A 275,714-nucleotide genomic window follows, 5' to 3' on the forward strand; every position below is an offset into this window, starting at 1 on the left:
ATTTACAAGTCGACAGCCGGGAATTTACGTCGGAAAGATGAGTCATCGCTTATCTTGGGTACTGTCTAGACTTACAGGGAAAATGTGTTTCAGCCTACTCATATTAATACGACAATAAATAATTATGAATAATTGTGGTTAACTTAATCATGGACTATTAATTTTTGAATAGGAAAATTATTGTCCTAGAAAAGACATCAACGCGTGCTCCTAGACGACACTTGACACTTCTTTACAACACCTGCGGGGCTAAAATGGTCGCTTTGGAGAATCATATTATGAATCATAATAAGATTTTTCTTTTTTTTAAATCGCAAAATGGTCACTCTGCTAACAATTCATGTCTAGTAATTCGTACGGTACTAATTTTACATACGTCAGTTTGACAATTTTGATAATTCATTTGCTGAATTGATTGACAGGAATTGCTAAATTTGACCATTTTAGCCTCGCTCGTTGCAGATTTAAGATTTTATTTTATTTTGTACAACAGAAGCACACACATCTAGCCTCACGGTAGCAATAGACAGGTGGATTTACTTCCTCAGCTACTACGCGCCGGCGGTACACTCTCCCTTCGTCTTACGATTTTTCACTCAGATCATTATCCTGACGCGAGATATTTTTTTACGTACTTATTTAAAAAATACACATTGCCGCTAAATAAAATCTCATTTCAAATAATAGGAGGAGGTACAAAAAAGTAGGAGGTAATAAAACACGTGTTTTTTATATTTATTGATATAATTTTGTACAAATAACGGCGTATAATACATCGGACAGGTCTCACATACAAAACTAACGCTATGGAGCTATCGTGCCACAGATCACCTACGCGCAGAGCCGGCTGCGTGCCGCCTCTACTACACATTGCTCTATGCAATTATTATCAATTAAGTTGATAGGTTAATTACACGTAATATACAATATGTTGCAAAATAATTATTGTACTTATCAGAATTATATTTTTTTTTGAGATTTTTATTAAGGGTAAAGATGACTTGACTTGATCGTTTCAGAATGTTTCAACGGTACTTTAGTGAAGAAGTACTCATTCTGCATGTATTTTTGTCATTCTGCTTTGTCAGTGCCACAATATAGTTAAGGGCCTCTTATATTTTAAAGCCTGTTTAAGAATTATGTTTTGGAACACTCTGTATATTGATTTGAGTATCGGCGTGGCCACACTACTCTATTACACTGCGTTGCGACGTCGAAATGGAATTACTAATTGCACATTACGGCAATACGTAAACCGCGCGTAAATCACCTATCAATTCATCTCCTGTCCGTCGTTTAAAAAAAACACCGCGTCCGACGATATTCATAAAATATATTGTGTGTAAAACAGTACCGTTGTGACAGCGCACCGCAACAGAGCAGTGTTTTGTGGCCTCGCTGTCATGTGATCAGTGTAAATGATGCGTTATCTTCTCGGTATACAGAGTGTTGCAAAAAACGATGTTATGTGTTATCACAACTTAATTTGTTTACATTTCAAATTCTTGTTCCATTGTTCTTATTTCTTATCCTTTGACATGCAACCTAGGTAGTATATCTACCTAGGTTTTAGGCTAACCAACCATGTAAGCGATATTTTATTGTTTTCAATTTTGAAGGTCATCGCGGTTTTACTTCCGCAGTCAAACCTATGACCTTCAAAGTCGAGCTACATGCACTGAGCCTCTGGACCATGGAGGCATTACATAATATGCAAATGAATATATTTATCAAGTGCACTGACCCTCGACTATAAGTCATCGTTAAAATTAATTATTATTATTCTCTGAATTAACCAGTGAATCATTCGGGTATTCGAATCTATTTAGCTATTAATTGTTTCAATCTGTGGATTTCCCAACGACAGATCAAAATATTTTTGTGTTATGTCATCTTTGTCTTTAATAAATAAATATGACAAATATTTTCGTCAGTGTAGGAAAACCTTGTAGGGAATTATCATATTATTAAACATTGATCTTACGGTATCTTTACTGATACCCAGCTCCTGAAGTTTTTTAAGCTTATCATTTAAATAGCGTTTTTAATTGGGTATCTTGACAATAGCCAATCAAATTTACTACTAAATAGATAAACTCTGTATCTGGAGTTTAACAGGAGTTTATCTATTTAGTAGTAAATTTGATTGGCTAACGTCAAGATAGCCAATTAAAACGCTATTTAAAATATACAATATATATACAAGTTTGTCGAGTAGAGGCGGCACAGCACACAACTCTTTACATCTACCGAAACAATAGCAGTATGGGTAACAAATAAATGCAATAATTCAGTGCAAAATTAAATAACGACGAATGGACAATCTCCTCAATTTCACGTCATAAGGATGATATCATCAAATCACATTTCAATGACATGAAACTCACATACATTTTCATTAACGTTTTGATTTGGTTAATTGTTACTTCATGAATATGTTTTTACCGAAATTGGAGATAAAAAGTTAGGCAAGTAAAATGTAGATTTCTAAGATTATTCACATCCATTCGTCATTATTTTTACAAGGGGTTCATTATAATATAGAACTTATATTATTATAAATATCATAAAAATAACACACGAAGGAGACCGTAACAGATATATATCTATGTAAACAATCTCACGAACCCTGTGGGATAGATAATTGACAGAAATTATGAGAAAACCCGAGGGGCAGGCGGGGTCTACCTGTACAGAGCTGGCGAGACGAAGACGCGAATCTCACGAGAGTAATCGTAAATCTAACAGATTGTAAATCTTCTGCGAGTAATTAAGTATTAATCTCACGTATTTTTAATACGAGTGAATATGTAACAAGATGTCACTCGTTACTCGTAGCAAATGCGAGATCTACAATAGATCTAGCGTTTGCTATGAGTTCATTCATTCAGAAATGTAATCGAAGCACATATTTGATTTATCGTTTTGTGTAAAATGTTGTTATGTTATTTTGAGTCGGTTACACTCCCTTGTTAGCTTTATGTTATACTAGCTGTCCCGGTGAACTTCGTGTCACTTTAAAACCTTCCCTGGACATCTAAAAATATTTTAAGACTAAAATTAGCCCAATTCATTCAGCCGTTTTCGATTTTTAGCGTTACTAACACAATTGAAAATCCATTTTTATATATATAGATAGAAATAATAATAGTTAAATTTAAAAGTAGCATAGATCTTATTGCAATAAAATCGATTGATTTGCAAAACCGTTTATTAGCATTTCGTCTCACCAGTAGTAAGTCTAGGTTTAGTGTAATTATTAAAACGGTACAAATTTTAAATTGTCAATAAACATTGAATTTATTTAGGCTTACAAATTATTGTATATTGGTCATGCACACACTGACAGATGAAACAGCGTCACAAATTTACAATTTCACAAATGGTTACAGTAATCCATTGAGGAAATCCCATAACACATAATATTAATAGATATTTGAACATACAATTGCATTGTAAAATGGGTGTAAATAAAAAAACATACTATATAGCTCTTGGATAAGTCAATCTGACGATTGTTGTCGTGTGTTACTTGCGTGAGATTAGCAATGTTCTACTGTAACCAAATATGTATGAATTTCGGTATGAACTATGTGTAAAATACATATACAAAGCGCAGTTTAGCTCTACTAGATATATCGATCTATTCAAAATGTCTAAATGTCGGAGTGTGTCGCAAGGTAATAATTAGTTTAAAATTATTTTTGTGTTTTCTTTTTTGTATAACATGACTTTTGTTGAATTGATTGAATAAAAATGTTTAAGTTTAAAAAATATGATGTAACAAGTAATTCAGTAGTTAAGTCTGAATCTCATGTATTATAATTAACTAGATCTCATGTAATATAGGTAATTAATCAGTGAACTTATACTTTTGGTTTCTCGGCAACTGGTTTCTTGTTTTTCTATTAAATGTTATGTTATAAGGACCCAAGTCCTCAATCCCTCAAGACAAGACCAAAACGGACGAAACATCTAGGACCAACTACTAAAAACCTGCATTATTTAGTTACTTATGTTTACTTCTATGAAAACTTTAAGTTTTTAAGTTACGACCCTGCGACACACCAATAGGTGGACGCGAACAGAATTGCGCATGATGAAGCTATCGGCTATCTCTACCACTAACGTCCATATGAAAATCCATATACAAACGCTATACTTACCTATACTTACACTCTTCAATTGTGACTAGAACATAAGACTAACTAAAACCTGCGTGCGAACGTACGACTAAAGTTAATTACAAATAGTTATAATTAATATATAGTAAAGCACTTCGAAAAGTTTCATAGATTATTCAAATTAAACGGTAAAATAAGTGACATTTTGTTTGGAAAATTGAACTAGATTTTACCGTTTCCTTACCAAAACATCAGTTACTTCCTTTTTAGTAAACGACATGTAGTACGTTAAATAAGGATCTCAAAGTAGCGAAATTTTCCTTACGTACGGTAAAAAGTAGTTCAAAGAATAAATATAATTTCATGATTGTAAGAAATTAAAAACTTTAGGATTAAGTACAACTAATTTAATTACTTACATTAAATTGACTAAGAGGACTCACGTAAAGGTAGAAAACTGTATCCTGATATATGTATTATTGCCTCCATTTTATTATTATTGATATGTTAGCGTGGAGTTATCTTATTTTAAAAGAAGAAGGCAGTAGAAAGGGACCAAGTAGAATAATGTGTGAGTTCCGAAATATAACCCGACGGCCGACGCTATCACTGCCTAGATACAGGATTATTTTTTCACCAATACAATAAATCAACATACGTAATAGTTGTCAAAAATAAAAAAAATACTAGCGATTTTTGTTACTACCCCTTTGGAACAAAAAAACAAAAATATCAAGCCCCGGACTTATCCGCTAAACTACTAAAAATGTGGATGCATTACGCATTTGAGGCAACTCGTGCGCCGCTCGCGCGCCCGGCCGATCGCCGTTATACGTCGTTGTGACCTCGTAATTAGTGCGCCCAAGCGGTATTAGATTGGATAAAGGATAAATTAATTGAAATGAAAAATATATCTGTGAATTAATACGTAACTCTATTATCGATACCAATGACTGATGAAAAAATAATCCTGTATAACCTTGCCCTTTAGCCAAGACGTTTTCTTTATAGAAGTGGAATTGACATACACGTTCGGTAATATTATTATGAAGTTGACGTATCCATCTAATGTCAATTCCATACATTTTGATCGGCGATAGAATCGCCGATCAAAATGTATAAAGAAGCGATTTAAAACGTCTTGTCTTGGCTCAGACGTATAATTAATTTCAGAAAGAATCACCAATTCTTGACGTCATGAGCCCTGGCCAGTATACTGGGTTGATATGAGGAACATACCCAATTATAATTTATCAAGCCGTTTGTTTTGACATTTCATAATTCAGAAGATATAGAATGCAACTTGAATAGGAAGGCATGATAATTGATACGAGTATAAACAAACTTCAGACATTTTAAGGTATAACTTGGATAAGAAAAAAATCGATGTGTTTTTTATAGTCCCTGTTGATTTATATCTGGTTTTCATTATTTTGTGTACAGTCATCGACAGAAGTATAAACACTTCTTTCGACGACTGTGCATAGTATTTTTTAGTTTCAGTATTCAACTCATCTTGTTAAAGTCTTTGGAGTTTTTAGGTTTTGGAACAAAAATACATAATAATAACTTTTCTTTAGTTGAGATTAGGGGTAGTCCTGTGGTGTCATCTTAAATTCAAACCAGAGGATGTTAAGGGGGTGTCAGGGGCACTCGATAATTTTGACAGCAAAGGATTTAACATATCGCATCGCTGAATTGCGCTTGCGATGCCCTATAACACACAGTTAGAAAATGTATTTGACATGAGGCATCGCAAGCATCATGTTAGGGACCTCTTGCCTTACAGTTACAGTTGACTGAATCAGAATCAAATCGAGAATCGAATCAGCTCGACTCGCCGATATATGCAGTGTGTTAGTGTAAACACCGTTATCCTTGAAACCATCAAATAAGCCCGTCAAAATGAACAACTTTTTCTATGAGAAAAATGCTGCGAACTAAAAAAAAAAACGATTTTTTGAGTTCCCTGGATTGTTCTCATAGAAAAAGTTGTTCATTTTGACGGGCTCATTAATTGATGGTTTCAAGGATAACGGTGTTTACACTAACATCTTGTATACCAGCGCAAAATCGTGTTGCGGCTCAATTTGGAACTAATTCGATCTTAATGACTTTTCCTACTCCTGACTGCTATACTAGCGCACGATCTTTCTGCGGCTCAATTTGAAACTAATCAGACTCTTGAATTTGAATCAAAATCGTATTAGTTTTTGCTTGCTTGGCTACAGGCTCTGAGGTGATAAATTTCGGGGGTTCTTATCCCCGAAACTCATACGATTTACTGCAATTATGTCAAATCTTACACCGTCAAAATTATCGAATGTGAAGCGCAACCCTCAGTGTACCTAGTAACCCTAGTAACAGAGGCGGCGCTAATGTGCATACTGAAGTCAGCGCCAGTTCCAAACTCATCAGAGGCGGCGCTATCCCATGGAATGTTAGAGCCGGATCAGTGGCGTCGCTAATCGCACCGGCCGACGTTGTTAGTGATGGTGTGGGGCAGCTTGGCGAGCGACAGCGGGATATCGAAGTCTCCGCTCAGTGATATCTGGGAGACGCACCCGATGAGCCCGCTCGTGTACTTGCCGTTCGAGTTTATCTCTATTGAAGGGAGACCTCCTGAAATTGGCATGATAACATTTTAAAATTTAACCTATAGTTAATATTCCCGAGGCGGTTTTTGCAAGTGACCTAAATCGGCAAACGCCGCCATGTAAAAAATGACACATGAGAGAGAATTTACTAGAATTCGCCATAACAAACAACACGCGCAAAATATCTTGGTGAATCATGAGCTAACGTTTTTCACAAATCTTTAGTTTTCTATAAAAATTAACAGAGTATATAAATAATGTTGTGCGAGAAACATCGCATTGTATATCCCTATTGAATTGGCCTTTTGGAAACTAAAATGAAGATTCTTATTGATCCAATCCTAAATAAACAAAGCAGGCGTTAATGCCATTGGGAAATTGCTATAAATAAATGACAGGCATAACATTAGACGGCAAATAGCTGTGCCAACAGCTTTATAATAGGTGGTTATAAATAGAAGTCTATACTTTACCTATATAGAGGCCGTTGTCTGTGTTGAGCTGTTTGAGTTTCCCGGGCGATATTTTGCCCACCGACCCCAGTCCATCCACCTCTAGGACTCCAGCTTGTCTGTTTCTGAAAATAAAAATTTCGTTTAAAATATATAGAACGATTTCTCAGACTTAAGAACTTTAAATACTTGGCTAGTTTCTGAAGTTTTTAATATAATTTATTCTATTCATTAGTGTTGTAAGTTGTTAATTATTGGTTAAAGTTTTGACGCTAGTGAATTAATAGGGATGATGACAAGGTCAAAGATTAGCAAATGTTGTTAATAAAATAAAGAAATCACAGTAAAAAAATAAGTGTTCCCAAAATTTCAGCTTGATAGCATTTGTATTGTTTTTTGTTATGCGCCTTCAAATTTGGATATTTAAATCGAATTTTTTTTCAATTAAATTTCTTAATATTTGTATACAATTCGATAACTTATGCAATTAAAACCAACTTTTGTTATGAAACCACTTTCATAAACGCAATATTTAATATACCTGTCGAACAAAGTTGTCTCCCGATGCGTACAAACTACGAAAGACTGACGTCATACTTTCGTAGCACTTTGTATGGAGCGTTTCGGGCAGGTCTTTTTATGAGATATTTGAATTGTCATATCTTGGTGAATTTTTAAGCTAGCAGAGTCATTCTTTCAACGATGTTTCTATTTTTTAAGTGTCTTTCAATTACCGATAAGAAAAAAAAAATAGTCAACATGCCTATTAAAGCACTCTTAAAAAATCCTATGTAAACCTTAGGACTGGAACCGGCCATAATATTTTCCCTTTGACATGCACTGGCTATTCCTTGAGGTATAATTTTTTTAATAGGCAGAAGAAGACTTACCTCGTAGCCCGTGCTCTGTGCCACAGACCATCGTCAACTTTTGTGTGGTTTGCGATGATCACCACTTCACCACTGCCCAGGTCGTACCTAAAGAATTATTATTGCCTTATTAATGCTACATTTAGCTCATAAGTCATAGGGTATAAGCCTCAAAACTTTCAAACAGATGTAAGCCACAACTTTCATAATATCAGGAAGGTATATATATGACGTCATTCGTCATTCTCAAAGGATATTTTCCCTACATATTATGTGCATTTAGTCTTCAAGTTCCTCACACATAAATTATAGGTGATAGTACCATCGAAAAAAAATATTCATAGGCAGTTAACGGACAGCTGCAGGACGGCAGTTATATCAATTCAATATATTATTTATGTCGTGATCTGTCGGCTGGGTTTGAAATAAAGCCACCAACTTACGTAGGTCCGCCAACTGCCTGAATAAAATTCTCTGATAGTACATGGTTCAATGTTCTACATCTGCGATGAAACTGATCCTTATGACCTTGGCATATAGTCTTTCCAGAGGTAAATCGGTACCTGAACACGAGCACGGATCGCTCAATGGCTAGCGAGAGGAAGTCGGCGTGCGCGCGGCCGCTCCACAGCAGCAGGCCGTCCGGCGCGCGCGCGCGGAACCGCACGTTCACGTCCACGCTGCCGCTGCGGAGACTGTAATGTGACGAAAAAATGGTTTTTCAGACGTTTTTAAACTATAAGGGTTTTTAATAAAAATATTTATTTTATTTTAAAGAATTATTGATAAATGATATTGTGTTTGCTAGTTCCCTTAAAGATTTTTTGGTGGCAGCGGAGGGAAACATGAAATGACAAAAAAAAACTTTTTTATACAGGTCGTAACAAAAATAAGTGATAATACTTTAGGGTGTGAACATGTTCCTTGTCGAGAGTTCACTGTGAAAGTAGCAGCGCTGAAAGACCAAAATTTTTTTTCACTTTTGTATGGGGAAACTCGTGACGCTCGGGCCCTTGTCCATACAAAGTGAAAAAAAAAATCGTCTTTCAGCGCTGCTACTTTCACAGTGAACTCTCCACAAGGAACACGTACACACCCTAAAGTATTATCACTAATTTTTGTTACACACTGTATAGAGTACAAATCACATGTTGTCTAAGTGGTATATTAAGAAAGGAAAACATTTATTAAGTAAACGAATACTGCTTCCTCACTATTACTAATAATTTAAGTAATTTTAAAGTGTACCGTATTTTTCAAAGTTTTATTTTCTTACCGTGCCATAGTGTCCTCGTCGTCTATATGTATGAAGCTGTCTGTACCGCTGAAACTAGGATACGTGCTGGTGTCCCCCCAGTTCACGTCGTTCGCGTCCAAATACTTAACTTGCATGTACGTCTGTCCGTCATACGGTGTCTCAGTTATATCACTCTTATTTTCCACAGCGTTCTGCATGTAAAGGTACTTTTTCGTTGCGATATACTTCTTCTTCTTGTACTTCTCTATGACGATGCGCGGATGTTTTTTCGACTTATTCTTGTGGTATTTCAGTTTGAATCCCTTTTTTGGAACGATAGCGTGATGCGCGTCTTGCTCGGTCAAGTTGTTGGGGTAGATGGGTATGTTTTGTAATGTCTCTTTGCAAATTTCATTCCTGAGAACAAGATATTAGTTGTTTATTTTGGCGTTTCCGTCAAATTTAGTCTGAAAGCTCAAAGCACCTACGAAAGTAATCTTTTACTTAGGAAACATTAAAATCTTTACATTTTATTTAATGCATAGAGAGCATTGCGCGGGGACCGTACATTTCTACGGAATAAAAAGTATTCTATGTCCTTTCCCGGGACTCCAAGTATCTCCATATAAAATTATAGGAAAATCGGTTTGTACGTGAAGAGGTTACAGACAGACAGACAGATACACTTTCGTATTTATAATAATAGTATAGTATGGATTGTATCATAAAAAGATGCGCATTGTAGAATCCTTCTCTAATTTAATGGTTGACTCTATAACCATTACATCAAAGTGAGACACCTTTACTGCCCTCATATTTTATGTTACTCGTAGTGATTACACTTCTTTTATCTAATGTGAAAAATGTAAAATATATAGTTTACTCACGTGCAGGTTTCATTATTTTTCTCCTCGCAGTTGTCGACGTTGACGCCGCCCAGCGCCGCCGACACCACAGACAGCTCTTCGTCGTTTATCACCAACTATAATAATAATTATAATAATCACCAACTAAAACAAGGGTTGTCATAAGAACATTGTAATAAAAGTGTACAAAGTACAAACGTTTTATCAGCTTAAAAGTTAAAATATTGCCCTTTATTAATAACTAGCTGTTGTCCGCGATTTCGTTCGTTTTTTTCCTATTTCCCTTGTTTTTTAACTACTGTCGGTCTTTTAGATTTTGACTTACGAATATGGCTGAAAGGAAAGCCTTTCAGCCTTTTAGCTTTTGACTTATGATTAATATCGACACCAACAATTTATACTACGCTAACTCGATTTTTTGGGAAATCCGATTTTTTACACCAAATGCCTTAAAATTTGGTGTTTTATATATAATAAAAAATCCTGCAGAAATATATAAAAATAACAAAGTTACGAATATTAAAAAACGCTAAGTATAGGTACTTTTTGTAATCACTCGATCTAAACTGCGCTAACTAATATTGGCGGCATGTAAGGGGGGAGAGAAAGCACCGCCTTGTTTATTTACATTACATTAGCCTAACTCACACTTGTCGCTCTATAAGATGTCATTTTATAAAAACCTTTAGTGTAGGGCAAAGTGTATAAATATGTTTTATAGCAATAATCTACATTTTTCTTTTTTATTTTAACCATTTTTCTCGAATTCCGTGCAACACTACGCTAACACATAGTTAGCGTAGTATGTGCTTATGTAAGCGATATTTAGGTTGTGAAATGATGATATAAATACGTATATTAATGCTACCTTGTCTCTGATATATAATATCATGTTTTTATATTATAATAAAAATACTTTAATAATCACATACATTACTTCAACATAAATTGGAAACGTCACCGTTACCTGCCGAAATTGATAATCCTAAATTCGTGCCTCTGTATAATTACGTCATGCTTGATGAACCTTTTTCAAGCCGAGATACAGGCAAAGACAGGAAGATAGTGAAGTATTACAATACATAAATATAAACGACTTGGGAGCTCCACTTAATATTTCTTCACCTATAGCATTGACTCCTATTCAAACACCTTCTCTATTAACATTAGTCATTAACTTTACCAAGTATTGCACCTTTATTTCCGACAAGCTGATGATGCCTGCAACTTCGTTGCGTCTAAAATCGTTTATTGCGCGGAAACCGTACATTTTTATGGGATGAAAAGCATGATTGGCATGGTGAGTCCCCGGGAAGTACACAGGCCTTCCAGGGACTCATTGTTACTTCTTATTTTGGGGACTCACCAAAATAAGAAGTAACAGACAGACAGACATACAGAAAGATAGACAGACAGATAGTCTCTAGTAGATCTGTTGGGCCTGGAAGGTAAATAAATCTTCCCCTAAGACGAGCCTGCTATAGCCTATACAGAAGGCGACTATCTGTCTGTGTATATGCAAAATGCAAAGTAGTATTTGCGATGCGATGTCGCAACGCAGTATTGTGGCCTGGCCCTTTGGGGCTTGCTCGCATCTTCTTTCTAAGTTCGCGATACCCAGGAGAGCCATGCGCATCGTAACCAATTCCCAAGCAGCCGCCCCGAGTGCTCAAGCTAGACGGGACGTTGTGATCATTAATAATTCTGATCCTACGTCTTCGCCTTGGCCTGTTTCGGGGATTGAGCCATTCCCGCTCTATTAGACGCTCAACGTCCTCTTCAGCAGACACCACCTGTTGTACAAAAGTCTTCACCGCTTGCCACTTATTTTCACTCTCCAGCAAGGCTCATAATATATAATAACTTTGTTGCGGTGGTGACTATCTCACATAGGTACCGACCGAAGCACCCTAAGGCGGTCGGTAGCTACGTGAGACGAAAAGACAGTACACCGGTCTTTCAATTGACCCATTCTTTAAGACCAGGTCGAATAGATGTTAGCAGGTTGAACTGACTTGCGGGCCGAGACAGTCTCAATAGTGTCTCAACCGAAAGTTCGTAATTTGGCCCTATTCCGCCATCGCCGCATAATGTCAGGTGAAGGGTCCTGTCCCGTTCTGGAGTTGCCAGAGCACTTCGGTCAGTGAGGCAGCCTCCAAATCCCAGGGCACAACTCATTGCTTACTTGGAATAATCGGCTGATGCCGTGCGTACCCCCAAGCACTTAGAGGTTCCGCCTTCCTTTGAGTTTTTCTAAAATATCTTTTGTAGGTATTTGACCTCCAATCTGTTATATGACTCGGATAAGAACGTTTGGATAGATTTCTTATTGCTTTTATTTAATAAAATAAGTTTTATTACACATTGAATGTATAGGAATCGATACTCTAAATTTGAAATAATACGCTAACTGGTTCCACAGTACGATGTAAAGGACGCTATTTTCAACTTGACTGCCTTTAATACGTTATCCGCCAGTGTCGCACGCACCAGTTAAATTAAGCTAACTTTAAAAACGCGCTATTTACGTGAATAATTTAACTTACTACGTCTTGTGGATATATGTAGTAACCGAAGGTTAAAATTTATGCATCATTTGTTTTAGAAATGGTAATAGAAACCAATAATATTTCATACAGTGATCTCCCGTAATACACTACGCTATCATTAGTTGGACGGGTGTATCATGTAAAGTCTTATTGAAGAATTACGATTATATACGGCTAACTTGCGCTAAATCCTAAAATATTAATAATTAGAAATAAATAAGGTTAGTATATTACAGTACATAGATTAACTATTAATGGTGCCAAATTTCATATATGTACCCTGATTATGAAAAAAGTTATTGCTCTTTTCCCTTTTAACGCATCTCCTGTAAAGTTCACTTTTATGAGTTAGCGTAGTATAAATTGTTGGTGTCGATATTTACCTTCCCTACGCATCCGCTGAACGACGTCGTAAGCGCCAATCTCTGTGGCAGCGGCTGCGGAGCACCACCCAGTAGCATCGGCTGTCGCAGCGTCAGATATCGCGCTGAGCCTCGTGACGTCACAGAGCGCGCCGTTGACGTCATAGCAGCTGACGTCACCCGTGCGCTCGTGTTAGCGTGCGCGCCGAGCGAGCGTACGCGTAAAGTAGCGCGCCGCCCCGCTCGTGATACCGAGACTATGTGCCACTCGTCCTTCTGCAGGGGGTATGCTGATCTGTAAAATATTATAGGAATATCAAGGTATGAACCAAATTGTAGTTAGCAAGGAATATTCGTGTCTGGCAGAAAGCATTTGTGAAAAAATTCTGACAGAAAACACATATTATAATGAACCATTCCCACCTAATATAGAATAACATAACATTGTATTTTATCAAAACGAATATTTACTAGCCTGCGAACTTCAACTATAAGGAGTAATCCTTCACCTCATCCTCTTTAAATAAATTCGCGGAATTGTGCTGAAAATAATAATAAACTAAATTTTAAGCTACAGATTTCCGCAAAGTAACGCCTGATTCTATTTACTCATCATTTTTGTTATATACCTAACTCTTACCTAACTAGCGCTATCCCGGAGCCGAGATCAAAGGCGAACTCGACGAAGTAGTCTCGGAGGTGTATGGAGAAGAAGTCCCCGTCGCCGCTGACGTGCTCCGCGTCGTACAGTACCAGCCCGTCGCCGCTGCTCGGCTTCACTGTTATCTGGAATTAACAATTTATATCATAATACTAGCTGTCCCGGTGAACTTCGTGTCACTTTAAAACCTTCCCTGGACTTCTACGAATATTTTAAGACTAAAATCAGCCCAATCCGTTCAGCCGTTTTCGAGTTTTAGCGCGACTATCACATTTGGAAATTCATTTTTATATATAAGATATCGTAGAATTGGATTACTGGAGAAACCATACTGAGGTTGTGAAATGGGAGTGTCTAGCTTTTACCTCTTCGCGCTTCAATCGCTGAAATTTGGTATGAAGATACTTCAAGTCCCAGGATAGGACATTACATAACCACAATTATGTAATTTGAAAAAATAATAAATTTAACACTATTTAGCGTAGCTAAGCTTTACATTGCTACGGAGCTACGGCGTAGCGTGGCGTAGTAGCTACGTCAAGTGTCAACAGACTAAAACCAAAGACTTTGGTTTCCAAGAAAAGCGTTATCAGTAGTGCACAGACTAAAACCAAAGACTTTGGTTCCCCAAAAAAGCTGTGTCATCATATTGCGTTATCAATAGTGCATGAAAATTAAATATTTAAACAAAAATACACATCACAGGAATAATTATTATTATCACCGTATGTTTCACAAACAGTTCATTCCCCGATATTACTTGCTTAGATATGTTGGCAAAAGCAAACCAAAGCTCTACCGTCATCAACAAATATTCCGTTTCGCAGTCACGTGAACATTGCAACATCAAAGTCGTGGTTCTTGGAATTTCATAATTACTCGATTTGTTAACTAAAAGCGATCTGGGGACCGATTCTCAAGTCTCGAATGTCGTTTTAATAGCAGGCTCTGTCACTTGCGCGCGTACAATGCACATGATGCTGGCTAAAGGAGACTTTCCAATCCTCGATGCAAGCGACCGCCACCGACAAAAATTCAAATAGAATGCCACTTTATGATATAGGCTATAGGTTTCATTTTCTACCAACATTGGTCTAGCAACCCGTGTAGTGTTATAACTGTACTAACCTATAGCCTAAGTCATAAAGTAGCATTTAATATTGAATTTTGGTGGGCAGCGGTCGCTTGTCGCAAGAATCGAAAAGTCACCATAATGTACGAGTGAAACTGCGATCGAAACGACATTCAAGGTTTAAGAATTGGGACCCTGTAAGCCGAGTAAATATAATATCGAAGTTTGCAGTTGGCGCACAGTTATCGAACTTCGGTCCACAGAAGTTGCTTCGACAAATTGCAACTACGAGGCTCTGTTCATAATGAATCAAATTCTGCTTCGTGTTTTAGACACGGTTTTAGTTGATGTAAACACACCGGCAAAATTAGAGGAACATAACAAAATTTTCATTTTTTTTTAAATTGTTCACTGATTTTTATATATTTATTTATTTATTTACTAAATGATTATTAAAAAATAAATTTTATATAAATTCAGGGCACAAAAACGTGAAAAATAGAAAAAAAACAGCAAAAATCAAAAAATTAAGAAAATCTTTGAAATTTCAGTAGTAAGTTTTTAAGATATATTCTCCATTTTTATTAAAGAAATGCCATGTTAAAAGCTTGTAATGCCTTCTATGGATCTCAAGAGGGCCTGGATACGCCATTCCATGCTTGCATTTTAATTGTCAATCATTTCCTGTGGGATATTCTCCTACTCCTCCAGTAGCGCCAACTCGAGCTCCTGGACACATTTTGGAGCTGGAGTTTTAACTCGTACCATTCACCCATTGATGTGCCACACGTCTTCAATCGGATCCACATCCGTAGACCACGCTGGCCTCTCCACCTGGGCTACGCCAGCATCGTTTAGGTAATAATGCCCGATTTTCTTACTCTATGGACGCACATAAAATTGAAATTACTACCTAAAACTGTGTAAAAGGCACACCATGCAGTTCCAGGATGTCGGTGCTATAGCACTGTACTGTCAAAGTACCATCATCTATAATCGTCAGCTCCATGCGGGCTCCAAATCATATGCAACTCCAAACCATTACGAAGCCTGCATCATAGGCCACTGTTTCCGGTAAGTTTGATGACCTGTAGCTTTCCTTATGATTTATCCACATTCTTTATCGCCTGTCAATAGAATGTACACAGAATTTGCTCCCATCACTGTACAGCACAAGATTTCACTCACTTGTCTGATTTTGATGTTCACGCGCAAATCTTAGGCTGGCTCTTCGGTGTCCTGTCTCAAGTTTTGGTGCACTTGCTGGCACTTTTGAGTTTAATTTAACTTCTTTGAGTTTTCTTCTTACTGTACAATCACTTACACGTTCATCTTGGACCTGTTCCGACAGGTTTCGTGTCTGCGTAGCAATTTGAGGTCGATTTCTTAAGTTTTGTTTCCTTACAAAATGGTCATCCTGAACCATTGTCACCCGATATCTGCCTTGTTCTCGTCTCCGAACGTAAGATCCAGTCTCTCTGAAGCGTTGAAAGTTACGATGAACCACGGAAGCCGACACATCTAAGGCCTGACTGACCGAACGGTAGGTGTGACCTTTCTCTATCGTGGTTACAGCTCTAGCTGTCGCAGATGCTGGGAAATCACTAATTTTGTATCTAAGCAATGTGTTCTTCCAAAAACCAAACAATCAAATGAGCTGAGCATACCTTTCACCCCGCTAAAACGCCATTCTTATCAGGAACACTTACAACGTCAATAATCGAAAAACACTTATTAGGGCATAATTGCTATAAAAACCTGTCAACTTGCCAGTTTTGTTCAATATTTTATTTCTTGAATGAGCTTAGAAGCTATAAAAAAGGCTTTCAGACAGCCCGAATCACTTGAGTTCAAGTTTTGGCCCTTTTTACCTATGTTCCGCTAATTTTGCCAGTGTGTGTAGTTGGAGCGTTGTGTTATTTTGAGTAGTTTGTGAAAGGCTGCATGGGCGTAGCCAGGCCTGGGCTCAGGGTGGGGCAGCAGTCAACCTACCAAAACGGCGGGAGCGCTGCTGGAAGGAGAACTGTCAAAAATGACGTTTTTGTATGATGACAGCGTTAGTTCCTTTTTTCGCCACGTTCATTCAAAGCCTTGTCGAGCTGTACGGATATTATGATTGTAGTTAGTTGAAAACATTTTTTTTGTTTAGTTATGCACCTTATAGGTCAGAGCCAGGGTGGGGCAAGCGCCCCAGTTGCCCCAGTGTGGCTACGCCCATGAAAGGCTGTGTAAGTTTAATAATATGAAGGTTTTTGATTTGTAGTAGTAATAAAGTAGGCTACCGTAGACTATTTATCCCATCAAAATCAGCTTAGTCATTTCGGAGTATATATCCATGCAAGACAATAAACAGTAAAATATTTTTGTTCATTTATACTAGTGTAGTACAAGCATAGTTCAATCGGACTCTCTTGAATGTTACGAAAGGAATCCGTATCTCATTAAAATTGGTCCAGAGGTTTCGGAGAAAAAAGCAAACAAGGAATACAAACGATCTAAATATAAATTGAGTATGAGCATAAAATCACAACCTTTTTATTTAATTTCAAAGCGGAAATATAAAACGTGAACGAAGCCTTAAATCAATTTCGGATACAAACAAAATAATTGCAGAAGGAAAACTTAATTGAAACTTTGCTCAAGTTTAAAATTCCGGAGAGAGCGAACAGCGGTTTCGTTTTGAGGAAGTGTACTTCCACTGTCGAAATGTTCCATAAAATATTTGTTTATCGGCCAGGGGTACGTAGTAGGTACTCTACTATTTATACTTTAGAAAAGGTTTCCTAAAGTTTAATGAGAACGAAACAAACCAATACCGGGCCAGTGCAGTGATGTGCCCGTATACTAACTGCCGTACTTTTAGATGAAATTTCATTTTATTGAAGAGTTTGACAGATAATATTTTATGGGCCTTATATGTCAAAATCTTCATTCAAATATAGAGTCTGGCTAGCGAAAGATGAGACTGGCTTTTTATTGCAAAACTGATTATGGTAACACTGTCATTAACGTCAGTGTCACCTATATCATCTGTTGTTTATTTGTCAAAGTGAAAAATATTTCTGTGGTTTACGTGATTTTTTAATTTAAACGTGACGAAAACTTTGAAAAGAGATTTGCGAAAACTGCTTTTAGCTATGATTAGTAAATACGAACAAAAAAGTTCTTACAAAAGGATGCAATTTTTAAACAAAAAACAAGATTGTTTACATGAAATATCCCAGTGCGTTGGTAAGTACAGGTAAAAGATTTTGATACTTTCAATTACAATTAATTAAAAATTAAAATCAATATTATTTATCATGTAATTGAATTTATTGTTTTGCAGGTAACATGAATGATGCAAAGGATTCAGTTATGCAAGTTAAAATATCAAGCATAAATAAAATATGAGATATTATGTTCCAAGAAGAGTGTTTAAAGACAAAATCAGTTTCTTGATGAGATTTCTTCTTAGACCGGTAAGACACTAACGTTACAAAAAAATACCTGAAAGCACCCTTGTTAGTGAATGCTAACTTTATGTTATGAACATATTTTCAGATGTCAGTGTTTGTACCCTAAAAAGGATTAAAAAAGAAGGCCACATAAATAAAGGCGTGTGGTTACGGGAGTTTGGCTGGGAGGTGTTAATGCATCCGCCGTATAGTCCTGACCTTGCACCTTCAGATTTCCACCTGTTTCAATCGCTGCAGGCAGTGTCAGGTTGACATCACAAGAGGACTGCCAAAACCACTTGTTGCAGTTATTTCATCAGAAGCCCCAATGGGATCGTGTCCCTACCAACAAGATGGCAAAAGTTGTGAAACAAAATGACACCTATACATTTTAGTCAATTGTAAATAAACTTTATAAAAAAAACCTTTCCAATGTTTATATAAAATGCGATAAAAAATTCAGCAACCTTTGATGTTCTGTGTTGTTTTTTCATCTCCCCTTAATCCTTGGTTTTTAATCAACTTGCGAGGGGGGGTTATTAGTTTCAGGCTTGTACAAGTATGTATTAAAAATATTTGAGTATAGTTAATACAATCTATGATGCTTGCGAGTAATAATAATTATAATAATATTATATGAAATTATTTAACATTTAAATTAAATTATATTTAAACTTAGAAACAGTAGTGACAATTTAGTTTAAGAAAAAGAAGATAATTGTTTGGTTAAATTATATTTTGTAATATACCGTACCGTATTTCATGATGTACGGTAAGTATTAAACAAGAGGTTTTAATACTCCGACAAAAACATGCAAGAGTTTTCGTCAAAAACAAAACATAATGAAATGTATTGCAAAATAAAATTTAAGTAAACAACAACAATAAACTTATTCTTGAAATGAGTTATCCAAACTAAAATATAATATTATTTTCATAAATAATCAAGTATCAAGACTATAATTCCGACTATAGACAAGGTTGCCATACGTAGATTTTTTGAATTTGCCGCCTTTTTCCAGTCTCATCTTTCGCTAGCCAGACTCTAGTTACTAATATTCGTCTTATCATCAACAATAATCAATTACTCTTGAGTGCGGCAGCTTGTGGTTGTATTTAAAAATAGGATATTTAACGCTAATGAAATCTGGGTGCACGGGAGTGCCCCCGCCAAGATGAGCCAAGCGAAGCGCGCAAGGGCACTACCTACCTTTTCTCGAAACGTTTCGTCGTATTTTTGCACCTATAATATTACACTTTGTAACAGCTATCGTATAACTTGTACGTATGTATTTAAGCAAATGTTAGTTTTATATTGAATATTACGGACCAACTTTTTTCTTGGTCCGTAACTGAAACAGTTTACATGCAGTTATGGAAAAAAATATACAAGAAACGTCGTATATTCTGGAATTACTCTAATACAATGCTAAATTGACTATTCCCTAGAGCAGTGCCCTAATATAAGCGACACTAAAATAACAATAATGAATTTCAGTAATGACAAATCGTTAAGTTAGTCCAGTATTTTGTTAACGATAATCGTGTTTCGACACGACAGACGTATCGATTTTACACTGTCAACGTGAAAAGCGAAGGTCGTAAGGTATTCTGGCTAAGCATTTACATTAAAGGTACAAATGTGTATAGTAGCAGAATACAGTAGTGTTTTAGAAATCTAATTCGTGCAATACGGACAAGTTTTACGTGCTGGGATCTAGTTGTGCATTGTTCTGTAATTTGTTATCTGAAATCGCCCGATTTCTAAGTTCTAGTAAAAAGCATATTGTTTATATGCTATAAACTAAGCCCCTGAACCAATTTTAATTAAATTCGGTATGCAGATACTTGGATATAGGATACTTTTTATGCAGGAAAGATGTACGGTTTCGACACAAAAGTTTTGCGAGCTCATCTAGTCTCTTGTAAAACATAATCCAAATCGGTACATTTTTGGGAGCTATGACGCTCACACACACAAATGATGTTTGTGTCTGTGAGCGTCATAGCTTACAAGTTTCTACTTTTGGCCAGTAGCCCTAGCATGGCCACAGTAGAAATACGAAAGTATAGATAAACCGTGGAGATAAACTGAAGATGCTGTTCCGATTTTTAATGCGCACCGCGACCGACAAAAATTAAATAGTTATAATGCCACTTTATGGCATAGAGTCATAGACTAAGTAGTCCTAAAAATTCTAATAAAATACTACTTTATACAAACTATAGTCTCTGTCATAAAGTGGCATTTTCATTGAATTTTGTCGGTCGCGACCAAGTCGCGGCTAGCCGCGGTAAAGATCGGAACGGCACCTTCAGTTTATCTCCATAGTTTATCTATACTTTCGTATTTCCACTGTGGCTATGCTATGCTATGGCTATAGGATAAAAATTTAATAGTAAAATAACCGATTTCATTTATTCTACAAAGGGAAGTTGCCACGTAAAAAAGCGTAGTTTTAGATCACAAAATTTAAATTCTAGGCAGGGAAATCAATTAAAAGTTACACACTGCGCAAATAGAGGACGGCGAAGTTGGACGATTTGAGTATTCTGTACGTTTTCGAGGACAACTTACATAAAAGCACAATCAACCTATATACAGTTCGTCGAATATTGAAAACGTTTAATAGTATTTTTTAACAGAATAGTCTCTGATCGGAAATACTTTAAATACAGTCTGTACATTTCCGTATCGAGACTTTGCAGAGTGAACAATGAACATACATATTGAATCTAATCTTTTTTGGGGACATTTATAATTAAAAAAGGATTTGCTATCGCACCTAAGAACTCTTACCAACATAAACCAGTAGATTTTTTAAGGTTTCTGTGATAAAATGATGCTTATAATATGGAGTATTCATTACTCAAAGGCTCGAAATAGAATAAATAATATTATATACCCTGAATAATTTCATGTAACTAACATGAAATTATTTTTTTGAATATCTAATAATATTCTTTTGACTTTATGACGTATTACATTTATTATGTCTCTTAAGTCCTACGTCGCGTAGCAATGATATTCTATGTTACTAACGCGCGTAGTCACCACCTTGATATAGAAAAAATCTTAACACTACTAAGTATAACTACTAATATACCTAATACAAAGAACAAATTGCCCAATCTCTTACCCTTTTCCCTTCCCTACCCTCTCCTGTTCCCGTCCCTTCCCTCCCCTATTCCCTTCCCTACCCTCCCCTATTATCCTATTCCCTCTTAAAAGGCCGGCAACGCACCTGCAGCTTTTCTGTTGCTGCGAGTGTCCATGGGCGACAGAAGTTGCTTTCCATCAGGTGACCCGTTTGCTCGTTGACCCCTTATGGGGGCAAACGAGCAAACGGTATGAAAAAAAAAGATATAATTATTATATATGAAACTACCCACCTGTATGTCGAGCCACGACTGTGCTGAGTTGCCGAGCCCCGGTAGCCGTAGATACGATGAACCGTTGAAACGAGGCATCTGGAATGATAGATGAAAACTTGTAGTGTACTGTATACATAGCAATAAGATAGAACATTGCGGATCAAAAAGATTCATATGTTCATGATAAAATTGCTCTTTGTAAATTATTTTTTGTATGAGCTCCTAGACGATCAATTTATTGAGCAATATATTTTATTGAACAACTTATTTGAAAATAAGCACATCACCCACAATATATTTTATAGAACAACTTATTTGAAAATAAGATTGAAAGCCGGGCGCGTTAAATATTAACCCTAGATTGTCAATAATATTGCACAACACGTGATTTTTTTTTTATGAAATAAGGGAGCAAACGAGCAAAAGCAAACCTGATGGAAAGCAACTTCCGTCGCCCATGGACACTCGCAGCTTCAGAAGAGCTGCAGGTGCGTTGCCGGCTTTTTAAGAGGGAATAGGGTAATAGGGGTGAGTAGGGATGGGAAAGGAAGGGAATAGGGGAGGGTAGGGAAGGGAATAGGGCTTACCCTAATCCCTTAGGATTGGGCCTCCGGTAAACTCACTCACTCGGCGAAACACAGTGCAAGCGCTGTTTCACGCCGGTTTTCTGTGAGAACGTGGTATTTCTCCGGTCGAGCCGGCCCATTCGTGCCGAAGCATGACTCTCCCACATATATGCGCTTACAAACTTTTGTTTTAATTATAAGTGTGTTGAATGATTGAATCTTAAAAAAACCACGGGCCGTTCTTTTCAGGATCAGTTTACAACGAGACGCGCCGCAACGTAGAAGGACATGCTCGAGATATAAGCAGTCTCTGCAAATTTGCTACACAAGAATGGCTACACGGCGTGCAACTCGTCAATGCAAGTGTATTATATATATATATATATATATATATATATATATATATATATATATATATATATATATATATATATATATATATATATATATATATATATATATATATATATATATATATAATACACTTGCATTGACGATAATAAGTGTATTAGTGCATTGACGAGTTGCACGCCGTGTAACACAAAATGCGAACGAACTTAACATGATGATGCTAAATAAAACAATAAGATTTTATCACCATAAAAGTCTACCTTTAAAAGTTCCAAGACTCTTTTGTTCCCGTATATAAGGGCCCTAAAGTATATAAAGAGTTTTTAAGAGGATACAACAGGGCCTAGAGAAATGAAAAAAAAGTACGTGTAATATCTATAGCTGTCTCCCTTACCTCAAGCCTATACCGATAGAACGCGATAGAGACAACTGCAGAAAATCCAGAAAATCAACGATTCGTTGTCCCCTGATTCCTTCTCCAAAACTTAACCGATTTAAGTACTTTTTTCATTAAAGATTAAAAAAAGGCTTGAGCTGTGTTCCTATGTTTTGCATTTTTTGTATAATGTAGCCAAATCTGTTTTCTGGACGTTTGAACACAGCGGAAAATCTGGCCATTTTTTTGGGTTTTTGAACGTTCATATCTTATTTAATAATTAAATTATGAAAAAAAAGAAAACATAGGGACATTTTATTAGTGGCCGTAGATATTCAGGAAAAAAATTATAACTCTACTAGCATTATCCAGGGAGGAAACAGGGGACAACGTTTGTATGGAAAAAAGGGCGGTGTGGAATCCTCTTAAGTTCAAAAGTCGTCTGGCCGAGACTATTAAAAAGAATTACTCGAGTTACGGACGTGAACTTCAGAAAGCTTTCATAATATTTACATCTCTTTGACACCCTACCTCAGTCGTGGGCTGGAGAATGTTTTACTGAGGTAAATTAAGTTCTTTCTAAGGCCCCCTTGCGCAAGTGTGAGTAAACGTTAATCCTGGATTAAATATGGTTTTATCTCTCTCGTCACATGTATTGGTGAAAGAAAAGGTATGATACACATAACGACTTGCAGATTCTGTGAGGAGGAGGATGAACAACCTATTCACCTTCTCCTCGACTGCCCTGCTTTACAGAGCAGGAACAGGCACCTTGGTCGCCACGAATACTCGTCCACAGAGGAAATTCGTGGCACCAACCCCAACCATATCGTTCAATTTATGAGCAGTACTGGGTTGGGGATGATACTCTAGTGCGAAGGAGTCACAATAGATCCTCATGGGTCGCAGTGACGTCAGGGCTACAGCGACCTGCCTTCTTTAAAAAAAAATGATACACATACACATCCATACTTACTCAATATTATAAATGCGAAAGTGTGTCTGTTTATCTATTACCTCTTCACTCCCAAACCGCTGAACCCATTTTGCTGAAATTTGGTGTGGAATTTGAGCCCCGGGAAAAGACATTGGATACTTTTTATCCCGGAAAATGTACGGTTCCCGCGAGATTCACTAATTTTGGTGCAACTGATTTCCAACCGTCATATCATTCATCATAATAATATAATAATATATAGGGCTAACTTTAATTCAGATAGACACAAGTAGCCCTCTATGCCTGACAAGATTTTCGTGATTTTAGTTTTAAAATCTACTTGTTATAGAGTCTATTAAAGGTTGAAATTTAATTTTCTAGTTTTTTCATATTACGGTCCATTACTTAGCAAGCGCTATATGACATGACCCCAAAATCTGAATGCATAATACGAATGAGTATTATTCTCCATTAATAATATTGCCACTAATAATAATAATAATAATAATAAATATTCTTTATTGCGCACACACTAAGAAGTAAAAACCACAACAATAATTATCAACTTATAACTACAGTGTACCACAATGGCGGCCTTATTACTAATAAGTAATTTCTTCCAGGCAACCACAGGCAAAGGACAGTATGTTATTGATATTAGGTGAATGTGCAATATTTACTTGGATAAGGATTTAATATTTTTTTTTAATAATACATACACAAATACATACATACATACATACATTATAATATCATATAAAAAGGTGATTAAAAAAAAATAGGACATAAATAAAAAGAAGTTCAGAAGTTGGAACTTAAAACTACAATTTAATCATCATTTTTAAATTCTAACTATTGCATGAATTACTAATAGATAAAAAATGTTCTTTTACGAGCATTTTGAACCGATACAGTGTAGTCGCCATTCTTATATGGGTAGGTAATGAATTCCACAGCCTTATTCCCGTAGCAGCAAAAGAAGAGTTATAGTACTTTGTATGTTGTACAGGCACGTCTAAAAGGTGATTTGAAGCAGAACGTAACTCTTTATCTGCTTGCCGAAAAGAGAAGTTATCCTTCAAGTAACATGGCAGATACGGATCATGTATGATGGAGAATACAAGTGACAAAATGCGAGCATCGCGACGACGACGAATCGGTAGCCACTTGAGTTTCCTTCGGTATTCGGATACATGATCGAATTTTCTAAGACCGAAAATAAATCGTATGGCAAGATTTTGTAGCCGCTCTAATTTGTTGAGCTGATCCTCAGTCAGGTTGACGGAACAAGTATCAGCATAATCGAGAGTGGATAAAAACAGAGACTCTGCTATCTTTATTTTGGTTGGTATGGGAAGAACATAACGGAGTCGAGAAATGGAGTACCAAGTGGCAAATACTTTCCTGCTAAGTTCTTTAATTTGCTGTCCCCACGACAAGGTTTCATCGAGGAAAACCCCAAGGCTCTTAACCGTCTGACTGAATGGTACAATCGTACCATCAACGACCACCGGTGGTAGGCTACCCCAGTCAATCCTAGATACCATGCCAGGACTACCAATAACTATTAACTGTGTCTTGTTTGGATTGATAAGTAGACCGTGGCTCAAGGCCCAATTAGAAATAATTTCAATATCCCTATTTAAGGTATTCAGGGTAACATGAAGGTTATTTAATGTCGACTGAGTATATATCTGTAAGTCGTCAGCGTAAAGATGGAAAGACGACACAATATTTTTAGTGATGTTATTGATAAAAAGAGCGAATAAAAGGGGGGACAAAACACCACCCTGGGGAACACCGGCAGAGATATCAGTCCAGTCAGAACAAGAGCTGCCCAGCTTTACTCTCTGTCGGCGTCCCACAAGGTAACTTCGGAACAAATTGATTACAGGTGATGATAAATTTAATGTCTTTAGTATTCCAATCAATACATCGTGGTCGACAGTGTTAAATGCGCTGCTGAAGTCAAATAAGGCTAGAACTGTAAGTAACTTGTTATCCATGCCAAGTCGTATATCGTCAGTTACTTTTATTAGCGCAGTAGTGGTACTGTGTCCACGTCGGAAACCTGACTGGAAAGCGCTTAAAAGATTATTTTGCATTACGTAATTAGTAAGCTGCTGACAGACCAACCGTTCAAACACTTTAGAAAGAAAAGGTAATATGGAAATTGGACGGTAGTCTGAAATCAGCTTAGGTCTAACAGATTTAGGTAATGGAATTACGCTGGCATCTTTCCACGCGCTAGGATAAACTGAGGTATCAACAGCATGGTTAAAAATATCAACGCCACTCCCCTATTAACAATCAATATACTTATTATCTTACCTTCAAATCCAGTGTTACTTCACACTTGTCTCCCGCGTAGCCCAGCGGACACAAACACACGTGAGCAACGCAGCCTCCCCCATGTTGGCACTCGCACCCATCGTCCCTCTCTTTCTTCCCATCTTCCCCTCTCAACTCATTATCAACATCGTTAACTACCCCCACAGCCTTACTATCATCAGGTATTAAAATCTTCTTGATGATATTAAATTTTTCTTCGTCGTCATACTTTTTGGGTTGGACAGAGTTGTCCAGTTTGTTGTGGTCTTTAGAATCTCTCATGACTATGTCGTTGTCCTCGAAGTGGACTATGTCGTTGATGTCGTATATGCCGTGGTTGTCGTCTGCTGGTCTGTGGGGTATGGTCTCGCTGGTCACTTCGCTCGGTGGTTTCCATGGAGCTAGAGTTGGTGCGCACTCCGCTGCGAACAAAAACGGTACTTCAGTTGTGATGATAAGATATTGTGAATTGTGATATTTTGGTTGGTTAACTATTTTGGTTTATACTTAGAGTCTTCTAACTTTCGTCGACGTCTTTGAGCCATGTTACGTTTACGTTAATAAAGATGACTCAATCAAACATTTAAAGGACTAACTAAACTTTCGTTATTTGAAAATAGATTTTATATCGTAATTTAAAACTCGTTTGAAAAGTTTTTATTCCAAACGTGATCATTACATGTTTAAATCCTATAAAAATGAAACAAAGTAATCACATGATTTATAAAAGAACGGACTCTCACAAAACTCTGAAAAGGCGATTCAGTTTCAAACTCATCCGTAGCGCTAATAGCTATATACAGGGTGTTAATATTATTAGTTCCACGTACAAAAGAGCGGTAGACAGATTTGGTATGCATGGCGCGCGCCACCTCCGTATTGTCCGTATTCCGGGCGCATGACAGCTGTATTTCATTTTGTCACAAGCTATTGAAAGGTAATATCGTTTTGTTTTGCTGCAAAATAGTTTGCGTTGCGAACAATGGTGTTTTGATTTCGAAATGAAGTTGATTCAGCTGTAGTCTGCTTTCTAGTTAACTTGATTGCAGTTTGATCAGTGGTTTTCTTGTTTCCAGGCGCATTTCGTCATTTAATGTTTTCATGTTTTGTATCGTCATGACGCATAATAATTTATCTTTTACAATAACAATTGCGGTGCTAAAATATTAATAATGTTGGTTCAAATTAAGTAAAAGTAAAAATAAAAACGCCTCCAAAGTTTGTCTTAAGCATGCCTTTGAACAAAGAAAAATATATTATGGTTTCAGTGCTAAACCTGGCTGGATATGTTCAACTTTCTATGTTAAATCGTGGAGCTGTGAGCGTAGAAACTGTCAGCACTGAAAATCAGCGAGCATCCAACGCAACAAAAGCCTGATAAATATGGGCCTTTTTGTAGAAAAAAAAAACGTTCGCTAAAACAATCGAGTGTGATTGGAAACGCGTGGGATAGTTGGAGAACAATATTTTCTGTCAGCCATTTGTTTTCTTTCGCGAACTTGACAGGGTCGACAACTTAAGAGATTAGGTATCGACATGAAAAATGAGTTTACTTTCGCAACTAAACGAAAAAGTTTACAGACGTTTTATTGTGAAGTGAAAGAATAAATGGACTCCAACGCGTCACTGTTTTGGGCAGCCTGTGTATAAAAATATTGTATTATATTTTTATACACAGGCTGTATAAGTAGATTTTATGACAAGTTCCATTTAAGTACGGTACCTACAATATTTTATACAATACTAGCGACCCGCCCCGGCGTCGCTCGGGTATAAAATATATAGCCACTGAAAAAATGATTAAAATTGATAGTCTATTCCTATCCTTCACGTGGTATACTTCTTATCTGTGCCAAATAACATAAAAATTGCTCCAGTAGTTCGCGAGATAAGCCCTTTCAAATAATTTCCCCCGTTTTTTCCATATTCTCCTATTAGTCTTAGCGAGATAAAATATATAGCCTATAGCCTTCCTCAATAAATGGGCTATCTAATACTGAAAGAATTTTTCAAAGAATTTTTCAAATCGGATCAGTAGTTCCTGTTAATTGAACTTCTTTATTGTACCCGTAAAAAACGAAACATGCCATTTTTGTGAAAAGTAAATTATAAAAAAACCTACATAACTTAAAATACCTTTAGGAACAGGAAAAGAACTTTTTATGGGTCGTAAAATAAAATATTTTGGTACAAACTTTTGAAGATTAAACGATGTAGGCGAAAATTCGAGAAAAGTCCAAAGTTGGTATAATCCGTGTTTTACGAGGCACTTGTTTTATCCTTCAGCTAATAGTACAAGAGATTAGTCACGGTCGCATCACCACCGCCAACATAATATTTATTTGCTAATAGTCCAGGAGCTACGTGCAAAAAAGTATTTGAATTTTAGCAGAATACGTCAGATTAGAAGTGTGCTGTATGGTTTTTGAATGAATACAAAATTACGTCGGATTATAATTTTATTGTTTTATTTACTAAGTTATAATATTTTTAGGTAGGGAAACCTTAATTAATATAAAAAAAATCAACACCAATTCTATAAATCTAATTTAACACTTTAAATAAAAATTAAATAACAAAACTAAATCACTAAATTGCTAACAAACTAATTAATTACAAAATTAAACAAAAGAAAATAACAAAACTAATAATTAATTACAAAATAACGGACACAAGCAATGGCACGTCTATCTCGCACGAATTCTCAAGGGAAAAAGAGAACGAGTCACGTGGCGAGGCAGTTTTTATACACTCTGAGAGGTAGGGGGGTGGCTAGGTGAATCAGCTTCTGGTGTTGCCGCTAACACGGCCTCTCCTGACAGTCTGACGTCCTCGTCAGGCTTCGATGATGGACCGGGTTGTTCTTGAGTAGGATCGGACTGAGCAGTTACGGCATCTGCTGAGACGTCATCATTGTCCTCTCCTGGAATTACATAAAAATAGCTCTAATACAGTTGTAACAACATCAAAAACTGGTCCGATTTTTATAAATGAGTAACAAGCAAAAATGGTACCGAAGTGCGCATTATATAGTCAACTACATTATTTAGCTAGCTAGCTTTCAGGCATAGGCTCCACTATTAAGCATACCCGTCAGAACTGCCGTCAATAATCATATTGCTCGGACTTCACGTCAAGGCATAGGCTCCACTATTAAGCGTACCTCCGACGGCTGTTCTGGCATAGGCTCCACTATTAAGCGTACCAAACAGACTTGTAAACTCACCCTCAAAGAATGCTGCGCAGGTCTCCGGGGTCCACTCTCCTCTCCAGGGCACCAGGTACTGCGCGGCCGCATAAGTAACCTTGCCGTATGCTCCGCTGACCAGCTTCAGCTCGTAGCGCCCATGATCGAGCACTCGGGTAATTCGGTAAGGTCCACGCATTCCTGGATCCAACTTGCCCTGTGACTGGGAGTACTTGATCACAAATACGAGATCATTCAATTTATAGATGCGGGGAGGCTCACGATCTTCGTTCACCCGTCGATCTTGTTCGGCTTGATTTCGTGTCAACCGTTCGGTCGTCCTCTGTCTTCGTAATTCGCGTAATGACTCACGATTGTCAGTAGAATTTTCTAAAGCCACATCGCGTATTAACGAGCGGACTACCGGTAATGCATTTTCGGACCCGATCAACAAGTTTAAGGGAGAATACTGCGTTGTCTTTTGTTTTGTGATATTTAAAATTAATTGCAGTCGCCACAACTCCTCAGCCCATTCACTTTTCTTTTGATTTGACTCGATACGAAGCATATTGAGAATCGTGCGGATATAGCGTTCGGCCTGGCCATTAGCTTGATGCATCTCAGGAGTGATGTGATGCACTCGGCATCCTAACTCATTAAGGAAAGATAAAAAACTCGAAGCCTCAAACATTCTACCTCTATCACAAATTAAAGTGTTGGGAGTACCGAACAAGGAAATAATTAATTGCATGGCTCGCTTCAGCTCAGTTAAATCTTGTCGGTGAATAGGAATTAAGTGACAAAATTTGGAAAAAGAATCAACTGCAACTAATATGTGCTTAAAACCTTGTGATTCTGGTAACGGTCCCAAAACGTCAAGGTGTAGAGTGTCAAATGGAATATTAGGCTTGGCCCATGAAGTAATTGGCTGTAATGAGGATCGTGGCACACGTTTATGAGCTATGCAGGTTAAACAATGCTTAACATATTTGGAAATAAAGGTCCTTAGACCAGGAAACCAAAAATATCGTAATATGAGATCGGCAGTCTTTTCGACATCAATATGGGCATGTTCGTCGTGAAAAATACGAAGCAGACTAAGTCGATACCCCTTAGGAATAAAACAGAGGAGGCGCCCCTCTTCGCCCGTAGGTGTATAGCGATAGTACAAAAGATCACCCTTTTTGACGTATCTCGAGGCGTCCAACTGTCCCTCGTCTAGGGATCGCAACAATTGTTGCGTTTCCTCATCACCCGATTGTGCGATTTGTGCCCAATTGCGTGGTTTGGTTATGTTGTTTACAGTTGCAACAGGGTTTCGACTAAAATAGTCAGCATGCGGCAATAAGACCCCCTTTCGGTACTGAATATCAAAGTCGAAATCCTGCAAGTAAACCCACCATCTAGCTACCCGTGGTAACAGGTCCCTTTTTGTCTGAGTAGATTTGAGAGCGTTACAATCGGTTACGACAGTAAAATGCCTACCAATGAGATGATGCCTAAAATGTTTAAGGGCTTTTACCACCGCAAGAGTCTCCAATTCATAGGAATGGTATTTAGACTCGGCCCCCTTAGTGGCCTGGCTGTAATACGCCACTACCCGTTTACTACCATCCCTATGAATCTGGAGTAGGACCGCACCGTAGCCCGCGCTACTCGCATCTGTATGAACCTGCGTGGGTAGTTCAGGATCAAAAATACAAAGTACCGGCTTACTGGTAAGACACTTAATGAGTTCCTGGCGAGCCATTTCCTGTTCCTCACCCCATACAAAATCGACGCCTTTCTTTGTTAACCGTGCTATACAAGACGTTTTTAATGAGTAACCAGATATGTATTTCCTGAAATAGCCCGCCAGGCCCAGAAACTGTCTCACTTGCCGCACGTTTTGAGGTACACTTGAATTTATCAGAGCCTGAACTTTAGCTTCAGCCGGTCGTATGCATCCGTCCGATATTATCCTACCCAAGTATTCTATCTTGGTACATAGGAAAGAACATTTGCGTAAGTTTATCGAAAAACCTGAATATACCAAAACTAAGCCAGATTCGATAAACTCACGCAACGTTTTTGATATAATTCGCTGATAAACTATGGGAGCATTCGCGAGACCGTATGGCATTTCAATATATTCGTAATGCCCTTCGGGCGTAACAAAACCAGTAAGGGGAATAGAATCGCCTTTAACATGATCTGGTGGAAGCCGGTAGCCATATCCAAAGTTGTGAACAATTTCGCTTTCCCTAGTCTGTCAAGGTGGTCATCTATTAAAGGAAGTGGGTATCGATCTTTTACGGTTATCTTATTTAGTGCACGAAAATCCACGCACATCCTATCTGAGCCATCCTTCTTTTTGACTCCGGGCTAGAATAAGGCGACTCCGACTCACGAATGATATTTTTGGACAGAAGGTCTTTAATGATATCCCGCACCTTTAGTTTTTCGTTAAAAGACATTTTGTAAGGTCGATAGTATATCGGAGTGTCATTATTCAAGCGAATTTGCATTTTACCGGTGGTAACGGTAGTCATGGCGGTACCCGAAATCATAAACTTAGAAAATTTATCAAGAATAGACAATAAAACTTTCAAATCATCGCCCACTAATGTTGTTTTAATTTCATTACACTCGATATTCGCTTGAACATTGCACACACGATTAACTGAAAGCCCGCGAGTCAAACGTTGCAAACTTCGTGTACGGACGTACGTGACCCCGTCTCTATTCAGTACATCTGTACCGATAATTATAGGCGCATTCATACACTCTCTAGGCACAATTAGCAAATCAACTTCCAAAGTTATTTCCGGGAACTCGATTGTCAGTGTCACGTAAAATTCAACAAAAATAGTTGTGTCACTAATACCCTTTAACTGACTGTTAATAGGTTTCTTACAACACGAAAAATGATTTACAACATCCGAGGATATTAATGACACATCTAATGCACCACTGTCAATAAGTATATCAACCGGAATCCCCTGAATGATACCAACCATAACGTCATTATTTTTACTAAAGTCGGGGGTAGAACAAAAATTAACTTTGTTTTTATTACGTTGTGCATCCGAACGTTGTTTAGCAAAACACGAAGTAATATCGTGCCCACCCTTCTTGCAATAAGCGCATGACAAATTGGACTTAGAACTATTATCACTCGAACTAGGTAATGCGAGTATTTGAGAGTTAGTTTTTTGTTTAGGTTTCTTTGGACAATTAACCTGTTTGTGTTGAGTGTCGCCGCAAATAAAACACTTCAATATACGTTTAAAAGTCGACTTGTGTCGAGATTGTTGAGAAAATGAAGACATAGGTAAAGATTTAGAAGTAGGCTTAGTAAACGTCGACAAAAAGTCGACCATATTGTCGATAGTGAGTTTCGCATTAGTGGCACACGCCTTGATATGTGGGTCTCTAATGCCACGAATTACGATTGCGATCATAAGTTCCTCGGACAACCCCTTAACAATTCGTAATCGTAATAACGATCTACGCGCGTACTCCGCATAAGTGGAATATTTTTCTGAATCCGTATTCATAACTTCGAAAAGAATATTAGCCACATCTATCTTTTTTACACATAACGATCTAAAATCATTTTTAAAGGTACTCCACGAACGATCGTTGGTAACCCTGAGTGGGTTACCAACGATCGTTCGTGGAGTACCATTAGTACTACATACTAAGCCATTGTTTTGCGTTCCCCTTTAAACAGTTACCTACCCGCGACAGGCACTCATTATCTGACCACTTATTTACAAGCTGTGCCCTATCCACCTCGGAAAACCACTGATCTACATCGTTTACATCGGGATCAAAGTTAGAGACGTAATAGTTTTGTGTATGTACCGACCTTAATGATTGAATTGCGTCCACAATTCTTTCCGTCGAGCAGCCCATGGAGTCTCCGTTAGCAGCGCCGGGCGTATTCGACCGCCCCGATTTACCTTCCAGTGCGCTCAACCGCGAGGCTATCGCCTCGAGCGATTGTGCGTAGTCTCGATGCAGCGTCTCGTCCCTCGGTTCCAAGTATGATCGACCTGGACTCGAACGCTCCCGGCCAGAACACCTCGATCGTGAACGCCGACGACGACACCGCTCGTGCTGTTCACGCGAGCGATCACGGCTCCATCGTTCCGAGCCCGAACGGTCACGCCGAGATCGCCGCCGCTCCTTTGTGCGTCCCCGAGACGTGCTACGAGACAGCCTGCCGTGCGAGATTCTACTACGCGAGCGTGCAACGCGCTTCCCCCGTGTTTTTGACCGTGAACGATTCGATCTACCCATGACTATTTTAAATTAGCGACCTTGTTGGAAAATAATAATTGTGGGAGTGTTTTCTTTATCCCACTTCTGATTTTAGGTAGGGAAACCTTAATTAATATAAAAAAAATCAACACCAATTCTATAAATCTAATTTAACACTTTAAATAAAAATTAAATAACAAAACTAAATCACTAAATTGCTAACAAACTAATTAATTACAAAATTAAACAAAAGAAAATAACAAAACTAATAATTAATTACAAAATAACGGACACAAGCAATGGCACGTCTATCTCGCACGAATTCTCAAGGGAAAAAGAGAACGAGTCACGTGGCGAGGCAGTTTTTATACACTCTGAGAGGTAGGGCGGTGGCTAGGTGAATCAGCTTCTGGTGTTGCCGCTAACAATATTATTTTTATGTTGTCAATCATCCTATTATTGTTATTGGGACATTAATTTTAGCGATAGCGGAAGAGGATCCTTTTATTTTTATTTATGAGGATGCGGTAGCGGTTGAGGAACCCAAAATATTGCGGAACTTCCTCATTATGAGGAAGCGGAAGAGAAATCCTCAGCAACCCTATTACGCACCTTTCTTTGCCAGCACGCTGCACGTACGTACCTACGTTCGAGTTATACCCGAAAAGCGGGACTGGAGGTGTCCCGCGCGGGACATTTAATTTTGATTTAAAAATCGGGACGTCCCGCCAAAATCGGGACATCTGGCAACGCTGGTTGACGGTGACCAGTATGGATATTGGATACATACCCCTGTTCAAGTAGCGATCTTATAGCTGTGCGCCCCTAATAACATTTTAATAAACCAAAATTATGTTCAATTTTTTTTTCATTGCAACTTATATAACGTTTAAATAAACACTTCTATACCTAAATCTATCAGGATTCAGCATAATAATTTACTTGAATTTTTCGAATCCATCATCAGTAGATCCGGCTAAGCCGACATTTCCGGATGAAATTGGGATTTCCGCTGCCAAAGTATTTTAAATTTTCTAACCCGGAATTCTCCCAAGCCGAGCGACACTTTGTTATTCTAAATTATAATTCTCTCGCATGAATATTTTTCTCACAATTTATTCGGAATGGCTTCGGAAAATAGATTTCTGTGTATAGCTGCGCCGAGCTAACTTGAAAATGGTGGTTTTAAAATAACGTTCTTTTGTATACACGGTGTATACACGCTACACGTCAAGTTTTAAAACTAAAACTGAAAAATATTATGAAAAGCGGCATTATGTTTCTATTAAATTGTTGAAGAAATAATTAGAGCTTTAAAACTTACCACTATAAGTTTTAAAGCTCTAAACCTAATAAAAAGGTTTAATATTCATTATTTTTAGTTTTGACTTTCAAAATTGTGGTTCTTTATTACCATCGATATACTATGCAGTATAGACACTTTTATATACAGGGTGTAACAAAAATAAGTGATAATACTTTAGGATGTGTACGTGTTCCTTGTAGAGAGTTCACTGTGAAAGTAGCAGCGCTGAAAGACCAAAAAAATTTTTCACTTTTGTATGGGGAAACTCGTGACGGTCGGGCCATTGCCCATACAAAAGTGAATAAAATTTTTCGTCTTTCAGAGCTGCTACTTTCACAGTGTACTCTCTACAAGGAATACGTATACACCCGAAAGTATTATCACTTATTTTGGTTACACACTGTATATTTGGGCGCACAGATACGTATCCAGTTCCTGTCATAAATAATAACCAACTTAAAGTACGCCATGGTGTGTATTCCGTGGAACCATTTATTATTACTAACCTATTACGGAATATTATGAATCATCTTCTTACCCGATAGAGTGTTTAAACACAAACCAACCAAGCAGAAGCCTTCGTTAAATCTGCAGGCAATTTTTTAAATTTCGATAATAGTTTTCTTTTGTTTTTCAAGTAGTTTCTTCGCCATTACATCGAGTGCGGGGAAACATGTCGACATGAAAGAAACATTTTAAAAGCTAAACTGTGTATCTCGATTCTCGGCTCAAGCGATTGGATTTAAACCGTTCCATTTGACGTAAACACTCGATAGTGATGTGCTCGATAAGTCGATACTCGCCCGGCAAACGTCGTCGAGTGCACTCCGACTGGAAATCATCGTCATTGTTTGAAAATGGATTTCTATTCTTGGAAGCTTGATTTTCAATTGCCGACCCCATACTACGAAGGTTAGTTTATAAACATCAAACATCGACAAGAAATTCTTATTGAGTTTCAATTTTTTTTTATTATTATCTTAAACTAGATAACGCCTAAAATATTTTGCACCAAAATTTGTTTATCGCGCGAGAACCGTACATTTTTGAGATAAAAATGTTTCTATGTCCTTTTCTCTTTAAAAGTTTAAAGTATATCTATAATATTCTCAAAGTATGTCCTCAAAGTATATCTTTACCAAATTTCAGCAAAATCGGTTTAGCGGTTTGGGCGCAAAGAGGGTTACCTCGTCTGACAGAATTATAAGGATATTATGGTGCATCTTATTAGAAGTCTGCTAATGATAACTAAATTCTGCGAATATGGTTCAGACTTTCAGGTAAGTTTGCGGGAAACGATCACAGCGGGTGCTCAATCATACATCGTTCCATCGAATATATCAATTTCACTGTCAATCTATTTTATTGCGACCTTATATTCCAACAATCAAATAAATAATATAAAACAATTTAGGGTAATTGTAGCTATTTCTCGTTCTAATTCTATCTACTTCTATAATTTTGACTTTATAATAATTAATCATATAAATTTAAAATATTGATATTAAATATTATCGACTACCGGGATTTTTATCTTTGTGTAAACACATCACTATAATATAATGCACGATTTCCTCATATTTTCCCCGTGTTAGCATCATAACGCACACGTTTAAGCTATAGGTATTTAACTGACACTATAACGTATTAAAAACTAAAATAGTGCACAGTTAATAGTATTAACTGTGCACTCTTTTAGTTTTAGACAACCCTGTATGTGTTGTATAAACTTAATACAACACATACAGGGTTGTCTCTTAAAAATTTTAGCCTCGCTTCAACGTCGGTTGGATTTATATGGGGCGGCGTGAACGCGCGGCTTGGCCGCTACACTGCGATATCACAACCAATGTAACGACTTTAAACAATGTTGTGTCGCCATTTCATTTAATACATTTGCTTGTCATCTCACAATGTAGCCGCCAAACCGCGCGTTTGGGCGGACGCATATTAATCCAGCCGAACTTGACCAAGCAAATAACCTCACAGAAAACCAACGACAAGATAGACATGTCATGTTTCAGCATTAACAGATTGTCTTAACAGAATAAATAGAACGCATTCACCGAAAATCGACTATATTATGACCAGTCTAAGCGCGACCCTCGTAGCATACTTTTAGTTTGCTACTAGGGTCGCGCTTAAACTGGTCACACCATAAATACAGCCTACTCTGTTTCGCAGAGAGAGGCTCTCCTCTATATCTCTCTATATCAGCCAAAAATCTATGGTAATCTCTCTAGATTACCATAGATTTTAGGCTGAGAATGCACTCACAATACCTCTGTTTTGGATTTTGCTGTAAGGGCCAGATTACACCTACCTACAGTGGCGAAACAGTGCCCTCGGTCGAGCACTCGGTGTGTATAGACCATAAAGTTAAAATACCTAGCGGAATAGAGAAACAAAGGCCTGAGCAAGAGAGATGTCACTATCAGTACCACTGCGTGGTAAAAAGAGACGTGTGATACATGACAGCAGAACTCTTTTTTTGACGTCCAGTCGGCACGTGCCGCACGTTGACAATTTAATCTCATAGAAATCATGTTCAATCATGCTTGTGTAAGTGTATACGTACACATATTTTTACACACAGATGAAACCAATTTCGGTTTCGTTTGACAGCTCGAGATTGTTGCTCTATTCCGCTAGGTATATTAACTTTATGTTATAGACACACTACCGAGTGATATGCCAATATATCTTTTAGCCCCTCTGCATGTTGAAAAGACACGTTTCCCCACCCAGGCCATTTAGGGCCAGGTATGAGACGACAAACTTTATTGGCCAATATAATATTATACATACCGAGTTCTCGGCCAAGGGTACTGTCTCGCCACTCAACTCGGATGTAATTAGGCCCTAAGATATTATGTCTGCTCGTCGCCTCATCAAAGTCAAAGCAGGCAGCCCTTCAAGTTTCCATGAATAGGGATGCCTTCCGAGAAAATCGCAAAGAAACATCTTTCATCGAAAGTTCCAGAAAACTCGAGATCAATCTATTTAGTTTCGGTAATGAAATAGGGAGTACATCACGTGGAACCTTCACGGTACATTTAATTGCACGAAAGGCCTTTCGTCGGGCTCAGATTTCTTTAAGTGTGTTACAGGCCAATTATTTTAGTTTCATGTAGTTTCCGACAGAAATCTCGTTAGATCTATTTCTGGAACGGTTATAGGTTATCCTTTATTTATTAGGGTGGGTTGCACCAGAGGCGTAGTTATAGTTAAGGTTAATTATCGTCAAATATTATGGCGTCCATTATGGACTTTTACTAGGAATTTGACGGTTCATTTGACATTTTGTTATGGTTAAAGTTAAAGTTATAGTTATATATGGCGTTTTGGCGTGGCTTATACTTTAACTTTAACTGGAGAAATTCACAGATGTCTGTTGCGTTTATTTTCTTATCCAAGCTACAGGTAACGGGATTCACAGTATGAAAAATTTATTATCTGTAAAAATCGTCAGGAAAATATAACATAAGGCATTTTTGACAGTTCTCCTTTACCAGCAGCGCCCCCCCGCCCACGTTCATTTATAACCTTGTTGGACCAGCTGTCATCTGTCAATTTCTCCATGTTGATTAATTATGGTGTCTTGATGGCGTCAATTTTTAACTTTAACCAAAGATTTGACATTTTGCATTGTAGTTAAAGTTAGAGTTACAGTTATAGTTAAAGTTAGTTGGTGCAACCCAACCTTAGTGTTTATTACGATAGAAACGAGATTTATTCCATCTGTATGTTGTTGCTCTATTATTATCTTGTACGCTGTAAGGAAAAATGCATGGTGAATATTATTTACAAATTTTTCATTTGATTTTTTTTGTTCGCAACGAAGCAGTTTTTATTCAATATCATATTCAGATACTTAATTCAACAAGATATTAATTCATCCCGCATACTTTGGAAAGACCTTCGTAATTTGGTCGGACAGGTTGGGTCGCTAATCCGATCCGACAGATCAGCGTGATAGCAGTGACACTACTAGTTCCTATTAATTTCCCTCTGCAAACGATATGGAGCTAGCGAGAACTTTATAGAAATTCATAAAAGTGTCGACGCGTCGCTTACGGCCAGTGATGGATTAACCCTTAATCAAATTAAGCAATTGCTTAGCTAGGGAGGCACCAGAAGAAGGACAAAAAACATCCGTCCTTAGAGCATCACGTCTCACTCTCACGTCACCAAAAACCACACCAAAAAAAAAACTAATGCATTTAGGTGGTAAAAGTATAAAGATCGATTCTAGTCAACATACGGATAGGGGCACAGGCATGGATTGCTTAGGGCATCATTAGTATTTTTAATCCGTCACTGCTTACGGCAGCTTTATATCATCAGTTACTTTTACAATTGACTTGATAGAACCTAACCAAATAACGTAGCCATTTACCTTATACACTTATATTGAAATTAGCTATCAAATCGGCGATGTTATTTTCATAGAGTTTCCTACAATAAAGTCGTATCAATCTACATTTTAGGTTTTGGTCCCTCGTGCCCTCTCTTCCAATTGAAATGACGATGTATTCGATACATTTAAATACGCGGACCGGATGTATGCAATAAGTTTTCCGCTTTGTTGAAAAAGGTTACCATTAAAAATAATAGTCGTCGAGGGTAAACGGTAACTAAATAAACCGTGAGATCTTGTTTCGGCACGATTTTTTTCGATTTTGCTATTGGCAGAGTAGACAGAATGATAGAGTATACCGACATAGAACTGATGTTGAAATTTTTAAATTTGACGCATTATGACGAAAATCGTCGCTAGGGTTGTTAACTTGTTACCTACGAATTTAAAACTATGACATATTCGCTGGACGTGTTCCTCTTTGGTCGTATTGTTGTTTGTGTTTTGGCACATGCGATCAAAATTGTCAGAATCCAATTTTGAAATCTTTATTTTAAATATTTAATAATAAATTATATCAGCCAGCGCGTGGCACATTCCGTTTATAATCCTAGTGAAACCCGACGAATTTGACAGATATTGAAACGGACAGTTTCTTTGCAGTCGAACTACTGGTAGTTATGTCTATTGTGCTATTGGTGATCAAAAACATAAATATTTTACCACCAGTACTGAAAATAAATTAGGAAGAATAATCGGCCAAGTGCGAGTTGGACTCGCGTACGAAGGGTTCCGTACCTTTAAAGAACAAAAATAGGAAAAAATATGTTTTTTGTATGGGAGCCCCCTTTAATTATTTATTTTATTTAAATTTTATTATTAATTATTAAAGTATAAATTAGAGATGTGCCGACTAGTCGGTAAAGCCACTTCGGTGGCGAATAGTCGACAAAAAGCGCCGACTATCCGGCTTTTCACTTTTTTCATATTTTTTATATCGGATCATGTTTGTTGTTATGGCGGCAACAGAAATACATAATCTGTAAAAATTTCATCTCTCGAGCTATTAACGTTCTTGAGTTACAGCCTGGAGACGGACAGACAGACGGACAGACAGTCATCGAAGTCTTAGGGTATTTTTAGGGTCCCGTTTTTACCCTTTGGGTACGGAACCCTAAAAATGGTTTATCTGTGAAGTGTGAACGCTGAACAAACGTCATTCATCATCTGCCGTACCCCACACGTCAAAGTGACAGGACAGGCTGTCATTTCGACAGCTCCTGATTAGAACGCAACGCGATAAGAAAATTTATACGTTCGCACCGGAAATTATTCTTTGTAACGTTGATTGCGATGTTCCTATCGTGCAAATGTTATTAGCATTCATTACTGATGTCTTTATAGTCCGGGTTCTCTTTTAAAAAAAATCAGATGGTTAGGATTCCGTTTTAGGGTTCCGTAGTAACCAAGTTTTGTTAACAGTGTTCCGTTTTAGGGGCGATTTCACCAAAGAAATGGAACGCGTTCAAAGCACTCTGAACCGGTTCAAAACGTATAAACGCTATTATAACATCGAAATGCATTTCACCAGTATAAACTGAACGCGTTCACAGCAAATCCGAGTTTTATCTTCTGGACGCCCAAAGTCCGAAGTTTAACGTCATAAAACCCGTTCAAGCCCTGTCATGGCGGAACGAAAAACATAGACAAAATAAATGTCAAGATGACAGTTTTGACACATGCGTTCGTTAGTTTATTATATGTGTTATATACATATGTTTCTTGCTATTTTTTTTTTTTTTTGTTTTTTTGTTTTTTTTTTTTTTTTTTTTTGTTTAGTTAAATTAACGTGAAAAGGCTTTCAAATGATGAAAACGCGATCAAAAGAAGTTTGTGAAATCCAATCGAAACAAAACGAGATTTACGTCGCACCATGAACGCGTTCAATGGGAACTAAGTTTTATGTGTGTTTGGTGAAATCCCTGGGTTGGGTTCTGTTATCAAGGAAACACGAAATATTTCGGTAAAATATAACAAAAAGCCAACCGAGTTTAATTTTTACACAATAACACATCTACCACGTCGTGTTCTCTTAAAGACTGCGATAGTAATACTAAATGTAGGTACCATCGGGGAAATTGATTCCTAGGCAATTGACAGACCAACGTCATATTATGCTCGGATCATTTCAATTCTAGAATGTTGATTGTGATCTGTCGGCTGGGTTTGACATAACGCGACCAAACTACGTAGGTCCCCATCTGCCTAGGAATCAATTTCTCTGATACCTACATAATAAACATTACTTCAACTAAACTAATAGTCGCCGATTCGCTCCTTGTTTGAAAATGTTCACCCAATCAACGTCTAATAAAAAAAATCCATTCCATTCTCGTATTTTATCATAATATTATCAAAATTACTACGGATTATATTTAATTGGCATGAAACGAATATCTATTTCGGTCTGATGTAATTAACGAACTCAAATTAATAGTATGTGGTTTATCCGGAACCCGATTACCCGCTTTGAGTTGAAATTGAAAATTACTCGCCTGTATATACATGCAGATTGCATTGTCCGGTTGTATGAATACAGAGTAGCCTTATGTTATGGTATAATAGAACAATAATTAGAATTACAATAAGAACATAGGTACTGTGAAGCTATTTGGAACATTCTGAATTTAAACGTTATCAAGTTTAAAAAAACCAAATGTTATTTTCATTTCAATTCTATTTTTTTTTAATTTTCTTAACAGGTAGGGGACAAGGCAAACGTAAACACCACGGTAACAGGTTAAGCAAGTCTCAGCTAGGAAGGGTATATATTTTTTGGAACGGAGTTCCTAATCGCGCGTTCAGCGTAAATCTGAAGGCTAGACAGAACGATATTTGACTTTGATTTGACCTTGAAACTTTTTTACTAGTACATGCATGTTAGGGGCAGAAGGCATTATTAGTAATTTTTATGAAGTAAGGGGGCAAACGAGCAAACGCAGAAATAATTAAATCCGTATTTATTTGTGTCTAATATTTCATTAGAATTTCAGAACCATTATTCTATTTTTCTAGTAGAGTAGATCTAATAATTATTATTACTTTTAAGTTTTATCAATCGATATAATACATAATTTTAAACAGCTGATCCTTGCTCAGCCTTTCTATTTACGTATATGACATAAAGGGAACTCAAGATAAGGATAAGGATAATTATCTTAAGATATAGGTGTTCGGGTCCATACACCAAAATAGAGCTTATCGAAAAGGCAATAAGAGTTATTTTGGTCTAAACCCCATCCTCTACAAAAAACCCAACTCACCAATATCCAACATAGAAACAGAGTCCTTGACCAGGCGGTAAGTATCCCCGTTGATCCGCAGGAAGTCCACGCAGCCGAGCAGACCCTCTGTCAGGCCCAGGGTCGTCTGCAGACCCGTGGTGTTCCCGGCACCACCCACCCAGACTGGCTCGCGGAACGTCATGCGGGAGAAGAGGCCCTGGGGGAAGAAATTGTTTAGTAGGCTCTTGGTCTACTTTATATATTTACCTGTAGGCTTAGCATGGTCACTGTAGAAAGGTTAATTCTTACGGCAAAGTAAACAAGTGATGGATTAACAAATGGAATTTGTCAGTTCGTCCGCAAAACTGTCAGCGTTTCTATTCTTTCGCACTTATACAGTGGCCATGTTAAGCCTGCTGGAGTATGCTGTAAGATAAGATGAATATTGATATGAAAAGTGAGATGCCGTTAAAATAGTTATTCATTTACGATTTTTGAAACGGAGTTAAATATAGAAGCTGACAAGTCTTGCTTGTCTTTGCGTGTTCTATGCTAAAAAACCGGCCAAGTGCGAGTCGGACTCGCGCACCGAGGGTTCCGACAGCTTAAAGGTATTATAGACCTGAGTATTTGGTATGAATTTCAATTTAATACCTCTACGCGTTTATGAGGAAATGGGTAGTAAGTTTAAAATTATTAAAAAAAAATATATTATGTGATGTAACTAAAAATTTATGGTTTTCGTAATTTTTCCTTTATCTATGCTATAAGACGTTGCTTCGTACCAAATTTCAAGATTCTGAGTTCACGGGAAGCACCCTGTAGGTTTTGATTCCCTTGCAAGTGTCGAAAATTTGCGGCATAAACGGCTGTATCTTTTGATTGCGTTGGCTTAGAAGTTTAATTTTTTCACAGCTTCAAGGGACAGTAGACCTGAGTAATTGATATAAATTTCAGCTTCATACCTCCACGCGTTCCTGAGAAAAAGGGTCTTGACAGACGGACGGACGGACAGACGGACAACAAAGTGATCCTATAAGGGTTCCGTTTTTTCCTTTTGAGGTACGGAACCCTAAAAAGGATTAGGATCTTAAAACTATTTAAAAGTGACTAGAGACCTTTTAAAATTCCTATTAATGACTGTAGTTATTAATAAGTTAGTAATATTAATCACTTAGAATTTTTAAAGTGTATCCCAGTCATTAGGAAATGGGGAAGAATAGAAGAGTACACTGTAATATAAGTTTTTGATGACACTCGCAAAGTTTCAATAGTGTGCTGCACCGAACCACTGAATCGAATCAAATAGGGGCTCATATTTTGTTATGTATGTAATTTACATAAACATAACCCGAACAAACAAACATTATCCGGGATAGGGGATCAAACCCGCAACCGCTGACGCTGGTGTTTCGTGAATTTTTGCGGTCTTTAAAATCACGTCGCCATATTTTAATTTCATTTTGCAACGCCGTGTAAAGCGAAATAAAATATCATATGAAGTTGTGGTGTTATTTGCGAGCGAAATATTTTATGAACGGAAGTTACATCCAGCTGTGAGCTACGGTTCCGGGATTCGTGGTCTTACTTTAGCGCTAAATGTAGCCATGTTTACGCTTTGCGAGTTTATTTTAAACTCAGAGCTGGCTTTTTCACAGGCGCGGCATCATATTACAGATTTTTATGAAATGTGTTTTTCCTTCACTATACGCCTCATGAGTGTTCCATTTATTCTTACATACCTATAGCCCAGACGCGAACCGATTGAATATATTTGAGTTAACTAAAAGCTTTCCTTGGTCATCCATATTTTAGACGTACAACAAATATTGCTGAAATCGATTTTGCGCATTATTTTTGTTCCCTTTTTACAAATTCTGTATTATATAGCTTAGTAACCTAATAATGAAACTTGTTATTTAGAATCACAGTGTGCTAGTATATTTTGCAGTTAAACATATTTTATTTATCCTTATTCGAACAATTATCTCTCAATCTTGGTAGGAACGCAATACAATGATCTCCAACTACGATTCTCTCTGACAGATCACCGACATAAAAATAAACCAATCACAGAATAGCTAGAGAGCTTTCGACCAATCACTGAACGTAAAATGACATTCAAAGCGGTCGTTCCAGATTGAATTTCAAGAGCATTTTACTGTCCAGATACATAATACGAAGTTGTCCACATTTATATCAGAAATAGAATATATTTCCAGCTTCAAAGCCTTTTAGTTGTATAATGAATTTATATTTAAAATAGTATTTAATTAAAATTTAGCTCTGCTCGAGTATAAAATCAATTATTTTAAGAGAGTTATAGCAATGAAGCCATATTTGAACTATAGTCTAATCGCGTTAAGTTTAAAGTGGGTTATTAGTGCAATGACACTTATTATTCCAAGGCTGTGTTTCCACCAGAGATTTGTTGCGACTTGCGAGGAATGTGTTTTTAAGATCCAATAGAAACGCTGCGCTGAGCGAGGTCAAGGCAAGCTCACGTCAATGAAGCGATTCTATTGGTCCTCAAAAACACATTCCTCGCAACATATCTCTGTTGGAAACGCAGCCCAAAGGTTGATAGACGTGACAGAGGTGGAGATATAAAGTGACAGAGACAGCAAACCTTGGAGCATTCCCGCACTCTCTTGCCATTGTTAAGTTGCAGCCAGGCCTTCCAGCGATTTCGGTAAACTAATACGGCGATCCGGCGACCATTAGCACGACTAATGGTGCGACAGAGATATAAAGGAGTGAATACCGCGGTATTTCAGCGACCAACTCTTAACATTCAACAGAGAAGGAAATATAGATTGACAGAGATAGCAAACCTTGAAGCGCCTTCGTACTCTCATGCCGTTGCTAAGCCGCAGCCAAGCGTCCCAGCGATGCCGGTATACCGCGGTATTTCAGCAACCAAGTCGTAACATTCGACAGAGAAGGAGATATATATAGACCTCTGTCTATCTATATCTCTTATCTCTGATAGCAAACCTTGGAGCGCCCTCGTACGCTCTTGCCGTTGTTGAGTCGCAGCCAAGCGTCCCCACTGATGGCGGTAGACCGACATGGTGTTCCAGCGACCAAGTCGCACGATTAGACAGTTGCTAATGGTGCGACGAAGATGGATATAAAAGAGTGAAAGAGACAGCGTACCTTTGAGCGTCCTCGTACTCTTTCCATTGTTCAGTCGCAGCCAAGCGTCTTAGCGATGGCGGTAGACCGACACGGTGTTCCAGCGACCAAGTCGCACGATTAGACAGTCGCTAATGGTGCGATGGAGATGGATATAAAGGAGTGAAAGAGACAGCGTACCTTTGAGCGTCCTCGTACTCTCTTTCCATTGTTGAGTCGCAGCCAAGCGTCCCAGCGATGCCGGTAGACCGACACGGTGTTCCAGCGGCCAAGTCGCACTGGCTCGGGTGAACGCAGCACGCCCGGCCCGCTCCCGCAGTCAAACCTGCACATACATTCAATATTACACACATTTAATAGTGTATGGTGTGGAAATTATTTTTATTTACAGATTTGATCATTTGGCATAGTAGCGTTTTTGAATTAACAAATTAGCTACTTTTTAACCCGAAAATGTACAGTTCCACAATACTAACCGGGGAAGACCATAAAATTATAGGTTTGTTCTAGATGATGCCCGCAACTCCGTTGCGCCAAAATTAGTTTATTGAGCGGGAAACGTACATTTTCCGAACTAAAAAGTATCCCTTGTCCTTTCCCGGGATTCAAAGTATATCTATACCCAGCAAAATCGGTTCAGTGGTTTGGGCGTGAAGAGGTAACAAACAGACATAGACACTTTCGCATTCACAATATTAGTATAGATAATACACAATAGCAGGTGTGTTTCACGCCTCGTTATCAATGCAAGTTAATTAGTGACGTGTATTACGGCCCATTGTACGCCTGTGCACAGCGTTACCGACCGAAACCGAATTTATTATCTGTACGAATTTACCTTATTATTATACAAAAGAGCATACCACATACCACATAACTTTGGTAAAATCATTTATCGTGAAACAAGATAAATTCAAATAAATAAAACGTGAATCGGTGGTGGACATCACTTTGGAAAACTCAACGTTGAAGAAGAGTACGAAAATACCTATTTACTACGATAACTTTTCTTTGATTAGGAAACTCTCCATTTAAAAAATAGAAGCCATTTTTCACGACTGCTTAACGTAAAAATATATATTTTAAACCTTAATCCGCCATATAACCTCAGAATTATGACTCAAAAAGGAACCCCGTAAAGAAGTTACACAGGTTTATGAGTTAGCGTTCGATAAAATATAAAGTTTGCAAAGGGACCGACCCTGGGGTGGCAATATTGATAATGCTATATTACACAACTTCCGCGCTTTATACAGAACTACTGCTGCAATATCGTAATCACAGAACTCCGAAGGGATTCGAGAAATGGAACGCTTTGAGACGATGTTTGTAATCAGAATTATTAATATATTATTGTTATAAATAGTCGTGTAAGAAGTAACAAACTTTTAGAAGAAAATCTGATGCAATAATAATTAAGTTAGGTGTCACTTTAAAATGTTGCTGCTTATTTAGAGGCAAAAAATTTATCGGCCATATTATATGGATCCGTAAGCGTGATTTTGTTACGCTTATCTTAAACCGCAAACTGTTAATCCACGTGTCCATTTTGTAGCAACAGTAAATAATTGTTGGATATTGTATATACTGGTAAACAGTAAAAGACCACGAGTTTAGCCGTATTTAAATCCGTAAGCGAATATCCTTGTTTACCGCAACCGCAAGCGCTATCTAGTATTTTATTATTACCGTAGCTCCACGTGTCCGTTCCGCAGCAACAGCATCAGCTAAACAGACAAGTCATTATGCTAGTCAGAAAGCAACAGCACGCAATGCGTTCTGGCTGCATTCGGATCCGTAAGCAAACTCCCTTGCTACATCCGCAACCGCAAGCGCTTTCTAGTATTTTATTATTACCGTAGCTCCACGTGTCCATTCCGCAGCAGCAGCGCCAGGTAGTCCCCGGACAGATCGTCGTGCTCGCCAGTAAGCAGCAGCACGCCACGCGCTCGCTCCGGCCGCACTCGGATCCGTAAGCGGACGCGCTTGTAAGCGCCGCGCAGCGCTCGTAGTGCAATCCATGACGCGCCCGAGAATCGCGGCGTAGAGATGTGGGTTTCTGTAACAAAGCAAATGTTTTTTTTTTAATTATGAAACAGTAAATAAAGTTCAGGAAATTCGGTCACTGACCCACAGCTGTATCTTAATCATGTATACGAAATAACTGGTATCCTAATCACAAAATTTGTGAATGGAATCAAGGTATTTTTTTTATTTTATGAGATTAGGTGGCAAACGAGCAAACGGGTCACCTGATGGAAAGCAACTTCCGTCGCCCATGGACACTCGCAGCATCAGAAGAGCTGCAGGTGCGTTGCCGGCCTTTTAAGAGGGAATAGGGTAATAGGGGCAGGTAGGGATGGAAAGGGAACGGAATAAGGGAGGGTAGGGAAGGGAATAGGGTAGGGGATTGAGCCTCCGGTAAACTCACTCACTCGGCGAAACACAGCGCAAGCGCTGTTTCACGCCGGTTTTCTGTGAGGACGTGGTATTTATCCGGTCGAGCCGGCCCATTCGTGCCGAAGCATGGCTCTCCCACGTCAAAATTTATTTTCAAGAATGTTTGAAAGAAAGAATTAATAAGTCCGTAACCAAATTTCTCTAGAGATGTGCATATTATATTCATGACCTGAATTGAGCTTGCATCTGTAACAGCATGATGAGACTATAAAAATATATTTTGTTTTTGAAAGTATTTAGAGAAATGAACTAAATCTCTACAAATTGTTACCAAACTAGTAAAAATTTGTAGAGATTTTGTTCATTACTTTTCGTACAAAATCCTAAGCCACGTCAACCAGCCACGCACTTTTTAGGGTTGCGCCGTTTAGTTATGGCAGCATAACCATTACGTACATATTTTATTGCAGCCTAGAGCGATCATGGCCCTCCCCGGGATTAAAGACCACGGCGGGCTACATAATACATGAGCGCTTAGCAAACGCACTTTTTTTTGTCGTAAAACTATATTTTTGTAGTTCCCAAAAAAGGAGACATGTCTTTTGATTCGTACATGAGAGAGTGCGGGTACGATCTCAGGTTGCAATGTACGGACGATCACAAGTAGAAGTATCGTCAGGAAAACCACACATTTTTGATCGGAAAAGTTTTAACCTCTTGCGACCGTACGGCCTTTTTTTACGGAAAATTACCTGCTTGTCCAAAACATTAAGTGTGGTTAATTTTCTCGGAGATCATATTGAATACAAAAACCTGAATTTTACCCAAAAATGAAATAGTTTTTTTTTTCATGAAATAAGGGGGCAAACGAGCAAACGGGTCACCTGATGGAAAGCAACTTCCATCGCCCATGGACACTTGCAGCATCAGAAGAGCTGCAGGTGCGTTGCCGGCCTTTTAAGAGGGAATAGGGTAATAGAGGAGGGTAGGGATGGGAAGAGAAGGGAATAGGGAAGGGTAGGAAAGGGAATAGGGTAGGGGATTGGGCCTCCGGTAAACGTAATAATGGTAAATTATTATTAAAATCCTAAGTATAGTTAACCCTTTAACCGCCGAGCTTAAAATCAATTCTCGTGCCTCTAGCGCCAGCACCATAAATCGAAAAATTATTATTATAATAAACATAAACTAGATGAACTATAATAATAATAAAATTTAATTATTCTAATGTAAACTTTTACATTTGACCTTGAAAACCCAAAAGGGCTGGTAATTTACAAATTGTAATTCTGACCCTCAACAATGTGGTGGGTTTCTACAAACGCTGAGTGGAATTTAGCGACGGATTTAAACGGACGGATTAAACGGTAACGACCCTTTAACTTGCCAAGATCCTGTACATTATGTAATGGAACTTTATATTTATTGTTCAAACTAATTGTTACGATCAGCGCTTTCCGTAAAAAGCTTACAATGTAATTTTAATTTCGTTTGGTTGGTGTTCCTTGGTACATTTTCATTAGCGCTTAAGATGTTGTCTTTTATTATATTTTAATCTTTTCTTGGGTTTTATAGCCGCCTCAAGCGGATGGTAATGAGACAACATTTATTACACAACAGCATCTAAACACCTCCATCGTGGGTATCGCAGACACAATAGATTTTCAATTGTTGTGCGGCAGCCGACTACAGCTTGGGGATTGATGGGTTAATTGCATGCTACGAATTCTACTATAAATTCATAGCTGGCATTTCAAATAGTAAGAACTATGATAATAATATTAATTTCATCCCTACTAATATTATAAATGCAAAAGTGTATCTGTCTGTCCGTCTGTCTGTCTGTTACCTCTTCACGCCCAAACCGCTAAGCCCATTTTCCTTAAAGGCATGGAGATACTATGATTCCCAGGAAAGGACATATGATACTTTTTGTCCCGGAAAAATGTACGGTTCCCGCACGATAAACGAGTTTTGGCGCAACGGAGTTGCGGGCGTCATCTGGTATTAAAATAATTGCATACACTCGAATCGTAACATGGCTTAGCACGGCTACACATGGCGTAGCATGGTGTAGCGCGACATAGCATGGCGTAGCGCGACGTAGAATGTCGTGGCACGGCGTAGACCAAGTGCTACGCTTATGATCTTTGTATTTGACTTTACGTTTGCTTGAGTATATAATACTAATTCACTATTTTTCATCTAGGGCAAACTTACATTATTTACATACACTTAACCTTTATCTACGTATGTGCTTGCCCGGCTTGGGTACTTCTATCAATTGTAAAAAGCGAATAAACTCCAATAAATTCCAACACTTGGAAATTCAATTGCGGATTCAATTTTGTAGGGACAGCAAATAAATATGACAAAATTGGGGTCCAACTACAACAGGTAGGCCTTATTGCCTCTATCACATTTTTCACCACCCTTCGTCCCTAGGGCTTTAGGGCGTCAGGGCGTAGGGCTCGGAAATTCAATTCCAAGGTAGGTTCCAATACATAATTGCTTGACTTTGAAATCGAATATGTGTAATCGACTGAGTTTTGTAGCGACAGCCACTAAAAGAAAATAGGGTTGTAGGTTTTAGGAGCTGAATGTCGTGTTTTAATAGCTTTTAAAACACAGCTTTAAAAAAAATTTATATATATACAGGTCCGTTAATTATATCCACCGTGTATGTACAGACATTATATTTTAAGAATTTGTCCGTGTATGTGATAAATATTGTAGGTATATTCACAGTTCTGCGGTCGTATATCACGTGTTTCCCGTAGTCCCACCTTCAGGAGCAGGAACACCGTTGGGGTTTTAGTGGGTAGTCCTGGGTGCGGATACTACGTCTGCCCCGGGGAGTCCCACATACCTCGGTGGTCCTCCCCAGGCCCCGGGGATAAATGCATTCTCCCAACGATTAAAAAAAAGGTATATTCACAGTTTGTGTAAATTATTAATTTCTTTGCGAGTTTCTTACGCCGGGTTTTCTTGCCGGGGTTTCAGGACTAGTGGTAGGCTTCATGTACACGTTAATTTTTAACCGATTTAGAAATAAATTAGAAATAAAACATTATTCACTTTCAATTAATATAAAAACTGTGCTAATATATATTTAAAAACAGCTTATAGATTTTTCTCAACATTGGCATTATATTATATTATAAGACTAGCTGTTTCCCGCGACTTTGTCCGCGTCAGCAAAATGTGATAACGGAGATAATAAAAAAAAGAGAATTTTTCCGAACAAATATATAAAAAAATAAAATATATCCTCCTCCTTTATCGAAAGTCGGTTAAAAAGTAGCCTAAGTTACTCCTTATTACATCAGCTATTTGCCAAAAAAAGTCCCGTCAAAATCGCCCCAGCCGTTTCGGAGATTAGCCGGAACAAACAGACAGACACACAGACGGACAAAAATTGTAAAAAAATGCTATTTTGGTATATATATCCTAAGTACATTCATATGCATGTAGTAAGAAACGGTTCTTTCAATATTACAAACAGACACTTCAATTTTATTTATATGTAAGATGGTATTTAATAGTGCTATTGAATGGCTCACTACTAACTCGGAATAAAGGAATTCTATCGGCGGTAAGTATTGTCTGAGGAGGCTTTTTAATGAATCCCACCCTTAGCGATGGCATTCAGATAATAATGCTGAAGAAGAGGATGGCCGCATTCTACTAATATAGATTAAATTTTATTCTGTTAATTATAAAGAAAATCTATCTATCTTTCGTATATTCTCGAAATAAAGGCCTTACAGCCTGCGATATAATAACTGAATTTAAATAATTAATTTAAATATTTTGATGTTTTGTAGAAAAAATCTGATTATAATGTATGTATGTATTATTATTATTTAATATTATTTTCTTGTATGTAGATTGAAAGCATATTTTGTGATTGTGCACGCTCTGTCCATTTTCTTACATGTCATATCTCTCTTTGTAGGGCTGCTGTAAGAAATTTCTTAAGAAATAAGCTGTTTCTTTGTGTCGTCTTTCCATGTCAATAGTTTTAGAATAAGTGTCTTGTGTACAATAAATGTTAAATAAATAAGTAAATAAATAAAAAATTCACACAGTCACATATTCGTAGAAATCATAGCTTATGGCTATGTAATAAACTTTTGTTATTTTTGTATCACAAGTTCCGTTTCATCACAAAATCATATCTTACATATCGTTTCGAATTGTATTTACAGCGTCCGAGATCCGCACCCGCCGAGTCACGTTCAAGTGGTTTGTCGTGTCGTGTAGTGTTAAAAAACCGTATCTAAAGCTACCCCAATATCACTTAATACATTCAAGAGGACCCCTCACCCCATGGGGTACGGTAATGGAAAACTCCCCCACCCTTCTTAGACGCTCCTTTTGTTCCTCAAAGCTTTGTAATCGACGTAAAAAGACGTAAAGACTGTAACGGATTGTAATTTTTTACGGTATGTCGCAATTTGAATTAGGATTAATGTTTTGTGAACGATAAATCATAATATTTAAATGGATTTTTGTGGCAGCACGGTATTTTATAATTTATTGTCATGGATTTTAAGAAGTTATCGTAATTATACTTACAACAAAAATTGTTGTAAGTATAATTACGATATTATGAAATCATGGTATTTAAATGCAGGTACTTTACTAATTTACGATTATAAAGTTAGCTATCTTAATAAATCAATTAGGCCTACTTAGGCCAGTGAGGGTCCGATAATACTTAAAATACATTTTTTAATATCCCTGTTCTAATATATTTTTTATAGAACATGCATGATATTTTTACAAACTATCAAAAACCCAGGCAGAAGTTAATTTAGAAAAATTCTACATAATGAAACATATATTCCCAATTTTCCTCGAAACAATAAACGCAAACGTTTCTCGCAATTCATTTACATCACAAGACATCCCGTGAATATTTATAAGATTATTTTGATGTATGGAGGAAAACAAGTAAACAATTTTGTTTCTCTGTAAAATAAGAGTTTAATCACTAAAAGTAAAATTATAAACAAACTAAATACGACAATAATATAATAATATCATACCTGTAAAATAAGAGAAACGACAATTACGTTTATTGTTAGGTATTCCTCCGATAAAATATTAAAATATTTTTAACACAGATCGTTTCTCTTAAAACATTTTTTTCATTATAATAAAATTGTCAACTTACTTCAAAATCAAATAAATCATACTTTCTCTTTGGAACTTATACCAGCCTACTCTATAACAAGAAACACCTAAGAGGTAAACTTACATCTCCCCCCTTAAGGAGAAAAAAAAAAAAAACATTTTTTTTTACATCACTAAATCTAAAGGCCTACATAAGTCTAATTTAAGTCTAACATAGGTACAGGAATCATTTTAGTCACATGAAATAGGTTTGACTCAGCTTTTCTATGACCTGTATCTATTTCATATATAGAACTCGACACTTTCTCTACAATCCTAAATGGTCCAATATAAACTTCATCTAACTTACATCTATTAAGTCTATTTCCATTCTCAACATAAACTAGATCTCCCACATTAAAATTACAATGCTTCCGATTCTTGTCAAATAATTTCTTGTTGTAATCATGGGACTTTTTTGAATTATCCAAAGCAATTTTTTTGTCATTTATCCAACTCTCACTCGTTAAGTTATTTCTAAATTCCTTTGGTAAAATCATTACTTTTTCTGTTCCATATAAAAGATAAGTTGGAGAGAATCCAGTAACTGTGTGAACAGTCTCATTATATTTTTTAACACACTCCTTAGCTATACTAGCCCAAGCTCTTTTCTTCTCTTCTTCGTTAACTTTGCATCTTATCTTATTCACCAATGTTTGATTCAAACGTTCATTTAAGCCATTAGAAAAAGGGCAGTTTACTGCTGTAAATACCAATGGTATATTTCTGTCACCAAGAAATTTTTTTAATGCAATTGAATTGATTCCTGGATATTGATCGGTCAAAATCATGCCTATTTCTTCCGTTTCCACTATACTAGATAAAAGTCTTATGAAATCATTTGCTGTTTGAGTTTTAGACGTATGAATAAATGCGAATCTACTAAAATGGTCAACTAATAAATGCAAGTATTTTTTTGATGATCTCGAACCTCCAAATCCGCCTATTGTATCAATAGACATAATCTCAAAAGGTCTTGTTGCTGGTCCTAGATGAGACATAGATCCAAATCTTTCATGTCCTCTTGTTTTATTTTTTATGCAAGTTTCACAACTTTTGCAAATCTTTTTAATATTATCTGATAAATTTCTTATAAAATAAAATTTACCAATCATCTTTTGCATTTGATTGATTCCAATATGACACATATTTTCATGAACATCTTTCAAAAATGTTAAACTTAATTCTTTTGATAAAATTATTTTATCTCTTTTTCCAACCCTTTTGAAGTACACATTATGTTTATTTATTAACTTATCTTTTTGTTCTTGTACTTCCTTATTAATTTCTTGATCTTTCAATATGTCTTCAATGCTTATAAGATTGACAACTCTTAGTTGTTCATCAGTGTTTTCATCTGAACTCAACACTGGATTTCTACTTAAACAGTCTGCCTCTAAATTATTTTTTCCAGGAGAATAAACTACATTAAATTCGTACTGTGAAAGGTAATAGGTAAGATCCCCTAATTCTTCGTCCGTTCTTGATTTTAAATTCATATTCTCCAAAGGTTTGTGGTCCGAAAAAACAGTAAATGGTCTTCCTATTAGCCAATATTGCCAAAAAACCACCGCCTCTTTTATCGCCAACAATTCCAAATAAATAGCTTTCTTTTTCTTCTGCGTTTCCGTCAATTTCTTCGAAAAATATGCTACAGTTTTTTCTTGTCCATCTGGCTGTATCTGTTTTAAGACTGCACCAACTCCTTCTATGGATGCATCTGTATAAATGTGTATAGGTAAATTTCTGTCATAAATCTCTAATATTGGTTTAGAGCATAATAGATTTTTTATAATGTCAAAAGATTTTTGGCATTCATTGGACCAAACAAATTTTTGGCCTTTCCTTAACAATTTATGCAAGGGGTCCAATATAATAGCCTTTCTTGGTATGTATTCATGGTAGAAATTTATTTTACCAAGAAACTGTCTAATGTTTTTTTGATTTTTAGGAGTAGGAAAGTTTTGTACGGAAATAATATTATCTTTTAAAGGCTGCACTGAATTATTTTGAATGATATGTCCCAGATATTTGACAGAATTTGAGGCAAAAGTGCATTTCGTAAATTTTAACCTGAATCCTTCCTTTTTTATAGCTTCTAATAACTGTCTTAAGTGATTAATATGGCTATCAAAATCCTCGGAGAAGATCAAGATATCGTCAATGTAATTAACGGTAAATTCGTTGAGTTTATATTTTCTTAATATGTTGCTCAACACTCTTTGAAATATTGCTGAAGACGTTTTTAAACCAAAGGGAAGACATGTCCACTGGTAGTGGCCTTCTTGAGTTACAAACCCTGTTTTCTTTCTGTCTTCTATTCTTAAAGGAATAGACCAAAATGCTGAATTTACATCTAGGGTCGTGAAAAAATTTGCAATTTCTTGTTTTTATTACTAGATCTTCAATTAACGGGAAAGGTTGAGCTTGTGGTACTACAATTTTATTTAAGTCTCTAAAATCGATACATAATCTTGTTTTCTTATTGTCTTCTTTTTTATATGCTAATGTAACTGGCGCTGCAAATGGACTGTAGGATTCTTCTATTAGCTTATTATCAAGTAATTTTGCTATCTGCTGTTCTATCTCCTTCTTATCTTCCATCGTGCATCTGTAAGGTCTCTTACTGCAGTATTTCTCTACTGTTAAGTCAATTCTAGCTTCATATCCATTTACAGTGCCTATGTCATACTTGTCTTTAGCAAAAACTGACTTGTAGTCATCAATTAATTTATTTATTTTATATTTTTCACCATCTTCTAAATGATCTACTTTCATTTCAATATCATCTTCTTTGACATGTTCATTAAAGTTTATTTTTATATTTTCTGTAATTCCATCGTTACATATTTCTCTTTTCATACTGACATCTCCACTTTCTATCATATTATCCTTGTTCTCACAATTATATTTCTTTTGAATAATCGTTAACTTTTCAGTTTGAATCAATCCAAACATTTTTATCATATCCAAACCAATGAGAAAATCATGTTTGAAATTCTTTTCATCAATGACGTAAACATCCACGTCTTTTTCTACTTCAAAAATCTTAATTCTTAATCTAGTCAAACCAGTTGCTTTTTGGACACCATTAATAGTTATTAAGCTTGCCTCGTTTACATTCCTTCCTTTATTCTTTATTTTAAGTAATTTTGAATTTATCAAAGAAACATTAGAGCCTGAATCATAAATTCCATCTATTTGTAACTTCTCATTTATTGTTAATTTTATAGTTATTAATGGTGTCACTATTAGTTTTTTTGTTCAGTTTCATTTAACTCCGCCTCAATTTCGGAGTTATTCACATGTCTTATTAAATTTCTCTTTACCTTATTATCATCTTTTGGTTTGAACCAACATGTAGCTTCTGAGTGATAACGAGCTCCTTTATTTAAATTTTCACAAATCTTACATGTATTTCGAGTTGCTTCATTATACTCATTAGCTCGCCAGGCAGTCTTATACATTTTCTTTCCATTCATCATATTACTTTTCTTTTGTACCATATGCTCGTGTTTTCTTAGTACATTGAACAAATCTATCGTATCTGTTAAAATCTCTCTATCAATCTTATGCAATATGTGATCTGGTAAGCCTGCTGCTATCAGGTCTATTAATGTGCCTACATCTATAGATGTTCTCATTTCCAGTAGAAGCTTTTCTTTTCTTATTGCATAATCCAGTAAAGAACCATCTCTATATCTATATGATAAAGCTAAATTGACTGGATTCCACCCTTTGTTTGCAAAAGTCTCACAAAATTTTGACTTCCAAATAGACCATTCAGAGTTAAGTGTTAGCTTCATAATCATCGAATTATACCAGTCGATGCAACTCTTATCAAAAAATAATCTAAGAATTTCTAGTTTTTGTTCATTAGTTGTGACGCAAAAACGAGCACATTCTTTTTCAAATGTGTCAATCCATAAGTTTGCGTTCATATTCTTAGTTGAAAATTTATCAATTATAAATTTTTCTGCGATATCCTTAAGGCTTTGATATTTAATTTCATGTATATTACCTGCATTCTCACTCCTTTGGATCACCTGTTCTTCAAGAAAAAGTTCTTCAAGATATTGGTCTCCAAATTGTAGATTATCATTTTCGTCTACATAAATTTTCATCAACTCCTCTGTCATGTTTATCCAGATCCTTCTGGTCTGATATCTTTTCTTTAGGATATTCGCACTTTACTATATGTAGCGGTTTGCATTATTTCTGTGTGATTGCTAATATCTTGCAATTCTTCAGGTATATAATACTCTTTATTACTTTGAGTAGTTATCGACGTTATAGAAAGTACATTGGACTTTCCGTCGCTTTTAGGTAGCAAAGTAAATTTAAATTGTAGCTTCTCCATACTGTTATGATAAGCGAATTGTCGTTTTATAAGATTATTTTGATGTATGGAGGAAAACAAGTAAACAATTTTGTTTCTCTGTAAAATAAGAGTTTAATCACTAAAAGTAAAATTATAAACAAACTAAATACGACAATAATATAATAATATCATACCTGTAAAATAAGAGAAACGACAATTACGTTTATTGTTAGGTATTCCTCCGATAAAATATTAAAATATTTTTAACACAGATCGTTTCTCTTAAAACATTTTTTTCATTATAATAAAATTGTCAACTTACTTCAAAATCAAATAAATCATACTTTCTCTTTGGAACTTATACCAGCCTACTCTATAACAAGAAACACCTAAGAGGTAAACTTACATATTATTCAAAGAATTTTAATTTTCCCAAACCGTAAAAGAACAGCACAAAGCTCGAGACGGCGGAAGTGAGCGCGAGCGGGCCGGAAGAGGTACTGTAATGGCGTATGTTATCCCGCTGGGACAGAGGGACAATTGTGACGTCATATATGTTATACCTGTATAGAACAATGTTTCTGAGCAGGTATAAATTCCAGTATCTTAAGCCTGTGCCCTTGCAGTCTTTTATTTTAATCCAACATTACCGTTTCGATCCCTCTGGTCTGGATTCTTAAATATAATATTTTTTTAATTTTCACCAATCAAAATAATATGTTTGATGTTTTTACAGTTGATATCAATTCCATGTCGTAGTTTTATAATACTGAAACTGCACCGAAATAATCTAAGCTTTTTAGAATTTACAAGTTAGATGAAAGTAGAAAATCGGTTTATGTTTACATTTATTTGATGTCTAATCAAAAATACCATTTTATAGACTTCTTTATGTTTCTTACATTGCATGTTTTACTTCAACATTAGATATCTGATGAGTGATGACCATTTAAACACATATACATACAAATATACAGTTTACATAAACACACAGATAACAGCTGGTCACTCTCTCACGAGTTCACGTGATCGGTGAACTTCGTTGGGGAGTTACCATTATAATGAGGGAAGATTTGATATTAGATTGTATGTATTTTATGTGTATAACTGTGCAGATGTTTGTAAGTTTGTTTACTTCTTAACTGAAAGAATCAATATTATGATATAATATCTTCACGCTGTATAAACTAACTCAAGGTTATGTCTTTTTTTATGAAATAAGAGGGCAAACGAGCAAACGGGTCACCCGATGGAATGCGACTTCCGTCGCCTATGGACACTCGCAGCATCAGAAGAGCTGCAGGTGCGTTGCCGGCCTTTTAAGAGGATACTCCAGGGGCTAGAGAAATGAAAAAAAGTACGTGTAATATCTATAGTCTCCCTTACCTCAAGCCTATGCGCAGAACGCGATAGAGACAACTGCAGAAAATCAACGATTCGTTGTCTCCTGATTCCTTCTCCAAAACTTAATCGATTTAAGTACTTTTTTCACTAAAGATTAAAGAAAGGCTTGAGCTGTGTTCCTATGTTTTGCTTTTTTTGTATCTAGCCAAATCTGTTTTCTGGACGTTTGAACACAGCGGAAAATCTGGCAATTTTTTGGGTTTTTGAACGTTCATATCTTATTTAATTAAATTATAAAAAAAAAGGAAAACATAAGGACATTGTATTAGTGGCCGTAAATATTCAGGGAAAAAATTATAACTTTACTAGCATTATCCAGGGAGGAAACAGGGGACAACGTTTGTATGGAAAAAAGGGCGGTGTACACTCCTCTTAAGAGGGAATAGGGTATTAGGGGAGGGTAGGGAAGGGAAGGGAATAGGGGAGGGTAGGGAAGGGAATAGGGTAGGGGATCGGGCCTCCGGTAAACTTTAATCTCAAATTTTTAATTCATTTGCCCCTATCTAGACACTTACATTTACACTCACTCTTAAATTTAGGATTTCAAATTGCAACGAGACGCGACGATGCGATGTGATGCATTTTTAAATGAATCGTTTAAAACTAAAGTTTACTGTCGTATATTCTGTTTATGTACTACACAAGGCCCAATCCCCTACCCTATTCCCTTTCCTACCCTCTCCTATTCCCTTTCCTACCCTCTGATATTCCCTTCCCTTCCCATCCCTACACTCCCCTATTACCCTATTCCCTCTTAAAAGGCCGGCAACGCACCTGCAGCTCTTCTGATGCTGCGAGTGTCCATGGGCGACGGAAGTTGCTTTCCATCAGGTGACCCAGTTTGCTCGATGTTTTTTTTTTTTTATGAAATAATTCATAAAAAAAAAACATCTACATTATACACATAATAAATACACATTGAATTGACAGATTTGCCGCCAGGTTAAGTTACCTATTCAAACTTGAATATAAACTGATCTTTACACTATACAGGCCCAACCTGCAAGGGCAAACCCAAAACAGGTGTTTGTGCGCGAACTTCTCCAAAACTTTATATGTAGGTACATTCGTTAGGCCTGAGAACAAGTGTTTATCTACTTTTTATATTAATACTAGAAATAATTTATATGGCCAAACAACGTTTTCCGGGTCAGCTAGTTTAAACATAATATCTATACCAACATTAGATAAGGGAACACAGCTGGGTCAACATGTCGTCCGCCTACATATTGGCAGTAGGCGTGTTATTTACACCCTCCACTCTCACAAACATTTTGCTCCTTTTGTTTCCTCGGAATTTTCGCTGTTCTAGGGTGAGAGTACGGTGACCTCTGAGTGGGCGAAAAATGCCCACCGTGGCGATAATTATTTACATGCCAGGGGATCGATCCTTAAGCCTCAAATGTTGTTTCGTACTCAAGTCACTCAAGTTATGTCACTCGCACGTTAGATTATCTAACGTGTGCGCGCAAGTGAGAAAGCGACTGCGATCGAACTATTTTCGACTCTTGGAAATCAGGCCCCAGTTTGTAATTACAGCGCTAGATCATATTATAACTAAATAATTATATAACGTATACATCATCCATGTTCTATTAAGTAGATAGAGAAATAAGAAAACTTTAGGCAGCTCTTAACCTTATGAAGCGAATATCCTTTTACTTTTTCAACGTTTTCAGTAGTTAATTCTAGAACCTAACTGTTAATTAACAAAAACATCTACTGTTTTTAGGGTTCCGTAGCCAAATGGCAAAAAACGGAACCTTTATAGATTCGTCATGTCTGTCTGTCTGTCTGTCTGTCTGTCTGTCCGTCCGTATGTCACGGCCGCTTTTCTCCGAAACTATAAGAGCTATACTATTGAAATTTGGTAAGCAAATATATTCTGTGAACCGCATTAAGATTTTGATACAAACATTGAAAAATTATAAAAAATTTCAGGGGTTATATTTATATTTATTTATATATATATATATATATATATATATATATATATATATATATATATATATATATATATATATATATATATATATATATATATATATATATATATATATATATATATATATATATATATATATATATATATATATATATATATATATATATATTTTTTTTTTTTTTTTTTTTTTTCATCTAACCTATGCGTGTGGGGTATTTATGGATAGCTCTTCAAAAATCATATTGAGGTTTCTAATATAATTTTTTTCTAACCTGAACAGTTTGCTTGTGAGACTCTTCCAAAGTGGTAAAATGTGTCCCCCCCCCCTCTAACTTCTAAAGTAGGCGCATGATAAGTTTAAAAAAAATATATGATGTACATTACTATAAAAACTACCAACGAAAATTGGTTTGAACGAGATCTAGCAAGTAGTTTTTTTAAATACGTCATAAATGGTAAACCTTAAACCAACAAAAAAATATTTTTTTCATCTAACCTATGCGTGTGGGGTATCTATGGATAGGTGGATAGGTTTTCAAAAATCATATTGAAGTTTCTAATATAATTTTTTTCTAACCTGAAAAGTTTGTGAGAGAGACTCTTCCAAAGTGAAAAAATTTGTGCCCCCCCTCTAACTTCTAAAGTTATATGTATGTATGATAAGTCTAAAAAAATATATGATGTACATTACTATAAAAACTACCAACGAAAATTGGTTTGAACGACATCTAGCAAGTAGTTTTTTTTTATATGTCATAAAAGGTAAACCTTAAATTAACTTTCATTAAATCAACTGAAATATAAAAAGCATTCGAAACCTTTTAATTTTATAAAAATAAACCTTATTGCTGCTGTGGAACCCTTCATGGGCGAGACCAACTCGCACTTGGCTGGTTTTTTATTCTAATGATTCGACGCAATTTGCTCTGCCATTAAAATACATCAAATAACTATAAACGTACAACTCAATTTTAATAATTATACAGTATACACTCGAAAAACATAGCCCTTCTCTTGACAATGTTGGTTAAAAACGTACTTATAACGTCACTTTATAAACTCTTTATGAGAGAAGTTAAGTTAATAACCCCGTAACATAATTGCTATAACAATTTAAATTCCGCATAATCGCGCGAATAGTGAGCCATTATTTTTCATCAAAGTGAAAAACTCATTATCGTTCATATGACAGACTTGACATTTTCAATTTATTAATAAACTGACGATAAATTTTAATTATTTTTGGCAACTACCTGCGCTTATAATTAAATGACGTGGATAAGTATTTCAAGAAAATTTTTGTCGTGAATAATGAAAGCAAACATAAATACACCACTCAAATACTACATAGGTCATAGGATATTTTAGAAACTAAGCATACATAATATAGATTATAGAGGAAACGAATTTTGGCGCAACGTAGTTGCGCGCGTCATCTAGTTAACTAAAAAGTCAGCAGTAGAGGGATAGAAGTTGCATGTTACATTCTATTAGTAACAGAGTCATTCGTTATAAGTTCACAAGTTACAAACTGTGCAGTCGTTTACGTTGTCATCTGTTCCGCTCTAGTTTAAATGGATGCTTCGAATTTTAATGCTAATTTAAGTTTGTTTTGTTTATGGGATGACACTGTGAGAAATCGATTTAAACTTGTAAACTTAATAATTTAAACGAAAAAGATATTGAATGAAAAATGTTAAACATTTTAAGAAACTAACTCTTTTAGAATGTCCTTTAACTATCTTGGCGAAAAGAAGGCGTAAGAAGCTCGCACGGGGCCAAGTCCTTTTAGCAATAAATTCAAATATGTAAATTCAAGTATGTAAATATGTATTGCTTTAACAGAAAACTGAAAAAGTTTACTTTTTTCTATAAGTTTTTTAAGTTTAAATACCACAGGGTTTTAAAGATAGAGAGTATCTATTGCGTGTAATATTGAAGTGAAATCGAATGCCTAATTCATATTAAAAACTAGTCACAATACGTTTATAACCCTGAAATTTATAACAAAGTGAAATCTACTTGACCTCAGAAACGAATGATAAGACTTACCAGTTTTGCAGGTGGCAGGCGTTGGACAGGAACAGTTGGAGTTGCAGGGGTCGCAGCTGCAACTCTCTACAGCGGTCGTATGTGCTGCAGACGTAGTGGGACCTGGGACCTGTAGAACGTAAATCATTAACATATAGTATAAAGTGTAATATAATCTGTTGTATTAGGTAAAACTTTTTAACAGGGATATACGTAGTGCATTCACTGGATAATATACGTGGTATTTTTTTGTTTATTTTAAAATCAAAACATTAGAAACTGAGTGAGTCCTTACTTTCTGCTCCAAGCTGGGTCCAAGCGTCGTAACCTTAAACTTGCTCGCCTCATTGATAGCGTATTTGACTTTCTCGTCCGTGATGATGTTCAGGTCCACCTTGCTGACTCCATCCTCCATGAGGCTGACAAGACCCTCGACTTCCTTCGTCCTCTCCCCAGTGTACGTATAGTTGACTTTGCTCTCCTGTGTCGTCGTTGGTAACGTCGTAAGTCTTTCGTCGATATGTCTCTCGCTAACATTAGGTTTACTAATTCTATTGGACGGTGCTACTTCTAGTTCAGCGGAGAAAGATACGTCTTTCTGATATAGGACATCCTCTTGGTTGTCCAACGAGGTCTCCGTTGGTTTTGTTGCATTTAGCTCTGCGAAAAAAAGTTAATGTTAAGTTATTAATAAGTTTAGCTTGCGGTTGTGTATTCCGCGTAACCCGTGGCTTCTATATACCTTAAGCGAAAAAAGCAGGAACACCGTTGGGGTTGTAGTGGGTATGCCACTTTTTTGTTTTTAATTTAATTTTTATTAGTTACTAATGTATATGAAGTTGCAATTAAGAATTAATTTTCTGGCATATATCTCTGATAATTTCGTCCATAACTCGTGAACTAAGTTGCTCGTTCACAAGTTAAGACACGGGTCATGTCAATATAACAACTTAGCGTCAAATCAACTCATGAATATTCTAACAGTACTCGCTGCAAATCAAATGGCATTATACCGATCTGGCTTTTCCGAGACAACAAATCCCCGCTCACGTACTATATTCGGTGAGATCTCGAGTTTCGAGCAAAATTGAGCACGTAAACTCCTCGCAACTTTCGTCTGGAGACGTCTAGAACCATCTAGAGCAGACTCGAATGTTTATAACGATGTATTGGGTAGTTTAGAATTAAACATGCTTACGTTACTCGAATGAGACATGTAGAGGCAATGTTTCAGTATTGCTGTTTATTAGAACTTTAGCTGTATAACATTTAAGGAACAAGTTTTTTTTATGAAAGAAGGGGGCAAACGAGCAAACGGGTCACCTGATGGAAAGTAACTTCCGTCACCCATGGACACTCGCAGCATCAGAAGAGCTGCAGGTGCGTTACCGGCCTTTTAAGAGGGAATAGGGTAATAGGGGAGGGTAGGGATGGGAAGAGAAGGGAATACAGGAGGATAGGGAAGGGAATTGGGTCTCCGGTGAGTTCAATTCCTTTCCCTATTTGGTATTTCTCCGGTCGAGCCGGCCCATTCATGCCGAAGCATGGCTCTCCCACGTATATAAGCCGGCGATAAGAAGCGGCAGCAGACGACATGTCGTCGCGGCACTACTGGTTTCTATGTATTTCTATAAAACATCCTCCGCAGCTAGCGACACGAAGCCAGCGACACTTATTCATAGAAATACATAGAAACCAGTAGTGTCGCGACGACACGTCGTCTGCTGCAGCTTCATGCAGCCCGCTTCCAACTTGTACCTTTAGTCTGTTTAATTTGATATAATATATTATGTCAACAAAAATACTATATATCACTGATTGCACTATAATACTACGAATACAAATGTCACCTGTGTACCCAGCAATTAAGACTATATTAACTTGGGTCTCAATGATATGAATACAGATTTGTCTCCGGCTCCTATCGAACAGAATACATAATAGTATTTCTAATACGCCCAACGATCATCAAGCTACAAGTGAAGTGACAAATTTACTAATCAGCAGGTTTTTAGGTTCGTATCATTTAGTTTTAACGTACCGAGACAGTATCGAAACCATCGAATACTATATCGGACCTGCAGTAATGCAGGTTATTTATCAACCTACTTCGGTATTAGGTAGGAAGTAGAGCCAATAAATCCTTACAGTAGGCGGTGGGGATCCCTAAATTCCGGATATGAGGTGTTAGTAGGCCCCCGGGAGTAATCAGTGACGTCACATCCGCGATAAACATTTGTCTTCATTAAAATATATATTCCGCCGTCACATAATTTGTTATTTTGCGAATATAATAAACTTGGTAAATATTTGGAATTTAACTGCGTTTATATTTGCTAATTTGAGTTTGTGTTATTCGAATTTATTTAACATAATATTGTTGACTTTAAATATAATTGAAAAATCTGGAGTCGGAAAAAATGGAGAAGCATGGATAGATTGGATATGTGTCAAATCAAATTTTTTGTTATAACATTAGACAAGGATACATGCGTAGCTAATAACTATTTCTATATTATCTACACAACATTAACTTGGATGTATCTTAATACGATGTATGTAGTAAAATCTATACAGTTTTCGTCAATCTCTCAATTAAATTAAAGTTAAGTAATGATTTAAACTCTCTGAATACGGCCGTAATTTAGCCGCTGTTCATCAGTATTTGGTCGCTGTTAAGCATTAGTGTTTTAACCCACAATTTTTTTTGTTGTTAAATTTTGAATGCAGTCTTGTCTAAATCATCTACAGAACATAAATTTTTGTGTGGGTTAGTACACGAATGCTTAACAGCGTCCAATTTTAAAACTTGATTTAAAATTTGTTAATATGAAATGACACACGTCGAATTAAAGTTAAATAAAACAAATGAAAAACTCTCATCAGAAATTGTAATAACCATTAATTACAATAAATCCATAGTAATGAGTTTGTTCAGCGCCAAGCAGCGAGACAGCTCATTACGGCATTTTCTCATTAATGTATAGTATAGAGCAGTGTTTCTCAACCTGTGGTCCGCATACCCCTGGGGGTCCGCGAGTATACGTATGGGGGTCCGCGGTGTCGTCTCTGGACCATACATATTCAGATTTTTTTGCTGTTTATTTTATATAGACTATAGAATATGTATCTCGCAAATTCATTGGGGAAAATTCGCAGGGAACTGTGCATTTTCCCGGATGATCTTACTGTGTGCAAAACTGTGGCATAATCTTTTGAGGGACTAAAGTATATCAAATTTTAGCAAAATCGGTCCAATGGTTTAATCGGTACTTCTTGCACTTATTCGGTACTTAAATCAGAGAGAAAGACAGACAGAATGACAGATAAACTCACTTTCGCATTCATAATCTTATATTTAAAATTCTCGTGTCACAATGTTAGGCCGCGTACTCCTCCGAAACGGCTTTACCTACTGATTTTAACCAAATTTTATATGCATTTTCAGTGGGTCTGAGAATCGGCTACTGGGTACCTAATTGATAAGTGCATTATTACAACTCGAGACTGACGGCGACCATTGTTTGTGCGACGGGATAGCGATGGACGTTGCCATGGTGACATACTTATTTAGTTACTTCAATAAAATAATACGAGCGAAATACTTTATATGGCAAAGAAACGTTTGCCGGCACATCTAGTATTAAATAATATTATGAATGCGTTACTAAATTTTTGTTGCGATTGAATATTGCCTACAACTTTGTACGCTGCAGAATTCAGAAATCTCAACGTAACCTTTGCTTATCTATAACCCAAACATCAACATGTAAATCTGCTAACATCCAGCCTCACAATCTTTCACATTTTATAATAATAGCAGCGGGATTACCTCGGTGACTAGCGAACATGTTTAAAAATCGACAAATCGTTTAAAGTAAAGCCAGACAAAGTGGACGGGGAATGTACTCGACGCGCGGTAAGTGCCTTTATTATCCCAGTTAAAATAGGAACGTGCGGAAATGCCAGATGTAAAGTGGGAGTGCCAGGTGTTGAAGTGGGAAGTGGGAAATGGGAAGTGGGAACTTGTGCCAGGAACCTAACGGCTGCACTCATATAAAAATTAAACATTTGATTCTAATTAAGTTACGTACGATAACTTTTTAGTAGAGCGCTGCGGTGTTTAATGTAGGTTATTGGATGTCGTCTGAAATTTATCGTGCTCGATTTTAAAATATGAATTATAGTTTTTGAAACTTATTACTCGGGACTTAACGCGACTTATAGTAGTAATGCTACTACATACTTTTCGTTCAAAATATAATTTATACAGAAACACTATTCAGAATATAAAATTAACAATAACAATAATCTACAGAAACATAAATATAAATAATTTAACAATGATAATAATTAGACTAAAAAAAAAGGGAAAAACTAAAAATCTTAATCAAAAAGGCCACCCCGCAGCGTATTTATAGAGAAATATAATTAAAAAGATACTTTAATTCATATAAACTTTCGCGTTGCATTATAATTAAAACTTATTACTCGGGACTTAACGCGACTTACTTTTTCTCGACGTTTGTATATATTATATACAAACGTCGAGAAAAAGTATGTACTTAGCATTACTACTAGAATAAGTCGCGTTAAGTCCCGAGTAATAAGCTTTAATTATAATGCAACGCGAAAGTTTAAAAGTTTATATGAATTAAAGTATCTTTTTAATTATATTTCTGTATAAATCTTATCTGTATTGTCTTATCTTACTCCCCTGTAAGTTATCTTACTCAGTCTTTATTGACTTCTAAAAATCTACAATCAGGATTTAAACATAATAAGAAAAAACATCACAGACAGCTTTTTAACCACCACTCCTAGAGTTATTTACAAGCGGAAATAGCATACAACGCTCACTTCAAAAGATTTTCACGTTGGAACGGTGTTAAGCCACGAAATGAGCTTACTAGGTGCTCGGAAAATTCAATTGTACGGTTACCACCGAGACTGGAGATCAAGTATAGCTGTTGTATAGCCATGGACGCCATTTTTGTTATTGTAGTCTATTTGTGTGAAGAACGCAACTATAATCAAAATAACAAGACATAGAATTTTAGTCAGATTTTGACATTTGTTAATACAAAAAAGTTTTATGGTTTTATGCCTCAATAAGCCGCTTCGTGACAACAAATGGAGGAAAAATATTGCATATGAATTAATGTTAAAATTTTAATGAAAGCATGTGCCTCATTATTTTGATTGTATTCATAACTAGCTGTTACCCGCGACTTCGTCCGCGTCAACAAAATGTAAAATACATAGGTAAAAAATAAAAAATAAAAAAATATCGTCCTCCTTTTTGGACGTTGGTTAAAAAGTAGCCTAAGTTACTCCTTATTAGATCAGCTATCTGCCAATAAAAGTCCCGTCAAAATCGGTCCGGCCATTTCGGAGATTAGCCGGAACAAACAGACAGACAAAAATTCTAAAAATTGTTATTTTCGTGTAAGTACCGTCTTAATATTCATATGCATGTAGTAAAAAACGGTTATTTTAATATTACAAACAGACACTCCAATTTTATTTATATGTATAGATGTATAGATGAAGCTAAGGTACATTTCATGTTGATTTGTTTATATTACTTACTTAATTCCATATTTAAAATAAAACATCGATTAGGCTTCGATGCAGTTTCGCATAAAAATTATATAAAATAGTGGTCTTTCAAATCAACAGCAAATGCTTTTTTAATAGCGTGAGAACAGATATCAGACAAAGAGACATACATGCACACTATATGATAAAATATTATTGATGTATGGATGTAAAAAAAACGTTTTTCCAAAAATATTTAAAAATATTCCTCAACACTAAAATCGACATATAGCGACATCAAAAGCACGACAGCTGCCAATTACACCCACAGGGGCCAATTTCGCTCAAAGGATATCGAACGGCCTAAAGTTAAAGGCCCAATAATTAATTAATTTAACTTCGCATGGGCGCGATCAGCCCACGGTAAGTGCTCTCTAACTTAAATGGACTTTTTACTTAGGTTTGTATGTGTTAAGCAGTTTTTTGGAGCAAATTATCTGATGCCTGTTTAGTTGTTTTTGTGTTGGATTAGTTTTAATAAAAGTTAAACAACGGCGTGGTTCAATCTTTTGCGATACGTGTTTTTAGGGTTCCGTATTCAAAGAGTAAAAACGGTACCCGATTACCAAGGCCGGTATAAATTATGCGACTCGGTCTCAAGACGCGGTTCGGCTCTGTGATTGGTCCAAATTTTGACAGCCAACCAATCACAGAGCCTAAACCATGTCTTGAGACCGAGATGCATCTTGAGTACTGACTATTTATACCGGCCCTAAGACTTCGATGTCTGTCTGTCCATCTGTCTGTCTCCAGGCTGTATCTCGAAAACGGTGATAGCCAGATGGTTGTTCACAGATTATGTATTTCTATTGCCGCTATAGCCACAAATACTAAATTTAAAATATATCAAATATTTAAGTGGAGCTCTCATACAACAAACTAATTAAGTCTTTTTTATTTATATCAATATTGGCTACTCGTAGGGACTTAAAATACTCAAAAAATACTAAATAGTATTTGTAGTTTAATAATTACTAACAAAATTAAAATAAAATAAATATTCAAGAGGGGCTCCCTTACAAAAATATTTTTTTTGCCTATTTTTGCTCTTAAATGGCATGGAATCATTCGTGCGCGAGTCCAACTCGCAATTGGCCGACTTTTTTAGAAGTTAATTCTATCCTTTACAAATTAAATATTTACACAGCGAATAACTATACAGAGTCTACTTGTCTTTATTTCGCACATAGTAAAAATCACTCGTCAGACAAAGACATAGTAATTTTATATGCCTAGGGATAGCTATTTAAAATGGGAACTAGACCCTACTATGATTTTATAAGGCCTACAACCCGAGCCATTATAAGTGTTTACTTTTATCATCTCCTATTAATACTTCCTTCACTATTTTATGATTATTTAGATGCAACTGTTGAACATACTGCCAAAATATTTTCCCGTTTCCTTAGCCCTGTAGTTGTTGAGAAGTAGAACCATAACTATGTCCTCAAACGAGTACGGCTCGGCAAGATGACCTGCTTACTGCGAGCGTCCTTCACACGAACTAGAACAATTCCGGGGAAAACCCCTAGCGTGACAGTAATTACTACTATAATATTACTAGCTATTTGACCTAGCTTTGCTCGGTATTCGATGAAAATTACATTTTCTAAAAATGATTCCTAGCTAGATCGATTTATCGCCCCCGAAACCCCCTATATACTAAATTTCATGAAAATCGTTGGAGCCGATTCCGAGATTCCAATTATATATATACGAGCTTTTGCCCGCGGCTTCGCTCGCGTTAAGAAGTATTATTATATACAAACTTTCATCCCCTATTTGAACCCCTTGGGGTTAGAATTTCTCAAAATCCTTTCTTAACGGATGCCTACGTCATAACATCTACCTGCATGCCAAATTTCAGCCCGAACCGTCCAGTGGTTTGGGCTGTGCGTTAATAGATCACTATGTCAATCAGTCAGTCACCTTTGAGTTTTATATATATAGATATACAAGAATTGCTCGTTTAAAGATATCTGGGAGCACGGCAGTGCTCCAGCCAAGCTTTTTAGCAAAGGCACGGCCGTAGCATACTTTTCTCGAAGCGGTTCGCGGCTTTTTCACACCCCCTTTATCTTCGATGTTAACAAAGCTAGGGATTTAGAATTTCGGTGACTAGGAGCAAGTATTAAAACTAGCTTAACGTCCAAATTACATAACATTTCGATAAATAGTTTGATAGTTACGGATGATCAAAGTTACTACATTTTGTCACTCACTGACTGACAGATCATCAAAATTCTAAGGTACTTCTAGCAGACATAGAACCTTGAAATTTGGCGAGAAGGTAAGTCGTTATTCACAATGAAAGGAAAAATTATGAAACTGGCCAAGTGCGAGTCGAACTGGCGTACATAGGGTTCCGTACCGTAAATTTGTATGGGAGCCCTCCTTAAATCACAAGTTTATGTACTTTTTATTACTTATTATTAAAGTTGAAATACAATTAAGTACTTTCTGGAATTTTCAAAAACCTTACTTTTACCATTATGGATATAGAGCAAAAAAGGACAAAAAAACGTGTTTGTTGTATGAGACCCCCGATTAATCATTTATTTTATTTTAGTTGGACTATTAGCTTTTATAGCGATTACAAAAGTACATAATTTGTAAAATAAAATATCTAGCTATTGCGGTTCTCGAGATCTAGCCTCGTGACACACGGACGGACGACAGACAGACAGCGAAGTCTAGACTCATTAGGAATAAGCTCCCGTTTTCATCCTTTGGGCAAGGAAACCTAAAAACTCAAAAAGTATAATCTAACTTTATTAAATTAAAAAAAGGATTTTTATGTTTGTGGCTTTGCAAGAACATTAAAAATGAGTTTCGACTTCATAATAATTATTGACTTCATAATAATTATTTTATTAATAATTTTTAGTTGTAAAAATATTGTATTGCAAACAAATAGCAAAATTCATTTTCTTAATTTTTAATTTTTATAGATAAAAGTACTAGACTCTAGTGCTCATTGCCAAGCCACTTTTATAATAATTATAAAATAAAGAAAACTATTGATAAATTCACTGAATGATGATTTAAATTACAAAATAAGTTGAAGGCTTGGCTTGAATGTGATCTGAAAACTTTTTACCATAGATATATTGTATGGCTATGCAATATTTTGCTTGGCTCCTTTTTACATTTAATGTTTTGGTGGGATAAGATATAAGTAATGTGTATTAAATAGGATGTGTATTGGACAATCATTTTCCAATTTCTGTATGCCTGGAGCTACTTATAGTGAAATAATGTGCAGGGCTTTGGCTATGACTTATTGTCCGAATACAACATTAATAGTTTTAGTTGGGAGGAAGGGAAAATTAAACAAAAAACAAATGACCGAATTTCTAGATAAATTATTTATTATTGAAAATATTAATAATGTTATCTTGTTTACTTTTCCCTATATACAAATGTTGCCAAAGAGATATAATAAAGAAAACTATTCTAGGTATCAACTGAACAGCCTAATGTATACTGCTGTAAATAATAATTGTATCATTTTAAATGACTCACATAAGCAATGTCAGGTTGTAGACATTAATAATTTAGATTTTAAGTTATCCACCATGACAAGAGATAAGTACTTCTTATCTAATTTTTATAAAAGACGAATAGCCAGGTTGCTATTTAACTTTTTAGATTTTAAACAAGCCAAGTGTTTGGCTTCAGAGACTACTGCTTCTATTGAGCAGAATTATACTAGTCATAATATTAACGAATTGGAATATGTTCCAAATATTTATTTAAATTAGATAATAAGACAATGGAGGACATCTCTTGCGGAAATAAATTTAGTATTGAAAATCCTACCAATAATTTGTTAGACTCAAATATATTAAGTAAGAATAAATGTAATTTGATTAATCTGGTGCATCAAAATTTACAAGGTATGGTAGGTAAAGAACTTGAAATTGAGTTATTTTTAAAGGAATTTAACATTGATATTATTTGTATATCTGAACACTGGTTCAGACAATATGAACTCACTTTCAATTTCAATAACCACCAGATAGCTAGTTCGTTCAGTAGAGAAAATGCCATTAGAGGCGGCTCTTTAATATTAATTAGAAATAATTTAAAATTTAAGGAACGTAAAGATATTGTGAGTCTCTCTATTGAACGAACAATTGAAGTAGCTTGCATAGAGCTAAGTCATCTTATTATTGTGGGTGTATACAGGCCTCCTTTAGGGTTATTTGATACCTTTGAACAAACTATGGAACAAATACTGTCAAAAATATGTGCATCTAACAAAAGGGTTATTATATGTGGAGACTTTAATATTAATTTATTGGATTTAAATTCCACAACTGTTAGATTCACATCTTTATTTAAATCATATAACCTTTGCAATTTGTTTCATGAACCTACAAGAGTCTGTGAGACCACAGCTACTTGTATTGATAACATATTTACAAATCTCATTCCCGATAAAAAAGAAATAATTAATAAGTTAAGCTCTGATCACTGTGGACAGTTAGCATCATTTAATGTCAATTGCGATAATAACGTAAAGGATAATCTTGTGTTTGTTCCTGTGACTACAAAACGTATTGAGCAATTTAGAAGTAAATTAAATTCAAATATTCAGTCATTGGGTAGATCAAATAGCTCAGATGAAGCTTTTAATAATTTGTTTAAGGTAATAAGAACACAATTTAATACAGTATTTACTTCTAAAACAGTTAGAAACGATAATAAAAAAACCAGATTTATTGAATGGGCAACTAAAGGAATTAAAATAAGTAGGCAAAGATTATATGAATTATATGATGAGAGGTGTAGCAACAGTAGTGAATCATTTAAAGCATATGTTAAAAATTATTCTAAAACCTTCAGAAAAGTTTGTAAAGCTGCTAAGGCTCTATATATCAAAAATAAAATTAAAAATTCTAAAAATAAAATCAAAACTACATGGAAGGTTATATCTGGTGAGACTGGAAACGTCACCTGTCGTAACACTGATTTTGAATTATACTTTGAAAATAAAAAGATTACAAATAATCTCGAAGTTGCGACGGTTTTTGAAAAGTTTTTTGCTGACATTCCGGTCTCAACTACAAAAAATCTAAATTCCTCACCAGAAGCTGCTGAAAAGCTACTCAGAGACAATGTAAAGGAATGTGATGTCAATTTCAAGTTTAGGGAAATTAGCCCTAGAGATATTATTGATACCTTTAAATTGTTGAATATTAAAAATACTACTGATCTCTGGGGCATGTCTACAAAAATTATTAAATCGATAATTGACATCATAGCTCCTCATCTGGCAATAATTTTCAATGACTGCATTAAGAGTGGTGTTTTTCCTGACTTAATGAAGCACAGTAAGGTCGTACCTTTATTTAAAGCGGGAATTAAATCAGATCCGACTAATTACCGGCCTATTTCGATTTTACCGACTCTTAGTAAAATATTTGAAAAAATAATTATACAGCAATTACTGTTACATTTTAATTTAAATAATTTATTACACAATAACCAATACGGTTTTACTAAGGGTCGTTCCACAAAGGATGCTGGTATAGGTCTTCTTTGTAGCATATTTGAAGCTTGGGAGGAGTCACAGGATGCCTTAGGTATTTTTTGTGACCTCTCTAAGGCATTTGACTGTGTCGAGCATGCTACTTTAGTCAAAAAATTGCACCACTATGGCATAAGGGACTCAGCACTCAGCCTTTTGACTTCTAACCTCAAAAATAGGACTCAAAGGGTTGAAGTTAATAGTAAAAGATCCAATGGGACCAAAATAGAATTAGGTGTACCACAGGGATCCATTTTAGGACCATTTCTTTTTCTCATCTACATTAATGACTTACCTTATCTAGTTAAGGATAATGAGATAGTACTTTTTGCTGATGACACTTCACTTATTTTTAAAGTGAAGCGACGGCAGTTAAATTACGACGAGGTAAATAGTGCTCTCTCAAAAATAGTACATTGGTTTAATGTTAATAACTTACTTTTAAACTCTAAGAAAACCAAATGTTTAAAATTTACTTTGCCCAATGTTAGGCAAGTTCAAACCAATTTACTATTAAATGATGAGAAAATGAATTTGGTGGACTCCACTGTATTCTTAGGCATTACATTAGATAGTAAATTACAGTGGGGTCCTCATATTGCTAATCTTGCAGGTAAGCTCAGTTCTGCAGCATATGCAGTCAGAAAAATTAGGGAAATTTCTGATGAAGACACGGTAAGACTAGTTTATTTTAGTTATTTTCACAGTAGAATGTCTTATGGTATCCTTTTATGGGGAAACGCTGCCGACATCAATACAATTTTTGTGCTGCAGAAGCGAGCTATACGCTCAATTTATAAAATGTCAGCTTTTGAATCTCTGAGAGAAAAGTTTAAAGAAATTGGTATTCTAACTGTTGCTTCTCAATACATTTTGGATAATGTATTGTATGTTAGAAAGAATTTAACTAAATTTAAAACTAAAAGTGATAGTCACGGTAGAAACACTAGAAATAGGCACAAGCTGGAAATACCAGTGATCAGACTTAGCAAAATAAGTAAATCTTTTAAAGGTCAATGTATACGCCTTTACAATAAAATCCCGGAAAACGTTCAAAATCTATCAATTAATAAATTTAAAAAAGTAATTAAAGAACGTTTGTGTGCCAAAGCCTACTATACGGTCAAAGATTTCCTAAACGATAGCACATCTTGGGAGTAGGATGGCTGCTTGCAAGGCTGCTTCTACATTTATTATATGTGACTTACAATTGTGTATTCATATTGTATAGATTAAGTTATTTACATTGTAAATTTTATTTTTTTAAAAGACAAATTTTCCACTTTTTTACTAAAAAGTGGCCCCGTGCGAGTTTCTTACGCCGGTTCTTCTCGCCGGGTTAGTTCCCGAACCGGTGGTAGGCAACATGTAGTTCAACATTCTGAAAATATTTGATTCAAATTTATTCAGAAATAAAACAATTTTTATTTTATTTTATTTTTATTTTATTTTATTTATAGCAATCATTATTATTTTGTTGTTGTCAAACGTACTACTGTCACCTACCATACTAATATTTATACAGTGTGTTAGTGTAAACACCGTTATCCTTGAAACCAAAGAGGGATTTTTTTGAGTTTCCAGCATTGTTCTCATAGAAAAAGTTTTTCATTTTGATTCAAACTTTCAGAATAACGGTGTTTACACTAACATCTTTTTATAACAAAAGCAAAAGTATGTTAAATCTTCACGATTTGATTGCTAAACCGATTTTGATGAAATTGGGTACGCCGCACGACTATACGTTAACGGCTTCTGCGAGATAAAAAAAAATTACACCTTTGGGTAATGGCTAACATTATTGCTTGTGTGGTGGTGGTGTTTGCAGGTTCTTGCATGCGAGTGTACGCATAGGCAGTGTGGGAGAGGAGGGAGGTGCTGTACGCATACCTATGCGTACACTCACACATTTACTTAGAGGTTGAGGTTTATTCACGGAATATTGCTAAAAATGATAACATACTAAATTTTAACCTATGGGTCATTATAAAATAGGGCCGTATAAGTGTGTAGTCCCAAGAAGGAAATAGTACGATACGATACGAAGCAATAGACGTTAGTTATGTGCTATTTCTGCACAATTTGAAATTCTCTGTGTGTTAACAAAATTTTTCATTAATTACAATAACTATAATATAGAGTTATACTAAAAAAGGTTTTCAGTTAGTTGGTAGAGCTATAAACTATATCACGAAGGCCGAGGCTGGCGAGAATTAAATTTACGTCCGTAACAAAATACACGCGGAATATCATTTAGCTCCATTCTTAGTATCTTTATGATACAGACTATATTTTATAATGATAAAAGTGTTATTTATTACTGGTACAGCGTTAGATTCAATTATACAGGGTGTAACAAAACTAAGTGATAATACTTTAAATGTATGTGTCCCTTATAATAAGTTCACTGTCAAAGTAGCAGCGCTGTAAGAGTATTTTATTTTTATTTTTGTAATGGGCAAATTCATGACGCTGCGATGAGGCGCATACCCATACAAATCGCAAAAAATACGCTTTCAGCACTGACATTTTGCGAGTAAGCGTTATAAATGACACATTACACACCCTAAAGTAATATCACTCATACTGCCGCACTCAGAGTGGAACATTAATTACTTAAATGTAATTATTTAAAAAAGTTGACATAAGCCCCATTATTATTATCTGTCAAAATCTTCATTAAATTGAAGGTTTATCACAATTAAATGTCTCTAAGTACGGCGGTTAGTTTTGTTACATCCTGTATGTATTTTAATTTGGCACAAACTGTTTCAAAGTAGTAAAACATCGTAACTTTACCATTTCAAATAACAATTTTTGCTCTAAAGATCTTTGGAAGTTTATCATATTCTAACAACTCAGCTTAGGTATATTATGTAAGAGACAGTAATAATGTTTCCATTTTAAACAAGAGGTACCCAGGGACTCTATTCTCATATTATCTCGAGTTATGATTCGAAAGGTTTACTGTTCGCGTAAATTAAAGCTATACGAGATTATTGCTGCAGTAAAGTAACTCGTTTGATGCGGTGTAAGTAGCTGCACCTCAGTTACTGACTAGGCCAGCTCGCATGTCAGGTCGCACCGTGGAACCCACTACCCAGGCATATGTGATAGGATAGATTAGGTTAGGTTTGATTGTTAGGTTAGGACTACACAGGCAAAGTATCTACCTGCAGCCTGCTGCCACTTCAACTGCTCGGACTGTGTAAGCTATCCTTAGGGGGCTAGTGGTCCACTCACCTAGACGGTCGTAGCCGACTATCAACTATCCTGCTCGCGCGTGTACTGTATCCTGCAAGTGCGAGTGGTAAACAAGATTTTGTACGAAAAATAGGCTGGTTCTCCACTCACCTAGACAGCCGTAACCGTCGACGTGCAGTATGTAACCGGGCGCGCAACCGCACTCGTATGTGCCGTCGTGTAGCTCGCGGCACAGCTGCTCGCACGGGCTGCCCTCGCCGCACCGACCTGCAAGAAGACAATGATGTAGACCACCATAGTCAACTTCAGTTCCTTTGTGGTGAGAGTGCCGACGCATCTTCTGTCGACCTTTGAAGCGGAGGAATTCTGGCCGACTAATGTGGTCTACCGAAGGTTCTGGGGGAGACTCCGGAATGAAGCGCGCGTCACGTCGCCGATAAAATCGTTTTTTTTTTATGAAATAAGAGGGCAAACGAGCAAACGGGTCACTTGAAATTGAAAGCAACTTCCGTCGCCCATGGACACTTGCAACATCAGAAGAGCTGCAGGTGCGTTGCCGGCCTTCTAAGAGGGAATAGGGTAATAGGGGAGGGTAGGGATGGGAAGGAAGGGAATAGGGGAGGGTAGGGAAGGGAATAGGGTAGGGGATTGGGTCTCCGGTAAACTCACTCACTCAGCGAAACACAGCGCAAGCGCTGTTTCACGCCGCTTTTCTGTGAGAACGTGGTATTTCTCCGGTCGAGCCGGCCCATTCGTGCCGAAGCATGGCTCTCCCACGTATAAATAATGTGATAAAGTGTAGTTATTAAGTGTATATAATTTATTTGTATGTTAGTCATTAAGGTATATCAAACCCAGATGGGAGCACGATAAAGACAAATAGGATACCATCAAAAAATTCAACTACTCCACTCTAGAAATAAAGGTATGCTTTATCGTCGGTAGTTACGGTTGTTTATTAACCCATAGAACATTCCAGCGGTTCCGATGCTAGCCGTTAGCGTGCCAAATCGGCAAAAATGTATGATAAATGACTTACGGCCGTTCCCAATATTTGATCTATCTCTGGTTTTGCCCTACTAGAGATAGGAATAGCTCACATTAGACATTAGAGACATATATTTTATGTCAATTATGAGCTATTCCTATCTCTAGTAGGGCAAAACCAGAGATAGATCAAATATTGGGAACGGCCGTTAGATACGCGGTTAAAACGTGAATACAGCTCGGTATGAATAAATGGCTCTATCGTACTATTTCATGTTTTGTTTTTGCTGAGTAAATATTGTATGGCTTTTTAAATTCGATAAGGCCAGTAGCGCCAGCCAGTCTACAAGGTCAATGCATCCATTTCGGATGATTTTTACATTATTTTCAGATACTGTAGTGCCTGGGATAGGATTTTAAATGTCCGTATGGTTGCCCAAGCACATACGGCATTTTCGCAACATAGTTGGCCTGGGCCAGAGGAATGGGACCAACCATGTGCGGGTTTCCTCATGATGTTTTCCTTTACCATACGAGTATCCGTGTCATGTACTTGAGATCTGAAAATGTCTCATTGGTACACCGGGATCGAACCTGCACCCTCTCGAGTGCGAACCAACGGTCTTCCCACCAGGCCACGGACGCTCTTCAGCCAGTCTAGGTTAAAGATAATTGCTTATTTAAATATGTTATCTCTCTCGTTGTTCGTATTCATGAAAGAGAAAGCATGCTATTTTTATAAACGATACAATGGCCCAGATTAGTACTGGTGAGCCTTTTATTGAACACATGAATAAAAAACAGATACTTTACTCATTGCCAGAATATGCAAAATATTTTGTTTCCTCTTCAAAATTATGTCTCAATAGATTTGACGTAGATATGATGTAGAAGTGGGATGACGCTTGCTACAAAAAATGGGACTTTTTGTTTTATTTAAGAGGACGACTAACATAAAAAATCAAACAACGTCCTTCTCTCTTCACACTCACGGCCCGTCTTTCGTTATATGCCAGGTGAAAAAGGACGACGCGGATTCTTCGCCAAATTTGTTTTTTCTCAACTGTAACCGTAAGTAGGTTAAAAATGAAACAATTCGGGGCTTATTTTCAAGTATAAAAATGAATTATAAAATCTGAAATTTTGGGTTAGTCGCCCCCTTAATTAATAGCAAAGAACTTTAATACAATTTTGGCAGTCATAGAGGAATATATTTTAACTTCATAATATCTTTTAATTAGTTCCAAATATAGTGCCTCGAAATAGCTGATCATGATCAATATTTATTAGTTTTGAGAGCAACTATTGTCCGCATATGAAAGTTTTCCAATTTTCCAGCAGCTCTCGCGGGAACGTTAGGAAATCTTTCCATATTACTCGGCTTAAGTCACGTCCATACCGGTACATAAGTTAGCTTCGCACATAAGTTAGAACCGTACATAACTTAGCATAGTTATTCATAATACTTGTAAAGTTAAAATAGGTTGTCGCTTTTAGAGACAATTTCAGCAACAACTAAACTTAATCGTTGATCAAATATATTGCTTTCGGAGTTTGTTGGAAAAGGGTCATGATGACAACTCCTCGGCCGGCTGGAAGATCATCCTTATTCCCACAAAGTGTATGGCAAAAACTATTATTGCCGGATCAACTAGTGTAAATTATTATACAATACAAGGTGTAGCAAAACTAAGTGATAACATAAGCTGTGTGTGGGTTCTCGTTATAGAGTTCTTTGTGAAAACAGTAGCGCTGAATGAGTAACGTGTGCAAGGGCGTACATCTATTACCAGATTTTAATATTATAATTTATAGTGGTCGTTGTTTGCATTATATTTGGCAACTTTTAGAATCTCTAGGGGGGCAGCTGCCCCTCCCTGCCCCCCTTGGCGACACCCTTGAACGTGTGTGTGTAAAAATTCATGACGTTGGGGCCCTTGCCCATGAAAATCACAAAAAAATCCTTTCAGCGCTGCTACTTTCAGTACTCTGTATAAGGGACACATATACAACCTAAAGTATCACTTTGTTTTGTAACAACTTGCTTAAAGGAAACTCGAAATACTACTGTACTACTTCTAACATAGCATAAAATCATTCATTTAAATTAATAATATAACAGTCTTTTCGGAATCCCTAAATCTTTTAACATTTTGATAATTCCACTTCGAAACATACAAATAATTTATAATCATAATAATTTTTCCTTGAGATCTATAAAAACATTTCAATCTTTATCATTCCGATGGAGTGCGACATTCAACGTCATCTCCGTTAGTGTGGCCCCACTGGAGCGTCATTACTGAGATAAACGCCGGATACTCCTCGACCTCCAATTATGACGCCCGCCCTAGATGAACAACGCCATTTATATTAAGTTGTTCTTAAAAAAAATAATTTTTTGAAAATGGAACGACAATTCCGTTTCGTTTGTTGTTCTTATTGTTTGCACTATATGTTCGTCGTTTGTTTTTGTTAGGTATACGCTTTAGACAAGAAGGCAAGACATTGCTGTACCTCAAACATTATCTTGCTTACGAATAAAATAGATAGTTACACAGAGGATAGATTGCCTATCCTCTGTGTTACTATTTTGTTATTATCTATCAAACGCCATTTTTAAAATAACAGACAAAACAAAAAGATCAGACTTTAATATTTTAATAGTTACCTAAGTCAACAGTATATTTCACGTTAAACCTTTTTTCACGTCAAAACCGGTTAGGTAAAAGCCTATATGAATAGATACACTAATTGTTATAAAACCCAGTAAGCCGTGTACTCGTATGCGGCCTTTGATCACATCATGAGCATCGCTGGTTCGCTTTTTAAATCGGATATAAAACTGCCCCGCCGGTAACATTTGTATATATTCTCATAAAAACTTTGATGTCTTTATGGTTTTATGGGCGTATTGACCTTTAATTAGGTTTGTTGGGAAAGAAGTACTTTTTTCAGGTGGGAGTGATGACAAAGTTGGTAGCATTGTGTGTGTACTGCCAACATCTCAATGGCACACATTAAATTTTAGAAACTCTCGTGTTAATAAACTGTTTTAAATAAATGTGTGTGTGAAAGTTAGAAGTATAGTGTGATCACTGATCATACTGCCAACGTCACAGGTTAAATTACACTATATTATGTAACTTTAAATGTGAGTTGATTTCAATAGAGTTAAATTTATTTTTTAAATCACATTTAGGAAATGAACGAATAGCCAATTGAAGCCTCCACGAGTAAATTATCCATAGTATCTAAATATTCGTAAGAAAATGGAAAAAAAAGATATAAGTAAAGATATAATAGTCTAACGTAATATTCTTATTACGTTCTCTCGTCGAGGGAGAAAACTCGGGGCGCAGGTTTTCAATATTACTTAAGTGTCTAGGGATGTCAAAAGTATATTAATTAAACCTTTAATAACATTAGTGTAAGATAAAATAACATCGAAGACGCTCCTTATGAAACTTTTAAATTAATTATTCATAGCGATGTTATACACCTTTTATTAGTAGTTTCACCCGACTTTTGCGATATTATGAAAAGGAAATGGCGACGTTTATGCGCATTTTTTATTAAACGACGTTTTAAATTTTAAAGAAGCTTTGCCTTTTAGGGTTTCGTTTCCTTCCGTTCAAGTTTCAGAACTAGTGTTCGCAACTTTTATTAATAAATTTAATACGCTGACATTCCTTTATTGCTTAGAAAATGTACAGTTTTCCACTGGAAAAAAAACTATTTCCTGCCCTTTCCCGGGATATGCTATATCCTACACCGAATTTCATTAAAATCGTAAGTGACATACACACTTTGGCATTTATAATATTAAGGAGTGAGCCCATTGAGACGGGCCGTGCCGGGGCTCAGCGTGCCGGGGCTCATCGCAAAAATCCGCCTCCTTACAATTTGTATGGAAGCGGATGCGCGTATCGCACACTGTGTCGGGGCGCAACGGATTTTCGTCAATGCGACAAGGCCCGGCAAGGCCCGCCAAACCCGCTGCGCCCCGGCAACAGTGTGACCATACTTCACATAGATTTCCACTCTTTGGTAGATTTGATGTCAAATGAATGACGATTTAGCAGTCCAATTTTTTTTGTAAATTTTAATAGAAGATCGATATTATATAACAAATAATATAAAAAGTTAAAATGCATAATGAAGATAGTCCATATAAACATTTTAGTTTTATTTTAGTTTCAACCACGTAGATTGATAAAGGTAGATTTTCGGTAGAAGCTAAAACACGGTCTAGTAGATTTTAGTAGAATATAGCAACGTTTTTGATATATCGAGTCACGAGTGATTTAAGAGTGGTCACACTGGAGCTATCCAAAGCACTCAAAATCCGTCAATGCGATGCGGCGCGGCAATAATGTGCTATAGCGCATTTTGCGCTGCGCTGAGCCCCGATCCGCCCCGGCAACCCCGGCACGCGCCGACAAAGTGGGCGCGAACCTTTAGTGTAAATCACAGACATATATCATGATAGATACCGCATGTGTGTGTACTTCGCGTGCCATATCGCGCTCCCAAACGACGAGCGATGCTCGTCTTTCGAAAGTCTGTTCTTTAGTCTGCTATCGGAATTGGACGTCAATCGGAATTTTAAAAATGTCTAAATGCCTAAAAGTGCCGTATTGAGCTGTAGAAATTCAAATAAAAACTTTGGTCTAGATAATGGGCACTTTTCTTATCATCGGTACGTACTACGTAACAGTAGCTATAAAAAAGTGGCACGCTTGTTTTCATACAAATGGAGCGACATGCGGTATCTATCTTGATCTATGTCTGTGGAGTGTGGTGTACATAGTTTCATCCATTTATTTTTTCGTCCCTTTCTTCCCAACAGTTAACGAATATGCCTGTATTTTTGTAGGATACTGTATAAATTATTATTATTATGAACAAATACTTCATAATATACAATTCCAACTTAAATGTAAAATCATACATCAGAACAGTAAATGAAGAATAATAGTGGATTCCTCTCAGATTCATTTTGGACTTTACACCACAGCGATAAGGTTTAAAGTGGTTCACAGGGCTATTCAGTTATACAATGCTCGTCTCAAGGTGGGACGCCCGAGTATCAGTCGTAATGCGACCGCAACAGATTGTGTGCTCGGCGTTATTGCTAGCATTAGTTACCGGCGATATAGCTGATTGTTCCCATCTATCTCTCTGTATAATCAATCTATTATGTATATTGTGGGTATTATTTGGTACAATGTACCTTAGTGTATCTGTTGTACATTTTTTATCCCAATGAATTGGGTACAGTATATTACCGTATTCGTATTCGACAATTCTACCATTGTTTTTCGTCCCAACAAAATGTAGGAAAACTACCTAATCGTGATATTTATCACCATTCCAATCCAATTTATTTGGATCCGTACAGTGTTTTTGCGCGAAAATCCATCCGATGGATTCCTACTAAAGTATACAAATTTTATCTCAATTAGTTCAGCGGTTTAAGTGCGAAAAGGTAAAAATAACAGACGCTTTCCCACCATTTTGCAAACTTTTTATACTTAGTAGGTGTTGTCTGCAACTCTGTAGCGCTAAAATTCGTTTGTCATGCAAGAACCGTAAATTTTCTGGGATAAAAAAACAGGTAAACTGTATGTCCTTTTCTAGAAAAGTATCTCTATCAAGTTTCATCCCAGTCTAGCTTTTAAGCGTAAAGAGATAACAGATAGACAGATGCACTTTTTCACTCACATTAATTAGTATAGATGTCGCAGCAGATTGGTTTAAATAGCCGTTCAATCAAACAGCTAGCCCTTTGACTGAACAACGCCATTCAATCACACGGCTATACGTCGTTTAGCCGACTTGTTGACTACAACGTTCAACACTACAGCTAGACGTCGCTTAGCCAACTGGTTTAATGGCAAATAAAATAGGGCGACTATTAGCTTAATATGTAATTTGGGAGAATAGGAAAACTTTTTGTATTTTATTGAAAGGTTATTCTCGGATTACTAAGTTTAGGGGGTGACCAAAAGCTTAAAGCAATAAGTAAAAATAAAAAATTCTTAGAACTTAGACCACAACACAGAGGGAGCCGCGCGAGCGCAGCGAGTGTGCTGCGGCAGCAGCCGGCGACCGTTACCAAATAAAAGGGGGCTCGGGGGGGGGGCCCCCGCCAAAACAAAAACAAATACAATCCAGAAAGTTCAAAAGTAGGTTAGGTTAGAACTGTGACTGTACTGGCCGGCAGCAGCCGGCGACCATCACAAAACACGCCTCAGAATTTTTTATTTTTACTTATTGCTTTAAACTTTTGGTCACCCCCTAAACTTAGTAATCCGAGAATAATCTTTCAATAAAATGCAAAAAAGTTTTCCTATTCACCCAAATTACATATTAAGCTAATAGTCGCCCTAGTTAATTTGCCATTAAACCAGTTGGCTAAGCGACGTCTAGCTGTAGTGTTGAACGTTGTAGTCAACAAGTCGGCTAAACGACGTATAGCCGTGTGATTGAATGGCGTTGTTCAGTCAAAGGGCTAGCTGTTTGATTGAACGGCTATTTAAACCAGTCGGCTGCGACATAGATATAACGAAGAAAAGATAAAATAGCTACGTTATTCAAACTTTTCGCATTTAATTATTACGCTCATGTCATTATATCCTAAAAATTTGAACTATCTGGCACTATCCAAACCAAAGTTACGAGGGTTCAAAAATACGACGAAACGTTTTGAGAAAAGGTGGGTAGTGCCCTTGCGCTTCGCTTGGCTCGCCTTGGCGGGGGCACTACCGTGCACCCAGATAAACAAAGGATACTAAGGGCGCGATCAGACGTGCGCATGTTCTGCGCGTGTTCTACTATAGCGTAAGGGAAAACACGCGCGCAGCACGCGCTGAACCCGCTCAGAGCCCGCGCGCATGCCGCGTGCGTGTTTTCCCATACGATATAGTACAACCCGCGCAGAACACGCGCACGTCTGATCGCGCCCTAAAGAGGACGAAGCAATAACCAGTAACTTAATACGCCATCATAATTGAAAAATGATACAAGTAGACGCTCCATTTAACAACACATTAACGACTCTAAAACTTCAACTGCAGGAGTCATTTTTCTTTGGAAAGATAATTAAATTTATAGATCTGTATGTGACATAGAGCCCTGAAGTTTGCGAAGAAACTCGTAACAATGCGAGGGGATGTGTATACGGGAGCCATTAAATTTAATGAGATTTTACAGATATAACGAAGCTAACTAGTGGATCAGGTTGGCAGATTATAATTAATGGATGAATCTTGAAATGTTTCTATAGAATAGGGATTTGATATTTGTCTCAAACAAAGGAATGCTGACTTTGATTTTCTTGTCGTTTTTACAATTTTTGGGTTTTCTTTTGAACTTAAGATCCAAGTCATCTTTATTAATAAACGCGAAAGTCTATCTTGTCAGTTTGTTTCCTATAAAGACGGGAGAACACGTAGGGCTAGGATAGGATAATATCGAAAATATGTTATCATACACCGCGCAGAAAACGTATTTTGGAGCAACGGAGTTTCGAGCGTCGCCTCGTGCTTAATATAGATCCAATAAAATATTATACCTGATAGTTGTAAATTGCGTTATACAGAAAAAACGACACTACCAATAGGGCGACTAAAATGGAAGCATTTGGCAAAAATGTATAGCCAAATATTCCTCTAGATAGATTAAGATGTAAACTATAAACCTTGTACGTGAACAAATTATTACAAAAGCGACAGAAAAAGGATATGGGCGAAAAGCCCATAAACGTGAAACATAAAGAAGCGTTTAAATAATAATAAAACTTGAGAGGTGTCAAGGGACACCCGAATGAAACGAAGTCATTTCTTATGTTCTATGTACAGGGTGTAACAAAAACAAGTGATAATACTTTAGGGTGTGTACGTGTTCCTTGTAGTGAGTTCACTGTGAAAGTAGCAGCGCTGAAAGACCAAAATTTTTTTTCACTTTTGTATGGGCAAGGGCCCGAGCGTCACGAGTTTCCCCATACAAAAGTGAAAAAAAATTTTGGTCTTTCAGCGCTGCTACTTTCACAGTGAACTCTCTACAGGGAACACGTACACACCCTAAATTATTATCACTAGTTTTTGTTACACCCTGTATATGTATACATATGTATACATATATACATAATACACACTCAAAAAATCATTAAAAAACGCCATATAGTTGACGCACTGGAAAGCTATCAACGCTCTCTGCCCCTAACATACAGGTACTAATAAAAAAGTGTTGAGGTCAAAATTAATATTGTTTTGTCTAGCCCCCTTTACGCCGAACGCGCGATAAGGAACTTCGTTCCAAAAGCCCTGTATAAAAAGATGTTCCAGCTTAATTTGTCATAGCCCTAGTTAACCAGCTGGCTGTGCTCCAACAAAAAACGCAATACCTTTATTTAACGAAGTCAAAATCGTTCCTCACTGTAAATGCATTTCAGGATTTCCTCCATAATTAAAGGGGAAAAGCCGAGGCCATCGGAGGGCCGTGGTCTTGAAAATTCACGTTGTATCCCTTTTGAACCTTACGACTATAGTAATATGGTTGAAATGTGCTAAATGTACAATTTCTAAAAATGTACACTCGTTCTTTAAACTTTAATTGGAGGTCTTTTGTATTTTGAGTTTTGGACTTCTTCTTGCGGATTGAATTATTGTGTTATCGTTTAGTAATGAAAAACAATTTGCTGGACTCCTTTTCGTTTCAGTTGAAGTACGCTTAAATAAATAACATAATTATAAGGCTGGTGTCATCATTATTATACTTTTTCCGTGCTGTAGTATGAGTTCTAAACTTCTAATACCTGAGAAGTAACTACAGTATCAACTTTACTCATTCAAAAATATAAAGGAAAGTTATGACTACAGATTAAAATAGTTTTATTATTCTAATCTATCAAATAAAACCTTATTCTTCATCCAAATGAACCAATGTAGATGCTGCAATTTATAGAAATTGGATTTTTATTGAGAGATGCCCGTTACCGCACTGGACTGATATAAACGAACCAATATCTTTGTTCATAAATCCTCCTCTGTAATTTATAGTCTATGGCTTAAACTTAATACCGGAAGCTCTAATTCTGAGTAACAGTGGCTTGTAAATGCTGTAACAAGACTGTAGTGTGTCTGAAAACTATAATAGTATTTATTCTTATTCTAAAAAAAAAAAAAACATAATATTCTTATTCTAAAAAGATAAAACCGACTTCAAAATTGTACCAAATCGAGAATTAAAATTCCCTATCTCAAAAACTACTGCACCATTTTTGATGAAACTTGCAGCGTTCCCTTAATACCTAGTATAAAAAAAGAATTCTTTAAATCGGACTAGTAGTTTCGGAGATACGCGAACACAAACATAAAAACATACATACATACATAGTACATACATATTACATATTATACTTTTAAACTTTGTAAATTTGTTCAGATGCTGATATAGACTAACATAATATACGAAAAGTGGGCAGTTCTGGAAATACAAACGCGTCGAAACCACCTTTTTTTGAAGTCGGTTAACAATATGAGTGATTAGTTGCTTGTTCGGTATACTAAGTCCTAATTTTAACCGTGTGAGTAAATATTTTATACAGTTACAAAATATTTATTCTCAGCAATTATTTTGCCATGTATTTCATTTCAGGTTTAAAAATATAATTATGAATAACATCTTCGATTTATCTCGATTCTCGGTATTATATATTATTTATCACAATGGTAGAGTGGTTAATCTTATAATCAAAATAAGACTAAAATCAGCCTAATCTGTAATAAATAATTATGCGCCATACATTAAAAGATTTGCCTGTTGTTACTTAACGTCATTTAATAACCATTTTTCATCATGTAATAACCATTATTGCGTAGCTTAATAAATATACACATCTGAAACCTGCATTTTCAAATAGTTTTATCCAGTGAATCTCAAAACCAACGACTTCATACGACACGTTCTAAGAATCTGTGCACAATATCTAAACGTCCACAGCAACCCATAAATTCGTTCAACGAAAACGTATAAGTTGGGAATATGTTGCATTATTTATAGCCGGCAACATAGAGCAACACAGCCACAGAGCAACAGGAGGTCGTGTGCTTTAATCTTCATTATTGTTCCATTATGCCCGAATATGCTTTATTCATCGCGATCAATATGCAACGGGAATCATGATTCGGGTCCGTTTATAGTGAAATATGTTCGGAATATAAAATTCCCTTTTTCCGACTTAAATGCACTGTATTTAAGCGTAATCTTTTTTATTCACTTTCATCCGTTCATAAGAGAATAAGTAATAAAGTTGTTAATGTTTCCGTGTATTCTGAGCATAAAATAAATTATATAAGTTGCCGTCTGTAATTAATTTTGCGCTGCTTTATATATATGAAGATTACTTAAAGTAAATGAAGGTTATTATTATTTTATTATTAGCCCACGTATTACATTTATTACGTGGGTTAACGCATTGCGTCGTAGTAGTAATAATCAATGTTCTACGACCTATCATGTTCTACGACGTAGCAAGCTACGAGCTACGAACATCAGTGCTACGAGATCGTACTCTACGACGCGACGTAGCACGCTACGAGTACTAGTGCTACGATCTATCATGTTCTACGACGTAGCAAGCTACGAGCTACGAACATCAGTGCTACGAGATCGTACTCTACAACGCGACGTAGCACGCTACGAGTACTAGTGCTACGATCTATCATGTTCTACGACGTAGCCCGCTACGAGCTACGAGTACTATACTTTACTCGTCAGAAACTTGTCATTTTCTATATAAACCGAGATTGACTAAGAAGTGTCAGATGTTTTCAATCGTGGCTTTGTATAGAAAATGACAAATTCTTGACAGGGAGTCAATGACCGCTACCGCCATGTTTCGCCGAGTACAACGTAGCAAGCTACGAATTACGAGTGCCAAAATATGCTTTAACCTTATATAATAATATAATAATATGATTTTCTAGGACGTAGTAAGCTACGAGTATTATTTCTACAAAACTCTATGACGATGCAATCTACGCCATTACATTGTAGCTTATAAGTTATACGCCATACAGGCTAGCGGTATACATAATATTTTTAACATAAGTAATATTATTTTCAATCAATAATTAACGATGACGAGAAAGAATCACAAAACGAAGCGACCCTTTTAACCCCTTTTAACGAAAAATATCAAAACATTTTAAGTAAGACCATTTTCGAATTTCCGGAACGAAAATAATGAAATATTAAATTTGTCACGAACAGGGTAACGGTAAACTGGTCCGAGAACTGAAAGTTACAGATGACACAGGAAAAATTAATTGTTATTGTAAAGGTGAGACCTCACTAGGCGACGCTTCGCTGCGGCGGAGCGACGTGATTCAAAACTTGTTGTGGCGACGCATCGCAAAAAACTACATTGCTTTTCTAAGGTTGTTTTGTGGTCTGCCTGCCTAGCATACGCCAACGAGATATCTCACTCTACATGTTTTCTCGATGTTTGATGGTTTGCCTCTTCATCTGTATTGACCCTAGCATGACAAAGATTTTTTCTCGCGTAGATCTGTCATCGAAATAACACATTTTTATAGAGTTTTGTCGAGATAATGTCGAGATTTTGACATTATGAGACGAGTAGTTTTTAATTATCTCGAGAGTGAGATATCTCGTTGGCGTATGCTAGGCAGGCTGGCCCTTAAGGGCAGGCCCACTGCGTTGCGGTATCGTATCGCAAAAACCAACATCAGACAAATGCGATGAGATGTCGCAACACAAAATTTTTATCAGATACGTTTTCCACGATGCGTTCTGCGTATGCGATACATCGTAGATTTATAATATTATAATATGACGCCCGCAACTCCGTTGCTCCTAAATTCGTTTATTGCGCAGGAACCGCACATTATTCCGGGACAAAAAGTATCCTATGTCCTTTCCCGGGACTCGAAGTATCTCCATACCAATTTTCAGCAAAATCAGTTCAGCAGTTTGGGCGTGATAAGGTAAAATACAGACAGATATACTTTCGCATTAATAATATTAGTATGGATACGATGCGACGCCGCAACGCAGTGTTGAGGCCCTTAGTGAGCTCTCACCTTAAATGTCGCGCCTTGTTAGGCTGCGTTTCCACTGAAGCGGAGCGGAGCTTAGCGGTGCCGAATTGACCAATCACCGTGCTCGAAATTTTCGCTGTCATTCCGCTGGAATAGCACGATTGGTCAATTCGGGCACCGCTAAGCTCCACTCCGCTTCAGTGGAAACGCAGCTTTATTGTAGTGATGAGCGGCGATCAAAGTCGCCATAATATTTGGATTGTGAATAAGCCGGGTTCGTTTATGTATCATTGCTTTGAAATTCGAACGGAGGATCACTTTAATTTACATAACACGTATATTGAGTCTATATCATAAAATTAATATACCTAGCGGAATATTAGGTAATATATTCGTATGTCGATATCTTAGCTAAGCATAAATTATATTATAATTATTATCTTGCTGAAAGGTAAGCATGTACTAAGGGAAAAGTAATGTCCTTGTTACAATCGACTGACAGCTATCTATCTTTAATTGCGAAGTAACCGTCGTATTCAGAGACATTTAATTAATAGCTTCAATTTAATGAAGAGTTTGACAGATAATATATGGGGCTTATATCAAAATAGTGAATTAATTACATTTAGGTAATTAATGTTCCACTCTGAAAGCGGCAGTAAGTGTTGAAATTAAAACAGTATTTATATGAGTAAAAATTATTAAATTTATAACTGGCCAGGGATAATAATTAAAAGCGAAACAATTTTACACTGGCCAGTTGTAATTCCAAATAAAACAATATTTATTACCGGCCAGCAGCAATTCGAAATTTAAAATGTCAGTTCATAAATGGAACATTCTCGGACCCCACAATTCCAGCCACCGCAAGCTATTTCAGTTCATTTCGAGCGCCAAAGAAATCTCCAGATATTTGGAATAGCTTGGGGCGGTACAAAACAATATTGAGATAACGATATTTGAATTGTTCTTTGATTAAAGCAATTTTCGGAATAAAATGCCCACTGTTTTCAATTTAAATGTCCAATTTGAAACAGATGTGTTTTTAGTGATTTTTCGGTGCATTTGAACTGGTACAAAATGGTTAGTTTTCTTTGTTATTCTATATTCAAATTAAATATAGACCGTAAAGATTTTTGTTTATTTTGATGTCTAAAAACGTACTTATTAATATTGTCAAAAAGAAAAGATTACCATAAATTAAGTGTTGATCATTTTGCAGTAGGTATCACTTCATCAGTCATGCAAACACCAAAATACCTAAAGATTAAAATATGAAAACAAAAACACCTATCACTACATAATATACAAAGTCCCAATTAAAAGTAACCAATGATATTAAATGAAAAATGTAGAATGTCATTGAAAGTAACCTATAAAATACTATGTTAGATGACGCCCGCAACTTGCTCTAAAACTCGTTTATTGTATGGGAACCGTAATTTTTTTCTGGATAAAAAGTATCCTATGTCCTTTTCCCGGGACTCAGAGTATCTCTATAATAATTATCAATTTTCAACAAAATCGGGTTAGCACTCCGACCGGATTAATTGGAATCTGGTGAAATCCGGCCCGGATTGAAAATGCCGATTGCAATCCCCAGTTAGCGTTGAGGAATGTAACAAACAGACAGACGCACTTTCTCATTTATATTAGTAAGGATATTTCACCTTGCAAAATCTAATCCAATAAAGTGGTCGTGACTCGTGGCTGTACAAATATTTAATTTATTTTGTAATTAGAACGAAGTCGGACAGTTGCGTGGAGCGGGAACAGCGAAGGTCATCGCTGTCACATCCAGTCACATCTAAATTGGATCCAACGCCGGCCGCTTATTAACTACTTTATTACACTTTATTATTAACTTACTAATATTATGAAGGCGAAAGTTTGGATGTATGTAGGGATGTATGGATGTTTGTTACTCTTTCACGCAAAACTACTGAACGGATTTTAATGAAACCTTACAAAAAATAATATAGCTTATATACATCAGAATAACACATAGGCTACAATTTTAACCGACTTTCAAAATGGAGGAGGTGCTATGTTCGTTTCTTTATGTTCAACGATTACTCCACCGTTTGTAAAGTTTGTGAGCACCTACGCATATACTGCTACTACACATTTTCGTCTGAATTAAACGTTGTCTTAGATTTTAATTTCTAGTCTTTAATAATTGAAGACTTGAGTGGAAGAACCAGATAGCTAACATTTTATAACATAAGGAGAATACCCATTTTAGAATTCGTTCCCTTATAATTTGAACAAACCTTTTTTAAAATGAAATAAGGTGGCAAACGAGCAAACGGGTCACCTGATGGAAAGCAACTTCCGTCACCCATAGACACTCGCAACAATTACAGATTAGCTGCAGTTGCCGATGCTGGCATTTTAAGAGGGAATAGGGTAATAAGTAGTAAGTAGTTAAGGGTAAGGAAAGGAATAGGGGAGGGTAGGGAAGGGAATAGGGTAGGAGATTGGGCCTCCAGTAAACTCACTCACTCGGCGAAACACGACACATTTTCCGGCCCTAAAGCCGCAGTTTATGCAAAAAACGGCAGTTTTTAACTGTTACTTACCTGGTTCTTCCACTCACGTCTTCAATTATATTTTTATTATATCTAACCACGTATGTGTAAAATCAGCACATTTTGAGTGACGGTGGTAAATAAAAACAAACAATATATAACCGAATTATAATATAATAATAACAGCTACTATTAAGAAATCAATAATATTTTATAATTAAAGTAAATTACTATTCCTCACGCTGAACATTCCTGTTAATATTTCATCAACGCCAAAGCGGTGACACACGCGCTATTAAACTAATATTAATAATTTTATAGCCCATAACAGGCTGTATAATAAAATATCATGTGCATACTCCACTGATTACATTTTCATCGCCCGTAAATAGGCACTCGCCTGATCGACTCATCGTTTCTGCATTTACCTAATGTTTTATATTTTATTATACCTACACAGTTTTATCGGACGACGATGTTCTAGAATAGTGTATACAGGCACAGTTTAAGTTATAAGCCAATGTAATAAGACATAAAGTAATAATTATAGTAATAAATCCAAATCCCTTAATATATAAATACAAAAGTGCACACCTATTCGGTCTGTCTCTCTGTCGCGGAACTAATTTTAATAAAATTTGGTGTGGGACTTTGAGTTCTTGAAAGGGACATAATATTATTTTTTATGTTGATTCCTGAAAATAGATGACAGCTCGATCATCGATGGGTTTCGAGACAATGAAGTTGCGGGCAACATAATTAGTTCATTGAAATATGATTGAAATGGACCGAATATTGCATTTATTAGAGGACGCAATTTTATTTTTGGGATATGTTGGGAGGTCAATAGAAGCTTAACCTCAAGTTTGTGGGGTCGCCACTCTTGTCCCCCGCCATCTTGAAAAAAAGAGTGACAGCACTATTTTCGCGACATACCTAGGTACTATAGACCGAGCAAATATTGGTGCGGCTCGTCACAAATGATTGCAAAGCCAACGTCTTGCTTTCATATTCCTGTGTAAAGCTTACAGAACTACAAGTACCGACACTTTACCCGTACTAGCCGGACTTTTACCCGTAGACGTCCGAATGGCAAACGCGTTGGGATAACTCCACAAAAGGTCGCCTTTATAACTTTTTTCCAGATATACGTCAGCGGCTATCCAAACACTGGATAGATATCGATCATTGTGTATCTCAATTCCTGACCGGTTATGGTAATTTTAAAGCCAAACTTTATGGATTTAAATTAGTAGAATCACCCATGTGCGAGTGCTCGACCGAAGGCAATATGTTCGAATAAACCGCCAATCATGTTCTCTCATAAAATTGCGTCCTCTAATAAATGCAAAGCTCATGTAACATTTCAATGGACTAAATATTTTAGTTATAAAAGTAATTATATTCGTCGTAAGAACTATTTGATAATATTATGTAGATATACTATCCATATTATAACTATAATTAATATTAGTCCGGTTAACGAATGACTCAAAAGAGGGTATAGAGTGCGTGAGCGGGAACCTAAGCGATTTCTACTGCAATTTATTCAGGGTGATTAGGGACAAAACAAACTAAAAGTCCTGATGTTTAGGAGGTAAGCCGGAGGGAGGGAAGGCGACATAGGTCTAAATTTTTGGTTTTTCGTCAATAACTAAGAAACTATGCGTTGCTATAAAATATTCTATGATGACATTAAAGCTTATTAGATTCTATATAAATTAGATTGTATACAGTTTTTTTTAATTATATTATAATACTTCTTATCTTGTTATTTTCTATGAGTTTAACCACTGTGTTTCACCACTTCCTGATAAGTGCGGAAAGGCTATCTACAACTTAACTCTACAGAATATAGAGTATGGAGTATCTGTCAGATAAGTTGTAGATAGTCTATCCGGAATTTATCAGTAAATGGTGAAACAGGCCCTAATAAATAACCTAGAGCTGTTGTTTGATAAAATTTCGGAACAAAGGCGTACCTTGAAAAGCAGCTTCGAAGACTACCGGGTCCAAGGTGGGCGCGCGCGACGAGGCTACCGCGAACAGCGCCGCGAGACACGCCGCCAACGCGACCCGCCCCATCTCATGCCATGCCATCGCCCATGCTCCGGGTTTGCACGAACTCACTAGAAAAAAAAAACAAATTGTGGTAAATAGAGAGGATCGAGAAGAGACCACATCCAAAAATTAAGACAATAGGTACCTAAATATATATTCAATACCAGTTAGATATGAGTTAGATAATAATAATACAAAATAATGGGAGTGGGACAATGTAATAGCTTCAAAAGGCGTAGTATTTTATGTTCCCCTAAACTTCCTAAAGAGAGTTTTAGTAACGCTGCAATGCATTACTACACTGAATCGACGGTCTTGACGATATAATTATAGAAAAGTGATGCAAATTATACAAAAAATATTTTTTCTCGCCTACTCGACCACGGCCGTAGCTAGGGGGGGGCATCGTGGGGCAATGCCCTACCTTAAAAATACCAAAAAACCCAAGAAAATCAATCAATTATGATTTTTTTTTACTTCTGCCCTACCTGTCACCAATGCTGCCCTACCTCAAATCTGACTTTAGCTACAGCCCTGTACTCGACATTAGCGCTAATTTAGTTAGCAATGTTGCTATCATAAACCTATAATGCTACAGGATATATTATGTCTATGGTTGCTTATAAAATATTTACATTAGTTGACACTTGACATTTCATTGCACCTGTGAAATGCATTGACTTTTAAGGTGAAATGTCAATCATCGACGTCAAATAAGTTGTAAACAAAACTTTCCAGTTTCCAGTTTGAATTATTACTTAATTTTTATTTTGCTTTAAAATACCACTTGTGTAACCATGATATTATTATAATAAGATGTAGTTCTTTATTTTGTGAGTAACAATTAGTAAATTGTGTTAATCTTATAGCCAAAAATTGCCATGACGAGCACACAGACTTTAATATTGTGGGTTTTAATATTTTGTAACTTGTTTTTAAACGTGAAATTACTTGAAAATGGGCTAGCTAGAAAACCACCTATGGGATGGATGTCTTGGGGATATTATCAGTGTAGTGTAGACTGTGAAAATAATCCTTCAAAATGCCTAAAGTAAGTTTTAGTAGGTCACAAATAAAAAACAATATTTCATAAATTTTCATTGTAATTGCTTAATTCAATTTTTAATTTGCATAAGAATTTAATAATTCTTATTTCTGCAGTGAAAAGCTACTTCTCTCGGTTGCTGATAAGTTTTATTCAGAAGGCTACATGGAGGCCGGCTTTGAATACATCATTATTGATGACTGCTGGTCGGAGAAGCGACGGAATCAATTTGGAAGACTTGTGCCGGACAAGAAGAGATTTCCGAGGGGCATGAAATATATTGCAGATTATGTAAGTCAATTTTTATAATAATTGGATATAGATAGTTCAGTGACTTCCAATGACTTTAGTTGATAGTTTTAATTCATATCATGCGAGGAATTATTTGTTTGTTACCTTCAACATTGTATGTACTGACAGATTCATAAGCGTGGCATGAAGTTTGGAATGTACACTAACATAGCGAAGAAGACCTGCATGGGCTACCCCGGGTCGCGGGGGTACTTTAAGCCCGATGCCAACATGTTTGCCAGATGGGGGGTTGACTACTTGAAAGTTGACGGGTGCTTTGTTGATGAAAACTTCTTGAATGTTGGTAAGTGTTTATATTATGTAAACAAAGTTATTTGAATCTTACAATTGTATGAAAATATGCATGAGTATGTTTTGATGCATTTGAGTTGCATTATTGTTTCTTCTATATTTTATTTTTTAAAATTAATATAAATACTAGTACTAAACAAAATATGGGTCAAAGAAAAGTAGTTTTAAAGTGTTCTGTAATATATATTTTTTATTTCAGCTTACATAAAACTTGGTGAACATATAGATGCAGCAGAAAGACCAATGGTGTATTCATGTAGTTGGCCATACTATATTGAGTTTATACACAACAAAAAGGTAAGTTTACCTACTTAAGACTTTCTATTTAGAATGGTTTGTTAATATTCTTGCTCAAACCAATCATTGTTATATACTTATTTTAGCCAAACTACACAACAGTGGCTCAGCATTGCAACATGTGGCGGAACTACCATGATGTGGCACTATCATGGGACGCGGTGAAAGCTATCATTACACACTACAAGGATGCCTACACTGAGCTCAGCCCGCACCATGGACCGGGCAAATGGAATGATCCGGATATGGTAAATATCATTTACTTTATAGTTGATGTAAAAAAAAAATAATAACTCATTTATTATGGACTTATATAACTACCTTACTTTTTTTCAAGAAGTCAGGAAGCTTTGTTAGTAATAAAACGCCATTTTTGACTCCTTTACCTGCAGCGCCCACATTCACAAAGGCTTTGTCGAACTGTATATTCTATAGCATATTACAGCCAACTTGACATTTATTTTTTTCACAGCTGATACTCGGCACGGGCGCTCTCACAGATAGCCAGAGCCGCGTCCAGGTGTCAGTGTATGCGATGCTCTCTGCGCCACTACTACTGAGCTGCGACATGGACCAGCTGACCGCGAATGAGAGGGAGCTACTGACGAATCTAGACCTTATGGCCATTGCGCAAGACCCATTGGGTGTTATGGCGAGACCTTATGAGGTATTCTTGATTTCAATTTGTTAGTAGAGTTAGCCATCTAGCTATAGGTTGTGTATAATATAGTCGCTCTCGTTTTTTGTGTCTAATAAGATAAATAATATAGATTTAAACTTTAACCTGATCCTGCAAGTGGTCCTAAGATTTTTATCCAGAGTGACCAGCTGCTATGCATTGAAAAATAAGAGTCGACATTTAAAATTTGGTTGGTCCACCCTTAACATAAGATTTGATTCTTTGTCATCTAACAAACAAGGACATCTTGTAAACTATTGGTAAATATTAGATTAGTAAATGGGTTAGGCTATCGCCATTACAGGTTGTTGCCAATCAGTCAATTGACTTAGTGTGGCCGCAGGTTAATGACGTAATTGTAAACATTGTTTCAGCTGACAAACTCAATTACGCTGTGGGTAAAACCGCATCTGCCGAAAAAAGGCGATGCCTATAACTCCGTCTCTTTCGCACTCGTGAACCTCGCCCCTGAGGATACGACCGTCTCGCTCGCACCCGGCCGATACGGCCTCAACTCCACAGATGGTTATACGATTATGGTAATATATACGTTTTAATTTTCTTCTGTTTCGTCTAAGAAGTTTCGTAATAAATTATTGTTGTTTCAGGATATATTCGCCCGAACGTTTTTAAGGAATATAACTTTGAATGAGACGTTGAATCTCACGGTGCCTGCCGAAGGTATGTTTTGTTGTAAATATTTTACGAGTTCCCTGTAAATCTTAATTTTACATATAATAATAATGTGCTGATGGCGAGTTGCGATCGCTTCTTGCCGTCAAGATGTTAACTATAATGTTAGCCACTAGGAGTGCAGTTTTGAACATAGTCATTCTTTACGACAAGAACAAAAATTTAATGACGGTAACTATAATAGCGGACGGCAAATAATTGTAGGTTATCTTCTTAACGGTGAGTGTTGTCAGAAAATCGCACTCGGCACACTGAACTAAGTCATCAAATTTTATTTTAAACACTTCATCCTTCAGTACACTCGATATCCATAAACACAGGTCGTCAACGCGATAAATTAATAAAGCATGAGCGACACGCGCTCGTCTAAAAAGAATTTAATATCGCAAAACGGGAATAAAATATTGATAACACATCGCTCGGCACCGATCCGTGCAGGTATTGAGTCTATTGCTTATACCTTGCTTGTCTAACGGCCACACTCAGATAAATTTAACGATTATTTTGTTTTAATTTCATGTTGAGTTTGTCAAAAGACAAAACCTAATGGGTAGACCTTTGGTTCGCACTCGAGACGGTGCAGGTTCGATCCCGGGTGGAGGCGTGTACCAATGAGACATTTTCTGATCTCAAGTACATAATACGGTCGCTCGTACGATGAAGGAAAACATCGTGAGGAAACCTGAACATAGTTGGTGCCAGTCGTATTGACCTGCTCATTCCTCTGGACTAGGTCGACTATGTTGTGAGAATGCCGTATGCGCTTGGGCAACCATAAGGACATTTAAAATCTTGTCCCAGGCACTACAGTATTTGAAGAGTGATTATTTCGCTCTGAAAATTCTGTATTTAAAATCATCCACAACGGATGCAAAATGACTCGTTTTTTTTTCTTCAGAAAATGTATAGGAGTTTATGTCTAAAGTTCATCAAATTAAATTAGTAATCATGAAATCATTCTATCAAATGCTGTCTTAAAAATGCTGCGCCGTGATACTAGTCTCTATATAAAATTCATAGCAAAAAGTAACTTTGTAGGCCAGTAATAATGATAATAACATTTTTATGGCCATAATAAAAGATTTTATCGATGTATTTCCATAGCAACTACAATCTAAAAGTAATTACAGGCGCTGTTTCTTTGTAGTTTTATTACAATCATCATCATCAGTTACATTGTTACTGCATAGCCCCTTGTCTCTAAAAGCCTTTAGGAAGTCGGTTAATATGTAGAGATACGAAGTAGTATCTCTCCTTCGATAATTTTTTTATGAAATAAGGGGGCAAACGAGCAAACGGGTCACCTGATGGAAAGCAACTTCCGTCGCCCATGGACACTCACAGCACTTTTTAGTTTGGCGGGAAACTATTTTAAGCCACTTTTGTATTTTTGATTTGGAATAAACGTTTAAAAAAAAAAGAAGAGCTGCAGGTGCGTTGCCGGCCTTTTAAGATGGGAATAGGGTAATAGGGGAGGGTAGGGATGGGAAGGGAAGGGAATAGGAGAGGGTAGGGAAGGGAATAGGGTAGGGGATTGGGCCTCCGGTTAACTCACTCACTCGGCGAAACATAGCGCTAGCGCTGTTTCACGCCAGTTTTCTGTGAGAAAGTGGTATTTCTCCGGTCGAGCCGGCCCATTCGTGGTGAAGCATGGCTCTCCCACGTATATATATTTTTTTTAATTACGAAATATTTTGACAGAACACATTACATGATATTTAATACAATAATTAAGTAAAACTGTCTTTAATTCAGACTTAATAAGTGAACCTTTTTCTTTTCAGATGTAATACTGTATACTCTATACCCACTATAACTTTAGCTGCCAGTGAATTTGGAAAACAAAGAGTGAGGAATTTTGAATCTCGGTGAATATAGTTACAATGTAATACATAGGTTTTTAAACCACTCTAAAGTCATATTTATTTAGCTCAAAATGTACTTAATTAATATATTTATTTGTTGTTATTTATTTGTTTGATTGGTCTTTATTGAACCATAATGAATAATAATTATAGCAGCCATGTTTGTGAAGCTGTCTAATACATGAACAATCCAAGTCGTCAATGGAAAACAGACAAATATGCCCATACGTTCGTAATTGAAGACATGAATGGATAAAGTGGGTTACTAACAATGGAAATTAGGGCAGGGAAAATAATTTAATTGCTCTTATGTTGTAAAATGTTATTTTCGTTGTTCCAGGGAACCTGGACTATTAGTAAATTGTTATTGTAGACTCATGTCTACGATAACTAATAGTCCGGGTTCCCTGGAACACATTTTTTTGATTACTATCAAGTAATTTTTTTGTGAGTACTATTTGTTCGTCTTATCAAAATGAAGCTTATTTTGATAAGGCGAACAATAAATAATACGCGAGCCCTAGAACAATTTTTTTTATTAATATCAAGCAAATTTTTTGTGATTAGCTTCATTTTCATAAGACGAACAACATTTTTATTTGCGAAATCTCGAAAGTGGTAGCTAACAGATATAGAAAGGATTTCATACTTTGAATTGATGGTCCTAAAATATTGACTGTTTTATTTGTAGGACAATGTTACTCTTAAATTATACAACTATTAACGTATCAATATACAAAAAATCAGCTCGTTAGGGTTCCGTTACAGGGTTCTGTAATCAACAAAACTTGGTTGACTACTGAACCGTAAAACGGAACCCTACTCGTAACAAGATTTTTCGCAAATAAAAATGTTGTTCGTCTTATCAAAATTAAGCTACTCACAAAAAAAAATTGCTTGATAGTGATAAAAAAAAAGTTGTACCATAAAATTGGTTCAATATGGGCAACGTGAAGAGGCCATATTGCCTACAAGGAGTTACATATTTTATCCCATCGTCAATAAAAATATTTAGACAGCGAATGATCTTCTGGACATTTTACAAAGTAGCAATATTGTAGTGTAGTAGTGGCGAAGTCTTTCTTTCCGATTAGTTAGAAGGTAGGCCTGTCTCAATAGGATAATTACTAAATTTTATTGAAACATTAAACATTGATTTTAGTAGAAACTCATGTAGGTTCCTTAAAAATAATCTATATATATAAAACTCAAAGGTGACTTACTAACTGATTGACTGGACGGATCGGGCTGAAATTTGGCATGCAGGTATATATTATGACGTAGGCATCCGCTAAGAAAGGATTTTGATAAATTCCTTGTTTATATAAAACAATTATTTTCAAGGAACGAAAGTTATATAAAACAAATTCTTCACTATTTCCGTAATATTATACTTATTCTTAAATACAGTAGAAATAGTCCAGAAAAATTGTGTTTCATCGCTATATTCTCAAATCGATGTGCATTATTAAATGTTGCATTTGTGTTGCTCATAGTCATTAAATAGTATTAGAATGGAAAATTCCAGTCGATCGCACAGGAGCACTATTGACACACTTCCGACCCATCGCGCAGCCCGCGATCAAAAGGAATACCTAAACCTGATTGCTGTTACTGACCTACTTTTGACCGATTTCATTTGATAGCTTTGTTAGTTGCTAAATCTCTAAATTGTGTTAGTAATTTATATTGCTGTGTTAGCGGGACAAGCTTGCATATGAGTATTCGGTTCCAACAACTGCGAGTGTTTCCATAAAAGATGTCTAGGGATTTTGTAGGGAACCATCGTTTTAAAGTTGCTGAAAAAAAAAAAATAGCTTACTGAAGTCATATTCCTAGAAAATCAATCGAATTTCAGGCGCATGGCTTAGCTCTTTAGGTGTAATGGTTTTATTAGCCATTTTTGAAACAAAAGTTAAGCTGAAATGAAAAAATGCCACTGCCATGCTCATAATACATTTGTGAAATATGTCGTCTAAAATGAGGGGTGAGGTCGAAGTACCAAATAAAAATCATCATCCTAGCAAATAATAATAGAACACACACCTCTGGCGTTGGCTCAGTTTAATAACATACTCAAACAGACAAACACGTTTTGTAAAACCAATCTCTATACATAACATTTATATTATAAATTATGTACTTATAACGAAAGTATTTATTAAATAATTTATGAAAAACGATAATGGGATTAGCCGTATGAAAAAGACCGTCTTAAAATATTGAGAAGGAATAGAAATTGGTTAATTTTGAAGGTGACAATAGCGATTTACGTTTGGATGGTGTTGATTCCGCGTCCAAGAGATTAGAGGGAGCATAGCTGTATTGAGTCGGTATTTGTTTTTCATTCCGACTTGATAGCTTTTAAAGAACAAAAATGTAAGAAGCGAAACAAAATTTAATATTGACCCGTATTTCAACAATAGGTATTTACCCACATTTACGGATTTCAATCAAGGAAATGGAGGAAATGGAATCTATTTTAAAGATGATAAGAGTGTCCAAAGCAACGCGACGTTCTTGTTAAGAAGATGTGATGCATTTTTTGTCTCCTAGTCGATCCCAAATAGTGCCATGAAGCGAATTTATATTAGTGGAAAAGCAACTTTATTAATTAATAGACAATAGCACTACGAGAGAATTTGACCCAAGGGCGTTTGTGCACTACACGGAATTTTACCATCCGGCGCGACGCGGCGTCCCGATTAATATGGCAAACGTGAAAGTTATGAACGCCGGACGGAAAAATTTCGTGTAGTGCACAAACGCCCTTAGGTGTGACCTACGTAATTTGGTCGCATTTTGTCTAACCCAGCTGACAGATCACGAATTTACATAACAAAATGACACAGGTCCATCATCTGCCTATAAATCAATTTCTCTGATAGTATATTCGGATCTCAACAAAGCAGGTAGAGAATCTTAATACCTACAATCAACTTAAGTACACCTTCGCCTACTCACGCACGTACTATTAAACTATCAAAGAACGTAACCCAACGGGAGCTCATATCATTAATCATTTTATACTCAACCCGTGCTGGCGGGGTGCCAAACATTTTGCAAATAACTCCAAGAATGTAGTCCAAGAGACCGCTAATGGTGGAATTATTCATTTAAATTGTTCTTACATTTTTGGAGCTCAAAAGGGTTGAAGGGGCAATAAGAAAAATTGTAATGAATAGAAGGGTATGATAGCAAATTATGAAAAAAAAATTAATAATATTTTTAATTAAATATAAGGTTGAGCTTAAGGGCAAACCTATAACTTTCTCTTTTACGCTTATGGGTTTTTGCCTTTTGTGTTTGTAAAGCAAAGGTCCAGAATTTATACTTCTTCTATAAACCATTTGATTACATCACGTATAGTACAAGAGTCTACAAATATAAAGGTGATAAGAGGTTTAACTAAATATATGTTCGGACTTTATATCAAAATCTTCATTTAATTAAGTAATCATAAAATCTATAAAAATGCGAAGTATTATCTGTAGGACTCCTACACAACAGTCAACTTAAGTTTAAACTTTTAATAAAGACAGCCTCTTAACTCGCGATTTAAGACTTAAGAGTGTTCTCAAGTCGTACATAATAAAGCACGCGAGTTAATTACATAATCTGTAACAAGTTCTCAGCGTCTTGGCGTACTCGCTCCCGGCTCCGGCCAAAAACAAATTTAGCCACGGGAAAACTTTAATTGGAACATCCCTACTGTAGTATGAGCATATTACATAAAATTAAGAGGCAAACGAGCAAACAGGTCACCCGATGGAAGGCAACTACCGTCGCTCGAGAACACTCGCAACATCAGAAGATCTGTAATTCTGTAGTATGAGCATATTACATAAAATTACGAGGCAAACGAGCAAACAGGTCACCCGATGGAAGGCAACTACCGTCGCTCGAGAACACTCGCAACATCAGAAGATCTGTAATTCTGTAGTATGAGCATATTACATAAAATTACGAGGCAAACGAGCAAACAGGTCACCCGATGGAAGGCAACTACCGTCGCTCGAGAACACTCGCAACATCAGAAGATCTGTAATTCTGTAGTATGAGCATATTATATAACTACCTATAGGTAATTTTAGTTTTCAAGTAAACAAGGTAAACAAGCAATAAAGAAACACAAAATAAATACAAATTCGTGTACCTATGTACCTATATGTACCTATTTACCTCTGTGTTAATAATGTGATATAGAACGTATGAGAAACACATGAGTAGATAAAGTGAAACTGAAGACAGGCATACAATTTGAATGAACCTAGATTATTCCAAACTAATAATGAAAGCTTCACTGTAGACAAGGTGAGTATTATTTTGAATAACACTTGAAATACACAAATCGTTGTATTAATATTATTTTCAACAAAGGAATATGAAATTCACAGGTTTATGAAATGTATTTCTGTGAAATTTTAGCGCTAAATCTAAAATGAGGGTTGAACAGACTGAGCTCATCCGTTTTTGATTAATTTAGGCTGCGTTCACACCAAAGTGACTGTCGGACGCTGATTGTAAGGCCGCCGTCACCGACGAAAATCCAAATAAAATACCACTTTATGACCTACGCTATCGGTTTAATTTTTTATCGACATTGGTCTAGCGACCATGCCGCCGCTACTTTGTAGTGGCGTAGCGCAAAATGAAACTTATAGCCTGGGTCATAAAGTGGCATTTTATTTAAATGTTTGTCGGCGACGTCACGGTGACGGTGGCGGTCCTCGCGGGTAGTAAGCGCGGCAACAATGCTAATGAAGTATGTAACGCCTGGTTAAATGTAACAATCCAAGACAAGCAAAGTTTGCTAACCGCGCGTTGGCGTAAACTTTTAATCACACTATGCAAGCTTATTGACTCAATAGAATACCGTATTGTCGGTAAGTGTGCAATAAAATATAAAATTGCTAGAGGCCGAGTTTTGTGAAGACTCGCGTCGTCACACATTGACTGACTGAATATGATAAGTTGATAACACATCTACATATAAATAAAAATTACTATATTAAAGCACAAATCAATAGGCGTGGTAGTTTTTCCGTAAAATGTACCGCGAAATGTACAGGTTGTGGGATATACTATTGTATATTGTATGATAATTATATCATAGAAATACCATAAACTGCGTATCGCTCGCTTACTCGGTAACTGACAGTTTGATGTGAACACAGCCTCATACCGAAGTAACAAGCATAACGCCAGCTTTCGGAAGATCAGAGTTCACGTGCCGAGATTAAGCCTGGAAATAGACAAAAAAGGGTACTCCCTCTGTAATCATCCTCTCCTCTCCCAGTCATTGACATACCGTAATAAAGATTGTCGCATAAATATACAAAATATATTATTAGCATTCTATTTTATCTCAAAACGTAATAACCTTACCTTTTGAGATAAAATCTAATATTTGTATGTCAGATCTTAAGCAACTGGCTTCAAACCTAAAAGTAAATGATAGATTAAAAGCCTTAATTATTTAATGCATTTTACGGTACGACATCTATTCTAATATTATAAAATGCAAAATTCCTTTATGCTCGAACAGTTTAATAGATCTTGATGGGTACAATACTTTGTGTCCCGGAAAAGGACTCGAAAATGTGCGGTTCCCCGTAATATTCGAATAACGATGCAACAAAATATCGGGCAACATCTAGTCATAAAGTACATCAAAGCAAACGGCGTCACCGCGTCGCATTATAATCTGTCGGAATATTGAACATTGAAGACGTTTGTTTGAACAAAGGGAAAGATAAGACTTGGAAAAGTTGAAGCTATTTTGTCAAAGTTGTCTAAGGCCGGAGTTACGTAAGTCGGGGATCGCGCTGTTGTTGGTCTGATCGGGATTTACACGTTACAACTTCTGACGCTCTGTTAAGGGGCTGTAAGTTATCGTCCTATTAGTAGATTTAATGCAGCTATGTACAAATAGTATACCTATTATCCGTACAGCGTACTACGACGTAAAAATGCTATTTGTGCTACGGCGTAGCCATACTACGACGTATCAATGCTACGGCGTAGCCATACTACGACGTATCAATACTACGGCGTAGCCATACTACGGCGTAGCCATACTACGACGTATCAATGCTACGGCGTAGCCATACTACGACGTATCAATGCTACGGCGTAGTCATACTACGACGTATGAATGCTACGGCGTAGCCATACTACGACGTATCAATACTACGGCGTAGCCATACTACGACGTATCAATCCTACGGCGTAGCCATACTACGACGTATCAATGCTACGGCGTAGTCATACTACGACGTATCAATGCGTTTCTAGTCGAATTGCACTGGTCGATAGGGTCCGTATGCGGGGTGCGGGAGATTTCTAAAACGCATGCCACAGGACCTGCATTCGGGAACAGTTTTCATTAGTCGATAGGGCCTGAATGCAACAAGCAATCTCTAATACAATAAGCACTTACGAATTGAAATTGAATAATGAAACTGTATTTGACTCGCGATCCGCAAGCTATATTTCGGCCGATGAATTTCATTGGTCGATATCACGGTAGGTTATTTGTATTGGTATTGTTCGCTACGCTCTCGTATTTTGCTGCGGGCTTCGACTTGAATGGAATGAATATAATTATGGAAACATACACAATACACATACACCGCAAATATGAACATTTCATTTTTAAATCAAACATCGAAATTGCTAGCGATTGAACTACTTAAACTTTCAGTGCAACAGAAACTACAGTTTCCTATATAATTTCTGTTGCACTGTACACATTCATGATGAATCCATACTATAATATTATAAATGCAAAAGTGCGTCTATTTATCTGTCTGTCTGTCTGTTACCTCTTCAAGTCTAAGCCACTGAACCGATTTTGCTGAAATTTTGTATAAATATACTTTTAGTCCCGGCAATGATACTTAGTATCCTAGAAGAATGTACGGTTCCCACGTGATAAACGAATTTTGGCGCAACGGAGTTGCGGGCGTCATATAGTAGTCTTATGTCCTTCCACATTATGTTCTACAGTTTAAGAAATCAACTGTAGAACATAATGTGACATGATAATTACATGATAATATATTATGAAATCAATACCTACATGATAATATATTATGAAATCAATACTTACATGATAATATATTATGAAATCAATACCTACATGATAATATATTATGAAATCAATACTTACATGATAATATATTATGAAATCAATACCTACATGATAATATATTATGAAACCAATACCTACATCTTATATATAAAATTCTCGTGTCACAATGTTAGGCCGCGTACTCCTCCGAAACGGCTTTACTGATTTTGACCAAATTTTATATGGATATTCAGTGGGTCTGAGAATCGGCTATCAGACATTTTATATTGATAAGTGCATTTGTTGAATAAATAATAGTAAATTATATACTTTTGAACTGGAAAACTCTGAAAATCTAAAATTTTGCACAAGACCGGGGTTAAGTCCTGAGTTTAAAAGAAAGTTTTATCGTGGTAAAAAGTATAGTTATCAAGTCAATATCAAGTGAGATGTAAAAATGTGCAGCAGCAAAACACCCACAAAATATAATAAAATCACTAAATAATTTTACAATCTTCATCAGTTACGTAAGAAGTGATTAAGTTAATGTATAAACCGCGCCATGCGGCGATAATTCCGAGCTTGAGCGAAGTTTGATGAAACTTCCCGAATAATTTATTAATATAGTCAGAACTTATACGGGTGACTAATTATACATATAGTACGGGAGCCCTAGAACATTTTTTATATTACTATCAAGCAAATTTTTTGTTAGTAGCTTCATTTTGATAAGACGAACTACATTTTTATTTGCGAAAAATCTCGAAAGTGGTAGCTAACAGATTTAGAAATGATTTCATACTTTGAATTGATGGTCCTAAAATATGGACTGTTTTATTTGTAGGACAATGTTACTCTTTAATTATATGACTACTAATCTACCAATATACAAAAAATCAGCTCGTTAGGTTCCGTTATAGGGTTCTGTAATAAACAAAACTTGGTTGACTACTGAACCCTAAAACGGAACCCTAACAAGCTGATTTTTTGTATATTGATAGGTTAACAGTTATATAATTTAAGAGTAACATTGTCCTATAAATAGAAAAATCCATATTTTAGGACCATCAAGTCAAAGTATGAAATCCTTTCTATTTCTGTTAGCTACCACTTTCAAGATTTTTCGCAAATAAACATGTTGTTCGTTTTATCAAAATGAAGCTACTTACAATAAATTAGATTGATAGTAAACAAAAAAAAATGTTCTAGGACTCCCGTACTTATATCAATATGGCGATACAGAATGGTGGGCATGTAAGAAAAACACATAAATAAAGCGTAATTCTTCTTCTTAATTTCATAAAGTTTATAGTAGTGTCTCAAAAAAGTAATTTTTAGATAGCCACTACAGTTTGAGTGATATACCTATATCTTGTAAGCAATTATTGTAATTTGAAAGTAAACTTTACCATAACAATATTACCTCATGCTATAATTTTATTTAACACTTTTACTCAAACCTTAACATAAACGTAACTGTGTTATTTTAATAGACTGGTTATTCTCACTACGCATTTTACTACAAATGACGTTTTAAAATTAAATGTAAATTAAAATGCAACACTTTGAAACAGCGCTGGGAATAATTCGCCTCTTAGCTGGGAAGTGTTTTTAAGCTGCCAGCTGGTAAGGGTAGTCACACACCAGCCGTAATCATCGTTGCGTTAACGCATATTAAGGGGGCGACTAACCCTAAAGTATCGATTTTATAATTCATTTTTATACTTGAAAATAAGCCCCGAATTGTTTCATTTTATAAAATTAGATACTACATTATATTTCCGAGAATTCGATCTGAGCAAAAACACGATATCTTAAAATTTTCTCGATAGAAAAAAAATCACAAAGATGTATAGATGATAACTAAGTTAATATTTTAACACATTGTTTAAAATTCTATCATTGAGAGATCGACCTAGCGGATTTTTTAAATGTTGTATATTTATCGAGTTATTGAGAAAAAACTAATTTGGCGATGAATCCGCGTCGTCCTTTTTCACCTGGCATATGAAAGATCGGCGTGAGTGAGAAGAGAGAAGGACGATGTTTGATTTTTGGGGTTTGTCGCCCTCTTAACGCACATTAAAGGTAGACATTACATGAGCACAATGTCAATATTAGGGTGAATTGGTCCTGTATTGATCTTGCACCTATACAAACCACAAAATAAATAAACCCTTTATTAACTATTCTATCACAGTCTTGAAACATAATAATATGCTCAAAACGAGAATATATATTTTACGTTAGAATAACTTGTTTTCTAACAGACAATAATAAGTTGAAATAAAGATATTAAAACTACATTGTTATCATTATTAGATTTAAGAAATAATATCTAATGTTCTTAATGAATGCTGTACACGATCATTATTAGATTTAAGAAATAATATCTACTGTTCTTAATGAATGCTGTACACGCCTATAATTAGCTTAAACATGAGTGCATGTTTTAGTTTAAGTATATTTAAATATATTTCTGTGTTTTGCTGTTGGCGAGTCTTATAAAGAAATAAATAAATATTACCAAACAATAGTGACACTGTTTTGAAAGCGCGTGACACGTGAATCGATACAAATATAACTCCAAAGTCACATCTTACGAATAGTAAGTCGTATCCCGTCCTACGCAAAGTAGGACGTAACCTAGCATAGAGCCTGATATTCAATATTAATGGGTACCTTTTTTTCTTAATAAAATAAGGGGGCAAACGAGCAAATGGGTCACCTGATGGAAAGCAACTTCCGTCGCCCATGGACACTCGCAGCATCAGAAGAGCTGCAGGTGATCTTTTAAGAGGGAATAGAGTAATAGGGGAGACTTGGGAAGGGAAGAGGGGAGTGTAGGGAAGGAAATAGGGGAGGGTAGGGAAGAGAAAAGTGTAGGGGATTGAGCCTTCGGTAAACTCACTCACTCGGCGGAACACAGCGCAAGCGCTGTTTCACGCCGGTTTTTTGTGAGCCCGTGGTATTTCTCTGGTCGAGCCGGCCCATTCGTGCCGAAGCATGGCTCTTCCACGTCAGTTTATCCGGGCAAAACGCAGCCCAAATTCCGTAGATATGGCTCAACCCTAATAGCTCTGTTTTTGTGTCTGCAAGTAGCTGTTGATTTAGCGCGGCGCCTAAGATTTGTGCTGTTTGTGTTGATATAGTAAATAATTTGCATAGTCGTTAATAGCTTCTTGTATTAGACTCAATGCTTTGGATATTATTTATTGTTTGTTTGAAACTTAGTTATGCTTTGCTGTATAAAAAGATAAAACTTGGTATTCAAAGTATTAGGAAGGAAGTGATAAGTTTACGGGGTCATCTAGTTGACATAAATAATATATCATAATTATCTCAACGAATTTTCAAGATTTAAATCACTAAAATATTACGAAACTCATTTAAAAATTCATGTCAGTTTGCTCAGTAAATATGCTCCAAAAGTGATGTAGCCAAATCTTTATTTATTAACTTGGTATAAAATTCAAACAAATTTTATGAGCCATTGTTTCTGAATATTATTTAATTAATATTGCTGTAGTTTCATCAAAAAGAAGCGTCTTATAAAATGGGAGTTTAATATATAAAAAGCTGGTTATATCAAAGTTTTTAAAATATAGTTTCTTTATCCAACTTTCTTGGGTATTTTAAATGAAATGAGAATACTTTTATACAATTTTGTTTTAATTTTAGAAAAATTAAAAAGGGGCAAACATATAATTCTACGTAACCGAAAAACTTATAAGAGTAGTTTCAATTGAAATTGTCGGAAAGGTACTATAGTATGGCAGAATATTCATAATACAAAAAATATAACTATGGATACAGGTTGTGTTACTTTCCCATCTGATATGGAGCGATAGAGACAAAACATGCAAACTTTTATAACTATTTAAAACTACCTCAAAGCTCGAAAATGTGCTTCAAGAAGTCTTAAATTTTAATCGTATTGTAACACATTTTTAGAAAAATCATTTTCCTATTTTTTCAGTTTTTACGCCTGTTCTTCTCACCGAGTTTATTCTCAGGCAGTGGTTAGGTATCATCTACCATAAAAAAGACACCTATTTTGACTTTGACTTCACTAGAAGTGCCTATAAAAGTTTTAGTTTTAGTAGTACTTTTAGTTCTAGACATTTTATACTTGTGTTGTTTCTACCTGACTCTACTTCCTACAAGGGCGTAAGGGAAGGAAACGCCCCCGCCTATGTTTGAACAGGACTTACGTACAATATTTGTTCGTACACATGCTGAGTCTACACGTGTTCCAACAATAATGGCTCAGCCATTATGCATAGATATTTATAGATTGAACAAACAATGGATAACGTATTCTTTTACTTGTTTTTTCAAATATTTATTTATTTATTTAAATGCACAAAACACATTACAATCTCAACTAAACTATTTAATATACGTTTAAATGTAAGATCTAGATCGCAACGTAACAAATATGTGCACACATTAAAATTAAAATATTAACATAAAACTTGCACAATTTTTGGTTTTTAACTTAACGCAGTACATTTGGACGTTACTTATTTCACTCATAAGTTGCAGAGGTACATATGCTATGGAGGATGTCTTTGACGATTTGAATATATTTATTACGGTTGTGTTCAAAAATGTCCAACTTTAAGCTGTCTTTAGCTAATTCATTATATTTTCTTTCCATACGTGTTAAAGGGTTAAAGTAAGAAATATTATTCTTGTAGACCTGTAAAGCAAATAAATTTGTACGATAAGCTCTACGTGCACTAAACTTGGTATTTAAGCTAATTTCAGATAGTAATTCCGACGAATCAACAATATTATGCACAATTTTATAGAAGAACAATAAGTCAAAAAATATGCGTCTATTTTCAAGGGACTCTATTTTGAAATGCATAAGCCTATCATGGTAATTTAAATTTGATCGACCGGGAAAATGACGATAGCAAATGATTTTAAGAAATTTTCTCTGGACACGTTCAATGTCCTCTATATGTATTTTGTAATTAGGGGACCATATAGGGCTTCCATATTCTAACGTAGTTCTTACAAGAGCGGAAAATAAGTATAAGGCACTACTAGGCTTTAAACTCCTTTGTATTCCTTAAAACAAATCCCTGGAGTTGGTTAGCCTTGCTAGTAATATATTCATAATGTGCCCTAAATGACAATTTATCATCAAAAAGGATTCCTAAGTCCATAACCACAAAATAAAATAAAATAAAATTTGTTTTATTTCTGAATAAATTTGAATCAAATATTTTCAGAATGTTGAACTACATGTTGCCTACCACCGGTTCGGGAACTAACCCGGCGAGAAGAATCGGCGTAAGAAACTCGCACGGGGCCACTTTTTAGTAAAAAAGTGGAAAATTTGTCTTTTAAAAAAATAAAATTTACAATGTAAATAACTTAATCTATACAATATGAATACACAATTGTAAGTCACATATAATAAATGTAGAAGCAGCCTTGCAAGCAGCCATCCTACTCCCAAGATGTGCTATCGTTTAGGAAATCTTTGACCGTATAGTAGGCTTTGGCACACAAACGTTCTTTAATTACTTTTTTAAATTTATTAATTGATAGATTTTGAACGTTTTCCGGGATTTTATTGTAAAGGTGTATACATTGACCTTTAAAAGATTTACTTATTTTGCTAAGTCTGATCACTGGTATTTCCAGCTTGTGCCTATTTCTAGTGTTTCTACCGTGACTATCACTTTTAGTTTTAAATTTAGTTAAATGCTTTCTAACATACAATACATTATCCAAAATGTATTGAGAAGCAACAGTTAGAATACCAATTTCTTTAAACTTTTCTCTCAGAGATTCAAAAGCTGACATTTTATAAATTGAGCGTATAGCTCGCTTCTGAAGCACAAAAATTGTATTGATGTCGGCAGCGTTTCCCCATAAAAGCATACCATAAGACATTCTACTGTGAAAATAGCTAAAATAAACTAGTCTTGCCGTGTCTTCATCAGAAATTTCCCTAATTTTTCTGACTGCATATGCTGCAGAACTGAGTTTACCTGCAAGATTAGCAATACGAGGACCCCACTGTAATTTCTATCTAAACTATCTAATGTAATGCCTAAGAATACCGTGGAGTCCACCAAATTCATTTTCTCATCATTTAATAGTAAATTGGTTTGAACTTGCCTAACATTGGGCAAAGTAAATTTTAAACATTTGGTTTTCTTAGAGTTTAAAAGTAAGTTATTAACATTAAACCAATGTACTATTTTTGAGAGAGCACTATTTACCTCGTCGTAATTTGACTGCCGTCGCTTCACTTTAAAAATAAGTGAAGTGTCATCAGCAAAAAGTACTATCTCATTATCCTTAACTAGATAAGGTAAGTCATTAATGTAGATGAGAAAAAGAAATGGTCCTAAAATGGATCCCTGTGGTACACCTAATTCTATTTTCGTCCCATTGGATGCTGAGTGCTGAGTCCCTTATGCCATAGTGGTGCAATTTTTTGACTAAAGTAGCATGCTTGACACAGTCAAATGCCTTAGAGAGGTCACAAAAAATACCTAAGGCATCCTGTGACTCCTCCCAAGCTTCAAATATGCTACAAAGTAGACCTATACCAGCATCCGTTGTGGAACGACCCTTAGTAAAACCGTATTGGTTATTGTGTAATAAATTATTTAAATTAAAATGTAACAGTAATTGCTGTAAAATTATTTTTTCAAATATTTTACTAAGAGTCGGTAAAATCGAAATAGGCCGGTAATTAGTCGGATCTGATTTAATTCCCGCTTTAAATAAAGGTACGACCTTACTGTGCTTCATTAAGTCAGGAAAAACACCACTCTTAATGCAGTCATTGAAAATTATTGCCAGATGAGGAGCTATGATGTCAATTATCGATTTAATAATTTTTGTAGACATGCCCCAGAGATCAATCAATAATGTCAATAATATCTCTAGGGCTAATTTCCCTAAACTTGAAATTGACATCACATTCCTTTACATTGTCTCTGAGTAGCTTTTCAGCAGCTTCTGGTGAGGAATTTAGATTTTTTGTAGTTGAGACTGGAATGTCAGCAAAAAACTTTTCAAAAACCGTCGCAACTTCGAGATTATTTGTAATCTTCTTATTTTCAAAGTATAATTCAAAATCAGTGTTACGACAGGTGACGTTTCCAGTCTCACCAGATATAACCTTCCATGTAGTTTTGATTTTATTTTTAGAATTTTTTTTATTTTTGATATATAGAGCCTTAGCAGCTTTACAAACTTTTCTAAAGGTTTTAGAATAATTTTTAACATATGCTTTAAATGATTCACTACTGTTGCTACACCTCTCATCATATAATTCATATAATCTTTGCCTACTTATTTTAATTCCTTTAGTTGCCCATTCAATAAATCTGGTTTTTTTATTATCGTTTCTAACTGTTTTAGAAGTAAATACTGTACTAAATTGTGTTCTTATTACCTTAAACAAATTATTAAAAGCTTCATCTGAGCTATTTGATCTACCCAATGACTGAATATTTGAATTTAATTTACTTCTAAATTGCTCAATACGTTTTGTAGTCACAGGAACAAACACAAGATTAACCTTTACGTTATTATCGCAATTGACATTAAATGATGCTAACTGTCCACAGTGATCAGAGCTTAACTTATTAATTATTTCTTTTTTATCGGGAATGAGATTTGTAAATATGTTATCAATACAAGTAGCTGTGGTCTCACAGACTCTTGTAGGTTCATGAAACAAATTGCAAAGGTTATATGATTTAAATAAAGATGTGAATCTAACAGTTGTGGAATTTAAATCCAATAAATTAATATTAACGTCTCCACAGTTACACGATTTAATGTTTGACCATTAATAGCGTAGCTCCAGGTAATTTTGTTCCTTTTTAGGGTAAACGATATAATTGAACACTTATTAGTGCTTAAGTACATACGATTTTTAATGCACCAATTTGAAATGGCATCGATATCTCTTTGAAGAGCTAAGCAGTCTTCTGTTTTCGATATTAAAGCGAAAATTTTCAGATCATCGGCGTACAAGAGGCGGTTACAGCATAACATTTTAATCAAGTCATTGATAAATATTACAAAAAGGAGAGGCCCAAGATGAGATCCCTGGGGCACTCCTGACGTTACAGTAGTAGATGAAGAAGAAGTAAAACCCTTGAGTGCGACTAACTGACTCATGTTAGTAAGGTATGATGAACATATCCATCTTTATAAATTACCATGTATCCCATAAGACGCTAGTTTATCACAGAGCAGGTGATGGTTGACTTTGTCAAATGCCTTAGAAAAATATGTGTAAATAGAGTCTACTTGACCTCCCACAGAGAACGCTTTACATAGATAATTTTTGTATTCTAATAAATTAGTAACTGTCGAGCGACCCTTAACAAAACCATGCTGCTTCGGTGAAATAAGTGGTTTTATATGATTATAAATGTGATAATGGACTAAGGATTAAAATAATTTTGCAAAACATGAGAGAATACTTATGGGCCTGTAATTTTCGCAGTTTGACTTATCACCGTTTTTATATATTTTAATTCTAATTTAATGTTTATGATATCACTTTGCTTAAAATTTAGTCGTTCTGCAAGACATCTACGAAGTTCTCTAGAGACTCCATCCAGATATGCATTTATTAAAAGCGCGGGATGATGCTTGTCCTGTACGACTAATGCTGTTGTTTCACTGACACTTTTAATTAAATTATTCACATTAGATAAGGTTAAATCGAGAAGACGACCATTAATATTTAGAACTTTGTTGTATTGCTTCAGGTTGCACAGTGATAAAAATTCATTAAGTAAAAGAAGTTTATTATTACGTGTAACTTACACGTAATAAAAAACTTCTTTTACTTAATGAATTTTTTATTATTGTTATGTTCTTGTCGGTGGTCACCAATTTAACGTTATTAGTGGCGGCCGAAAAGGAAGATCTTCCGACCGAGCGAGATAGCATGCTCGGTCAGGCCGAAGCCCACTGACGTCATTTCAGACGTTGTATATATCTTGCCGTTCTACGAAACTTCGATAGCGCGTTGCAGGAATGTTAGGCGAATTGTGGGTACCGCCACACCTCTCCCCCCCGAATTATGGCATTCTCAAGCGCATTGAGAAATACTTCAATGCGCTTGTGTTGTCAGGTGTGGGCCGAAGCTACGCGTGCAATGACCAGGAGAGGGACCCCGTGCTCTGCTTGCTGACCGGTCGTTGTAGCCTATGGCTGCCCCGTTCAAGCCAGACGCGGGTTCGACCGGCGCGGACCTCCAACGCGGCTTATGGTCGAGGTGACCCGGTTATGCTTGATGTCTCTGCTGACGTGATGCGGAGGGGCGGGGAGTGTTGATGATGATTGATGTCCAGAAGGATGCGTGTTCTTGTCGGTGGTCACCAATTTAACGTTGTTCGTGGCGGCCGAAAAAGAAGATCTTCCGACCGAGCGAGATTGCATGCTCGGTCAGGCCGAAGCCCACTGACGTTGTAGATATCTTGCCGTTCTCCGAAACTTCGATAGCGCGATACAGGAATGTTAGGCGAATTGTGGGTACCGCCACAGTAGCATATGCTTAGAATACTTCTCACGAAACCGAAGTCACCACATGTTTCCCTATAAATTTTATTGGCCGTGTAGGCATTGTCTAATAGTATCTAAGATTCAATAAAAAAAAACTATACTCTCCTAACTATAACTCCATTTTCAATTTCTCACCTTGTTGTCAAATGTCAACAGACTTCAACCATAAATAAAAGAGTATAATTCGTATGTATAGGGCTTGTCACTCAAAAATCTGTAATTTTTCCTAGTGTGTGTGTTGTGGTGTGTATAATTTTTTTTTTTAATGTATGATAAGAGCATAATTTCAAAATAATATTAGCTCGATGGACTCCTTCACCATAAAACTATAACTGTGCAAAACTTCATTCACCTACGTTTCCTCATTTTTCATTAAAGGGGATACAAAGTTTTTGGCTCACGTATTAATATATAGATTTTCCTACTTTTCAGTACACGTATATGTACTATCAGAGAAGTTGATTCCTAGGCAGATGGGGACCTATGTAGTTTGGTCTCGTTGTGTCAATCCCATCCGACAGATCACAACTAATTCTTCAAGCCCCATAAGAGCACCGGTGATTTCTGGAATTCGCGATCGAAGTATTATCATTAAATTGACATGATCAATGAATCAATTTCCTCGATGGTACATAATTCAGAACATCAGTTGTGTACACAAGTTTACTAATAACAGAAGTTAGTTTACGCTTTAGTACCAGCCCTATCAGATTAATCGTGGGAGAGCCATGCTTCGGCATGAATGGGCCGGCTCGACCGGAGAAATACCACGTTCTCACAGAAAACCGGCGTGAAACAGCGCAGCGCGCAGAGTGAGTTTACCGGAGGCCCAATCCCCTACCCTATTCCCTGCCCTACCCTACCCTATTCCCTTCCCTTCCCATCCTTACCCTCCCCTATTACCCTGTTCCCTCTTAAAAGGCCGGCAACGCACTTGCAGCTCTTCTGATGCTGCGAGTGTCAGTGCCATGGGCGGCGGAAGTTGCTTTCCATCAGGTGACCCGTTTGCTCGTTTGCCCCCTTATTTCATAAAAAAAAAAGATATAGGAATTAGGACCCTCGTGTCTGTCAAACACAGAAACGCGGTGACCGATCAAAATACGTGACCGGTTGTATTATTGAATAAAAAATACGAATCGCCCGGTAAACAGGTGCAAAATTAAACGCAGTAAAATGCCTATTAATTCTACACATTGGCTAAATTGGTTAATACTTCCCTTTACCTTTTGTTGCCAAAATTACGGTTTGATGAATGACAATAAAAATATAATATAAACAATCTAGTAGTTATAAAGCTGCAGTTTAGCAATAATATTATCAAAACTCAATTCTGGCCCTTTAGCCAAGACGTTTTCATGATCGCTTCTTTATAGAATGGCCGATCAAAATGTATGGAATTGACATTTCTCGAGTCAAACGTTAACTTCGTATTATTATCGAACGCTTATGTCAATTCCATACATTTTGATCATAAAAGCGTATAGCTCTGTAAGGTTTCACAAGACAGACAAAGGTATCTTTGTCTGCCTTGTGGGATTTCCAATATGCCAGACAAGGACTGGCTTGACTTTTTGTATCTTGAATGCTTTCTTTTAAAGTCTATTCAAATGAATGAACCTACGATGGAACAAATACTTCAAAGGTGAACTATTTGTGCAAGGCAAGGCAAGGGCAAGTCTATCGACTACCCTCGTCTTTTTTGGTATGCGATGGTTATAAGATATTAGTTCCGTAATGCTATGATATACACATAGTCTGTAGAGCTACAGATCTCAATCCGTTTTACGGCTGAGCAAAGGACTTCATTGTATGTAGGTTAAATAGCGAAGGGTTCTGTTCAATCAAGTCGGATGTGGGGCGCGCGTGTGTAATGCCGTTGACATTGCCGACCGAGCATTAAGGGTCGTTCACCCCGCCTGCCCGCACTGTATAAGGCTTCGCAGGTGTAGTACTATAGTACTCTACAAGGCACTCGTATATTGCAACTACTGTGTTTCAATTCTTATCGATTTCAATAAAAAAAACTTGACTGAAGTAACGAGACTTTTGTGGACTGTTAGCTTTTTAAATTGCGCGGATAATTATAATTGTTTACAATTAAAGTAGTAGGATTATAGGCATCCATTATGAGCTTTGTTTACTTTTCGTAATATTTAATTTATTACCTACGCGAATACGAGTATATGTACTATGGAGTCCATAGTACATAGTATTTTCGCGTAGGTTATCAGAAACGTTATTGTCTAATTGGTAATCAATAATAATCATCAATATTTACTCTAAAACAGAATAATTATAACTTTTTTTTAAACACAATCCTCCTTACTAAAAACGTTGTATAAGCTTTGAATAGTTATACAGTGTTTTGTTCCTGTCACACAAGTGATATTTTTAATTGTGGATTGAAGAAAACATAACACTGTATTATTCAAAGCTTATACAGCGTTTATTAGTAAGGGGGTAAGAATATTATTAAAGTAATTATTTTAACACTAGATTTCACAGAAACCGTACATTTTCGAATAAAAATAGCTATAAATACTCCTTTCACGTGGTCTACTCTATAGAAGTGCCAAATATTGCTCCAGTAGTTCGCGAGATAAACCTATTCTAATATTTTCCCCGTTTTTACCACATTTTCCTGAGTTTCTTCGGTCGTATTAGTCTAAGCGTGATAATATAATATAATATGGCCTATAGCTTAGCTAGCCTTACTCGATAAATGAGATATATAACACTGAAATAAGTTTTTAAATCGGACCTGTAGTTCCTGAGATTAGCGCATTCAAGCAAACATACTCTTCGGGTTCATAATATTAAGTTCTATTTTTTAAATTATCGCTTGACAAACTCGAGCCTCGATCCAAAAGACTATGAAAAGGCTCATAATCATGAGACGATGCATGGTATAATATTATGGTAGTGATGATGATGATGATGAATGTAATTTGCATATGCTTTCCGTTCTTAAAACAACGCCGAAACTCCAAACTTGTATCTATAAAGAATCAGGAGTTCTCTCAGCACCTTCCGAAACACGGTATACCAGGTATACCTCGGTGCAAAATCTTACTTGTTTGTAGCATATGCTTAGAATACTTTTCACGAAACCGAAGTCACCACAATAGGTTTCCCCATTATTTTGAGGAGTTCCCTCAATTACTTATGGATCCTTCATCAGATCACCACTTTTGTGAATATAATACCAAATTGGGATGATAATCTACATACCAAAAGAAAAATTTTGAAAATCGGTTAACAAACGGCGGAGTAATCTTTGAACATAAGAAAACGAACACACCTCCCCCATTTTGAAAGTCGGTTAAAATTGTAGCCTATGTGTTATTTTGATGTATAAGCTATATTATTATAAAGTTTCATTAAAATCCGTTCTTTAGTTTTTGCGTGAAAGAGTAACAAATATCCATACATCCACACATCCATACATCCATACATCCAAAAAAACTTTTGCCTTTAAAATATTAAGTAGGAAGTAGGATTTGAAAAAAAATTGATATTGGTACAAAGTAGGGTATCGTAACAAAATCTACTAAATCATGGAATCCATCCTCGGATTAGCATGAGTACAAACGGGTACATTTACAGCAGATGTCCATTAGAACACAATTTGTCCCCCGGCCGTGACTTGCGAATATTCAATAAGGAGTCGTGAAGAATTTTAACAATTTACTCGATTCATTTGGCCCTCATATTTTACGTGACAGTTTTTTTCAACGTCTCGCAAATCCCCCCTGAATAGGGTTGCCAGCCGTCCGGTTAAAGCCGAACACAGTCAGGCTTTTGGATTGCATGTCCGGCCAAAATTAAAAGGAGTCCGCCTTCTGTACAGCTTTGAATTTATAATTTTATATGAGAATGGCTGAGAATCTACTAATTCTGGACAGTTTTACACCTATAACATAAAAAATTGTTATTAAAAAAACTGAAAATTTTTACACGCGCCACCGAATGAATAGCTATACTGATAATTTAATATACTGAAAGCTTCCGGCTTTTTTACAAATGTCCGGCTAAGCTGACTGCTTCCGGCTTTTCGGTTTCGCGACCTGTCAACCCTACCCCTGAAGTAATCTCGAATATGTATCCGTCTGCGCCTTGGATTAGTTCGCACAAAGGCCGACAAGTATTATTTCTTTGTTCGCGTCCTTACCACTCGAAGCGTCTCAAACGTCTGTCGCCATTTGCATTTGCCATTTTTGATTTCGATTCGAGGTGTTTAATTATTAATCCCAGATGAAAACAGAGAGGTGTTATAAGTTTGAATTGTCTGTCTATCCGTGGCATTGTAGCATCAAACCGGCGGCGGACCGATATCGATCTAGATTGTTTTTGGTTATGTACCTACTTAGCAAAAACTTTAGACTCCATACTTTTTAACCAGGGGTTTTGTAATTATTCAAGTGAAAGGCAGCAGTAATCTCTAGAAATTATACACGTGTATCTCTACACCTTTTCAACGTCGCGTATAATAAAATGCCTCGAATCGCGAAGTATCTCAACTTGAATTTACAAGTATGGCGGACAATAAAATTGAAGTAGGTGGCCATTTGCAGACGCGTGTAATGGCTCTACATTCTGTTTAAGAGTTAAGTAAAATCTCTAATGGGACTCTATTGTATCACTTTCATTTCATTTTACATTACATTCATTGAGAACATTTGAAAGTTATTTAAATGAAAATTGCTCGTTTAACTCATTTGAAGTTTTAAACAATGTGAATATTTTGAAGTTACGGCTAGAAATGAGACAAAATCCTTATATTAGGGTTTACATTTTTTACTTTACACTTAGGGTTCCATATCCAATATAAAAACCTCTCACTGACACGTCCATACACTATCTGATTGCTAGAGATTGACTTGTACTTGGATAATCTTTATTATCTCTATTTTATGTTTCTAGTCTAAAGTTTTATATGTATAAGTTTAAATAAAATCCTCGCGCTGCAGACGTTTTATTTCCTTTGGTTTAGTGCTCGGGGGATCGTCTGAACCGAATGACATGTTTCTGTAAAATTTAGAGCCGTGTCTTTAAGTACCGTTAACGTTTTGTCTCTTTACAGTTTACAATGTTTTTAAATGAGTAAGGTACTTTATGCAGTAAGTAATTTCTTATTACTAATATGAACTAATATTTTAGTGAATTATAATATTATGGACTCACAAAATAACCCATTTCCTACAGTAAAATTAGAAGCCTTTAACGCCCGGAAGTGGTTTGCCTACATTACCCGGAAACAGGTATACATGTTACATCCCGAGGGAGCATAATACCGAGGTGAGGACCAATTCAAATATTAAACAACACTAACACACTGTGAGGGTTCACGTCGTCGACTGATAAAAAATATAGATTGTAGAGTGTAAGGCTGGCTGCACACATACGTTTTCCGTATTCGATTTTCAAATTCGTTTTCTGTATTCGGAAATCCGAATGCATGGAATCCGTAGACAATATGCTAACTGGCGCACACGTTAGAGCTAGGCCACACGGCGCGTTGCGTCGACGCAGCGCTGCCATTGCGTTGTTTTATATACAAATAACCAAGGTGGTCAGTTGTTCACACGGTGCGCTGCGCCGTTGCAACGCACACATGACGGACAGCAGCCCCCGAGACGAAGCGGAAAGGGGTGTTGACGTTAAGATTGCTTCGTAATAACGCTGCAATGACGCAGCGCCCGTGTGGCCGGCTATGCGTCAAACAGCAGCGCTGCGCCGACGCAACGCTGACGCGACGCGCCGTGTGGACTGACTCTTAGGCATAAAGTTAATATACCTAGCGGAATAGAGCAACAATCTCGAGCTGTCAAACGAAACCGAAATTGGTTTTCATCTGTGTGACAAATGTGTGTACGTAATACGTATACAGTTACACAAGCATGGTTGAACATGAATTCTATGAGATTAAATTGTCAACGTGCGGCACTGCGGCACGTGCCGACTGGACGTCAAAAAAGAGTGCTGCCGTCATGTATCACACGTCTCTTTTTACCACGCAGTGTTACTGATTGTGACATCTCTCTTGCTCAGGCCTTTGTTTCTCTATTCCGCTAGGTATATTAACTTTATGCTCTTAGGCGACGCGTAGATGCATTTCTAAATTTATATGGATTTGACAGATTCGCAAGACTTTTTTTTTTTATTAAATAAGGGGGCAAACGAGCAAACGGGTCACCTGATGGTAAGCAACTACCGTCGCCCATGGACACTCGCAACATCAGAAGAGCTGCAGGTGCGTTGCCGGCCTTTCTCACGCAATTGAAATCTGTCAAATTCATACCAATTTATGCCGCGCCGCGCCTCGTTGCGGTCTGAATTGACCCTTAGAATGCAAGCCAGCGCGTTCACGTGAGAAGAGAAATGAACGTTTGCGCTACTGACATGGAATTCCAAATCGATTTTAAACATTAGGAAATTGAATACGGAAAACGTGTGTATGCGGCCAGCCTTAACAATTATAATAATGTTCTATCGTGATCTCTACAAGTGTACAAGTACTAACTGTAGAGTCTATTAAAAAAAAACCTGTCATTTAAGAGTCCGTATACGAAATTTTGCTGATTTCGCTGATTTAACAGACGTGATTTAACAGTTAAAATACAGTATTTTATAAGTTTTAATGTACAACATGTAAGATCATTTCAATTGTAATCTAACGTTGGAGCTAGATTTTTTTTTAAATATTTTTAAATCATCCCACTCAAACCCGCGACAGTTTTGTGATTTTTGCTGTAAAAGGTTTAGAATATTACCTGTTTATGGATTGTATTGACGTTTTAACGGCATGAAAAAAATACAATGTACTGTTGAGAAAGTCGTCTTAGATACAATGTTGGAATTACTTATTACCACTTTAATATGAAATAGTTGAGTAAAAAAATATGTAACTCGGCAAAGTTTTAGAGAAAATGGGCAAAGAATTGCTGTTAATTTCGGCAACTTGGAGCTGTCATTCATAAAAAGAAAATGACAGAAATAATCTATAAATAAAATTCTATCCAATTCGAGAAAAAAGAAAAAAAAACAAATTGTGCCAAAAAATACGATTCAAAACAACCTTAATATTACTCGCCGCAAGGCAGCCTTGCGGCGAGTAATATAATGTGAGATTTAGGTTGTTTTGAATCGTGTTTTTTGGCTCAGTATGTATTTTTTTTCGAATTGGATAGAATTTTATCTATAGACGAGCTTTTGCCCGCGGCTTCACTCGCGTTAAGAAGTATTATTATATACAAACTTTCATCCCCTGTTTGAGCCCCTTGGGGTTGGAATTTATCAAAATTCTTTCTTAGCGGATGCCTACGTCATAACATCTACCTGCATGCCAAATCTCAGCCCGATCCGTCTAGTGGTTTGGGCTATGCGTTGATAGATCACTATGTCAATCAGTCAGTCACCTTTGATTATTTCTGTTGTTTTCTTTTTATGAATTACAGCTCCAAGTTGCCGAAATTAACAGCAATTCTTTGCTCATTTTCTCTAAAATTTTGCCGAGTTACATATTTTTTTACTCAACTATTTCATATTAAAGTGGTAAAAAGTAATTCCAACATTGTATAGACGACTTTCTCAACAGTACATTGTATTTTTTTCATACCGTTAAGACGTCAATACACTCCATAAACAGGTGATATTCTAAACCTTTTACAGCAAAAATCACAAAACTGTCGCGGGTTTGAGTTGGATTATTTAAAAATACTTTAAAAAAAAACTAGCTCCAACATTAGATTATAATTGAAATGATGAATTTCATACCGTTAAGACGTCAATACACTCCATAAACAGGTGATATTCTAAACCTTTTACAGCAAAAATCACAAAACTGTCGCGGGTTTGAGTTGGATTATTTAAAAATACTTTAAAAAAAAACTAGCTCCAACATTAGATTATAATTGAAATGATCATTTCAATTATAATCTAATGTTGGAGCTAGTTTTTTTTTAAAGTATTTTTAAATAATCCAACTCAAACCCGCGACAGTTTTGTGATTTTTGCTGTAAAAGGTTTAGAATATCACCTGTTTATGGAGTGTATTGACGTCTTAACGGTATGAAAAAAATACAATGTTGTGCATTAAAACTTATAGAAATACTGTATTTTAACTGTTAAATCACGTCTGTTAAATCAGCGAAATCGGCAAAATTTCGTATACGGACTCTTAAGGCGTTTCATTCGATATTTTAAGCACGATGCGTCTACTTAATGAAAATGTTTATAGATTATCTTCAATAAATTAAGACGCCGTGAATTTTCATTAAAAATCTGCGCAGTATTTCAATTTCTTTGTTCCATTTTTTCGTTTTAACGAGATAATTATAATTTGCATATTTATTAGGGCAATTAAATCTGCCGCTGAAATGTTTAAAGATTCATTCGCGAACCAGAAATATTCTCGCAATTAAAATTCTTAGATCTTTGTTTACGTAAGGAACGAAACGATTTTTAGCACCATTTAATTTGTAACAGGTAAGGGAAATTAGACGTTACTGCTTAAATATTTCGATATAATAGTCATTCATACTTATCAGCGTTTAACAAAATTAACCGATAATACTTTAGGGTATATTATGATGTATCCCTTAAATTGTCTACTCTGGTAGCAGCATCGAAAGAGTTATCATTCGAAAGTGTGCCTTTCTTTAGGTCTAACGCTACTATGCTACTAGATTGACTATGATGATATCCACTTTGATTCCTAGAGCTTAGACAAGGACATATAAGATAGCTTATAAATGTATTGTCTTTCATTAGCTTCACTAGTCACTACTAATACGACAAGCAACAAGTCCAAAACTCCTCAAAGAATTTCAATGGAACTTCGAGGCAATCAAAAAATGCAAATGTCCGAACTTGCGACAATATCATTTGTGCCGACCGTCAAACGTACCGGACGCTGACGCTGCCTCCGACCGGATATGACGCCATCTGACAGTTAATATCCGCCGCCTCCCGCCGAGCCGATATAGCCTCTTTCACAACGGAATTAGAGATTATTTCCTATGCTCCGCTCAGTAGGCTGGTCGAGTGACCCAAAGGAATTCTAGAGGCTAAACTCATCCTTCGTGTAGTATTGTTTTTAAGTGTTTCTACTACTTACTTAAAAAGCTAATTAAACTGTAGGCATAATCTGCCCAACTAGCAAGATTTGGTTCTGATTAAATCAGATTTGCGTTTTCATGAAGACTTGATGCATTATGAAGTAGACTTAGAACAGTGGCATAAACTACTTTAATACCGCGTTTGGGCACAAAATTCAGGATCTTTGGTTTTAAATTTGTTTTGTACAGGTCAGGAAAAATGATAAAAATTACTCTTAATTTGATCTTCAGAACGCACTATATCGTGCTACATATTTTTAGTACTGCTAAACTAGAATCGTTATGAGACTAAACTACATTTACTAATCAAAACTCAGTGTGTTTGTCAATTTCTAATAAATTTTAAATATCTAATACTTAAACATAGCATCATGCCATTAAAATAAATTATGAATTGGACTGACTACGACCTCATGCGACCAGCTTTATGTGCGAAGGTAAGTTTTTCGTTTATAATATATATGTGTTTATTATATTGCTGCTAAGACCATTTTGCTAGTTGGGTATTGAACTGTGTAGACACGTTCAATACTTTTAATTTATCTTACTTTCAATTAGGCACACGCCTATAAAGTGGCGCTTTATATAACTCCACTTCATTTATGCTATTTCTACAATTTTGTAAAGTGAACAAAATTAGTTTATTATTTTATATTGATAAGATCTGGTACGATTTACCCATGTTGATGATGATAATGGTTAAATAATATGGCAATCGAACAAAAGTTCTGTGCAAATTCAAATTTATCTCTAGAATAGTCTGTTAAGGTTGAATGCTCTCAATAAGTTCCCGTTGTGTAATCGAACTGATAAATAGTATAATAGCACCCGTCTCTATCCTTAGCTATTGAGGGGTAGAGCTTGTCTAGCTTGAAGTGACTATTTTGCCCGACGATTTAACCATGGGGCAATTTAATTTATTGCCCGACAAAACTCGCTGTTGATATAAATGAGAAATTTGTTTATGTATTTTACTTTAATATTGTGAATACGAGAGAAGGCGCGTCATTTTAAGTTCGACAAGCTCTGGACGAGTCTGAAAATCCAAGCTGTTAGCCTGAATAAGCAAATAAGTGAGTAAATAAAAAAATTAACACTAATAAAACACAATTATCTTGCACCGCAATATTTTTACTACGTAATGTGGCAAGTAGAAATAGTGCAATATTTTTACTACGTAATGTGGCAAGTAGAAATAGTGCAAGAAAGGCAATCTTGCAACATTACTGGAAGTCGGTTAAAAAAGGCAAGGCTTGCAAAAACGAAGAGGTTATATATGTTCGGCTGTGGATATTTTTTTTATAGTAAAAGGCAATCTTTAGTTTAGTAAAAAATTACGAGTAGGTATTAAAATATACATGTAAATTACCACTAAAACCCACAACAATACTTGTAATAAGATAATACAAATTACCAAATAACATAAATATAGACTAAGCTAAAGAGATCAAAATATATAACCCTGTGAAGAGACACCTACACTCTGGTAGTACATTTAATTTTAAATTTCGTGAGGTCAAAGTATTGAATTAAATTAAATTAGCTCCCAAGTTTCTCCCAGTCAAAGATTGTTTAAGATATAATGTAAAACTTTATTTAACTCATTTCAAGATTCTAATAATAATTATAATTTTAACACCGTGCTTCAAATATTACAACAACTTCAACATTTATTTACTAGACAATAGAGATTAGAAAACCGAAGGGACAAATTTGGTAGTATTTTATCTTCAAACAGTTATGATATAAAATTCAAATAGATTATTACTCGCGTATTTATAGACACTTATACTTATATATTTGCACATCAAAAAACACAGTAGACAATATTAGTTAGAAATTACCTATTCAAAACTAGATGACGCCCGCAACTCTGTTGCTCCAAAATTCATTTATCGCGCGGGAACCGTACATTTTTCTGGGATAAAAAGTATCCTATGTCCTTTCCCGGGACTCAAAGTATCTCCATGCCAAACAGAAAAATCGGTTCAGCGGTTTGAGCGTGAAGAGGTAACAGACAGACAGACAGACACACTTTCGCATTTATAATATTAGTATGGATGGATGTCTTCCTTATCGCTTTAAAAGCTTTCTCCCGAGTATCTAATAACAAATAAGCAAATAATTAATTGTGTAAGCTACTACCTATTCGAGTTAACTACTAAATGTGTTTGTAGTATCAAAGTTGAGATCAAACATATCTCGTTTGTCCTACATCCTAATTCCGACATTTAGCATTCAGGTCGGTATGCAAATCGCTCTTGCATATTTACTACAGAAATGTGGCTTACTAAATAGTTTCAATTTCAGTCTAAATCAGTGGTACTCAACCTTTTTTATACGGGCCACAAACATGTTTTTATCTTAGTGTCGCGGGCCGCAACCTTTTAGGGTTAAAAATGATGTTTAATGGTGGAAAATTTTTAATGAATTTCACGAAGAAAATAATGCAATATTTTGCTGGTGGGCGTGAATTTATAAATGGTTTCATTTCGTGCGGGCCACTAATAAGGTCCCGGTGGGCCACATGCAGCCCGCGGGCCGCAGGTTGAGTATAGCTGCTCTAAATGGTTATATCAGGGGATTATGACGTTTCTAAGTAGTAAGGAATTAATTCTGTAACTCGAGTTTTGGTATAACATTACGAGGAAGCAGAATTATATTATCTCTAACTATGTACAGTCGTACTTATAACCAAGGTAAGGTAAGGTATATTAGAGGTAAAGGTAAGCAATGTTATCATGAGACATATCCATTATCCATATTTAAATGACATAAAAGTAAATGCAGCAAAAAAAAAAAAAACGTTATAAAGAGCGCGATAGTTTAATTTTCGAAAAGTTTTGTAATTTTTTTTGAGATTGAAGTGAAAGGAGGTGGATCTAGTAATTTTTCTCGGCTTCAGTAGTAGTACGACGATAAAAAATGTTTAACCTTATTGCAGCATAGTTTATTTTTCCTTATTTCTGTCTATTTTCCTATCAAACTACAAAATGATAATTCTCATGAAATGTTAAACCAACGACAAGGCATTAATGTTGCTGAATAGAATAAGTACAGGTTTCAACACACTTCTCTGAATATATTCATCCCTACATGAAAGTATACAAAATCTTCAGTATGTTGAAGCAATAAAAGTCGTATGCTACATCTCCCGCGCCGTAAATCGCGCGACCGACATTTTTATAGCCGACAATACCACACGACTCAGTATAGCGATAGCCTTTATATTGGATTAGAACTGCATTCCTTGTTAGACAAGTGACAGTATGCGGCGAAGATAAAATTTGTAGCGTATTGATGTAGATAAGTTAGTACAATATAAAATGGAGCTAACTTAATAAAGTACAATTTCACATCCAAGTGGATCAAATATTTCGTGCTGCAAAAGTCACGCCGTCAACAAACACCGCTACTGCTTTTGCCTGTATTTTCAATTAGTTTAAACTACTTATATTTGAATAAGTAAAATGTCTCAATTTAAAAAAGGGTAGTATTTAATCGAGTGACTGTAAATTACAGTTTTAGGTATCAAAATTACTAAATTTGGGTTACAGAATTACTATTTGAGCGACTGAGAGTGAGTGACGAGAAATTAACAAACAGCTACTTAGAAATTATTTATTTGAGTTACTTAAAATATAAAATGAGCAGCTTTATAATTTTTGAGCGACCTAATATCTGTTTGAGTATCAACGTTACGTCCTGCATTTTTTTCAATATTTGGCAAATGTAATTTTTATACTGAGCGGCATTTTATCTTAAATGAAGTGTTTCGAATACCAAAAACCACTTTGCAAAATACACTAATGAGCAGAGTATAATGAGCACACATTAAAACAAAAAAAATGAATATGAAATAACTATCTGATGAAACACTTTTATTCAGGGACTACGGACAGGGATAGAACATTTTTTTTTATTACTATCAAGCAAATTTTTTGTGAGTAGCTTCATTTGGATAAGAGGAACAACAATTTTATATGTGAAAAAAGTGGTAGCTAACAGAGATAGAAAGGATTTCATACTTTGATTTGATGATCCCAAAACATGTATTGTTCTATTTGTAGGAACTTAAATTATATGTATAACGGTAAAAGTTTAGAATCATACCCAACGATTTAGAGGGGCAGGGAGGAGGGGGGAGGGGGAGGGGGGTAAACCCCATTTATATATAAAATCATTAATAAATTACACAAATTATAATCCTTAACGGAACGTCAAAGAAATGGGTAAAATTTTAATGGCGACCTATACCAAAAAAAAAAAACAACTGGCTTCAATTATGATTTGACGGAGCCCCGCCACGCGGGGCTCCTACTTCTGGGTGGTTTACAAAAAAACAGCCACGATGGCGTCTAACCTAACCCAAAAAAGTCGTATTGGTCCGCAGCCTAACTCACCTGACTGCAACGATTCGTTGCCCCGCCCCCATTCGAATTAGCACGCATTTAACAATACTAAAGATCGCTCAATGGTCGAAATTGGACCTTAGTTCCAACGACATTAGGAGGTACCTACTACCTATATTTTGTAAAAAATATTGACTTTATCATATATTTTTTTCAATTCTTGTTTCTGGGACTCAGGCCGTGTAAGCATTGTCTAATAATATCTCAGATTCAATAAAAAAAACTATAATCCAATTTAAATTTGTCACCTTGATGTCAACAGACTTCAACCATAAATAAAAGAGTATAATTCGTATGTATAGGCTTGTCACTCAAAAATCTGTCATTTTTCCTAGTGTGTGTGTGTTGTAGTATGTGTAATGTTTTGTTTGTTAAAAAAATGTATGATAAAAACATAATTTCAAAATAATATTAGCTCGATGCACTCCTTCAATATATAAACTATAACTGTGCAAAATTTCATTCACCTATTTTTCGTCAAAAGGGTTACAAAGTTTTTGGCTCACGTATTAATATATAGATGTAGTTTTCATTAAAACACGTATCAAAATATAAAATATAAAGCCTCAAATAGAATATCAGTAACCAATTATCATTAATAAAGCAGCTCATAAAAGTTTGCTCAAAATGAACTTTTTAGTAGCTCGTAATAAATAACCTCACTTAGAAAAATTGAATCTATATTTAATATTGAAGTTGCCCGCTATGTATTTCCAGTCGCTCACTTAGCAATACAGTCGCTCGGATAGAATTTTAATATCTGAAATAGATTAATCGCAATCCACATTTTGTAAGTTCGTTCTGGATTTTATTATAAATCAATATTAGTCGTTAGTTTAGTTTATTTTTCGCTTAGTCAAATTAATACCGCTCATGTTATTAAAACAGTATGTTCATCATCAGTCGCAAAGTAATTTTTTATTCGCTCGTTTTATTATTTCCCTTTAAAAAATATTTAAACAGCGATAACTATGTAAGGTCTGTCTATGTTTATCTAATACACTAAATGACGCCCGCAACTCCGCTGCGCCAAAATTCGTTTATCGCGGCGGAACCGTACATTTTTCCGGGATAAAAATTATCCTATGTCCTTTCTCGGGTCTCAAAGTATCCCCATATCAAATTTCATCAAAATCGGTTCAGTGGTTTTGGCGTGAAGAGGTAACAGACAGACAGAGATAGACACTTTCGCGTTTATAATAAATATATAGATATAAGGGAAAAGTCGCTTGAGATACATAGATAGCGAACTTTGAATACGCATGCGTAAATAGCTTTATTACTAAGAGGGTATAATAATTACATACTGATGCTATTTCGTTATGTCAAATTTCAATTTGCCACCTAAAACCTTTACTACGAAACCCTGCGAGGCTGATTGGCGTGTTGTACCTGACACACTCGCCCTGATTGCGTCCAGTTAATTGGTGCTTTTTGTACGCCCAATTGAATTCTTTGACTACTAATTTTGCTGATTGATTGATTTTTGATTTTATTTTAACTAAGATTTAGTTAACTATGTTTTGTAAAATGTAATAATATTTTTAAAGCATGCTAGAAAAATAACTTCACACAAGCGGCATAATTACATATAAATCTAAGCACAAATCTATGCTAAATATTATAATGTTCGACTTTAAAGCGAGCAGTAGAAATTGGAAATTACGCTGCTGCGAGCACAGCGACAGTGCAGCATTTTAAAAAATTAAAGTTTTTTACGCATAACATAAAGGAGCGAGTAAATATTTATGAATTTATGAAATCCTTTATCCTAAGTTTCATAGTGTATAACAGGAAGATAGAACGAAACTCCCATATTATTAAAGCTCTCTTCCGTCGACAAAGCCGACCGCGGACCACATCGGCCATTATAAATTCCCTGTCGGCCGATACTTTGCCGGAAACTAAAACTCCCGTGTAATCTATTACACAGACATACCTATTGGTTAGAGGATGAACTAATAAATATTCGTGGCTTACATCAGATAGGTTTGTACTTAATTTACCTAAATCTGTTTTTGATCGCAATTTTTCTATCATGGAATAATTAGTATTAGATATAACAGCTATTGGTAGAAACTTTTAGAATATATTTGAACTATCTCCGACTTGAGTTCCAAACCGAGACTCAGGAATAACGATGAGAAGTGAAATAGCAGAAGCCGAATTTAATGCGTAAGCTATAATAGAAATAGTTGTATGTCTACTCCGAACCGCATTTTCATGAGGTCCGATCGACTTTGATCGGACGTAGTTTGAAACCGTTATTAGACTACATTTTGCTTTACACATACTTCGTTATGCGTTAAAATAAAAATGATACAAGTTGCAGAATGCTGACCGAATCTTTAGAAACACAGAAAATATAAACAAAAATAAAATATAATATATTCAAGCTAAGCAAAGCGCTAAGTCAACGAAATTCGCAGCACGAGTATAATCAGTGTATATGGCATAAATCGGGCTTAACCACGACACAGCCACGACACAGATAAGTAAAACATGTATTTATGGCGACAAGAACGTGTAATGTTTCCTAGACTACACTAAAATTCATTTCTTACTAGTAATTAGTTTTTTAGGTGCCTATCGTGGTTCTTAAAGCTTTTAAGGCATGAGTTTTCTCTTTTCTTACATGTTTGCATTTATAATAAGAACTTTGTGAGCATGGTTCGATGTTTGTGGCTATTTTACTGATATATAAATGTTACCTATTATCATCATATGGTGGCAGATTTGCTAATCTTTAACGAACGAACGTAGTTTTTAACATGTCATGTACCCATATAAGCATAACGCTTTAAAAGTTAAGTGTCGCTATTGATCTTTCATCGTCATCACTATTTATTAATATACACACCTGTACTGTAAACAAAACATATTAAGTATAGGTAAATGCATTTACCATGACAAACAAAACACAGGTCAAACTAAGAATACGAGTCTGAGAGGTTAAAAAACAGAAGCAATTAAGTATAGAGGTATATTATGACAATTGACATCCGTTTATTATTGATTACTTCCAAATATGGTAAAAATAGTTGTCCTTGTTAATACCTAATGACCCGTGAAGGTCACGAGGGTCATTCCGATTCTTGTTCCCAAAATAAATCAGGCAGTAAGGGGAACGGCTTAACATGTGTGGCAAACTGCCAACTTACGATTATGGACTTCTTGGAGCTATTTTACCAAGATTTAGCTGTTATCGACTGGATAAAGATTAACCGAAAGTTTCAGTGAATCATAGGTAGGTACAGATTTCAAAAGTGATGCTAGGTCATATTTACGTGTATGGCGCGGGAACCGTACATTTTTCCGGGATAAAAAGTACCTTTCCCGGGACTCAAAGTATCTCCACATAAAATTTCAGCAAAATCGGTTCAGTTATTTGGGCGTGAATAGGACAGACAGACAGACACACTTTCGCATTTATAATAATTTTAATATACATTACAATAATACTACCTCCTACTTTTGGCGAAAATCAGTTAAAATGTATTCCATTCCACCCACAATATTTTAATTTAAAAATTCCGAGCGCCAACGCTGACAGATAATAACCTTGATTATAATTTTTAAAAGCTCCTAAAGCACACCTAGCTGTGAATAAAAAGCACTTTCAGGTAAGTGTAATGTTTTCCGGGAAAAACTTTCGAGGAAAAACAGAACATTTTATTCTACGTGATATTTTAATACTATGAGTATGATCAGAGAAGTTGATTCCTAGGCAGTAGGCGGACCTAAGTAATTTGGTCGCGTTAAGTCAAACCCATCAGACCGATCACAGCTAACATTGAATTAACATATTTTAGGCCCACTTGCGCCAAAACTTTGAGTTAAATAGATAACCCGGGGCTATTTAACTCAGTGTTAACGTTTTTAATTTTTAACTCATACTATAATAATATAATAGCTCCCACACCGGTTTCGGTGACGGTGGCCAGTTTCATTGAAACCAGGCCAGCTACGCAGGAGTAATTTTTATAGTGACCAAGTGTGTGCGCAGTACACAAGAGCACTCTCTATTCCTTTACTCTCATAACCCAGTGGGACGGACGACCGACACGACTGGCGAGAGATCAGGCGCAGGACCGACTTTTTACATGCCCATCCGACGCATGGATCATCTTACTTGTCAGACAATCAGGTGATCAGCCTGCATTGTCCTAACCAAACTTGGAAATAACATGTTTCCAACGCGGGAATCGAACCCACGACCTCCGAGTCTCCGCGCTCTATACCACTAGACCACGGAGGCGACGGCTAACTCATACTACATATTGCACCAGAAGAATTTATCCCAGAGTCAACTAACCCGGCCTTATGTCGTGTTCATTCATTCTTTTTACATCCAGCCAAATATGATAGAGCGAATGCTGAATAATTTAAGTGCACTGCTCTCTCTCGCTCCACAGTACTTTAAATAAGGCTATCTCTTTATGTCAGATTTGAAATGACACGTGGTTCTATGTCGCATTGTGTTGTGAATTGTGATATTTTGTGCAAATAAATTAAGCGGAAAATGATAAAAACTGGGAAGAAACACTTGTGTCCAATGTTTATCTAGTCTACCTATTTATAAAGGAGTTCACTAAAGACGCACTAATCCAATGATATTATTATTAAACTTTTTATGCTCATTTGTATATTGCAATTATTTTCAATTTTATTTAATAAAAAGAGAACAGTTTCTTTTTCTAGGCGAAATCTTCGATGGAAATCTTTGTCTCTTTGTGAGTAAATACGGGACCCTAAACAGATCGGTCCGTTCTACAATCCTTCTGTAATACGAGTCCGAACTAATGTATTCGATAATTTCTTCATCATCATCAGATAACAACCACTGACCATTTATCATGGTTAAACACAAAATAAAACCGGTAATTATTACTGAACACAACAAAGTACATAAGTCATAACCGAAAAATCTCAGTTTTGTTATTACTAACCCAGAGTTAGATAGTTGATTTAACCCTCCGACATCGGTGGGTTAAAAATTTAAAAAATTAACTCGAGGTTAACTCCTAACTCTTGGTGGTGCAAGACATGATGTGAATTTAAATTCGAAGTATAATTTAACTCAGAGTTAAGCGCACTTGCGCCAGACTGGGTTAACAAACCCAGTCTGGCGCAAGTGGGCCTAAGCCGACCAACTGACGTAGTTCTGTCAACTGCGTTGGAATCAATTTCCTCGATGGTACAATTAACCCTACCAAAAAAGACTGCCATTGGCTATTTTTGTGTAAATTATATTATTTTTATTTTATTTCACTCTAGATGACCCGGTGAATTTCGTATCACTTTCCACCTAATATTTAAACCTTCTCTGGACCTCCACGAACATTTCAAGACTGGCTAATTTTAATTTTTAAAATCGGTTCAGTTTTCTCAAGATTTAGAGAGACTAACAAAATTTAAAATTCCTTTTTATTTATATAATATATGTGTTGTATAATTGATCTTACTGGATTTGTAAGTAATTAAAAAAATAAACAAAAGAATGACCATTGGTCAGTGTTATACAAAAGGTATGACACGAAAAAAAAATCTTGGCACCTGTTTCGATCATAAAGTTAATATACCTAGCGGAATAGAGCAACAATTTGATTCAAAAACTTGCAATTTACGATATTTTTAATCACACGAATTCCTGAGCGATTCACAAACTGAATTCACTTATTCACGTATGGAAATTGGAAATAAAATAGTTTTTGACGTTCGATTGATGTGAAATGGACTCAAGAGCGACACTTGACTCCAATACGTTCATCGCTCGATTGCTTTTCCCATTACAACAAAAAGCTATTCGCAACTTTTAGTAAAACTTTGGAACGAGAATGGAACTGTCACCAGCATTTTTTCCGGACCAACACGACCTGCAAACCTTCAAGAGAGAGAGAGATCCTCACAAACCGGCATCGCTCCTGTAACTCCCATGTTGATGTCCATGTGCGATGGTAGTTGCTTTTCATTAGATGACCCGTTTGCTCGTTTACCCCATGTTTTATAGGTAATGTTCATCCTACTTAAAGCTATCTTTTAATTTCCTTTAAAAACCACATCCATACGAGTATTTGTTGATGTAAGCGTAAACGGCGTAGAGTTTTTGCTAAAATTATATCTAATTAGTCGACAAGCACTAAGCGGGAGTCTGCGAGTTAAATTAATTAAAAACTTGAGATTAAATTAAGGAAGACGTAAAAGTGACTTAGTTTATACAGTCTGGAGAGCGATTATCTTGACTCGTACTTCATAGAGATGCTCTTTCCAAACTTATGTAACTGCTGGCGAAGTCATTCATTAGGTTAATTTTATCTGCTGACAGAGTTTTTTTAGACGGGCTTTGGTCCATCACACATTCCCACCACTGTATCTCCTGTGTCGCCAGGATCGAAAACGGTATCCAACCACACCTTTGATAATACATAATAGCTTGAGGGACATGCTAAAGCAGTCTTGGGACCCGCAACGAAACGCTGATAGAGTTGCGATAGGTTATGTCGTACCCGCAACTCTGCCTTAAGCGAGGAGTTGGCATCATGATATTAGTGGGTAGATCCTTCCGGGGAGTCCCACATACGCCAACCGGTCTCCCCAATCTGCCGGGGGTGCGTAAAGTATTTCCCCATGTGAAAAGGCTAATCTATACAGTTTGTCGGTCTGTCCGTCTATTATCTCTTCACGCCCAAACCACTCAGTCGAATTTTCTGAAATTTAGTATAGAGATAGCCCCGGGAAAAGACATAGGATAATTTTTATTCCGGAAAAATGTACGGTTCCTGCACGGTAAACGACATACGAGTTGCGGGCATCATAGTTTGTACTAATTAATCTTTTTTTTTATGAAATAAGGGGACAAACGAGCAAACGGGTCACCTGATGGAAAGCAACTTCCGTCGCCCATGGACACTCGCAGCATCAGAAGAGCTGCAAGTGCGTTGCCGGCCTTTTAAGAGGGAATAGGGTAATAGGGGAGGGTAGGGAAGGGAAGGGAAGGGAATAGTTGAGGGTAGGGGAGGGAATAGGGTAGGGGTTAGGGGATTGGGCCTCCGGTAAACTCACTCACTCGGCGAAACACAGCGCAAGCGCTGTTTCACGCCGGTTTTCTGTGAGAACGTGGTATTTATCCGGTCGAGCCGGCCCATTCGTGCCGAAGCATGGCTCTCCCACGTATAATCTTATAGACTACTTAATACTGTTAAAAATATTATAATAAATTTGTCGCACACAACAGTGAGAACTATTCCATTATGGTCAATGTTTTCTTTCCCCTGCTAAAATCAAGCTGCTTTTACGAGCGGCTAATAGCTGAGGTAATAGGCTATGAAAATGCTAATTTAAGCTGGTTTATGATAAGCTACTGCTCTGTTCAGATATAATTTAATGTAAACTTAAACAAAGATGTTTGTACTAAATTAATGTGCTATTGTATTTTGTGTCTCTTCATTTTATTGAATATGACAATAATTTAGTAGTATTTTATCAAGATATAACTTACGCACGGAATAATTATTCAAGGTTGACTATTTATATTTTTCTGTCCTGTGAATTTCTCAATATTATATTAAGGGATTCGATCTAAATTACTTAATTTACAGTATCGTCGGAACCATAGTATACCTCGGTGCAAAATCTTGCGTTTTGGTAGCATATGCTTAGGATGCTTCTTATAAAACCAAAATCACCATATGTTTCCATATAAATTTCGAGGAGTTCCCTCGATTACTCATGGATAACCACTTTCAGGTAACCACTTTTGTGAACATGGTACCAAATTATAGAATATTTTAATTTTGCTTCCTATTTTCATAATGTATTTATAATTTGAAAGCGGCACAGAAAAATAGCAACAGCAAACCTGTAAAACGAAACTTAATCTATACTACTTACACACAGTATTTGCACATGTTTAGTACTCAACACAGGTGCAATCTAAATACCATATCCGAATTCCCCTATACGCACGGAATACAGATTTGCGATGTTGTAACAGAAATATGTGGGCTGAATACCCATATCACCCTACCCCTAATAAACCCGAGTATAAACCCAATACTGCAGCGAAGATTTAAAGTGAAGTCTTCCTTGCAGTAAAACTGAGATCTGTAGAATTCGATTTAGACTCCTAGTAATATAACCTGAAGCAAAAAAGCTTCTTTTTTGCGTTGTTTTATAGTTTTTAGTTTATTCTAGCCATTTTAGAAACTGGCTAGAATAAATTGTCAATACAATTATATTCGTAGCAATACAATAATTATTATTCGTATTATACCTACTATATAGGTAAAGAAAAAATGTCTGTCGTCTCTCTGCAAGTTATCTCTTACGCGCCTGATCGTTAGATTGCGTTTGCACTGGAGCTGCGTTGCGAAAAATGTTTTTTTTTCTTTATGAAATAAGAGGGCAAACGAGCAAACGGGTCACCTGATGGAAAGCAACTTCCGTCGCCTATGGACACTCGCAGCATCAGAAGAGCTGCAAGTGCGTTTCATATTTCATATTTCATATTTCTTTATTTGCTTCAAAAGTGGTACATTTTGGTGTTACAGTTAATAGTCTTTCTTAGATCACACTTTTCACTAATAATATAGCATGCAAATTCTTAGGTACTTAATACTTATTCTTAATACATCAATTTTCGTTTAAATACATTTTCTATTATAAATAATTCGATATAATAAACAATTCAATACAAAACAACATTCAAAATATTAATAAACCCTTCTTACAATATGTCCTAATCTTACGAGCTAATGTAATATTATTGATTCAAAACAATAATTTAATGTCAATAGTATAATAATTATAATAGAATGTTTTCATAGTAATTCAATGTCAACAGTTTAATAAGAAAATGTTATTTCTCATTTAGGAACTCTGTGACGGAATAATAATTTTTTAGTTTTAGCCATTTAATCATTTCTTTCTTAAATTTATTATAAGGTAGGGATTTTATGGTTGTTGGGGTAGCATTATACGCCTTTATACACATGGCATAATAATGTTTTTGATATAGATTCGTTCTGGGAATGATATCTAATACTAGACGTTTGGGTTTTCTTTTAGTTCTCGGGTAAATCTCACTTGCCTCTGTAAAATAATTATAGTGAATTTTTACGAAGTTTACTAGTTCGTATATATAAAGGCTAGGAAGCGTCATAATACTTAATTTTTTAAAAAGAGGCTTACAAGACTCATATGAGGGCTTACCACATATGGCCCGTACACATTTTTTCTGCGCTATGAATGCTTTGTTAATGTCAGTTGAGTTCCCCCATAGTAATAGTCCGTATCTGAGTACTGAGGCCACATATCCATGGTATGCCGAAAGTATAGTTGGTAAGGTTGATATTTGCCTCAGTCTATGTAGAACATATACGTAACTATTTAATTTCTTACATATATACTCTATGTGAGCCTTCCAGTTAAGATTTTCGTCAATATAAATACCTAAGAACTTAGTGCTGTGCACCTTTTGAATGCATTCATCTTTGTAATTAATATTCAGATCATTTAGTCTAGTGCCATAGTTATGAAATTGTATATAATTTGTCTTGGTCAAGTTTATATTTAAGTTATTTTTATCAAGCCATTCTACTACTTTATTAATTATATTATTAGTTTCAATGTCAATATTTTCCTTACTATTTATTATTATCGATATGTCATCTACAAATAGAATATTTTCATAATTTGTAATGTCAGGTAGGTCATTTATATATAATAAAAATAACAGTGGACCAAGTACACTGCCTTGTGGAACTCCTGTATCGTTGACTTTATATTGTGATTTAGATGATTTTAGTACATTTTTCTCATTTATAGATTTTATTTCCACATACTGTCTTCTATTAGAGAGGTAGGATTTTATCCAGTTTAGAGCTGGGCCTCGTATACCTAAATCTTCTAATTTATTTAATAGGATTTTGTGAGATACAAAATCGAATGCCTTGCTCATATCAAAGAAGATACCTACGACCGATTTATTTTTATTTAGATCAGAAACTACGGTATGCACCAGAGTTGACGCTGCTAATACCGTTCCCTTGTCATTCTGAAATCCAAACTGGTTGTGTTTAATTATATTCATCTTTTTTATGAAAGTCATTAGTCGCTTATACATAACTTTTTCAAAAATTTTTGCAAATATTGGTATAAGAGTTATTGGACGATAATTCTCAACTTTTGATTTATCTCCTTTTTTGTGCAACGGTTTTACAATAGATATTTTTAATAATTCTGGAAAACTGCCAGTTTCAAATGATAAGTTGATAAGATGTAAAATAATTGGGACTAACTCTTTTTTACAATACTTAATGATTTTCGTGGATACACCATCATAACCTTCAGCATTAGTATTTTTTAATGAACGAATTACATTATCAATTTCAGTTAAACTACATGGGAATAAAAAAATTGAGCTGAATATACGTTCACTATTTGTGTTTGATAATGTCACGTTATTATTATTATTATTAGTCAGATTAGTCAGATAGTTATTAAATTCGTTAGCTATGTCAGTTGGATTAGTCAGTATAGTACCATTTAATTCATTTTTTATGTACTTTATAATATCATAATTATTTTTGTCATTTTTTTCATTATTTATTAATTTCCAAGAGGCTTTACATTTATTTTTAGCAGTACGTAGATAATTGTCATTAAATATTCTTTGTGAGACATACAGGCATTTGCGTAATATTTTCGAATATTTTATGTATTTATTTTTATTCTTATTAGTTTTGTGTTTATAAAACATGTAGCGAAGTGATCTTTTAGTTCTACAGCTCGTTTTTATTCCTTTCGTTATCCATTTTATTTTTTTATGTTTATTCGTCATTTTGATTCTTTTTAACGGAAAACACAATTTGTAAAAAAGTAGGAAATCACTGTAAAAGACATCCATTGCATTATTTATGTCCGTTTTAGCAAAAACATCGCTAAACGACAGCTGACTGAGATAATAACGAAACTTCTCTATGTTTTCTTGACTGTAATCATTTTTATAAATAAAGTATGTTGTTGGAATGTAAGGCACATTCTTTACAGGTATATGTAACATTTGAGCTGTATTATGATCCGAAAGAGCAAGTTCTAACAATGAACTTGAAGCGTCATTAACGTTGCTTATTATGTGATCAATGCACGATTGATGCCTCGTTGGTTTATTAATGTGAAGCGAGAGGTTGTAGTTTAGTAAAAGAGATTTCAAATCGTATGTAGCTCTACTTTGTTTTAATGTGTCGATATTTAAGTCTCCAGCTAATATTATTCTTTTTTTTGTACATTCTAGCAGTTCAAATAACATAAAATCTAATTTGCTTAGGAATAAGTTCACATCAGAGTTAGGAGTTCTGTATAAACAAATGACAATTATACCACATGGAATAAGCTCAATCCCACAGCACTCAAAATGTTTGTCCTCAGCATATTTGTTTTTAATAAAAGGTAAGTCTTTATATGTCATACCATTTTTTACAAAGATGCAGACACCACCTCTTTTACTATTATTTGTTCTACAAAATTTTGATACTATTCTATATCCATGTAATCTTACATTTGCATTTTCATTATTTAAAAAACTTTCTGAGAAACAACATATATGAGGAATTAGATTTTGAGACAATAACTCTGTAATTGTAACATTTAGAATATCTTGTTTTGAGTTTAGTCCAGCAATGTTCTGGTGTAGTAACCTATAGTTTATCGTATTGTCTACTGTATTTGAATTTACCTTATTTTTAGGACTGAAAAAACAACTGATCATTACTCTTTTTTTCTTTTATCTTTGTAGGAAAGTAATATGGTATTGTACCCCTTTTTGGTTTATCTAAGATATTTACATGTTACTAGTTACACTAACGGCGTTGCCGGCCTTTTAAGAGGGAATAGGGTAATAGGGGAGGGTAGAAAAGGGAATAGGGTAGGGGATTGGGCCTCCGGTAAACTCACTCACTCGGAGAAACACAGCGCAAGCGCTGTTTCACGCCGGTTTTCTGTGAGAACGTGGTACTTCTCCGGTCGAGCCGGCCCATTCGTGCCGAAGCATGGCTCTCCCATGTGTTTCTAAGAGCCAATAACATCGCCGCGCTGAGTGAGGTCAGGCAAATAAAGCGATTCTATTGATTCTCAAAAAACAGTCCAGCTCCGATGGAAACGCTCTCTTATCTAATTTCTCTCCATTCGGCGCCCGTACTTTAGCTTAACCAAAACCCGATCTAAACAATACAGTAATGTACAAAAAATTCGTCGCGATCCGTGAACGTGGGCCATAACACGCCATCGATCTGTTTCCAGTTCCGTTCGCAGTTTCGTTCGCGACCCGAGCGACTCTTGGTGTTGTAAAGTAAGAATAATAAAACGTTCTTTCCTTTTGACACCCGAGTTTCATAAATTTATATTTAGAACTTGTTTTAGACGAGTGAATAATTGGGTAGACGGATAATAGAATTAACATGATTTTGCAATTCTTTTGTAATGTATTGACGACTCTCGCCACTTTTAAACCCGACTGCCTGAATAAACTATCAGAGAAGTTGAATATAAACATATTGTTTGATTCATAAGCCAATTGCGAACCAATTACCTATGTAATTTTTTGGTCGGGTTATGTCAAGTCGTTATTAGGATCAATTCAGACCGCAGCGCGACGCGAATTGACAGATTTCAATTGCGTCGTCTTGCAAGTCTTGCAAATGCCTCTAAAACAAATTCTTCGACACTACATAGATATTTTTGACTATAGGGCTGACACACACTTTTAACACGTTCACAGTCACTGTAATCTAGATCTTTAGTTCAGGCACATTGGGGTAATTTTCGCTTGTCGCTACCGCTTGTAACTGGAGACGTTCTCCCGGGGGTAATCTCATCGCGAAATTAATTTCATCCGCGCCGTAATTGTGCCGTCTTCTGTTACAGCGTTACACCGAATTACACTGGTGTACACTGCTACTGTAAATATACACCGTTTCTGTAAAAATGTTTATGTAATGTAAGACAACATACACAGAATATTTTTATACCAAAAAAGATGTTAAAGAGCGTTACGAGTTTAATATTCTGTTTCTAAGAATTGACAAAATTTCCTTCCGCGCTGTTTAGTATTTAGGATGTAACATAACAAAGTGATAATAATTTAGGGTGTGTAAATTGTAATATCTCTCCACTGCAAAAGAAGCAGCAGTTATAAAGAGTTACTTTTTGTATATTTTTTAAACTTAAGTAATTTAACTTATAGTCCATTTCATATCAAAATTCAAAAGGTATGGTAATAAGCTGACTTTTTATTTATTTACTAAGAACTTTTTGTAATCAAGCAATAAAGTACACCACGCTATCGTGAATCATCAATACCCCTAACAGGACCTTATGTCAACCACATAAGGCCCCTTATGTGATATTTTCGTAGAAACTTATTAACACTGTACGGACTAAGGCTTCTGTAAGGCGACACCGGGCAGATGACGCGGAAGTGGAACCCTTCACCTCATACGTTCATATTAACTCCGATGAAAACAGTCCTTATGTGAGGTTGAAATAAGGGTGATTCAAAGGTAAAAAGTCTTTGAACGTACAGTATGAACTTACTACAATCAAAGGTAATATTTTATGCATCAAAGGCTTGTTAATAGGATATACACAATATATACACAATACGATATTGTAATGTGTTCTACTCTATAATTCCATAATAATATTAGTATGATTTTACACGAATTCATATAAATATCATGATTGAGTACTACTTTTGTGATAAGGTTCTTTCGTAGAATTTACCTTTCCTACCTTTCCTAGGCCTATCGTAGAACTTTCGTAGGCGAGCTACGAGAAAAGTATTAACAAATATTGAAAACTAAATAACTGGCATTTCGACCGTAGGAAGCAAATAGCAATAAAGGTAAACTGCAGACAAAAGACGAGGAGCGTCTGTTCAAACGTTTTGGATCGTTCAACGTTTTTATTATGAATAGATGTTCCGCGCGGCTTCGCCCGCGTAACTTAGAAATGTCCCTTTTTGAACAGACGCTCCTCAGACTATCTAAGTGCTATCTTACCAAATAGCAAAAAACATTAACAAAGAAAACGTTTTTTCTAAGCCAAATTCAAAAAATAAAATCTCATATTTTTACGTTAATTAATTCATTATTCACAGACTAGCGACAGAAGAACAGTAGGGTCATTCATACCATGTGAGACGAGTACAACACCCTAAAAAGGATTCTTACCCAGTGAAATGTTGTTAATGATAACACAATATGAATAAACAATTCCTATTATACACAATTTGTATAATTGTCTCCATTATACGGAACAAATACCCCTAAACAATTAATGCTGATTACTGAATACTGTCACTAATACTGCACAGTAGCACTATCAACAGTAAGCCAGAGCTTTTGTATTAACAGAAAATAATACCGATAGAGCGCATCATAATCTTTTCATTACGTTAAAAAGCATAGAATTAAACCGATTCTATAGATGTTCAGTTGTTTTTTAATCTTAAATATATAGTATATAACTCAAAGGTGGCTGACTGACATAGTGATCTATCAACGCACAGCCCAAACCACTGGACGGATCGGGCTGAAATTTGGAATGCAGGTAGATATTGTTATGACGTAGGCATCCGTTAAGAAAGGATTTTGTTAAATTCCACCCCTAAGAGGATAAAATAGGGGATGAAAGATTGTATATAATAATACTTCTTAACTCGGGCAAAAGCAAATGATATATTTTTCTTTTACTGCCAACATCATAATCGTAAGGTCATAATATTATGTCATAACTTGTGACTATTATCTAAGTATTATAGCACTATAATTTTATGCAAGGTAGGCTTAAAAGTCCGGCAAAATATAAATTATAGTCAATGAGAAGAGCCACATAACTTTATATTATAGGTCAAAGTCACTAGTCTTTCGTGCAATAAAATTTAAACAATACGACAGTTTAAATTTTATAATGACAATTGACAACCACGTAAGTCAAAAGCCGCAGTTTTGTGACTACGTGAAGCGTAAAATATTAGTTCCGTTCCTGGCGTTCTTCAAGTGTAAACGAAGACGTGAATTAATGAAGTGGGTAACTAACATATTACAACACAAGGACAATTACTAATTTTTTCCCCTTATAATTTGAACAAACCTTGTAACTTACCTACTTCATCATCTAGTAAATATATCTAGTCCTACATAGAATCCACATTATTTTGATTTCAAATCTTTTTCCCGGTACTAAAGCCTCCATTTATTAAAAGCGTTAGTTTTCAAAATGTGAGCTACCCACTATATCCACTCTTGTCTTCAAACACTAACTTTAACGTCGCAATTAAAGCAATTGCTTTCGGAAGTTTGTCACTGAAAATGAAAAACAACTCTCCTTTTAAATATTTACTTCAATTTTGGTGGTTAAACGGAATTTCAGACGACATTTAATATTAATTTTTGACAACAACTTATGTCGCTACAAATTCTTAATCCTCGACGAAAACAGAGAGGTGTTAAAAGTTAGTCTTAGTGTGTGTGTGTGTGTATGTGTGTGTGTGTGTGTGTGTGTGTGTGTGTGTGTGTGTGTGTGTGTGTGTGTGTGTGTGTGTGTGTGTGTGTGTGTGTGTGTGTGTGTGTGTGTGTGTGTGTTGTGTGCGTATGTATGTGTGTTTTTTTTTACTTTTATCGTTCAGTTACTATAGGATTTAGTGTAGAGTAAATGTTGATGTCCTATTATACTCGTCTGGAGGTTAAATTAAATAAATAATAGTTTTATAGAGCACGCCCACTCACACTGTAGTCCCAAGTAACATTATTACAGCATGTTTTACGAGGCTAAATACATTTTATTTTATAACTTATTTTCTATATTCATCTTCAATTTACAGATTACATTTAACTAACATCCATAACCATACTAATATTGTAAATGCGAAAGTGTATGTCACTTCTTCACGCTTTTAAATCCCTGAACCGATTTTGATGAAATTTGGTACGCAGATACTTTAAGTCTAGGGAAAGGTCATAAGATAGTTTTTTTGCTGAAAAATGTATGCGATAAACGACTTTTTGCACAACGGAGTTGCGGGCGTCATGTAGTTGCTTCTAAAGATATGAAAATATCACACGTCTTGTTTTACGCAAATTCGAGAGTTTATAATTATAGAATGCTGATAAAAAGCAGACATTAGGCATTTCGTTCTTGTTTCGAGCTCCGTCTGAGAACGTTATTAGATACACGAGAGCCCTTCAAGTACAAAAGGCGCCCTAAAGTTATTTGAAAGAGAAACTTTCGTCCGTCTTCGACCCTAATGGATAGGGGTTGTTGTGCACCACTTTTATACCTCCTATACATTCATGTGCGCCTAGTAGGTACTATATATTGTTAGTAAAAGTTATCTTCTCTCACTGTCTCTCTTCTGTCTTTCTCTTTAGTAGTTGACACTTGCTCTCTTCGTATAGTACGTTAACGTGCACGCGTTTTCTTTCTTTCTTTATTGTTTTTCTACATTGTTTAAGTACAGGCAGACTTTGCAACTTTACTACGACGTGGGACGGTCACGAGGTTTTGTTACAGTTCGATATTTACCGTTATATAAATCTCATCATGTAAACATATCCTTTTCGTAGGAGCATGTGAAACTTGGATGGATAAATATATATTTTTCCTTGTGATACGTCGGTGCGAGGCCCCGAAGGATTTGGCTGATCTCAGTTTACTTTATCGTGGATGTCTGGGGTTTTATTACCAAAGGTCAACGGCTAAATCTGACGCCCGCCACCAAAAGATTGATCTAGCTGTGGCAAAGAATTAATATTGACTAAGATAAGTTTATTATTGACCGTTAGGATAGTGACTGGAAACAAAACTTACCAGTTTTTAGAATTAGCTGTCACACAATTATTAATATGTAGTGGACATACAATTCTACTAGTGCTAGTTTAAGTTCTAGTATTCGCCCAAAAAATCCCTTAAAATGATTTTAAAGGATTTTTTTCAATTATAAGGCTGCGTTCCTAGGAAAATGTTTTTAAGAACCCAACAGAATCACTACGTCAGATCGCGTAAATTCAGTGATTCTATTGGTTAAATCCAGTAAATGCAGTAATTCTATTGGTTATCGAAAGTACATTCCCCGTAAAGTCGCAACACAGCTCCGGTGGAAATGCAGCCTTATTCTGTACGTGTAATACTTCTTTAGGTTTAGAATTTCAGTAAGCGTTTCTGTAGAAGCCTCCGGGATGTGGGTGAGCGTTTTGTGGAGCTAAATGTCTTCGCGGAACTAGGCCGCCCTATAAAAATACCACGCCATCTTGTACGTAATGAGTATTGAAAAACTTACAAAAGTTTATTGTTCATACTTTTATTCTACTGATAAAATAAATGCAAAAGTGTGTTATGTCTTTACATTTAAACCCCTATACCTTTAATTCAGAAAATATATATAATACCTTTAATTCAGAAAAAAAACCTAGGATAGTTTAAAAAAATATAATGACCTACAGTTTCCAATGTAATTTTGTATGAATAAAGTTACGGGTAAAATCTAGTTTTATAACATGAAAATGATAGACAAATATTGAAGTATAAGTAACATATTATATTGTTGTTGACTCTTACTAACATAACTAGAGTCTAGAGGTAAGATCAAAGAAACTTTGAAGACTTCGGACAACCCCCTAAGTTCTCAGTACAAGTTGTAAGTTGTTAGGTTTTAGTACTTCCTAGTTACGTTGGTGTTTTAGATTATATTTATCTCCATTAGAGCAAGTGCTTACTTGAGAGACTGCAGTCTTAAGTCAAACTGATGAATGTCAAATTAGTACGAATTACTAGACATGAATTGCAAGCAGAGTGACCATTTTGCGATTTTTAAAAATTGATTTTTTTTTTATTAGGTTCACAAAACAGGATACAATTCACAATACATGCAGTTATAAATAATAGAGTATAAAAATGACTAATACTAAGGAATGTATCTCTCTAGGAAGTGAACACAACATGCACATAACAAAATAAAAGAGTTGTGTCAACTAAATAATCTAAATCATATAATATGATTCAATTTTTATCATAATATGAGTCTCTAAGCGACTGTTTTAGCCCCGCTGTACTTACTTTTAAATTGTAAATAAATGAAAATTTTGACATAAGCCCCACACATTATCTGTTATCTGTTATAAAATATATAAAAATAAGTCGGGTTTTCCTTTCGTGACGCTATAACTCCAGAACGCACGAACCGATTTCCACGGTTTTGCATTCGTTGGAAATGTCTCGGAGCCCCGTGAGGTCTATAGAAAAAAAATTCAGAAAAAACTTCAAGAGAAAAGCAGGAAAATCATTTTATGGCAAAACAACATTTGCCGGGACGGGTAGTCATCATTAAATGTCTCTGAGTGCAGCTGTTTATCTCTCGCATAACACCAAACTCAAGTCCGCTACACTGTATAAGAAAAAACTCTTCTACAGCCACGTTGAAAATCCTCCAAGTATTTCAATGAATACATTGAAACGACTCACGAGGCAGAAACCTGCACGTCCCGTATGCTGGCTGGCTGCCAAGTGCGTTTGACAATGGCTCACGATAACATTACCACGCTAATGAATATTAAAGGTGTATTTTGCTTTTGCAGGACTATGAAATCGTTGCAGTTTGCTTGATTTTTCTATAAAGTGTAAATTCAGTTTTCAATGTAATCGTAACTTCCATGTAGGTATGTACTCCATTTTTAGGGTTCCGTAGTCAACAAGGAACCCTTATAGTTTCGGTCTATCCATCCTTCCGACGACCTTCCGTCCGTCTATCTATCTGTCCATCTGTCCACGGTTTTGCTCAGAGACTATAGGACCTACAAAACTGTAATTTGGTATGAATGCACATAATAATATTAATGATGCCATTAAAATGAGAAAATGGTTCATGAAATCTTAAAAAAATATATTTTTAATGATTTTTTTTTTATGAAATAAGGGGGCAAACGAGCAAACGGGTCACCTGATGGAAAGCAACTTCCGTCGCCCATGGACACTCGCAGCATCAGAAGAGCTGCAGGTACGTTGCCAGCCTTTTAAGAGGGAATAGGGTAATGGGGTAGGGTAGGAATGGGAAGGGAATAGGGGAGGGTATGGAAGGAAATAGGGTAGGGGATTGGGCCTCCGGTAAACTCACTCACTCGGCGAAACACAGCGCAAGTGCTGTTTCACGCTGGTTTTCTGTGAGAACGTGGTATTTCTCCGGTCGAGCCGACCCATTCGTGCCGAAGCATGGCTCTCCCACGTCTACCTTCCCGACACATCAAGCGGGGAAGAATTTTTTTTCACGTCCACCCCATCGTCGTTGGAAAGGTTTTTTAAAAATATTATGAGTATTCTAGTTCATTTTCCGATTTATGGATCCGTTTGTGAAATATTAAGTTTTAAACTGGAAAAAATCGTTAGAGTCCATGCAGTGTCCTTCCCTTCTACTAGCTAAACGGTGGCTTCTGGAAATGTGAAGAAATTCCCGGAAGTAGGAAATATGCTGAATTTAAAAAGAAAACTATCACGGCTAAGAAGATTTCATATTAACGTATTAATAGCTACAGCAGTTTTTTGCACGGCGGACTTTTTTTTGATGCCATGGTCCATGGAGGTCGAGGACGTCGTGGACTACATCCAGAAGAAGACGTCACTGCGCCTGAAGGTCGAGCGTCTGCAGTTTTGCCACAAGGTTAACTTTAGCTCCTTTGTGGTGAATCTTCTGTCGACTTTCTGGCCGATGGATGTGGTCTATCGGAGGTTCCGGGGGAGACTCCGGAACGAAACGAGTCATGTCGCCGGCAAAACGTGACAGTGTTAGTTTTTTAAGTATATATAAAATATGCATGTTAGATTTAAGGTATTTGTTTTATGGGCCTCTGGTGCCCGAAATAAATGATTATATTTGATAATAAATTGTTATTCTCCGACTTCATCCTCAGCATTTCTAGTCAAATACTAAAAACAAATAAACAACACAGAAAATTGAATTCATAAAAAATGTTAAAAATTACACGCCAAGTATAGTTAGAAAATAATTTGTAAAGCATGTTGGTAGCGCTCGCATTTCAACGCGTTTGCGAGCATTGAGCAATAACTTATTTTAACCTATAGACTCATTAATCTTCAGTCAATTAGGAACAGTCCTAATTGCTTTCCAAATTAGTTTCTAATAGCTTTTGCAGACACGGCCAAATATTATTTTTAATTGAAAACCAAGGAGGGCGATATGTCTAGTAAATTTTGTTGCATGTAGACTTAATTTTTTTTGTTAGTTAAATGCTACCCAGAAATGTTAAATGTGAAATGATACAACTGGCAATCAATGACTGGCTGTCAATTTAACATCTCAAGGAGGTAGGTAGACCAGCTTCTCAAATAGACAAGGATTATCATGGTACAAACCTCGTACAAACAATGTCAGTTAACATATTCATGATTCATTCATATTCTGTATTTATTTTTTCAAGAAATGAAACCACAAGACCAAGCTACTCTTTACTCCGAAGACTATTATGTCAAGTTTCACTATCACACTCTCAAAATTACATTGAAATGTCTCACAAACATGTCTCAATCATTTGTTTAGATTTGATAGATGTGAGGGTTAGAAAAATCATAAAACGCCTGAAGAAAATGATAGTCTGAAAGTACTCTTACGTTTCCTGTAGATCGTCTTGGCGGGGATACGCCTGTGCCGCCAGATTACCTTGGTATATATTTTCTTCTGTACTGAGAATATGCTATGCTATGATAATATGATCTATATGCTATGATATGATATGTTACATGCTATGCTATGATCTATGATTTTTTCTGCAGCTATTGAGGGCTTACTACTACTATGATTTTTCGGCATTTGGTATTTTTCGGGGTTCTTCTTTAATTAATTTGCTTGGATATAGTCCACAAATGAAGAGCTTGCTTAGTAGCACTTTCAAGATTTTAAACAATTATTGTATCCATTAATACTTCGATATGTACCTTTTAGTAGGTACCAATGAATATTAAAATATGTAAGGTAATATATAAGGTTTTAATTCTAGTTAAACAGTTATTCGTATTTGAAGTAACTAGAGTTTTTCTGACAAACTACAACTGAATTTGTACAGTCAACATCAAATTATCTTAAACCAATCTAAAAACAAATATAGTCGCAATATAACAAAGACACAAAAAATCATCCCCGTGTACGTGTTAATACGTTGAAATCTCCCCGGGGAAAAGTACCGCAAGTAAAAACTAATCGATTTCCACGAAATCCGTTGCTGAATTATTGATAGTGATGATTACTCACGTCTAGGTCCGGTTTGAACCAGCTCTAGGCACACAACACTGCACTACACAGACGGAAGCTCGCGGCGCGGCGTCAATACGCGGACTGAGCGGCCATGACAGTCCGCCAGGCACCCCGCGCATGCGCCCTCACGCCTTAAGGTCCTTCCCTATTGTTCATTACCAAATTGATCACGCGAAACGCTCGTGAAAATTTTTGATGGCTAATGCGGGTCGCCTGGTATGAAGGTGAGGCATCGGCGTATGTAGGTCTCGAATTGTTGAATAAAACAGACGTAAAAAAACTTCGTATAAAATCACTCAGGTTTATTTTTATGGACTCTTACGACGACTTCTGATAGCTAATCTGATTACTTCGTAACATACCTATCAGAAGCAGTTCACACCTCAGAAAAGCAAGCTTGAGCTAAAAGCTTAAATCATTGGATGTACGCTTTATCGTTGGTATACATCCTTGATTGAGAATCCTGACAAAGTTTTTTTACCTTGTATGCCTTGTAGAGATTCAAATTTACAGCTATGAACGGATGAAACCATGAAACTACCTCTATTAGTATGGAGGCGAAAATGATATGCAAAAGAAGGAATTCGCGTTTCAATATTTAAAAACTGCACCAAGTAACCTACATGCAAACATTACACCAGTCTTGATCTTATAACCAGATCAAGACATCTACTCTGTTATAACATTGGTTGTCTCTTTTACACCTAAAAGGATTTGGCACATCTTGAACTTCGAACATGTCACTTTTAAAACTCATAGCAACACGGCTGTGTCCATTGCAACTATTTGCAACTAATATAGAAGCTTTTTTTTTTATTTGGCAGATAAAAACCAGCATTATAACACAGCCTTAGTCACCCTTAGCGTACGAGGCACCACTACAACAGCCAAGTGTTACTTATTACTTCGCAGGATATTCCCTTCGTTATCACAAACCTTTATTACACTTTAACGCCAAATAAATGACAATTAAGATTTACTCAGCTTATACGCTTAGGGTAATCAATAACATTTATTACAAAGGCCTTGCAACAAAGGAAAATATTGTGGATTTTTTTTTCTTCAATGGGTTTTAAATTTTGCAAAAAGAAAACAAAATTTAAGTAGCACACACTTTTCATAGGAAATAACCTCATGAAATAGTGTTTTAAATTAGATTCAGAATTTCAATAGGATGATTGCAGCTGTTGCTGAAAAACTAAACTAAATATATACAACATAAACATTAATTTATACAATATATTCTAGTAAAAACTATACGAGTACAACAGAATAATATTACTTATGTAAAATTCCATTCAAATTTAAACATCCTTTTAAAAATCAATAAAGATACCTATGTACTTACATAAAGTCAGAATTTGTTTATTTCTCGAGTAATGGAGATGGCCAAATTGATAAATTGGTGTTTAGTGTATACTGAAATAGAGTATTTTAATAATATTACTGTCATTCTTCCTCATAATAAAACTAGAAAGAATCAGAAACCGATACTTTCAGTGCAAGAAGTTATATCCAGTGTTCACGTTCAGTATGTCAAGTCAATATGGCGTATGGAATATCGGAATAGCATAGCCGGACGGTAATAGAGTTATTAATAACAGAGTTGTTCCGTTCGGGTACGTCCTTGTTTGGGTACGGTCTTTGTTCACGATCGGTTACGGTCAGTATAATATAGGTTCGATAGCTTTGAAAGGTTGATACTGTTCTCTTCATCATTAGTCCTCTTCACACCTAAACCGCTAAGCCAATTTTGATAAAATTTGGTATGGAGATATTTTGAGTCCCGGGAATATAGGATACTTTCTATCCCAAAAAAATATATGTAAATTTGTGTATCATATAATAAAAATCTTAAATATATGTATAGCATAAAAGTATTAAATATATTTCCGTTGTCTGGTATCCGTAACACAAGTCCTTCAGGTACTTAGCTTGGGGCCAGACTGACGTGGTGTGAAGCGTCCATAGATATTATTATTATTATATAGAAGAGTTAGTGTCTCGGCTACTAGCCGGGGAAATGACTCAGGTACGGGCTTGTGCCATTTGGATCCACAGAATATCAGGGACTGTGGTTATCCATAGTCGTTTTACCTGAGTGGACTCCATTTCAATGGCTTGAGCATTACACCTTCTACCTTCCCATAACACTCTTGCTTGCTAAGTTATGATTGAAATGGTTGGTACTTGGTACTTTTTTTTCAATCTTAGTTAGGCTAGTTACAGTTCATATTATAGACTACTGTATTGTATTCCCATGTCAACATCATTTTAGCTGTTCTGTGTTTTCGTTTTTTTTGTAATGTAGTGTGGTGTAATGCCCAAAGTTCTTGAATAAATGTTTTACTATTATTATTATTATTAAGTATCCTGATTCATGTTAAAAAGTGTTAAGATTGTGGTGAAGTAAAAGATGGGTTTAGGAAGCGGCGAACGATGGAGCAGGTATCAATGAGGACGGATTTTTGTATGTGGATATACGTGTTTTTGTGGAGGTCGACTGATTTCAGCGGGGCTAAAATGGTCGCTTTGAAGAATCATGATATGAATCATAATATGATTCATTTTTCTAAAATCGTAAAATGCAACTCTGCTTGCAATTCATTTCTGTATTTTTGTACTGATTTGACATTTGTCAGTTTGACAGTTTTGACAATTCATTTGCTGAATTGATTGAGAGGAATTGCTAAATGTAACCATTTTAGCCCCGCTGAGCGGCAGCGAGTGTTTTCGGGATGACACCGGTCGAAGAGAGGATGATAGGTATGATTTTTACAGTTTCTTGGCGCCACATTTGTTTTATTTCGTCTGCAAGAGGTATATTCGGGGGCGACAAATCGATATAGCTAGGAATCATTTTTAGAAAATGTCATTTTATTCGTGTTTTATCGAATACCGAGCAAAGCTCGGTCAAACAGCTAGTTATTATTAACTGAAAGAATTTTGATAATAATTTAGTATGTACTAGCTTTGCAGAACTGTTATAATTTCCGTAAAATACTTTATCTATTTTGGCTGATTTTAATAGAGAAATGATAAATTTAAATATAGTTTTTACTTTTTAATGATAAAACAGAACTTGCTGACTGCAACTACAATGCTAAGCTATTAACAGTGGACTCGTAGGAAGTAATTTTCTTTTAGTTTTTAATTAAAAAACTGAAGTTTAAAAGAGTTGAACGTTTGTGCGCCTCATTACACTATAATTACTTAGGGCAGATCTCAGTAAAGTTCTGGCTACACGCTCCGATATTTTGCTGCGTTTTCACGTGTAAGATTACGTCTTGACCATATTCACTTTAACACTAACTTAGGGTCTACCCTAGACAGCCTCACATTGAGTACCACATATAGCCATATTAAGCTCATGTTTACTACTTTACTACTAGTATTGGTTTTATACGCGTTCCTAGCTTCTTTGGTAGTATTTCGATAATTGTGTTATTAAGTTGGCATGAAAACAAGCCATACAACTTAAAACTTTAGTAACTTTTTTTGTTAAATTGGTTAAATAGGGGACAGATTTATCTGATCCAATTTGAATGGTGTCATGTCCTTTATACAAGCTTTTAATATAAGGGTTGGCCCACACGTACCGCAACCACAAAACAGCGTCGCGACAAAATGTGGTAATATGTATCACACACGCGGTTGATAACGACTGCAAAATGTGGTACGTAGGCCTATTCATTTTTAATACTAAGTATACTTCCGACCACGTGATATGGTTGTGGTCGTGGTTTTGTTATGGTACGAGTGGAATAGTCCTTATGCTAATGTGTCAGTAAATTGTCGGCCTGCAAGACGGATCGTGTGATCAAGGCATAAGCGAGTTTCATTAGGACTGAGGACGTCGCATTTTCCGTCACATCTGCTTCATTGTCTGCTCTTTGGGAAATTGACGTGAGCATTTCAAGCCCTTGCGTGGAGTAATAAGTCTACATAACTGTTCCTTTTGGTGAGTAAAACCATCATTTTTCAAGTTTCTCGTTTTGAAAACTATACTGATGGGCCAAATGTTCTTCCCAAATTGTACTATAGTTCCAATAATGGGGTTTAGTGTTAGTGAATAATGAGGTTTAGTAAAATATATTATTAGGGATTTAATTTCCTGGACTCGTTGGAACTTAGATTCTGACTGGTAAGAAATGCAATAGAAATATATATATAATACAACAAAAAATAGGACCCTAATAAGATTTCATTATATTTATTACCGGCTGCAACTCCGTAGCGCCAAAATTCGTTTATTATCAAAATTCTTTCAGTGTACTTATCCATCTAATCAACTATCCATCCATTCATCCACTGCTCTAATTGAGTATGTCCTCAGAAACTGATACACATTTCATTCCTCTGATATGGACTTAAATTTGTAGTACATATTTAAGCACCAAATTATAATAGCACTAAAAGAAAATGGTGATCATACTTAAGCCCTATACATAACTATTCATAGCTCGCCAATTTTGATAAGTTAGATGGTATTTAGCTCACATGACCGAACCTAATGAACTGCAGTGCATGCACTTACCCTAATAGGGGTGACTGACCTACGGACACGGCGTAATGACTTGAGTAACACGATAAATCTTTACGATAGATCTAATCTACTTGAAAACACGTAACAGCCTGCTTAATAGAATTAAAATTCGCCGAGTACGCGTGACTCGTCGAGTCTGAGGCCTTTGTTTTTGTCTACGGCGAGTAAATGCTTGGAGTAACCACGCAATGGCAGGAGAATGGCAGGAGAAAGAACCACGAAATGGCGACTCATTAGTCGACATAACTGATGGTAAGTGCCAAATTCTATGCATAATCAATTTCGCATTTTTTATTATTAAAAAAAATGTATCTGCGAGACTAAACTAATTTGTAAAGTATAAATAAAATTTATAAGATAAAGTCTGATCGGACGGTAATCGAACCCAAAACTTACAATACAAAATTTAATGGAGATCCTGATATGAAAAGACTTTATTGACTTGTATAATATACATTACAGTACACATTAAATATGTATCAATATAATATATAGTCAACAAGCTATTTTTTAATAATAAAAGTAGCATTGCAACGTCTTATTTCCTAAAATAATATGTGCGATGAATTTCTCATTCGATATTAATTATAAGCGAATTTTCGTTAAGTGAATGCTTGATTGTGTTACGTCGCCAGGGAACTCAGAGGGGCTGGTGAGAGCAAATGAAGGCCGCCTTATTTAGGCTTCAAACGCATTTAGTTGTTACACTGTTCATTGATATGAAATCTCTTAAAAGTTTGTTTCTAAAAAAAATAAGTAGTAGTGGAAACTGTTATAGCATGGCTTCTAAAATGAACTGCGCTTTTTAGGGTTCCATAGTCAACAAGGAACCCTTATAGTTTCGGTATGTCCGTCCGTCTGTCTGTCCGTCTGTCCTTCCGTCCGTCTGTAATTTGGCATGAATGCACTTATTAATGATGCCGACAAAATGGTACAAGAAATCTTAAAAAAATATATTTTTTATGGTACCTTCCCTACGCATCAAGCAGGGATGAATATTTTTTTCGCGTCCACCCCATAGTGTGGGACACCACCCCACACTATGGGGTGGACGCGAAAAAAATATTCATCCCATTGGATAGGTTTTTTAAAATATGAGTATTCATAGATTACTTTCCGATTTATTATTATTTATTTTAACAGGCATTCTTTAGGTACTATTTGGCTTACCCATAAAGTTAATTGGGCCCACCACACCTTCCCACTGGTGTATTTTCTGTTTCGCCACGAAAAAATGACTAAACATTTGATTATTTCAAAATATTCGTTCATTTTCGTAGGTTTTTGCAAACTTTAACAAACTCCATCTTACCAACCATATTAGTTTATCCGCTTGTGATAACAAACAAACAGAAAGGCTAATCTTACAACGCTTCTCTGCGAAGGTAGTTAAAAATACACCCTTAAGGAAATATACGGTAACCAAAGCGACTGTTAAATCAATAAGTACAGTTATATTCGTTAAGACTATACCGCAAGCAACATGGTTAAAGTTAAACAAATAAAACAAAAAGTCTTATATGGACATCCACAACAGTTTTGGAAGGTAAACTTAATTGTTTTTATGTACTAAAATCTAAATATAGTTACAAAAAATGTGTATTATACCGTAACAACTACAAGTGTAAACCTTTAACGTGGGAGAGCCTTGCTTCGGCACGAATAGGCCGGCTCGACCGGAGAAATACCACGTTCTCACAGAAAACCGGCGTGAAACAGCGCTTGCGCTGTGTTTCGCCGAGTGAGTGAGTTTACCGGAGGCCCAATTCCCTTCCCTATCTTCCCCTATTCCCTTCCCTTCCCATCCTTACCCTCCCCTATTACCCTATTCCCTCTTAAAAGGCCGGCAACGCACCTGCAGCTGTTCTGATGCTGCGAGTGTCCATGGGCGACGGAAGTTGCTTTCCATCAGGTGACCCGTTTGCTCGTTTGCCCCCTTCTTTCATAAAAAAAAAAATGTAATCGGATTTTCATCAGGTTCTAACAATTTATTATTATATTTTATCAGTAAAATATTTTTACAGTTACGTCAGCAGAAAGACGCTCAAAATTTAATATGCCCTGAAGATTTGAAGAAAGCCTTTGACGTGATGGAATATGACTCAGTTCATTTACAAAAGTAAGTAGCATTTTATGATAGTCATTGAGTACAACAAGACGATTTTTTGAAGTCTTTAAAGCTATTTGAATTTAAATGTATAAAAATACAGAAATTTGAATAGTTTTTTATTACAAATAATGGTTAACCCATCAATCCCCAAGTGGTAGCCGGCTGCCGCATAACAATTAACAATTGACAATTGAAAATCTATTGTGTCTGCGATACCCACGATGGAGGTGCTACGTTTTATTTTTGTTATATTACTATTTGTAGAGCCATCATAAACAAAACAGCTGAAAAAGTTTCAAAAATGCTAGACACAGAGGAAACAAAACTCTGACATAGAAAGGAGAAGCTGAGAAAATTGCTGCAAGAAGAACAGAATGAGATGATGAAAGAACTTGAATTTAGAGAGAGCAAGAAGGAATGTGGTTACTGTGTCAAGAAGACCCAAGAAGCTATTGACCGCGAAGAAGAAATAGAGAAGGAAAAGGTCATTGAGTGCCGCAAAGCGTTGGAAAAGGAGAAGATGTAAGTTACTCCATCTAGGAAGAGAATTGCAATATTATTTACTAATATTGCATAATAATATTTTTGGTAATTTATAAAAAAAAATCTTGTTTGTAAGAGTGCCATCTATAAAGTTGCACCTTGACTAACGATGGATCGAGCTAAAGATGGCATTACCAGATATGAATTGAAAGCTACTTAATAGTGCTGTTACGATGCGTACATAGTTCATCTACAACAGCCCCCGTAGACAAGTGGCAAAACGCTTACGCTAACGTTAACGCTAGCGCTACAAAATGTATGGATTTGACATTAGTATTCGCTAGCGAAACGATGACTTATGTCAAATCGCATACATTTTGTAGCGCTAGCGTTAGCGTTAGCGTTAGCGCTTTGCCACTTGTCTACAGGCCCTGCAGTTGTTGCGGTTACTTCTATCTTATATTTCAAAATCTTGAGGTATTCTATTGCGAGTGCAAAATATATATTGTAAAAACTGCCTATGTTCTTGTTACATATTTTTAATAGTTTTTTTTTTCATTTATAGAGCATCTGGGAAATACTACACTAAAGCTGATGAGTTAACGCTCAGGCAAAGTCAAAGGTTACAGATGCAGGAAAAGAGGAATATTGAAAAAGAAGAAAAAGTGATTGATTTGATGTGGCATGACATGTTATTACAAGAAGTTAAGATGATGGTAAGTTAATTTGTGTATTCTTAAAAAGTATTTACTATCCGAATAGTTTTTATTATTCGTAGTATCCGATAAATATAATTTTAGTATGAATGTAAATACCGGTCTAAAATTGGGTACCATTTAGGATAGTGTGATAAACCATCGTAAAAATTGCAAAATATTTGGTGGGATAGTCAATATTTTAGGCTTAACATTACCCCCGCCCAAATAGCATAATATACCAGTAATCCAACTGCCATGAATGTCTACTACAACGCCATCGCCATTGTGAAGACGGGCTAATGGTGTATGATGGCGGACGATGGAACTTTCAAGTTTATTGATTTACTTGTGGTCTACAGTTGACAATGGCCTGCAGTGGGGCATCGTGGGCCATTGTGTACAGGTGCCTTACTCCCGAAACTGATATCGATTTCGATTTGCGATTTTTTGACACTTTAGCCATCTAAAATATGTCTAAAAAATTTCAAAAAACCGTTGAAATCGAAAATCGAAATCGATATCAGTTTCGGGAGTAAAGCACCTGGCTATTTTACTTTTCTATTTTCTAGAAAGAGAAAGAAGATTACGACGCTGAAGTATCGAGACAAGAGATGAAACAACGCAGACAGGCGTACGACGAACAAATAGCAAGCGCCAACAGACAACGCCGGGAAATTATTGAAAATGAGCGGGAAAATGAGAACAGAAGGTTACAGAAGATGAAAGAAATTATGGAGAATGAATATTATATGGGTATGTTAAACGGTTATACACAATACACCTACCAGATTTCACTCTAAATAAATCGTTAATGTAAAAGTTCGATAAAGTAATTTAAATTTAAATAGAGCGCCAGTAACGACGTATTATTTGTGAGAAAAATCGAACGTAACATGTGTCAGGCCCAGGGAGTATCTCCATATAGAAATCATCAAAATCATTTAAGCAGTTTGAGAGAGAAGAGGTTCTATTCTTCTCTATAGGTTACACATAGACATACTTTTAGACGTTGATGATATATTATTTTATTATTGTGTGTTGAACAAAAAATATAATTTCCCAATTACAATTTACCTCTTATTTTCAACAGCATTAAAAAGAAAGAAAAGGCTGGCTATGGAAAACAAAAAGAACTTTCTTGAGGGTCACGAAATGAAAATAAATCGACTCAAACACGAAAAAGACATCGAAAAAGACATTGATTTAAAATGTATAGAAGTTTCGAATGAGGAGCTACGGAGAGAAAAGAAAAATAAACTTGAAAAGATTGTAAGTATACTTAGGGTCAGTTTACATTGTTGCGTGACACATCGATGCGATACAGTGCATTTATAAATGTCAAAACTGAACTTTATTTACTACACAAGAAGATACATAATATTGAATTGAACGAAAAAAGTTAGGCTACGTTCTAAAGAATAAATAAAATAAAAATGTATTCTAATAATTGAAATAGTAGTTTTTTATATAAAAACCAATAATGTCAACGGAATAATGAGTGAAAAAAGCAAGGCTTTATTAAACAACAAGTAGATATTGAGGCTTTGCAAATTGCAATCTTAGACTGCACCGCTCTTGACCGATTTTCTTTATTCAAACTTTCGAAATTTTCCTATTCTATTGGCGAATTAACTAGATTTCTGCTTCGCGAGGTTTTTTATGTATTTTTAAATTCAGAAATCTTAGCAATATTTCTATTATTTTTTAGAGGCAATTGCAAAACGAAAAGCAAATCTTCGTAGACAACTCAAGAGTAGAGAAAAGTTTGCTGGAAAAATTAAGCAAGGAAACAGAGTCAGTTATTTCCGAATGGAAAAGGGAAGAAGATAATCAAATATACAAGCAATTGAAGAAACTTGAAGAGGAAAATTTTAGAAGTAAACAGGTGGATACACTTTTACTTTTACCTCAGATTACTGATCAATTTATAACCGCGAGGCAGAGGCAATAGTAATCATAATTTTTCCAATATAATGTTATAAATCAAAATATTTTTGAAAGTTGTATATATAATATTTTTATAGCATACAGCGCATCCTCAGTCTTAGCTTCTTAAAAAAAAGTAAATATAATTTTACAAAGATTTCTTGCGCTATATTATAAAGTGGAATTATTCAATTTTATTCGCTCGATTAACAACAAATGATCGCCCCATAACTCACAAAATTCTAGTGATAGTCAAAGAATTAAGAAAGACTTACTGCAATCCAGCGTAATGTAATACGTGTAGGCAATTTTGATAATAGCCCTGTCGACGTTTGCTGAGTGGGATCAACGCCTGCACTATAACACAATACACAGAACGAACCAGTAGGCCGACTTCAAACACTCTACCACGTGGTACCGCTCCATTAAGCATACTACGAGTACGAACGGCTCAGCAACGCAGTCAATTCAGACCGCAACACGACCGGTAGATGCATTTCTACATTTGTATGGATTTGAATTGCGTGAGACGTCATGCTAGTCTGTTAAATCAATGCTAATTTAGAAATGCATCTACGCGTTGCGTTGCGGTCTGAATTGACTCTTACGGCGCGCGCCTGCCGATATGTCAAACGTATAAATTTTGAGAACACTTCTAAGGGCCAAGCCACAACACTGCATTGCGGCGTCGCATCGTATAAATCTACGACGCCGCAGAACGCATCGTGAAAATTTCCGATGTAAAGAGTCCTATACTATATGACATTTTTGCGTTGCGACATCGCATCGCATTTCTGTGCGATGCTGTTTTTGCAATACGACGCCGCAACGCACTGTTGTGGCCTGGCCCTAAGTCGGCCTACTGGTTCGTTCTGTCTATTGGAACTATAAAGTGTATAGGCCAAGAGCTGAGACTTAATTAACGTAATGAGGGGCCAGGGATCGCTGAACCGTCAAATTGTAATCATGTGTTACTGTTTACAAAGTGGGAAATTGCGAAAGCCTAAAAACAGGACTACGATTTGCAGAAACAAGGACTTTTTTGACAAAGTACAACTCTAAGCGAGGTCAATTATAGGGGATATTTATTATTGTCGAAAGTTTCGGTTTAGTTTCTAATTATAAAAATGCTTTAAGTATTAAGAAAAGTCATTTAACCTACGTTTTTAAATTTTATTTTTAGGAAGCACTTACCGAATACAGAAGATACATAGACGCGAGGAACAAAGAACTGGAGAAGAAGAGACAGAACAGAGTAGAATGTATGGAGGCCGTTAGAAGGAGGGCGCTACAGGAGCTGCAGAGGAACATGGACAGAGCGAACGAGGAGTTGAGAAAACAGCTCGACTATAGACAGAAATTGACCAAGCAGATCTATGATAATCAAAGAGTTTTGGTATGTTTCTATTTCTATGTTACTCCGAGAAAGCTACATGTTATCAAAATTTATCAACGCTAAAGAATAACATCTTTAACATCACGCACGATTTACTTACACATGCGGGATAAGTTTGTATTTATTTTATAAATTGCGTTGAAGCGATCATGAAATTCACAGGACACTAAAAACTACCCTCTAAATAAAGAATTTTTTATAAAAATTCTTTATTTAGGGGTTAGGGCAGTTTAAGCAGCCGTTAAAATATCAGACATTCAGTATTCAACTTACAGTGTACTCGAAGTGCTATGCATAGACGTGCTACGCCGTAGAAGTGCTTTGTCGTAGAGGTGCTACGCCGTAGTAGTGCTACGCCGTAGAAGTGCTACACCGTAGAAGTGCTACACCGTAGAAGTGCTACGCTGTAGTTTTTTTTATGAGATTAGGGGGCAAACGAGCAAACGGGTCACCTGGTGGAAAGCAACTTCCGTCGCCCATGGACACTCGCAGCATCAGAAGAGCTGCAGGTGCGTTGCCGGCCTTTTAAGAGGGAATAGGGTAATAGGGGAAGGTAGGGATGGAAAGGGAACGGAATAAGGGAGGGTAGGGAAGGGAATAGTGTAGGGGATTGGTTTAGCCTCCGGTAAACTCACTCACTCGGCGAAACACAGCGCAAGCGCTGTTTCACGCCGGTTTTCTGTGAGGACGTGGTATTTCTCCGGTCGAGCCGGCCCATTCGTGCCGAGGCATGGCTCTCCCACGTCTGTAGTAGTGCTATGTCGTAGTAGTGCTACACCGTAGTAGTGCTACACCGTAGAAGTGCTACGCTGCAGTAGTGCTTTGTCGTAGTAGTGCTACGCCGTAGAAGTGCTACGCTGTAGTAGTGCTGTGCCGTAGAAGCGCTACGTCGTAGAGGTGCTATGCCGTAGAAGTGCTACGCCGTAGAAGTGCTACGCCGTAGAAGTGCTATACCGTAGAAGTGCTACGAGAAAACGCTATTGATGAGAAAATAATAGCGACCAGCTTTAGTAACAAGGGTTAAAAATCTTTGTAAGCATTTGAAAGTATCCATAATAAAATTAATAACCGACACCATTAAGGCATTTAACCAAGTGATAAATGTTAAGCTATTCTAAATTAACGACCCATCTATTTTGATAGTCTAATAAGGCCCTTTATCGTTGAATTCCTGAATTTATTGTCATCAGCAATTTATTATTATTAATATCTTAAAAAATATAATTATTTCAGGAATCGGAGACCACCGAAAATGAACAAAAGTTGTTGCCGTTTACAAGAGGAGCTATCACTTTTAAAGATGCCATGATGAATAAGTTAAACTACTCAACGCAGAGGTATAAAATATTGTATTATCTATACCTTACCATTATAAATGCGAAAGTGTGTCTGTCTGTCTGTCTGTTACCTCTCCACGCCTAAACCGCTAAACCAGTTCTAATGAAATTTATAATTAAAGGACATAAGATACTTTACATCCAAAAAAAAAAAAAATTTTTCGCGCGAAAAAGTATTCTTAAGTTTTTATTCAAAATTCACAAGATGACGCATCGTGAGTTTCTACGACGCGTCGTTGTGCCGTGTTTCGTGGCAAGTTACGATGTCACAACGTAGTTTTTTACGATGCTCGTCGTAGATTCCCACGACGCAACGTCACATCGTGAAACGACGCCGCATCGTGGTACGACACGACGTCGTATCATGTTTATGTGTCCTGGCCCCCACGGGCACCAACTAGTATCTTATCTATATCGGCTTAGTATTTTCATATCCATGCCCATAATCTATGAGTGTCTAAACACACCATGCCGAAGTTCCGCGGTGACAGTTCGGCATGATTACGTCAGCAATGTCAAACGCATAAAATACGCGACGGAATTTCGGCATGGTGTGTCATCAGTAATTTAAAATACATTGTCGTATGTTTCGCACGATTCAAAGTATCTCATAAGTAAATTTCATCTAAATTGGTACAGCTTTGTTTTGTTTAGAAATAACACATAAAAACTTACTTTAATAAAAAAGCTTGGTAACACGAATAGAGGTTTGACGTGGGAGAGCCATGCTTCGGCACGAATAGGCTGGCTCGACCGGAGAAATACCACGTCCTCACAGAAAACCGGCGTGAAACAGCGCTTGCGCTGTGTTTCGCCGAGTGAGTGAGTTTACCGGAGGACCAATCCCCTACCCTATTCCCTTCCCTACCCTCCCCTATTCCCTTCCCTTCCCATCCCTACCCTCCCCTTACCTATTAACCTATTCCCTCTTAAAAGGCAGGCAACGCACCTGCAGCTCTTCTGATGCTGCGAGTGTCCATGGGCGACGGAAGTTGCTTTCCATCAGGTGACCCGTTTGCTCGTTTGCCTCCTTATTTCATAAAAAAAAAATAGAGGTCTATTGATAGGCACTCTCGTATGATACTTGCACTACTGTACTACCAACGTATAAGGGAAGCCAACATTTTTTACTACGACGTCATACATTTATAATGACGTAGCATGAATGAAACTGAGATTACTCGCAAGGGTTCGTCCATAAAGTATGTCTGTGACCTCACCGTTTAAGTTCAGTAAATTAATAAGTACTTACTAGAGAAATTTAAAATATTGATGTGATTTTAAATTTTTAATGTAAAATTGTAAATTTGTGACGTCACACTATTATATTCTCACTAATGTGACAAACTTTAACAAGGGGGGTATATTCATGAAAATCGTGTGACGTACTTTGTGGATGGTCCCCAAGTCGCGAACCGCCTGGCGCCCCGAGCGGTGGGGATAAATGAAACACAATATACTGCATTGAAGCTAGATGACTCGTTATGTCGTAGGTCGCAGGTATTAAATAAAAAAACCGGCCAAGTGCGAGTTGGACTTGCCCATGAAAGGTTCCGCAGCAGCAATAAGGTTTAGTACCTGGATAACCGAGCTTTGTTCGGTTTAGCAAACACTCATTGCTTCGTGTTACTTAACAACGCCATCTGCTGGAATAGCTGTTGTTGTGTCGTTAAAGCAATTAGTTGCTCACAAAATAGTATTATTATTCGCCAATAGATGTCAGGAAGAGTCATATTTTTCAGTTTATCGATTATCGATAAAACACGAATAAAAAGACATTTTCTTAAAATGATTCCTAGCTAGATCTATTTATCGCCCCCGAAACCCCCTATATACTAACTATACTGGAAGAGTCTCTCTCGCAAACTATTCATGTTAGAAAAAATATGATATTAGAAACCTCAATATGAATTTTGAAAACCTATAATCCAAAAATACCCCACATGCATAGGTTAGATGAATTTTTTTTTTGTTTCAGTTGTACCTATGGGGACCCCTAAAATTTTTAATAATTTTTCCATTTTTGTATCAAAATCTTAATGCGGTTTACAGACTACATCTACTTGCCAATTTTCAATAGTATAGCTCTTCGGCGAAAAGTGGATGTGACATACGGACAGATAGACAGACAGAAAGACATGACGAATCTATAAGGGTTCCGGTTTTTGCCATTTGGCTACGGAACCCTAAAAATGATGCCCGAAACCCCGTTGCGCCAAAATTTGTATATCGCGAGGAATTCGTAACTTTTTCCGGGATACAATGTATCCTATGTCCTTTCCCGGGACTCATCACTCAAGCTCAAAGAATCTCCAAATGTCAGCAAAATCGATTCAGCGGTTTGGGCGTGAAGAGGTAACAGACAGACACACTTTCGCATTTAATAATACTAGTATGGATATAATCCTTAATGTATCTGTTTGGATCGGTTCACATTGCGAAGATGAGGAGATGCAATGTTATGCAGTTTAAATTAGACATTAAAAACTTGATGGTATACAAGCTACGAATACGCGAGTTACGTTGCTACTTGCTGCTGCAATAATATAAATTAATCCTTACTTAAAAATTTTTACTAAATAAAAGCTTAAAATATTAGGTACCTCTATAATGCTGACCAGCCAAATATTGTATTTTCAGAAAAAGTCATGTTCATCCCTTTGCTAAAATGGTATCTGCGGACATCCAATATAACAACACGAAATTTCTACCAACATTGAAGAAGATCTTTTATAATAGCAACCATGTACCTTAGAAGTATTCGCAGAAACTTGTACATAATCATGTACCCAATAAAAAATTTACTTACTTAAATTTATATTATCCAATGTGTGTGTTTTATGTATTTTTTCTTATTTTGCTTATATCCTATCCTACTTCCTACTAGTCCTACTAATCCTACTAGTCCTACTAATATTATAAAGGCGAAAGTTTGTTTGGATGTATGGATGTGTGAATGTATGGATGTTTGTTACTCTTTCGCGCAAAAACTACTGAACGGATTTTAATATAGCTTATAAATAAATAATATAGCTTATACATCAGAATAACACATAGGCTACAATTTTAACCGACTTTCAAAATGGGGGAGGTGTTATGTTCGTTTCCTTATATTCAACGATTACTCCGCCGTTTGTTAACCGATTTTCAAAATTTTTCTTTTGGTATATAGGATATCATCCCAATTTGGTATTATATTCACAAAAGTGGTTATCTGATGAAGGATCCATAAATAATCGAGGGAACTCCTCAAAATTTATAGGGAAACATGTGGTGACTTCGGTTTTGTGAGAAGTATTCTAAGCTTATGCTACCAACAAGTAAGATTATGCACCAAGGTAGACCACATGGTATACCGTGGTTCGGAAAGTGCAGAGAGAACTCCTGATTCTTTATAGATACAAGTTTGGGAGTTTCGGCGTTGTTTTAAGAACGGAAAGCATATGCTATTATGCAAATTACATTCATCATCATCATCATCACTACCATTTCATAATCTTTTAGATCGAGACTCGAGTTTGTCAAGCGATAATTTAAAAAAATCTATAACTACCTAATATTATAAACCTGAAGAGTATACTTGAACGCGTCAATCTCAGGAACTACAGGTCCGATTTAAAAACTTATCTCAGTGTTAGATAGATCATTTAATCGCGTAAGACTATATTCTATATATTATCACTCTAAGAGTAATACGACCGAAGAAACTCAGGAAAATGTGGAAAAAACGAGGGAAAATTTTTATGGCAATATTTGGCACAGATATAGAGTATAACAAGTGAAGGGAGTAGGGACATAAGCTATTTTTTTATGGGAAAATGTACGGTTTCCGTAAAATTCCCAATTTACGCGGGCGAAGCCGCGCGGGACATCTAGTTCTGAAATATTAGTACAATAATATATTTCGTTATAAAGTTTCAGTTGAGTTGAGTATTTTCTTTGCCCTATGTTTCACGCAAAACCCCGCATGATTCGAAATTATTGTATTTCCGCCTTTTATTTGACGCTGGCGATAGTTTATTTAACAATTACGCCCTTAAAAAAAGTGAAGTCAAATTGACATTTGACATTTGACAAGTGACAACCAAAATTCAAAAACATGCTCGCAGGCCGCAGCTCGTTTTTTGATGATTGCGGGCCGAGCTGAGGGTATTTTGAAATAATAGTATAAATGCAGTTTGAGGTTTTTCATGATTCAAAATATTTGTTATTTAATGAGAATCAAACGCAGCTACAATGGGTGATGCTGAAGAACAGAAGGCGTACTTATTATTCTTGGAAAATCGTACTTACCGGTACTTGCAACATTTGGCAAAGTCGTTGAGCCTACCATCGAATTACAAGGTAAGATAAAGTTGTTTTATTTAGAGACAAGGTTGTCAGTATACCGTTTTACTTAGGGAGAGACCAGGGAGCTAAGAAAAATTTAGAATACCACGCTTTCAATGGTCCGTGCGAGTGTTAAAAACTGTACTTAAGTTAAAAAGTAGGTAACACTGTTTTTTAACAGATTAGCTACCTATTTAAACTAGCTACCTATACTTACAAAAGTAATTTTAAGCATGAGGCTAGTCTATAAAAGATTGCATTACTTATATCCTTGCGAAGTCACTGTTTCTTAGTGTTTAATTTTTAAACCCTTCCAGAAAGTTTATTTGATAGAACTCATATATGCTAAGAAATATCGTACAGAAGAAATTGTAAAAACTATCATACAAAGAGTTAAAATTGAGCGATTGTTGGCTGCTAAAAACAGATTGAAAAGAAACAGAAGAAAGGTAAGTTTGCCACATTTTTAAATAATTGAATATGTAATGGCTAATAAGATCTTCTCGGGCAACAACTTTATGTTAAGTGATTAACATAATATTTAGTAATCCTTAAGTGTGGGTAGTTTTAACTTTTTGTTTTCTCAACCTCCATTTATTTTTAGAGGTTTACTATGCCACCAAGAACCAAATCACCAGCTATTTCCGCAACACCAAAACGGCAAAGGGTATATGTGCCCTTCGGCTCGGATCTGAAGATGGCGATAATGAGAAATTCAACCCGACGAAGCTTACTAGATGTTAACAAACAACATACACTGCCAAGGACAAGTGATAGAGTTCTTAGAAGTTTCAATTTAAGACAAAGTGATAATTCAAATTACAACCCTTGTCTTCTAAACAACTCTGAATGTAATAAAGTCCAAAATGCATTGAACACCAAGGCCGTTATAAAAATAAACATACCCACTGGAAATTTTTATAAGTATTACATGAACACTGAGTGTGTTGTGAGGAAGCACAGACCTGCCATATTAAATTCAACTTGCAATGAAACAAGAAAGCCATTGATTTTAAGACAAAGGGTATGTTTAGATATTATTACCATATTATATATGATTCAAAACATATCGCCCATGACTATTAACAATGTCGGATGTGAAAAACGACAACTTTACAGGAGATTGATTCAAAGTCTAAATTGTGCATAACTTTTGCTTATTTCAAGTAGGATCTTGAACTTTCAGGGTAATACTATAAAAGTTATTTACGCTTGATATGTTATTATGAGTATCTCGTATTTTATGCCTAAATATGAGAAAAGTCACTCCTGACCTTTTTAACGAGTTACGAGTAATGCTGATTTGTCGGAAGTGCCAGAACCGACATTGTTGCTTGTAGAAAATCGATGATTGCTTGTCGGAAGTGGCATTTACGTCATTGTTAAGTGATAACTGTTAATTTAAAAATATGTCTCATGTAGAAATTACCAACAAAAACGACAACAATTTAAAGAAAAAAAAAATAGTTTTATGGACTTCTGTCAAATAAAACGTAAAAACAATAGACGTATGAAAATACAAAACATTTCTTATGATTTAAATAATTTGGAAAATCAAATTTTCATCCGAAATGAAAACTTACTTAAAACATTGAAATTAAAAATTATTACCAACACTATTTTGTTGAATTTTTGATAGCATAACTTAAATTAACTAAATAAAATAAAAAATTAAAAAAATTAAATTAATTATAAAGAGAAAAAGTTTGTTTTATTCATATGTTTGTTTGTATTGATGGGCTCAATAACTACTGAACAATTTTTAAAAATCCTTTTACTTTTGGAAAGCTACATCATTTGCAAAGAACACAGGCTATGTATTATTCTGAAAAATATTAGGGATCCTACCGAAAATAGCAAAAATTTAACCCAAAGTGGTAAAAATTTGCCAAAAATTTCATTATTTCGCTTCCGCTACGCAAAATACTGATGATACATCAAAATAATGTTAAACATAATTATAGTACGGTACTCATCATTATGTACAAAAAAGCCCAGGGCAGCTTATGTCTAACTTTTATGGTTAATGAATAATAACCATTACTTTCATTATAAAATTTACTTCAAATCATCTCCTTCTATCGTGACTTTTTTTGCATATTCGTTATTAATCCTTACCTTCATAAATATCAAAATATTAATCGGAATTATGTGAAAAATAGAATTGTCCCTTAAATTATTACCATGGGCCAAATATTTTAGAAGTAAGGACAGTTTGATTAAAGCTCAAAATAAGGCCCCCGCGCCGACGCGGCAACGGCGGCGGCTAGCACCAATGTGTAATGGAAAATATTATATTTGCAAGTCGAACGACCGGCTATCGATCTCATCTAGATCTTCCAAATATGCTGGAGAGATGATAGTGCCTAAATGTGTGGGGAATACAGAAAGTACTGACGAAATACTGACTGTTTTGCAGGCCCATGAAACGAAGTTCGCGGAGTCAAGTAGTTCTTAAAAATTTCTACATTTTAGGATACTTACGTACCACCACAGCCTTTGTTTACATGAAAAATTGAGATTAGTATTTATTAGGTTAATTATTCAAAAGCAGTCTTCTTTATCCGAGATTTTCTCTGATCCATTGTGGTATTTTAAATAGCATTTTAGATATTATTTTTGGGAATTATGTCACTTTTACATAATTTGAGTAAATCTTTATGTTCGTTGCCTACCTGCTTGATAGCAAAATGCCAAGAAAGTCTGGCTCAGCGCCCACATGTGGTCGCTGGTCTGGCTTTATTGCGGCTACTAGTAACCAAATCGCAAAACCATGAAAAATACGATTAATAAATAAAAATATATATTACTTAATTGTTTATGTATGACATGTGCCAACAAAAACCCAATTTTCGCACAAAAATTACCCATTTTAAAGCCTTCTGAAATTTTTTAAAAGTCGGTAAGCAACGACAGATATGGTACAAACTACAAGCGCCATTTAATCAATAAGAAAAGTAAATGAAATGATTATGATTTAGTATTACCGACATTTTACCAATTTATAAATCCACATAACAATGCCAGAAGTGGCACTACCGACAATTTAACCATTTATAAAACCGATTAAAAATGTCGTATGTGGTACTACCGACATTTTACACATTTGAAAAACCGGTTAAGAACGTTGGATGTGGTACATCCTACAATTTTAAGTTACCTACGATAAATTAATGTTGATGAAGTTAAGAATTCATCTCATAATCAAATCTAAAGCAATAAAAAGTAAGCTATACTGTTAAAAATATTTAAAAAATTTATAAAGAATAGTAAATACCATTTTCCGCACTAGCGTTAGCTTTGGATTTAATATTACCATCAGCATTTTTTGCCTTTTACTATATTTTTCTTCATTTGGTTGAGTACCAAGTTTTAATTGGCCGTGCTGATCTTGTAGACATTGAAAATGGCGTCGAAAAGTAAAAAAATATAACTACGGTAGCAAAAAAACAAGTGACAGCGCGACGTCCATTCCCTCCGTTAACATAGTCGGATGTGGCACATCGTGCGCTCTTACTCGCTTCCACGTTCCGTTAATAACGTAGGTAGTGACTATCCGACATTGTTAGCGGGCTATATTAGTAATATACGACATTTTTAATGTGGCTATTTCAGAAACTACGCATAATATAGATATTTTCTTTTCAGCTCATTATAGCCTTGGTTATAAGGACCTTTTTATGAAATAAAACAAAAATGACGATTTTGCACATCCGACATTGTTAATAGTCATGGGCGATATTAATTTGCAGTGGCGTAACTATAACATACGGAGCCCGTGGCAAATTGAAGGAATCAGTTAAAATCGTCATGTTAATAATAAAACAATGTATAAAAAATGTCTGACCAACCAGCCAACTGTTAATTTTGTATAGCTTTGTATACCAATGCCATTATTTATTGTAATTTTAGCATAATATCTTAATGTAAAAAAATATTAGTAACAACTTACTGGTCGGTCATGCTGTATCATGTCAAACCAAGTTGCTTGCAATTGCAACTATTTATGTATCTTGGCTCTGTTAAAATTTTTAAATACTATCTTAATAACAATGTCATACAGTTCTCTAAACAAGTATTTTACATAATAAAAAATATTTTGAATGTTAACTGTTTCAGGATGTTGGAATACAAAGCAACATAACAGCGGCTAGACGCCAAAGAACTATTAGCGGAATCTACCCTCTGCCAGCACTTAGAAATTGTCCACAGCCCATCCAAACCACAGAAGGAGTATCAATGCGAAATTACGATGGTAGTCGATCAAAGTTAAATGCTGTTATACAAAAATGTAACACAAATTACAAGCAAAAAATAACTTATTGTGACACAGAAGTTAATATACAGGACTTGATAGACAGGATTGATGATAATATTGAAAATCAAGATGTGCCATCACATAGGACTGCAGAAAACTTTGAGCCAACACCTTCACCGAGCATATTGAATTCACAGGAACAGCATACTGAGCCGGCAACATCTTTTTCCTATCACATAGATAGAATGAGGTACCAAATGTTGGATGACAGGTCATCTCAATATACCGACGAAACTGTACTGCCTAAAATTAATGAAGTGTTCTCAAAGATGAACTGTATGAAGAATATTGCTCAACCTTTGTATGTTCAAGTGAGCTCAGAAGATGAACTGAGTGAGTTGAATTTCTATTTTTTATATTATGGTCTTTCCTAGGACTCAAAGTATATATATATACCAAATTTCAGCAAAATCGATTGAGTGGTTTGGGTGTGAAGACTTAACAGACAGACACTTTCGCATATATACTAAATTTACTATACAGTATACACAGTTATCTTTTAAGGCGACGCCTTGATAATTTGGCTGTAGCGATATCGATTTTTCTCAGCAATGACTAAAGCTAAGAAATTAAAGTTCATTGTCAGTATTTATCATGTATTTGTCTTTGAATTACCCATAGCATAACACGATTGGTCAACTTTTATAACACAGAATAATCAATCAAAAAGACCTCTGTAAAAAAAGGGATTCCTATTTTGCCAACCGATGAGAATGATTTAAGCTTCCAAAATTTGTACATAGATTGGTTCAAGCATACACTTTAATTTGCCCATAGCTTATATGAAATATATTTATGGTTTTTAAATTACGCGACAGAAACCATTTTGTCGCTTATGGCCTTTCCATTCTTTATGCCGGGCCGGCCTCTCATAGAAAATCAATCTAAAACGTATCCAACACGGTTTTTTACTTTAACGCGGCGTCACCTTAAACGCACTCCCTTACTAATAAATAATTTCTGCACCAAATAACTATTAAAGGTCTCAGTCTGTCATATGACATTTCCAACATGCCAGTCCAAGACAAGCACACCTGAATGCTATGTTTGTTGGTTTGAAGCTGATAAATAATTTGACATCGAATTTCAGGTCGAAACTACCCGTTGTTTGCAGACAACTGTAACACAGCATTATTGGAAAGTTTATACAACTTTAAGAGTCAAATGTTGACCAATGTGCCTCTACTGCAAATTGCCACCACAGACAATACAAAGAGTACTTACACTACTTCCACAGTCACAACCGCGTAAGTTTCAACTGCACTATGTTTTGTTTTTGCAATCTACCTTTTAATGCATCATGCTATGCACCCATGGAAGATAAAGCTATATTTTTGTCTTATTAATGCTTAAAGACTAGATAGACAACAAAGTACCTAACCGAATGTTAACAGTATTTATCAAGTCTATAAAAATGGCATGTTTTATCTTTCCACACTTCTTCTAGATTTGTTTGCATAAGGGATTTGCATTTACAAAAGCAACATACTACAGATATGTTGCTTTTTAAATGCAATTATTATAAAAAACATTAAAAGGTACCCTTCTTGGCTGCTAGTATATTATGTGATAACTGATAGGACATATTTTGGATCTTTATGTTATTTTGTTTTTAATATTAAGCTGTGCATGCTTGCTCAAAGAGAGAAATAATATTCTTAATATTAATCATCTTGAAAATGCATTTTTTTTTGTTACTTTCTATTTTTATAATTAGAATCCCTATTTTTATTATGATTATAAACAACTGCTTTTTTTTACAATTTTCTTGTTTTTTAGGGTTCCGTACCCAAAGGATGAAAACGGGACCCTATTACTGAGACTTCGATGTCTGTTTGTCCTTCTGTCTGTCCGTCTGTCTGTCTGTCTGTCTCCAGGCTGTATCTCAAGAACTGATATAGCTAGACTATCCGAAATTTTCACAAAATATGTATCTGTTGCCTCTATAACAACAAATACTAAAAACAATATTTAAAATAAAATTAATATTTAAGGTCCCATACAGAGAAACGTCATTTTTTGGCCTTTTTTGCTCGTAATCAGTACTTAATAGCAATAGCTAGTCATTTTAAATTTTCACAACATCATTAATTACATACTTATATAATTAATAACTACATAATAATATTAATAATAAAATTAAAATAAAATAAATATTTAAGGGGGGCTCCAATACAAAAACACTTTTTTTTTTACTTTCGCTCTATAACGTTACGGAACCCTTCGTGCGTGAGTTTGACTCGCACTTGGACGATTTTTTTCCTTTTTGTGCTTGGCTTGTTTTTACGTGCACGCTTTGGGTATGGCTTTCAGAAGGGAGCACCATTCAGCTAGTCATGGCAATGACTGTTATGATTTTACTCGTAAGTCTTCGTTTTTGTATGTTTTTGTTTTATTTTGTTTTCTCAGCCTAAACAAATTTATACACATATTTCCTGTACTAAAACAATAAAAAAGTATATTTTATTTTTTTAGTACAGGAAATATGTGTCCTGTTTACCTAGCTTTTTACATTGTATAGCCAGTAGCCTCAACTCACATTGGCGCAGAGTCAAAGCGTCGACGCTCGTCAAATTTTGCGCTGCGCCAGTGTGAGTTGAGCTACAAAGTTTAGAAAAATAAATTGAAGATATAACATTAAACATATCATCTGCTGCACTCTACCCTACATATTTACCACTTGCAGTAACTTCAGTGGAAAAGTAGTGTATGTAAATGAAACAAAAAAAAAGTATTAGTAGCAGGGTTGAATACTGTTATATTTAAACAAAATCTAAGCAAAAATTATGTGTCTTTTAGTGTTCGAGCAGGATAACAGATACATGAACGATCCACGTTTGTACGAGTTCTTCAGATTCTCTCAACAGCAACGAAATTCAGGTATCTATATCAAAACTATAAAACATTATCAAAAGCCTATACTCTATACGAATTTCCTGCACTGCACTGTAGTTACGCCTTGTGCATACCTTTCGTCGTATTTAAGAGGATACTCGAGGGGCGAGAGAAATTGAAAATAGGTATTTGAAAATGTATTGCTGTCTCACCAATCTCAAGTCTCACACCGCAGAGCGCGATAGAGACAACACGACAAAAGTTCTAATAAAAGAACAGAAAATCTTTGATTCGTTGTCCGCTGATTCCTTCTCCAAAACTTAACCGATGTAAGTACTTTTTTCATTAAGAATTAAGGCAAGGATTGAGCTGTGTTCCTATGTTTTTTTTTTTTTTGTATATTTTTGCCAGTTTTGTTTTCTGGGCGTTTGAACACAGAGGAAAATCTGGCCATTTTTTGGGTTTTTGGACGTTCTTATCTTTTTTAATAATAAAATTATGAAAAAAAAGAAAACATAGGGACATGCTTATAGTGGCCATAGCTATTCAGGAAAAAAATCATAACTCTACCGGCATTATCCAGGGAGGAAACAGGGGACAACGTTTGTATGGGAAAACGGCAATGTGGAATCCTCTTAAAGCGCCATCTAGCTGCCAACTATTTCAGACAACTTTAACATTTTTATCTTCTCGTGTCTCAAAGTTGAAATAAATAAATTTCAGCGCTGAATCGATCGTCGTCATCGACGGAGACGTACCACGAGCGCAGCACCCCGGCCACCGTACCTGAGATGTTGGAGGACGCTGTGGAGCTCATCAGTCAAGATGGCGTGAGTTCTATTTTCGAAAATATTTTATTGCTATAATATTTTATAGTAAAAGGGCCCATTCACGGCAGTCCGCCGGCTTATGCAGGATAGAGAATGGTGTCGCAGGCCTGCAGCACCATTCACTATCCTGTATAAGCCGGCGGACTGCAATGCAGGATAGTGAATGGTCCACTTAAGAGTTCTTTTTTTTTAAATTTTGCTTGAACTTTTTTTTATTTTAAAGATATTTAGCTGTTTTGTGTTTTATGTTATAAGGTAGAAAGTAGTAATGTTTTATTTATATTTTTCCTAATTGTTTTAGGATTATATGGAGCAGATTGGTATGGACGTGCGTGTAATGTGCGTGCTGTGTGAGTGGGCTGGTCCCAACATACTTCTTGAAAACCACATACTTAAGGTGAAATATTACTAATCTTTACATTTCTTGATTGCTGTTTAAACACCGAGAAACAACTATATTCGAATTATAGTCAAATAGAAACATTTTTATTGTATTCGCGTCAATCGTCATAAGTGCAATGACATTTATCAACGATGCGTCCTTTGAAAATGAACGAGGCGTAAGCATCATTGCGTTGAACTTTAACCACAAACTCAAACACGATACTTTGTAAATATTAAATTAATCTTATCTTATATCTTTAAACGAGCAATTCTTGTATATGTCGCAGCCGACTGGTTTAAATAGCCGTTCAATCAAACAGCTAGCCCTTTGACTGAACAACGCTATTCAATCACACGGCTACACGTCGTTTGGCCGACTTGTTGACTACAATGTTCAACACTACAGCTAGACGACGCTTAGCCAACTGGTTTAATTTCAAGTAAAGGACGACCGTTAGCTTAATATGTAATTTGGGAGAATAGGAAAACTTTGGGAGAATAGGAAAACTGACGTGGAGAGAGCCATGCTTCGGTATGAATGGGCCGGCTCGACCGGAGAAATACCACGTCCTCACAGAAAACCGGCGTGAAACAGTGCTTCCGCTGTGTTTCGCCGAGTGAGTGAGTTTACCGGAGGCCCAATCCCCTACCCTATTCCCTTCCCTACCCTCCCCTATTCCCTTCCCTACCCTCCCCTATTCCCTTCCCTTCCCTCCCCTACCCTCCCCTATTACCCTATTCCCTCTTAAAAGGCCGGCAACGCACCTGCAGCTCTTCTGATGCTGCGAGTGTCCATGGGCGACGGAAGTTGCTTGAATTGAATGGCGTTGTTCAACTGAACAACGCCATTCAATCACACGGCTATTTGAACCAGTCGGCTGCGACATTATATATATATATATATATATTGGAATCTCGGAATCGGCTCCAACGATGGGGTGGGGGGCGATAAATCGATCTAGCTACGAATCAATTTTAGAAAATATCATTTTATACCTGTTTTATCGAATACCGGGAAAAGCTCGGTCAAATAAATAGTACACTTAAAATGCCGAAACGATCGCGTTTCAGGAGCACGGCATGTGCGTGGTGGAGTGCGAGGCGGGCGTGGGCGTGTCATGGTCGCTGGCGGCGATGTGGCGTGCGTGCGCGTGCGTGCTGCGCCGCGCCACAGCGCTGTACGTGCTGCGCGCGCGCTACTCCGACCCGGACCGCCTGAGCGCGCAGCTCGCGGTAAGTACAGTCATGTCTGTCGTGGAGTGCCTGAGCGCGCAGCTCGTGGTAGGTACAGCTATGTTTTAAAAGCATGGACTGTATTAGGTATACTGGTTCGAGGATATAGCCGCGGTGCGTGCGTCGCGTAGGCCGGTGGTCAGGCGAAGTGAAAGGGAACTCGCGGCCGCGACGCGCTCCTCGCTGGCCGCGGGTGTCGCAGGGAGGTGCACGCAGAAAGCAGGCGCGTGGGGGCGCGCTACAATGTCTATGGTCTACCCGGCCCGACGAGACGCAGGAACAATGCTTTAGATATTATTTTGATAATTACGAGAAAACCAATATGCTAGATATAAACTTTGATACTCTACGCAACATTCATACCTTAACTATTTAATCTTTGTTTCAGACGATATCAGCAGATCCAGTGCCAAGGATGGGTGAGATTACGGTTTATAATAAGCATACTGGTGAACCATACTCATGGATGGGCTACATCCAACCTCTAACTAACTCTGACGACTCATCTGGTCTGCGAGTTAGTATAACGCAGCTGGATTTACTTCCCAATAGCGCCAACCTCAAACTTTTAAACAGAGAACTTGTCTCTTATTCGTTGAACAGAGCTGTTGTAGGTGCACCAGCTTTGAATGATATTAATGTCGTTTTTAATGTGAAAATCGAGTAACCGTGTAAGTGGCAAATCCTAAGTCAATTTAGTTTATAGAAAAAAAACTTTAAATTTTTGGCGCGCAATTCGAACCTGCCAGTATTTCTTCCGCCTTATTTTTAATGTTCCTTTTTTGTAATTAATAAAAGCACTGATTATTTTTTTAGTTGTAAGGAAAAGTTATACATTTTGTTATTAATGTAACATATTTTTAAGAAAACTGTTGTATCGTGTCATACGAGTATTTCTTTATCAGTTGTAAATTGTTATTAAAATTATAAGTTTTTATATTTGCAATATATTTTTTCGTTAAAGTTCAAGACATTTTGATATCCGCATATATTTTTTATTTGACTGTTTAACAGCCGTTCCCAATATTTGATCTATCTCTGGTTTTGCCCTACTAGGGATAGGAATAGCTCACATTAGACATTAGAGCCATATATTTTATGTCAATTGTGAGCTATTCCTATCTCTAGTAGGGCAAAACCAGAGATAGATCAAATATTGAAAACGGCCGTTAAAGTCCTTATTATGTTTAAGCGTTAAGTGGTTAAATTGTGTTATAACTTATAACCATGTTATAACTTGTAAAAAATATTTTGTTTACTTAGCCTGAAACTTAATTGTTTGTTTTTTGTGTTAAACATTTTATATAAAAAAAAAAATTGCGTACATCTGACATCTGTAAAGCTTAAGTTGTTGAGAGATGGCTGTGTTTTGCTACAAATATTTTTATAGTTCTTTTGTTAATTTTTTTTAATGATTATTAATGTTAGTTTATAAGCATGTTGATTGTTGTTGATTTAATCAAACATTGTTAAATGGTATCTGTTAAGCATTTGTGCCTACAAACATTTTCGGTGTTGAGTTATGGTTGATTAATGCAGTCTTGATGATTAATGTCTCTAAATGATCTAAAGAACATAACTGCAATCATAACTCAATACATATTTTTTGTGGGATGAAACACAAATGCTTAACAGCGTCCAAATATCACTTAATCAAAGTTACTTTAAATATTTGCCTACTCTGTCTTGTTAACTACTGATTGCTGCTAATCAATATTTTTGATACTTTTTATTTTTATCCAAGACTGATTACATAATATGAATAAAAATCTTTTTCTAACTTTGCTTTTTATTGCATTTTATGTTAAGTTTTTGTAAGAACGAAATAATATATTGTTAAAATATCATTTAAAAATTATTTTCACAAGTTGTGCCTTTGTAATCTGTAACTACCGGAGTCCGGACCGTTTGGAATATTTTTAATTATATTTGGCTTAAGTCTTAATATTTTACCATAAAGCTATTATTAATAATTGTACACTCTGAAGGCAGAGAAGGTAGTATAATAAGTTAAGGTATTATAAGTGTTCTTCTCAGAACATTTATAGTCTGTCAAGAAAGTGAAGAAATTAAAAAGTGGCAACATCGTAGTGTCATCCCTTTTTTTCTTAGATTGATTTGAAAGGGATGACGATATTGCCACTTTTTAATAAGAAATTAAAACTTTCTTGACAGGCCATAAAATCTGTGGTTATCTTATTTTGCTGTTTGTTTTACATGAAAAAAGCAAATTGACAAATTGTCAAATACTTCTCAAGACATGATTGTTTACAAATTAGAACACAAAATTATGAATTAATTATGTTTCTTTAACTGGTTTTAAGATGTCGGAGTCAAATAGTCAGAAGCGGTGGGTTCCTAAGGATGGGCCGGGACCAAGAGGGGGCGCAGATTGTTACTATGTAAGTACCACAAGTTACTTGTTAAATGTTAGGCTAAGAACTCACGGAGCGTCATTTTCCCGCAGCCTGCGTAGAATACAGTTTTGTATGTAAAAAATTGAATCAAAACTTACGGCCCGCGCGGTTGTCTGCGGCTCCCGCCCGCAGCTTCAGTGGTTTGCGCCCGCGCGCTCTGCGATAATTTAGCGGGCGATCGCAGTAGCCGTAGTAGGCGATCGTTGTAGAAACCGCCCGTCTTGTGGTCACCGCCCATCATATATTTTGAATTCACTCAGGTCTCATCACGTAATGGGCTTAATATTTCATTATTCTATTTTATTAAATTATTATCAGTAATATTTATTTATAGCTATCAGAGTTCAAATGACTTCTAATGGTATCGTTGTTTACTATCAAAACTGTGGAGGTATTCGCACGAAGTTACAGACTCTATACATGAACATCATGGCTAACTCATACGACGTAGTGGTCCTAATCGAAACCTGGCTAGCGCCCGACATTAATGATAATAATTTTATTGATGATCGCTACGTCGTTTTCAGGTGTGATCGCGACAGATTTCTAACTTCAAAAGCTGATGGCGGTGGTGTCTTAATTGCCGTTCGTCGTGAACTTAGACCCACAAAATTAATTACACTGTTTGATAACTCTGCGATCGAGCAGATTGTAGTAGAGATTCCCGCTGAAAAAGATGGGTCACGTCACATCATCAGTGCTGTGTACATACCGCCCCGCTCAAGTTATTCAGTCTACTCAAATTATTTAGACATGTTACAAAACATTATTAATAACTCCCATGTTGAATCTTTCTTCGTCACTGGAGATTTTAATTGCCCAGACGTTGACTGGATAGAACAAAATAATTATGTTATCCCTAAATTAGTCTCGTTGGCTGTTAGGTCACCCAGTCAATTATTATTGAATTTTCTGTCGATGGTGAATGGTATGCAGTACAACACTTTTAGAAATACGACAGTATATATTATGTCTATGTTTAGAAACAACCTAGACAGAATACTGGACACGTTTATTTCTAATGTAGACTGTGAAGCAGTTTTTTGTAACGCCTTATCGAATTCTGTTCCACATCACCCTCCATTTTCCATTATAACTAGTATAAACACTAATTTAGTGCCTATGCAACGTCAGAGATTACTTACCTATAAATATTACAGAGCCAATTATGATACTATTAATAATGCACTAGAAAGCATAGACTGGAGGTCATCATTAACTCACCTAACTTCTGAAGAGGCCGTATCGGAATTTTACGAGATTTTATATGGCGTAATTAAGATACATATTCCCCAGTCTTTGTCTAAGAGCTCAGATTTCCCTGTTTGGTTTACATCTAACCTAATTAGAATCTTCAAAAACAAAGAGCGCGCCTGGGTCAAGTGGAAAATATATAGAAATCGCATGGACTACGAACACTTCTCAAGCTATCGTAAATTGTTTCAGACTGAAATGGCCAAGTGTTTCCGTAATTACATAAAATCAATTGAAGACAGTATACCTAAAAATATTAAATACTTTTGGTCTTATATTTCAAATAAGAAAAAATCGGTTAATTTTCCCAATAACATGCACTATAACAATGTCTCAGCGAACACTCCCTCTGAAGTTTGCAATTTATTCTCCTGTTTCTTCAGTTCAGTCTATGAACAATACACTCTTGATCCACTTCGTTGGCAAGCCTCTGATGATATTTCCGAGTACGCTAAGTGTATTTCTGATATTGAATTTTCTGAAGATTCAATCAAAAATGCCCTTAAATCATTAGATTCTTCGAAAGGCGCTGGCCCTGACGGAATTCACTTTCATAAAAACTGCTGTTTCTTTATCTGGCGCCTTACATATACTGTATAATAAATGCCTTAAAGAATCTGTGTTTCCGTCGGTATGGAAACAGGCACATATAACTCCGATTTATAAGAATGGTGACCGGAGCAACGTGGAAAATTATCGCCCTATCTCAATATTATCCACACTGTCTAAAGTTTTTGAGAGGCTTGTTCATGACGCAGTGTATCCCCATATCCATCGACTGATTTTACCTGAACAGCACGGTTTTGTCAAGCAGCGCTCTACATGCACAAACCTCATGTGTTTTGTCGAGTACCTATTCTCTAATATGGATAAACAAGAGCAAGTTGATGCGGTTTATACAGATTTCCAAAAAGCGTTTGACAAGGTTGATCATTCTCTGTTGTTAGATAAAATAGCCTTCAACGGGATACGAGGAAATTTGCTTCGCTGGTTTATGTCCTACATTTTTAATAGATCGCAAAGGGTAGTGATAAACGGCCATCATTCTGAGTCCATATTTGCTAGTTCAGGTGTTCCCCAAAATCTATACTCGGTGCACTTCTTTTTGTCATTTTCATAAACGACATACAACAATGTTTAAAAAATTCGCAAGTTCTAATGTATGCTGACGATATTAAAATATTCAAATCGATAAGAAATATTGCAGACTGTTTACTTTTACAGCAAGATTTGTGTAGATTACATAACTATTGTATTCGTAATAAGTTATTTCTAAGTCTTCCTAAGTGTCACACTATTTCATTCACAAAAAAAAACTAAATTTCGCGTACACTATTAACAACACACCTTTAAATAAGGTCAGTTTAGTTCGTGATCTGGGGGTCCTATTGGATACATCTCTACATCTCAATCAGCATATTGATAACATTATTAATAAAGCTTATCGCATGTATGGGTTTGTAATTAGGTCTACCAGAGATTTCGTTCGACCCTCCACACTTTTGTTACTTTACAAAACGCTAATAAGGTCCCAGTTAGAATATGCCATACCTGTATGGAACCCTGTCTATAACAAATATTCAAATAGTTTGGAACTGATACAGAAAAAATTCTTACGCACTACTTATTTTTTCGAATACCGGGAAAAGCTCGGTAAAAAGTAAAGGAAAAGCACTATTTTATCGAATACCGGGAAAAGCTCGGTCAAATAAATAGTACACTTAAAATGCCGAAACGATCGCGTTTCAGGAGCACGGCATGTGCGTGGTGGAGTGCGAGGCGGGCGTGGGCGTGTCATGGTCGCTGGCGGCGATGTGGCGTGCGTGCGCGTGCGTGCTGCGCCGCGCCACAGCGCTGTACGTGCTGCGCGCGCGCTACTCCGACCCGGACCGCCTGAGCGCGCAGCTCGCGGTAAGTACAGTCATGTCTGTCGTGGAGTGCCTGAGCGCGCAGCTCGTGGTAGGTACAGCTATGTTTTAAAAGCATGGACTGTATTAGGTATACTGGTTCGAGGATATAGCCGCGGTGCGTGCGTCGCGTAGGCCGGTGGTCAGGCGAAGTGAAAGGGAACTCGCGGCCGCGACGCGCTCCTCGCTGGCCGCGGGTGTCGCAGGGAGGTGCACGCAGAAAGCAGGCGCGTGGGGGCGCGCTACAATGTCTATGGTCTACCCGGCCCGACGAGACGCAGGAACAATGCTTTAGATATTATTTTGATAATTACGAGAAAACCAATATGCTAGATATAAACTTTGATACTCTACGCAACATTCATACCTTAACTATTTAATCTTTGTTTCAGACGAAAACCCTTTAGGTTTTGATTCCCTTGCGAGTACTTGCGAGTTTCAAAATATGCAGCTTAAATTGCTGTTTCTTTTGATTGCGTTGACATAGAAGTTTGATTTTGTTACAGCTTAAAGGTATTATAGACCTGAGTATTTGGTATGAATTTCAATTTAATACCTCTACGCGTTTATGAGGAAATGGGTAGTAAGTTTAAAATTATTAAAAAAAAATATATTATGTGATGTAACTAAAAATTTATGGTTTTCGTAATTTTTCCTATAACTATGCTATAAGACGTTGCTTCGTACCAAATTTCAAGATTCTGAGTTCACGGGAAGCACCCTGTAGGTTTTGATTCCCTTGCAAGTGTCGAAAATTTGCGGCATAAACGGCTGTATCTTTTGATTGCGTTGGCTTAGAAGTTTGATTTTTTCACAGCTTCAAGGGACAGTAGACCTGAGTAATTGATATAAATTTCAGCTTCATACCTCCACGCGTTCCTGAGAAAAAGGGTCTTGACAGACGGACGGACGGACAGACGGACAACAAAGTGATCCTATAAGGGTTCCGTTTTTTCCTTTTGAGGTACGGAACCCTAAAAATAGTCATCATGCCTATTATGCTTAACTGTACATAACGGTGTTAAATGGCTAGAATAACTGCTTGCTGAATGACAACTTGCTGCTTGCCTGATTAACTGAAAAAATGGCTTAAACAGGCTAGAAGAGACTGGAATTTTCTTTATCATTAAATAATTACACGAAGATACGTAGCGGTGCGACATAATACGATTTTAAATTGAACTTATTTATTTTTCTGTATCACCGTATCCCCCCATAATTGCCAGATTAAAGGAACTGTACGCTTGCGAAGAGCAGGAGAACATTAAGAAGTTTGTAGAGCAAGCCCAAGCGGGCGCCGCAGCCGCTTGGCAAGAGAAGATGGACAGACTCAAGTATCTTCAGGAAAAAAGAAGACAGGAGCACGAAGCTAAATATAAGAAACTACCTCTGTTAGTAATTAGTTCATTAACTAAACAAGTAGTCTAGAAGTTACAACTTTATCTTCTCTAGAGCCTTAAAGCCGATAGAATCCTTATTGTTTTTGTCAAAACGTAGTGGTTATGTTCTTTTTGTTTTTGTCCATGAACAAAAAGACATCTCTTTTATCAGTCATTTTGTCAATAATTCCATAGACCCACCAAAACTCACAAGTCATTTATTTCTATGATGGTCATAGGGTCGGAGTGGCGCGTTCTATCACAAATTGGCATAGACAACATACCTAGGTGTTCACATTGCCTATGTTTTGTCGATGGCGTGAATTTTAATGTCTTCATTACAGCGCTTTATATAGTAGACAGATAAGCGAGTGCTAATGCATGGTGTGCCTTATACTTATAGATAGTACTTTATACTTGTACTAACTATAAAACCATATCTCCAATACAGTTCCAACAGCGTCCAACTCCTGGCAACTATCAACAAGCTGCGCGCTAAGGAGACTCAGGAGGTCCAGCTGTACCAGATCAGAGAGAAGCGGGCGAGAGAGATGGCGGAGAGTGAGTTTGACAACATGTGGCATGAGGTCGCCATGAAGGAGGCAGAAGCCTTGGTGAGTCGAAGAAATACGTGTGACACTCGGGGACTGCCGCGGTAACGATGTGCCGGTGTGAGGGGTGTTAGGGCCAACGCTAAAACTCGCGCGGGCGTACGCTCGCGTGTGTATACATAAATAATAGTATGGGCAGCGTCGTTGCCCGCGTCCGCGCTCTGTCGCACGCGCCTGCGCTGCCCATACTATTTTTCATCTATTTTTAGCATTAGCCCATAGGATTTTTGTTATGGAATTTCTTGATTTGATCGTCACGCTCAAAGCCCGCGATGAAAGCTTTGCTTTAGCTTAAAAAACTTTTTTTAATAATATGAAAAGACGTAATAATATGAAATAGATACTTGTTTGTAAGAAATGCCGCTGCCTATAGAAATTTTTACCGAAATTTTTCTTACAGGGAGCGCGTATGGAGTACGACGCTATAGTCAAAGCCCAAAAAGATCTGGAATGCAAGAACTACACCCTTCAACAGATAGAGATGAAAAGGCTGCAGCGAGAAAGAGACAAAGAGCTATTGATAGAAGAGGCCAAACGATTCAAGTCGATATGGGAGTCTGACCTTAGAAAAGAAGATGAAGGTTTGTTTAAGTAATTTTTTCAGGGCTAGATTCTGTTCTAGCCGCTAGAACGTAATAAGACTGTTGTAGTGTTGGGGATGTCATGCGGTAAAGAGATGGAAGGAAAAATTGTTGGGTCCGACATCCGAATACGTTTCTTAACATCTCAGGATAGGCTTAGGTTAGGTAAGGAAGCTATTCTAACCCAACGTACTTCGAACCACAGCTTAGGCTTCAGTCTCGAAATCAGCGGGCAGCGGGGCGGGAGCAAGCGCGGCGCGGGAGCGGCGCGACATGGCGAGTGGCGCGCGATGTACTAGGTACACGGCCTAACTATAAGTCTATATTATGTATATTGAAACGCGCCGCTGCCGCTACCGCCCCGCTGCCCGCTGATTTCATGACTGAAGCCTCAAAATCGGTATACTTAGTAATCATTTACTTTTCTAAGCCATAGCTAATATCTTATAAGGTCTTATTTATTTTTTAAGAGCAACAAAGGCAAATTGAAAAGAGGCATGTCGCAGCAGCAGAGAACAATAAAGTTCTAGAACAAGCTATGGCGAGGAAGGCAGAAGAGGCTGAGAGGAAAAAGCTCATAGACCAGACCTGGGACTCGCTGACTCAGCAGCAGCTAGTTGATGATAGAGGGAGGATGGAGTTTAGGAGACGTAGAGAGGTATAGAGCTATAGGTATAGAGAGGTAAGAGTTATTGGGGGGGTAGTTTACTTTTGGGTGTACCATAGAGAAATTAGTTAATTTGTTTTTACTGCTACCTATCTGTGAATCCGCTGAAGATTTGTCGAGTATCAGCAAAAATATACAATAATAAAATATTTTCAAAACGCACACATAAACTAAATTCAGTCTATCTTCTCCATGTGTGCTTACATAAAGGTTTGTTCTTCAGGAAAAGTTAAAAAGTGTCCAGCTAGGACGCAACTTATGCAAAACAGCAAGGAGTCTAATAAATATTTTCATAAATAAACTCTCATTACTTTATAGCGCGACCTAGTCCATTGCAACAAGGAGCTGGTACACCTGCGACGACAGTACGACGACATCGAGCGGCGTGTGGACGACTGTATAGAGGAGGAGGCGAGACGACTGCAGGAGAAAGTGGACAGACAGCGCTGCCAGTTCCGAGATAGGTTTATAAGGAATAAGGAGGTATATAAGTCAAAACATTCTAATAAAATTATAATATAAGGCTGAATTTCCAACAAAGATATGTTATAACCATATTCCAATAGATTATAGAATCGCTCCGCCAAGGGGGGTTTATCATTTATATTGGATATAATTATCATTTATATTGGATCATTTATATGATCATATATAGGATCCAGTATATATGATCATTTGATCATATCTGCATATTACATTATCATATTTCATTCACATGAAGAGCGCTAACGCTGACAGGTATTGACATCGGTTACTAAATCTCAGAGAATTCGATTTGTCAAAAGACGTCGTCATTTTTAATATGGCTTGTTTTTGTAATTTCAGCAAGATTATCCAAGTATATAATTATTAATTAGAAAAATAATTACATTACAATATTTGAAACATATTAACGAACAAGCAATTAAAAACTTTTTTATATTAAATAACTGGCAAGACCTATTTCTATGACCGTATTTTTTTTTATGAAATAAGGGGGCAAACGAGCAAACGGGTCACCTGATGGAAAGCAACTTTCGTCGCCCATGGACACTCGCAGCATCAGAAGAGCTGCAGGTGCGTTGCCGACCTTTTAATAGGGAATGGGGTAATAGGGGAGGATAGGATGGGAAGGGAAGGGAATAGGGGAGGGTAGGGAAGCGAATAGGGTAGGGGATTGGGCCTCCGGTAAACTCACTCACTCGGCGAAACACAGCGCAAGCGCAGTTTCACGCCGGTTTTCTGTGAGAACGTGGTATTTCTCCGGTCGAGCCGGCCCATTCGTGCCGAAGCATGGCTGTCCCACGTATTGGATCCAATCTCTCAGCAAATGTCAAAAATCTATGATCAAGGAGGAAATGAATCATTTATCTATATTACATTATCCAATATGATATATGACTCAATGATCTAGGATCCAATATTTAAAATGTCCCGTATATAGAAAGCTATGGACTTTCTATATACGGGACAACCTTTAAAACATATTTAGAAGATATAAAAACCATACAAAAAAGGCTATTAAAATATTTGGTTAGCAATAATGTTAAGAAAAAATTTAAAAAAGATTATGACAAGTTATTTCCAATCTGTGAGATTTTGCCTATTGATAAAAAAATTCAATTTATGGTAGGATTAGAGCATTATTACGTAGATAAGTATAAAACAAAAATTATTAATAAGTGCAATACACGTAAGGTTATCGAAAATAAACTGTACCAGCCAAAAGTTAACAACTACTACGGTAAAAGGACATTAAAATTTATAGTACCTAAATTATTTAATAAAATAGATATACTGAGACATGATATAAAATTAAACATAGGTGCGCTTAAAACAAAATTACGTAAGCATCTTATGGAGTGTAGATAATAAATAGACACCAAGTTTTATGCATTGCATATTTGCGCAATCAAATATGCATATGCATATAATATTGGTTTAGTCTCATCGATAGTTACTAGCTAAAACATAGACGGTTAAAATATAAGCTAATTGAAAGTTACATAAAACAGATAAAAATATTATATTACTTATACATGATACTCTTATATACTTACAGAATATAATATAATAGGTAGTATAGGTAGTTATAGTTGCAAAATAATATTGTGTATAATCATGGAGTAATAAATTGTATGTATATATATATATATATATATATGTATATATATATGTATATGTGTATGTATATATGTGTGTATATATATATACATAAATATATATATATATATATATATATATATATATATATATATATATATATATATATATATATATATATATATATATATATATATATATATATATATATATATATATTTATGTTATTTTTTATTATGTTTAGTCTTTGTTAATGTTGGCGTTGTTAGTGTAATATTGTAAGTAAAGTGTAAGTGAAAAGGTATAATATTGTTGGTATAAAATCTTGTATGTTACTCTAAAAAAGATTGGTAAGTGTAAAATGAGCGCTTCTCGCCTTCAAACGTAAAAGTTTGGCGAGTTTATAGTTTGTAACAACACATAAAAAATTGTATTTTGTGAAATAAATGAAAAAAAAAAAAAAAAAAAAAATGATAATCTAATATCCCCCTAAGCGAGGTCAGGCAAATAGGCAGATTCTATATTTTTTTAATATTTATTTCTAAATAGGTTAACAAAGTTAGAACGTCTACATGAGACCTACCACCGGTTCGGGAACTAACCCGGCGAGAAGAACCGACGTAAGATACTCGCTCGGGACGTAAGAAACTAAAAAGATGATACAATAATAACTTAAACTAAATTACAAAATTAATAAAATAATTGGTTCTCCCAAACAGATTCCTCGCAACATAGCTCCGTTGAAACTTGAATTACACCCTTATAGCTTATAACACTCAAGCAAGATAATAATATTAGCTAAAAGCCAAGCTTTGTGAGGGGGGCCCGCGGCGTCACACCCTGACTGACTCTACATATAAAAAACCTTGACTGACTAATGATAACACATACATATAAATAAAAATTAGTATGTTAATGCACAAATCAATAGGTGTGGTAGTTTTTCCGTAAAGTGTATCACAAAATGTAAAGGTTGTGGGATATACTAGGGCTCGCTTCGCTCGCTCTGATAATCAGTTGTTAGTATTACATCATTACAGGAATACTGTATTTTTTCGAGATAAAACAATTGTATCTTAATACTTATACTACTACGACTTGTTGAATGTATTTTAATGCGTCTGTTTTGATAAAACGTAAGACGTATAACTTATGAACTACGAATAATACTTATGAGGCATTTTACAAGACGTCATTTACAATGCCATCTAAAATACCAATTTCAATCGTGTCCTTTGTCTTGCTTTTGACCGACTTTCAAAAAAGTGCAAGGTTTTTTTAAACCCGATGATCAATGATACAATAATACAATGATCTTAAGCATCAAGGAAATTTATAATGATAAATCATACACCTAATTAATATTAATAATGGGATCATGATTAAGTCAGTCTGGACACGGAAGAGAAGGCGGAAAAATGAAACAAAGAAAATAAGAGGAAAGGTTTCTTAAAAGATTGTACCGCTGACTCACAGACGGCCATCACGGCAGCCATTGTTTATCACACCTATACTTACCTTTCCTATTGTCTGTGTCTGGATTATATCTAAGGCTAATCTAAGTCTTTGAGACGTTTCATCATGGGCGCGTTTTCGATAGTTTTTTTTTTAATGAAATAAGGAGGAAACGGGTCACCTGATGGAAAGCAACTTCCGTCGCCCATGGACACTCGTAGCATCAGAAGAACTGCAGGTGTGTTGTCGGCCTTTTAAAGGGGAGAGGGAATAGGGGAGGGTAGGGAAGGGAAAAGGGTAGGGGATTGATAGCCTCTACGTACAATTACTAACACAAAAACTAACACTCAGCCTCATTTTGCCTATAACATGAGTGCAAGTTTTTGCTATTTCTCACTGATCAGACGTCAATTATTTGCATGGTATCTAAACAGTGCCTCTAGTGACTACCAGTAAGCCCGGGCGCGCACTAGCGGCCAGGCCGCGGCGGCCATCGAAAGTATGGTGTGGCCGCTTGACAGCGTGCGGCGGTGCGCGTGGTCTATGGCGGTTTCATAGTAAGGTATCTATCTCGATGGCCGCCCCGGGCACAGTAGGTTTCGATGTCATACCTACCTATATTAATACGACATCTAATTAGTTCCTACTGTTAGGCTGCGTTTCCACTGAAGCGGAGCGGAGCTTAGCGGTGCCGAATTGACTAATCATCGTGCTCGAAATCTTAGCTGTCATTCCGCTGGAATAGCACGATTGGTCAATTCGGGCACCGCTAAGCTCCGCTCCGCTTCAGTGGAAACGCAGCCTTAGTCACACATTACATACGATTTCGGATTTTCCCTCACGAGTCACGGCAAAAAGTGACAGAGAAAGATACTCAACACTGTATGTAGTATTTGGATTAAGTTTAAAGTAAGTCAACAGGGAAATGACACGCACGTAAGAATGGATGACGAGATGGCTTACTTAACCCAGGTTTTTTTTACGTTCATTCACAGGAGACACGTCAAGGTCTTCTAGAACAAATAAGAAGTAGAGAAGAAGCGAGAGTGAGACTGAAACAGAAGATAGCAGAGGACAACGAGCGCATACAGCGGGAGAACTTATCTGGCCAGTTACAGAAGTTAATACAACTACAGCTGATCACGAAGACTCAGGCTAAGAAGTTATATGGGCAGGAGTTGGTAAGACAGGCGGAGGAGGTCAAGTTGATGAAGGTATTTTCAATCTTAATATTATAATTGTAAAGTTGAAAATTATATCCGGTGGATACACCCAGAGTTTGGTCGCGGTGCGCGTAGAAATTCGTTAATGTTATTGCTACTTGTCTTTTTCACTCCCGCACGAATACATATAATATAGCTATCTTGTTTCACATTTGGACTTAGGAGTCGAGCGCTATTGCAATATTCTTCAGTGAAAGAGGCAGGTAGCGAAGTGCCAATTTACGAAAACAATTCAAATCAAGAAGTTGATTAAAACTCTCTTAAAGGCACACTCTTAGGGGGTTTTACATTATCCATACTAATATTATAAATGCGAAAGTATCTCTGTCTGTCTGTCTGTCTGTCTCGCTTTCACGCCAAAACTACTGAACCGATTGCAATGAAATTTTGTACACAGTTATTCTAGAGTCTGAGAAAGGACATAGGCTACATTTTGATGTGGGAAAATATCTTATTTCCATGAAAATATCGATGAAAATTAATTCGCATTGCGCGTGGGCAGCGCTCATCCCGGGGGTCCTGGGTTCGAGTCCCGCAGGCGGAACAAAAAGTTTTCAATGTTCCTGGGTCTTGGATGTGTATTAAAATAATATTTCAAAAATCTTAAATGTATAATATTATAAAAATCCAGAAATATATCGATGCAATGAACATTTTAGTTCTAATACGATTCAACAGATGGCGTTTTATTTTTAACTTTATTGTAACATAGAACTAATCATACTTATTAGTTAGTATGTTTTTGTTTATAGTTTTTAATACGTTAGAATATTATGTTTAATAATATAATCACTTGGTATAATAATAATCAATCTATCTTATCTTATAGAACTCCTACTGCATTTCTAATATATGTGACAAGTTGACAACAGAAGGCGCTCTAAAATAAAGGAGTTCGAGTGTACCGTGTTGGCCTATATTCCATCCAGAAAATATATCAATGCAATCAACATTTTAATTCTAATATATGAAAACAGATGGCGTTTTATTTTTTACTTTATTATTGTAACAGAACTAATCATACCTACTTTACTATATAATATTGTTTTTATTCATAACTAGCTGTTGCCCGCGACTTCGTCTGCGTGGACTTTATAGCGCGCGGTGTCAACAAAATTTGTGTCAAATTTAAAAACTTTTTAAAACCCTGGTAAGTGGTACCCCTCTTAGGGCCGCGCTACACCGGAATGGCAGCGCTGAAAGTGCTCGCCTCGCCGCTGCCATTCCGGTGTAGCGCGGCCCTTAATTAATCAAAATACCCAAAAACAGCTGTGCAGTGTGCACATAATCTATACTAATATTATAAATGCGAAAGTATCTCTGTCTGTCTGTCTGTCAGTCTCGCTTTCACGCCAAACGCCAAAACTTCCGAACCGATTGTAATGTGTATACAGATAGTCTAAAGCCTGAGAAAGGACATAGGCTACTTTTTTACTGGAAAAAAGGGTTGTAAGGGGGTGAAAATGCGTAAATTTGTTCAAATTAAGTTAGTTCCAACAATTCATAATAGATGGCGCCGTGCGTCTTCTACATCGCGCTGACGCTTGCTCAAAAGTCTTTCTATAAGACGTGGTATCATCTTACATTTAAGTTTCGATTTTTTTTCGATTGTTATATCTATTCTACGGTATTAAATAACTCAGTACTTTATCTGTGCAGTGACGTAACCTTAAATCTATCAATGATAAATAGTTTATGGGTAAAGTTGTGTAATTGGAGGGCTAAATAAGCTTTAAAATTTGGCATAAAATATAAAGTTTAATATAAAAAAATGAAATACTTATTGTGTGCACACTGCACAGCTGTATTGATTTAAGGGGTACCAGGGTTTTTTTATAAAAGCTTTTGACACCAATTTTGTTGACATCGCGCGCTATAAACTGAAGTCCACGCGGACGAAGTCGCGGGCAACAGCTAGTCATTTATATATGATCATTTCTATGATCATATATAGGATCCAATATATATGATCATTTGATCATATCTGTATATTACATTATCATATTTCATTGATCCTATTTTACGTCATAATATGTGGTTTCAATAGCTAATGGAGAGCGCTAACGCTGACAGGTATTGACGTCAGGGTTACTAGATCTCAGAGAATTCGATTTGTCAAAAGACATCGTCATTTTTAATATGGCTTGTTTTTTGTTATTTCAGCAAGATTATCCAAGTATATAATTAGAAAAATAATTACATATTAACATAATTATAAACATACTTAGGTATCAATCAATTATATACTTACTGTTCCTTGTAGGAACAAGAGAAGAAAGATAAATCCGAATTTCTGCTGCCGGAATATACAAACGATGGCCCAGATGCTATGAAGAGAATGTCTAAGTAATAAAATTATATTATTAGACATACCATAGTGCTAAAGTATTATACTTATAGAGTTTATTACTTTTCCTGCCGTTTTTAATGCTTTTGCTAACTTTCTTATATGGACATATGAGTTCAATCACAAATTCGATGGTTTTTGTTAAAACCAGGCCAGGAATATTTCATATCGTATATAGTGCCTAAGTATGTGTGCAATACACATCCAATACACAATTTTGCAGGCCGTTCGTGAGCGAAGTCCATCCATTTAAGAAGATCTTGAACGCTGGTGTTCCCAAGACCGAGAGATGTCCATGCTCGCCGGCTGACTATTGTTAATAAAATTTTGTATTAAAATAAACATTTTATCTTTTATTGATTTAGGATTTTTATTTCCATGATAAGCGATAACATAGCAAAGTATATTTAATGTTTAAATTTTGGCTTTGGTTTCGTGTACACTGTAAACATTTTTTTATTTAAATAAATAGGTGGATAGATTTACGGACACAAAACTGTGGTAATTATCTTTGTTTAAAAGGTACATTATTTTATATTTTAAAAGTATCTCTACTAAAACTAGAGATTCTCTAGTTTTAGTTTCGAGTGCCAAGTTCGATAAGAGAAATCAAAGGTTTAATGATGAACTTTTATCTAAAGATCTACTAAAGACCTACTTAAAGACACATCCCGAAATCATATTTTATAAGCTACTAGCGACCAGCCCCGGCTTCGCACGGGTATAAAATATATTACAGCCTAGGTCACTAAAAAAATTATTAAAATCGATTCAGTAGTTTTGATAAATAATTTATATTCATTACTACCCGTGGCCCGCATTGGTTTTAAATCTGTAATATCTTCGAAAATATTCATTTAAAAATTAAATCATAATATGCTTTACACGCTTTCATACGTGGGAGAGCCATACTTCGGCACGAATGAGCTGGCTCGACCGGAAATACCATGTTCTCACAGAAAACGGGCGTAAAACAGCGCTTGCGCTGTGTTTCGCCGAGTGAGTGAGTTTACCGGAGGCCCAATCCCCTACCCTATTCCCTTCCCTACCCTCCCCTATTCCCTTCCCTTCCCTCCCCTATTACCCTATTCCCTCTTAAAAGGCCGGCAACGCACCTGCAGCTCTTCTGATGCTACGAGTGTCCATTGACGACGGAAGTTGCTTTCCATCAGGTGACCCGTTTGCCCCCTTATTTCATTTAAAAAAATGCTGTAAAGGGCCATAATCAAAAATGTATTTAAATTATTTAATTGAATAAGGATTATTGCCGTATTGGTTAAAATCGCTTCGAAAATTAGCCATTATCATTGTGGGATATCCTTATACGTATATACCATCGCGGAGTTTTCTGAAGACCTTTTCAATGTGTACAATACTTGGTACATTATTTAAATGAAGAATGGACCACGTGAAAGGACATAGGTTTCTTTTTTGCGGAAAAATGTACGGTTTCCGTGACATTCCTAAATTACGCGGGCGATGTATAGTGATACCCTTCCCGCGAGCGCATCGCCGCTTTGGTAGCGCCCACTTCGAAACGGGCGTACATCGCAATATTTTAATTTCGCCATAACTTCTAAACCAAACGTCAAATTTTAATAATTCAAACGAAATATATTCTACATAAACTGTTCTTAGTGATGAAATAATTTATTTTGATAAGGATTATTAGCATGAGTAAAATAAATCCGTTTAAATGTAGTCCAATAAAAATCAAGATTTTTAAATAAAAAAATGGTTGGTGTGCCTCACTTGACTTAGATAGGTATAGTGTGTCGCGGACATTTTTGTAGATATTTATAAGATCTACATTTACTTAGAACATTGTATAGTTCTATATTTTATAGTTTAGGCAGCGTACGCAAAATAAGTAAATTTTCTGGTTGTTTCCGAAAAACTGAAATATCTTACGGAACCCTATATTTTCCAAAATAAAAAGTAGCCTATGTTACTCGGAAATAATGTAGCTTTCGAATGGTGAAAGAATTTTTAAAATCGGTCCAGTAGTTTTTGAGCCTATTCATTACAATTAAACAAACAAACAAACAAAGTTTACCTCTTTATAATATTAGTAGGTATAGACTAGTTATCCCGGTGAACTTCGTGTCACTAAAAAACCTTCCCTGGACTTCAAGGATTATTTTAAGATTAAAATTAAGTAGCAGAATCGGTTCAGCCGTTATCGAATTATAGCGTTACTAACACAATAATTGGAAATCCATTTTTGACCGACTTCCAAAAAGGAGGAGGTAATACGTTCGGCCGTATGTATCTTTTTTTTATGTATGTTCAACGATTACTCAGCCGTTTGTGGTCCGATTTACAATCTGAAGTGTTTCAGGCATATACTACCAAAAAGTAAGATTTTGCACCAGGATGTACCCTGGTTCCGAAGGTACCCAACAGAACTTTTGAATCCTTATAAATACAAGTTCGAGGATTTTGGCTTTATCTAAACTACTCCAAGCAAAAGCCAATAAATTCTACATTATTTCTGCTGAATATAGGCTAAATTTAATTTTGGAAAAAATTGGATTTCGTAAGATATTTGGGATTTTCGGACGCCAGGTGTAAAATCAACCAGAAAAGTTACTTATTTTGCGTACCATTGCGAACCATAAAATGTTCTAAGTAATTGTAGATCTTATAAATATCTACAAAAAAAGTCCACGACAAACTATACTTATCTATGTCGAGTGAGGCACAATAACCATTATTTTATTTAAAAATCTTGAATTTTTTTGGACTACATTTAAACGCGTTTAGCTATTAATCCTTATGAAAATAAATTATTTCATCACTATGTACAGTTTATGTAGATAACATTTGGTCTTTGAATGATTAAAATTGGACGTTTAGTTTTGAAATTATGGCGAAATTAATATATAAAACGATAGTGGGCGTCACCAAGCGGGGGTGCGCGTGCGGGAGGAAGACAATCTGTGCAGTGTGCACTATGCATCCCTTCAGATAATGACTGCGTCCGCGTCGTCGATGTTAGTGTTGGAGTCTGTGAATTGACCTGGGAATCATTTTGCTGACCGAGTCCCTTGGTAGGCTTTTTGCAGCCGTGACCGACATCCACGCGGGCGGAGCCGCGGGCGACCGCTAGTAATATGTACAACTAGACAACAAGCTATAATAAATAGCCTTGTGGTCTCATAGGTAACTAAAAAGGGTAAAATTATTATTTTTTAACAAAAAATTAAAACCAACTTCCAAGGTAAAAACAAAAGTAATATTCTTAAAAAAATCTAAAAAGAATCAAATAATTATTATTCCTTATTATAGTGCCTTATATTCCTTATTATAGTTAAATAGTTGAGGTTTAGGCGAAGGCTGAAGACGGCACTATAATAAGGAATAAGAATTATTTGATTCTTTTTAGATTCTTTTTAAGAATATTAGATACTTTTGTTTTTACCTTGGAAATCGGTTTTAATTTTTTGTTAAAAAATAATTATATAATACTAGCTGTCCCGGTGAACTTCGACTTCTACGAATATTTTAAGACTAAAATCAGCCCAATCCGTCCAGCCGTTTTCGAGTTTTAGCGCCACTAACACATTTGAAAATCCATTTTTATATATAAGATATAGATTATAGTAGCGTTTAAAAAAACTTTATTCCTTTAATTACTGCGTAATGCGTTACCAGATACTAATAATTATAATTATTAGGATACAATACTAAATTCAGTCTATCCTAGCCCCTAGTTCACCTTGATGTTTTAGATAAGACTAGCTCGCCTTGCGGTCATTTGGGGTCGTAGAGTTAAAGCATCGGCCTTGTATGTAACTAGCGTAACGTTATCACTACTATCTACGAGTATTTAATCTTGGAAGAGGATGTCAACTCATTTTAATGCATAGTACGTGCTACGGGCGTTCGTGAGTACAGTTGACACGAAAATGTTTTTGACGTCATACTGTTTTGTTTTGATGGATACTATAAGCATTGAAAATAAGTATTCTACGATTTTTCAAATAGGAAACTTATCCGTACCATAACTGCATCTAAATTCTATTGTATCAAACTTATCCCAGAAAATAGACTTCTGTGATGCCGTGACCTTCCTAAGTTGGAATTTCCTATTTGTTGCAACTAACGTTTTCGGTTGCGACATATCGACACGATTGTACAACATCACAATGATTTTCCTGCAGGAAGTGGAGCCTGGTATAAAATTATTCTTATTTCCACGGTGGCCGACGATGATTTCATTAATTTTTTCCTCAAAATACGTGATCTATATAAGAGGGCGCTGAGGAAATAAAAGCACAGTTTGAGTTGGGATTTTAAAATGTTAGGAGTGGCAGCATTGGCGCTTTTGTTACCTCTCGTAGCGAGCTACGATCTGGCGGTCGGCCTCAACTCCTATGGCAGAAAAATATTCGAGGAGGACCGACGAGCCAACCCGGCTATTTGGAGGCAAAAAGAAAATATCACCGTCGAAGCTCCCGATAATGAAGTGATCGCTAAAGTGCTCGTCATCGACATGAGGCCAGAGAAAGATGGAGACGCTCAAATAGTGGACGGCGGCGAGAACCAGAAAAGTGTTACGATTGAATTGAAAAGTCCAACGGCGTTGAGAGGGTATGATTTCCACATAGAAGTGTATGCCGCTCCTGCAGGGCAAACAGAAACTGAAAGCACGGATATCCCCAGCGAGGATACTGATTTGCCGACAAATGAGAGTCCAACAGTGAAATGCGCTACAGAAGGAGCTATTGAAACTGAGGAACCCACCCAGACTGAATCCGCCGATACAATAAGGGAGGCAAGAAATTTGGTAATGGAAAATAACCACGAATCGAACGATACCGAAATTAATACAGCTCAAAAAACGGACGCGATAAATGAGAAAGCTGCAACAGAAAGTGATCTTACAACACAATCAGATGTTTCTACAACTAGCATGCCAGATGCACAGAGTACTCTTAGTAATGTACCAGACTTTCCATTGACTGGAATGGAGGGAGACGAAACGAGGCACGTTCGTAAAATAGGTGACGATGTATTCACAAGCACCGTTGATACTTTAGACGCATCTGACGTTGATAGTACAGCAGCACCTAATGCATTCATCGATGACGATATTACTACTACTGAATCTGATATTTCAACCACTCAACAAAGCGACGAAACCTTTACCGTGCCTCCTAATACGTCAAATGGAAAAGATATACCTGATTTTGACGATTTACTCAGCACAGATGGAGAGGAGAGTAGATTCGTTAGACACGTCAGCGGTGAAATCGATACGACGACCGCGACAGGCAGCGATATTTCAACAACTGAAAATGTTGAAGCTACGACACTAGCGGATACCTTTGGCAATTCTGAAAATGAGACAAGAAACTCACGTGAAGCGGCATCCGATCCCATCAATGATGCAACAGAAACTACTGAAATGCCACAGACAAACGATGAAGGGAACCAAGTGCCACCAATGCTTCAGATTTTAGGAAACGGAGAATACAACAACCCAACTACAGTAGGAACCGACGAAGAAGAAAACGTAACTGGAAGCAGTGGTGACTTTACCACTGATGTTAACGACACAACGATGCCTCCAGATGCAGCTGCTACAACGCCTGTAACAAACGATAGTTTTATGGAAGAACAAATAAGAATGGGAAGAGGAATAATGGAAGAAAATGATACATCTGCCGCAAACGACAGTGTACCTAATTATCCACTTTTCATTGACCCTGGAGTTTTGAGCAAACCTAACGCGAGTGACGACTATGTTTATGTACCGATTTTAGCAGTCATCAGTAAACAAAGTTATCCAGCATTTAGGGACGCGTTAGACAACATCTCTATGAATGTTGCCTTTCCCAGCAACAATTTGGATACAAATACAGCTGTGGAACAACAAATAGGTTTTGAAATGCCAGACAGTTCAGATAACTACAATAAACCGATTGTATCTCTAACATAAATAATATTGATTTAGTTAGTAATAATTCTAGATTTAATAAATGAAATAAAGATATTAACAATAAAATAAAATGTTTATAAAAAAAATCTTTTTATTAATGTTTTTCCTCACTGTAAAAGGTGGAAGACATTAAAATTTAAAACTATGAATATTTCTGATAAAGTTTCGTCTAGCTACCACATTAAATGCAAGAAAATCACATTAAAGAAAATCACAAAATAAAAGAGAATTTTGCTCGTAGAGTTATTACATTTTTATAAAAAATAACTATCATAAAACATTATAAAAATTGACAACAATTTATTCTAGTGGAGTGATTTGGAAGTATAATGATATTATTTTACATTTGTGTAATTAATTTCTTTTAGAACATATAACTTTTTTGCACAGTGTCTCAACAATGAAACAATCATTCTGAATTTAAGTAGTTTACAAAAATTTACACTAAAATTAATGGTATCTGAAGGCAAATTAACCCTTCCTTTAGAGCAGCTATCCCCAACCCGCGGCCCACCAGGACTTTATCTGTTGTCCGCATTATGTTAAACCATTTTGAAATTCACGCCCACCGGCAAAATAATGTAAAGAGATCTTGAAAGTCGTGATTTTTTCCACTTTTAAATCGTTAATTTTAAAGAACGTAATTTTCTAACCCTAAGATCAAAACATGTTTGTGGCCCGTATAAAAAAATGGTTGGGGACCACTGCTTTAGAGTCTGGTAAATAATCATGGCCTTGTAGATTTCAAATCTACCTTTGCTTTAATATAATATTCTAAAAGTTTTGCTCTGTCTAAAAAGCATTGTAAAACTATTACAAAATTATAAATCATTACTTATCGCAAAAATAAGACATTGAGCAATAGAAGAGAGTTACAAACAATAATTTATAAACTTAGTTCAATTTTTTAGGTTGGAATTTGAAGAACATTTAAAGTTGAATCAATGAATGTACTGGAATGTTTTCAGGAATGTTATCCTTTCCTTTTATAGCTTCAATCTCCATAACAACTAGACATCCTACAACTTGAGCCCCACAGCTCTGGAGTAGTTTAGCTGCGGCTGTGATAGATCCTCCAGTGGCTATTAAGTCATCAACGATGAGGCATTTTAGTCCAGGACGTATGACATCCTTTTGAATCTCTAAAATATCCTAAAATAACAGTATTTAGATTAGAATTTACAGTACGGTAACAAAATTAATAAGCTTAGTATAAAGTAATACCTCAATTGTGGGAATCTCAGATACAATAGATTTTCAATTGTTATGTGACAGCCGGGTGCTGCTTGGGAATTGATGGGTTAGTAAAAAATATTTAACACAGAAATATTTTAGGTTGGAAGGCAAACAGTGGCTTTGGAGGTAAAAAAATGACAAAGAATTTTCATTTTATACTCACTGATCCATATTCCAAATCATATTTGTAGGAGATGACTTCTCCTGGTAGTTTACCCTTTTTCCTCGCCGGTATGCATCCGATACCTAATTCAGCGGCGAGAGAGAACGAAAATAGGAAACCACGAGACTCTAAGCCGATCACAGCCTGGACGTCAGGAAACTTCGTTTTTACTACTTCCATTATTATACTCTGTAGTAATTTGCATGTTGGCCCATCTGATAAAGCTGCGAATATGTCCCTGGAAGAAAGTTATCTGTTAAATAGTACTACAAAAATATTAAAACGAATAAACATATTTAAAACTTAAAAAGTAAAACTTACCAAAATAATATTCCAGGTTTTGGATAATTTTCATAGCTTTTTAGCTTCTTTTTAAATTCGGACACTTTTCTATGATACTCTTCATTCATTATAATATTTTATTGGTGGAAATGACGAATTAATTATTCCAAATAAATAATTGTTCTAAAATTTAACCTAAAATTTCGGAAACTTTTGAGTTTTGAGATATAATTTTGAGTTTTGACTGAAGACATTGACCACAGATTACTAGTATATATTTGTAGACATTGACAAATGACATTTTTTGACAGTTGAATTTTTCAAAAAACGGTGATCTTTTGTTGCGGTTTTTAATTAATTTCAATTATTTCTCGTTTTGTATAAAATTGTCTTTGTTAATTATAATTAACAAAAAACTAAACTGAAAGACTTTGTTAAGCTTGATAACCATTAACTTGAAATACCCGAAATAGAAGTACTGACTACTGTGAACTGTCGGCACACTGTCGGCGATGTTATCTTCAGTGGATTTAGAAAGGCTAATTACAGAGAAAAGGCGTGAGATAGAAGTAGAGAAAACGTTGCTAGGCTTGTCACCGGCGGACAATGATACCGTGAGTAAAATATAGTCCCACCTGTTGCTAATGAATCGCTTCAAAATCTGCCCAGTCTGCTATCGATTTTCTGCCAGTAGTGCCAGTTGACTTTTCGCCGGCTGCCGGTGCAGACTGCAGATCGGTCTGTGTTTTTTTTTGTCTACAAAAGTCTTCAAGTAATTTATCAAACTTATGTGTTAACATTATACTATGTAAGTACTTAATGCATGTTTTCATGGGAATAAATTATTGTTATTCATAATTTAAGGCTGTATTCACTATACTTATAGAAACTTCTAAAAACTTATTACACCCATTTGTTTATATGAGTGCCATAGAATGTTGTTATAAAACTCTATTTTAAATCAATTTAAACCAAGAGTTTATGAAAGAATAGGTAAATTGGATGAAAATGATTTGCTATTTTACTGGACTATCTTGACAGTAAATAATTTGTGGCGTTCAAACGTTACCGCTGCAACTGTTGTAATCCCTGGATTACAACAGTTGCAGCGGTAACGTTGTAATCCAGGACCACAAAAACCTTTAGTGGTGCCACACACGGGCCACACGCGACAGCCACAAACGCCGTTTCAGCTAGTCTATTGGTCGTAAAGTGAATCGTTGCAGCATGTGGTGGCCACCGGCGTAAAAAAATTTATGAAAACTACAGGAAATATGCTGACAGCGGCATTTTGTGGTTGTGGCCAGTGGCCCGTGTGCAGGAGCCCTTAGATATCTCAGATAAAATATAAAAGTAACAAGGCCTAATAAATAAAACTTACTAAATACAAAACAAGATAATGTGATAGATTTCTTTTAACTTTACAGTAAAAATTTTAAATATTACTTACTCTCCAAAACCTCACACTGTATTTTTTACCGTTGCATCTTCATACAACAGTAAACATTACAGTGTGAGGGTTCCACACAAAATATTGTAAAAAGGTCTTTATAATAAAAAACATGTTTTAATTGTTACAATTATTATAGTTTTCTGGTTGTTACAAAGGTTGTTACATACTGTTAAAGAAAATACTGCCCAGTGAAAGATAGACAAACAGCAAAGCCTCAGCAGACCTCTGTTTTTGTTATTGTTCCTTAGCAGTTAGCACTTAGCAGGAAACCACAATACAATAAAATTAAATAGTAGTGTCAGTGACTTCACACAAGATATCAAAATATTGATTAAGCATTAAGACTGCTCCACTTTCAGTGGATTATACTAGACTAGTTGTTGCCTGCAACTTGGTGCACTGACATTCATACATTTTCTGATATAGAAACTATCGTTAATTGCCGGCAAAGCAGTAACAATACCAAATTTCGTCTGTATCGATTCAGTGGTTTGAGCATAAAGAGGTAATAGACAGACACTCGCATTTATAATATAACTTGTATTAATTCTAATGGTTTAAGTTTTTTAGGCATATCGTAATTAACATTTTTAAAACAAAATAGCTTTGTCCACACTGTGCCTTTTTCTGTTCGTCAAGGGCATGCGTTATAGCGCAGTCAACAGCGAACGTGAGGTATCCCCGCGACGCATGCCTTTTGACCGTATTCAAAACTTCAAAAATGACAATATTGGCGTTACGTTCCTTAACGCATTCAATTACATTCAATCTTGACAAATTGAAGATGAAAGTGCACAGTGTGGACATAGCTAATATTACGGAAAGTAAGTACTTAATAGCTCTCTTTCAGAAAAACTACTCCTAATGCAGCTTTCCGATCGCGAGGAGGCAGGCAACCGCGACCAACAAAAATTCTAATAAAACGCCACCATGAACAAGGCTATAGGCGTCAAAGCCTATACTGTATACATTTCATTTTCTACCGACATTGATCTAGCGACCGAACTGCTGTGTAGTGTCGTAGACCAAAATAAAATCTATAGGCTACTTCATAAAGTGGCATTGTGTATGAATTTTTTTCGCGTGCCGCGAGAATCGGAACGCCACCTGGCTGCGTTTCCACGAGAGATGTGTTGGCTGTTGCGAAGAACGTGTTTTTAAGATCCAATAGAACCGCTGCGCTGAGCGAGGTCACGTCAATGAAGCAATTCTATTGGTTCTCAAAAACGTATTCCTCGCAACATATCTCTGGTGGAAACGCAGCCTAAAAGGTGTCTGGAGGAGACTTTTTAAAATCTGCTTCCATTTCAGGCCAAAGATACCAAGAACGTGACGTTCACGCCTGAGGCCGCGAGTCCGAAGACCGCAGAGAATGACGCAAGCAATCAGCAACCTGAAACCACCACGCATGAGACACCAGTAAATGGTGGTATACCACCAGACTTGGAGAGGTATATAAGGGTGAGTATATCCAACTGTTACTATAAATGTAGAGGTTTGTGAGGATGGATGGATGTTTGTTAGACTTATACAAAAAAGTCTACTTAGGACGCTTTTCCTGTTATGCGTGTTGTCACCCGGATCTGGTCCGCAAGCGGGTGGCAACATTCTCTTGAACACGCGCGTGTTGTCCGCATGACAGGATAGACATCTAATGAAATGAGAGGATGCGCCATGCGGGCAACTTTCATGCGGGCCAGATCCGCGCGCGGACTATGACACGCACGATAAGAGAAGCTTGGATTTTAATTAATTATGGCAGGGGCCACCAATTAGTTTCGCTCGGGGTCCATTTTAAGAAATAAAATGACCTTCACGGTCCACACATAAAATTACGGAAATTACAGAGGTATTTATTTACATATATCAATGAGAAAAGTGTCAATTTTTGTTGCTTGTTTGGAGTGAAATTGGTGCAAGCTATTGACATTAATTCCTGAAGATCAGTAAATCGAGACCTAAATTTATTTTTAACGAACTTCATCTTTAAACATCCGACCGACCGCGGTCCGCCATTTGGTGACCCCTGAATTATGGTATGTGAAAAGGTAATGCTTTGAAATAATCTATAGTGTCTTGAACGGGATGTAGTATGTAACGTAAGAAGTTTTCGTTCTTTATTAACACTATCTATTATTTGACCAAACACTTAATTAAACATAACTTTGTAATCTTTATATATTAGGCGGCATACGAAACAAGAAATTACCGGCATGTGGTAACTTGCTGAATGCTGATCTTAGACAAAACAAAAACACGACATTCTTTATTTGCCCGGAGATATAAGGATAGCTTCCTAGTTCTACAGTTTTTTGCTTCTCATTGTTTGCCTTTTCTACACAAATATGTACGTCCCATGTAAGCGGAACCTCTAATTACCTGTCAATAAAGGCTTTGAACCATAAAAATTGGACGTCGTATTAAGCTTCCACGAAAAGTTATGGTAATTGGTTCTGCCTCCAAGTTCAAGGAAATATCATTGTCAAATCAACCAAGGAGTTAGGAGACTTCCACTCTTAGAGGACGCAATCTGGCAAATAATATTATTTGTACATGTACATTGTAATTTGTACACCAGTGCAGAACGACTTTATTACTATTGGAGTTTGGACATCATACGTTTAAAAGACTGTGCCTATAAAGTTTTTGAACTTTGAAGTTCCTCTAGTTATCTCCTAATATCTATACAGTGAGGGCTATCCTCTGAGGAACCAATCTTCGTTACTGGTACATGTAGAAAATGTTTTTTTTTCACACAGGCACACGCATCGGTGGTATGAGAAGAAAGCAGAGTCCGATGGATTAAGTGTGCCTGTTTTGGACCTAATTGCCAAAGCAAAGTAAAAAAAAAACAGTTTAATTGGTACAATCCAAGACCGAAACTACTCTTCAAGAAAACAACTCAGGGACCTTTCATTACAATCATTAACGATGATAATCGTGGATAGAATTTGATGGTAATGATTAATGATGTAAGTTTTAACCTCGGTAAATTAATGAAATAACAGCCGTGAAGGACCTCGCATGGCTCCTGAACACTGTACGTTCACGTAGGCCGCATTACGATTCACTCATAAATTGGTCTAACAGCAGACTATAATAGACGACTGTTAGACCAAGGCTGCTAATATCAATGCAAAGATTCTAATGCGAAGGAGACAGGAAGCCTAGGTAGAGAGATGGGCTGACTTTCTTAACAACATAATAAGGCAAGTTTTCCCGAAAATGCATTTTGTTCGATTTTTAATTTTTTGACCTTCCGAACGTTTTCCTTCTACATTAAGTGCAGATACAGTATACTCTATCTGTTAGAAAAGTTGGGGATAGCTCCTATCCGGCACTTATCAGAAAGTGGTGAAACAGGCCCTTAGTCTTTCAAGGTAATCTTGAACCTCATTTCAAATATATTTCAAACAATCCAGGATTGAATATTTTTGCGTGTTACAACTAAACTGAAATGATAGGACAAACATACTTACAGAAATAAAGAAATTAAAACATAAGATTCAAGTCGCACGCCATCCTCAATTTAACAACACAAACGTTGTATCCATAATTATTTTGATCACGTTGTTAAAACAATCGCGCCATCCATGACTGATGACGTCACAGTCATTTTAGTATGCTGATGTGAAAAAATTGCTAATGAGTTATGGCTTAAAATACCTGAACATGACTTCAGCGCCGCTCCTATATTGAAAACTACAATATGTAGTTATTTCATGAAATTTAAAACCCAAGAAAACTATACTTACAGACGTTTTAGTAAGTGTTTTGTCTGTATGCGGTACGTAAAAAAGTGACTTGACAATGACATAAAATTGTATAACTGTATCGTTACATACATAAGCGCGATCTTGCTTCAGACGTTTTTGCGTAAAATGTCAAAAACACAATCTCTTCGTTTGCCTTGTCCGTCCTATTTCGTAAGTATTCAAACTGTCGCATTAAAAAGAAAAAGGACTTGTAAGCGCGACAGTACTTTAAGTATGTAGGAGTCGCAGTGTTGTCGGAGCCAAAAGTATTCCATGATCGTTTGAAACCGATTTGTTAAATCTGGAGAAGGTTCTCGAATCTCGCTACACCAAGGTTTAGACCACGAATATATTTGGCTTCATATTGGAAAGAGACATTTAATATTTATATGTATCTTATTTCTGATGGTACTTATTGGTCTTTTGCTCCCCAATAGGGAATATATTACAACAAATTTTTCCGGGATAAAAAGTATCCTATTTCCTATTTTGGGACTCGAAAGTATCTCCATACCTTTCAGCAATATCGACTCAGTGGTTTGGGCGTGAAGAGGTAACTTGAGAGGAACTTTGGCAAGAAATTTGGTATGGGACCGTATAGGATACTTTTTATCCCGGAAAATGTACGGTTCGCGCGCGATAAACGAATTTTAACGCAACGGAGTTGCGGGCGTCATCTAGTTTCTAATATCCGTATGGGTGAGGCATTTACCGTAACAGCAATTTATTTTGCCATATTTAAATAGCAAGCCATCAGCAATATAGGCTAATTAAGTTAATGCAATATTATAGACATAGGCCGCACCCTTTGGGCCGTCCTAGCCAAGGCTCTCCACACCCTAGAAATATTGACCGCCTAAAATATAGAGAGGAACGTTCTAGAATGCTCTCCATCTATTTTGTGGAAAAATTGACGTCAAAGATGCATGGTATACATGAGTAATAGACATAAAGTATCATTTTCTCAGTTAATGTGGTGCAGCGAGGTCACTCTAAAATCTAGAGCTGCTTCCTGACTATGAATACATGAGGTGCCTTCAAATGCTTTTGACTTGCGATCATCTCTTTTGCCGGGGAAATAAATAAAATACATAATATATAGTTTCTCCCTTAGAATTTACAATTTACAATTCTAAAATCAAAAGGTTGTAGGGATTGTATTTTGTAATAAATTTAAGTTGAAAGTGAACTTAAAATGCTTCATGGCGTTGCAGTTTCTCTCATTAAATGAACCCTCTCGCTTTTCAATTAAATCCGTCAAAGAAAACGCTTAGTGAGTGAGCGGTTTCTGCATTTGCAGTAAAATCAGTTGCAGGCGGGCAAAAAAGAAATTATCAAATATTTTGTTATGACTGATGGTTTTCTGATGATATTATATTATAACATGATGGTTATAATTTTGTGATTTATGCTAAGGAAAATATCCAGAAGTCTAAAAATCATCATCACCTCAGAAGGCCAACGAAAGATTCTAAAATCTAATAGAGTCCACGTCCTTTGTGAATATGTCCCTTTAATATTCTACCGTAGAAAGACTCCCTTTGTAATCCTCGCACTAAATCATTGATGTGAGGTTGCGGGCGTCTGCTAGTCTCATTGAAATCATACTACCCTTGACATTCCATTGGATGCGTTCCAACTGCAAATTGCAAACTTTCGAGGTCTGAACTTTGAAGTATGAAATCGTTTTTCATTTCGCGAAGTGGGCGAAAATTATGAGCGGGACGCACTCGCAATGCGGCTCATAGGACCTTGAAATGCACGGTACAATCCCGGAAAATGTACCGCAGAATATTCCGGAATATGTCCCTAGTCCGAAGGATGTTCCTAATCTGGGAACCGTTTCTGAATATGTTCCTAATCCGGGGAACTTTCCAAAACATATTCCTAGGTGGAAAGTTCCGGAATGTGTTCCTTGTCTTAGAAATGTTCCGTACAAGAATTCGGAACGTGCTTGGAACTATCGCATCGCATGGAACTACACTGTATCGTCCGGGGACCGTACTCGGTACAAGAATTTCTACTGGGGAACATTCCAGGAACCATGTCCATAGCACTATATGGAATTGTATCGTCAGTTCGCGAATTGCGTCTGCCGTCGCCGGCTGCGCGGTATCGAACGTATTCCGAATTTAATTTTCCCTACAGCATAAAAATGCACTTTTAATAGGTTAAAGTTACGGTTATTGTGCAACGTTGGTATGAATGGAAAGTGTATTTTATGATTGGTATGTAGATTTTAATAATCTTATGGATATTACGGTTTTAGTGCTCTGCATTTTGTAGTGTAATACTTTTTTTTTATTCAAAGCCATTTCTGAATGCAAAAGTTTTGGCGTATTGTTTTTAAAATAAAACATAGGATTTATGCATGTAATTTAAAAGATTAACGATGTGTTATCTAGGTAATATGGGGTTGCGTTAAGCCTTACTTTATTATTTTATTCAGAATATCATATCCTATTAGTCGTATGACCATATCATATCCTATTATTTAAGGTTTCCATGTTCCGAAATTGGGTAACAATGGGTGGATCACCAGTACCTATTGTTAATGCAGACAACACGCGCTTGTAAAAATTCAAACATCCAACGTCCATACTCTTGATTCTCAAGATGAATTAACAAAGTTTAGTTTCAGTATAGCCGGCGGATGGAAGATGATAGATCAAAATTCTGCATTCAAATTGTCATTCAAGTTGGATGTTCAAAATATGCCAAATATTTTGAACATCCATAATCCCATTGGGATTTTTCAATTATTCTTGTTGCTTGTTTTGATAGGAATCGCCAGTTATAATACCATGTTAGACGGTTTGTTTGGGTAATGTGTGATTGTTTAGCCGGCGAGGCAGTCGGCACGAAATATGGTAATTACAGTTTCTGGGTCACAGAACTCCGTCTGAAGTCTGATTGCATTGCGGCCTAGCTTATAGCTCAGACATACCCAACCTGCGGCCCGCGAGCCGTATGCGGCCCGCCTAGACTTTACGTGACCTGCGTGAAGTTGTCATTCCGAAATTAACGCCCACCGGCAAGATAGTGCAAAGCCGCCGTAAAAGGCGTATTCTTTTTGACTTTTAAATCTCAAAAAAAAAAAAAAAACGCTATTTTTTTAACCCCTTAAATGTTGGTTGTGGCCCGCGACCCCAATATAGTTAAACAAGTTTATGGCCCGTATGAAAAAAGATTGAGTAAGTACTACTGTTTTAGCTTAATATGAGCATTTTCCACTTCAATTGGTGCGGCTTTGTAGCTTTTCTATTTCTTTTATGAATTCTTTTTTGCTAGGTTAATTTTATGCCCTAATAATTGGGGTAGTTTTATACAGTTCCATGTTGATTGAAGTCTCAATATAAATGATCAATAGCTGTGCTAAGCTTAATAGAATACAATGCAGGATGAATTTGTCACGATTATGGCAAAGAACTGTGCTCTAGTCTGGCCGTCATTTCAGAATGGGTACATTCTATATGATCCGGTGACCGGTACCCATCTTAATTCTTAACCTATTTCTCACAAAAATGTTGTTATTACGTTTATACCCAGGTACTTGACAGGAGCCCGATAGAAATATATTATGTAACAAGCAAAATATAGGGAAAAATAAAGATGAACAAAATCTTTTCTATATTCGGATTTGTATATGGAGTAGATGATGATTTATTCTTCTTTTTTTCTCTTCTTTCATTGTCATTTGATGGTTTCAAGGATAACGGTGTTTACACAAACACACTGTATATTAACTAGTTGACGCCTGCAACTCCTTTTATCGCACGAGAACCGTACATTTTTACAGGATAAAAAGCATCTTACGTCATTTCACGAGACTCAAATCTCCATACCATATTTCAGCAAACCGGTTTAGCGGTTTGAGCGTGAAGAGGTAACACACAGACAGACTGACAAACTTTCGTATTTATAATAACAGTATGGATTACGTAAAGAGACCTAAAACAAAACAAGTCATTCCCTCATAAATACAAAAGATGGTTTCGATGAAGTTATTTATTATCCAGGCCCGTTCGCCGTTGTTTGCTTTTCATTTTCCCCTGCATGATTATTTAATTGAATGCAGGGCAGAGCCCTAGGGCGTGTTACTTTGTATCTATTATCTAGCACGCAACCTGAGCCTAACGCAATAAATGGGTAATATTATACGGGGCTTACTTACGCTAGTGCAGTGGGTTGCTGGTAATCCTGTGCCTTTCGTTTCATGCGAGGAATGAGAAAGATGACATGTTTAACTAAGGCTAAGGCTGCGTTTCCACTGAAGCGGAGCGGAGCTTAGCGGTGCCGAATTGACCAATCACCATGCTCGAAATCTTCACTGTCATTCCGCTGGAATAGCACGATTGGTCAATTCGGGCACCGCTAAGCTCCGCTCCGCTTCAGTAGAAACGCAGCCTAAGGCTGGTTTTATATTATGCGTCGTTATCAAACGCGCAGTTTGGCCGCTACACCGCGAGATTGCAAACTAATGTATGTAACGATTTATTTAAATAGCGGCGTGGTCGCTCTATCATTTACATATTACATTTGCTTGTGATCTTTCCGCGCGTTTGGGGGGACTCAAATAATTTTTCATCAATCAACTTTTTCAGGTCTTGTCTATGATTACCTAAGATTAAGGCAGTTATTGGAATGGCTAGCCAATGATGCAGAAAGCAATATCAGTGTCGCCCACTTTACACGCATAGGTATAGATTATAGTCTTGTAAAATAGATGCTAGATATAGGTTCTTATAGATCTAAATTATTTGGTTAATGGAATCAGGCGTTACTTTGCGGAAATCCATAGTTTAAATTTAGTTTGTTATGAATATTGCTAAAAATAATAACAAACTAAATCTAAATTATTTGTTACCACACTAACTCAAACAAAGCTCGATAATCATTGAAAAGGTAATGATGCAACTATTTCGAGCAAACATTGACTCAATAATAGATTAGAATTCAGGGGTTCCCAAACATTTTCCGCCTGCGGCGCAGTTGCACGTCAATATTTTGTCACGGTGCCCTACTCTACCTAGCTATTAGAAAAAGCTACATAAATAGTCTTAAAAATATCTATAATTTTATTTTTTTGATATTTGTGGTTTCGGATAAGGATGGAGGATCGACTCACGGCGCCCCTCTTGCCTTTCCACGGCGCACCAGGGCACCGCGCGCCGCGGCGCACAGCTTGGGAACCCCTGGATTAGATCAATGCTAAGTAAAAGCTTCGTTATGTTGCCGTTTGTAAATAATAAATAACGAGTAACGAACTTGTAGTTATTATGATTTGATGTAAAATCAATTTATACAAGCACTTGATGACCCGGTGAAATTCGTATCACTTTCCTCTTAATATAAACCTTCCCTGGACTTCTACAAACATTTTAAGACTAAAATTAGCCAAATCGGTTCTCGAGTCTTAGCGAGACTAACAAAATTACTAATTTACTTATTTTATTTTATTTATTTAGGAAAACTTACAGACAAGTAGTTTTAAAATAACACAGGAAAGCCAATTACAAGTTTTCACACATATAAGATACGAGCTTTTGCCCGCAGCTTCGATCGCGTTAAGAAGTAATATTATATATACAAACTTTCATCCCCTATTTTAACCCCTTGGGGTTAAAATCCTTTCTTAGCGGATGCCTACGTCATAACATCTACCAGCATGCAAAATTAAGCCCGATCCGTCAGTGGTTTAGGCTGTGCGTTGATAGATCACCATGTCAGTCAGTCACCTTTGTGTTTTATATATAAAGATACTAGAAAAGTTAAACAAAGAAACAAATATTTTTGTGTTTAAGCGAAACCAACAAAATTACTAATTTATTTTTGTGTATACTAACTATGTATACTTAGATAGATGAATAAGATGACTCTAACTAACTTCCCTAACCTTAAAATATACAAATACTGCGACTTTCTTATGTTCTCGCTAAAGTGCATAAGATATTATTATTTTGTTAACCGACTTCCAAAAAACGAGGAGGTTATATATTCGGCTGTGGATATATTTTTTTTATTTTTTTATTTATTTTTTATTTTTGTATGTTCGACCACTACTCCGCCGTTTGTGAACCGATTTTCAAAATTTTTATTTTGTTATATTAGGTTTCACTCCAATTTGGTCCCATTTTCACAAAAGTGGTGATCTGATGATGGGATCCATGAGTAATCGAGGGAACTCCTCAAAATTTATATGGAAACATATGGTGATTTTGGTTTTATGAGAAGCATCCTAAGCATATGCTACCAAAACGCAAGATTTTGCACCAAGGTATACTATGGTTCCGAAGATACTAAGAGAACTCCGGATTCCTTATAGATACAAGTTTGGGGGCTTAGGCGTTGTTTTAAGAACTGAAAGCATATGCTACTATGCAAATTACATTCATCATCATCATCATCACTACCATGTCAGGGTCACCAATGTCACAACTCACATGGTTGTATATGGATACAATATACACACAACACCATAAAATATCGAAACTTTTTAATCGGGACTTAACGCGACTTATTTAAGTAGTAAGTTACTACTTAAATAAGTCGCGTTAAGTCCCGATTAAAAAGTTTCATTATAATGCAACGCGAAAGTTTAAAATGTTACCATAAAATATCATCAGTCATCACGTTATGTCCTTATTTATTTGGTATATTTCAAAGCGATTTTATAATATAAAAAAATATACTTAATGTTGTTTCAAAATACATAATATTTCAAGTACCACAAAATTGAACATAAGTAACAAATTCAACCTTTACTCTAGAGCGTAAGGCACACATTTGGGTTGGACTGAAGGAAACGAGGCACTATGGAAAAAATACTTAGAAAAATTTTTCAGCAAAATTTTAACCTCTTATAACCACCCTTTTTGAATATACCAATCGATAGGGGGCGCCAAGGGGAGCAAAAAAGCTCAGATAAACTTTTCTCAAAAATCAACCCCTGTCGAAAGACAGGCCGAAATGTGACCCTTGTTAGTATGGCGAAAATTTGGCTAAGGTTTTGGAACCTACGTCAATTAAATGTTGGTGACATGGGTTAAGGAGGATTGTTTTGGGTGAGAAAAACTCCTACTTACCGTTTCCACCGCCAGTATACTTTCCGTTTAGAAGAAATTCGCATTTGAGATTTTCGTAATCTTCAGATAAGATCATCTGTTTTCTGATGTTTACGAAGTATTTTTAAGGCATCTCAAGGCTGTGATGAGTCGGTCTTACTTAACTACTCAGCCACGGATATCGAAGGGGGGGGGGGGGGGGGGGGCGCAGCCCCCCGCCAAAACAAAAACAAACACAATCTAGAAAGTCCAAAAGTAGGTTAGGTTAGGTTGGAACTTAGACCACAACACCCAGATATAGGAGCCCCGCGTAGCGGAGCTCCGTCGACTTTCTTTTGTAGTAGTTTGTCAAATAAATTGGGGTAGGCTTGTAAACATTTACCAAGATTAAGATAATATTAAGGGGTTGAAGTATTTTCTTACGCGATGGTTAGTAGGTAAGTAACTAAAAAGAGTGAAATTATTATTTTTAACAAAAAATTAAAACCGACTTCCAAGGTGAAAACAATAATAACATCCTTATAATATGAACTAAAAAGTATTAAATAATTTTTCTTATCTAATAGTGCCTTTTTCCGAATTCGGCTAAACCTCAACTATTTCTGTACTCAATCTTTATAATTTTGAAGTCGGTGCCAGTTCCAAAAGTTTCAAATATTCTGTCAGAGAACTAAAGATTCAGCTATCTGGTACCGACTTCAAAATGAAGATTGAGTACAGAAATACTTGAAGTTTAGCCGAATTCGGAAAAAGGCACTATTAGATAGGAAAAATTATTTAATACTTTTTAGTTCATATTATAAGGATGTTATTATTGTTTTTACCTTGGAAGTCGGTTTTAATTTTTTGTTAAAAATAATAATTTCATATAACCTTGGAAGATAGTGAAGTAGCGACATTATAAGACGTTTGACATTTGACAAAAGCGTATAGTTCACATGTAATATTTAATCAAATCTACCCCTGTTTTCTGATTGTTTGTGCAATTTTAATCAGACCGTATCAGACATCTTAAACCAATATTTCAAAATAAAGTTGGTAAGCCTTCTGAGGATGCCTTCTTCGATGACTGTGACTTTGTCTGAAAAGATGTTTGACTTTGGTCACCTTTGGCTGAAAAATGCTTTACCGTGTACCTAGAGTGGGCAAATTATGGAATGAAGTGTGTTGCAAATTGCGCAAGCTCCACATTTCTTATAGTCTAACATCTACGAGTAACTTCACTGCTGTGAAGGCCTCTCGCAATGTCCTCAAGGTGTAGAAACACCTTTAACACTTACTTCATTCCACATTTTGTTCACTCTGCATTGGCAAACTTACGGATGCATTTTTTCCTTGCTATGAACATAAAGACCACTGAACACTAATAATTATTTAAATAGCACTAAACAAAAACATTACGACGCGCAATGAGGCGCGGAGAAAGCATTAAGTTATTAGCAACACGTGCCTTCTGTAATTATTAACACCAACGAGAGTTTTTTGTGAGCAAAAAGCGATTATGTATTTACTTCGTATGTAAATTATTGTTTCACGCCTAATTTCTTTAATGTTAAAGTGTTTTTGCATACGGTTGTTTCCTAGTCGTACCAGCACTTGCAGTAGAATTATAACTGATGCAGGCTTGGTAATGCCACTCGCAAGTAACGTTGATGATGGCATGGGGGGGGGGGGGGGGGGTTTAGTCGGTAAACCTCCGGCGCATTGAGCCGGGGGGAGTCCGAATACCCCTACCCCCGGGGGCGCAGTAAAACATTTCCCTTCCTAAAAAAAGGCTTGGGAAATGCCACAGTAGAAATGCAAAGAAACAAATGCACTAAAAGATTTAAAGGATATATTATTGACAGATTTCCTTAGCCAATTTGTCACTGTCTATTCTTCCCTTGAAGGAAACCCTTTCTTTGAAGGATATTTCTTAATGTGCAGGTGACGTCATTACCATCACGTGCGTTAGTACTATACTCGTAACAGCAGGCTTAGTATAGCCACAGTAGAAATGCGAAGGAATAGAAACACTGACAGAATCAAAGGATATGTCTGTCCTTTCGTTGAGAGAAACCCTTCTTTGGAGGCTATTCTAAGGGCGCTTTTCCTGTTAATGCGCGTCGTGTCAATATGTCGTCGGCATTGGTTGGAGGGAGAAAAAGTTTTTTGTGGAGGTGCTTAAAAACTTGCCGTACAATAGGGATGATGACAAGGTCAAAGATTAGCGAATTTTGTTAATAAAATAAAGAAATCACGGTAAAAAATAAGTGTTCCCAAAATTTCAGCTTGATAGCATTTGTATTTTTTTTGTTATGCACCTTCAAAGTTGGATATTGAAGTCAAGATTTTTTTCAATTAAATTTCTTAATATTTGTATACAATTCGATAACTTATGCAATAAAAAGCAACTTTTGTTATGAAACCACTTTCATAAACGCAATATTTAATATACTTGGCGAACAAAGTTGTCTCCCGATGCGTACAAACTACGAAAGACTGACGTCATACTTTCGTAGCACTTTGTATGGAACGTTTCGGGCAGGTCTTTTTTATGAGATATTTGAATTGTCATATCTTGGTGAATTTTTAAGCTATCAGAGTCATTCTTTCAACTATGTTTCTATTTTTTAAGTGTTTTTCAATTACCGATAAGAAAAAAAAATAGTCATCATGCCTATTCCGGTAGGTTTTAGAGCTACGCGTAATTTTATCGTCTGGTAGTCAGAACTCAGACTTCATCAACACGATATCGTCATTAGCCCATAATTGTCCGCCATTGTTCTGTCTGCCGCTGGCGGAAGTCCAGCGAAGCGCGGAACGCTTCCGTCCTCTGTTTACACTATCGCTTTAAATCTGATAATTAGATTTTGTTGATTGGATCTAGTAAACTTTACCTAGTTAGTCGTTACTCGTTTGTCAAAAAATCATGGCTTCTATTTGAATGATCAATGCCTTCTATTATATTTGATGAAAGCGTGATTCGATAACAAATGGCAATTCTAAATTAGTTGATGGTTCAATCCTACTGTCTACCTACGTGGTATTTGGTTTGGTCGAAACTCGTTACGTATACACGGTACACCGTATTAAATTCAACTAAACGGTTATTACTTAGGTAAGTTTTAGGTATTTACTTGTCGCATAAAAGAGGTCATATTCAGGAGGGGCAGTCGGCAGGATCATAACTTTATTGCTGACATGGCGGAATATAACATTAACGCCACCGTCACGGTTAATACAGTATAGTTATTAGCATGACAAACGACCGTCGCGTGAGAGATGATGATGAATCACGTTGCAATTAAACGCTGGACATGTTATTAGCATAGCGAGAGGTTTTTAACCTCAATTCATTATGTATAGCACCATCCACTAACAAAATATTTGGAGGGATTATTATGAAGTCATCGGTCATTTTATTGTTTGCCAGCCCCGAATCTAAGGGGGGGGCAAGCCGGGGTCTGTGCCCCGGGCGGCAAATTCAGGGGGCGGCAAAATTCATACTTGACGGACCAATGTACAACTCATCATTGACCACGTAATAAAATATGTAATAGCACAAGTACAGCAATTTAATGGCCATATCAACTTGACCGATACCCTGATCGCGGAGTGGGGACTGCGGAGTGAGACATGCTGCACGAACATTTATTATTCGCGAGGCGCGTAGGCATAGTTCAAAATGCGCGCCCGGCTCCCGCACGCTTTTAAACCCTACCCTGTTAATTATATATTATATCCTACATAATATTGATAGCTGAAATTATAGGGATGATAAAGGTGAAAATAAACATAAATAAGTAGGTTGGGGAGGCGGCATTTTTTAGTTTTTGCCCCGCCTGAAAAAAATTGAAGATCGGGGCTGTTTTTTGCCTTTTGAGATGTTTTTTGCATGACTAAAGAATCGGACATGTTTATTAGTCAAGATTTAATAATTAAGGCTCACTCAGTGTGACCATTTTGATGTCTGCAAATTGAGATAAATTATTATTGACTAGCTGTTGCCCGCGACTTCGTCCGCGTGGACTTCAGTTTATAGCGCGCGATGGCAACAAAATTGGTGTCAAAAGCTTTTATAAAGAAAACCCCTTAAATCAACACAGCTGTGCAGTGTGCACATAATATTTCATTTTTAAAATCAAACTTTATATTTTATGCCAAATTTTAAAGCTTATTTAGCCCCCCAATTACACAACTTTCCCCATAAACTATTTATCATTGATAGGTTTAAGGTTACGTCTCTGTATATAATATAAAGTACTGACTTATTAAATAACGTAAAAAAGAAATAACAATCTAAATAACGTAAAAAAGAAATAACAATCGAAAAAACTTAAAGTATGATGATACCACCTCTTATAGAAATATGTTGGGCAAGCGTTAGCGCGATGTAAGAGACGCACGGCGCCATCTAGTATGAATTTTTGGAACTAACTTAATTTGAACAAATTTTCGTATTTTCACCCCCTTACAACCCTTTTTTCCAGTAAAAACGTAGCCTATGTCCTTTCTCAGGCTTTAAACTATCTGTATACAAAATTTCATTACAATCGGTTTGGTAGTTTTGGCGTGAAAGCGAGACAGACAGACAGACAGACAGAGATACTTTCGCATTTATAATATTAGTATAGATAACGAGGACGACTAAAGATCAGACTCTTGAGTCAAACTCGAGGCTCCGTGTGAGTTCCCCTGAATCGTAAAACTTTTAACGTTGAGGTGTAAAACTTTCATATTATAAATGCTTTGTTAATTGTAAAGATTGGGTCAAACTCATTACATAAGGAGAAGATTTTATCTCTACAATTATTTATAGTCTCACGCTGTGCCTTTGTTTCAACTAAACTTATATTATTTAGCTATTTTTAAGGGGAACTAACTTTTTGAGCTGTTATTTAAATAAATATTCGAGATGTTATTATGGTCAGTTGAAAAAAATATTGAGCAGTTATCTAATTTAATGGCGGTTGATAAAGTGTTGTGACAGTAAAATATGGACAGTAAAAAAAATCAATTAGTCGGTTATTTTATCGTATATAATGCCAATTCTAATAAAAATAATTGAGCAGTCCAATAACTAAATGAGCGGTAAAAATGATGGAATGAGTCCTTCGATAAAAGTTCGGTACCAGGTCGTAGCGAGCGGTGCCGACCGAACTCAAATTCATTGAAAAGAGAAGGGTCTCTGGCTGTCCGACCACCCCTAAACAGATCTAAGGGTGGTTTTTTTCTCTTCAATAACATTTAACCTGGCGTTTCCTAGAACGGCCCTATACGGCCTATTTATAAATCCAGGGCTGTAGATAGGTATCCCTTGTGTCTCTGGCTGTCCAACCACCCCTACACAGATCTAAGGGTGGTTTTTCCTCCTCTTTAATATCTGACTTTTCTTTTAGCGCTACCTCGGCCTCCCCGTGATGCTGCGAGCGGGCGAGTACTCCCCCAACAACCCGCTAGTCCGCGGCGAGCGCACGCCGGGCGACGCGCTGCGCGGCCTCGGCGAGTACGAGCGACGGCGACACACGCTGCGGCGGGCGCAGCAGCGGCAGTACCGGGAGATGCTGGACCAGGTGAGTGATGAGGCTGGAGAATACTGGCAGTGCCGGTTTTAGCACTACCAAAGCCCTGGACGAGATTTCATCGGCACCCAGGGTGCTGGTAAAGCTAAAAAAGTAAGCGACTGCGGCGCCCCTTTTTGACTGCCTTCGTCGCCCCTTTCCATCCGGCGCCGTGGGCAGTCGCCTAACGCTGCTACTGAATAGTGGCCATGCGTCATCGAAACGGAGTAATGGTTAAGCCGCTTGGCCTTTAAGGCGAGACCGCACTATGCTGCAGTTGCAGTGGAGCGACGCGGACGCGACACTTCACGTTTCATAGTAACTGCTGACGTCTTGAGTCGCGACTCGCGCAGCGTCGCTGCCACATACGAAGTGCGGCTTACCTCATACGACTTTCTGCAAAGATAAATAATTAACAGCGACGTGACGCGTCCCTCTTTTGCAGTACAATGTTTTGTGTGTTTTACATAGTGGGGTCTCAACTTAAAGCTTAGCAACATCTACGTTGCGGCGACATGCTACTATACAATACTGCATCAAACATGGTTGATAGAACTTATAATAATATTAAATGTAATTTTTCAGCAAGCAAAAAAGAAACAGGAAGCCAAAGAACAAGCGGAGAGAGAACGGCGCGAGCGAGAGGAAAAGGAGCGCCTTGAAGAAGAGAGACAAAGGCAGAGAGAGGAGGTAGAGCGGGAAAGACGACTGGAGCTGGAGCGAGATAGAAGAGTTGAGTTAGAGCAAGACAGAAGAGAGTTCGAGGACCGAAGATTGGAGTTAGAACGAGAGAGGAGAGTGCAGCGAGAGCGAGACAGAAGTCCGGAGATACGACGCGCTAGTTATACCTATACGGGCCCTACCAACTTGTCGTATGTCACGTAAGTAAAGTTGCATAAGTTTACTACAATCTTCTTTTCCCTAGTGCGAAACCAAATGTAAGAGATTTTGTATGTATGTTTCAAATTTCAATGCAGAGTCTAAACGACTAATTGTAACTAAGATCTTAATTTCTTTATTGTCAAATCAGATTCGTAATATTTCTCTATGTGACATAGGCTAATATTATAATTTATGTTAAAAGTAACAAAGTATGTAAATATTTATGTTTCCGCTATCATTATTGTTATATTAAACATTTTATGCCGTTCTTATTACGCATGTTTTATCGAGTATTCCTCCTAACTCTATTTTATGTTTCGCAGTAAGGTGGACACGGGCGTGCAGGTGGACGCGGGCAGCGCACCGCTCTCCGTCGCCGTGCAGACAGACGACCGTCTATACACGGTAACGCCAAACGCGACACCACATTGTAAGACAGTAGCTCTACCATGAGTATAAAGCTATAGTATTTCTCGTTACTCGAAACCGACTACCGTAAAATTTTAGTATGGCAAATTTTACAGCGCCTCTAGCGGTCACTTGCGGAACTAAAATCGCCATACTAAATATTTACGTAGTCTGTATCGAGTATCGATAAATACTATAGCTTTAAACTCATGGTAGAGCAGTAGCTCTATATATCCAGTAGGATTTATATAATGCGGCGCGAACGTGCGGTTTTGCCGCTACACCGCGAGATGGGAAGCAAATGTAACGATTTATTTAAGGCGACGTCTTGATAATTTGGCTGTAGCGATATCGATTTTTCGCAGCAATGACTAAAGCTAAGAAATTAAAGTTCATTGACAGTATTCATCATGTTTTTGTATTTGAATTACCCATAGCATAACACGATTGGTCAACATTTATAACACAGAATAATCAATCAAAAAGACCTCTGTAAAAAAAGGGATTCCTATTTTGCCAACAGATGAGAGTGGTTTAAGCTCCCAAAATTACTACATAAATTGGTTCAGGCATACACTTTAATTTGCTCATAGCTTATATGAAATGTATTTATGGTTTTAAAATTACGCGACAAAAACCATTTTGTCGCTTACGCCATTTCCATTTTTTGCTGTTCTATTGCTTGCGCGGTCTCATAGAAAATAAGCAATCTAAAATATATCCAACACGGTTTTTTACTTTAACGCGGCGTCACCTTAAATAGCAGCGCAGTCGCGCTGTCAATTTATACATACATTTGTTTATCATCTCGCGGTGTAGCCGCCAAACTGCGTTCGGGCGGACGTATAATATAAATCCAGCCACAAATCACACAGTGGGTGGGGCAATGCGCGGCGTCCACATAGTGAGCGTCTCAAATTCGCCGCGTGTTCAGAGCATTAAGACCACTGCGTAAAGATTGCGCACTGCTAGAGTGATAAGACTCTAAGGCTGCCTTTCCACCAGAGCTGAGCGGAGCTGTGTTGCGAGGAATGTGTTTTTGAAAACCAATAGAATCGCTTCATTGACATGACTTTGCCATGACATCGCTCAGCGCGACAGCTCCGCTCAGCTCTGGTGGAAACGCAGTCTTAGGCTGTGTTACCACCAGAGCTGAGTTAAGCTGCGTTGCAAGGAATATGTTTTATCCAACAGAATAGAAAGGGCAGCGTAACCTCGCTCCGCACAGTAATACTATTTGTTCTCAAAAACACATTCCTCGCAACGCAGCTCCTATGCGCCCATACAACAAACGTCATTTCTTGTCTATTTATTGCTCGATATTAATAACGATATTTGGAATATTCACAAAGTACCTAGTCAATGTTGCTGAATCTGACACGCATTTCACTTGTTTTTTATACAATATCTTCTGTCGTCTGTGATCTGTCACATAAGAAGACCGCCAAGATACAATTTTATACGCGGGAGAGCCATGCTTCGGCACGAATGGGCCGGCTCGACCGGAGAAATACCACGTTTTCACAGAAAACCGGCGTGAAATAGCGCTGTGTTTCGCCGAGTGAGTGAGTTTACCGGAGGCCCAATCCCCTACCCTATTCCCTTCCCTACCCTCCCCTATTCTCTTCCCTTCCCTTCCCTATCCTCTCCTATTACACTATTCCCTCTTAAAAGGCCGGCAACGCACCTGCAGCACTTCTGATGCTGCGAGTGTCCATGAGCGACGGAAGTTGCTTTCCATCAGGTGACCCGTTTGCTCGTTTGCCCCCTTATTTCATAAAAAAAAAATAGGGTGATGTTTCTGTTTCCAGCCGAACCGCCAGCTATGCAACCTACTGACGGAGGCGGAGCGCGAGCTGTCCCCACACACCGCCGAGCCGCGAACGGAGCCCTGCGCCTGGCCGACGTGGCGGGAGCGCCGCCGGAGCTGCGGGGACTTCGGTAATAGTTTGAAATTATTTGTATGTTGGACTTACTTCCTGTTTGATTATTATAAGTTTACGGTTTTACATTAAAATATAACGGTTCGCAATTAAAATTCCGGCAGAAGTGAATACTCAATAGCAATTAGCAGGACCAGGCATTTTTGCCGCATAAAAAGGGAGAGAGATATTATAACCCCTCCTTCGCTGCATCGGCGGTCGACTCGAGCGAGTTCTACATTTATCACCCATCCAGAAAACCGTGTTTAACGCCTCTAAGGCTGCCTTCACATTAGGTCGCGAGTAGTGCGGCAGCCGCGCGACTTCTAATACTAAAACGAGCCGCGCGGATGTGAAGGCAGCCTAATGGCCGATTTACACGGGTGACTAAAGCCGCACGATTTACGCCGCACGGCGAAAATCGACCGTGTAAATGGCAATTCGACTACGCCGCATGCGGCTAAAGTCGCAAGCCCCAAAGTCGTGCGGCCAACGGCCGCATGCGGCTGGTGACTAAAATCGACCGTGCAAACGCTCAATCGCAAGCGATCGCTTGCTGCGAATACTACTGTCGATTGGTGACTTGCCGGGTGACTAAAATCGACCCGTTAGTCACCCGTGTAAATCGATCATAATGCAGTTTCTACTACAGGAACATAAAACCTAAGTTTTAGTTAAACAGAAAAACGTTTTCAAAAGTTAGCTAGTGTCATATACTGTTGTTTGATTTACAGACAAGCCGGTGGGCGCACCAAGTCGCGAGGCGCGCACGGTGCCGCGCTACCAGCCCTCTATACTGGACGGCGACGCCGTGCAGCTGAGGAACGAGCTCGCTGAAAAGGTACACCTTCTGAGCATTACAAAACCTAAATTAGATTATTAGTTAGATTAGTTACAAAACCTGAATTAGATTATTAGTTAGATTAGTTACAAAACCTAAATTAGATTATTAGTTAGATTAGTTACAAAACCTAAATTAGATTATTACTTAGATTAGTTACAAAACCTGAATTAGATTATTAGTTAGATTAGTTACAAAACCTAAATTAGATTATTAGTCAGATTAGTTACAAAACCTAAATAAGATTAGTTACAAAACCTAAATTATATCTCGCACGAGTTTTTGTCACTTCTTATCGTGCCTATAAAATAACACTTTATGACCTATCGTAAAGGCATTTTATCGATCTAAAATAATCGCGTTCACCAAGACAACTCAAATATTAAAGTTTTTAGTATTTACACAATGAGAAACAATGGGCCGATAAAAAAATTACCTATTCCACGATCTCATTCGGTTGGAATTTATACTCGTAGTACCCTAATTATTGAATTTATTGAGCTTCGAGTATGATATACCTTGCGGTATATCATACTCGAAGCTCAATAAATTATATTGTACTTGTATCCCGGTCAAGCGGGCTCATAGGCAGGGTAGTATAATCAAGCTGGCTTATTCATGCTGAGGCAATATAAATCGTACAGGAGGCACTGGAGCGGCGGCGGTGGTACGAGCGCGAGCTGCGACACCAGATACAGGAGCAGCAGCGGCTGCGGAACCAGCGCACCGCCAGGGAACGGTAAGCAGTGCAAGACTTAGGTTTGATGTGGCAAGACATATTTGGCGAGGCCCCCTGAATTATAAAACTTTTGTCTAAATAATCGGCCAAGTGCGAGTCGGACTCGCGTACGAAGGGTTCCGTACCGGAGAAAAATTAGCTAAAAATTGTGTTTTTTGTATGGGAGCGCCCCTTAATTATTTATTTTATTTAAATATTATTATTAATTATTAAAGTAAGTACACATATATTTAAGGCCTTGTTGAAAATTTCAAGTGCCTACCTCTTATCATTATTGATTACGAGCGAAAAAGGCCAAAAAAAAATCACGTTTGCTGTATGGGAGCCCCCCTAAAATATTATTAAGTTATATAGTATTTGTTATTATAGCGGCAACAGATATACACAATCTGTGAAAATTTCAGAAGTTAACCTATAGCGGTTCTTGAGATACAGCCTGGCGACAGACGGACAGACAACAAAGTCTTAGTAATAGGGTCCCATTTTTACCCTTTGGGTACGGGATCCTAAAAAATCTCCGTGGTCCGAGGGCACGAGGCGCTTGGACCGAGGCACTATGGAAAATGGTAGAACTAGAGCATATCATAAATGGTTTTTAAAAATATCACAATTTGAATGAAATATTTATTGAATTCGATACTCTAATAACCAAATAATCCTAATCAGACATTTTTTTCTACTAAAACTGCATAAATATTTTTTTATCATAGGTTGAAGTAAGTTGAAGTAGCGGATAGCTCATTCAAATGTTTGCATACACATAATTCAAATGAATATTGTGAAAAAAGTGTTTAGCACATGCATGCGGTTTTATACATTTTTAAAAAGGATATTTTATGTTCTTAATAATGAGCTATTAACCTTTTTAAATATGCTTTTTATTTTTGAGTAAGTACTTAAAAATTGACATGCCCTATTTTTCACTTATTTTTTTTTTTCATCGAAGGTTTTCACATTTACCCACGTCTCCCCACGCGCAACTTTATGTGTTATTTGATAGCCAAACTATTCATAAATGAAAAATTAAAAAAATTATGTGCGGAAGTTTGCGGTCCTGGAAGTTATGGGAAAAAATGTGATAGAGGTCGGAGTAGATAGTTCGGTATCTTTTGCGGTTACTGCTGACATAGTTTACAAAAACAATATTAATCACAATATTTTGATAGCAATAGCTTATCATCTATTTTGCACTCGTCCTGCGTGAGTAAATATACCATAACATTGATATTAGTACGTATTTCATATCTAAAAAACCAGTATATAAGGGGAAGCAAATATCTTCAAATTGCACACTTCAGCGTGTATTTCATATTAAGTGACACTTATTTAAATTGGTTATTTCCATTAAAATTTCAACTTCCAACTATACTAAGGGCGATTTCATCATTCCCTATATCGAGCGTGGCAGAACCTTGGAATCGTTGTCCATAGTTCTACAGCAAACATTAAATGTTTCTGAAAACAACTTGTGTTTTGTAATTGGTGACATTCAAAGACATATTCTGCCTTTTTTCAATAAGCGCTGGGCTTAAGCATCACGGAAAAAGGACAAATTTATTCGGAATAATACAAGCTGGCTAGAGTCAGGATATGAATGACCAATTAAAAGTGACCTGAAACTGAAAGTGCTTACCAATATGGATTATCCACATTGCATGCCTGGATTCGCAGCATGTAAATGGTATTAAACATTTGCTAAAATTTTGACTTTAAGACTTGGTCTGCTACAACAGAAGAAAGAAAAGAAGGAATTTGTTCAAAAACGTTTCAGGGAAGAGCTAGGATTAATTATCGACAAACCTCGTCAAGTAAGTGGAAACTCAAGTGATGGAAATACAGCATGAAGGTTCTTTTACAATTACACTTGCTCAGCGAACATAACAGGTGTTGATGAAACATTGATTAAACGCTTGTATATTATTTTACAAGCTCTATCTTCTGGAATGATGATCGATCCCGAAAAATTTGGAGTTTATGCCTTAGAAACTGCGCGAATTTATGTTAGCAGTTCTATGATTGGTAGTACATGCAATTCTCCGTGCACAAATTACTTATACACAGAGAAAAACTAAAACCTTAAGTAACTAAAACCTAGTTATATAAATAAAAACTATAATACTATAAGATTTGTCTAATTTGAGTCTAATAATAAATTCTAAAATTTGTCTAATGATATGTATTTTTTTATGCTTGTGTGATAAGTAATTGTTTAAGTTTTCTTAATTTTACTCATATTAGTACTTATTTATAAAAAATAAACATAAAATATATACTACTCGTATTACTTTTTTCTCTTTTCTTTTTTTACCTAAAATAAATATGTATTCATTGAAAAAAAATACAAAATTGAATATTTTTAAAATCTTTGTATATCACTGTATACATGTGCCAAATCTCAATACAATACGATGAAAAACCTTGTTATACGATGAAAAAAAAAAAAGTTACAGATTTTTGATCCGATACGGACCCAAATTTTCCACTGTGCGAGGCCTCCGACAGTAAGATTCCATCGCGCCCTACAGCGTGATTTGTGATTACTGATTACTGACGTATCTTCAATCTTGCGACAACTATACAATAGGCGATTCACAGCACAAGATGTTGTCTGTTAAAATTTTCGTATAAAATATTTTTCGGCTGCTGAAAACTATGCATATTATGCAGTGCACTGCGCAGTGCGCATAGTTGTCGCAAGACACGAATTGTGATTCCGGTCTCCCAAAGACCTACAACTTGAACCGGTGCCGGTGGTACAGAAGAATATCTTGAAGTCCATTCCCAATGGGGGTGATAACCAGTCAGCATACTCACACAACTCGGCTCCATTAGACGACAGCTGCAAATGGAGCAGTTCAAGACACATATATATAAATTGAACACTGTGCCTCGCCAAAAATGGGTTTCATTTTCGGCGATCTTAATGTTGTGGACGGCCTCCGTCAATAAATTGTATAGAACTAGTGGATGAAGTTTGCTGATGGTGTTCCAGTCTGCTGGAGCAGGCGGAGACGCGGCGGCTGGAAGAACAGCTGCGCGGGTTGAGAGTGGCGCACGAGCGAGAACGGCAACGACAGCGGGCAGCCACACAACAGGTACACGACAGAATAATGACAGATCTTAGGAAGAAGAAATTAATAATAATTAATCTATACTAATATTATAAAGCGGATGAGTTTGTTAGTTTATTTGTTTGAACGCGCTAATCTCAGGAACAATACTAATACACATCCATGACCCAGGAATATGAAGGCCACGCCCAAACGTCGTGCGACTCGGTCGCTTGCATCCGTCAGCACTTCCTATTAATTCATATAAAGCAGTGGGTCGCGGTCTCGCGTCTCGGTCTCGCGTCGCGGTCGCCTTGATCCGAAAGCTACCTTTTATCTTTAGGCTCAAATCACATCATGTTTCACTTGAATACTAGTTTTATTAATTAAGAGATTGGAAAATTTGCGTATTAATTAAATTATCTAATTATTTTTAGTTACATTTAGTTTAATAAATTATTTTCAGATGAAAGAGCACGCCAGTGAGTATGACATCAAGCGGAACAAACTGCAGCAAGAAATAGAGGCGGAGGAACGATTGCTGAAGTTAAAACAACCTGATATTCCACAAGATACAGACAGACCGTACAGAGAGAGGCGACCGTACTCTATGAATATACCTGAAGATACCCTCTTCTCACATAACTACGACGTCGAGAATTACTTAAGAAGGAACCTTAACCCGACGAAAGAGAGTCTAATATCGAACGCGTTCGAAAAAGACGATAAGTTGAAGAGTTTGATCGGCGAAAAGATCGCGTACGACTACTCACATGAAGTTAAAGAGAAGAAAAACGATACAAGATATGACAATAAAGTAGTCGATAAAGATAATACGGAAATACAGGTACCGAAACCGAAACCTAGGCCAAGAGACACGAGAGACGACGACACGCTTCCAATACCTGTGCTCAGACATTCCCCCAAACGGACTGTCCACAGTGAACCGGACACGCGACTGAGTGACGCGATGCAGATTGTCGATGATAAATGGAGAGTGCCGGTGGTACAGAAGAACATCTTGAAGTCCGTTCCCAATGAGGGTGGCAAACCGGTCAGCATACTCACACAACTCGGCTCCATTAGACGACAGCTGCAAATGGAGCAGTTGAAGCTTGATAAGATGCTGTCCAAAAATAAACAGACGTAGAATTTGTAATCTTCCAAAAACTTAAGAGAGGACTCTTGAAGATACAAGGCAAGTATGTTGATATTCACTCAAAATGTATAATTATATCCGTCTTCGCTCCGTCGTGGTAGAAAATAACGGATAAAGTAATAATCATTTGCTATATCATAGATACAAAATCTGTCACCAAGAATGGACATTAGACAATGTTTTGGATTTAAGCTGTACAAGTTAATCCTCTCCTAATGACATACTATTTTTTATGTAAAGCTCTAACAATGTCTCGAACATGTCTCTTCTCGTGCTAAAGATTTATTAGTACAATAGTCGGTTACCTTTAATTTAATAATTGTTATTTTAATATTTTATAATAATTGAATTCAGTATTTGTAATTTTAAGTAATTATTAGTTTATTACTATGATAAATAATTATAATTTAATTTTAATTTATAAGTATAATAATTATCAAAAGATTCTTAATTTCAAACCAAGACCTTTATTGTTAGGAATGTTTTATTTATTATTATTTAATTTTGTCGAGTTCTTTTAGTATGTACCAGTGTTGCCAAATTCAACATCATGTTTTCGCAAGGGAGGTGATACAAACAGTTTTGTGCAGAAATCATTTGATTATCCCTCTCTTGCTGTTGTTATTGTTTGGATCTTCTGTTTAACTTCTTACACTAATATTTTTAATCGTCAATAAGAGTTTGGAGATTACTTTTAAAATATTGTCATTAGTAAAAAAAATATTATTTTATTTTAAAAGTCTTGAAGTTGAGACAGCATTACATGTGCAATTCAGAATTCTAGCTAAACTTCTAAATAACATAATTTTAGGAGTTACTAAAATAACTGTCAATCTACTCTTATATTGTAAAAAATAATGTTTCCTATTACCATACTCTTCGCAATTTTAAGTAGTAGAGTTCGCCCGTTCTTAGATGCATGCAGTGTTAACCAATTCCTATAGTGTAGTGCCAAAAAGTTACTTCCCGGTGAAAAAACCATTTCCAAAAAATGTTTCGATCTGTTTACTATTAAAATGCATTAGTAGAAACTTCGCACTATTCCGTAAGTAGGACTTTTTATAACCCTCATTTACTAATATTTTTGCATGTAACCAGTAGAATAAAAATAGTAGAATTTTTAGGTAACAAGTAATTAAATTACTTTTATAAGGCGTCTGGAATCACAGCTGCTTTAATTACGAACTTTATCTAAATATTGGTCAATTTTTTGATTATTATTAGTAAACATGTATGTATTTTATATTGAATTTCATATAGAATCTCTTTTTGTATGCTATGAATATAAAGGGACATTTACAATCGCCTAATCAGTGACAGCTTAGCTCAGGGGTTCCCAATCTTTTTTAGCCTGCAGTGTAGTTACACGTAAAATATTTTATCACGGCGCCCTACTCTACCTAGCTATTAGATACATATTAAAGATACATAAATAAATACATTTAATTATTATAGTTAGGTTAAGCAGGTAAATAGTAAGTAATAAACAAATATTTAATCAACTACCTGCTTTACATAATTAATATTATAATTTAATTTTATAATATTTGTGGTTTCGGATAATGATGGTGGATGACTCACGGCGCCCCTCTTGCCTATCCACACACGCACACCGTTTGGGAACCCCTGGCTTAGCTAATTCATTAGGCTGGTCTTATATGCGTCCGGCCGAACGCGCGGTTTGACCGCTACACCGCGAGACCACAAGTATGTAACGATTTATTCAAATAGTGGCGCGGTCGCGCAGTCATTTACATACAATTGCTTATGATCTCGCGGTGTAGCCGCCAACCCGCGCGTTGAGGTGGACGCAGCCTTACTCTGAGGCTTAGCCGAAGTTCTACTGTACTATAGGGACAAAACTTCCATATGTATACTATCTGTCAATATATTAGGCGATTGTGTAATACACGTAAAGGTGACACTTCGCATGGCTCGTATTCGCCTATATGACAAAATATATGACCAATACCAAATACACGTATCCACCTTTGTCGGTTTTTGACGCACATCAAAAGAGTCAAATAGGCAAGTAAACAAAATCAAGTAAAAGTTTGGTATTTGACGTCCATGTGTGGAAGGCCGTATTTGCCTTTATTTGCTTGTTTGTGTATACATCAATAATTTGGTCACATGCAACAACCAATAGCAAATAAAAATAGCCATGTGAAGTGCCAGCATAAGGTTTAAGTTGCCTATTTAATGTAAATTTCGAAATGTTACATTCTATGAGGATGTTAAATGTGTATGAGATGATGATGAGCGTCTAATTTCTGCCTTCCGCTAAAGCAAACGCTGACGTCCATATTTTCAATTAATATTATAGTCTTAAGTATCATGAATATCTGTATATAAAGTTATATTAATTTATTATGTTACCTATTTGCAATTTATTGTTTTTAATGCGATTTGTTGAGGTTGTAATGTTGTTGTTAGGAAAGTAACATGTTTGTATACGAAAGGTAACGTAAATTAAGATTTCAAGTGCTATGTGGTGAAACCAAATTTCCAAAAAATATAGGAAAATTTAATTTGTACAAGGACAAAATTATGTTGAAATTATAAACGTAATTAACTAATTTTCTGAAAAATTCACAATATTATGAATACATAAAAAAAATCGGCTTTGGAATTTGATTGAATGCGTTCATTTCAACTCTGAAATAATAAATTGGCCCCAACGATGTTACGCCTTTGTATTAAGACTGAGTATGCGATGGCAAACCAAGGAAGTGAGATAAGCTAAGCGTTAATTATTTTTGTAAGCTAATTATATTTTGTACACGCTTTTTTACGATAATGCCAAAGTCTGCGCACTTAAGTTATACTATTTATTATCCATTACGGAAATAAAATAAATTCATAAATATTTTGATTTTTTCTTTATTACTCACCATTTATCACAAAAAAAATGTCGGTACGAAAAGTTTTTTTTTAATGAAATAAAGGGGGAAACGAGCAAACGGGTCACCTGATGGAAAGCAACTTCCGTCGCCCATGGACACTCGCAGCATCAGAAGAGCTGCAGGTGCGTTGCCGACCTTTTAAGAGGGAACAGGGTAAGGATGGGATGGGAAGGGAATAGGGGAGGGTAGGGAAGGGAACAATAATTATAAAATATTGTATCATTTTATAATTCTTTTTAATTTTATAAAATTTACGGACTTTTTCGGCACCATAAAACATTTAAAAAACAAATAGACTTGTTTTCGGAAGAATATCAATCTGAAACATTTTATAATACAAATAAAGCATTTCAGATCTCTAATCTTTGGTAACAATATACACTTAATATAAAAATATGTTAAGGAATGATCAGTAACAGTTCCTAAGACTTTTTTTGAAAAAAAAATTGGTAACTATAGGTCTACCAGGATCTGATGGCAAAAAGTGAGAAACGAAATTGACTCTACGACGGCTATCTATACTCGGCGCGGCGAACCTTGATCCCTATGACACTGACAGTTAATAACATTGTAGTGGCGTCACCATTAAATTGGGATCATATTGGAGGCGTCTAAAAATAACATTTATAAATTTTACGTAAGTGTATGCTATAACAATGATATTCCGTTAGAATTTTTAACAATTCTTAACATTTACAAGAAATTATCTCAATCTGAATTTACGTTTACGTCTTGCAAAACTTACGTCGTGTGACATTTAACGATTATGTAAGTTTTGCAGGACGTACACGTAAATTCAGATTGAGATAATTTCTTGTAAATGTTAAGAATGTTAAAAGTTCCAACGGAATATCATTGTAATGGCATAAAGCTACGTACAATTTATAAATGGCATTTTTAGACGCCTCCAATATGACCCTAAATTAATGCTGACGCCACTACAATGTTATTAACTGTCAGTGTCATAGGGATCAAGGTTCGCCGCGCCGAGTATATGACGTATAGCAATACGGGGGTAATTGGAATAAAACATTTTTTTTTTTCCTTTTTTCCTTATAGCGGCTAATTCTGAATTCTGTGTGTGAAACATCAAACATGCAAATATATAAAAAAATCCAATGATCAAGGATTTTTTTTTTTGAAAATCTGCCATCAGATCCTGGTAGACCTATAATTTCAACATTATTGAACAGAAACCAAACTCTAAATTCATTATTTTAATATATCGATCGTGGGAATCGCAGACACAATAGATTTTCAATCGTTATGCGACAGCCGGGTGCCGCTTGGGGATTGATGGGTTAAGAGGCATTTGTAAAAACCATAATATTATATTACATCTACGAATAATATTTTTTTTATTATTCGTAATATTACACCAAAATATAAAGTTCCTTACAAACTTACACAACACACTTACTACAGTTTTACAATAAATTTATATAAAAATAATGACAGGAGTATTTCTACCATCATATCTTTTAGATGTTAGATCACATTACAAAGGTACATAATAATTGAAATAGACGAACAATATTCAAACAAAAAATAACATAATTGTCTCAATTTAACTTTTTTAAATATTTTTTTAAACCAATTTGTATAAATTAATATTTATACAAATTAGGTTTATAAGATGGAACCTACTGAATCAATGAAATGTTTAATTATAATATAACTTAGAATATGGGGTTTTAGAATATCGTAACATTTAGTAGTTACCACAGAAAATAAAAAATTAAAATATATTTTAAATAAAATCCAGACTTCAAAATATTGAGCATTTTTACCCTTAATTTCAATCTATAAAAATCTATTCAAACTCATACAGGATGTAACAAAACTAAGTGATAATACTTTAGGGTGAGTATGTGTCCTTGTACTGAGAGTTCACTGTGAAAGTAGCATTAGTTATGTCAGTCTACTTACTATTTACTTAAGTACTTACTATGACATAACTAAGTATTATCACTTAGTTATGTCACATCCTGTACAAATAAACAACAATATATTTACATAATCAACAATTTCTTTTTGAACCTTAAAATATAAAAAAAAACCTTACAAGTATTATCCAGGGTGTTTTAGAAAATCATGTAATGTTGGACCGTTCCGTCCGAGGGGATCTTTTGGGAACATTATCATATCCCCAACCCATGTGAACGGTAAAAGACGGTTCTCTATGATGAACCTCCATCTTGGATTCTCGTTCATGAGATCCCGGTAATTGTCCCCGGACACGATCACACCGTCAAATTCTGCAGCACACTGTATTATGTATCTGAAAAAAGAAAGGTCTGAGATTTAACATTGCCACTTTAACTTTTCGAAAATAATAATAATAATAATAACCTATAATAATATAGGGGCAAAAAACACGTGTTTGATACCTAGACGCAGTGAGCAGCACACATTGAAAAAATCGATATTTCATGATGTGCATGGCCATTATGAAAAGTAACGGCGCAATATCAGAAAAAAAAAACACTTGTTTTTCATATAAAATAAGGGGGCAAACGAGTAAACGGGTCACCTGATGGCAACTACTGTCGTCCATAGACACTCGCAACATTAGAAGAGCTGCAGGGAGCTGCCGGCCTTTAAGAATGTTTTACGTGTGTCATCCAAGTATTATTTTGAATATGACTAAATTAGGAATTTTATCATTGCTATATTTCATTATCTCGCTCCATGCATAACAATGTCATTCACGCACCAACACAGCCATTACTATAATGTCTATAATATCGCTTTTAGGTCTAGTAACCAGTGGGCAGCGGGGCGGGAGCGGTGCGGCGCATGACAATAGAATATAATAGATACTAGCTATTTGACCGAGCTTTGCTCGGTATTCGATGAAAATGACATTTTCTAAAAATGATTCCTAGCTAGATCGATTTATCGCCCCCAAAACCCCCCATATACTAAATTTCATGAAAATCGTTAGAGCCGATTCCGAGATTCCAATTATATATACAAGAATTGCTCGTTTAAAGATATAAAAATATCTATTATATTAGATTTATATGGATAAGACGTCTACTACGCCGCGGTTTTCGGGGCCTGTCCATATAAATCTATACATTGTCTGCTGCCCGCTGGTTTCGTGACTGAGGCCTTAGGCATCGCTGTTTCTCTCAATTCGGTATGAACTACCCTTACTGTTTTACTTGCTACAAACATACCTGTCGTCATACGACGTGATCATCCTACCCTGGACCTCCCTGGACGGCGTGTATACCACGTGACCCTGCCTCTCCAGGCTGTCCAACAGCTTACCATCGGTGCTCTTGCCATATTTACATCTGGAATTACCACATCAAAAGATTTTTTATTTAATAGGGGGCGTCCACAAATTACGTAAGGTGTTTTAAGTTGGCGAGGGGGTCCAGTCAAATCTCATCTAAACTTACGTTGGATGCTACTTTTCTATGCTTGCCGAGGCTTGGCAAGCATCCACAAGGCACAAGCAAGGCAAATCTCACGAATTTTTTATTCTCATTGTTACAAAATGTTGGTCCATTTCATTCACATTGTATGTATGCTTAAGAAGTAGTACTTTTTGTATGGGTCCCCCCTTAATTAATTTAATTTTAAATTAATTTAAAATTTAACTATCAATTTTAAAGTATAAATAAAACTGAGTATTTTGTGACCATTTCAGGTGACCTGTTGATACTGAGCAAAAAATGTAAAAAAAATCACATTTGTTTTATGGGAGCCCCCCCTTAAATATTAAATTTATTTTGTTTTTAATATTTGTTGTTATATAGCAGCAACAGAAATACATAATCTATTAAAATTTCAATTCTCTAGCTATTACCGTTCTTGAGTTACAGCCTGGAGACAGACGGACAGACATCGAAGTCTCAGTAATAGGGTCCCGTTTTTACCCTTTGGGTAGGGAACCCTAAAAACAAATAACATATCAGCCACAACACGAATTTCCTTCCTTTTGTGATTGATAGAACGCATCGTGGCCGTTTTCATTAGAGCCACAACGCGAATTTCGCGTCGCGGCTGTTTCACTGTGAGTTGTGACCACAACGCGTTGTGAGCTATTTTTCCGCTCACTGAGTGTTTTCGGTCTTTGAGCGTAACATAATATATTATATTTAGATACGCTTCTAATCACTTAAGTAGTTTTGCCACCGCACATTGTCCGAATTCTGATCAGAAACAGTTGAATTTCGCCGGACCGCCACCCCGCACACTATCCGAAAAATCCTTCCGGCCAGTTCGAGCTCAGTCAGCTCAGTACAAAATGTAAGAGACAGCGCGGACGTTCAACTGTTTCTGATCAGAAATTTCGGACAATGTGCGGCCGGGCTTAGTCTTGATGTTGCAGCCTGCAGGCCACAACCAATATTTGGGGGTAACAAAATATTGTTGTTTGAAATCATTGCTTTACGGGCCAATCTCTGGCGCGCCGCAGGTTGAGTATACCTAACTGGTATGGACATATGGATACTTACCTAAAGTGTGGCACAAATGCTTTGACAACATGGCCTCTCTGCAAAAAGTAATCTATACAAATTTTGAGGCCTTTGACTGAAAATATTCTGCCTTTTGTGTGTCTAGAATAAGAAAAAAATAGGATCACTATTAATTCTTTGATCACATAATTATATAATCAAGAATTAGTTTAAAGAAATTAATAATAGGCCCTCTTGGAGTTGAATAAATTTATTTAAAAAAATTGACTATAAAAATACTTACTGCATTGCTACATTGCTGCCGTCTATCACAATCATTCTTGGACCAGTTTTGTTACTAGCATCCTTCTCTGGGTTGTAAATATTGCTACCTATGCTATTTCTAGAGGCTGGTTTGCCGAGTATGACTTCTTTTATGTAGACATCTTCTACTTTATTTGTGGCCCCGATTACTCCATTCTATTAACAGAAAATTTTTGATTTTTTTAAGACAAATAATAACTTGATTTATTTAAAAACAAAGGATCAGAAATCAGAATGTTAATTAATGTGTTTTACAGTATGCCATAAAAGTTAAGAATTTATTCCTGACACAAAACTTGTAATTTGCTATAATATACTTGTCAGGGAAAGAAAAATGAAATTTATATAACATTATTGTTTTTATTGGAGATTAATCTTTAACTATGGACATCTAAAAGTTGTAACATACTTATGGACATGGGGTCTGACAGACCGCTCGTATTTTCATCTGTTTTTTTAGGTAATTGAAATATTTTTTTGTATTATTTTTGCTTATATGCCTTAACAGACAATTGATTTAGGGAAATGTATGAGTTAAATATCCTAAAATACTAAATTATATTGTAAAATGAAGCATTTTAAGCAAAAAGGTCACTTTTAAGACTTTCATTCACCTGTGTCGAAAAAATGACATTTTTATATAAGACACATAGGTTTCAAAACTTTTTGCCTTAATTTTCTATTAATATAAGCCATATTAAATATGATAATTGGAATTTAAACTTCTGAACATATAAAATAAAAATTTTGACAAAATTATTAGCAGTCATTTCACATGGTAAAGGCCACTACAAACGTAATTATAGCTTAAATATAACTAAATATATTGTGGTTATAATTTATTTTAGTTATCTAGACAGATCCAATTAGTTTTTGCTGTAAAAAATTTGTTACCTAAATATTAGCTTTCCTAGACCAAAATTTGTTCCTTAGAACATTTTCAGTGCAATATTCCAATCGTTTGACCGATTACAAGTTTTTTTATGTATTACAACAAAGAATTTTACTAAAAAACATAAGCGGAAGTTATTTTGAGACATTTTATTTAGATATTGATTGCTCACTACCGAAAACACAAACATAATTCTTTGTATGGGAAGCAAGGACATAGGGTCTCACAGACCGCACTCGAAGTTCAAACTGAAATAACTTTGCAAACTTGCAGTCGGCGTCGATTTTTTTTTACTTCAGAATACATTTCCCGACTAAAACTGAAGCTACTAAGCGCTGCAAGAGTGAAGCTTAAGAGGAAGTAGGGTAGATGTGATTCTTGCAGGGTATGAGCGGTCTGTGAGACCGCGTGTCCATAGTTAAAGGTTAAAAATACATAATTATACGCCATGTAAAACATACAAAATTTTTGTGAATGCACATGGCATCTTTAACAGCTTCATAGTATAATTAAAAACTATTCAAATTTACCTTACGACTATTTGTGCTGCCATTCAGACTGAGAGTATTACAACCATTGAATATCTTATTAGCAATAAGTTCCAATAGCTTTCCCCTCTCACTGGAGTTCATCTTAGCAATTCCATTTGCAAATTTTTTTAGTTCATTTTTATTTTTTCTTTTCGTGTTCAATATGGTGACATCGGAATCCCCACTCATAGAGTCCAGAGATGTTAAGCTTCTGTGGTCTTTGGAATTGTTTATGAGATCTATTACAGTATTCATTTGCGTTTCATTGGTTGAATTAATAGTTTCATTCGTTAAATCTATAGTTAGGTATGAATCCCTATTAATTTCCCTCGTTAAGTTAATAATATCATCATTGAGGTTGCTAGATAAATCTAAATTAACAGGGGATATGTGTGTGTCCTGTATTGGATTACTTCGGCATGGGAGTGGTGTTGAGTGCATTGGAATGTTTTCCGTACCACTTTCTACTATATCCTCATCGTCAATTACTACTAAATTGGCATCATTTTCTATAGAAGTTTTGGGCATTTCAACTACGGTGTCGTCTAACTCCACAACTGTGATATTAGAAGTCGAGGAAGTTGAAACATCACTCTCATTCCGTAGTTGGTCAAATAACTTTTTTATTTTCTTTGTCTTATTTTTCCTTCTCTTTCTATTTTTACTTGAACCTAAAGTATGTTTTGAAACTGAATTTTCCATTTTCTGAAAAAGAGTTGATGATATTACTTGTTCTTTTAGGTTAAGATATTGTATTATTTACAATTTAACTATAATGAAATAATAAAAAAACCAAAATTATTATCATAGGTCATTATCATATAAAAAATAAGGCAAGTGAACTTACGTTTAACTGAGATTTTGATTTTTTCCCCATGTTTTTATACGAATTTAATTACATAAAGGCGTCGTAATAAATATTGGAAAACGAACACAAATGTGGACTATAGAAACTACAAAGTTATAATTACAAAAGGACAATTAGGAGCTAGATATAACGTAAAATAAAACTTTTCAAAATAAATAATAATTGAAATTTTCCAAAACAAACAGTTGCAAGAAATTTTCAACATGGCGCCTGGCGGACAATACATGGACAATACCAAAGATATTTTTTTTTTTATTCGTCCCGGTCGGGACAGGCAAAGGGCGTTGCCCATTGGCTCCTCTTCTGGCGCCTCTACAAGATGGCCCAGCGCTGGCCCATCAAATGGCGCATGCAGTGGCTATAGCTAGGGAATGCAATCCTGCAAGATAATTTCTATCCCGGTATTTGTGGGATTGAACCATCACAATCAATCAACAATTGGATATTAGTCTGTAATGATAGTTGTAAGAATGTTTAATAAATAAATAAATAAATAAATCCCGCTGGATCCCAGTATTTGCGGGATCCCGCAGGGTGGACTTAAACTTTTAAAATAAATCGTTATATAGACTATACTAATCAGCGTTGCCAGACGTCCCGATTTTGGCGGGATGTCCCCATTTTTTCATCAAAATTAAATGTCCCGTGCGGTGCGGGACAGGTACAGTCCCGCTTTTCGGGAAAAGCCCGAACGTAGGTACGTGCAGCGTATGTCACGTAAACGTTATTCTAACGCAAATAAAAAGATAAAAATTAAAAAAAAACTTTTGATTTTATACTTTTTTTACATTGTCCCGCGTTAGACTGAAGAATCCCTAGAAGAATAAACTCGGTCACTTTTTTTTTACAAGGGCTTACCTACTTCATACCTTAGATATAAAAAAAGAACTAAACATTTTATGTTATAATAACAGTTAAAAAACTAAAATACACGCCTATTTATTTTCATCTATTACTAGCTGACCCGGCGAACTTCGTACCGCCTAACAGTCAATGAATGTCGTGTTACTTTTTAGCTGAACTAATTTAGGCTTTGATGAACGTAAAACAATGATATAAAATAATATATTTATATAGATAGAAACAAAAAAGTATTTTATTATGATGAATGATGATGAAAACATACATATGGAATGTTAATAAAAATAAAAGAAAATAAAAAAATAATAATTAAGTACTTCAAACTCATGTCAGAAAAAAATGATTGAAAACTATGTTGTGCAGATTGGGAAAAAAAAATAAAACTCGGATTAATTCATATAATAGGATTTTCATTCAAGCACTTTGTGGTAAACGACATTCTTTGTTTTTTGGTCAGGCGCAAGAACAAATAAAGCGGATGGTTTACAGCGGTACAATTGACCATGAGAAAAACATGCATTTTCTAGATAGAAATAGTCAAGGATTGGCCCTGTGATTTGTTGACCGTCATGGCGAAGGCAAGACGAATCGGGAATTGAATTCGGCAAAAGGGCATATCCGTTGGGATCATCGGAATCCTTGGAATAAGAACTTCCTCATCTTTAAATTTTCCTTTAAGTATCGACGCGTGAACCACATTGCTCATCAGTTTTCTTATCACCAAACGCGTTCCATTATACAGTTTTGGTTGGTTTAAATTTCTAAGCATGATGACTACCGAGCCAACTTTAAGTTTTAAATTGTGCGGTGGTAAACCAGGCACATCCGAGGAGTTTAAAAAAACAAACGAATATAATAGTACCAGTACTTTGTAGACATTTTACAAAAAATAAATTTCTGAACGCACACATGATGTCTTCAGAAAAAAATAAAGTTGTGGCTTAAAGGTCTCAGCAACCAGGCCATAAGCTCCAAAAAAAAAATAGTTGTTACACTATTTGACAGGATTGGACAACAAATGTTTGACATGTAATAAACAAATCAGCATATATTGAAATGATTAAGTATTCATTACACATATCGAGTTTTCATTGTTTTTAAGATGTATTCTGCTATTCGGGACGGAAACAAATCCAACAAATCAAAAACCATGGCAATCGGTCATTTAAAGTGAATTATTATACCTATTAAATTATAACTGAATGTAAATTGTTTAGTGGGCTGCCTGTAGCCAGTTCACGCACCCCCGCGCGCAGAGCACGTATGAATCACGCTTCTTTGTAATCCCGCCAGTCCCGCGGGGTCCCGCTAAATTTTCGACTGGGATTAGTCCCGCAAAATACATGCGGGATCCCGGTATGTCGGGATCCCGGTATCCCGGTATTGCATTCCCTAGCTATAGCTATACAATGGTCGCAACGTCTCTACATGATGGCCGTGTTCAGTTGTGACTTGTGATCTAAACGTCGTTCAAGATGGACGTGCAAGCATAATGGCGGCTCTCGACATAGGCGAACGCGTTGGCCAACGCGTCTGCAGACGCGTTGGCCCAATGTGTAGAACGGGCGTTCGCGCGTTGGCCAACGTCTAAATACCTACGGCCAACGCGCGAACGCCCGTTCTACACATTGGGCCAACGCGTTCGCCTATGTCGAGAGCCGCCATTATGGCGGCTCTCGACATAGTCGAACGCGTTGGCCAACGCGTCTGCAGACGCGTTGGCCCAATGTGTAGAACGGGCGTTCGCGCGTTGGCCGTAGGTATTTAGACGTTGGCCAACGCGCGAACGCCCGTTCTACACATTGGGCCAACGCGTCTGCAGACGCGTTGGCCAACGCGTTCGCCTATGTCGAGAGCCGCCATTAGCCGCTGCGGCAATATCGGTACAGCACATACCATCATTTCATTAATGTGCACACTGCACAATGTGTGTGTGTATCTATGTTTGTTATTATACATACTATACTGTCGCAGACGGAGTCGCGGGCAACAGCTAGTATAATAATAATAATAAAATAATAAAAGTCTTTATGTCAGGCGTAAGTACCCATAACACGATATGTGTAAAATATTATTTTAAAGTTACAAGTAAAATAATGTTAACGCTGTATAGGGGTGTCCAGTCAGAAAAAAAAATCACTTTTTGTTCTGGTTCATGTGAACAGAGATCCACCGCGCGTACATAAGATTATTGTAGTAGTCGTCAGAGATAGCCTCGAGTATCCTATTGCCTGAGCCGCGCAGTCTGTGCCAAAATGCAGCCACCCAAAATCTTATGATGGCAAAAAAGTCAGGGACTCCCGCCTCCGCAAACATACCCGATACACTGCAGCTACGGGGGAGCCGCATAAGAGTTCGGTATGCATCATTATACTGAACTCTTATACGGCTCATCGACTTTTGTTTAAACGTAATCCAGAGCTGGCAGGTATACATGCTAAGGCAATATGCCTTAAAAAGTATCGTTTTAACATCCCTGCTGCAGTTAGCAAAACGTCGAGCGATCATGTTAGCTCTGACGGCGAGAGCCCTGCGCTCTCGCTCAATGTCAGCGTCATCCTCCAGTCGATCAGTCAGCAAATTACCTAGATACCGGAACTGCTTAACAACACCTATCTCACATTAATTTAAGTACACTTTATGTACCACCTGCGGACCCCGACCAGATGCGAAAACCATGACTTCAGTTTTCGAGACATTATACTTTAGTCCATGCGCATTCGCATAATGCTCACAGATCGACAGCAGTCTCCTTAGTCCTTTGATCGAGGGGCTTAGGAGCACCATATCGTCTGCGTAGCTCAAATTATTTAAACAAACGTTTCCTATGTGGCAGCCGATTCTGGTGCTACTCAACTCCTCGATCAGGCCGTTCACATACACATTGAAGAGGTCCGGAGAGGTGACCCCCCCCCCTGGCGAACTCCACACTCTAGTCTATACAGGGTGTAACAAAAATAAGTGATAATACTTTAGGGTGTGTACGTGTTCCTTGTAGAGAGTTCACTGTGAAAGTAGCAGCGCTGAAATACCAAAAAATTTTTTCACTTTTGTATGGGGAAACTCGTGACGCTCGAGACATTCCCCATACAAAAGTGAAAAAAAAATTTCGTCTTTCAGAGCTGCTACTTTCACAGTGAACTCTCTACAAGGAACACGTACACACCCTAAAGTATTATCACTTATTTTTGTTACACACTGTATACACTAGAGGCCGCGTCACCCCATTTCACAAAATTAGTTTAGCCTCCATACCAGAATCTCATCAGATCAATCACCCGCCTAGGCACTTGTGACTTGAGCAACTTATTCCATAAAATGTCATAGTTGACCAAATCAAAAGCGCGGCTCAGGTCTAGAAAGCACGCATAAACAGAAGTCTTACGGGACTTGTAGTGGTTTATGGTGCTTTTCAGACTGGCTATAGCAGCATCTGTCGAGAGTCCGGCCCGAAAGCCAAACTGTGCGTCACTAATTTTAAGCAGCTCCGGTTGCAACAGTCTCTCTAAAATCTTGCCGACTATCGTACCCGAAGATATCGGCCGGTAGTTTGACGCAGAGCTCAGGTTACCCGTTTTATTTTTTACGATAGGAGTGACTACCGTTCACATTAGTTCTTCAGGTAAGTACGAGTACTTAATACAAAGATTAAATAATCGACTTAAATGCCAAGTAATTTTGTTGCTGGCCCACACTATGTGCTCGATACTGAGTCCATCGTGCCCCGGCGATTTACCACGCTTCATACTCATTATGACCTTTGAGATATCCTCGGGTGTAAATTCTATGACATCATTATTAGGACAGATCTCAGTATCGAACACATATTGCGCGTCCTGAGGACTTATTCTAAATTTACGAGAGAATAATTCTGCTATCTCGGACTGTTGCTGGCAGCCCTCCACCGACACAGGCAAGTTTTGCTTATAATTAAGTTTCTTAGCAGCGTTCCAAAATTTACCAAAATTTTTATTCTTTCTATGTAAAGCTAAAATATTCATTTTACTACTTTCCTCATTTTTTTGACACCATTTAAGTTTATTTTTAAATTCTATTTGACTATTGCACATATTTTCATATTCTGTACCGCTGGAGGGCTTGCCAGCCACCATCCAGCACTTAAAATAAAGCCTAGCTCTCTCGTGGCTATATCTGACGTGGTAGTTCCAGCCTGGTATTTTCTTACCACATCTGTGTTCACAAGAACCAGAACTTGCAATTGCTGCGTTTTGTAATACGTCTATAATATGCCTATATTATCGATCAATACTATTATAATGACTTTGTAAATGTTCACAATTAAAATTAAAAATATCTTGACAATCACATGAAAAATAATTAGTAAATATATCTAAATTATTATTACAAAATTCCCCGTATAACTTAATTTGACTAGAGTTTCTCTCGCCCCATTTTACGTACTTTAGAGCATCCGGCTTGTAGGAAATGCTAGGCCTTATCGTGGGCACTAAAATATCACATACTATATAAAGTAAGACTCAAAACTGTCGCCAAATACTCGTCTTTACTATAATAGGTACTTGTAATCAAACTATATTTTTTTTTTACAAAGGAGTCCACAAAAAGCAATAAAATTTTATGACCGAACTTCGCCGGTAGGACAAGGCATGGTGGTTCTCAAATCACTTATTACGACGTGTTTTCAGTTATAAGAACCACAAAAATAAATTAATAAATACTTTAACATACCGAAAATACGATATCCCTATATAAAAAAGGATTTTTTTAACGTTCTTGACGTAATTATATTTATTTTATTTACATATCAATATTACATTTTATATATAGTATACATTATACAATATACATACATGTATTATTATTATCATTACTTATATCCTATTAGTTTATACTTATTGAGTACGCCAGCTGTGTGCATCTGTCGAGCGATCGACAACAAGGCCTCACAGAATACCAGGGATCGCGGTGTAGGTACTATGCCGCGATTATCACCTGAGTGGGGTCTTTTTCATCTGCGCTCGCATTACACTGCATTAAAACATTTTAAGTACCTGCGACAATTTTTTTTCTTTTTGTTGTTTATTTTTATATTACTTTTTGTTTTTTTTTACCCATGAGCTTTATTGTCCTCTTTTTTATATTTTAAATGTATTTTTTGTCTTTTATTCTCTCTTTTTGCTGTCATCTGTTGTAATGTGGTGTAATGTGTATGTGCTTTTTGAATTAATGTCTATTAATATTTTACAGTTTCGCATAGAACACTTCGGCATTTTTGACGACGTTGCAATGACGCGGGCGACGCGAGACTATTTGAAATAAGCGCACAATCTAAAATTGTGCGCTTATATTTTTATGCGGATGGTTTTGAGACGTTGACTGTGTAATGTGTATCTTGGGTTTTTTGTATATCAATGTCGCTGGGTTCCTTTTGATGTGCGGCCGAAAAACCGACACCGCCGCCATCCCACAACCATCGCTGGCGCCATAAGCCATCCTACGCCACTACGTCCTCCCCACGCTGGGCCATCGTGATGGCCAACTACGCTGGCCCATCTTGTAGAGGCGATACACTGCCGCCACCTCACAACCATCGCTGGCGCCATAAGCCATCCTGCGCCACTACGTCCTCCCCACGCTGGGCCATCGCGATGGCCAACTACGATGGCCCATCTTGAAGCGGAGCCATTACACGTCCATCTTGAACGACGTTTAAATCACAACTGAACACGGCCTGCGGCCATCATGTAGAGGCGTTGCGACCATTGCATAGCCATCGCATGCGCCATTCGATCGCCCAGCGCTGGCCCATCTTGTAAGCGCTTATTCCACTGATCCTAGCCAGGACTTCCCAGCAAGGATAAGTGGAATAAGCGCTTTAGGCTTCCAAATTTAACAAGTATTTTTACTGCTGAGTGTTTAGCAGTTCTATCTGCATTATCGAAACTCAAGTTTATGATAAATGGATTATAGTGTCTGATAGTCTAACGGCCGTTCCCAATATTTGATCTATCTCTGGTTTTGCCCTACTAGAGATAGGAATAGCACATAATTTACATAAAATATATGTCTGTAGGGACGTCAACATGATCCAGGGGGGGGGCAGCTGCCCCCCCCCCCCCCCCCCCCCCCCCTCGGTACGCCCATGCGACAGATCTGCTCTCAAATCGGTTGAAAAATCAACCCCTTGTTTTTTTTTTCAAAATAAACAGGGATTTAAAGTGAAGAAAAGCCGGATTGAACATGAAATAATTAATCTTCAGTTACGTTACTGTCTTCACAAATTGGCGTTATAAATTCTTATCCCCATCCAGGGCCTGATCTAGCTAATTATCCGCTCCAGGCAAAGATAAATTTTGCCGCCCTTTACATACAGAAAACCATACAAGTCATAAGCTAGTTTTGTTGGGGGATAATGGGGGAATATTTAAGTATACTGTAAAGTACTTAAAATATATTTCCACTATCCAACCTAAAGTAGATTGGACGGTATAATTTTTAAACTTGGGTGGTGGACGAGTAATGGCTGAGTAATGGCTAGGTTGGAAGGTAGGAATAAGTCATTTTGCCGCCCCTCAATTTTACCGCTCTGGGCAAGTGCCCGGCTCGCCTCCCCTTAGATCGGGCCCTGTCCCCATCCATCAATTGGGGGGGCATACCTGTTTTGATTAGATGGTCGGTCTAGTATATTCAAACAAAAATCATGAAAATCGACTTTTAGATCTGACAGAAAAGATATTTGGTTTTCAACACTTCATTTTGCGCAGAAAAATTGACGTTTATTTTATCTTCCAGGGAAGGGGCAGCTGCCGCCCCCCCCCTGCCCTACCTGGGTACGCCCATGCTACTGTGTATTTCATAATCCCAGAGCTGTTAACACTACGTGTCTGACCATTGTTTACCAGTAACGACCCGTCTAAGTTATCACTGATCCGACCTACCGAGTAGTGTAGAGCCTATAGCGAGACAATGCTCTCGGCCAATCAAATTGTCTATTTGCACTGTCTCGCCGCTCTACTCAGTACCCGGTAAGTCTATATATATAATTTTAAGCCGTTCTGGTAGGTACAAGAGTAAGTACCGAGGGTTTGTTTGGTGCAAGGCCCTTGGTCAAGGAAGCAGTCCAAGAACCTCTTCATCGTCTGCAAATCCTTGATTAGATCTTCCACATTGATCCCATCGTCGATATCGGTGTAAGCGGCTGCCAATGCGCAGACCGCGAGCCATATTATTACCTTCATCTTTTTTTTTTTATTTTAGGCGCAAAGGCTAATGATACCCAACACTGTTTTATCGTAATGATGAAAAAGATGTAATATTCGCTTTTTATACGTCTCACCCGAAAAATTAAAAAAATAGGCATATTATGTTAGCTGGGTTCCTAATTAACATAAGAAATACATAGAATTTTAATTTGAGAATAACGTAAGAATGATAATTATATAATTATTTGTGCATAATGCTGCTGTAAAATTATAAAATACTAAAAAAGTACCTTTAATTATTAACTTATTGGGATGTAAAATTTTAGATAGTTTACAATATTTTGCCATTTCTAGTATGTAGCCCTTTTTGGACATAGGAAATGGGAATGTAATACTCGTAGTACCTTGCTAACAGAAATCTGAATGACAACTACTAAATATTGAGTTCAAAATACTCAAATATCAAGTTCCAACTGTGGTCCAAATGAAGTGTCCCATAGCGCACAGTTGTGACGGAATACTGGTAGAGTCATCAGTCATCACTGAAAGCAGCAGTGACAGAATAATGATAAAGATTAAAGTCATTATGGTTGGTTTCATTTTGAACCTGAACCAACAATTGGTGTATGTATTTTTTTCTAACCACTATTTTCAAGTTCCAACCAATAATTCAAAGTAAGACCATGAAAAATAAATAAAGCCGTCTGCAATATAACATAACATTAATTAAATTTACATTGTATTTTATCACTACTTAGACTACGGTCCAAACCACTATCTAGCTATATACTATGACGGTTATGTGACTGACTATCTAGCTACTATTGTCAGTCAACATGACTGTGTGCTAGGAGCCGGGGCAGTGGGCACGCAACAGGCGGCTAGTAGTTCTGCACGGCGGCGGCGGCGGCGTCGAAGTGTTTGTTGTCGGGGTCGTACTTGTCGCGGAACGCCTTGTACTCGGCGGGCAGGTTGTCGCGCAGACCCTTGAGGAACACCCGGAACATGTGGCGTTCGCGGGCGTTGCACTCGCGACAACCGTCGCTCACTACTTCCAGTAAGTGCTCTGTAACGACAACATAATGCTAGAGTCCGCTAGATTCGACTTTCGATATAACTTCGATGTGTGTCGAAAATGTATGGGATTTGACAGGATTTGACATAACATTGTCATGACACTTTTACGGCCGTTCCCAATATTTGATCTATCTCTGGTTTTGCCCTACTAGAGATAGGAATAGCTCACAATTGACATAAAATATATGTGCCTAATGTCTAACGGCCGTTCCCAATATTTGATCTATCTCTGGTTTTGCCCTACTAGAGATAGGAATAGCTCACAATTGACACAAAATATATGTCTCTAATGTCTAATGTGAGCTATTCCTATCTCTAGTAGGGCAAAACCAGAGATAGATCAAATATTGGGAACGGCCGTAATGTGAGCTATTCCTATCTCTAGTAGGGCAAAACCAGAGATAGATCAAATGTTGGGAACGGCCGTAAGTCACATACATTTATCTAACTTCGCTGTCGAAATTAGCTAATGCATTTTGACTGGGGGGCTTGTATATGTACCATCGAGGAAATTGTTTCCTAGGCAGTTGACAAACCTGAGTAATTTGGTCGTGTTAAGTCAAACCCATCCGACCGATCACAGCTAACATTGAATTGACATAAGCCGACCACCACATGAGTCATGACGTAGGTCCGTCGATTGCCTATGAAATAGGCATCAATTTCCTCGATGGTACAATTAGAGAAATTGATTTATAGGCAGAATTCAAACAACACCTGACGTTAGTCGGTTGATTGTAAACTGTAAAGTCAATATTATTAGTTAATTTGTCGAGTGACAATATACGAATCTCTATCTGAATCTGTATTTTGAAGCAAATATCGGTGGAGTTACTCTGTTATTATATAAAAGGGTAGAGAGCAGAGAGCAATTACTCTTGAATCACACTATAAAGCCTAAGCTAATCAGACGTCAAGGTTCCTCTGCACATCTAGAAGAAAATGTCATGAAAACATTGATTTACAATTTTGTAAATCGATGCATGGATACCACACTTTTTCACGCTGTGTGAAACAACATTTCTCCTTATTTTATACCTGACTATGGCAGAAACAACTTTCCTCCTTATAGTATAGCTGACTATAGCAGAAACAACTTTCCTCCTTATAGTATAGTTGACTATAGAAGAAACAACGTTCCCCCTTATAGTAAAGCTGACTATAGCAGAAACAACTTTCTTCCTTATATTATAGCTGCCTATAGCAGAAACAACTTTCCTCCTTAAATAGTATAGCTGACTGTAGCAGAAAAAACTTTCTTCATTATAGTATGGAATATGACTAGAGCAGAAACAACGTTCTTCCTTATAGTAAAGCTGACTATAATTAGCAGAAACAACTTTCCCCCTTATATTATAGCTGACTGTAGCCAGGCGCGGTCCGAAGGGGGGGTCACAGGGGACATGACCCCCCCCCCCCAAAATCTAAGGTAAAATTGAAAATAAAATAAAACCCAGAACCGTCCGAGGGCGCAGATAAAAAAAATAGTGTAGTGACTACTGAGTGACCCCCCCCCCCAAAATTTCAGGCCGACCTGCGCCTGACTGTAGCAGAAAAAACTTTCCTCTTTCCTATAGTATAGAATATGACTAAAGCAGAAACAACTTTCCTCCTCAAATAGTATAGCTGACTGTAGCAGAAAAAACTTTCCTCCTTATAGCACAGAATAAATATATTAGTAGTACCAACTTATAGTATAGAATATAACTAGAGCCGAAACAACTTTCTTCCTTATAGTATAGCCAAGAATCTTAGTGTTTTTTAAGTTTCTTGATGATAGCTGACTATATAATAGCTTATTGTGTTTATATTTATTTATACTATGTAGGTAATAAAGAATAACTGTGTTTGATCATTCTTACTTTTGTAACTCATGTACTGTTGTGTGCAGGGCCCCTTGTCCATAAAGCAGCTCACCTCGCCCTGGAACCTCGGCTTGTCTTTGACCAAGTCTTCCACGCTCAGTGTGTCGTCCATATCGGTGTAGGCAGCCGCCATTCCGAACAACATGAGGACTATGATCATTTTCATTTTGCCGTCCTTTACGTAAATAAAAGGTAAAATAAGTACAATACCTATAGTTACATAAAATATAAGTATTAAGTATATCGTAAAAAAATAAATGAACTGTAAAATTTTAAGAAATCTCGCTTACCTGATAGAACAATAAACCTACAATAACTAAATTAAAGTTCAACCATATTTATACCGTCCATTAAAAAATATTTTTACAGACGGTATTTTGAGCTAATTGCATTTCACAAATTATTCATTAATTAACATTACTGTCGTTAGAATGTCCTCAAACACGTTAAATACATCGTTCTCTGTTTTTGACTAAAATATTTTACATTTACATCAAAACGCAGTATAAGCTACACATAATATGTAGATTGTAAAAATAATATATAACGTAAATATTGAGTATAGTTGGAAAGTCCCTTATGATGTAGACCGGCTGGTAGTTGAAGAAGGCCTGTGTTAGAAAGATCCAGGCACTCTCCATTCAGGCTGGTGGTTTTAGTGGATCAGTTGGCTATGCAATTTTTTAGAAACTTAGAAGCGAGAACTCGATTAAAGAGATAATTTAAGAGGCGATCAGTTTTTACCCTATAAATCCAATAAATTATAAATGAATATTGTGGGTAATAAACACGATTATTTTACCTCCAATCAAATTATGAAAATTATCATCCTTTAAATTCATTTACGCATATATAATATGCGTAACAACATCAATGTGACAATTATTTGTTTCAAGAATTATTTACAAGCACGGACTATCGATGTTTATAATTCCTTATTTTACTTAGTTATGAATTTGACGCATGATTTAATTTTTATTGGATAAATCTTATCGAATTTATTCATGTCTTACTGATTATTTGTATAACTATTAATTTGAATTATCGCAACACTATGTTGGGATGGATAACTTCACGTTTCAACACAGGAACATCGTGTGTGCATGTATTTGCGTGCGACTAATAGAGTTACCAACTTTTTTCTATCATATATAATACTTATTTATCATATATAGTTATCAACTTAAAAAATATAGTAGATGACAAAAAAAGAAAAAATAAAATAATCACGTGGCACGCACACAATACAATACAACGTTTTTGGAATAAGATTCATTTTAGCTTGACTGCGTTCTGCTTTACGCAAAATATAGTAGTTTCGCCTACTATTTTTTAGAAATATAGTATTTGATCCCTTAAAATAGTAGGATACTATAATATTATATAGTAGGTTTGACAACCCTAGCGACTCAGTCGTTTTGCAGTTCCTATGATTTCCCGTCTTGGCTGATGGCTCATTCATTTGCAACGCAGTGCGCAGAGGTATCATCGTGGTTTCAGCTCAGTACATCAAAAGTGTATGGGAAGATAAAGGAATAGTTAAAAGTAAGTGTAGTAGTTATTGTATTCATTATAGATTTAATTCATTACACAATTATTTAAGTTTTGATTTAAATTGATAATATTTTAGTTTTTAAAAACGATTCATTATTAATAAATAATATTAATAATGTATCAATGTAATAACATTGATACATTTTAAAATTAAATAATTACCAATATATTTATTCGTTACCCATCAAATATTTAAATCTAATGTGGTACTTTTATTGATTAGTATTTTCCTATATTAGCTTCATGATTTTATTGCATTAACTTTTTTACAAAGAAAAGTTAATGCAATTAGACCAGGCGTACCATGGTATGGCAGGGATGAGTTATAAATTTAATTGAATAATGTAATATAATATGAATATCTTACCTTATTCATAAAACACTATTATACTTTTACGTGTGTTGTTTGATGGAAAAAAAATATATTTATTTTTTTCATTTTTTCAGATGCTTGAAAATTAGAGAAGTTCATCAAAAATCACAGCGGAACGCAGAAAAAGGATTAGACCAGGCATTATTTAATTGTAAGTAAATTTGAATCTAAATGTATCTAGTTTATTGAATGAGGTTTATGTAGTAGATACCATATTAGAGGTAATTATTTAATCAGAATAATAATTAATAACCGATAGTTATTTTAATAATAACAAATTTAAATATAAAAAATCATAATATATTTCCTGTAAAACTGTTATTGCATAATATAACGTTAAAATTTTCGAGATTATTTGAATGCCAATAAGTCAAAGAAACATAATTAATCCATAATTTTTAGATGAAACATTACTCAAACATCCTTAATCGTCGTCGTAGTTTTAAAGTACTCGTGACTCTAAATGGTGATTATATGTAAGTGTGGATGTACATAACATTCGGTTTTCTTTTTTCAGATCGGATGATCAATGACGAATAATTCTACATGACACAAACGAAGACATTATTTTGTTTATTTGTATAAATGCATAAAAAACTGGTGTTTATTTATTGATAAGATCCTAAATTCCTATCCCCTGAAATGTAAGCTTAAACATACTAAACATCATAGTGTGTTAGTATATTTAAGCCGAGGTATGTTTTTTGGTAAAAAAAGTAGGTGATCTTACCATGGGCCGTAACCGATCACGAGTTAGGAGTATGATCGGTACGTGATCTTACCCACGGTAAATGGCACACTGACACACCGAAGTTAGCGAGGGCGCGAGCGAACAGAGGTGCATGTTATGAGCATGTCATTTCATTTACCATCAGTTGATGCATAAACGTAAGTGGCACACTGACACACCAAAGTGAGCGAGGGCGCGAGCGAAGAGAGGTGTATGTCATGAGCATGTCAATTCATTTACCATCAGTTGATGCATAAACGAAAGTGGCACACTGACACACCAAAGTGAGCGAGGGCGCGAGCGGACAGAGGTGCATGTCGTGAGCATGTCATTTCATTTACCATCAGTTGATGCATAAACGAACAGGAGTTATTGGGCATTCTGTCCCACCTCCACCAAAGTGAGCGAGCGCGCGAGCGAACGGAGGTGGGACAGAATGCCCAATAACTCCCTACTAATAATATATGGTTCCTCAGCGATAAGCGAACTTTGGTCATGTAGTATATCGCAAATTGATCGCAATAACTGCGGACTTAGTTAAATTACGTAATTAATACTCTTGCTTCTAAGATGCTGCTAAGCAATTTTCAAACGGTTCAGCTCAGACTTCGTATCGATCATACATAGGTAGGTAAGTGAAAGAAAATGGTAAATTAATATACATTTATTGTATTAACACTAGCTGTACCTATCTTTTATTTCAACCTGAACTCCTTCAAAGAGTAGTTGCAAGTGATAAAGGTTCCAACTGAACCTTTATCACTTGCAATTATGAACTGAACATTTCGAAAAAACACTAAAATCACAGAAAAATTTTAGCGTATTTTTATGGCACATAATTGAAGACGTCTAAGTGGATGAAATAGGAATTAGGATACAAACAATTTGAAAATTGTTTTTTTGCATATAAATGGACCGGAGAAATGGATTGTATAAAAAAATATTGGTTTTATGTATAAGATCCAACCAAGATATAATTAGCTATATCAGCATTTCCCAAAGTGGGCGATAACGCCCCCTTGTGGGCACTTTTGTATCGTTCTGTCTGCGATCGGGCTTTACAGAGGCGCTGCCGCACGATGTAGTAATTCAATTCAAACTGAATTAGAGCCACTCCACACGGCGCGTCATCGACGCAGCGCTTTGACGCATAGCCGGCCACTGGAGCGCTGCGTCATCGCATCGTTATTACGAAGCAGTCTTTACGTCAATACCCCCTCCCGCTTCGTCTCGGGGGCTGCTGTCCGTCATGTGTGCGTTGCGACGAGGCAGCGCGCCGTGTGAACACCTTGGTTATTCGTATGTAACACAACGCAACGGCAGCGCTGCGTTGACGCAACGCTGATGCAACGCGCCGTGTGAACTGACTTTAACAGCGAAATTTCCATAAATATTCTGATTGCTGTCCTATAACTTGCGAATATGGGTAACTTGAATCTGGCCTAAAGTTTACTCTGGGTATAGATTTCTTTTATATTTAATGAAAGATGCCTTTCCTTCGCTAATGGGCCTAAGGGGAATTTAATACCTCCTGCATGGTCCCTCATCCTTATATTCATAACATTACGGCTCATTTTCTAGTAATCCTATACATAACGGTGCTATGCGGGGTGCTGGCAGCGCTGCTGCTGCAGGTCGCCCTGATGACGTCACTGGCGGACGACCTCTGCAATTCGTCCGTCATCCAGGACATACTCATGAACAGGGTGCTGAGAGAAATGTTCTGCTTGAAGGAGTCAAAGGTGGGTTTGCTGTGCCACCTTTGAGAAGCCCGTATCTGGCTGGAGGACTAGAAAACTTTCTTAGGGTCTAGACAAATAGGCTGATAAATGTAGTCTGATGATTAGTGATTAGTGCTCCATATGCACTAATCACTAATCTACTAAACTATAGTCACTTAAATTACTTACTGCACTGAGACATGAATATTATATCCTAAGATCCGACCGTAAAATTCTGCATGAATCGTTTTTTTTTTATCAAATATATTTTAAAATAATCTTTAGAACGTATAGAATGAATTAATGTTGGGTTGCCTTGTCAAAAGTAGTAGATCCAATACTATTACTTACTTACATGCATTTAAATGAAGATGTTAACATTAACATGCATGGGACATGTAATCTGATAAATTCTTCATTAAATTGAAGTTTAATCATCATTAAATGTCTCTAAGTGCGGCAGTTACATTTTTAACCGACATCCAAAAAGGAGGAGGTTATAATATTATGCTGGCCTGTAGATTTTTGTTACTTTTATACTTTAATCTGTCTAGGTTGATTAAGCGCATAATTATTATTTTTAGGGTGGGTTGCACAACTTACTTTAACTATAACTGTAACTTTAACTATAAATATAATGCAAAATGTCAAATCATTGGTTAAAGTCAATAAAGGACGCCATATTTAACGATTACGATGGAGCTCGAAAAGGCTTTAAAATATGAACGTGGCGAAAAAAGGAACTAACGCTGTCATCATACAAAAACGCCATTTTTTTACAGTTCTCCTTTACCAGCAGCGCCCCCGCCCACGTTCATTTAAAGCCTTGTTGGACCAGCAACAGCAACAGCTGATATCTGTCAAATTCTGTCAAAGTTAAGGTTAAAGTTAAGTTAGCCTTAACTCTAACCATATTATCTTTGACCATAACTGTAGTCTGTAACTATAACCACGTCTCTGGTGCAACTCCGCAAGTGTGCGTCTGAAATTCCGATTTTATTGAAATAATAATACAGAAATAAGTCCAGTAAAAGGAGAGGGTATTTTTAACGAAGAGAAATGTCCGGGTTCCAAGTTCATTTTAAAGCAAAGTTGCGTGCAACATCCATTTTTGGTTAAGATACTAAGATCAAGTCTATTTATATTTTCAGGCACGTGTCAATATCAACGAGGGCTACTCCCAAGAGGACCAAGACTTAACAGAAGCCGGCGTTGGGGCTGATAATGATGATAAGGACACGAAAATCACGAACAAAATGGAGGTCGCAGTCATCATGGAGAAAATATTGTTTGTCATCTTCTCTGTGACTTTTGCTGTGATGCTCTTCTCACAGGATTAAAAGAGAGACAAAGGAAAGAGATGAAAAAAACGAAGATAAAAATATTATTATAATTATGTACTTAATAAGAATAAATTTAACCCCTCGATCGTGGGAAAACGAGACAACACAGATATTCTAATGTGTCTCGTTCACCGGTGAGCGTATAGGGCTTGATGAATTAAGGGCATAAACAGAAAGTGAAGTGTTTGGTACAGAATACAGATCGACTGAAGTTAAAAATCTCTATTACGTATTATTATGCTTTATTTGAAGTATAAAAGATGTTAGTGGATGAAGTGGATAACTCACATTTTATAACATTTACTGACTCATATTTTTCCTTATAATTTGAACAAACCTTGTGACTTACCTATTTCATCATGTAGCTCAGGGGTTCCCAAATTTATTTTGTCTACTGCCCACTTTGAGAACAAATTATATTTCAGCGCCCCCATTGTTTCAATTTAAAATGCATCCAGATGAAATGAAATATCAAATCACCCCCTAAGCCTCAACACAACGCCCCCATTTTATTTCCGGGTCCCACACCGCCCTCCTTTAGAGCTTCAGTGCCCACAAGGGGGCGTTATCGCCCCCTTGTGGGCACTGAAGCTCTAAAGGAGGGCGGTGTGGGACCAAAGAAATCTATACCCAGAGTAAACTTTAGGCCAGATTCAAGTTACCCATATTCGCAAGTTATAGGACAGCAATCAGAATATTTATGGAAATTTCGCTGTTAAAGTCAGTTCACACGGCGCGTTGCATCAGCGTTGCGTCAACGCAGCGCTGCCGTTGCGTTGTGTTACATACGAATAACCAAGGTGTTCACACGGCGCGCTGCCTCGTCGCAACGCACACATGACGGACAGCAGCCCCCGAGACGAAGCGGGAGGGGGTATTGACGTAAAGACTGCTTCGTAATAACGATGCGATGACGCAGCGCTCCAGTGGCCGGCTATGCGTCAAAGCGCTGCGTCGATGACGCGCCGTGTGGAGTGGCTCTAATTCAGTTTGAATTGAATTACTACATCGTGCGGCAGCGCCTCTGTAAAGCCCGATCGCAGACAGAACGATACAAATGTTTTACAGAAAGCAGCATCCATATTGAAATGTCTGACCGATGTAAACTTAACAACAGCCTCGCTCATAAACACTTATGTATAGTTGGCAGAGTGTAGTCAGGAGCAGCGCCAATGTATATTCTAATACTTACGTATAGATAGCAGCGTACAGCCTGCAGCAGCACCTCTATGTAACTGACAATTACGTATAGATGGCAGCGTACAGCCCGCAGTAACGCTTATATATTAATACGAGGCCTAAAAAGGCCACATTTGGCAATTCTTATTACAGTCTTACTAGGAATTGAATCATAAACCACAAAATGGCCGCATAAGCGACAATTCATATTTTGATTCGGATACAATTCTTTTTCGGCAATTCATCCATTTGACACTTTTCTATGAGAGTTCCTAAAATGGCCCCTAAATATGAATTCTTTTAGTCTCAATCATGTGTCAATTAGCAGATTCATAAAAAGTTACTGCAGTGGTACATCTCGTAATTCGTATTTTGTTCTTTTTAATTAATAAAAATAGTTATGGCTGATTTAGGCTTATATGAAAACTTTTTGGAGCATGCCCGTATTACGGAGAGTCTTTTATATCGTAGGCAAAGCACCATATTTAGGGAAATGGATATAGCTTTCGAAATACCGGAGCCTGAGTTTGTGGGATTATTTCGCCTCAACAAGAGCTTGTGTCGTGACCTCATACAAGAATTGGAACCTCATATGCCTGGAGCCCGTAGTGGGATTAGTACTTCCTCAAAGTTAAGTAAATAATTATTTATTAACTGAATATTATGAAGTACCTACTCATAGTTTCCAATAAGATTGTTGTAACTGTACCTACCTGCCTACACTCAATTAATAATCTGCTTTATTACTTTTAGGTATTAAGTACATTAAGTTTTTACGCATCTGGATCTTACCAGAGAACTATAGGTGCTAGTGCACATCACAAGATGCACCAAGTGAGTGTATCCAACTGCGTGAGGGCTGTGACACAAGCCCTTAACAATGAGCATTTTCGGAGGAAATTTATTCATTTCCCACACTCACGTGAAGAACGAAATATAATAAAAAATGGGTAGGTACTTATGTATAATGTGTAATTGATGCATTTGGGGTTTGATAGTCCATAATAAATACTTACTTAATTAAAAGAGATACTTAGTATAAATTTTACATTCCCCTTTTTATTTATTCTCTTTCTGTACAGTCATATTTTTCAGATATGTGATTCTGAGTTAAATATACTCAGTGTGGATGCTAGCCATGGTGGGGCAACACATGACTCATTTATTTGGAATCACCATCCATTAAAATCACATCTAGAGAATCTACATCAAGTCCAAAATGATACTTTATGGTTCTTAGGTCAGTATAAATTATTATATTTAAGTATGCTATATACAATATAGATATTTACTTACATAGTAATATATTATGTTCTTATTAATTTCTTATAGGTGATTCAGGTTATGCCCTACGCCCTACCATGATGACACCAATTCTAAACACAGAGCCTGATTCTCCACAAAGGTATTACACTGATCTACATTGTCGAGCTCGCAATACTGTGGAGAGGTGCATCGGGCTACTTAAATCTCGCTGGCGCTGTCTTTTGGTGGATCGCAAGTTGCATTACCATCCTACAACAGCTGGATTAATTGTGAATGCTTGTGTAGTTTTACACAATATTTGTAATGCAGCTAGAATGCCTGTCACACCACTAACACCACAGGAGGAAGAAAATGAAATCAACATGCAAGTATGAAACTATTTTTTATGATACAATATTTCAAAACTTAATACATATTTTATGAAATAAAAAACATACAATATGTAAATGTTTTTAGATAAGTCCAGAAACACCAGCGAGATTGCCAGCGAGGAGAGATCACTTAGCTGCCGGAGAATTAGTGCGGAATACCCTTGTGGAGAGACTTTGGTCAGAGCGATAATATAATCTATAATGGCTTTTACTCAACTAATTAGGGATGGATCTTGTTGTTCACATAATATTAAATATTTTTTAAATTTTATCACCCTGTTATATTTCACTTGTACATGTAAGGATAAAATTTAAAAATTTGTTTTTTTTTTAAATTTTTGATTTAAATAATGTTATCTTTTGTGTAATGACTTTATTATTTAATTTTAGTATTTTGTTAATATGCCCTGTAAAATTTTGAATTATTTTGCACGCCACTTACAAGGCAGAATGTTGGATCCATGTATGTACCAATATTGTAAGACCTTTATATTATAACACATTTATGCAATAAATTATTCTATAGAAAGTTGTGTGCAGGTTTTTTTTAAATAAAAATGTGAATTTGCTGAGTGAAATTGTTTTTATTTTTAATGGTTGATAATAATATTCAAAGTACTTACTATAACACAAGGAATCATAAAAGAGACTTACTTACTAATTAGTAATGACATAAAAATATTTAAATACAACTATGAAAACAAATACACGTTTACAAGTTAAAATTTTGTAATTATGATGTTCTAAAAGAAAAAAGTAAGTAAAGTAATGTCCATATTTTTAATCCCAAGATATCAAATATAAAGTATAACATTTCAATTAATATAATGGTTAAGTACTAATTATCAAGGAAACAGAAACCTGCCGATATCATATTTTATCATTAGACCTTTTATGCAGGTCTAAGAGAAACTATGTATTGAAAGTATTGCTCAGCTATATTAGCTAAACGTCCTAAATTAAGTCCTATATTTTGAAGACCTTCAGCACTAGCAGCATCTGCTGCAGCACGCTGCATCTCAACTTGGGAGAGTATTCTCCGTGCCTCATCTAAAGGAGCTAGTGGCCGAGCTGAAACAAAAGAGTTTAGATTAATAATATACTGAAAAATATCCTTAGCAACACATAAGAAGAGCAAAGTATTGTTTATCATGGCTATAAAGTTATCAATTTGTTCTTCTTTTTAGGGTTCCATACCCAAAGGGTAAAAACGGGACCCTATTACTAAGACTTCAATGTCTGTCTGTCTGTCTCCCCAGGCTGTATCGCAAGAACGGTAATAGCTAGAGAGTTGAGTTTTACAAAGTTCTTAATAGTATTAGAATTTTAATAATTAATAATAAAATTAAAATAAAATAAATATTTAAAGGGGGCTCCCATACAAAAATACAATTTATTTGCCCACTTTTGCTCTTAAATGGTACGGAACCCTTCGTACGCGAGCCCGACTCGCACTTGGCCATTTTTTCAACTAAACAATAAATTTTATTTTTTATCGGTTGTATAGCTAATGAATCTCTCTTTGCATAACACTAATAAATGAATATCTCTTTTGCACTATATACCTACAATCAAAAGGTAAAACTTACTGCGAACCCTTTTTTGCCTTCTTTGTCTAGGCAATAATGGCCTGTTGTCATTATTAGGTATCTCCGAAGGTAGTACTAGAAGTTCCTCTTCAATTTCCACTGGAACTGCTTCCTCCGATGTTCTAAAACATTAAAATGTTACATTTAATAGAAATAATAACTACTAGATGACGTCCGCAACTCCATTGCGCCAAAACTCGTTTATCGCGCGGGAACCGTACATTTTTCGGGATAAAAACTATCCTATGTCCTTCCTCAGGACTCTGTGTTTATATCAGCAACTATCTTTTTCAGTTTACTTTTATAGTTGCTAACATACTGTGAATAAAAGAAATATAATAATTTTTCAATAAAATTACAATAGATAACATAAAATATAACAATTTTAATCTAAAGTACTTACAACAGACCATTCCTTCGGAGATTTAGTTGTACCAGAACCTTCTGCATTCAACGAGTTAGCCACCTCTTGCCACAAGCGGAATGACTCAGCTCTTCCATGCGCACTGTTGTTGTATCCACGTGCTCTAGCTAGATTAGGGTGTTGCTCAAGGAAATCTATTAAAATATTCCACTGACCCTCAGACACTCTGCTAGGCAGACGTTTCTCCATTGTACCTAAAAGAAGTGTTAGGAATTAAATCAAACTTGAACAATTACTCTTCTTATCAAATGTAATAAAATCAAACAATTGAATTACGTATATCAAAATGTTAGCAATTCATTACAAATAATTTTCTTCTTTTTTTCAATATAACTAAGTACATATAAATTAATTATAATATTGATTATTAATCTACCACATGTAGTAATATAATTGTACAAGTAAATGTATATTTCCTATTTATGAATTAAGATAAGTGTACTTACTCAGTAATTCCAAAAACTTTATGCAAGTTCAAAAATTTCGAGACTTTACGTCTTGCGATGCAAAGAGCCACTGATTTGAAGAACAACACAATCCTAACAAAACGAGAGCAGTAAAAAACTTTGCTAAAATCGAATTCCATCGTAAAACTTAATTTTTTTCGTCTTGGTGAGTTTCCATAAACTTCCCACAACGCAGCTTGTGTGAGCCACCAAATTAACCGAGATTTATTGCTCAAAACTCAAGTGTTTCGCCCTAATGCAGTTTTAACATTGGTGGTTGAAGTGTTCGTAGATTTTTTTCACAAAAAATTCTAGTTCTCAACACCAATGACCAACGTAAACAAATAAAATTGCATTTTTATGGTTGACATTTGACAATTAGAAGATTATGACACTTAAGACGTTTATTTCTTGCCAGTCGTATAAAACGAAACTTTTTCTGATATTTTTTACTTTAAACTCGAGTTTTTTACCGTACATTTGATCGCTTTCATCGATTTTTAACAAGAAATATTATTACTTTGTAAGACAAAACATTTTTGACTCACAATTTTAATACAAATACAGATAATCGGTAAGGTCGCTTAAAATCGATTAAATTATTTTTATGTGGCAACATACGCCAGAAATATGAATCTACGGATGAATTGAATTGGAGCAGTATTGATAGAGAATGCGTCCATTTTACGAAATTTTAGAGGAACTGCTAAGAATTCGGTAATTGAATTCTTTTTAGCAGTATTGCGTAATGTGGCCTTTTTAGGCAGCGTGTAGCACGGTACTAGGCAGTCGATGTAGTACAACCCCATGCTCATGAGTTCATGACGATCACTGTGCCCATCTACAGCCTCTTTATAAGCACTTATGTATAGTTGGCACCGATTTGTCAGGAGCAGCGCCAATCCATACTAATATTATAAATGCGAAAGTATCTCTGTCTGTCTGTCTGTCTGTCTGTCTGTCTTGCTTTCACGCCAAAACTACTGAACCGATTGCAATGAAATTTTGTATACAGTTATTCTAGAGTCTGAGAAAGGACATAGGCTACATTTTGATGTGGGGAAAATATCTTATTTCCATGAAAATATCGATGAAAATGAATTCGCATTGCGCGTGGCCAGCGCTCATCCCGGGGGTCCTGGGTTCGAGTCCCGCAGGCGGAAAAAAAAGTTTTCAATGTTCCTGGGTCTTGGATGTGTATTAAAATAAAATTTCAAAAATCTTAAACATATTTTATGTATAATATTATAAAAAATCCAGAAATATATCGAGCAATGAACATTTTAGTTCTAATACGATTCAACAGATGGCGTTTTATTTTTTACTTTATGTAACATAGAACTAATCATACTTATTAGTTAGTATGTTTTTGTTTATAGTTTTTAATACGTTAGAATATTATGTTTAATAATATAATCACTCGGTATAATAATAATCAATCTATCTTATCTTATAGAACTCCTACTGCATTTCTAATATATGTGACAAGTTGACAACAGAAGGCGCTCTAAAATAAAGGAGTTCGAGTGTACCGTGTTGGCCTATATTCCATCCAGAAAATTTATCAATGCAATCAACATTTTAATTCTAATATATGAAAACAGATGGCGTTTTATTTTTTACTTTATTATTGTAACAGAACTAATCATACCTACTTTACTATATAATATTGTTTTTATTCATAACTAGCTGTTGCCCGCGACATCGTCTGCGTGGACTTTAGTTTATAGCGCGCGGTGTCAACAAAATTTGTATCAAAAACTTTTTAAAACCCTGGTAAGTGGTACCCCTCTTAGGGCCGCGCTACACCGGAATGGCAGCGCTGAAAGTGCTCGCCTCGCATGGCAGCTCCATTCCGGTGTAGCGCGGCCCTTAATTAATCAAAATACCCAAAAACAGCTGTGCAGTGTGCACATAATCTATACTAATATTATAAATGCGAAAGTATCTCTGTCTGTCTGTCTGTCAGTCTCGCTTTCACGCCAAACGCCAAAAGTATCTCTGTCTGTCTGTCTGTCAGTCTCGCTTTCACGCCAAACGCCAAAACTTCCGAACCGATTGTAATGAAATTTTGTATACAGATAGTCTAAAGCCTGAGAAAGGACATAGGCTACTTTTTTACTGGAAAAAAGGGTTGTAAGGGGGTGAAAATGCGTAAATTTGTTCAAATTAAGTTAGTTCCAACAATTCATAATAGATGGCGCCGTGCGTCTTCTACATCGCGCTGACGCTTGCTCAAAAGTCTTTCTATAAGACGTGGTATCATCTTACATTTAAGTTTCGATTTTTTTCGATTGTTATATCTATTCTACGGTATTAAATAACTCAGTACTTTATCTGTGCAGTGACGTAACCTTAAATCTATCAATGATAAATAGTTTATGGGTAAAGTTGTGTAATTGGAGGGCTAAATAAGCTTTAAAATTTGGCATTAAATATAAAGTTTAATATAAAAAAATGAAATACTTATTGTGTGCACTCTGCACAGCTGTATTGATTTAAAGGGTACCATGGTTTTTTTATAAAAGCTTTTGACACCAATTTTGTTGACATCGCGCGCTATAAACTGAAGTCCACGCGGACGAAGTCGCGGGCAACAGCTAGTATATTATATTCTGATACTTATTTATAGATGGCAACGTACAGCCTGCAGCAGCACCACTATGTAGCTGACACTTACTATACGTAAAGTTGGCAGCGTACAGCCCGCAGTAGCGCTTACCGTATATATTAGAACCTGACTGACACTCACGTATAGTGGGCAGCGTGTAGCACGGCACGAGGCGGTCGATGTAGCATAGCCCCATGCACATGATGATCACCGCGCCCGTGTACAGCCTCACTCGCTCCACCTGCAGCGGCTCCGTCCAGAACGACATTAGGAAGAAGATTACTAGGACTGAAAGAAGAATTTAATTTTAGAACTTCATAAAACGAGGCATTAAAAAGTCTGTTCTGCGTCTGATCTCTCGATGATTGTTATGGTGCTCCCACACCGCAGTTAGAAAATGTTTAGTAACGTTAGTAAACATTTGTTAGCACACATTTAATCATAAATGTTAAAAATGTTTTCATGTTAGAAAATGTTTTGTAAACGTAAATTAACAAATTATAGCAAAACAATTTATAACAAAATAAAACATATTATGTTACCTTTTGTTTGTAAACCCTTTATAAAGGACGGTGGGGCATGCGGTGAGCCAATACCAGATTTAAATGTTATAAAATGTTAGTAAACATTAGTAAACATTTTATATGTATACTAATGTTTACTAACATTTTAATTTCATCAATCAACATTTCAATCAACAAATCAATCAACATTTTCATAACAACGAGGTAGGAGCACTAATATTATGTAACAGTAATTCCTAATCAAATGTAACAATTGACAACATTTGTTACTAAATGTGTTTATGACAGAAAATGTTTACAAACATTTTCTAACGGCGGTGTGGGAGCACCATTACGGTTTATCTGACTTATAGGGTTATAAGATTAGAGATGAAGACAGTGCCTTTTGTGCATCGTGCTGTGTGCATGTACCACCGACGAAATTAATTCCTAGGCAGTTGGCTTATGTCAATTCAATGTTAGTTGTGGTCATGTGGTCGGCTTATGTCAATTCAATGTTAAACCAAATTACTTAAGTCCGCCATCTGCCTAGGAATCAACTTCTCTGATAGTACATACTTGGGTACAATAAAGACTGTTGCGTAACTACATTTATTGCAAAAAAACCAGCCGCAGATGGCGAAATCAGTAATACGAAGTATTGTTAAAACTTATTGCGACTTATCTCTCCTGATCGCGTTTGATAATACTGAGTCACACTGGAATTTGAAGTCAAGGAACAGAGAGAGTTCATAAGAACTCTCTCTGTTCATTCATTCAAGGACATAAGTGCTGCGCATACACTTGGACTCATAAAAATGGTGGCTGTAATCAATAAAACCATACAACATTTAATCAGAATAGGGGCTATTATGAACTTATTTACCAATCAGTGGAGTATACAGCGCGATGTTATAAGTCGAGGACCGTCTCGTCAGGTTGATATTCACAACGATCCTATCGCTCTGCACGGCGTTGATCTCCTCCTGCACAGGAAACATCGTGGTCCAGATGGAGCTGTTCACGACGATCGGCTCCGTCGTCACCTCCCACGCGTTCACCACGGGGAGCTGGAGGTCTGAAAACTGTTAGAAATATTTTGTAAGAAGAGATAATATGGGAGTATGAAGAATTGTTGGTGACCAATCGATGTCTCAGTTCCTAATTTTGAGCCTTCTGAAAGTAATCAATATAAATTAATGACTCGCCCCCCTCTCGTTACAGTATGAAATTTCTCGTTACCATGATTTACCATTTTAAGAGCCTTATTAACTCATAATTTGAAAGCTACATAATTATGATAAAAATATAGCAATAATCTTCAGTAGGTACCTACTCCGAAGTCCTACATGAACGTTCCTTTCTTAGTTATTAATTTCCAATTTTGTATTGGGGCGGTTGCCCGTTTAAGGGACATCGCAGAGGATGAGGTTTCCCGGGGTGGGGTAGTGCTGGCGGTGTCGTTAGACATATCCAACGCCTTTAACTCCCTGCCCTGGGGGACGATCAAAGCCGGATTGAGACACCGCGGCGTTCCGAGGTACCTGCGCTGCACCATTAGCAGTTACCTGTCGGAACCTTCCGTGCAATTCCCGACCCAAGACAGCTGGGAAGAATGGGAAGTAGATTGCGGAGTTCCACAGGGGTCGGCTGCAGGTCCTACCCTGTGGAATATTGGATTTGACCCCGTGCTCAGGGGCGTCAACCTTCGCGGCGCAGAGGTCATTTGCTACGCTGACGACACCGAAGTTGTCTGCTGTGGCAAGACCTACCGCGAAGCATTGATCCTGGCGACTGCAGCGGTCGCGCAAGTGGTCCGCCGGATCCGCGCCCTGGGCCTCACCGTCGCACTCGGAAAATCTGAGGCTCTATTCTTTCATGGGCCGAGGAATCCGTCGCCGCCTGATATGGCCGTGGTGGTGAGCGGCAATTAACGTCACCCGGAACATGACGTACTTAGGTATGACATTGGACGGAAGGTGGTCCTTTAAGGAACATTTCCGCCGGCTCTCCGAAAGGGTCTCCAAGACAGCAGGAGGCCTAGCGTCGCTCCTCCCGAATCTCGGGGGGCCGAGCATCGGATGCCGGCGGCTGTATATGGGGGTCATACGGTCAATGACCATGTATGGCTCGCCGATCTGGGCCAACCATCTTTCGCCCCAAAACCGGACTATACTTGGCAGGTTGCAGCGGTTGATGGCTACCCGAGCAGTGCGTGGATACCGCACAGTATCAAAGGATGCGGCATGCCTGCTCGCGGGAAGCATCCCGTGGGACCTAGACGCTCGAGCCCTCGCCGACGTATATTGGCGTTGCGCAGCTGTCCGCGCGGAGGGTGGCAACCCTCTTCCGGACGCCGTACGTCGGTGGAGGAACTCAGCAGAAGAGAGGGCGATTGACCTCTGGGCAGAACGGCTCGAGGAACCGACCGTTAGCATTGCCCTAGTGACGGCGATCCGCCCCATATTCAGGGAATGGATCAAACGCACACATGGTGCGCTATCCTTTCACCTCACGCAGATGCTGACCGGGCACGGTTGCTTCGGTCGGTATCTGTGTGAAATAGCGCGTAGCGAGGTCACCACAGAGTGCCACCACTGTGGAGAGGAACGGGACACTGCCGAGCACACCATCACGGCCTGTCCCGCCTGGGCGACACAACGCGCGGCGCTAACTGCCGCTATCGGTGAGGACGCGACTCTCCCAGCCCTCTGCAGGGCCTTGGTCGAGAGCGGAGAAAAGTGGTCTGCGGTCGAGACGTTCGCACATAGCGTCATCTCGACCAAAGAGGAGGCCGAGCGCATAAGGGAGCGAGAGGCGCACGGTCACCGGCGAAGACGGCCAAGGCGAAGACGTCGCAACGGACGCGACATTCCGCCTTAGCCAGGAAACTCGGGGTGACGGTATGGGGATGCCGCCACTCATTGCACCGAGTCCCCGAGAGAGTCGCGATGCGCGTTGTGTTCCTGCGCATCGCGACACAAAGAAGACGACCGGCCTATGCAAGCCCCCCATGTGGGGCCTCTGTTCGACCTAGGGGGACAAGAAACCCCAACAGTGTGGGCCTGCTTTGGGTGAGCAGACAAGCGCGGACGGAAGCCACGGAAGACATGTAATAGGCCCTCGCGTCTCCGTCCTGCGCGAAAGTAGGAACACGGTCGGGTTTTAGTGGGTACAGCTGCGGCCACTTACCATCTCTTCGGCCGTAGCAAGTCCCACATACCCCGGTGGTCCTTCCCCAACGCTACCGGGGATGCATAATAGCATTTACCGACCAAAAAAAAAAAGGACTGCACGGCAGTCCTGCAGTGAATGGGCCTCACTGATTGGTTCCCACTCGGTGTTGCCGGCCGGAAACACCGAGTGTGAACCAATCAGTGAGGCCCATTCACTGCAGGACTGCCGTGAATGAGCCCTTATATAAAGCCTTGTCGAACTGTAGCTATGAATGATTTTTTTATTATCTGTATTTTTATAGCGCACTAGATGTCCCGCGCGGCTTCGCCCGCGTAAATTAGGAATTTTACGGAAACCGTACAATATTTTCCCATAAAAAATGCTTATATGCTAGCTTATGTCCCTAGTCCCTTCACTTGGTCTACTCTATATCTGTGCCAAATATTGCCATAAAGTTCGTAATTTCTAATATTTCCCCGTTTTTCCCACATTTTCCTGAGTTTCTTCGGTCGTATTAGTCTTAGCGTGATAATATTATATAGCCTTACTCGATAAATTAGCTATCTAACACTGAAATAAGTTTTTAAATCGGACCTGTAGTTCCTGAGATTAACGCGTTCAAGCAAACATACTTACTCTTCAGGTATATAATATTAGGTAGGTACTTATAGATTTTTTTTAATTATCGCTTGACAAATTACTCGAGCCTCGATCTTAAAGACTATGAAAAGTACCAATAACAGGGTCATTATAGGCTCATAAGTCATAACCATGGGACGATGCATGGTATAATATGGTAGTGATGATGATGATGAATGTAATTTGCATAGTAGCATATAAGGAGTATGCTTTCCGTTCTTAAAACAACGCCGAAACTCCCAAACTTGTATCCATATGCGTATATAAGGGGGGTGTCCTGGGGGTCCGGACCCCCAATTACTATCCATCTTACTTGTCCAATTTCGACAATAATATTATACGTACCTCGCCAAATAAAAATTACTTGTTGGTAGCATATGCTTAGAATACTTCTCACGAAACCGAAGTCACCACATGTTTCCCTATAAATTTTGAGGAGTTCCCTCGATTACTTATGGATCCTTCATCAGATCACCACTTTTGTGAATATAATACCAAATTGGGATATTACCCTATATACCAAAAGAAAAATTTTGAAAATCGGTTAACAAACGGCGGAGTAATCGTTGAACATAAGAAAACGAACATAACACCTCCCCCCATTTTTAAAGTCGGTTAAAATTGTAGCCTATGTGTTATTCTGATGTATAAGCTATAATATTGTAAAGTTTCATTAAAATCCATTCAGTAGTTTTTGCGTGAAAGAGTAACAAACATCCATACATCCACACATCCATACATCTATACATCCATACATCCAAACAAACTTTCGCCTTTATAATATTAGTAGTACATCTATACATCCATACATCCAAACAAACTTTCGCCTTTATAATATTAGTAGGATTACGTAGCAGACTCGTAGCAAGATTACGATATTGCTACGAGATTCGAAGCGGGGCGTAGCGGTGCTACGTATGTCATGTCCTATTAATTATTATTCCTTCGGGTCTGTCTGTCCGTCTGTCTGTATCCAGGCTGTAACTCGATAACGGTAATAGCTAGAGAGATGAAATTTTCACAGATTATGTATTTCTGCTGCCGCTATAACAACAAATACTAAAAACAAAATAAATTAAATATTTAAGGGGTACACAACAAACGTGTTTTTTTGCTCAATGTTAATAATGGCAACTGCTAGGCACCTGAAATGTTCACAAAATTCTTAATTGTATTTATACTTTAATAAATAATAAAATTAAAATAATAAAATACAAAAAACACAATTTTTGCCTATTTTTCCCTATAATGGTATTCGCACTTGGCCGATTTTTAGGGTTCCATACCAAAGGGTAAAACAAGACCCTATTACTAAGACTTCAATGTCTGTCCTTCAGCCGTATGTTTGTTTGCCTGTCTGTCTGTCTGTCTGTCCGTCCGTCCGTCCGTCCGTCTGTCTGTCTCCAGGCTTTATCTAAAGAACCGCTAAAGCTAGACTTCTGAAATTTTCACAGATTATGTATATCTGTCGCCGCTATAACAACAATTAATAGTAAAACAAAATTACTCAATTAAATATTTAAGGGGGGCGCTTCCATACTACAAACGCGATTTTTTTGCTACTTTTTGCTCGATATCAATAATGGCAACAGGTTGGCACTTGAAATGTTCACAAAATACTAAGTTGTATTTATACTTTAATAATAATAAAATTAAATGAATATTTAAGGGGATCTTCCATAAAAAAAACACAATTTTGGTACCTATAGGAATATTTTTGCTCTACAACGGTACGGAATTTCAAAATGGTTTAACTTCACGCGAGCTACTGATAACTGCAGGTTAAGTTGATTGCTGAACTAGAACTACTACCAGGCCAAGTGCGAGTTGCATTCACGCTCGAAGGTTTCGGTGGTGCGAAACCCTTCGTGCGCGAGTCCAACATAATAAATGTATAAGTACTAGAAGAAAAACATGAAACATTTTATATTTATTTCATTAACTTTGAATAAACATTAGTTCATATAATATACTTAACTTTCCCTCTTAATTTATGAATCACTTCATTATATGAATACCTACTGAACCCTGTTTTATGCGTGCCCAACACGCACTCAGCCGGTTCTTAATAATTACGATGCCTACATATTGTAATTTATGCTCATTAACATAAAAGTCAAGGCAGTTAGTGTCATAAAAAACTACGAATATAAATAACAAGGAAAATATTTATCCACACTAATTATTATAAATGCGAAAGTGCGTCTGTCTGTCTGTTTGTTACCCCTTCACGCCCAAACTAAACTAAATTTGGTATAGTGATACTATGAGTATTGAGTGTAGGCAAAGGACATGTTTTATGCTGAAAAAAATGTACGGTACCCGCGCGGTAAACGAATTTTGGACCAACGGAGTTGCGGGCATCAACCAGTAATATTGTAAATGAGAATGTCTGTCGGTCTGGCTGTCTGAAACAGGTGAACCGATTTGTGTGTGTGGACTTTGATATTATGATACTTCAAATATCGGGATAGTTCTTATCTCGAAAAATGTACGGTTGTTGGATAAACGCAGGCACAACGAACATCTAGTTTTGAAATATTATGACTAAGGATTTTTATGGAAAGAACAAGAAAAAAAGTAGATAGATCGCCTGACGGAAAGAGCACTTATAGCTAAGCTTGGGACTAGGGCAGGGGTTCACAAAGTGTGCGCCGCGGCGCCCTGGTGCGCCGTGGAAAGACAAGAGGGCCGCCGTGAGTCGATCCTGCATCTTTATCGGAAACCACAAATGCATAATATTATACAATAAAATTATAATATTAATTATGCAAAGCAGGCACTAACTTTGAATATTTGTTTATTATAATATATTTACCTGCATAACCTAATTTAAGATATTAGTTATGTATCTTTATTAGTACTAGAGATCGCCCAATGGTCGAAATTCGACCTTACTTGCAACGACATTAGGACTACCTATATTTTGTAAAATATTGACTTCATCATAGCTTTTTTCAATTCTTGTCTCTGGGACTCAGCTGATCTCAGACTGGCCGTTTAAGCATTGTCTAATAGTATCTAAAATTAAATAAAAAAAACAATAATCCATTTTCAATTTGTCAACTTGTTGTCAACAGACTTCAACCATAAATAAAAGAGTATAATTCGTATGTCACTCAAAAATCTGTCATTTTTCCTAGTAGTAGTGTCGTAGTGTGTGTAACGTTTTATTTGTTAAAAATATATATGATAAAAGCATCATTTTAAAATAATATTAGCTCGATGCACTCCTTCACCATATAAACTATAACTGTGAGAAGTTTCATGCACCTACGTTTCCCCATTTTTCGTAAAAAGGGTTACAAAGTCTTTCTCTCACGTATTAATATAGAGAGATCTAGGTAGAGTAAGGCGGTGACAAAATATCGTGACGTGTAACTGTGCCACAGGCTGAAAAAGATTGGGAACCCGGGCTAGGGAATACTTTGGAGATAGCAAATGGATACTTATGACTAGATGATGCCCGCAACTCCGTTGCGCAACAAATCGTTATCGTGCGGGAGCCGCACATTTTTTCGGGATAAAATGTATGCTTATGAGTTATGACCTTTCCCGAGATTCAAAGTATCTCCATACCAAATTTCAGCAAAATCGGTTCAGTAGTTTGGGTATGAAGAAGTAACAGACAGACGGACAGACAGACTGACACACTTTCGCATTTATAATAATATTAGTGGATTTATTTTACCAAGTTATTATGTCCTAATTACGAAGTTAAAACAACGAAAATATTTATTTTTATAAAAATTATACTTATGTAAAAATAAATTATGTTACGTTAACTCGTAAAAAAATAATAATATTATGTATGTTCAAAAAGAATACTCGAGGAAAACTCTTAAAGCTATTTCAGACCACTGCAGTAACCGCGCGGTTCCCACGGTTCACATGTTTAAGATACGCGGTGCTGATTAATGATAAGATTGGTTCTCGTTTATAAACCGCGCGGTTTAAGCACGAGGACTTTTTCCGTGCTTAGGCCACGTTCGAGTAGGTAATGTCTTAATTATATTGGGGTTCTTTTATTTCCACATAAATATTGGGTTCCACCAAAGATACAGTCTGATACAGCGCCTGATAGAAATGGCAGTAAGTATGTTAGTTCTTTACATACCTTTAAGTTTTATAAAACCCTATGCAAAAAACTATTCAATTTGTTATTTAATGAAAAAGAAAAAATAGATTATCAGCAGTAAGTTGTGTGCGGTTAAAACGCACGGTTCCCGCTGTGTCTAAACCGGGGCTTAGAGACCTGAAAAATTTTTCAAGAATAAATTAGGTTTTATAACTTAAAAAATATATGTAGCTTATAAAGAAACAAATATAAAAATCTTATATAAGTGTACAGATACCATATCATATTATAAGTATTTCACTGCGATCTGTCAGTATAACAAGGTAAGGTATATTTGCAAACAAAATCTATACATACTTACATAATATTATAAAACGAAGTCGCTTTTTGTCCCTCATGTCCCTTTGTTACCTTTAATCTTTAAAACTATACAACGGATTTTAATGCGGTTTTCTTTAATAGATAGAGTGATTCAAGAGGAAGGTTATAAAGTATAATTACATTCATTAAATAGTGGAGAAATACTGTTATTGTTGGGGTTTCTAATGTGATGTCGTAAATAACCAATCATGACTCACAAGTCACAGATCAGAGTATTAGATTAATATTAATTTCTTAATCTACACGTAACATAATATCATGACTCACAGATTCTTATTCTTTAGTCTTAGATGAATATACTTTAATCTAATTCAGATGTGTACTAATTAATCATCTACTAATACACAATTATTTATTTATTTATTTAATACACAATATTATTCGTATTTCTTGCCCTCTATTTCCAAACGTACGAATTACATAACACATGGCAAGAAATGCTCATGGCAACAACAATAAACGGAAATTAATACACAATAATACATAAGGTTTTATTATAGGTACTCAAAACCTATACTTAGCTAGATACTACAACCCACATTCGTATCTAACCCCAAAGGTGTCCCATATACGATAGCATTTATGACTTTATTTATTTGAAGTCTACGAATAATAAAAACTAGAAGTTTATACATTTTCTTAAACACATAATCAAAATAAATATTTCTATCGTAACAATAATTAGTTTATTGCTGCAAGCATCTGCTAGCTTTCTCCAAATCCGTTCTCACGCTAGTTTCTTAGATATTGCCAAGTTCCTAAAATAATATTCTGACAGTGCATTTTAGAACATCATCATACTATTTTACTCATCATCACACATCATCTCAATACTATTTTTTATGGAACACAATAATTACGTATTTTAGCTAATAAACCAATACAGTCAAAGGGACCGAACATGTGGCAATTTCACTTTAACAATATCTTACAAATACGCTACTCAACTTTCTAAAATACGAGCTTTTGCCCGCGGCTTCGCTCGCGTTAAGAAGTATTATTGTATACAAACTTTCATCCCCTATTTTAATCCCTTGGGGTTGGAATTTATCAAAATCCTTTCTTAGCGGATGCTTTCGTCATAACATCTACCTGCATGCCAAATTTCAGACCGATCCGTCCAGTGGTTTGGGCTGTGCGTTGATAGATCAACCATGTCAGTCAGTCACCTTTGAGTTTTATATATACAGATGTTCGCCATCCTTTTCATCGTCCATAATCCATTGTACATACATTAAGTGCAGTACACCATATACACCGGTTTAATTACATTTTTTCCGCTTACATTGCAAACGCAGGCTGAACCCTACGAGATTTATCAAAATAATGTACCAAATATTGTCCACAATGAAAAGGTCTACAGAAAACTCCGCGATGGTATAGTATATGTCTATCTCTGGATATCCCATGGATATCCCACAATAACAGTTTTTTGTCATTTACTTGTTACGACTAATAATGGCTAATTTTCGAAGCAATTTTAATAAATACAGCATTAATCCTTATCCAATTAAATATCTTGTTGATTTAATGTAGATCTATATGGCCCTTTACAGCATATGGTTTACTTTTTTTTTTTTTTTTTTTTCCTTTTTGTTATCAGCAATCAGCTTTAGTTAAAGCTATAATCTGATGAGGTCGCTTTTAATAGGAGTAAGTGGATGTTGTTCCCTTGAACATCATTCCAAGTTTAAAATCTGTTTCCTTTTAAGGCGAACAGTGTCTCCTGTAGTATTGAGGAGATTTTGCGCAAGAACATTTTGGTGTTGTTTAAGTCTGCTCTTATATTTATTGTTGTATGAATTTACAGTTTCCTTTATTGTGTCTATTTGCAGGTGTTCATGGATTTCTGAGTTCCGAATAAACCATGGTACATTTGTTATAGTTCTGAGCACATTGTTTTGGAACCTTTGCAGTATTTCTATATTTGAGTTACTTGCGGAGCTCCAGAGTTCTATGCCGTAAGTCCAGATCGGCTTAATAATACTTTTGTATACAAGTAGTTTATTGGTCAATGACAGCTGCGAGTTGCGACCTATCAGCCACAGTAAGTCTTTAAATTTCATATTAGCTTCAATCTTTTTTGCTTTGATGTGCTTAGCCCATGTAAGTCGCTTGTCCAGGTGCATACCAAGATACTTTACACAGTCTCTTTTTGGCAGGACTTCACCTCCTAAGTGCACTGGCGAGCATTCTTTTCGTCTCAGGGTGAAAGTAATGTGTATCGATTTTGTGGTACTTGATTTTATTCTCCATTTGTTCAGCCAATTATTTATTTTGTTAAGTTGAACTTGGAGTTTTTGAGATGCCTTCTCTGGATCGCTATCACTAGCAAGGCATGCCGTATCGTCTGCAAAGGTAGCTGTTTCCACTTCTTCAGTCTGGGGGAGATCTGCTGTGTACAGTGTGTATAGCATTGGTCCTACCACTGAGCCCTGAGGTACTGACGCTTGGATGTCATATAGTTCAGATGTTTCTTCTTCATATTTTACTTGGAACTTTCTGTCGGTCAAGTACGATCTCATAATCATGTAATAAGAGTTGGGTAGCAGTGTTTTGAGCTTGTATAGCAAACCCTTGTGCCAGACTCTGTCAAAGGCTTGCTGGACGTCCAGAAATACTGCAGAACAGTACTGTTTCCTTTCGAGCGACTGTCTGATTTTATGAACAACTCGATGCACTTGCTCTACGGTCGAATGCCCTGCTCGAAATCCAAATTGATGGTCGGGCACTAGTTTGTCTTGTTTAAGAATAGGTTGAAGTCTGCTAAGATATAGTTTTTCAAACACTTTTGACAGGACCGGGAGAAGACTAATTGGTCTATATGAACTTAGTTCTGTTGGAGGTTTACCTGGTTTTGCTATCATAATTATCTGTGATACTTTCCAAAGCTCTGGAAAATAATGGGTTCTGAATATTGCGTTAAATAGCATTGTTAAATACACAATTGCTTTTTTTGGAAGCCTTTTAAGTATTTCGGCAGTTATGAGATCAAATCCTGGAGCCTTTTTGTTTTCTAGGCGTAGTATTGTGTTACTAACTTCTTTTGGTGTTACAAGTTTTAGTGGGGGACTTAGTTGTTGGTCACTCGCCAGGAATTCTTCAATCTCACGTTCAAAATCAATGTCGTCAGATTCGTTTGGTTTAAACACCTGGCTTAAGTAGTGGGCAAATAGTTCAGCTTTTTCTTTGGCTCGGCGGATCCATGGACCATTTGGTGGTTTTAGTGGCGGTATACTTTGTTGTGGTCTTTTAAGGTCTTTCGTTATTTTCCATAGTGAATAATTATCCTTTTTTAATGCTGAAAGAGATGAAATTTTTTCGTTGAACATACTGTCTCTATTTTCCCGAATCATTGTTTTGAGCTCTTTGGATGATTTTAGATAAAGAGTTTTGTGTCCTTCTAGTCGACTCAATTGCCACCGTCTACGAAGTCGTCTTTTTTCTTGCAATTTGAGGCGAATTAAGTAGGGTACGTTTTGAAGGGTTTCAGTAGATTTTAGGTTCGGTGTAGAGCGCCAGGCAGCTGTTTGTATCGCGTTGGTGATATAGAAGGTTGCCTTCTCAATGTCATCTTCAGTTTTTAACTTGACATTGAGATCTATGATTTCTTCAAGGTGTTCAGAGAATGCGTTCCAATCGGTTTTTTTATTGTACAATACTGGTTTAGATTTTTTAAAGATAGCTGTTGCGCTAATGGTGGCTATAATAGGACTGTGGTCAGATAGGCAATCAGCCGATGATTCCACTGCTACATATACATGAGATAATCCCTTTGTTACATAAAAGTCAAGAAGATCTGGTGTTCTATTCATATCTGTAGGCCAATAAGTAGGTTCCCCGGTTGATAGTGATGAGAGTTGAAGTTTTTCTAGGCATTTTTTTAGTTCTCGTCCACGAGTAGTGGCTAGCCTAGAGCCCCAATGTGGATGTTTACAGTTCCAGTCTCCGCCACAAATGAACCTATGGCCAAGAGTCATGAAGTAAGT

At 36.6% G+C, this 275,714-nt stretch overlaps 13 protein-coding genes and 2 long non-coding RNA genes across 22 annotated transcripts; 9 read left to right on the forward strand and 6 right to left on the reverse strand.

Moving 5' to 3' along the window:
• Positions 1–6,188: 6,188 nt before the first annotated feature.
• On the reverse strand, positions 6,189–151,700 carry LOC121727992 (pikachurin). Its single transcript, XM_042116076.1, has 18 exons — positions 151,624–151,700; positions 94,880–95,026; positions 77,459–77,575; positions 63,263–63,627; positions 62,989–63,097; positions 47,543–47,744; positions 45,866–46,010; positions 42,587–42,764; positions 26,163–26,584; positions 21,620–21,697; positions 13,697–13,842; positions 13,078–13,351; positions 10,167–10,261; positions 9,319–9,696; positions 8,606–8,737; positions 8,064–8,150; positions 7,195–7,298; positions 6,189–6,746 (listed from the first exon to the last, which is right to left on the reverse strand). The coding sequence occupies exons 2-18, from the start codon at positions 94,995–94,997 to the stop codon at positions 6,589–6,591; spliced, it is 3,108 nt and encodes a 1,035-aa protein (XP_041972010.1). The 5' UTR covers positions 94,998–95,026; positions 151,624–151,700; the 3' UTR covers positions 6,189–6,588.
• On the forward strand, positions 95,752–100,243 carry LOC121727997 (alpha-N-acetylgalactosaminidase-like). The gene is made up of 9 exons (XM_042116083.1): positions 95,752–96,009; positions 96,120–96,294; positions 96,424–96,598; positions 96,806–96,903; positions 96,990–97,151; positions 97,376–97,570; positions 97,957–98,121; positions 98,191–98,263; positions 100,060–100,243. Exons 1-9 carry the CDS (start codon positions 95,840–95,842, stop codon positions 100,089–100,091), a joined length of 1,245 nt encoding a protein of 414 aa, XP_041972017.1. The 5' UTR covers positions 95,752–95,839; the 3' UTR covers positions 100,092–100,243.
• Positions 151,701–156,360: 4,660 nt separating the features above from the next.
• Positions 156,361–166,890, forward strand: LOC121728055 (trichohyalin). Its single transcript, XM_042116152.1, has 11 exons — positions 156,361–156,424; positions 156,808–156,824; positions 158,197–158,291; positions 158,619–158,804; positions 159,331–159,481; positions 160,033–160,216; positions 160,554–160,732; positions 161,172–161,348; positions 162,573–162,785; positions 164,019–164,122; positions 166,763–166,890. Exons 1-11 carry the CDS (start codon positions 156,361–156,363, stop codon positions 166,875–166,877), a joined length of 1,485 nt encoding a protein of 494 aa, XP_041972086.1. The 3' UTR covers positions 166,878–166,890.
• A 1,361-nt stretch (positions 166,891–168,251) lies between these two features.
• On the forward strand, positions 168,252–179,079 carry LOC121728028. 4 transcript variants are annotated; one of them, XM_042116122.1, is made up of 11 exons: positions 168,252–168,466; positions 168,769–168,900; positions 169,056–169,475; positions 172,565–173,102; positions 173,860–174,016; positions 175,083–175,132; positions 175,569–175,649; positions 176,328–176,434; positions 176,736–176,831; positions 177,890–178,051; positions 178,440–179,079. In XM_042116122.1, the coding sequence occupies exons 1-11, from the start codon at positions 168,359–168,361 to the stop codon at positions 178,716–178,718; spliced, it is 2,130 nt and encodes a 709-aa protein (XP_041972056.1). In that variant the 5' UTR covers positions 168,252–168,358; the 3' UTR covers positions 178,719–179,079. The 4 variants fall into 4 exon arrangements, with proteins under 4 accessions (XP_041972056.1, XP_041972057.1, XP_041972058.1 ...); XM_042116123.1 differs by having other exon boundaries at positions 175,086–175,132; XM_042116124.1 differs by having other exon boundaries at positions 172,571–173,102.
• Positions 179,080–180,325: 1,246 nt separating this feature from the next.
• LOC121728056 (axoneme-associated protein mst101(2)-like) lies at positions 180,326–194,334 on the forward strand. The gene is made up of 11 exons (XM_042116153.1): positions 180,326–180,453; positions 183,472–183,633; positions 183,721–183,839; positions 184,856–185,020; positions 185,460–185,622; positions 186,020–186,200; positions 186,671–186,858; positions 187,186–187,350; positions 191,400–191,618; positions 193,891–193,973; positions 194,198–194,334. Exons 1-11 carry the CDS (start codon positions 180,376–180,378, stop codon positions 194,292–194,294), a joined length of 1,620 nt encoding a protein of 539 aa, XP_041972087.1. The 5' UTR covers positions 180,326–180,375; the 3' UTR covers positions 194,295–194,334.
• A 3,943-nt stretch (positions 194,335–198,277) lies between these two features.
• Positions 198,278–199,924, forward strand: LOC121727727 (uncharacterized protein PB18E9.04c-like). The gene has a single exon (XM_042115707.1). The coding sequence runs from the start codon at positions 198,278–198,280 to the stop codon at positions 199,919–199,921; it is 1,644 nt and encodes a 547-aa protein (XP_041971641.1). The 3' UTR covers positions 199,922–199,924.
• A 662-nt stretch (positions 199,925–200,586) lies between these two features.
• On the reverse strand, positions 200,587–201,823 carry LOC121727728 (adenine phosphoribosyltransferase). The gene is made up of 3 exons (XM_042115708.1): positions 201,642–201,823; positions 201,321–201,558; positions 200,587–201,073 (listed from the first exon to the last, which is right to left on the reverse strand). The coding sequence occupies exons 1-3, from the start codon at positions 201,728–201,730 to the stop codon at positions 200,852–200,854; spliced, it is 549 nt and encodes a 182-aa protein (XP_041971642.1). The 5' UTR covers positions 201,731–201,823; the 3' UTR covers positions 200,587–200,851.
• A 155-nt stretch (positions 201,824–201,978) lies between these two features.
• Positions 201,979–228,411, forward strand: LOC121727724 (trichohyalin-like). Of its 2 annotated transcripts, XM_042115704.1 has the most exons (11): positions 201,979–202,216; positions 204,367–204,516; positions 219,256–219,429; positions 220,003–220,298; positions 220,623–220,704; positions 222,519–222,648; positions 223,364–223,470; positions 224,115–224,209; positions 227,202–227,304; positions 227,726–228,071; positions 228,105–228,411. In XM_042115704.1, the coding sequence occupies exons 1-11, from the start codon at positions 202,115–202,117 to the stop codon at positions 228,407–228,409; spliced, it is 1,890 nt and encodes a 629-aa protein (XP_041971638.1). In that variant the 5' UTR covers positions 201,979–202,114; the 3' UTR covers positions 228,410–228,411. The 2 variants fall into 2 exon arrangements, with proteins under 2 accessions (XP_041971638.1, XP_041971637.1); XM_042115703.1 differs by having other exon boundaries at positions 227,726–228,411.
• Positions 228,412–233,259: 4,848 nt separating this feature from the next.
• Positions 233,260–238,519, reverse strand: LOC121727725. Of its 2 annotated transcripts, none has more exons than XM_042115705.1 (6): positions 238,334–238,519; positions 237,486–238,197; positions 236,044–236,219; positions 235,800–235,901; positions 234,510–234,629; positions 233,260–233,605 (listed from the first exon to the last, which is right to left on the reverse strand). In XM_042115705.1, exons 1-6 carry the CDS (start codon positions 238,360–238,362, stop codon positions 233,395–233,397), a joined length of 1,350 nt encoding a protein of 449 aa, XP_041971639.1. In that variant the 5' UTR covers positions 238,363–238,519; the 3' UTR covers positions 233,260–233,394. The 2 variants fall into 2 exon arrangements, with proteins under 2 accessions (XP_041971639.1, XP_041971640.1); XM_042115706.1 differs by having other exon boundaries at positions 237,486–238,190; positions 238,333–238,519.
• An 8,760-nt stretch (positions 238,520–247,279) lies between these two features.
• On the reverse strand, positions 247,280–249,473 carry LOC121728057 (ejaculatory bulb-specific protein 3-like). The gene is made up of 2 exons (XM_042116156.1): positions 249,338–249,473; positions 247,280–247,464 (listed from the first exon to the last, which is right to left on the reverse strand). Exons 1-2 carry the CDS (start codon positions 249,471–249,473, stop codon positions 247,280–247,282), a joined length of 321 nt encoding a protein of 106 aa, XP_041972090.1.
• Positions 249,474–250,763: 1,290 nt separating this feature from the next.
• On the forward strand, positions 250,764–251,974 carry LOC121727869. The gene is made up of 3 exons (XR_006035737.1): positions 250,764–250,885; positions 251,342–251,418; positions 251,785–251,974. It is a non-coding gene; the product is annotated as an uncharacterized LOC121727869 (long non-coding RNA).
• A 5,331-nt stretch (positions 251,975–257,305) lies between these two features.
• LOC121727584 lies at positions 257,306–258,023 on the forward strand. The gene is made up of 3 exons (XR_006035699.1): positions 257,306–257,480; positions 257,573–257,874; positions 257,963–258,023. It is a non-coding gene; the product is annotated as an uncharacterized LOC121727584 (long non-coding RNA).
• A 688-nt stretch (positions 258,024–258,711) lies between these two features.
• LOC121727582 lies at positions 258,712–260,696 on the reverse strand. Of its 3 annotated transcripts, XR_006035698.1 has the most exons (4): positions 260,337–260,696; positions 259,870–260,084; positions 259,467–259,588; positions 258,712–258,948 (listed from the first exon to the last, which is right to left on the reverse strand). XR_006035698.1 is itself a non-coding variant. In XM_042115489.1 (3 exons), exons 1-3 carry the CDS (start codon positions 260,474–260,476, stop codon positions 258,770–258,772), a joined length of 441 nt encoding a protein of 146 aa, XP_041971423.1. In that variant the 5' UTR covers positions 260,477–260,696; the 3' UTR covers positions 258,712–258,769. The 3 variants fall into 3 exon arrangements, 2 of the variants coding, with proteins under 2 accessions (XP_041971423.1, XP_041971424.1); XM_042115489.1 differs by lacking the exon at positions 259,870–260,084; XM_042115490.1 differs by lacking the exon at positions 260,337–260,696 and having other exon boundaries at positions 259,870–260,178.
• A 2,240-nt stretch (positions 260,697–262,936) lies between these two features.
• LOC121728063 lies at positions 262,937–264,705 on the reverse strand. The gene is made up of 3 exons (XM_042116169.1): positions 264,673–264,705; positions 264,337–264,535; positions 262,937–263,235 (listed from the first exon to the last, which is right to left on the reverse strand). The coding sequence occupies exons 1-3, from the start codon at positions 264,703–264,705 to the stop codon at positions 262,937–262,939; spliced, it is 531 nt and encodes a 176-aa protein (XP_041972103.1).
• An 866-nt stretch (positions 264,706–265,571) lies between these two features.
• LOC121728064 lies at positions 265,572–266,333 on the forward strand. The gene has a single exon (XM_042116170.1). It carries the CDS (start codon positions 265,572–265,574, stop codon positions 266,331–266,333), a length of 762 nt encoding a protein of 253 aa, XP_041972104.1.
• The last annotated feature ends 9,381 nt before the right edge of the window (positions 266,334–275,714 follow it).

The sequence above is a fragment of the Aricia agestis genome, chromosome 6, assembly GCF_905147365.1.
Source record: "Aricia agestis chromosome 6, ilAriAges1.1, whole genome shotgun sequence".
Taxonomy (NCBI): Eukaryota; Metazoa; Arthropoda; class Insecta; order Lepidoptera; family Lycaenidae; genus Aricia; species Aricia agestis.

Bases quoted from the DNA above. Each gene is read 5' to 3' on its own strand.
- LOC121728028 (XM_042116122.1), top strand. From the start codon at position 168,359: ATGGGTGATGCTGAAGAACAGAAGGCGTACTTATTATTCTTGGAAAAT. The intron at 174,017-175,082 runs GTAAGTTTCAAC...TATGGCTTTCAG, and splicing joins ACTTCCACAGTCACAACCGC to AAGGGAGCACCATTCAGCTA. The intron at 175,133-175,568 runs GTAAGTCTTCGT...TGTGTCTTTTAG, and splicing joins TGACTGTTATGATTTTACTC to TGTTCGAGCAGGATAACAGA.
- LOC121727727 (XM_042115707.1), top strand. From the start codon at position 198,278: ATGTTAGGAGTGGCAGCATTGGCGCTTTTGTTACCTCTCGTAGCGAGC.
- LOC121727992 (XM_042116076.1), bottom strand. From the start codon at position 94,997: ATGGCATGGCATGAGATGGGGCGGGTCGCGTTGGCGGCGTGTCTCGCG. The intron at 46,011-47,542 runs GTAATAATAAAA...ATGTATGTGCAG, and splicing joins AATGGACACGTGGAGCTACG to GTTTGACTGCGGGAGCGGGC. The intron at 13,843-21,619 runs GTGGGTAGTTTC...TGTTAATTCCAG, and splicing joins AGTCGTGGCTCGACATACAG to ATAACAGTGAAGCCGAGCAG.
- LOC121728056 (XM_042116153.1), top strand. From the start codon at position 180,376: ATGTCGGAGTCAAATAGTCAGAAGCGGTGGGTTCCTAAGGATGGGCCG. The intron at 180,454-183,471 runs GTAAGTACCACA...ATCGCGTTTCAG, and splicing joins GGGGCGCAGATTGTTACTAT to GAGCACGGCATGTGCGTGGT. The intron at 183,634-183,720 runs GTAAGTACAGTC...GGACTGTATTAG, and splicing joins GCCTGAGCGCGCAGCTCGCG to GTATACTGGTTCGAGGATAT.
- LOC121728055 (XM_042116152.1), top strand. From the start codon at position 156,361: ATGGCAGGAGAATGGCAGGAGAAAGAACCACGAAATGGCGACTCATTA. The intron at 161,349-162,572 runs GTGGATACACTT...TTTTATTTTTAG, and splicing joins AAAATTTTAGAAGTAAACAG to GAAGCACTTACCGAATACAG. The intron at 162,786-164,018 runs GTATGTTTCTAT...TAATTATTTCAG, and splicing joins ATGATAATCAAAGAGTTTTG to GAATCGGAGACCACCGAAAA.
- LOC121728063 (XM_042116169.1), bottom strand. From the start codon at position 264,705: ATGGTAAATCATGGTAACGAGAAATTTCATACT. The intron at 264,536-264,672 runs GTAACGAGAGGG...TATTTCTAACAG, and splicing joins GTAACGAGAAATTTCATACT to TTTTCAGACCTCCAGCTCCC. The intron at 263,236-264,336 runs GTAAATAAGTTC...TTCTTCTTTCAG, and splicing joins GCTGTATACTCCACTGATTG to TCCTAGTAATCTTCTTCCTA.
- LOC121728057 (XM_042116156.1), bottom strand. From the start codon at position 249,473: ATGGCGGCTGCCTACACCGATATGGACGACACACTGAGCGTGGAAGAC. The intron at 247,465-249,337 runs GTAAGAATGATC...TTGTCGTTACAG, and splicing joins ACAGTACATGAGTTACAAAA to AGCACTTACTGGAAGTAGTG.
- LOC121727725 (XM_042115705.1), bottom strand. From the start codon at position 238,362: ATGGGGAAAAAATCAAAATCTCAGTTAAA. The intron at 235,902-236,043 runs GTAAGTATTTTT...TTCTTATTCTAG, and splicing joins GGCAGCAATGTAGCAATGCA to ACACACAAAAGGCAGAATAT. The intron at 233,606-234,509 runs GTATGTTTGTAG...TTCTTTTTTCAG, and splicing joins ATCACGTCGTATGACGACAG to ATACATAATACAGTGTGCTG.
- LOC121727728 (XM_042115708.1), bottom strand. From the start codon at position 201,730: ATGAATGAAGAGTATCATAGAAAAGTGTCCGAATTTAAAAAGAAGCTA. The intron at 201,559-201,641 runs GTAAGTTTTACT...ACTTTCTTCCAG, and splicing joins AAACCTGGAATATTATTTTG to GGACATATTCGCAGCTTTAT. The intron at 201,074-201,320 runs GTGAGTATAAAA...CTGTTATTTTAG, and splicing joins ATGATTTGGAATATGGATCA to GATATTTTAGAGATTCAAAA.
- LOC121727724 (XM_042115703.1), top strand. From the start codon at position 202,115: ATGTTATCTTCAGTGGATTTAGAAAGGCTAATTACAGAGAAAAGGCGT. The intron at 224,210-227,201 runs GTAAGCAGTGCA...ATGGTGTTCCAG, and splicing joins CAGCGCACCGCCAGGGAACG to TCTGCTGGAGCAGGCGGAGA. The intron at 227,305-227,725 runs GTACACGACAGA...AATTATTTTCAG, and splicing joins AGCGGGCAGCCACACAACAG to ATGAAAGAGCACGCCAGTGA.
- LOC121727997 (XM_042116083.1), top strand. From the start codon at position 95,840: ATGACGAGCACACAGACTTTAATATTGTGGGTTTTAATATTTTGTAAC. The intron at 96,295-96,423 runs GTAAGTCAATTT...ATGTACTGACAG, and splicing joins TGAAATATATTGCAGATTAT to ATTCATAAGCGTGGCATGAA. The intron at 98,264-100,059 runs GTATGTTTTGTT...TTTTCTTTTCAG, and splicing joins TCTCACGGTGCCTGCCGAAG to ATGTAATACTGTATACTCTA.
- LOC121727582 (XM_042115489.1), bottom strand. From the start codon at position 260,476: ATGGAATTCGATTTTAGCAAAGTTTTTTACTGCTCTCGTTTTGTTAGG. The intron at 259,589-260,336 runs GTAAGTACACTT...TTAATGTTTTAG, and splicing joins AAAGTTTTTGGAATTACTGA to AACATCGGAGGAAGCAGTTC. The intron at 258,949-259,466 runs GTAAGTTTTACC...CTTTTGTTTCAG, and splicing joins AAGGCAAAAAAGGGTTCGCA to CTCGGCCACTAGCTCCTTTA.
- LOC121728064 (XM_042116170.1), top strand. From the start codon at position 265,572: ATGTATGGCTCGCCGATCTGGGCCAACCATCTTTCGCCCCAAAACCGG.